General features: G+C 42.9%; 2 protein-coding genes across 4 annotated transcripts; one reads left to right on the top strand and one right to left on the bottom strand.

Moving 5' to 3' along the window:
* Nucleotides 1-115,092: 115,092 nt before the first annotated feature.
* suclg1 (succinate-CoA ligase GDP/ADP-forming subunit alph) lies at nucleotides 115,093-204,438 on the bottom strand. 3 transcript variants are annotated; one of them, XM_073042146.1, is made up of 9 exons: nucleotides 204,212-204,438; nucleotides 183,932-184,038; nucleotides 168,197-168,313; nucleotides 164,726-164,938; nucleotides 163,317-163,374; nucleotides 158,053-158,136; nucleotides 156,739-156,890; nucleotides 134,487-134,675; nucleotides 115,093-115,311 (listed from the first exon to the last, which is right to left on the bottom strand). In XM_073042146.1, the coding sequence occupies exons 1-9, from the start codon at nucleotides 204,243-204,245 to the stop codon at nucleotides 115,285-115,287; spliced, it is 981 nt and encodes a 326-aa protein (XP_072898247.1). In that variant the 5' UTR covers nucleotides 204,246-204,438; the 3' UTR covers nucleotides 115,093-115,284. The 3 variants fall into 3 exon arrangements, with proteins under 3 accessions (XP_072898247.1, XP_072898248.1, XP_072898250.1); XM_073042147.1 differs by having other exon boundaries at nucleotides 183,932-184,032; XM_073042149.1 differs by lacking the exon at nucleotides 183,932-184,038 and having other exon boundaries at nucleotides 204,212-204,280.
* Nucleotides 204,439-214,281: 9,843 nt separating this feature from the next.
* On the top strand, nucleotides 214,282-264,527 carry rpia (ribose 5-phosphate isomerase A (ribose 5-phosphate epimerase)). The gene is made up of 9 exons (XM_073042145.1): nucleotides 214,282-214,415; nucleotides 219,788-219,848; nucleotides 239,362-239,417; nucleotides 243,231-243,290; nucleotides 245,545-245,609; nucleotides 252,822-252,890; nucleotides 257,487-257,628; nucleotides 259,571-259,670; nucleotides 263,427-264,527. The coding sequence occupies exons 1-9, from the start codon at nucleotides 214,359-214,361 to the stop codon at nucleotides 263,522-263,524; spliced, it is 708 nt and encodes a 235-aa protein (XP_072898246.1). The 5' UTR covers nucleotides 214,282-214,358; the 3' UTR covers nucleotides 263,525-264,527.
* Nucleotides 264,528-288,358: the final 23,831 nt, after the last annotated feature.

Below are 288,358 nucleotides of genomic sequence, written 5' to 3'. Positions count from 1 at the left end.
TTTGCTTTAAATGTACCCAATGACTTAGCCTCCAAAGCCATCCCTGACAATGAATTCCACAGATTCACCACCTTCTGGCTAAAGAAATTCCTCCTCATCTCTGTTCTAAAGGGACATCCTTGTATTGCAAGTGTGTGCCAAATGGTCCTATCCTCTCCCACCATTGAAAACTTCCACTCCATATCCAATCTATCGAGACCTTTCAATATTTGATAGGTTTCAATGAGATACACCCTCATTCTTCTAAACTCCAGCAAATACAGGTTCTGAGCCATCAAAAGCTCCTCATAGGTTAACCCTTTCATTCCTGGGATCATTCTCATGAACCTACTCTGGATGCTAGCAAGTCCTTTCTTAGATAAAGTTCCCTGTTGTTCTGGTACACCCAGGACAGTGTGGTAGAGCTGCTGACTTCCTTGGTGCCAAGAAGCTGAGGGACCCAGCAGGGCACCTTAATTTCCAATTTCATCCTGGGTCACCATCAACAAGAGGATTTCAGCCCCTTCTGCTGCCTCCAGGTAACTCAGCACAACCAAACAATGCTTCCATTTCCAACACTTAACTACAGCCAATCAGAAGCTGAATTCTTAATGATGGGTTGGTGTTGAACGCCAAAAACTGAAACTGACTGGTGTTACGTATCCCGTAACTGGATCACTTACCAGCAAAGATAGAGAGGTCCGCTGAAGTCTGATGGTGCCATTTTCAAACGTTTTTATTTATAAAGGGGCACAAAGGTAAGGTTAATACAAACATTCAGATAACATACGTCGTCAATACTCAATCTAAAGCGCAGGGATAGTAATAATCAATCAGAAATAAGCTCTATCGTTGTCTAGGGGTTAAACGATTGTCCAATGGAAATATAACAGTCATTCAAAAGTCTGCAGGTTTCAGCCTTTTGGGAACCGCTGGGTTTCCCGTGTTGGAGAGAGAGAGAGAGAGAGAGATTGGTGAGAAAAGGAACACTTGCCCGGGTCCTTACGAAGCAAAGCCGTGGAATCAGGGGAGCCGGCTTTCCTGTTGTTAGTTAAAAGTGATTTTCCGTGATTCCAGCCACAGACTCCCGATTCGGAATCTAACGCACGTGGCTTCCTTCAAAATGGCTTCCCACTACGACGGGATCGCTATCGTGTCTCCTTGGTGCGTCTAAAGGGGTCGTCCCCCCCAGACCCTCCTTTATACTTCCTCACGGGATCGCAGGTGTCAATCTCTCTCTCAACCAGCCCACTTTGCCCGAGGGCTTTACACGTGGTCTTCATGAGACAATAGTCAAGGTCGCCTTATTCTGCATCCCGGTGGAACGCGGTATTCAGCACGTCTCTCTCTCTCCCATTTCCTGTGTCTATTCAGCACATCTCTCTCTCTCTTGGGTCATTGACCCCCCCCCCCCCTTCACTAGGGCTCTTGCGATTCTCACAAAGGAGGGGGCTGGTATCATAACACCTCCCCTCTTAAATGTTTTTTACCAGCGGTTAAAAACAGTGGTATAGAGTCTTACAGGATTTTTGAATCTACCACAATACACAAGCTTTTCTTTTCACAGAGTACTACTGTTATACATTCAAGTCAGTATCTAAACAGTTAACGATTACAGTGTCCCTTTCTTTAATATCTTAACATCGCGTACTGTACTAAAAATCTTGTAGCATCAGACTTCAATTCAATAACCACCTATTTATTTTTTTTCTTCAGCAACAAAACTAAGGAGGTGTGATCTTAGCTTAGGTGCATCTACAAAAGTTTATGCGAATACTAATCGTTTCGGTCGTTTCACTTCACCGGCAGGTCTCCAAAGGGGCTGTCTTTATTATTCACAGGCTTTGGCGCAACCCCGTACAACCTGCTTTGCTGTTTAAAAATGTCATCCCCATTAACCGTCGCCTCTTTCTCGGTGAGTGCCCCCGTGGGGAACTTGAGTAATTTGGCGTGGTGAACTCCCGCCCGTCTCGTTCATCGGGGTCATCTTATCAACACCACTTAGACCATTTCCACCCAATTCTGTAATGTTACCCAGGCGGCTAGCCCTTTTGTCAGGACCATGCAGGCTGATGGGTTTCAGTTCGAACCTTTCCCTCAGGCCGCATTTAAATTTTGGCTTTTTCACAGCGCTCTCTTGAATAACAACAGCGGGTGGTGCACCTTTACATTCCAAATCAACCTGTAATTGATGCGCAGGCACCGCGTTACCAAGCCCTCGTTTATGTCGCTTGGTTGCTTCTTCTGACACCAATCTAAACTTTAAATTTTCTTCATTCGATTTGGGAACTACAAACTTCCCGTTCCCTTCAATAATAATGTTTATTCCCCCATGGTCGAGTTCCACTTTAAGGTTCACCAACCCTTCGTGTACCAACACCTGGGAACCCTCCCTTCCCCCAATTACCAGGGTTAACCCTGTCTTCACTAAACCCAGTCCTTCTGACCCACAGGGACTGCATTCCTTTTCAACTGAATCAAATACCTCAGACCTTTTCTGAGCTCCATTACTAGGTTCAGTACCACGGGCATCCACATCTTGGACACACTCAAACGGGACATCTGCCTCTTCCAGGCTTTCAATACCCGTACCCTTTTCGAATTCTAAATTCCCCTGATCCTCCCAGTTCCTCTCTGTACAACTCCCTTCTGGAGTAAACTCAACCCCGCGGGCTGAAACAACCTCGTCTGCCAACCCAGCAGACCTCTCCAAGGTAATGGCATCCTTTTCATCTAGGACTGCCTTCATCTCATTATCAGGAACACCTTGATAACTCTCAACTTCTTCAAACAGGGCTGCCACCCCCGACAGATCATCCATGTCCAACTCTGGACCTTTCAACAGCTTTTTCCGTCTCTCATCTTTATTTCCTACCTCTAGGACCTTTCTCTTCGCTAAGGGAAGATCTAGCTCCTCTCCCTTAACCCCTTTCACTTTACTACTCTTCGGTTTACCACCCTCAGAACCCTCGTGGTACAGGGTCGGTAGGACCGTCTCAGCCAAATCAATACTGGCCAGATTTAAACTGCTCGCTTTCTCAGCTGCCTTTCTCGACAGGCTGCGAATGCTCGCGCCTGTGGTACAGACTGGAGATGTGAGGGGCGGGGCTGCAATCCTCACAGGCTGTTTGAGCCGTGTCCAAACCTGCCCCCCGGCTAAATCATTTCCGAGGAGGACGTCCACGTCAGTTCTCGGGAATTCTGATGGCACCCCTATTTCAACTGGTCCAGATACCAGCTCACAATCCATAATTACCTGATGTAGGGGCACCATTTCTATTCTTGAACCTATCCCCTTCACGGCGACCATTCCCCTTCTCCGACCGAAATCTAGTATCTCATGGCAGATCAACGACAGCTCCGCCCCGGTGTCTCGCCAGATTCGGACGGGAATGGGTGGGTCTCCCCCCTTCATGGACACGGTTCCGGGTGACAGCCAAGTCTCTGACCCTTCTCGTACTCTGTCTACCCGGGGCTCTCTCGTCGATTTACTGATTACCACGGCACACCCGATAGGGACCGCTGCTCTCCCTTTTTCTGGCTCCTTTCTCGGAGCAAAGCACCTAGAGGCAATATGTCCTCCCTTCCCACAATTAATACAGGTCAAGCCCGGAAATCTCGGGCCGCCTGGCCTTTCCCCCTCAACCTTACCACTAGCTCCCGGCGGGACCTCTGGCTCAGCCGGCGGACTTTCCCTACCGTTCCGACGGTCTCTCGGGTAACCTTTTGGCGAGGAAATCTTTATCCTGTGGGTTAGGGCATATTCATCTGCGAACCTAGCAATTTCTGAGATGGACTTATTCACCTTCTCATTCAAATACATCCGGATCTCCTCCGGAACACACCCTTTTAATTCCTCAATCAGAAATAACTCCCTGATACGCCCATAATCCCCGTCCACCTGTTCCGCGGTGCACCAACGGTCCAAGAGCACACCCTTTTCATAGGCTAGCTCGGTATACATTTGATTCCACCCTTTCCGTAAATTTCTGAACCTTTGTCTATAAGCTTCAGGTACTAGCTCGTAACTCCGGAGAATGGCGTCTTTTACTTTGGCATAATTCTCTGCTTCCCCTTCCTCGACAGCCAAGGCCGCATATGCTCGTTGTGCCTTCCCCTTTAACACACTTTGTAACAACGCCACCCACTGCTCTTTGGGCCACTTTTGATTTACTGCCACCTTTTCAAAGAGCAAGAAATAACTATCAACATCCGACTCTTCGAATGGAGGTACTACCCTCAACTCCCGACTAACATTAAACCTCTCCTCTCGATCTAACCCTAGATCTCTTCGCTCTTTCTTTAACTTCTCCATCTCCAAGTCATGTTCCCTCTGTTCTCGTCTCTCCTCATACTCTGCTTTTCGGCTCGTTCTCTCTCGTTCTCAGCTCGTTCCCTCTCGTTCTCGGCTACTTCTAGCTCTTTTAGCTGAATTTCATGATGTCTTTGCTTTTCAGCTTGGTCCTGCTCTTTTTCCACCTCTAACGCCTTTAGTTGGAGCTCCTGGTCCCGTTTCACCTCTAACTCCTTTATGTGGAACGCCTGCTCCCTTTCTTTCTCAGCCCGTTCTTTCTCTCTCTGAGCCTGTTCTTTCTCTCTCTCAGCCGCTTCCAGCTGCTTCATTTTAAATTCATGCTCCAACCTTAATTTCTCCAACTCTAGCTGATCCATCCCACTCGCTGGTACCTTTTCAGGGATATTTTCCAAGACCTCAGCTTCGAACACTTTCTTCCCAATGTAATACCGAGTTATGGCCCTTCGCACCTCCCGCTTTTTCATGGACGACCTCACTTCTGCGAGGTCCAATCCCTTCGCCAAATTTAACAAGTCTGATTTGGTGGCCGCCTCTAGCACCTCTACAGTTGGGTTTTTCATAAATTCATCCACGTCCATCTTTGCTGGTTTCCCTTCTGGCTACCCGCGTACCAGATCCAAATTTTTTTTTTTTTTTTGACTTACAAACCCAATTCACTGCCCTCCCAATTTGGTTTCAAATCTCGAGACGAGGCCCCCACATTGTTATGTATCCCGTAACTGGATCACTTACCAGCAAAGATAGAGAGGTCCGCTGAAGTCTGATGGTACCATTTTCAAAAGTTTTTATTTATAAAGGGGCACAAAAGTAAGGTTAATACAAACATTCAGATAACATACGTCGTCAATACTCAATCTAAAGCGCAGGGATAGTAATAATCGATAAGAAATAAGCTCTATCGTTGTCTAGGGGTTAAACGATTGTCCGATGGAAATATAACAGTCATTCAAAAGTCTGCAGGCTTCAGCCTTTTGGGAACCGCTGGGTTTCCCGTGTTGGAGAGAGAGAGAGAGAGAGAGATTGGTGAGAAAAGGAACACTTGCCCGGGTCCTTACGAAGCAAAGCCGTGGAATCAGGGGAGCCGGCTTTCCTGTTGTTAGTTAAAAGCGATTTTCCGTGATTCCAGCCACAGACTCCCAATTCGGAATCTAACGCACGTGGCTTCCTTCAAAATGGCTTCCCGCTACGACGGGATCGCTATCGTGTCTCCTTGGTGCGTCTAAAGGGGTCGTCCCCCCCAGACCCTCCTTTATACTTCCTCACGGGATCGCAGGTGTCAATCTCTCTCTCAACCAGCCCACTTTGCCCGAGGGCTTTACACGTGGTCTTCATGAGACAATAGTCAAGGTCGCCTTATTCTGCATCCCGGTGGAATGCAGTATTCAGCACGTCTCTCTCTCTCCCATTTCCTGTGTCTATTCAGCACGTCTCTCTCTCTCTCTTGGGTCATTGACCCCCCCTTCACTAGGGCTCTTGTGATTCTCACAAAGGAGGGGGCTGGTATCATAACACTGGGTAATAATGATGGATTAGAATAGTAGTCAGAAGAAATTTGATCATGAGTAAAATTACAACCTCAACCAAACCCAAAATGACAGCCCCATTCCCAACAATTTTTCCAAAGCAAGTCTGACCTTTCATCCTTCATTGCTCTGTTCAGAGCCCCCAATCTCAGGACCACACACCATCATATTTTCTGTTACCTGCCTTCTACCTAATCATCTGCCTTTAATAAGAAAGTCTCCAATCCCACATGGCTTTAGATAGTAAGGTAATAACTTGCCCTTACTTTCCAAACTATTTTGTGGCAAGAGAAGTAAGAAATGTTATAAGGTAATAACATTTCTTTGAATGTTTTATTTTGAGAATTCAGATATATCATACATTTATAAACATGAGGTTCTGAGCCACACGCACAACATACTAGAGGATCTCAGCAAATCATGTAGCAAATATGGAGAAGAATAAACAGTCAACGTTTCGGACTGAGACCCTTCCTCAGGATGGGAAAGGAAGCAGGCAGAAGCCAGAAAAAGAAGGTGGAGGCGGGGGTGGGGTAAGTACCGGCTGGCAGGGGCAACTAATATTCATAAGCTTTTTTCTTGTTTCATCTACTTACTCAGTTTGATAGTAACATGCTCAAAAGACTGTATTAGATTTATCTGACACAGTTTTCTGTTCACATAACCATCTTACTCTACCTAATTGTATTACAAGACTCCAAGTACCCTGTTATGACTTTCTTAATAAAGAATTGTAGATTTTTCCTGACAACTGGTATTAAGCTAATTGACTGCAGTTCCCTGTTCTCCCTTATTTCTTTCTTAAATATTAGTCTTCACTCTGGGATGGCAATAGAATCCAAGGAATTTTAGAAGATCACCGCCAAAATATTTACTATCTTCATGCCGCAGTTATTTGAAGACCAGCAGTTAGAGGGGAGTTGGTCAACTTTAAACTGCATTAGTTTCTCCTGTACTTTCCTTACTAATTTTAATTTATCATAATTTCATAATCTCATTAGCTTGCTTGTAAATCACGATTACATTCTACAGTAAAGACAGATACAAGCTATTAAATGCAAGAGATTCTACAGATGCTGAAAATCTTGGGGACCACCCCTACATAAGCTTAAAGTTTAACGAGAACATGCGGGGAAACCTCTTCACTCAGAGGCTCATGGGATTGTGGAATGAGCTGTCAGCACTAGTGGTGTATGCAAGCTCAGTTTCAATGCTTAAGAGAAGTTTGGATAGGTACGTGGATGCTATGGTCCCATGCAAGTCAATGGGAATAGGCAGTTTAAATGGTTTAGCAAGGATGAGATGGGCCAAAGGGTCTATATCTGTGCTGTGCTTTTCTATGATTTTAATAACACTACATAGTGCTGGAGGAGCTCAGCAGGCCAGGCAGCATCTATGGAGAAGAATAAGCAGTTAACATTTCGGGCTGAGATGCTTCATCAGGATTCAAAATATTTATTTAATGCCTTTATTCAGCTCTGTTCATTTTTTATTCAGCTCTTTATTCTTTATTCAGCTCTGTACATTTTTTCCTATTTCTATCTCTTAACCAAAACATCTTTACTTTCACAACTCTCCCACATTTTAGTCATACTTTTTATTACATCTTCTTTCTCTTTACTCTCATATGTTATTTTCCCTCTATTTTCCGAATCAAATTTTGAAAAATTTTTGTCCTGATTCCTAAAATTTCCCAATCCTCAGGCTTAGGTTTACTTTTGGTAACATTATAACACACTTCTTTTAATCTAACGCTGTTCTTAAACTTTTGACTTGGCCACTTATCCTATGATTTTTCCATTTTTCAGCTTCCGTGTTTTTTTTTTGCCAGAAGTTTGAACATTATTTTTTAAACGTGTCCCATTGCTTATCTATTTTCATACAGTTTAATCTATTTAACCTAATTTATTTATCCAACACTTATCCTCATATCTTGTAGCTGGCTTAGGTTTAACACTCAGATTTCTACTTAAGTACCGTAGATGTCAGTAGAACTTGTTGTGAAGTTTTATCACACTATGATCACCTTTTTTTCAGAGTCAATCTTACTATAAGATTAACTTTGTTTCATTACAGATGATAAGATCAAAGGTGCCTTCTACTGGTTGGTCCCAATGACTTAAAGTTCCATCAGAAAGCATAAATGCTGCTAACAATCACATTTACTCTAGCTTTAGCTGAAATAAACTTTCCCTTCAAGGAGAAACAACCCTTGTTTCTTCTGGCTTTGCTAGTTGCCAGCCTCAGTCCTTCTCAAGGTTCCTTCCATGTACTGATACCTGATAAATTTATGACAGCCTTCCCTTGAATTCTTTTTGCATTTGTTGTCTTTTGCACACTGTTCCAAGTTGGTGCAGACTTTCATTGATTCTATTATAGTTATTATTCTATTATGAATTTATTGATTATGCCCACAAGAAAATGAATCTCAGGGTTCTATATGGCAACATATATGTACTTCAATAATATATTTACTTTGGACTTTAAATCACTCCGATCAGATTTTGTGTAAGGTGCTTACATAAACGTCCATATCCAAGTCAGAAATGACAAGTGACTCAGGGGGTGGCATAAGGATATATATTTATGCAGCAAAGCATAATGTCATAAAGCTAGAAACAGGCCCTTCCTCACAACTTGCCGTGCCAACTGAGAAATGATTCAGGTTTTTGTTTTGAATATAGCAGATATTAATTCAAATGAGAAGATTTCAGTGTTCACAATTTGACTTCCAACTTCCACTTTGCAAATTAAAGATTGAATCAAGTAGGGGCAGGTGTGTGTGTGTGTGTGTGTGTGTGTGTGTGTGTGTGTGTGTGTGTGTGTGTGTGTGTGTGTGTGTGTGTGTGTGTGTGTGTGTGTGTGTGTGTGTGTGTGTGTGTGTGTGTGTGTGTGTGTGTGTGTGTGTGTGTGTGTGTGTGTGTGTGTGTGTGTGTGTGTGTGTGTTTTAAAATGAAATTGGGCTTTACAATTGGGCTTGTATACACTGGAATTTAGAAGGATCTGATTGAAACATATAAGATTATTAAGGGATTGGACACGCTGGAGGCAGGAAGCATGTTTCCGCTCATGGGTGAGTCCAGAACTAGAGGCCACAGTTTAAGAATAAGGGGTAGGCCATTTAGAACAGAGATGCGGAAAAAGTTTTTCACCCAGAGAGTGGTGGATATGTGGAATGCTCTGCCCCAGAAGGCAGTGGAGGCCAAGTGTCTGAATCTTTCAAGAGAGAGTTAGATAGAGCACTTATAGATAGTAGGGTCAAGGGATATGGGGAGAGGGCAGGAACGGGGTACTGATTGTGTATGATCAGCCATGATCACAGTGAATGGCGGTGCTGGCTAGAAGGGCCAAATTGCCTACACCTGCACCTGTTGTCTATTGTCTATTGAACCAGAGGGAGGTGATGAGAAGTTGAGGAAAAGAGAAGGTGTGAAAGGGTGCAACAGAGTCCTGAGATGCTTCACAAGAAAGAAAATATAGTTTTGGCCCCCCAGTTTGGCCTGAAAGACAACTGACATTGAAGCATCAGTAGGTGCATCTGCAGGAGAGGGGATGGGAAGGTGGAAACTATTTGGAAACAGTGCTGGAGAACGAGGTGTAATGGCTGAATGCTCTGACAAAATGGAAGTTGATTGAAATGGTTAAAACTAAAACAGAAACACTCAGCAGATCAGGCAGCATCTGTGGAGAGAGACACAGGCCCAATGTTTCATGTCAGAGTAAAAACTAATTAAAATGTATGCGGTCATAGTGAATGGCAGTTTTGGAGGGACACCCACTCTCATCCTTAACATTGTGTTAGTTTGTCCATAACCCTGCTAGCTCATATGTGCTTACTACAAAATGATCTTTTTACGAAGCTCTACTTTTCAAAGTGAAATGCAGTGGGGTGTAATCACTGAGGCTATCATTCATAACTACACTATCGCTGAATTACAGGATTTAGCACAAGGCTGTGTCAGTGGTTAGGGGAAACTCTTGCCCAGTTGGCTCACCCGCCTGTGGGATTTAGGAGACTCCCAGTTGTTTTTTAATGTGAATGAATTGATTTTAAATGAGTATTCTGACAGGCTGCATCACTGTCTGGTATTTGGGGGGGAGGGGGGGGCTACTGCGCAGGACCGAAAGAAGCTAAAGAGGGTTGTAAATTTAGTTGACTCCATCTTGGGTACTAGCCTACAAAGTACCCAGGACATCTTCAAGGAGCGGTACTGAGAAAGGCAGCGTCCATTGTTAAGGACCTCCAGCACTCAGGGCATGCCCTTTTCTCATTGTTACCATCAGGTAGGAGGTACAGAAGCCTGAAGGCACACACTCAGTGATTCAGGAACAGCTGCTTCCCCTCTGCCATCCGATTCCTAAATGGTCATTGAACCCATGAACACTACCTTACTTTAATATATATTATTTCTGTGTTTTGCACAATTTTTAATCTATTCAATATATGTATGCTGTAATTGATCTACTTATTTATTTATTATTTTTTCTCTTCTTCTCTATCATGTATTGCGTTAAACTGCTGCTGCTAAGTTAACAAGTTTCACAACACATGCCGATGATAATACACCTACCGGTAATTCTGATTCTGATTCTGAATTGAGCCAGGTAAGTTCAGTCAGAGGAAAGAATAGAGTCAAGAACACTGGCAATATTAAAAAGAAATTTGGATATGGACTTGGACAGGGAAGAACAGGGCCATAGACAACCAATAGGACAAAGTCAGGAAGGCACTTTGGTCAGCATGAGTGAGTTGGGCTGAAAGGCCTGTTTTCATGCTGCATGACTCTGACAGGAACTGCTAACTGAAATTCTGGCAGCTTTATGTTCCTATCCATTAATTAAAGTGAATGGAATATTATACCACAAAGAGCTTTATCATCAATCATTAGAATGGAAGACCAGATCTCTAAAAGTAACTGGAATGGGCATCGACTGAACAAATAGTTAAACAGTGAAGGCGAGGCTGAATAAAGTGACTGTGATGTGGCCAATGAGTCAGTGTAATGAATAAACCAGTCAAGTAAAACCAGAAGAAGAGATAAAACAGAAAGTGTTGGAGCTAAAATAAATCCAAAATTGTAATAAAATGAATTTACTATCATAAAGTTTCATCAATGGTTTGGATTTAATTTAATCTAATCATATTAATGACATTTTTTTTAAAACGTAATATTAAATTTCCCAGTAAATTTCAATTCCAGTGAAGGATTGGCTATTGATATCATATATTTTTTTATTTTGCTACTTCTTGTAAGATTGTAGAATATTAAACACCAACCAATATGTCATGTACAAATTTTCAGTATTTAAGACTGCAGATTATGAGGATATTTACACCATAAGACCATAAGAAATAGGAACAGAATTAGGCCATTTGGCCCATTGAGTCTGCTCCACCATCCAATCATGGCTGATCCTTTTTCCCCTCCTCAGACCCACTCCCTGGCCTTCTCCCCGTAACCTTTGATGCCGTGTCCAATCAAAAACCTATCAATCTCTGCCTTAAATACACCAACGACCTGGCCTACACAGCTGCCTGTGGTGAAGGTTTTGGGCTCCTCAGGAGAGAAGAAATTCCTCCTTACCTCTGCTCTAAATGGTCGCTCAAAATTGAGGGGCAACCCTTTAGAACAGAGATGAGGGGGAATTTTTTTAGCCAGAGAATAGTGATTCTCTGGAATGCTCTGCCACAAACAGCGGTGGAGGCCAAGTCAGTGGGTACTTAAGGCAAAAGTTGGTAGGTTTCTGATTGCTCAGTGCATCAAGAACTCGATGGACTGAACGAATAATTCTGCTCCTATGTCTTATGGTAACAAATGCCACAAATTCACTACCCTTTGGGTAAAGAAATTTCTCCACATCTCTATTCTATCCTGAGGCTGTGCCCTCTTGTCCTAAACTCCCCCACCACGGGAAACATCCTTTCCACATCTTCTCAGTCTAGGCCTTTCAACATTTGAAAAGTTTCAATGAGATCCCCCCTCATCTTTCTAAATTCCAGTGAGTACAGACCCAGAGCTATCAAACGTTCCTCGTATGATAATCCTTTTATTTGCAGAATCATCCTTGTGAACTTCCTCTGAACCCTCTCCAATGCCAGCACATCTTTTCCAAGATGAGGAGTCCAAAACTGTTCACAATACTCAAGGAGAGGCCTCACCAGTACCTTATAAACCCTGAGCATCACGTCTCTGCTCTTGTATTCTAGACCTCTTGAAATTAATGCTAACATTGTATTTGCCTTCCTCACCACCAACTCAACCTGCAAGTTAACCTTTAGGCTGTTCAGCACAAGGACTCCCAAGTCCCTTTGCATCTCAGGTTTTTGGATTTTCTTCCCAATTAGAAAATCATCTGCATATTTATTTCTACTACCAATATGCATGATCATGCATTTTCCAACATTATATTTCATTTGCCACTTTCTTGCCTATTCTGCTGCCTTCCTCCTTTCTTAAAGAGTGGAGTGACATTTGCAATTTTCCAGTCCTCTGGCACCATGCCAAAGTCCAATGATTTTTGACAGATCATTGCTAGTATTTCCACAATCTCTACCACTACCTCTTTCAGAACCCAAGGGTGCAGTTCATCTGGTCAAGGTGACTTGTGTACCCTTAGGTCTTTCAGCTTTCTGAGTAGTAGTAACTGCACTCACTTCTCTTCCCTCACACTCTTCAACATGTAGCACACTGCTAGCATCTACCACAATGAAGACTAATGAAAACTACGCATTTAATTGGTCTGTCATCTCCTTGTCCATCGCATTTCTCCTGCCCCATTTTCTAGCAGTCCTATATCCACTTGCTTCTCTCTTTTATTGCTTACATATTTGAAAAAGCTTTTACTATCCACTTTGATATTGTTAGCTAGCTTGCTTTCATATTTCATCTTTTCCCTCCTAATGTTGAAATCTCCCATGACTATCATCTTTGGACACTACCTCACTACTTTGTTAATATACAGTATTTCTATTTTTTAATCTATTCAATATATTTAATTGATTTACTTGTTTATTTATTATTATTATTTTCTTTTTTCTCTGCTAGGTTATGTGTTGCATTAAACTGCTGCTGCTAAGTTAACAAATTTCATGTCACATGCCGGTGATAATAAACCTGATTTTCATTCTGATTCTGACATTGCCCTTTTGATACACCTTTTCTTTTTCTCATTGTAATCTGTGAGAGGTCCATTGGGAGGTCTGTGTATAACTGCCATCAGCGTCCTTTTACCCTTGCAGTACCTTAACTCAACCCACAAGGATTCAACATCTTCCAATCCTATGTCACAACTTTCTATTGATTTGATGCCATTCTTTACCAGCAGAGCCACGTCACCCCCTCTGCCTACCTTCCTATTCCTCCAATATGACGTGTAACCTTGGACATTCAGATCCCAATTACAACCATTCTTTAGCCACAATTCAGTGATGGCCACAATATCATACCTGACAATCGCTAATAGTGCAACAAGATCATTTACCTTATTTTCTTATCTCTATGCAATGAAATATAACAATCTGAATGCTGCATTTGTTACCCTTTTTGATTCTGCATCCTTAATGCTTTAATACTTACCTTGCTGGCTGCAATTATGTCCTATTATCTGCCTGCCCTTCCTAGCAGTCTGACTGTATGCTATCTTTGTCTTTTGACCATCTGTCCTATCCTGAGTCCCTTCACTCTGGTTTCCATCTCCCTGCTAAATTAGTTTAAACCCTCCCTGCAGCTCTAACAAATCTGCCCGTGATAATATTGGTCTCCCTCGTGTTCGGGTGCAACCCGTCCCTTTTGTACAGTCATACCTCCCCCAGAAGAGATCCCAATAATCCAGGAACCTGATGCCCTGTCCACTGCACCAGCTTCTCAGCCATGCATTGTCTGCCAAATCACTCTGTTTCTACCCTCACCGGTGCAAGGTACAGGTAACAATCCAGAAATTACTACCTGGGAGGTCCTGCTTCTCAGCTTTCTGCCTAGATCTCCAAATTCTCTTTTTTGGAACTCTTTGCTTTTCCTTCTTATGTCATTGGTACCAATATTTAGCAAAACATCTGGCTGCTCCCCCTCCCCCTCCAAACTGCTGCGGACATGATCCAAGACATCCCTGACCCTGGCAACTTTCTTTTCGGGTGTCCTGTTCACATCCACAGAATCTCCTTTCTGTTGCCCTAACTATTAAGTCCCCTATCACTACCTCTTCCTTCTTCTCCTTCTTTCCCTTCTGCACCATGGACCCATGCTCAGTACCAGTAACCTGGTCTCCATGGCATTCATCTGGGAAGCCAACCCCACAACAGTACCCAAGCAGTATACTTGTTATTGAGGGGAATAGCCACAGGGGTGCTCTGCTCTAATTCCCTATTCACCTGACAGTCACCCAGCTACTCGCCTCCTGTAACTTCACGGAGGCTACCTCGATTATCTCCTCACTCTTCCATACAAGCCGAAGGTCATCTAGCTGCTACTCAAGATCCCTAACAGTCTTCAAGGAGCTAAAGCTAGATGACCGTGCAGATGTAGTTCCCTGGGAGACTCTGGGTCTCCCAGGACTCCAACATCCAGGATGAAGGACACACAAGAGCCATTTACTACACTAGGTACTGTAAGAGGAGAAAAAGGGAACCTTAACAGAAGCTTACCCAGAGCCAGTGTCTCTTTCAAGCCATAGCCTTCTTGGAGCCAAAGCCTGACTCTCCTACTCTCACCACTGGCCTACTCCCAACAATGGCTGCCCCGCTTGTCACTTCTGTACTTCTAAACCAGCATCACCGACCTGCGAGAAACCTTGTCGCTGTGGCCTGGTCCTGCTGCTCATTGGGCTGCCAGAATGAGCCTGTACTCCAGCAAAGGTCTCCTTTTAAACATGCGTCGCCGACCTGTGAGAAACCCCATCACTGTGGCCTGAAGGGCAAAATTTCCTGGATGGTTAAGTTAACTGACTGTGAACTGTGTCATACACTATACAATAACTGTGTCATAAACTATATTCATTAGCACAACTGGAGCAAGTTGTTGTTAGTGAAATGTAAAGGTCCAGATTTAGATGGTAGAAGCTAAAAAAACAACCCCCATTACTTAAGTCGTTAGCAAGTCCCCTTAAAGGCTTTGCAGGTTCTAAAACACAGGCTTGTTTTAATCCACTGAACCACTCCAATACTATGGAAACAAAGAGAGTGGTACTGAGAGAGGGTGACAACTGTAGAATCTACAGGAGGCATTTCCTGAAAAAGGCAACATCTGTTATCAAAGGTCCCCACCATCTGGGCCGTGCCATCTTCTCACAGCTACCATCAGGCAAGAGGTACAGAAGCCTGAAGTCCCACATCACCAGGTTCAGAAACAGCTATTTTCCTTCAACCTTTCAGATCAATCAGTATAATCTTAATCACTGCAGCTGAGCAATGCTATGACCTCCTTGATCACTTTGCACTAAAATGGACTTTGTTTACATCATTCTAATTGTGTTCTTTTTTGTACAAATTGTGTATAATTTATTTATATGTTGCGTCTCTAATGCAATGTGCCTGTGATGCTGCTGCAGGTGAGTTTTTCACTGTATCTGTACACACGTGAACTTCTGCATAATGTCAATAAACTCGACCTTGACTTTAAACAGAACTCCAGAAGAATGTACAAGAATAGACCATAGGGAATCTCGATATGCTCTGCAATTCACTAAGGTCTGACTGATATCATCTTTGTCATGTTTGTTCTTAATAAAGACAAACATGGCGTGGGTTTACATTCAAACATTTTCTTGCGGAACAGCTGCTCAACCTTGTGCGTGTGTGTGCAATCAGGCCGCCATCATTGCTTCTGGTTCCAGGTGAACTCCTCATATTGCCCACTGGGAAATGAAGTTCTTTATTATGCACACATAATAATACATCTTCCCCCTTGAAAGAAAAAACTATCACAGTGTCATGTCCTCATGAACCTGCAAAGAACAATAACCCTTTTCAACAAAGACATCTACATTCTGTAGCTGGTCTCTTTTCATTTTTATTTCAAACTTTCAACTATTCAATGTTTCATCTTCAATATTAATGAGCAAATGGAGTCCTGTATCCACTCATCTACTTTCAATCAGTCTCTGAGGTGATTTAATGGTCCATTTTGGTCTGCTATTTGTTTCTACAAGTGTATTGCTTGGATTTTCTGTTTTAATATTTGTGACTTTTTGAGAACTCTGATCAAAATGTTATTTTTTTTCATATGCTGACCCCTTTGGTGTACTGACAGGTGAGATGTACTGCTATGGGATGGAGCTTGTGGTCGTGGATCCACGATTTTTCCTTCTCTTTTCCCTTCTGCTTCAGCCAATTTCACTTGTGTGCTCCTTGAGGTGTCAACAGGTTTTCACGCATGGGAACATTAGTGTGTATACATTGGACCATCAGTAGTTGGGCTGGTTAAAAGCCATTCTGCAGTGGCACACTTCTGCAAATCATTAGACTTCTGTGAAAAACCTCTCGTCCATCTCGCGCTTTCTTCATGAGGCCCTTCAGTACCTTGATTAAACTCTCTGCTACGCCATTGGATTTTGGATTATGTGGGCTTGAAATTATACGTCAAAACCTCAAAACATTGGGAAAGGACTCAGATTCACAACTTGAAAATTGTGGATCATTGTCTGATAATATTTCACATAGAACTCCATGCCTTGCAAACACAGCTTTCTGTAAGGCAATGATGTTTTGCTGGATGGTGATTGTAAGGTTTCAACCCCTAGGGAATTGGAAAAGTAGTCTGTTACAACAGTATGACTCTTCCAATTACAATCAAACAAATCCACTCCAACTTTGAAGTACAGCATGTCTGGTACAGAGTGTGGTGTAAGTGGTACTACTTGCTGCTTTGGTTTGTAGGTAAGGCAAATTCCACATGAAGAAATAGTCTGGCTGATGTTTTCATTCATACTTGGCCAGTACAAGCTCTACATTTACATTTTTCCTCACTGTAGTGTTCTCATGCAGGTGTAGAAACTCTGAACTAAACACCGAGTTAAACCGAAGTCAATGAGGCAGGATCGCAGTAAGATTAAACATTTACTGTTCACTCTTCCACATTAACGTATGGTGAAAACTGTTGATAAAACAATACAAAATATATACAGTATTTGTTTCCTTCTTGGCATCACATTTACATCATAAGTACTTGTAAAAGTAAAACTACAACAAACTATATTACATTAAAGTACAACATACAGTCAGAATCTACCTACGCCATCAACAACGTTAAATACACTTCAACACAAACTATCCAGCAACACTTTCAATAGCACAAGAAAATAAACTTTATCAACCATCATTACTTTTAACAGAATCAGCATTAACATTTTTACTTCAACATATCGATTGTCATATGAACTTACAGTGTTGCTTCTATGATGTTTGTTAGTGCATAGAACGAAACTTTTCTTGCACTGGTCCTGCACACACAAGCCCCCTCCTTCCCATTTCTCCAAACCGGTATTTACCCACAAGACGCGGCAAAACCAGGTGTGACATCATCGCATGCCGTGATAAAACACAGACAATGAATTTACTTTCAACAACCTTAACTTTAACTAAAAAATAATTACAAATGAATTACTAAAGCGAAAATGTAATAAAGCTAAACAAATGCCTTAAGAGCAACACACTCACCAAGATGCCTCTGTGTATCTTCTTCAGCATTTCCTTGTGTAGCAACAGTGGAATCACAAATGTTGAAGACCATATCTTCCACTACTGGCAGTTCAGCTCTGCATGCCCAGTAACCCTGAACACACATTGGACTGTTATTCTTAGTTGTTGGATTTCCTTTCTGCATTGTATCTTTGAGTTCTTTCATTGTTTCATCAGACCCTATGGAAAAGAGTAAACAGTTAACGTTTTGGGCCAAGACCCTTCGTCAGTCCAAAACGTGGTCTGTATTCTTTTCCGTAGATGTTTCCTGGCCTGCTGAGTTCCTCCAGCATTTTGTGTGCATTGTTATGGATTTCCAGCATCTGCAGATTTGCTTGTGTTCATCTGTACCAGCTGCTTTCCGAATCTGCTCTTCTCTATGCAGACATACTGGAAGGGAGGTGACAATCATATCGACATAGACCTGTATATCCGCATTAACTTCTCGGTCACTCTCTTCTTTCTTGTCGACTGCTTGGGCAGCGCATCAGTAGCAAGCATATATTTTCCCAGTGTGTAGATCATCTTCACATCATCTTTCTGCATCTTGTATGCGCTGTACCCTCAAGGGACAGTTTTTTGGTGGTTTAGACATAATTGAGACCCGTGGGGTATGTTCTGTGTCCACTTCAAAAGTTTGTCCATAGATGTACTGATGGAAGGTTTCACATTCATATGTGTCGGTGAGAAGCTTGTTCTCTATCTTTGTATAGTTGGCTTCGACACTTGTTAAAGCCCTTGACACCTAGGTCACAGGTTGAATTGAATTGACTTTATTTTTTACATCCTTCACATACATAAAGAGTAAAAATCTTTACATTACGTCTCCATCTAAATGTGTCATGTGCATAGTAATTTATAATAATTAAAACAATCAATGTAGTATAGAAATACACTCAAATCAGCGTGAGTTAATTGGCCTGATGGCCTGGTGGAAGAAGCTGTCCCGGAGCCTGTTGGTCCTGGCTTTTGTGCTGCGGTACTGTTTTCCAGATGTAGTAGATGGAACAGTTTGTGGTTGGGGTGACTTGGGTCCCCAATGAACCTTCGGGCCCTTTTTACACACCTGTCCTTGTGTCATCATACTGCTGCAGTAGTACTGCTCTCAGGCTGTACCAGGATGCATCAGCTGAGATCCTGGTACACCTTTCCAAATCATAAAACTTCAGTGCTGGCTCTTCAGTTATTACTCTTCTCAGCATCTGGAAAAATTCTTCTTTCTTGGGAGACCAAATCCACTTATTTTTCTGTTCAAGTGGTGTTAACATATTTGATGATCAAGGGATAAACATAGCCAGGAAAGTCAACATCCCCAAGAAACATCTCACTTCCTCTTTGTTTTGAGGTATCTCCATGTTTTCAACGGCTGGCATCTTTCTTGGGCCAGGCTTCACTCCCTCTTCAGATATGACATCTCCTATGTAAGTCAATGTCTTAACACCAAACTCACATTTCTCTTTATTTAATTTGAAATTGACATTCTATGTCACATCAATCACCTGGCTCAGTCATACATCAAGTCAAGTAAAATCACTTTTATTGTCATTTCAACCATAACTGCTGGTACAGTACATAGTAAAAATGAGACATCGTTTTTTCAGGACTATGGTGTTACATGACACAGTACAAAAACTAGACTGAACTATGTAATAATAAAAGAACAACACAGAAAAAAACTACACTAGACTACAGACCTACCCAGGACTGCATAAAGTGCACAAAACAGTGCAAGCATTACCACAAATAATAAATAGAGCAGTAAGATGTCAGTCCAGGCTTCGGGTATTGAGGAGTCTGATAGCTTGGGAGAAGAAACCGTTACATAGTCTGGTCGTGAGAGCCCAAATGCTTCGGTGTCTTTTCCCAGAGGGCAGGAGGGAGAAGAGTTTGTATGAGGGGTGTGTGGGGTCCTTCATAATGCTGTTTGCTTTGCAGATGCAGCTTTTAGTGTAAATGTCCATAATGGTGGGATGAGAGACCCCGATGATCTTCTCAGCTGACTTCACTATCCGCTGCAGGGTCTTGCGATCTGAGATGGTGCAATTTCCGAACCAGGCAGTGATGCAGCTGCTCAGGATGCTCTCAATACAACCCATGTAGAATGTGATGAGGATGGGGGGTGGGAGATGGACTTTCCTCAGCCTTCGCAGAAAGTAGAGACGCTGCTGGGCTTTCTTTGCTAAGGAGCTGGTGTTGAGGAACCAGGTAAGATTCTCCGCCAGGTGAACACCAAGAAATTTGGTGCTCTTTACGATCTCTACCAAGGAGCCGTCGATGTTCAGCGAGGAGTGGTCACTCCATGCCCTCCTGAAGTCAACAACCATCTCTTTTGTTTTGTTCACATTCAGAGACAGGTTGTTAGCTCTGCACCAGTCCATTAGCCGCTGCACCTCCTCTCTGGAAGCTGACTCGTTGTTCTTGCTGATGAGACCCACCACAGTGGTGTCATCGGCGAACTTGATGATATGGTTCGAGCTGTGTGTTGCAGCACAGTCGTGGGTCAGCAGAGTGAACAGCAGTGGACTGAGCACACAGCCCTGGGGGGCCCCGTGCTCAGTGTAATGGTGTTGGAGACGCTGCTCCCGATCCGGACTGACTGAGGTCTCCTACTCAGGAAGTCTAGGATCCATTTGCAGAGGGAGATGTTTAGACCCAGTAGGCTCAGCTTTCCGGTCAGTTTCTGAGGGATGATTGTGTTGAATGCGGAACTGAAGTCTATGAACAACATTCAAACGTACGTGTCTTTTTTGTCCAGGTGGGTTAGGGCCAGGTGGAGGGTGACGGCAATTGCGTCATCTGTTCAGCGATTGGGACGGTACGCAAACTGCAGGAGGTCCAGTGAGGGGGACAGCAGGGTTTTGATATGCCTCATGATGAGCCTCTTGAAACACTTCATGATGATGGATGTGAGTGCAACGGGACGGTAGTCATTTAGGCAGGACACTGAAGACTTCTTCAGCACGGGGATGATGGTGGCAGCCTTGAAGCACGTTGGAATGGTGGCGCTGCTCAGGGAGATGTTGAAGATGTCAGTGAGAACATCTGCTAGCTGGTCTGCACATCCTCTGAGCACTCTACCAGGGATGTTGTCTGGTCCAGTAGCCTTCTGTGGGTTGATCCTGTACAGGGTTCTTCTCACATCGGCCACGGTGAATCACAGCACCTGGTCATTTGTAGGAGGGGTGGACTTCTTTGCCGCCACATCATTTTCTGCCTCAAACTGGGTGTAAAAGTTATTCAGTGTGGATTTGCTGGGCATGTGCTCCCTTTGCCTCTCTGCTGGCCTGGGACAGTTTGGCCCTCACTGTTGTTAGAGCTGCCTCGTCGCCTGCTCTGAAGGCGGAGTCACCGGTCCTCAGCAGCACACGCACCTCTGCGGTCATCCATGGCTTCTGGTTAGCGTGTGTAGTGATGGTCTTGGACAGAGTAACATCATCAATGCACTTGTTGATGTAGCTGGTCACTGATGCTGTGTACTCCTCTAAGTTGGTAGAGTCGCCATCGGTTGCAGCCTCCCTGAACATGTGCCAGTCAGTGTGCTCAAAGCAGTCTTGAAGAGCAGAGATGGCTCCTGCTGGCCAGGTTTTCACCTGCTTCTGAACTGGCCTGGAGTGCCTGAGTTCATCCTTTGTGGGACTCCAAACAATCTTGGTCTCCACACCAGGTATGCCCTCGGATATCATGTGGACGGTTTTATGGTATATTTCTGGTGCAGACAGAATTCCATCCAGTCACCAAAGAATGGAATATCTTCTCTGTGGTGTGCTAAAATTACACAGTCTGAAACTTGCCTCATCAAGCTTCATCTGCCAAAGCTTAGGTGACAAGTCGAGCTTGCTAAACCACTTGGTACCTGCACACTGGGACATGATCTCCTCCCCTGTTGGCAATTTAAAATGTCCTCTGTTGATGACTTTATTGAGATCTCTTGGGTCTAAACATATCTGCAATGCTCCATTTTGCTTTTGCACAATGACCAGTGAGCTCACCCAATCTGTTGGCTCTTCAGTTTTCTGTGACATCCATTCCATGCATGCTAGTTGTTGTTTAAGTTAGTCTCCAAGTGCAAAGGGAACTTTGTGGTATGCATGGACACAAGAACCATTGTCTCATCTATATGAATTTTGTGTGAGCATCTGAGCCCCTCAAAGACATCTGCGTACTCTTCCATGAGTGTTGTGTGGTCATCCTTGTTCTGTGAAGCCATTATGAAAAGTCTTTTCACTAGGTTGAGCTATTCACATGCACTCAGACCTAATATTAGCTCTAATCTCTTTTCTACAATCAGAAGCTGTGACTTTAGGTGCTGCTTCTCGTACCTGAAGGTCACTATACAGCCACCTAGTACTGGAACATTCTCTCCAGTATAGCTTGTGATTTTTAACTTCACTGAGTAAATCTTGCTCTACCATGTGAGTCTGATAATCAGCCATGGATAACTGATTCACATGGGCTCTGGTGTTAAGCTTAAATAGAATTATTGTCTAATTCACAGTCACTGGAATGGTCCATTCTGTTTTACTAACACCAGTAATCTGTAGAGAATGCACAAAGAATTCCTCCACTTCTCCATCAATTGCATGCACCTTTCTCTTGGTAACCCCAGCTTTGCAGCACTTGGCAAAATGACTCTTCATCCCACAACTATTGCAGGACTTTCCATAAGCTCAATACACTTTTGGATATGACTATCTCCACACTTCCTGTTTGAGCCTTCCTCTTTGCTCTGCTGTTGTTTCGGGAAATGCTGTGTGCGCTGCTCCTCTGTTTTCACAGCAAGCACTGTTGTTTCTGCCCTGGGCAGCTCCTTGGCTTGTGATTGTCTGGTCTCTGCTGCCCTACACATATCCACAGCTTTTTCCAACATCAAATCTTTATCGCACAGCATTCTTCCTCTGGGTCTGTTATCTAGAATTTTGAAAACTATTCTGTCTCTAACTAATGAGCTATGTTCCTTCTAAGCTGTGCACATGTGCGCGCACACACACATTTTTCAACCATCACACAAAGGAAATTAATGTGCACAAAAGAATTTAGTTACCTAAAATAATGTAGTAATTAATAATTATACATATTGAAAATAATCTTTTAGCTAGATGCTTCTGTTAACTAGTTAGTCAGTTTTTCAAATACCACAATGCACGTCACTAATTTACGTCACCTTGCCTTTCCTGTTCCAGTTTGTACAGCTGCATCACGGCGGCGGCCATCTTTGGCAGACAATGTTCATATCGTAAAGTTTACAAAGATCTGTTTCAAATCCTGTAGATAGCTTACTAAGTTTTTATTGAAAAAAAAATTGAATCACTATGTCCAATTCAAAAGAAGCAAAGAGCATGAAGCGCAAAAGAACTGCAAATTTGTTTAAAGTTGAATGGCTTAAGAAAATAGTAGAAACTGCTACACCAAAAATGTCACAGTAGATAAAAAGTTCACTGTTGACTTTTATAAATAGTCTTTGTGTTCATTAGAAGAAAGGTTTCCTGAAAATGAGGTACAAGAATAGTCAGCTTTTGATTTCTCCGCAATTGCAGATTGAGACTTCACATTAGGCGATGAACAAGTTAATGCCTTATGTTTAAAATATCATGATTTTCTAGCTGAAAATAGTGTAATAGTTAGACAGTTTAATGATTTCAAATTTTCCGTGCAAGAAAAAATTAAATCCTAACTGATTTCAAACTTTGCTCAAATGGTGGCATTTGTACTTCAAAATGAACAGTTTTGCGAACTTGCACTGTTGATGAACACTGGGGGAAACTTTTGTGTGTCTAGTGCAGACTGTGAGTGAGGTTTTAGCCTAATGAATCAACTCAAAAACAAGCTGAGAAACTGTTTAGGTGAATGTCATTTGGATATGTTAATGAGAATCAAAAGCTATCAATTGGATGGAAGTTCTATTAGTTTAGATAGAGTTTACAAAGAATGGGTAAATGCCAAGGACAGAAGAGAGAAAAAAATAACTGAGTGACTTAAATATGTATGTTGTTTTGTCATTATTCTGTGCAGTTTTATGTCAAATATTTTGTAAACCTACATAAACTGTGCCACGTGTACATTCACCACGCACATACTTTTGTCACAGGAAAAAAAATTTGCACAACTTAAGATTTTTGCACACACTGACTACTAAAAATTAGAGGGAACATTGCTAATGAGTTTCTCAAATCTCCAAACTCATAGGACCTACTCAGTAGGTGCTCAGCTAAGTTTTGGTTGACGCTAACACCTTGTTTATGGTCACAGGGAAAAACATATCTCTCAAACGTGATGTTTTTATATTCCTCAAATTTTGACATCAGTGTGTCCAACCTAAAAGCTGTCTCATGAATTTGAAAACTGGTATCGATGTCCAAAGCATCTTTACCAATTGCACGCAGAAAAATAGACACTTATAATTATTCGTCAGTCCCTCCCACTCCGTGAGCCACTAAATATATATTGAATCGCGGTTTGAAGCATTTCCAGTTATCAGTTTGACTGTCAGCAAACTGCATAGCTGTGGGACAAAAGCCCTGAGATAATTATTTTGCCTCTGGGTAGAGAGTTCTGAAGAGTTACAACCATTTAGTGCATAAAACAGAGAACAATAAAGTTCGAAGTTCAAAGTAAATTTTATTATCAAAGTACATATAGTACTGTATACATCACCATATACAATCCTGAGATTCATTTTCCTGCAGGCATACTCAGCAAATCTATAGAATAATAACTATATCCATCAATGAAAGAGCAACTAGAGTACAGAAGACAACAAACTGTGCAAATCCAAATATAAATAAATAAGAATAAATAACAAAAACAAAAGATAACAAAATAAGAGTCCTTAAAGTGAGATAATTGGGTTGTGGGAACATCTCAACAGCTGGGCAAGTAAGTGTAGTTATCCCCTTTTGTTGAAAAGCCTGATGGCTGTGGGGTAGTAACTGTTCTACAATACAGCACATGAACAAGCTTTTATTTTGTGCTGAAGTAATTAAACACTTAACTAAGAAAGCCATTCTGCCTGCACAATGTCCACATTGCTTCATTCTGTGCACATATGTGAGTCTATCTGAGAGCTTCTCAAATGCATTGCCAGGGATGGTACCCCCAACACCAACCCCAGCAGTGCATTCCAGACATCCTGAGCAAAAATGTTGCCCCGCACATCATCTTAGAATTTGCTCCCTCTCACATTAAATGCCTGCCATTTAGTATTAGACATTTTGACCCTGGGAAAAAGATATTGACTCTCCACTCCATCAATGCCTCTTCCATCAGGTCTCTCCTCGGCTTCCACCGTTTGAGGGAAGTTCCAGCTCTTTGCTTTTGTAATGGCAAACTCTGATTCTAAAAAGTAAACAGAGCTGAACGTATCCACAATTTCTACCACAGAATCACAGAGACAGGACCTTCAGTTCGGCCCCTCCATGCTGACCAAATGCCCAGCTAAACTTGTCCCATTTGCCCACATTCGGTTCATATTCCTCCAAACCTTTCCTATTTATATATATACCAGTCCAAAATCAGGCAAGAGAAAATCTGCAGATGCTGGAAATCTGAGCAACACACACAAAATGCTGGAGGAACTCAACAGGCCAGGCAGCATCTATGGAAAAAAGCACAGTCGACTTTTCAGTCAGTAATGTTGACTGTTTACACCTTTCCATAGATGCTGCCTGCCCTGCCATTTGTCTCCAGCATTTTGTGTGTCTCTTTTAAATGTCATTATTTTAGCCGCTTTGATTCTCTTGCAGCCCATTCCATACATGCATTACACTCCAAAATGAAGAATTTGCCCTTCAGGTCCCTTTTAAATCTTTCTCTCCTCCTCTTAAACCTCTGGTTTTTGGTTCCCTTTTCCTTAGGGAAAACAATTATGCCTTCTCCTTATCTGTGCCCCTAATGAATTTATACACCTCCAGAAAGTCACTCCTCAGTTCCCCTAAATTCCAAAAAATAAAAATCCTAGCCCGTCCAACCTCTCCCTATAACTTGGGGCATTGAAACCTGGCAAAGTTTTTCTTTATACTCTTACCAGCTTTATGCCATGCTTCTTGTAACTGGGTAGCCATAACTGTACACAGTACTCAATGTTCCCTCCAATTTGTAATGTCCAGTGGGCGCAAAAATCTTGTACTGTGCAATTTTTTGCCCAGAGACACAATATGTGTGCACTGAATAATTTCTCCAATAAAAACAGTATAAATAAGCCAGTTCTAAAATCTGCAGTCAAGTCATTGGAAACTCCACATTGTCAACACCATCCGCATCAGAAACCGGAAAAGGAAATGTGATTGTGTCTGATCATGAAAAATATTTAACATTCCAATGAGGTAGAAGGTGATGACCCTTCGTGCGCAGTTTAAATTCCTTTGTGTGTAAAAGATGTGTGCACACAAACGCACACCTTAGAGAGATCATTGACAGTACTGCAAGTGCAGCCTCACCAATGTCTTGTACAACTGAGACATAACCTCTCGAGTCTTATCCTCAATACCTTGACTGAGAAAGGACAGACTGCTAAGCACCTTCTTCACCACCTGAGAACCTGTTAGAATCATGAAGTCAGGGTTTGGACATGTTGGATCGGGGTATAGAAGTGTTACTTATCTTGTAGTTTAACTTTCCTGTGCTTGCATGTGTTTTTATATAATTGCCTATGCACATATTCAGTGAATTTTCTAGCAATTACAGTGCAGTTGTGCCTGTACTTTTGTAGAAATCTCTTAGTTTTCAGTAGCAGGTGTTGCATGATTTGAATCTGACCATTTCCTAGGTTAATCATTATCATTGGAATTTTTGGCATATCCAGTCCGAAAATGTGATGAATCTAACCAACTGTTTCTCCTTTTCTTTGTTTTCTTGGCTCCTTCTTCATTTTCCACTCTTATAACACTTAATAAAACGATCATAAGCAATAAGTCTTAAACCTCATTCTTCACTTCTGAACAAACTTCGGTTTGCAAAAGCATCAGGATCCAGCAGACCTGAAACATCGACAAGTTCTCCCCTCACCCCCACAAACACCTGTCAGTCGGAACTGGAATTGATTGATTGTTGTCACTCCTACTGAGATATAGTGAAAAGCTTGTCTTACATACATATCAAATCGATGCATTCAAGTAGAACAAGATAAAACAATAAAGTGTAACAAACAGCCTCAGAGAGAGATCAGTGCAGGCAAACAATCAGGTGCAGGATTAGGACAAGGTAGGTTGTGAGCTTAGAAGACATTTTACTTGGAAACTATTACTAAAATCAGAACTATTTAACAGTGGGGTAGAAGCCGTCCTTGAGCCTGGTCGTAGGTGCTTTCTGGAATTTATATCTTCTGCCCAATGGGAGAGGGAGAAGAGACAATGTTCAGGGATAATGGGGTCTTTGAGGTTGCGGACTGCTTTACTGATGCAAGGAGAAGTATAGACAGAATCCACAGAGGGCAGAATGGTTCCTGGGATGTACTGAGCTACCACGCTGCCATGGCATAGGTCCTTACTGAGAGAGAGAGAGAAAACTGGACCTCAAGGCAGAGTCGACTGTATACACTGCCTGGATTTGGTCTTCACATCAGGTTTGCTGCAGTAGACGCAGGTGTCGGACATGCTGCACATTGAGCAGGATGTCTCTGTTGTTACTGGAATCCATTGTACAATCTGTAATGTTTCTATTATCCTTGGAGATGTTCTCCCCCATTCTGCTGGATAATTGAGTCAACTGCAGCATAGAACATCTGTCTTGACTGATGATTAAAGATAAATACTTGAAAGAGAAAACAAAATGCTCCTGAAGTATGAGGAAGGAGGCAGAGAGTAAATCATGATTTTTTTTTTCAGGAGAGCCAACACAGATTCAACAGGCCAATTATGCTCCTAAAACACCACTGCTTGATTACTTTATCTGTCAAACATCTACCCTGTTTCCTTGCTAATTTGTTTACACTAACTTTCGCTGCTGTTCCTTAACATAAGCAGCTGGATCTAATCACCAGCCTCCATGAAAAATTGTCTTTTATTAGCAGCTTGCCACTTTATTCCCTCAATTGTGGCTCTCTTGTTACAAGAGCTCAATTTGTACATGTATCCCTTGGGATTTGAATCCCTCAATTAGAACATACACTCAGTGGCAACTTTATCAGGTACAAGAGGTACAAAATAAAGTGGCCACCAATTGTACGTCCATGGTCTTCTGCTGCTGTGGCCCAGCCACTTCAAAGTTTGGAGTGTTGTATGTTCAGAGATGCTCTTCTACAGAACTGTCTTGTAACACAAGGTTACTTGAGTTACTGTTGCTTTCCTGTCAGCTTGAACCACTCCATCCATTCTCCTCTGACATGTTTCAACACATTGCCGGCTGGTGGCGCAGTGGCATCAGTGCCGGACTCTGGTGCGAAGGCTCCCGAGTTCGAATCCAAGTCAGCCACCCCTGAGCACGCTTCCCATACATACTGGGTTGAGCGTCGAGCTAGCCACTCGGCCTTGTTAAAAAAAAAGCAAGGGTCAAGTCATATCGTGACCCGGTTAATCCAAAAGGAGACCAATCCTGACACCATGCGCCAGACAAGAATGGCTGACTGCCTGGTGCAACACACTAAAAAAAAGTTTTTCAACAACAAGGCACCTTCAGCCACAGAACTGGTGCTCACTGGATGTACTTCAGTTTCTCGTACCATTCTCTGTAATCTCCAGAGGTTGTTGTGCTTGAAAATCCAGGAGATCCGCAGTGTCTGAGATGTTCCAACAGTCATGTCTGGCACTAGCATTCATCCCATAGTCAACATCACTTAGATCCCATTTCTTCCCCATTCTGATGCTTGGGCGGGACAAGAACTGAACCTCTTGATCATGAATGCAGGCATTTATGCATGAATTGCTGCCACATGATTGGCTAATTAGATGCTCACATTAACAAGCAGGTGTACAGGTGTACCTAATAAAACAGTACAGCACAGGAACAGCCCGCTTGCTCCACAATATAGGGCTGAACTAATTCAACGAGTAAGTAAATGCTGACTAAACTAATCCCTCTATCCACACGATGTCATATTGCTCTATTCTTTGCCTATTCATGTGCCTATGTAAGAGCCCCTTAAGGCCTTTATCGTATTTGCCTGTACCACCACCCTTACCCCTGCCACCCTATTCCAGGTGCCCACCAGTTTGTGTTTGCCCTGCTCATCTTCTTTGAAATTACCTGCTCTCACCTTAAATGAATGCTCTCTAGTATTAGACATGAGAACACAGAAGAAGATGCCTATCGTCTACCTTCAAAAATCTTCCATCAGATCTCCCCTCGGTTTCCATAGCTCTAGAGAAAAAAACACTAATGTGACCTGTTACAATTACCAGCAGCAAGAGATATACGCTGAGTCGGGTTTTAATGTTAAAACCACTATTTTTATTAGTGTCTACTTATAATGTAGTAACTTAAACAAGATAAACAAAAGTTAACAGTGTATGTGTATGTGTGTGGCTCCCAAACTATCAAGCTTAGGAACAGCTAATAAAGTCTTAAAATGGCAAGTTAATAAGATTCAGTAATCCACGGAATAAATGATGGGAGAGAGATTTGTAATCCACATAGAGGTACGTAGAGAGAGGGTGATATGAAGAATTGCAGGTTCCATGCTGGTAAAACAAAATAACAGTCGTCGAAGATCCTGTCCATCGATTCATTCCGAAATCCACTCAGAAATATCACCAGGTGACAGTGACAGGAATATCGTCTTCAAGTGGTTACCACAGAACACCCCGATTCCAGGTAAGGGCCAACAAAAGTGATACCACAGGATACTCCAACAAATCCACACATATGGATTATATGAAGTGACAGTCACACGTCTGTTGTGCACTGTGTGCCAATAATCAACTCAACCTTTTGGGCCTGGGAGAGTATGGAACTCCTAGTCTTACAAAGACAGCAACAAAACTGAAGCTCCAACAGCTTTTCCGTCTCTCTCTCTCTCTCTCTCTCTCTCTCCCCCCCCCTCTCAGTTTAAGTCTGCAGCAGGCTGCCACAGCTTGCGACTGATGTCATAGTCCCGCCTCGCTCAGGAGCTCTTAAAGTAACACTCACAGTACAAGCCTGCGTTTCTCGTAACAGACCAACCCCTCTTTATAGCACATGCTCTCCAATCCAAGTAGTATCTTCATAATCAGAAACACAAGAGGTTCTGCAGATGCTGGAAGCCTTCAGCAACAGAAACAAAATGCTAGAGAAATTCAACAAGTCAGGCAGCATCTATGGAGGGGTGTTAACAGTCAATATTTTAGGCTGAGATCCTTCACCAAGTGTCATGGCCCAAAATGTCAACTGTTTATTCCACTCCATAGAAACATCCCGGTAAGTCTCTTCTACGCCTTCTCCAAAGCCTCCACCTCCTTCCTGTAATGAGGTGACCAGAACTGAATGCAATACTCCAGATGGGGCCTAACCAGAGTTTTACAGAGCTGCAACACAGCTTACTGACTCTTGAACTCAGTGCTCAAAGAATAAAAACAAGCATGCCACACGCCTTCCTTACCATTCTATCCATCAGGGAGCTATGGACGTGGACTCCTCTGTATGTCAACACTGTTAAGAGTCCCGTTATTAACTTTGTACTTTCTCTTTACATTTGATCACCCAAAGCGCAATGCCTCATATTTTGGTCATATTAAAATCTATATGCCATTTTTCCAACTATATCTGCCAATGATTAATAAGACCATAAGACCACAAGACATAGGAGCAGAATTAGGCCATTTGGCCAATCGAGTCTGCTTCGCCATTCATCATGGCTAATGTAATTTTTCCATCAGCCCAAATCTCCCTGTATCCCCTCATGCTTTGAACAATCAAGAATCTATCAACTTCTGCCTTAAATATACATAAAGACTTGACCTCCATAGCTGCCTGTGGCAAAGAATTCCACAGATACACTATTCCCTGGCTAAAGAAACTCTTCCTCATCTCTGTTCTAAAAGGATGCCCCTCTATTCTGAGGTTGTGTACTCTGGTCTTAGACTCTGCCACCATGTAAAACATTCTCTCCACATCCACTTTATCAAGGCCTTTCACTATTTGATAGGTTTCAATGAGGTCATCCTTCATTCTTCAGAATTCTAGTGAATACAGGCCCAGAACCATCAAATGCTCTTCATATGACAAGCCATTCAATCCTGGAATCATTTTTGTGAACCTCCTTTGAACCCTCTCCAGTTACAGCTCGTCCTTTCTAAGATAAGGGGCACAGACCTGCTCACATTACTCCAAGTGAGGCCTCATCAGTGCTTTATAAAGTCTCAACATTACTTCCTTGCTTTTATATTCTAGTCCTCTTGAAATGAATGTTAACATTGCATTTGTCTTCCTCATCACAGACTCAACCTGCAAATTAACCTTTAGGGAATCCTACACAAGGACTCCCAAGTCCCTTTGTGCCTCAGTTTTTTATGCATTCTCTCCATTTAGAAAATAGTCAACCCTTTCATTTCTTCAACCAAAGTGCATACCTCTACACTTCCCAGCACAATATTCCATCTGCCATTCTTTGCCCATTTTCCTAATCTGTCAAGTCCTTCTGGAGGCACTCTACTTCCTCAAAGTTACCTGCCCTCCTTCTGTCTTCATATCATCTGCAAACTTTGTAACAAAGCCATCAATTCAGTCATCCAAATCATTGACATATAACATAAAAAGAATCCATCCTTCACAGAGACCCCATGTGGAACACCCCTCGCCACCGGCAGCCAATCAGACAGTGCTCCCTTTATTCCCACTCTTTGCCTCTGCCAATCAGCCAATACCTTATCCATGCTAGAAACTTGCCTGTAATACCATGGGCTTATAGCTTGTTAAGCAGCCCCATGTGTGGCACTTTGTCAAACGTCTTCTGGAAATTCAACTACACAACATCAACTGATTCTCTTTTGTCTAACCTGCTTGTTACTTCGTCAAAGGATTCCAATATATTTGTCAGGCAAGATTTTCCCCTTAAGGAAACCAAAATGACTGCAGCCTATTTTATTCTGTGCCTCCAAGTACCCTGACACCTAATCCTTAATAAACGACACCAACATCTTCCCAACCACTGAGGTCAGACTAACTGGCCTGTAGTTTTTTTTTCTTCTCCCTTTCTTACTTCTTGAAGAATGGAGCGACATTTGAAATTTTCCAGTCTTCTGAAACTATTCCAGAATCCAGTGATTACTAATGCCTCCACAATCTCTTCAGCCACCTCTTTCAGAACCTCGGCTGTACACCATCTGGTCCAGGTGACTTATCTACTGTCAGACTTTTCATTTTCTCTAGAACTTTCTCTCTAGTAATGGTAACTTCACACACTTCATGGCCTCTGACTCCTGGACCTTCCACCATATTGCTGGTATCTTCCACAGTGAAGACTGATGCAAAATACTTATTCAGTTCATCCACCATTTCCCTGTTCCCCATTACTACCTCTCCAGTACCATTTTCCAGCAGTCTGACATCCATTCTTGCCTCTCTTTTACACTTTATGTATCTAATGAAACTTTTGGTATCCTCTTTAATATTATCGGTTAGCTTACTTTCGTATTCCACCTTTACCTTCTTAATGACTTTTTAGTTGCTTCTGTTGATATTTAAAAGCTTCCCAAACCCACTAATGTTTGTCCTGATGAAGGGTCTCAGCCCAAAACGTCGACAGGGCTTCTCCTATAGATGCTGCCTGGCCTGGCCTGCTATGTTCCACCAGCATTTTGTGTGTGTTGTTTGAATTTCCAGCATCTGCAGATTTCCTCATGTTTGCCACTAATGTTTGTTCTATTTTATGCCCTCTCTTTGGCTTTTCTGTTGGCTTTGCCTTCCCTTGTAAATCATAGTTGTGTCATCTTGCCTTTAGAATATTTCTTCCTCTTTGGGATATATGTGCCTTCTGAATTACTTCCAGAAATTCCAGCCATTGCTGCTCTGCCATCATCCCTGCCAGTGTTCCTTTCCGTGCAATTCTGACCGACTCCTCTCTCAAGCCTCTGTAATTTCCTGTAATATCGATACATCTGACTTCAACTTTTCCTTCTCAAATTTCAGGGTGAATTTGATCATATTATAATCACTTGCTCTAAGTGTTCTTTTACCTTAAGCTCCCTAATTAATTCCAGTTCATTGCACAACACCAAACCAAAATAGCTGATCCCAAAATGTGCTCAAACATGAGCTGCTCTAAAAATCCATATTTTTGCATTCTAGAAACTTCCCTTCTTGGAATCTAGCACCAACCTGATTTTCACAATCTACTGCATATTGAAATCCCCATGACTATTGTAACATTGCCCTTCTGGCATGCATTTTCTATGTCCCATTGTGACTTGTAGAGCACATCCTTAATACTGTTTGGGGGTCTGTTTATAACTCCCATCAGGGTCATCTTACCCTTGCATTTCCTTAGCCCTATCCACAACAATTCAGCACCTTCAGACCATATGTCACCTCTTGCTAATGATTTAATTTCATTTTTTACCAACAGAGCCACACCACCCCTTCCTATCCTTTCGATACAATGTGCGTCCTTGGACACTAAGCTCCCAGTTATAATCTTCTTTCAGCCATGATTCAGTGATGTCTACAACATCCTACATGCGAATCTGTAACTGTGCTACAAGTTCATGAATCTTATTCGATACACTGCGCACATTCAAATATAACACCTTCAGTCAACGTTTTCGATTTTGTCCACCTTTTATGTTGCAACTCATTCCGCTTGACGTCCCTTTGACCATCTTCTACGGTATCCATAATGCCAGCAATTTTTGTATTGTCTGTGACTTCTTCCTGTAAATTTAGGTAAAGCCAATTTCCCCCACTGTTTTGCCATTTCGTAGCATGTATATTGTATAGATGAGACACTTCATAGCAAATTCTTCAGTATATCAGCCTCGATGTGAACTTGGACAGATAACACTGTGACAATTGGCAGTAAAGGAAAATCCTGTCTCTAAGAAGTGTATTACTTAGGAACTAATCTGATTCAAAGCCAAAGTCAGAAGTCGAGTTTATTATCATATGCACAAGTATAGCAATATAGTGTAATGAATAACATACCACCATCACAAACACATTGCTTCAGAGACAAAACAATGAAAATTACATTAAACATAAATTATACAAAATCACACCAGAAAGAACACCATTAGAAGAATTCCATCTTAAGCAAGAGTTCCTTCTTGATTAAGAGAGAAAAGAATAAATTAAGTTTACTGCTTAGCCATTTTACATACTTCTTTCACAAATCCCCAGTTCCCTTCTATCAATAAACATGGACTCGTATTCAATGAAACTTCCTAGTGAATACAGGTACACCAATTAGTACTGAATTGGCTTAATTAAAGGTTCTTATGGGCCACTTTGTTATTCTGATTGGATTTTAGCACTGAATTTAGCACAATATCTCAGCAGAGAGAGGTATTGAAGAGAGGTTGTTCCAAATAGACAGAGGATTACTGAAGTGTTGCAAGATGATTCATTTCTAGCCAACAGTGCTGCTTGTGTTGACCACAGAGATTTCAGATCCCTTTGTTAATAGATAATGTCTCAAAACATTGAAAGTTAGCATATGAGGAGTGTCCTCATTGGAGTTCAGAAGAATCAGGAGGGATCTCATTGAAACCTATCAAATATTGAAAGGTCTCAATAGAATGATATGGAGAGGATGTTTCCAATAGTGAGGGAGTCTGGGACCAGAGTGCACAGCCTCAGAATGCAAAGGTGTCTCTTTAGAAAATAGACGAGGAGGAATTCCTTTAGACAGAGTATGAATCTATGGAATTCTTTGCCACAGCCAGTTATGGAATTTAAGTCATTAGGTATATTTAAAGCAGAGAGTGATAGGATCTTGATTTGTAAGAGTGTCAAATGTTATAGGGAGAAGGCAGGAGAATGGGATTAAGAGGGATAATAAATCAGACACGATAGAATGCTAGAGCAGACTCAATGGGCTGAATGGCTTAACTCTGCTCCTGTGTCTTATGATCTTATGGTTAGCAGATGTAATTTGTCTATAAAATATTAAATGTTGAATCCTCAGATAATAGAGCTGTGGGATATGATCTGAGAAAGTTTAGAGGTAATGAATTCAGCAGGAATGCCATCTGAGGGTAGAGTCATCAGTGGGGAACGGAAGGAGCATATTTTGAACAAGGATTGGGTGAACTGCTGTTCATTTGTTCAATTCTCCATGTACCTTGAGGTGTGTGACCATCTGGAGCTCCTGAATGCTAGCTATTTTAATTCCCCTCCCATTCCCACTCCAACATGTCTGTTCCTGGCCTCCTCCACTGCCAGAGTAAGGCTAAGTGCAGACTAGAGAAACAACACCTCATATTCTGCCTGGTCCTTAACCTGATGGGATGAGCATTGAATTCTCCAATTTCAGGTAACCTGTTGCCCCTCTGCCCCTTTTCTCTTCCTTCCTGATCTACACAGTTCTACCTACATTCACCCCAGCCCCCATCACCCTGTTTCTTTCCCCTCCTTTGAAACTCAATCCACACATCACCTACACACTCCTTCACTGGATTCTCTCCTCTGGCTGTCCCCATCTGGCCTCCACACCTCCTTTATGCGATTCCATAATCGATCGTTATTACTTTCTCTCTCAGCTTCCATCATAAGACCATAAGACAAAAAAGCAGAAGTCGGCCATTCAGCCCATCGAGTCTGGTCCGCCATTTTATCATGAGCTGATCCATTCTTCCATTTAGTCCCACTCCCCCGCCTTCTCACCATAACCTTTGATGCCCTGGCTACTCAGATACCTATCAATCTCTGCCTTAAATACACCCAATGACTTGGCCTCCACTGCCGCCCATGGCAACAAATTCCACAGATTCACCACCCTCTGGCTAAAAATATTTCTTCACATCTCTGTTCTGAATGGGCGCCCTTCAATCCTTAAGTCATGTCCTCTCATACTAGACTCCCCCACCATGGGAAACAACTTTGACACATCCACTCTGTCCATGCCTTTCAACATTCGAAATGTTTCTATGAGGTCCCCCCTCGTTCTTCTAAACTCCAAGGAGTACAGTCCAAGAATGGTTAAACGTTCCTCATATGTTAACCCTTTCATTCCCAGAATCATTCTAGTGAATCTTCTCTGAACCTTCTCCAACGTCAGCACAGCCTTTCTTAAATAAGGAGCTCAAAACTGCATACAGTACTCCAAGTGAGGTCTTACCAGTGCCTTATAGAGCCTCAACATCACATCCCTGCTCCTATACTCTATTCCTCTAGAAATGAATGCCAACATTGCATTTGCCTTCTTCACCACCGACTCAACCTGGAGGTTAAACTTAAGGGTATCCTGCCCTTTGTCATCTCCACCTATGGGTCAGCATGGTAGCATAGAGGTTAGTGTTGCACTATAACAGTGCCAGCCACCTGGCTTTGATTCCACTGTTCTCACCGTGACCACAGGGGCTTCCTCAAAATGCTCCGATCTCCTGCCACATTTCAAAGATGTACAGGTTAATAGGCTATTTTGTGGTCACATTGGTTGTGGCTTCGTTGGGCCGAATGGGACTGTTACCATGCTGTATCTCTAATAAATAAATAAAAGTAACCATCACCGCCTGGCTTTGGTTGCTATTCCATTCCCCCCACCACCCCCCCATCTGCCTATGACATCCTGGATCCAGCCATCACTCTCCTCTCTTGCTCCACCCTTTCCCCTCCAACCTTTTAGTTTATACTGACTTGCTCCACTCTATCTTGGTTCCTTAAGTCTGTTATAGCTGGGGGTGAAAATGGGGACGAGCTCCCACTACCAATTAAATGCTCACAATGGGGTGCAGCTCAAACAGCCTCTGACAACCAAGCAACACACACAAAAGCCTCACTACGGGAAGGATGTGGAAACCATAGAAAGGGTGCAGAGGAGATTTACAAAGATGTTGCCTGGATTGGGGAGCATGCCTTATGAGAATAGATTGAGTGAACTCGACCTTTTCTCCTTGGAGCGACGGAGGATGAGAGGTGACCTGATAGAGGTGTATAAGGTAATGAGAGGCATTGATCGTGTGGATAGTCAGAGGCCTTTTCCCCTAGGCCTGAAATGGTTGCCACAAGAGCACACAGGTTTAAGGTGCTGGGGAGTAGGTACAGAGGAGATGTCAGGGGTAAGTTTATTTACGCAGAGAGTGGTGAGTGCGTGGAATGGGCTGCCAGCAACAGTGGTGGAGGAAGATACAATAAGGTCTTTTAAAAGACTTTTGGATAGGTACATGGAGCTTAAAAAAATAGAGAGCTATGGGTAAGCCTAGTAATTTCTAAGGTAGGGACATGTTCGGCACAACTTTGTGGGCTGAAGGGCCTGTATCGTGCTGTAGGTTTTCTATGTTTCTATGCTTTTAAAATGCTGGAGAAACTCAGCAGGCCAGGCAGCATCTATGGAAAAAAAAAGTGCATTCAACAAATGGGGCCAAAACACTTCAGCAGGACTGGAGAAAAAGCTGAGGAGTAGTTTTAAAAGGTGGGGCGAGGAGAGAGAGAACCACCAGGTGATAGGTGAAAACTGGAGGGGAGGGATGAAGTGAAGAGCTGGGAAGTTGATTGGTGAAAGAGGCTGAAGGCCATGGAATAAAGAAAAATGGGGAAGGAGCACCAGAGGGAACTGTATAAAGCTTTTGGTATCCTGCGTCATATTATATTTTTGTACCTAGTGTTCAAAAAGCAGAGAGCAGGAGCACGACATAACCACATAATAGATATAGAAGGCTTCCATGAGCAACTGTTGTGCTTGCTGCTGCATCATCCGATAGATAATATATTGGCAGAGAATGGGGGCCATTCAGCCCAGCATGTCTGTGCCAGCTTCTAGTGTTCAACCCTCTCCCTTCTTTTTACTTCCGTGTAACGCATTCTCCCTCATGCATGCCCAGCAACTTGCCTTTGATTCACCCACAAGCAGAAGAGAGCAGAATTAGAGCAAAAAAAAATCCCTTTTAGTGAGAAGTGATCAAAGTGGTCATAGTGCTGCTGAAGTGTAGAGATTAGGGTTTTTCTGGTCAATTCAGTATTCGAGTGGTTGACGGTAAGTAGCTGTGCTTGAACCCAACAATCTGAACCTCCCTACCCTCCTAAGGAAGTAAAGACAGTGGAGTACTTTCCTCATGGTTGCATCTATGTGCTGGGCTCAGGACAGGTCATCTGATATGTCAATGCCCAGGAATTTAAAGCTGTGGACTCTCTCCACCACCGATGCCCCTAGTGTAAGCTCACCTGCCTTCCCCTCCCTGAAGTCAACAATTTGTTCTTCAGTTTTGTCGATGAAGAGTAAGAGGTTATTGCTGTGACACCACTCAACCAAGTGTCCTGTCTCACTCCAGTAAACTGACTCATTACCACATGCAGTTCATCCAACAGGACTATTGTCAACAATTTGAAGATGGCATTGGAACTGCGCTGAGCCACACAGGCAGGTATGGACATTTCTATGTTCATGGAACAGTACAGCATATACAGGCCCTTCAGCCCATGATATTCTGCTAACCCTTTAACCTACTCCAAGATCAATCTAATCCTTCCGTTCCACATAGCCCTCCATTTTTCTTTAATCCATGTGCTGGAGAGTAGAGCTTGGGCCAAGTGCACAGCCTTGAGGCACAGCTTTGAGATGGGAAAGGAAACCAGAGCAGCTGGCAGAAGTCCATATAGTCACAGAGAGAGCGTGCAGACTCCACACAGACAGCATCTGAGCCCAGGAGTATACCCATGAGGCCAAAGCATTCGTTGTCATGCCACCTCAACATACAGTTCAGTTCTCATGTCCTCCCCCTCTTTTGTACGGTTCCCTTCTCAATCTCCCCAAGGCAAACATTTTTGACATTTTCTCGATCAGTACAGGACACAGCATCAGTTACAATTCTTCACATAAGCTCGGTTCATCTCTCTCTCTCTCTCTCTCTCTCTCTCTCTCTCTCTCTCACTGTCTGGGTAACAGATCCTTTGACATGAATCTCCTGAAATGAGATTCTTCTCAGCTCAACAGTGCCTATTAGCGCTGGTTAATAAAGCCTAACTCACAGCAAGGCATCTATAAGCAAGAACACACATGGTGCACAACAAGCAGCTAAAAATACCTCTGTATCCAGCTTATACTATATTCATAAGGGTCTCGTCTGATTCTATTCCAGGTGTGCCAATACTACATTCAGCAATCTCATCTCATGGTGGTTAAAATAACTTTGCAATTTAGGCAACTCATTTTGATCAGAAAACCTACTGCAGTCATTTCCATTTCTCTACTCATTCCCCTCAACACCACACCTCCCATTGCATGGTCTTTGCAACAATGCTGCTTGAGTGATTAGAACACTTCCCGCTGTTACTTGCACATTCTGTACGTGTCTCAGGGCAATCTATCTGCAGGAGTAGATCGCTATTGCAGTCAGCAATGTCCTGAAGACCTAATACAATGATACCAAATATCTCTTTCCATTACTTTAATAACAGCATTAAGATTGTTGTATTATGAAGTCTGTTAACACAATTGACAGAAGCATTCTCTTCCCATAGAGGAGAACACTGTACCTTTGTTTGTGAAAGGCTCACTAAGAAATAGACTCTGGGCCTGTACTTGCTGAGAATGAGGAGCGAGTCTCAGTGAAACCTATCAAATATTGAAAGGCCTAGATAAAGTGGATGCGGAGGGGATGTTTTCTAGAGTGGGAGTGTCTAGGATCAGAAAGCACAGCCTCAGAATACAAGGATGTCCCCCTTCAGAACAGCGATGAGGAGGAATTCTCTTAGCCAGAGAGTGATGAATCTGTGGAATCTGTCACGACAGACAGCTGTGGAGGCCAAGTCTTTGGGTATATTTAAAACAGAGATTGATAGTAATGGGGTTGAAAGGGATAATAAATCAGCCATGACAGAATGGCTGAGCAGACCCAATGGGCCAAATGGCCTAATTCTGCTCCTATTTCTTATGAACTTATGGTTTTATTCAGGAAAATTTAAGATGGATAAAACCCTGAAAGGTCCACAGAGATATCCAGAGTGAAAACATCTGAACTGGCAAAGTACACTGAGGAACATAGGAACAGAAGAAAGATATGTGGTACCTTTAGTTTGCACTATCATTCTATTAGGTGATGAAGACAAGAAAATAGAGCAAGAATAGGCCACAAGCCCCTCAAGGAAATGAATCTCAAGGTATTATACAGTGACATATACATACAGGACTTTGATAATAAACTTACTTTGAACTTTGACTCATCGCCACATATGACTTGTCTATCTGCAATGTTGTCAACAAATTGAAGATGGCATTGGAACTGTACTTAGCCACATGTGAGTATAGAACATAGAATTTTGAACTTTGAAGTCTGCCCTGCCATCCAATGTTATGTCAAACAGTCTATTTTGGCCCCTCTCTTCTTCTGTTCCGTTTCTCCAGATCCCTCATCGTCATCGGCCTCCGTCGGTTGTGGTCGACCATGGGTACTGCGCCTCAGGAGTGGCCTCTCCAGGGCACAAGCCAGGGCAGAGTTGATATGGAGATCCGTCTGTTGCCCGTGCAGTGAGACCCCCCCCCCCCCCCCTCCATGCTGATGACAGGTCCAAAGGAACGACGGAAGTCGATACGATTTGGTGCCAGCAGCACCGCAGGAGTTGCCGTGCCGGTGCTGGGTACAGCAGTCAGCCGCCGTCGGGACTCAGACTCCGGATTTTTCCTCGGGGTTTTCTCCCAAAGCCTTTCCTGTGAGCACCCAGTATAGCTACAAGGCAGCGGAGGTTTGAAATCAGCATTTCCCTCTCCTAGATGAGCTACCATCCGTGGTTAACCAGCCCCATCTGCCCGGAGCAACTGGTTTTAAGGCACCAGTGGTCCTCCTTTGCCCCTCCTCCTGTCAGTGAGAACAGGTCCGCCGGGCATAAGAACTATGCCACACGTGAAGGCCAGGAGTTGGACTTGGTTGTCAGAGGCTGTTTGAGACGCACGCCGTGACGAGCATTTGTTTAGCAGCGGGAGCTCATCCCCACTACCACCCTTTGGCTATGACTACCCTTGGAGCTCCACTTCCTCAATATTTCATAATATTTATCTGCCTCCAGTGATCTAGAGCTTTATACTAACAAACACATTTTGGCCAAATATCCCTTTATAATCATGATGTATGTTTACGATTTGTCTTTGAGCTACAGCCTCAGCCACCTTCTGAAGAAGAGACCTGTAGGTTTCCACTCCAGTGAGTGAAGTTACAGTCAATGATCCCAGAAAATTTGGATATGTACATTTGTAGGAAAGGTTTAGAGGGATATTGGCCAGATGTGGGCAAGTACATCAGTAGGAAACGTTTAAAGGGATTTTGCCCAAATGTGGGCAAGTGGGACAAGCTTACATGGGCAGATGGGCAGATGGGTCTGCTTCCATGCTGTCTAACTCTGTAACTTCATGACTCTGTAAAAGGTCCTACCTCTTTGTCTTGAACTGTTTCTACTTCTATCATCAATCTACTTGAACAATTTAAAGCACCTCAGCTATTTAACTCTCAATTTCCAGCTGTTAAAAGTTGTTCTTGCAGCAGATAGCTGAACGTCTTCAAAAGGTGCTGCCTCTAAAATGCGGTAATCATCATTAGAGACTCCCATCGTCCAGGGCATGCCCTTTTCTCATTGCTACCTTCAGAGAGGAGGTGCAGGAGCCTGAAGTCACATACTCAGCATTATAACAACAGCTTCTCCCCATCTTCCATCAGATTTCTGAACCAGCAATGAAATCATGTACACTACATCCCTGTTTTGCTTTTTCCACCACTTATTTCATTTAATTACATATATGGTATACATTGAATCTTATTGTAATTTATAATTTTTTATTATATATTGCACTGTACTGCTGCCACAAAACAACAAATTTCATGACATTTGTATGCCAGTGATTTTAAACCTGAATCTGATTCCTATGTCTTTAGCCAGGAATTCCATTTCTAAACCAGCACGAATCTTAAATAAAATTAGGAAATGCTGAAAACACTCAGCAGGTCAGGCAGCTACTGTGGAGAGAGAAACAGTTAATGTTTCGGAGCCAAGACCATTTGTCACTTTCCCCATTCTCCAATGCTCCTTAGAAACAGATCGTTCAGAATCAGCCTTAATGTTAAGGTCAGTGGCAGGCTTTCATTGATAGCCTGCCTTGGGACATTAAAAGAAGCAACAGATCTCAGAGAAACTCCATAAATGCTTCTATTTCTTTTATTCTGTACATCAGAAGCATCATGAGAACTTGTTCTAATTAGTTTAAAGTTCAAAGTAAATTTATTATCAAAATATGTACAGTATACGTCACCATATCTTACCCTGAGATTCATTTTCTGTCAAGCCTTCACAGTAGAACAAATAAGTACGATAGAATCAATGAAAAACAACACACAATGACAAACAACCAAGGTGTAAAATAAGGCCAAATGAGCAAATACAAAAATAAATAATAGATAGATAGATGGATAGATACAGAGGACATGAGTTGTAGAGTCCTTGAAAGTGAGTCCATAGGTTGCAGAATCAGTTCATTATTGAGGTGAGTGAAGTTATCCATGCTGGTTCCGGAGCCTGATGGTTGAAGGGTACTAACTGTTCCTGAACCTGGTGGTGAGGAACCAAAGGCTCCTGTTCCTCCTTCTCAAAATCAATAGCAAAACGAGTGTATGGCCTGAATAGTGGGAATCCCTGGTGAAGGATGTTACTTTATTGTGGCAGCACTCATTGTCAACGTGCTCAGTGCCGGGGGTGGATTTCCCGTCGTGGGCTGGGCCGTACCCATTTCTTTCTGTAGGCTTTTCCAGTCTTGGGCATTGGTATTGCTATACCAGGCTGAGATGCAACCCCAGTCAGTCTATCTATTTTCTATTATTATTTATTTTTGTATTTGCTCATTGGGCCTTATTTTAGACCTGGGTTGTTTGTCAGTCTTTGTGTGTAGTTTTTCATTGATTCTATTGTATTTCTTTGTTTTACTGTGAAGGCCTGCAAGAAAATGAATCTTAGGGTAATATATAGTGACATACACTGTGTGTACTTTGATAATAAATTTACTTTGAACTTTAAACTGATTAGACCAGTTTCTGATGTACCTGATGCACCTATAGAAGTTTGTCAAAGTTTTAAATGACATACAGAATCTGTGCAAACTTCTAAGAATCCTTCAACCACCTATGAACGGTTTTCACCTCTTTCTCTTCCTCCAAGTGGATCACTTAAGTGGTCACTTTTCCATTCAGGCCAGGCAATGTCAAGCATTAGGATCACCCCATTTACACCTCCACCTCATTAAATTACTGCTTAATCCACCTCATAAACTTTAATGTCTAATAACCAACTCCAGCAAAAGTAGCTCAAAAACATTTCTTTAACCAAGGACGGGGTCCAAAAGTAATTTCCAGATGTCTGCGGAATCATTTGTAACTTGAAGATAATGAGATCGTAGCAAAGCCCGAGTTGAAAGAACATTGATCAGAGCAGACTGGTTCTCCTTATCAGAGTTCAGTGCTGCTGAGAACCAGATACTACAATCAGTAATCGGCATTAAAATCAGGCGCCTTTAAAACCACCTTATTAAGATTACTAAGATTTAAGAGCTAAGACGACACTGCATTTGCGGAAGTAATTTAGAGATAGAGGGAGGATTTATTCAGCAAAAGTTTAAACCTGCACATCGACTATATCAGAAATATCCTCTTCAATATGTTCTGCAAACCCACAATGCTAGCTGCCCCCTTCTGCCCAGATATCAGCACACACCTTATACCAAGTAACCATTCCAACAATAAAAGCAGGCTGTTTGTTTATTTATTTATGTTTTGGTCTGTTTGTATATTTATTTATGTATTAAGATACAGTGCAGAACAGGCCTCTCCAGCCCTTCAAGCTGTTTCACCCAGCAACCCCCATTTTAACCCTAGCCTAATCACAGGACTACTTACAATGACCAATTAACCGACAACATACTAACTGGTAGGTATTTGGACTGTGGGAGGAAACCGGAGCACCCAGAGGAAACCCAGGCGGTCACCAGGAGAATGTACAAACTCCTTACAGACTGTGGCAAGAGTTGAAGCCAGGTCACTGGTACCGTAAAACGTTGCGCTAACCACTACGCTACCATGCCACCCGATCCATCTCAATAAATTGGCCACTTACTCCAAACGCAGACTATCTCACCAACACCACGGCCAATGGAGGGGAAATCTGTGTAAAGGCATCCAGAAAAGTTCTTTTAAAGCAATATGTGCTCTACTGGGGGAGTCAAGGGAGCTGTATTCAGCCTTAATTTAAGGAATAAGATGGGAAGGTGGTGGAAGTGCCTGGGAAGGAATCATTTGTTCCTTAGGGTGGAATGGTAGCATTGTGGTTAGTGTAACACTTAGCAGCACTAGTGACTGAGGTTCAATTCCTGCCACTGTCTGTAAGAAGTTTATAAGTTCTCCCCATGACCGAGTGGGTTTCCTCCCACAGTCCAAAATGTACCAGTTGGTAGGTCATTGTAAATTGTCCTGTGACTAGGCCAGGATTAAATTGGAGAATTGCTGGGCAGCGTGGCTCAAAGGGCCAGCTCATTCTGCGCTGTATCTCAAAAAATAAACCAATAAATCCCCAAGGCATACCACTCAAAGTTCAAAGTTATGAAAGTACATATACATCACCATATACCACCCTGAGATTCACTTTCTTACAGGGATTCACTATATAGCAAAGTACAATAGAATCAGTGAAAACCTACACACAAAGACTGACAAGCAACAAATGTGCAAAAGAAGGCAAACTGCGCAAATACAATAAAAATATTATAATAAATAAATAGTAAATAAATAATACTGAGAATATGAGATGTTGAGTCCTTGAAAGTAAGTCTGTACATGTTAGGGTTAGTAAGTTGTGGGCAGGTTATGTTGAAGTATGGAGACACTTGTGGCCTGCCCTTAGTATGTGTTTGGACTGTGTTGGTCATTGATAATTAGGTATCTTCTGTACTTAATAAAGTGACCACTAAGTGGATAAGACAGTGACAATAAGCCAAATCTGATTCTGATTCTGAGCTTATCATAAAACACCTCTCCTGAATTTCATCTTTCCAAGTAACAAATTAATAAGTAACAGTGAGTGACCCAGGGGAGTTGATAATTATCTCTCTTTATTGCATTTAGCACCATGTAAATGACATTTCAGTTAAGCCTGCTCCCTCTTTAGAACACGCTTTTGCAAAGATTAATATTCAATAAAATCCAGAAAAGCACAGCTGTGTTTCCACAACTTCATCCTCTGAACAGCAGGTCCAAATCTCCTCGGATTTATCATTTTAAAAAATGTTCTACCACTGCAAAAGTCCTGCAGACATGCTGTACTTAGCTGCCACTTAATTGCCTGCACTAACTCAAGGTTTTCACGCAGATAAATTGTCAAATTAATTTATTTGTTCTCGAAGATCACAGGCCCAAAGTATGGAAGGGACTCTGTAGCAGTTGCCACGGTGATGCTATGGTGAAAGAAGAACCAGATCCCAGGCCCAAAGCATGGAAGGGACTCTGTAGCAGTTACCATGGCAATGCTATGGTGAAACAAGAACTAAATCCTAGGCCCTTAGGATGGAAAGGACTATATAGCAGTTGTCATGGTGATGCTATGGCGAAACAAGAACACAAGAGCATAAGAAACAGAAGTGGTGGGGATGATCTCCATTGCTCATCAAACCTCTTCCACTCTTCAATGAAATCATGACTAATCCATTGAATTCACCATCTTCCTATCCAATCCCAAATTTTCTGATTCAGTCTTCAGTTGTTAAAGTGGGCTCCCTCAACTCCAACCCTCTGACTCTCAATGCAGGAGCCCCTCGGGGTTGCATACTGAGTCCCCTCCTTTACTCCCTGTATACCCATGACTATATCGCCACCCACAGCTCCAATCTGCTAAATAAATCTGCAAACAACACTATATTGATTGGCCTCATCTCAAACAATAATGGGGTGGCCTACAGGTAAAAAGTCATCTCTCTGGCACAGTGATGTCAAGAAAACAACCTCTCCCTCAATGTCGCAAAAACAAAGGAACTGGTTGTGGATTACAGGAGGAATGGAGACAGGCTAACTCCTATAGACATCAATGGATCTGGGGTTGAGAGGGTGAACAGCTTCAGGTTCCTTGGCATCCACATCACCCTCTGTCACACCAGCTGTGTGGTGAAAAAGACCTCAGACGTTTGAGGAAGTTTGGTATGGGCCACTAACTCCTAAGAACTTTCTGCAAGGGTACAATTCAGAACATCAGGACTGGCTGTATCACTGTCTAATGTGGGAACTGTACCTCCCTTAATCGCAGGACTCTGCAGAGAGTGATGCGGACAGCCCAGCGCATCTGAAGTTGTGAACTTCCCATGATTCAGGACATTTTCAAGGACAGGTGTGTAAAAAGGGCTCAGAGGATCATTGGGGACCCGAGTCACCCCAACCACAATCTATTCCAGCTGGTACCATCTGGGAAACAGTACTTCAGAATAAAAGCCAGGACCAACAGGCTCCGGGACAGCTTCTTCCACCGGGCCATCAGACTGATGAATTCACGCTGATTTGACTGTACGCTATATTACATTGACTATTCTATTTATTGTAAATTATAATAAATTACTATAATTGCACATTGCAAATTTAGACAGAGATGCAACTTAAAGATTTTTACTCCTTTAAATGTGAAGTATGTGAAGGATGTAAGAAATAAAGTCAATTCAATTCAATAAAGTACTCAACAACTCAGCCTTCTACTTAAAGGAATCTCTCCCACATTCTAAAGATAAACAGTTTAAGGTTAGACCATAAGACATAGGAGCAGAATTAAGACATTTGGACCATTAAGTCTGCTCTGCCATTCCATCATGGCTGATTTACACTCAGTGGTCACTTTACTAAGTACCTCCTATACCTAATAAAGTCACCTCTTAGAGTCTTCTACTGCTGTAGCTCTTGCAGTTCGAAGTCCAATGTTGTGTGCATTCAAAGATGCTTGTCTGCACGCCACTGTTGTATCTGAGTTACTGGCCCCTTCCTGCCAACTTGACTCAGTCTGGCCATTCTCTGCTGACCTCTCTCATTAACAAGGTATTTTCCCCCACAGAATAGCTGCTCACTGGATCTGTTTGTTTTTTTGTTTTTGCACCATTCTCTGGAAACTCTATAGATTGCTCTGCATGAAAATCCCTGGCGATCAACAATCTCTAAGATACTCAATCCTCTCCATCTGGCATCAACAATCACTCCATGGACAATTTCACTTAGAGCACATTTTTCCCCCAATTTGGTGTTTAGTCTGAACAGCAACTCTTGACCATGTCTGCATGCTATTATGCATTGAGTTACTGCCACATGATTGGCTGATTGGATATTTGCATTACCGAGCAGGTATACAGGAGGTAGCTAATCAAGTAGCCACAAAGTATAATATTCCTCTCAATGCTGTTCTCATGAATTCTCCCTGTAAACTTTGACACCCTTACTAATCAAGAACCCACGAAACTCTGCCTTAACTATACCCATTGACTTGGCCTCCACGGGCATCTGTGGCAATGAATTCCACAGATAGCAGTGGGCACGCTATGCCGACACTGAAAGCATAGCAACACTTCCTGGGACTGAGTCGGTCATTGACGCAAATGATGCACTTCACTGTATGCTTCAATGTTCATGTGGCAAATAAAACTACACTTTATCATCTTTACTCTCTCATCTACATCATGAACAGGTGATCTTTTGTCCGCAAACTGAATAAACACATTTTTTACCCCAGCTACACAACACTTCTTTCAGCAACACACACAAAATGCTGGTGGAACACAGCAGGTCAGGCAGCATCTATAGGGAGAAGCGCTGTCGATGTTTCAGGCCGAGACCCTTCGTCAGGACTAACTGAAAGGAAAGATAGTAAGAGATTTGAAAGTAGTGGGGGGAGGGGGAAATGTGAAATGATAGGAGAAGACCGGAGGGGGTGGGATGAAGCTGAGAGCAGGAAAGGTGATTGGCGAAAGTGATACAGAGCTGGAGAAGGGAAAGGATCATGGGACGGGAGGCCTCAGGAGAAAGAAAGGGGGTGGGGGAGCACCAGAGGGAGATGGAGAACAGGCAGAGTGATGGGCAGAGAGAGAGAGAAAAACAAACAAACAAACAAACAACTAAATATGTCAGGGATGGGGTAAGAAGGGGAGGGGCATTAACCGAAGTTAGAGAATCTGTCTTCAAACCCATAAAGATCAAACTTACAGAAAAAGAGAGCTGAAGTAAGCCAGCTGGACTTTCAGGCATTCAATGCGATCATGGAAAATCCTTTATCTCGATCCCATTTTCCTGCTTTCTCCCCATATTCCTTGATTTTTTTTTAATGTCATAAAGTCATATTGAACTACAATACAGAAACAGGCCCATTGGCCCATCTAGTCCTTGCCAAACTATTATTCTGCCTAGTTCCATCAGCATGCACCCGAACCATAGGCCTCCATACCCCTCCTATCCAAGTACCAATCCAAATTACTCTTAAATGTTGAAATCAAACCCACATCCACCACTTCCACTGGCACCTCGTTCCACACTCTGAGTGAAGAAGTTTCCCCCGCATGTTCTCCTCAGACATTTTGCCTTTCATTCTTAACCCATAACCTCTAGTTCTAGTTTCACTCAACATCAATGGAAAAGAACAGTTTGCATTTACTCTATCAGTACCCCTCATAATCCAGTCTACCTTTTGTCTAGAGTTCTACCCTTCTCCTTATCTACACTCAGTGGCCAGTTTATTAGCTACAGCTGTACACCTGCTCAGTAATGCAAATACCTAATCGGCCAATCACGTGGCAGCAACTCAATGCATAAAAGCATGCAGACATGGTCAAGAGGTTCAGTTGTTGCGGAGACCAAGCATTAGAATGGGGAAGAAATGTGATTTATGTGACTTTCACCATGGAATGATTGCTGGTGCCAGACAGTTTGGCTCAAGTATCTCAGAAACTACCGATCTAGAATTTTCATATACAACAGTCTCTAGAGTTTACAGAGAATGATACAAAAAACAAAAACATCCAGTGAGCAGCAGTTCTGTGGGAAAAAATGCCCTATTAATGGGAGAGGTCAGAGAAGAATGGCCAGACTGGTTCAAGCTGACGGGAAGGCAATAGTAACTCAAATGACCGCGCGTTACAACAATGGTGTGCAAAAGAGGATCTTTACTTTACTTTATTGTCACCAAACAATTGATACTAGAGCGTACAATCATCACAGCGATATTTGATTCAGCGCTTCGCGCTCCCTGGAGTACGAATCAAAGTAGATATAATAAAAATTTAAATTATAAATCATAATTAGAAAATAGAAAAGGGAAAGTAAGGTAGTGCAAGTCAGGTCCAGATATTTGGAAGGTACGGCCCAGATCCGGGTCAGGATCTGTTCAGCAGTCTTATCGCAGTTGGAAAGAAGCTGTTCCCAAATCTGGCCGTACGAGCCTTCATGCTCCTGAACCTTCTTCCGGAGGGAAGAGGGATGAAAAGTGTGTTGGCTGTGTGGGTCTTGTCCTTGATTATCCTGGCAGCACTGCTCCGACAGCGTGTGGTGTAAAGTGAGTCCAAGGATGGAAGATTGGTTTGTGTGATGTGCTGGGCCATGTTCACGATCTTCTGCAGCTTTTTCTGGTCTTGGACAGGACAACTTCCATACCAGGTTGTGATGCATCCTAGAAGAATGCTTTCTATGGTGCACCTATAAAAATTAGTGAGGGTTTTAGGGGACAGGCCAAATTTCTTCAGCTTTCTCAGGAAGTAAAGGCGCTGGTGGGCCTTCTTGGCAGTGGACTTGGTTTGACCAAGTCAGGTCATTCGTGATATTCACCCCGAAGAACTTAAAGCTTTTGACCTGTTCCACCTGCGCACCACCGATGTAGATGGGGTCGTGTGGTCTGCTACTCCTTCTGAAGTCAACAACCAATTCCTTCGACTTGCTGACATTGAGGGATAGGTTATTGTCTATTTATATATTGAGTTCGATGGAAACTTGGCTACACAATCATGGGTGTACAGTGAGTACAGCAGGGGGCTGAGTACACAGCCTTATGGGGCACCGGTGCGCAAAGTGATTGTAGAGGAGAGCTTGTCCCCTATTTTTACAGCCTTTCCTATCTGTGAGGAAGTTGAAGATCCAGCTGCAGATCTGAGTGCTAAGACCCAGGTTTCGGAGCTTAGGAATCAGTTTATTTGGAATGATGGTATTAAAGGCAGAGCTGTAGTCAATGAAAAGGAGCCTTACATATGTGTCTTTATTCTCCAGGTGTTCTAAGGAGGAATGTAGTGCTAGAGAGATGGCATCTGCCATTGACCTGTTGCTCCGGTAGGTGAATTGCAAAGCGTCAAGGTTGACTGGTAGGTTATGGTTGACGTGCGCCATAACCAATTGCTCGAAGCACTTCATAGCAATTGATGTCAGAGCCACAGGTCGGTAGTCATTCAGGCATGCCACCTTGCTTTTCTTCAGCACCAGGATTATCATTCTCTGGACCCAGAACATGTCACACCTTGAAGTAGATGAGTTGCAACAGCGGAAAACCATGAACATACACTTAGTGGCCACTGAATCAGATACATGAGGTATCTAATAAAGTGGTCACAGAATATATGTTCATCAACCTGGCCTCTACCACCTTCCATGATGGGAAGTTCAATAGATTCATTGTTCTCTGAGTGAAGTTTCTTCTCATCTCAGGGTGTGTGCATGGATGTTCTGACCAAACTTCTCAGTTCCAGTGGTGTGGATAGTGCATATCATAGTCTCAAGGCTACAGAAAACATATTGATCAGTTGGTAAATGGGGCAGATCATTTGCAGATTTAATCCTGATAAGTGTGACATGATGCACATTGGGAAGTCTAATAAAGATGGATCATACACAGCGAATGGTAGGATCCCATGGACAATGAGGAAGAAAGGGATCTTGGTGTGCAGGTCTACAGATGCCCTGAAGATAGTAATACAGGTAGATTAGGTACTGAAGAAGGCACAAGGGATGCTAGCCTTCAGATCCTTGATTCAGATTTGAATCATAAATCCCACAAAAAGATAGTAACCAGAGCAGCATTTCTACACTTTAGAAATATTGCAAAAGTACATCTGTTTCTGTCACTTAAAGATGCTGAAAAACTAATTCATGCCTTTATATTCAATAGACTAGATTAGTGCAAAGCACTTTTTACTGGCCTTCAAAAGCAATCTATTGATAAACTTCAACTCACTCGGAATGTCACTGCTAGACTTTTAACTAAAACCAGGATGAAAGACCTTTTCACTCCCATCCTAACTACTCTGCATTGGTTTCCTCGATCTTTTAGAACTGATTTTAATGGTCTCTTACTTGTTTTTAAAGCTCTTAATAGTCTTGGACCAGAGTAAATCACAGAATCACTTCTGTTTTATAATCCTGCTCAAGCTCTCAGGTGTTCTTCTGTCGGTCCCTTAAATTTAAACTACCCCCCTATTGGTGTTTAGTGTTGTGGCTTTCTGGAGACTTCCATAGATATTGTTGTGAAGGCCTGATTGTTTAAAGCTATTGTATTAAGACTTTGGATTGATACCCGTTGTAGATATTACCATTGGGATAATGTGCGTATACCTTGTTCGTGTTCCATAGTCTTTCAATTTCTTCTTTTAATGTTGCAAATTTCTGGTAGTTTTCACTTATTGATTTATGAAAGTTATGTGTGTTTGGAATGGCTATATCTATTGAATAAGTTCTTGCTTGTTTATCATGTATTATTATATCTGGATTATTATTATGGATTGTCCTATCTGTAATAACGGATCAGTTGTAATAGAAACATAGAAAAGCTACAGCACTATACAGGCCCTTCGGCCCACAAAGCTGTGCTGAACATGTCCTTACCTTAGAAATTACCTGGGGTTACCCATAGCCTTCTATTTTTCTGAGTTCCATGTACCTATCCAGGAGTCTCTTAAAAGATCCTATCATATCCACCTCCACCACCATTGCCAGCAGCCCATTCCACGCACTCACCACTCTCTGCATAAAAAACTTACCCCTGACATCTCCTCTGTACCACTTCCAAGCTCCTTAAAACTGTAAACACAAAATACTCTGCAAATCAACATGTACAAACAAGCTGGATGAACTCAGCAGGCTGGCCCGAAACGTTGACTGCTCATTTCAACAGATGCTGCCCGATCTGCTGAGTTCATCCAGCTTGTTTGTACGTGTTGACCTTAAAACTGTGCCTTCTCGTGCTAGCCATTTCAGCCCTGGGAAAAAGCCTCTGACTATCCACACAATCATTTTTTTGATCATTTTTAGGATTCTAACTCTGAAACGGTATCAGGCTTGTATTATAGTAAGGTATGGTTTCAAATAAACTCTTCTCCGGCTTCCAGCCGGGTACGGGTATCGATTATAACCGACATTACGATGACAAACTCTACCATCTTCTTCAGGGATGATGCCTCCAAGTTAATCTGCTTGTCCTCTCTGCAATTCCATCCATAGTTTGTTTCCCAAGCACAACCCTCATTGAATCAGAGAACATCGGGAACAACCTTGTCCCCAGAATTAATGGATCAACTACTAGAGGGCATAGGTTTAAGGTGAAAGGGAAAGGATTTAAAATGGACCCCAGGGGGCATCTTTTACATGCAGTGTTGGGTATATGGAGTGAGTGCCACAGGAAGTAGTTGAGGCAAATACATTAAAAATATTCTCAAGGCATTTAGACAGGTACCTGAATGATGAAGCTTTAAACCATCGGCCAATTGGGACTAACTTAATTGAGCCTCTTGGTCGGCAGGGTTAAGCTGGGTCAAAGGGCCTGCTTCCATGCTCGATGACTGCAACTCTGGAGCAGACCTTTAAGGCCATCATTTATCTAGTTCCAACTCCCAGCAGAGTTTCTTAATAGCTCACTTCAATTTCACGGCCAATTCCCTTTTAAAAGTTATTCCTGAATCTGCTTCCACAGCCCTTTCATGTAATGTAAAAATACTTCTCTCACCTCTTGTTCTCATGCCAATTACCTTAGAAGCTGAGACCTACAATTCCCCCTTCACCCCTGTCCCCCCACAGACCTGTTAGCCATGTCATACCAGATTAATATCCTACAGACTGTGTGATAAATTAGCTCCACGGGTGGTAAATGGAAGATAATGACTGCAAATATCCACTGACAGGGTAGGGTAAATGACATAGAAGAGTGTGAATGGTGGATCTACCTGGTAACCAGCTGAGGACGATCAGAAGCCTCGTTAAGGGGAAGGCTCTGGATCTCAGCCTGAAACATCAACTACTCATTCCTCTCCATAGGTGTTGCCCCACCTGCTGAGTTCCTCCAGCTTTTTGTCTGAGTTGCGCTAATGGTGATCATTTGTGCCAGTCAAATCAATTGAGATTACCACAGCCTAAGCATTTTAAATTCTTAATGTCTGGGACCACGGCCACAGCGAGTATCCTGAGGTAAGCGTAACCTACAATTTTATAACAGCAGCTGAGTTAAAAGCACTCGAGCACTCGGGTACGATATCCCGCAAGACTCATTTCCAGATAGATTACGTATCTGATGATCTAATGCATCACAAGAACATCCAGCAGTACGTTCCCAACAAGAGAGACAGCCCTCCCCAGTTGACAAATGTCTGACTTAAGGTACTGCTGTACATACAAGTGAGCATTTGGGGGATTGGCCATCTGGATTTGGTAACTGCTGATTGGTTTCTTATTGTCACATGTTCCAACAGAGTGAGAAGCTTTAGTTTCTATGACATCCAGACAGATCATTCCATGCCACCAGGCTCTATCCCGCTGTTTTAGACTACTTAATGACTCCTTAGTATGACAAGATGGACTCTTGACCTCATAACCTACCTCATTGTGACTTTGCACTTTATTGTTTACCTGCACTACACTTTCTCTGTTGCTGTTCCACTTTTAAAACATAAGAGCAGGGATGTGATGTTGAGGCTCTATAAGGCACTCGTGAGACCACACTTGGAATATTGTGTGCGGTTTTGGGCTCCTTATTTTAGAAAGAAAATACTGACATTGGAGAGGGTTCAGAAAAGATTCACAAGATAATTCCAGGAATGAAAGGGTTATCGTATGAGGAGCATCTGTATTTGCTGGAGTTCAGGAGAATGAGGGGGGGGATCTCATAGAAACATTCCGAATGTTAAAAGGCTTGAACAGATTATACATGGAAAAGTTCTTTCCCATGGTAGGGGACTCTAGGACAGAGGCATGACTTCAGGATTGAAGGATGTCCTTTTAGAACTGAGGTGCAGAGAAATTACTTTAGTCTGAGGGTGGTAAATCCATGGAACCTGTTGCCACGAGCGGCCACGAGTCATTGGGTGCATTTAAGGTAGAGATAGATAAGTTCTTGATTAGCCAGGGCATCAAAGGGTATGGGGAGAAGCAAGGGAGTGGGGATGACTGGAAGAATTGGATCAGCCTGTGATTGAACGGTGAAGCAGAAACGATGGGCTGAATGGCCTGCTTCTGCTCCTATATCTTATAGTCTTATGGTCTTATTCTGCATCCTGTTATTGGTTTTCCCTGTTCAAGTCAAGTCACTTTTATTGTCATTTCGACCATAACTGCTGGTACAGTACATAGTAAAAATGAGACAACGTTTTTCAGGACCATGGTGTTACATGACACAGTACAAAAACTAGACTGAACTACGTAAAAACCAACACAGAGTAAAAAAAACAACTACACTAGACTACAGACCTACCCAGGACTGCATAAAGTGCGCAGTGCAGGCATTACAATAAATAATAAACAGGACAATAGGGCAGTAAGGTGTCAGTCCAGGCTCTGGGTATTGAGGAGTCTGATAGCTTGGGGGAAGAAACTGTTACATAGTCTGGTCGTGAGAGCCCGAATGCTTCGGTGCCTTTTCCCAGACGGCAGGAGGGAGAAGAGTTTGTATGAGGGGTGCATGGGGTCCTTCATAATGCTGTTTGCTTTGTGGATGCAGTGTGTAGTGTAAATATCCGTGATGGCAGAATGAGAGACCCCATTGATTTTCTCAGCTGACCTCACTATCCGCTGCAGGGTCTTGCGATCCAAGATGGTGCAATTTCTTGAGTAAGAGAACAATATCTGCAACCCTCCAATCCTGTGAAACCTCTCCCATCCTCATTGATGATGCAAGGATCATCGCCAGAAGCTCAGCAGTCTCCTCCCTCGCCTTCCACAGTAGCCTGGGGTACATCCCCTCTGGTTCTGGTGACTTCTCCTGCTTTTCAAAAACTCCAGCGCATCCTCTTTCTTAATATTTACATTCTCAAGCTTTTCAGTCCACTGCAAGTCATCCCTACAATCGCCAAGATCCTTTTCTGTAGTGAATACTGAAGCAAAGTATTCATTAAGTACCTCCACCATTTCCTCTGGTTCCATACACACTTTTCCACTGTCACACTTGATTGGTCCTATTGTCTCACGTCTTATCCTCTTGCTCTTCATATACTTGTAGAATGCCTTAGGGTTTTCCTTTATCCTATCCACCAATGCCTTCTCATGGCCCCTTCTGACTCTACTAATTTCATTCTTAAGCACCTTCCTGCTAGCCTTATAATCTTCTAGATTCCTTTCATTATCCAGTTTTTTGAACCTTTCATAAACTCTTCTTTTCTTCTTGACTAGATTTACAACAGCCTTTGTACACCAGGGATCTTGTACCCTACCATCCTTGCCCTGTCTCATTGGAACGTACCTACTCAGAACCCCACGCAAATATCCACTGAACATTTGCCACTTTTCTTCTATACGTTTCCCTGAGAACATCTGTTTCTAATTTATGCTTCCAAGTCCCTGCCTGATGGCCTCATATTTCTCCTTACTCCAATTAAACATTTCCCTGACTGTCTGTTCCTATCCCTTTCCAATGCCATGGTAAAGGAGATAGAATTGTGATCACTGTCTCCAAAATGCTCTCCCACTGAGAGACCTGACACGTGACCAGGTTCATTTCCTAATACCAGATCAAGTACAGCCTCTCCTCTTGTAGGCTTATTTACATATTGTGTCAAGAAACCTTCCTGAATACACCTAACAAACTCTACCCCATCTAAAGCCCTCTCTCTAGGGAGATGTCAATCAATATTTGGGAAATTAAAATCTCCCACCACAACAACCCTGTCTCCCTATCTGCTCCTCGATGTCCCTGTTACTATTGGGTGGTCTATAAAAAACACCCAGTAGAGTTATTGACCCCTTCCTATTCCTGACTTCCACCCACAGAGACTCCGTAGACAACCCCTCCATGACTTCCTCCTTTTCTGCAGCTGTGACATTATCACTGATCAACAGTGCCTCGCCCCCACCTCTTTTGCTTCCCTCCCTGTCCTTTCTGAAACATCCAAAGCCTGGCACTCGAAGTAGCCATTCCTGCCCCACATTCTGCTCCACAGAAGGATTGCGAGTTGCCAGTTAAATATGAATGAATGTCTTTAAAAATTAGGTGTTGCTGCATGATTGTAAGTACAACGCATACCAGCACAATCTTTTCCTTCGAGTTCTGCACTCATTGTCATATTTTCTTCTTCTATTTTATTCCATTTCCTTCATCGAGTTCTGCACTCATTGTCAGTGCCATATCAGAATACATGGCTGACCATGGTCCCTATGAACAAGATGGATCTTGGCAAATTTTTGCCTTCTTGCCTTCTGGGCAGTGTCTTTACAACACAGGTGACCCCAGCCATTATCAACACTCTTCAGAGATTGTCTGTCTGGCATCAGTGATCACATAACCAGGACTTGTTATATGCACCAGCTGTATATACGATCACTCACCACTTGGTCCCATGGCTTCACATGACCCTGATCGGGGCCTACGCAGGTGCTACACCTTGCCCAAGGGTGACCTGCAGGCTAGTGGAGGGAAGGAGCACCTTACACATCCTTTGCTAGAAACATATCTCCAACACGACACCCAGCTCTGGACTAAAACCAGAAATAAATGCCTGCACAAAAATCTGAGGAAACATTTTTCAGAGGGTTTCAGTTTTGGTTTTCTTGTAAGAGTAGAATGATATTCTACACCTAGAATAACAAGTTGTCCATTGCAACCATAAAATAGCAACCACCACTAGTCCCTTGCTGCCTCCCCAAAGTAGCAAGTATATCCTTTCTTAAGCAAGGACAAAGTACGCTCAGTGGCCACTTTATTAGGTACACCTGTATAGCTGTTTATTAATGCAAATAGCTAATCAGCCAATCATGTGGCAGCAACTCAATGTATAAATGCATGCAGACATGGTCAAGAGGTTCAGTTGTTATTCAGACCAAACATCAGAATGGCGAAGAAATGTGATCAAAATGACTTTGACTGTGGAATTTACTGACTTTGGTGCTAGAAGGGGTGGTTTGAGTATCTCAGACTCTGCTGATCTCTTGGGGTTTTCATGCAAAACAGTCTCTAGAGTTTACAGAGAATGGTGCAAAAAACAAAAAAAAAAATCCAGTGAGAAGCAGTTCTGTTTAGCGAAAATGGCTGGTTAATGAGGAGAATGGCCAGACTGGTCCAAACTTTCGAGAAGGCAACAGGAACTCATATATTTATGCAATTCAACAGTGGTGTGCAGAAGAGCATTTCTGAAGTGATAACATTTTGAACCTTGAAGTGGATGGACTACAGAAACCAGAAGGCCATGAACATACATAAATACACCCAGGAGGTACCTAATAAAATGGCCACTAAGTGTATATGCCACTGTACACATTATAGCGTATCTAGTACAAGGCCCAATATAATTGTAGTAACTCATGTTAGAAAGTCTAGAAGCAATTTAAAGATTATGAGATGAAACCTTCATGCTAATTTTATTAACTTTATTCGCCATAAGCATTTACATGTATTAAAAATCTGCTGTGGTGTGTTGCTCATGGTGCAACATAGAACAAAATAGAGCAACATTCAAAATTATAAAGAATTATAGAGTAAATAAAATTAGAGGTTAAGGATAGATATGGAATAAACTGTGCATAGATATAAAAATATGTAAATAGCATTATAAAATGTTGTTTAAAGTGTCTATGGTGCAGGGCAGTGATGGGCTAACTGGAATGATCAATAAGATTAACTGTCTGAGGGGGAAAATGTTTAAAATGGCGTGAAGTTTTTGCTTTAATAGCCCTATCGTGTTGTCCAGAAGGGAGCTTTTGGAAAAGGCAGTTTCCAGGGTGGGTAGTGTCTGCAATGATTTTTCCTGCCTACTTCTTTGTCCTGGACACAAACAGGTCCTGCAGTGATGGGAGACTGCACCCTTTTCTGCTAATCCGATATATAACTTTGGTATGGTGGCAGATCCCTTTATCAATGCAGTGACTATAAAGACTAAAGGGATGTTCACTTTCGTCCTAGAATGCAGAGGGATGAAAGTTCAACCATGGTTATATGAAGTACAGAAGGCTGAACTAGATGAAAGAAGGATGACAAGTGTTTGACAAGCTCCTACACAGTAGGCTGGTTGAGAATGTTAAGACATTTAGACTCCAAGCGGAGTTGGCTAATTGGATCCAAAATTGGCCTGATGATAGGAGGCAGAGGGTAGTGGTGGTTGCATACTGTTATGTTTGGAAGGCTATGACCAGTGATGTACCACAAGGATAATTGCTGGAGCCTTTGTATTTTTTTGGTAATATATATATATATATAAATATAAATAATTTGGATGCAATGTAGGGGGGTATCATTAGTATGGCTGCAGATGACACAAAAATTCTTGGCATTGTGGATAGTGAAGAAAGCTTTCTAAATCTGCAGCCAGTTATAGACCAGACTGAAAGTTGGGCAGAGAATCGCCAGATGGAATTTAAACAGGTGCAAGGTGATGAATTTTCAGAAGTCATTTAGGGGTAGAACTTATAAAGTAAATGTCAGGAATATTCATATACAGATGTGCCTTGAAGTTCAAGTCCATAATTCCCTGAAAATAGCAACACAAGTGGATAGGGTAGTGAAGAAGACACATCATGTCCTTACTTTCACAGGTCAAGGCACAGAATATGAAGGTTAGAACATGCTTTTCTTTCTTTCTTTTTAAATCTTTTTATTAATTTTAAGAAAAACATAAGTGAAATATGAATACAGAACGTTTGAGAGTACATAATTAATAGTTTAATAGACAATCAGATATATAATAATCAATATATAAGGCCTCCCAAACTCATGGTGTTAATGTAAAAGAATCGAAAGAGAAAAAAAAAAACCCAAAAAAAACTAAAAGAAAACTTTTAAAAAAAACTAACCAACATGGGCAATTGCATAATGTTAAATACATACAGTAGTGCCGATAACTCCGAACCTCCATCCAAATACCGTAGATGTCGGATTATAAGCCGCTACTTTTTTCCCACATTTTGAACAGCTTTGAACACTGCGGCCTTTAATACGGTGCGGCTAATGCATGATTTTTTTCATGCCGCCAAAAACATTTTGCCTCGTAACAGTAGACCAATAAAATTGATGAGTAGTTCACAGAGGTCCAATGAAATTGTACGATAAATCAAGCGCACTTTCACAATTAAATTATTGTAAATCAGTCATTTGTACTCACCCTCATCAACATGGAAAACACTCGAAGAAAAGCATTGTGCTGCCTTTATGGCAGTTATTTAGTTTATAATATTTTTGCTTAGTAATTCATTTTCTAGTTAAAGTTAGAAGAGTTTTAACTATATTTGTTTTCTGTACTACATCGCGGGATGCTATGACGTCACACCCGGTTTCGCCGCGTCTTGTGGGAAAATGCCGGTTTGCGATAAACGGGACGGCGGGGGCAAGCGGCGGAGCCAAAACGCTGCTTTTAAGTTAAAGGCGATCAATAACTTTTCCTGGTAGGCTGCAGTATATATATTTTTTACCAGTCGTTAGGAGATATTGGAATGTTGTTCAGTAAAAAAGTATACACAACGTATATTTAAAAGTAGCCGCGTTACAGGCACGGTTCGAAAAAAAGCATTTGCAATATGTATTTGTTTATGTTACCATATGGATTTAATTAAAAGTTAAAAAATCCTCACGTGTAATATCTTTCTGTGTAAATATCTCATATTACAACGTGGGACACCTGCGGCCGAAAATCCGGTGCGGCCTGTACAAGTAAAAAATTTATTTTCTTTCTAAAATTAGAGCCAGCGGCTTTTAATCAGGTGCGCTCTGTAGTCCGGAATCTACGGTAATTAAGGATAATAACAGTAAGGTTTAGGATCAGACCATTTAACTCATATGAAAATGTTGAATAAATGGTCTCCAAGTTTCCTCAAATTTAACTGAAGAATCAAAAACCACGCTTCTAATTTTTTCTAAACTCAAACAAGAAATAGTATGAGAAAACCACTGAAATACAGTTGGAGGGTTAATTTCTTTCCAATTCAGTAAAATAGATCTTCTAGCCATTAATGTAACAAATGCAATCATTCGTTGAGATGAAGCGGATAGACGATTATTATCTATCATTGGTAAACCAAAAATTGCAGTGAAAGGATGTGGTTGGAAATTGATATTTAAAACTCTTGAAATAATATTAAAAATATCTTTCCAATAATTTTGTAAACAAGGACAAGACCAAAACATATGAGTCAATGAAGCAACATCAGAATGACATCTGTCACAGGTTGAATTAACATAAGAATAAAATCGAGCAAGTTTATCTTTAGACATGTGAGCTCTATGTACAACCTTAAATTGGATTAGGGCATGCTTAGCACAAATAGAGGACCCATTTTTTTTAGATATTTGCAAGTCAGAAATTTTTTGTATAATGAATTAAAGTCTTTTTCAAAAGAATGTCCATTGGACATTACAGAAAGAATTTTAGCCCTCAATCCTTGTCAAAAGGGTTTAGTAGCTATCATTTATAATATGATTATGAGTGTACAGCCAGATGTATCAGAAAAAATTAAGAAGGAATGGCAAGAAGAATTGCATTGTCCTATATCTACTGAGCAATGGGAAAAATTTTTATCATTGGTAAATTCGTCCTCTATTTGTGCTAAGCATGCCCTAATACAATTTAGAACATGCTGATGCAACTTTACTAGATAGATAGATAGATAGATAGATAGATAGATAGATAGATAGATAGATAGATAGATAGATAGATAGATAGATAGATAGATAGATAGATAGATAGATAGATAGATAGATAGATAGATAGATAGATAGATAGATAGATAGATAGATAGATAGATAGATAGATAGATAGATAGATAGATAGATAGATAGATAGATACTTTATTCATCCCCATGGGGAAATTCAACTTTTTTTCCAATGTCCCATACACTTGTTGTAGCAAAACTAATTACATACAATACTTAACTCAGTAAAAAATATGATATGCATCTAAATCACTATCTCAAAAAGCATTAATAATAGCTTTTAAAAAGTTCTTAAGTCCTGGTGGTTGAATTGTAAAGCCTAATGGCATTGGGGAGTATTGACCTCTTCATCCTGTCTGAGGAGCATTGCATCGATAGTAACCTGTCGCTGAAACTGCTTCTCTGTCTCTGGATGGTGCTATGTAGAGGATGTTCAGAGTTTTCCATAATTGACCGTAGCCTACTCAGCGCCCTTCGCTCAGCTACCGATGTTAAACTCTCCAGTACTTTGCCCACGACAGAGCCCGCCTTCCTTACCAGCTTATTAAGACGTGAGGCGTCCCTCTTCTTAATGCTTCCTCCCCAACATGCCACCACAAAGAAGAGGGCGCTCTCCACAACTGACCTATAGAACATCTTCAGCATCTCACTACAGACATTGAATGACGCCAACCTTCTAAGGAAGTACAGTCGACTCTGTGCCTTCCTGCACAAGGCATCTGTGTTGGCAGTCCAGTCTAGCTTCTCATCTAACTGTACTCCTAGATACTTGTAGGTCTTAACCTGCTCCACACATTCTCCATTAATGATCACTGGCTCCATATGAGGCCTAGATCTCCTAAAGTCCACCACCATCTCCTTGGTCTTGGTGATATTGAGACGCAGGTAGTTTGAGTTGCACCATATCACAAAGTCCTGTATCAGTTTCCTATACTCCTCCTCCTGTCCATTCCTGACACACCCCACTATGGCCGTGTCATCAGCGAACTTCTGCACATGGCAGGACTCCGAGTTATATTGGAAGTCTGATGTGTACAGGGTGAACAGGACCGGAGAGAGTACGGTTCCCTGCGGCGCTCCTGTGCTGCTGACCACCGTGTCAGACCTACAGTCTCCCAACCGCACATACTGAGGTCTATCTGTCAAGTAGTCCACTATCCAATCCACCATGTGAGAGTCTACTCCCATCTCCGTTAGTTTGTGCCTTAAGATCTTGGGCTGGATGGTGTTAAAGGCACTAGAGAAGTCAAGGAATGTAATCCTCACAGCACAACTGACCCCCTCTAGGTGAGAGAGTGATTTGTGCAGCAAATACGTGATAGCATCCTCCACTCCCACCTTCTCCTTATACGCAAACTGAAGAGGATCCTGGGTGTGCCTGGTTTGTGGCCTCAGATTCTGTATTATCAGTCGCTCCATAGTCTTCATAACGTGCGACGTTAGACTGTTAGACTGTTCTGGTTACCACACTACAGGAAGGGTGCGGTTGCATTGGAGAGAGTACAAAGGCGATTTACTTCTAAAATCCCTTGCGGATAATGTCAATATCACCATTATTGCAAACAGCTTTAAGAAGGAATCTTATATTTATTTAATTACAGTGACAATGGTTGGCTCTTCACTTGCAAAGACCAGGAGAGAAGATTCCTCAGAAGCGGCGGTGTGATCTTTTCTTCCAACCTGTTCTGCGTGGGTTTATAGTGAGGATCGGTGCACACAAAGCAATTCCATTCTTTAGATGGGGGGAACATTCCAGAATGGTGCAGTGAGCTGTGACGACTGTGGTGACTGCAAGGCTGGTTTCTTTTTCCTAGGCGTGTCCCATCTACCAGGGTTTGGAATCAGAGGTGTCCTTCTCCTAGGCTGGCTGCCAAATTATACCACTGGACACAGTAAGAACAGGGATGCCATGTGAAGGCATTGCTATGGGCAGTGTAGGAGAGGCCTTATGTGAATGCCCTCCCGCATGGCAAGCCAAACAGTGATCCTGTGGAGATCACTACATCTGGAATGGAGAGGCTGTGGAAGACACTCTTCCTTCCTTAAGTGAGCGAGATGTCCAACCCAGGACTCACCTGTCCCTTTAATCACAGTACTTTCATTCAATTTATCCAGCTACCCTGGTGAGATTTGACCCTGTGCATCACCGGCCCACAGCATAATCTACTAGTCCAATCCCATAACTAGTATTCTGCCAATGAAAGGAGGCAACTCCTGATTAACGATGGCATCAGGCAGTGCCATATCCTGGCAAAACCACTCAATCGGCTTTGAGGTGAAGGCACTGGAGTGGGATTTGCACCCTTGATCGATGTACTGCACTGAGCCACAGCCGATGTGAAGTTTAACCTGACGTTCACAAAAAGGCAGACTGCTTGTCTTAAGGGACCTGCCATTGTGTGACTTCGAGAATGTTCCATGAGCAGAATAGATCCATTAGTAAATTGTTGAGGACTTTAGCCAGTCTATAATAAATATGCACCTTGTTCAATTCATGTAGGTTTTCTCCTGGCACTTAGTGAGTGGTAAATGGTATATAATATTTATTTGAAGTTAAAGTAGTTTTAGCAGGAGGACTAGAGATCCTGTCAAATTCAGAGTTATACATAATGACACCTAAGTAGAATCAAGGACAAGAGCCCTTTCTGTCCCTTCCATTAAATGTCGAAATCTAGATGGCATAGGTTTAAGGTGAGCAAGAAGAGTTTAAAGAAGTTTTGTGGAGCAAGTTTTTCACACAAAGAATAGCTAGTTTCTGGAGTGAGCTGCCGGAGGAGGTTGTGGAGACAAGAACAGTAATATTTATGAAGTACTTGAATGAGGAAGGCATAGATGCAAGGGTTAATGGTAAGGGTCACTGGCACAAAAAAAAGTTGGTAGAGGGATATGGAACTAACACAAGCAAGTTAATACAGGGTCCACATCCACAGTTCCCTCAAAGTTACTGAACAAGTTGATGGTGTGGTTAACCATGTGATTGCTGTATCAATACTGTAAGGTACTGTCCACGCTCCGAAGGGGAGGTTGCAGAGTCATACAGCATTTATCTTACCATGTCCACGCTGACCAAACTCCCCACATACCCTTAGTGCTAGAACATCTCTATGATTCTGTCATCAAGCATTGTTTTGCTGAATCTTTGACGATGGAATCATAGAATTGTAATGACTCAGAACCAGAGTAATTAACTCTTCAAACCCATGGCAGTTACAGAGTTTCCTCAGCTCCACTTCTCCATTCCTTCTCCACAGCCCTGTAAATTATACTCTCTTATTTCCTATCCAATTATCTGTAATTGCATAAGATATAGGAAAAGAATTAGGCCATTTAGCCTATGAAATCTGCTCTGCCATTTAATAATGGCTGATTTATTTTCCATCTCAACCCTATTTTCCTGTCTTCTCCCCAATATGTTTGAATCCCTTACTAATCAAGAACCTATCAACCTCCACTTTAAATATACCCAATGACTTGGCCTCCTCAGCTGTCTGTGATAGAGTATTTCACAGATTCACCATCCTCTGGCTAAAGAACTTCCTCCTTATCCCTGTTCTAAAGTGATGTCCCTTTATTCTGAACCTGTGCCCTCTGGTCGTGGACTCTCCCACTATGGGTAATATCCTCCCCATGTCCTATTACAACCCTAATTTAATCTCCACTCAATCCCATCACCTCCCTGAGATTCTACCTTTCACTTACAATCTGGTGGAAATTTACAGTGATTATTTAGCCTGTCTGCCGAGCTGTATTTGGAATGTGGGAGGAAACTAGAATCCCCAGCGGAAAAATCATGTTGGATGGTGCACCAACAGCACCAGAGGTCAGAATTGAACCCAGGTCACTGGAGCTGTGCTTCACTAAAGAGATAGTCATTTCTGAGAATGAGTTAGAGTGTGTTCCACCCCGTGATATCCTTTCATCATATGCCTCTTATTACACAGGACAACAAAGATTTTGCTTCCTGATTACTTTTAGGTGTATCTTTTGGATTTTGGGCTTTTGTGTATGAAAATCGCCATGAAATTTTCCTATCACACACCATTTTATTTAAATCACCTGTATTTGTAATTTCAATTCATAATTCAAGTCAATTAAAATGTTGCCCACAATGCAAGCTGAAATGTTTTCTAACTTGTCCAGGCATGCCTGGATGTGCTTAGGCAGAACAGGTTTCAGAAAGGCCATGGAAGTACCATGAACACAGTTCTACGCATTGTGTTAACATGTATAATGGCTTGCAATCACATTGATGTGCATGCTCTGTGCGCATAGCATATTGCATGTACTCATTGTAATAAAGTATTTGTACTTTCAGGAGCATTTGTGATAGCAAAATGCCTCAAAGCCATGATACTTTCTGTTAAATTTGTGATGAGTATACGCTTAAATCTCAAAGACTGATCTTAACTCCTCTTATTAAGAAAGCCTACAAGCTCTACTTCAGGTGTAAAATTGGTGATCAAGACAAAGCCTGGGCTCCTCACCTTTGTTGTGCAACATGTGCTGTTGGTCTTAGAGCTTGGCTCAGAGGCACTCGGAAGTCAATGTAGTTCACTGTCCCGATGTTATAGCAAGAGCAGAAAGATCATGTGACAGACTGCTACTTCTGCTTGCCCAGACTCTCTGGTTTCTCAGCTAAAAACAAAAAAATCCCTTGAGTAGCCCAATCCCCATTCAGCCATGAGACCTGTGCCACATGACAATCATCTTCCAGTACCGAAACCACCAGAGTCATGGAGTCTAGAGGAGGCAGACGAAGATGCCATGATGCGCGAGCAAGGAATGGAAAATGACACTGATACTGACACAGTTGTTGAACCCTTTATGTCGAGTGAGCATCATTTGATAACTCAGTCTGAGTTCAATGGCCTGGTCGGAGACTTGGGTTTGTCAAAGGCATTAGCAGAATTATTGGGTTCAAGACTGCAAGGATGGAATCTACTATCACCAGGCACAAAAATTTCTGTCTTTCACAGCCACCAAGACGACAACGCGATTCTTTGGTCAGGTTGATAATCTGTGTCTGCACTGACATTAATGGGCTTTTGACTGCTTTGGGTTGCCAACATGACCCACAACAATGGCATCTTCTTGCTGATTTCTCAGTGTTAAGCCTGAATGCTGTTCTGGTATACAAAGGCAATGTCCACCCTTCAATACCAATTGGCGATGCAGTACATATGAAAGAAAACTGCCGAAATTTGGAAGTCTTGTTGAATTACATACAGAAGCTACGACTGGAACACTGTGGTGATCTAATGTTGTAGCGTTGCTAATAGAATATATAACAAGTACTGTTGAGACAGCCGTGCTAAAGAATCTCATTACATTAAAAAAAGGATTGGCCACTCCATAAACAGTAGGTTCCAGGGCAGTAAAGTGTGGCAGATAAGCTACTTGTACACCGAATAAAGTTATTTTGCTTCCTCTTCATATAAAACTGGGGCTTATGAAAAATTGTGTGAAAGCGATGAAGAAGGAAGATAAAGGATTTTGATTTTTGAGACAGATGCTTCACAGGATAACTGATGCCAAGACTAAGGAAGGCATTTTTGTTGGTTGGTCTACAAATCAAACAGGTCATCAACGACAGGAAACTCGAAGAACTTCTAGTGGGACTGGGGGGGGGGGGGGGTGGAAATCACATTGAAGGCATTGAAGAAAGTTGTTGAAAATTTTCTTGGCAACTACAGAGCACCAATCAACATGCAGCTGGTTGACAACATGCTTCAAGCATACAAAACCATGAAGTGCAACATGTCACTAAGGATTCATTTTTTGCTTTCCTATTTAGACTTCTCTGCAAATCTTGGTGGTGTCAGTGACAAGTCAATTCTCTGGATGCTTTAAAGAAAGAGTTAGGTAGAGCTCTTAAAGATAGCAGAGTCGAGGGATATGGGAGAAGGCAGGAACAGGGTACTGATTGTGAATGATCAGCCATGATCACATTGAATGGCGGTACTGGCTCGAAGGGCCGAATGGCCTACTCCTGCACCTATTGTCTATTGTCTAAGCATGGTGAAAGGTTTCACCAGGACATTGCGGTCGAGGAGAAATGGTATTCAGGGCAACTAAGGCCATCAACACTGGACACTTAAGTGAAAAGCCTCAGATACTAAGCACAAATGACAATCATCAACAGCTTAGTTGAACCATTGCAAAACATCAGCAATTGTGCCCTGCAATTAAATGTATTATATCCAATAAAAGTTTCTCCAAATTCCTACATGATACAACTAGTCTGAAATTATTTTTGTGTTCTGCTTCAAGCGGTGTATCATATCCACAGAAGTTTTCTGAGGAAGCAACACTTTCAAAAAAATTTGCTGTCCAGTGTTATCATTCTTTCACACGACACACAAAATGCTAGAGGAACTCAGCAGTTCAGGCATCATCTACAGAGAGGAGAAAAGAGTCGATATTTCAGGCAGAGACCTTTCATCTGCAGGATCTCATGTTTATCGTTCTTTCATCAGCTAACCATCAACTTTTCTTGTCATCTCTTTCATGACACTGCCATTCATTATTAATAGTATTGCTATGTCCAGATGAGGGCTCTTAGCCCAAAGTGCCAAATGTCTGCTTCCCTCCATACATGCTTCCCGAGTTCCTCCAACAGCTCATTCGTTGCTGTAGACTTGCAGTGTCCTGTGTTACCAAGCCTAACCCTGTACATTCCCAGCATCTGAACGAGAGCAATGCATAAGTTAGTTACCACCAGCTATGATGATCCCTTGCCAAGCTTCTTTCTGGCTCCTGTATGGGGTGGTCAGGACCGTGTCCGGACTGCCTCTATCCCACTGCGATTATCAAATCATCTACAACACAAAAGCGTGTTAGGCACATCACAGTTTGATCCAATAAAATGATTTTCACTCAGAGAGAAAGCAAGACAGCAAATTTAATTGTTTTCTGTCTCAGAGAGGAAAGGTCTGGCAGGGAAGGCATAGAGACAATTGAAAGAATAGAGCTCAAAGTGATCTTGCATTCTGGACTTTGTGTTGAAAATCTGGACATGTTTTACAAGGTTTCATTTCAAACTTGGGAACAACAACGTAAAATTCTGAAGGTGACTTTAAGGGATTACACTTCTCTTCTCCAACCACCCCTAAAGGTTAGAGGACGACACCATTGTAAACCATTTTTGTGCACAGAAGCACTGGCTAAATCTACTGAATTCTGAGCATTTTAACTTTTGGGTATTTTAACTTCCAATACTTGGAAATGTGAAGGATCACGGCAGAAGGCAAGGATCTGGATAGACAGGTGCACAGCAGATTAAATTCAATGCAGAATTCAAATGTGAAGTGATGTAATTGTGATAAACAGAATAGTAAGTTTTGAAAAGACAAGGAGTTTTGACAGAGCAAACAGAGGAAAATTATTGGCGGGGGATCTGTAATCAGAGGACACAGATTGAAGATAATTGAGTCAAATCTCAGAGGAGAGGTTTCTTGCCACTGCAGGCTGTCAAGAGCGAAAATGCAAAGCTGGTTAGAAGTAGACTTAATTTTATCATTCTGAAATGGAGAGCAACATACACACACACACAGAATGCTGGAGGAACTTGGCAAATCAGGCAGCATATACGGAGAGGAATAAACAATAGGTGTTTTGGACTAAGACCCTTCATCAGGACTGGAAAGGAAGGGGGTAGAAGCCAGAATAAGAAGATGGGGGAGGGGGAGGAGGAGGAATAAAAGCTGGCAGGTGATAGTTGAGACCAGGTGAGGGGGAAGTTAGGTGGGTGGGGGAGGGGAATTATGTAAGAAGCTGGGAAGTGATAGGTGGATCAGGAAAAAGGCTGAAGAAGGAGGAATCTGGTAGGAGAGGAGAGTGGGTCATGGTAGAAAGGGAATGAGGAGAGGCACCAGGAAGAGGTGATAGGTAGGTGAGAAGATAAGGAGTGAGAGGGAAACCAATTCAAGTCAAATTTATTGTTAATTAAATATCTGCATGTATGCCATCAAAAGAGACGGTATTTCTCCAAGCCAGGGTGTAAAACACAGTATTACACATAACACATATATAAAATATAATAATGTATGAAAGTAAGGATAAAATCTACAGAGGAACTATGTATAAATAAACAATGTAAAGTGCATAAATTAAATATTGTCAGATACAGAATAGGAAAAGGAAGAGAGAAGGGAGAAGGGAGAAAATTACCAGAAGTTTGAGAAATCGATGTTCATGCCATCAGGCTGGAAAAATGGAATTGGTTAATAACAAAATTGTATGGTTCTAGAGATAAGGTACAGAAGTATCATAAATACACAATATACTGCAGATGCCGGAAATCTAGCATCGCACACACAAAATGCTGGAGGAACTCCGGAGCATTTATGAAGCCAGCGTTTTGGGCTGAGATTTTTAATCAGGACTGGAAAGGAAGGCGGCAGAAACCGGATTAAGAAGGTGGGGGAAAGGGAAGGAGTACAAGCTGGCAGGTGATAGTTGAGACCTGATGAAGGGGAAGGGGAGGAAGTATAAAATGAGAAGTAAACACAAAGTACACTGCAGAGGCTGTGGTCAAATCAACACTTACAAACAAGCTGGATGAACTCAGCAGGTCAGACGAAGGGTCTCGGCCCGAAACGTTGACTGCTCGTTTCAACAGATGCTGCCCGACCTGCTGAGTTCATCCAGCTTGTTTGTATAAAGTGAGGAGCTGGGAGGTGATAGGTGAAAAAATGTAAATGGCTTCTTCCTCCTTCCTTTCCAATCCTAATGAAATGTCTCAGCCCGAAAAGTCTTGTCTTTATTCCTCTCTATGGATGACTCCTGACCTAATGAGTTCCTCCAACACTTTGTGTGTGCTTTCATATTTACTGCCTCCCGCCACAGGTCCAAATCTCAAGGTGAAATGTGTCATCTATTACTAAAAATGTATAAGGAAGTCCTGCACTTAAAATTTCCAAACAGAAACAGCAATTACTTTTATCTGAAATCTTGGGAGTTAACATGACACAGATTACACTGAGCACAGTTTATTCCAGGCAGACATCTGAGGTAATTATCACCATTCATGTCACGTTGAGCAGCAACCCCTAAGGAGAGTTTTAGTTAACAATTAAGGAATGGCCCCCCTCCCTTATTATCTGATTTCTCCATCCATTAAGCTGCTACTAATCGCTTCAGCCTCTGGCCCTCACATCTTGAAAAGGCAAGTTTACTTTTATAGCCCATTTAGAGAGATTCACCTTATTAATGCCATAGCTTTTGTTTATCTTGCTCATCATTCTACATTTTATTGGTTACACCTAACATTCAAAGGACTTTGTATGATTAGCAATGAAGTTAGATTGAAGTCATTTATCCTCATTCATCCAATAAGCTGTCTGCAATTCCTTGTCTCTGCTTGCAAAGTTAAGTGGCAAGGGCTTGCGTTTCCATAGTAACCAAGAATCATGCAGTGCTCTATGGGGCCATTCAGCTCATTATCCCTGTACTAGCTCTTTGAAGAAGTTATCCAATTAGTCCTCTTGCTGTTTCCCAGGAGCCCTGAAATGTATTGTTCTTCCCAAAACATAAAAGATTCTAAAGATGCTGGAAATCCAAGACAAGACAAGACACACACAGAAAATGATGAAGGGACTCTCCAGATTAGGCAGCACAAAAACGAGAAAGTTGGCAGAAGCTGGAAAATCCAAAGCAACACACACACAAAGTGCTGGAGGAACTCAGCAGGTCAGGCAGCATCCATGCAAATAAATAAACAGTCAACATTTCAGGCTGAGACCCTTCATCATAACAACATAAGAACATAAGAAATCAGAGCAGGAGTAGGCCTGGAGTAGGAGTCAAGCCTGCTCCGCTACTCAGTAAGATCATGGCTGACCTGGCCATGGACTCATCTCCACCTACCTGCCTTTTCCCTTTAGCCCTTAATTCCCCTACTGTGCAAAAATGCTTCTTCCCCCTTCCTTTTCATCAGGACAGAAAAGAAAGGGGGAAGAAGCCAGAATAAGAAGATAGGGGGAAGAGGAAGGAATACGAGCTATCAGGTGATAGGTGAGGGGAAGGTAGTTGAGTGAGGGAGTGGAGATGAAATGAGAAGCTGGGAGGTGATAGGTGGAAAAAGTGAAGGGCTGAAGAACAAAGGAACTGATGAGAGGATAGTGGACTGATGGAGAAAGGGGGGAGAAGGGGCACCAGAGAGAGAGGATAGGCAGTTGAGGAGAAGAGAAGGAGTAAGAGAGGAGTAAAAATGGGAAATGTGAAAATAAAAGAGAAGGGCGAGGTTGAGAAATTGCCAGAAATTAGAGAATTCAATGTTCATTCCCCAGACAGAATTTGAGGTGTTGCTCTTCCATCCTGATCTCCAACCCATTCTTTTAAAAGCTAGTATTGCATCTGTTACCACTGGCGTCAAAATGGCTGGTGGTGGTGTTTCTAGTGTGGTAGTGTAGTGGGTAGTACTTGTTGCTCTCACTTCCAGCTTCCACCACTGGCTAGCAGTCTGGCAAAGAGGACAGCTGAATATGCAAGTCTCTCCCTGTCAGTACACAGCCTCTCCGCTGGCGACAAACGGAAACTGAACTCATTTTGGACTCACTCTAAACTACAGAGGACAGGGAGGACGTTTGGCCCCTGAACACATAGCACACAGGCCCATCAGTATCTGGGCACATCCTAGTGTTTGTGACCCAGATCCCCAGCTATCGGTAAATTGCCCCACTGCCTTGAGGGCAGCCTCAGGAGAGACAAAGGCTACGGGAGTAAGCCCAGACAGCACATCCGGAGTGAAGCCCCTAAGGCAGCTGGATATCATTGAACATCCTTCCAGCAGCTCCTGCAGCCAAATTGGCGCCAAACGTATTGCTTCATAAGCTTTCCTTTGGGCTACACTGGTGAGGCCGAGAGGGGGATCTTGATGACTGGCCATCTCAGGATCTCCCTACCTTCCACCCAGGCTTGTGATGATTGCCTTCAAGACAGATAAATGTCAAGCACCACCACCATCACCAGCCTCTTAAGCAGTGCACTCACAGTCACAACCTGCTGAGTGAAGCTTCCTTTCACCAAATGCACCAATCTCCCTTCAACTGTTCTCTCTGGAGCCTAAGAAGCTAAGGGTCGATTTGAGAGAGTACAGTTATGAGAGGCATGTTGGAGATTGTGTTATTGTCACAGGAACGGTGAAAAGCTCGTCGTGCACATTGTCCATACAGAGCAAGTCATGACACAGTGATTTGAGGCAGAACACAGTAAAACAATAACAATGCAAAATAAAATGTCAAAAGCTACTGAGAAAGGGCAGTGCAGGGAAACGATGCTTAGAATGAGGTAGAATGGGAGGTCAAGAGTCCATCTTATGTCTGGTGGCGTATCTTCTGCCCAAAGGATGAAGGGAGAAGAGAAAATGTCAGTGGCTGGGCAGGGTCTTTGATTATTGTGGCTGCTTTACTGAGGCAGCGAGAAGTTTTGACAGAGTCCAAAGGGGGAGGCTGGCTCCCAAGCTGTGCCAGGCTGTGTCCACAGCTGTCTGTAGTTTCTTGCGGGCAGAGAAGTTGCCATTCCAGACATAAAAAGAGTAGACAGTCAGGGTCTTTTTCCCCAAGGTAGAAATGTCAAATACTAGAAGACGCATCTTTAAGGTGACAGGGAGAAGTTTAAAGGAGATGTCCAAGGCAACTTTATTCCACAGCGAGTCTAGAATGTGCTGTTGGGTGATTGGTGAAGGCAGGCATGATATTGATTTTCAAAAATCATTTATACAGACACACAGTATGAGGGGATTGGAGTAATATGAATCATGTGCAGCCAAATAGATTTAGTTTAGTTTGGCATCATGGTCAGCACCAACTGTGGGCCGAATGGCCTTTTCCTGTGCATTATTTTTTGGTTTGTTATTGTCACATTGTGTTATATCTTTAGAGAGGGTGCAGAGGAGATTTAACTCAATTAACTAGGATGCTGCCTGGATCAGAGAGATGTCTTAGGAAAAGTTGAGCAACAATCGGCTTTTCTCTTTGGAGCGAAGGAGGATGAGAGACAACTTGACAGAAGATAAGAAATAGGAGCAGGAGTAGACCATCTGGCCCATCGAGCCTGCTCCGCCATTCAATAAGATCATGGCTGATCTAGCCATGGACTCATCTCCACCTACCTGCCTTTTCCCCATAACCCTTTAATTCTCTTACTATGCAAAAGTGTATCCAACCCTGTCTTAAATATATTTACCGAGCTAGCCTCCACTGCTTCATTGGGCAGAGAATTCCACAGATTCACCACTCTCTGGGAAACCAGCTCCTTCTCATCTCCATCCTAAATCTATTCACCCAAATCTTGAAACTATGTCCTCTATTTCTAGTCTCACCTACCAGTGGAAACAACTTTCCTGTCGCTACGTTATCTATCGCTTTCGTAATTTTATATGTTTCTATAAAATCTCCTCTCATTCTTCTGAATTCCGGGGTTATACAAGATGATAAAAGGCACCATTAGAGTGGACAAACAGTACCTTTTTCCCAGGGCGTAGATGGCTAATAGGAGAGAGCATCATTTTAAGGTGACTGGAGAAAAGGATAGGGAGTGGATCTCCAGGTTTTTTTGAACTTTGAACTTTGGGTGCATGGAACACACTGCCGGGGGGGTGGGGGGGGCGGTGATCAGCTATATTAAGGAACATTTAATGGGCTCTTAGATAGGCACATGGATAACATAAAAATGGAGGGCTATGTAGAAGAGAAGCGTTAGATTGATTTTGGAATAGGTTAAAAGCATGGCATCCCATCATGGGCCGAAGGACCTGTACTGTAGAGTTTTATGTTCTACTCTATGTTGTAGATTCATCAAGGTTTTCTACTAATTGGTTGAATCCAAGCTCCCTGGTTATAGTCCTCTCTGCCAAGAGAAATGTTTCCTTCACCTTCATTGTATACACCTCAGCTCACTCTCTGCTCAGTCCCTCTGTTCCTCAAACTCTCTCTCCAGGACTATAGTTCTTCAGCCCTGCCAACATCCTCTTCCCCACCTGCACTTGTGTGGAGGAGCACAGTCATCAGAACTGGGGACACGATAGATGCATTCAAGGCATCTTCCACTGCTGAATAGAGGAAAGCAGGTGGGTCACAGGTCATAGGTCATGGGGTGTGGGGCAGGTGCAGGAAGGATCCGGTTGTGAGGAAAGGTTGAAGCTTCAGTCAAAAGTTTTGAACCAGGACCTCAAGGACTGAGTTGATGGGGGAAGGGATCACAATGGTCTCAGGTGATGGTCAAAGTCTCTTAAATGTCCCTAATATACCCATCTCTATCAACACCTCAGGCAGTATGTTCCATGCACCCACCACTCTTTGACAACCCCCTATACTTTCCTCTAGTCACCTTAAAATTATGCCCTTTCCTGTTAGCCATCTCTGCCCTGGGGGAAAGGCGTTGACTGTCCACTCTACATATGCCTCTTATCATCTCATACGCACCTATCAAGTCACCTCACTTCCTCCTTCGCTCCAAAGAGTAAAGCCCCAGCTTGCTCAACGTTTCATCAAAAGACATATTTTCTAACCCAAGCAGCATCCAGATGAGTCTCCTCTGCACACTCTCTGAAGCTTATAGTGAGGTGCCCAGAACTGAACACATTATCCCAAGTGTGGTCTAACCGGAGTTGTTCAGAGCTGCAACATCACCTCACAGCTCTTGAACTCGACCTCCCAAACACCACCACACCATGCACCTTCTTAACCACCCTCTCACTGGAGTCTATAGCCTGTATTCTGCCTGGTGCTGGCAGTGCAAAGCCTGCAGTGTACAGCACCCAACTTGGTCAGTATTAGCTGGCGTGGACGTGTGGGTTGTCTCAGTGCCGTATTGACTCTAGGACATTATGACAGTTGATGGAGGTGGTTTTCTCATTCCTCAAGGATTAGAAGGAAGTTGTAAGTCATCCAAAATGTAAAGGGATTCCAGAACTGACAGAAACATGGAGCCAGAGATGTTCTTTACATTACCGTGTACCCAGCTCAGCTGTGAGTTGCAAAGTGAGATTAGTCTCATTTTTCCTTCTGGCTACCATGGATGGGGTGGGCTGAATAGCTTTGTTGTGACTTTCTATTAATCTATGGAATTGAATTCAGCACAGTGACCTAGATTCCACCCTGACCTCTGGAGGAGAGTGAGAGAGTGAGAGAGTGAGAGAGTGAGTGAGTGAGTGAGTGAGTGAGTGAGTGAGTGAGTGAGTGAGTGAGTGAGTGAGAGAGATCCCATGGGTTTTCCGCTAGTGCCTCTGCTTCCTCCCACTTCCCAAAGGCATGTGGTCTGGTGGATAAATTGACAATTGTAAATTATCGAGTGTGAATGTCAGAGAGTCACAGAGTCATATAATTGTACAGTACAGAAATGGGTTCTTCAACCCAATTCGTCCATGCTGAGTGCGATGCACGTCTACCATAATCCCACTTATCCGTATTAGGCCTGCGTCATTCTGCTCCTTTCCTTTCCTTTCCGTGCATGTCCAAATGTCTTTTAGATGTTGTTATTGTGTCTGCCCCAACCACTTCCTCAGACAGCTTGTTCCCTATAGCCTCCACGTGAATCCAAGATGGCACTGAGCTCCAATGAGTCACAGCTTAGATTTAGTTATTTTTTTAATTGAATTTTTTTAGGTTCTGAAGGTTTTGGAGACAGAGTAGGAAGTTAGGGAGGCAGGTTAGGGTTTAGGGACTGGGATGTTGGGGAATTAGAGGGGTCAGGCCAGTCTCTGCTCTGCACTTGAATGCCAGAGACACCGTTGTAGAACATCTGTGGTCAGATGTTGGATGTCAGGCCAATGGAAAATGGACGACAGCACCTCCAGGTCAGCAAGTTCCAGAGTCAGAGTTCCATGAGAGCAAGAGGAGCAAGTTCTGATTACCCCCTGGGTTTATGAATCAGTGAGACTGGAGTTCTAGGCCTGGTATTTGAGGTCCCATCACTGACGAGTCCAGAATTCGAGGCCTGGAGTTCAGTGATAGGCATGTCTTAGGATTGATGCCAGGGGTCGAGGCCCGAGGGTCGAATCAGAAGTCCAAAACTCGAAGACCCTCAGCCGGAGCCAAGTCTGAAAATCTGCCATGCCCAATATCTGCAAGCCCAAGTCCGAGTCCGTCTGAGGCTGGAGGCCTGTCCTAGGGTTAAAGGACTATTTATGTGCAAGGGTGGGAGGATGGAAAGGGGCTTGTTTTGCTGTTACTTTGTTGCTTGTCATGACTTGAGTTGTCCTGCCAAGCATTGCAAGCATGCTACGTTGGTGTTGACACTCACAGGCTGACTCCAGCACACCCGAGGGTGTATGGGTTGTTAGAGCAAAGCCAAGCATTTCATAGAAAAACATAGAACAGCACAATACAGGCCCTTCGGCCCACAATGCTATGCTGAGCATGGACTTACTTTAGAAATTACCTAGGGTTACCCATAGCCCTCTATTTTTCTAAGCTCCATGTACCTACCGAGGAGTCTCTTAAAAGACCCTATCATATCTACCTCCACCACCGTCACCGGCAGCCTATTTCACACACTCACCACTCTCTCATAAAAAACTTACCCCTGACACCTTCTCTGTACCTACTTCCAAGCACCTTAAAACTGTGCCTTCTCGTGCTAGCCATTTTGGCCCTGGGAAAGAGCCTCTGACTATCCACACACTATATGCTTTGGTGTACTTGTGATAAATAAACTTGAATCTCTTGGGAAAAAAAAGTGCCAATGAATGGTAGAATCTGGAAGGAGCTGATGTGAATGTAGGAAGAATAGATTGTGGGGAATTTAAGTGAAGGAATGAGATTTTTCTATGAGGCTTTATGGACTGAATTGCCTCCCTATACTTCAAAAGGAAATATAAAATGTATTTTTATGAATATCATAGGTAAATCAGTTTGTCCACAATGAGAATTAGGGAAATTAGTCAATTATCTGAAGGTGATGTATTTTAAATTAAAAGAAGAAGAGAGGCCATATTAATTACAAGGTACAATATTAAAGGTGGATCAGAAGATTTGCCTACACATGTACTTGAAAGTAAGCAGTCAAGAGCAGGTTGTTGCAAAGAGGCACATGGGAACCCTGACTTTATTAATGGATGAGTTACAACAACAAGAAAGAGGCATTATAAATTAATTGTGTAGTCTCAGCTGGAATGTTGTACCTGAATCAGCTCACCCTGTCTCGGGAAGGAACCGCGGAGGATTTATCTGAATGATACAAGGAAGTCAAATGTGGAGAGTTTGAAGAAATTGGGATTATATTGAACATAGAACAGAACAGCACAGGAACAGGTCCTTTGACTGTCGTTGTGCCAAACTAAACAAGCTACTAATTAAATGCCTAACAAAACTAAACCCTTCTGCCTACACCATGCCCATATCCCTCCAATCACTGCACTTCCATGTGGCTATCTAGGAGACTTTTAAAAGCCTCTAACATATTTGCCTGCACCACCAACTCTGGCAGTACTTTCCAAACATCCACCCTACTCTCTTTGAAAAATAAATCCTGCCCCATGCATGTCATTGAATCTATCCCCCTCGCATTAAATGCACACCATCTGGTATTATACACTTCAACCCTGGCGATAATAGGTAACAGCTATCTACATTAACTTGGGCCTTCCTTGATCTTTTAAATTTTTGTCAGGTGCTCCCCCAGCCTGCACTGCTCCAGAGAAACAACAAACATGAGGAAATCTGCAGATGCTGGAAATTCAAACAACAACACACACAAAATGCTGATGGAACACAGCAGGCCAGGCAGCATCTATAGGGAGAAGCGTTGTCGACGTTTCGGGCCGAGACCCTTCAGGTCTCGACCAGAGAACTTGTCCAGAGAAAACAACCTAAGTTTGTCCAACCTCTCCTTTATGGCATGCCCTCCAATCCAGGCAGCATCTCTGGTGAACCCTTTCCGCATACTCTCTAAAGTATCCAGGTCCTTCCTATATGAGGCGACCAGAAATGAATGCAATACTCCAGGTGTGGCTTAACTACAGTTTTATGAAGATACAATATACCTTCCCGAATCTTGAACTCAATGCCTCAACAAAAAAGACAAGTATGCCATCTGTCTCCTTTAGCATCCTATCAATCTAAGCAGCTACTTTCAGGAATCTATGGACTTGGACTCCCTCTGTACCTCAGCACTGTTAAGGATCTTGCCATCAACAGAGTACTCCTCTTTCACTTGATCTCCCAAAGCGCAACACTTCATGTTTGGCCAGATTAAGCTTCACTTGCCATTTCTCCATCCATAATTGCAACTGATCTATAACCAGCTGTAGCCTTTGACAACCTTCTACACTGCCATCTGTATTTTCATCCAGGTCATTCAAATACTGTATAAGCAGCAGAGGTTCCAGTAGGGATCCCAGCGGAATACCACTAGTCTCATTGACTAGTACCCTCTGTTTTCTGTAGGCAAGCCAATTCAGAATCTGAGTGGCCAGTTCACCATGGATCCCCTGCTTCTTAATCTTCTGGAAGAGCCTCCCATGAGGAACTTTGTCAAATTCCTTAGTAAAATCCATGTAGACAATGTCCACAGCTTCATCACCTCCTCAAAAAGTTCAATGAAGTTAGTAAGACATGGCTTGTCCCACACAAATTCATGCTGACTGCCCCTAATTAGGTCATGGTTTTCCTAATGGTCATAAATCCTATCCTAAAATTTTTCCCCAGTAACTTCCTTTATAGAGACTTGAGATTCGGTCTATAGTTTCCAGGATTATTCCAATTTTCCTCTTGAATAACAAAAAAATGTTAGCTACAGGGATCTCCCCTGTGGCTAGAGAGCACATAAAGATCTCAATCAAGGCCCTAGCCTCCTCTTCTGTTGCTTCTTTCAACAACCTAGGATTTCTCCCATCAGGCCCTTGGAAGTCACCTTGGAAGGGATAGATTTCAGATTACCATGGGAAGTAGTAAAACAGCTGAGTGTTGTAAATTATCTTTGCATCCACACAGGGCACAGGAGTGGCACCAGAGGGCTGGAGGGCAGAGAATGGAAGGTTCGGCAATAGTTATTACTGCTCAATCATCAGGCTCTTGAACCGAAGGGAATAACTTCATTCGCCCCATCACTGAACTGTTCCCACAACCTTGGACACACTTACAGGGACTCTGCATCTCATGTACTCAATATTTATTGCTTTTTTTTCTTTTGTATTTTCTGGTTTGATGTTCTTTTCACATTGGCAGTTTGTCCTATTGGGTGCTGTCCTTCATTGATTCTATTGTGTTTCTTGCAGCATTTAATGTATGTCTGCAAGAAAACAAATCTTAGGATTGTATACGGTGACATGTATGTACTTTGATAATGAATTTACTTGAAGTTTGAAATGTTGATGCTGCCTGGATTAGAGAGCATATCCTATTAGGAAGGGTTGAGTAGGCTAGAGTTTTTCTCTTTGGAGCGAAAGAAGAGAGGTAACTTGATAGAGGTATATGAGCTTATAAGAGGTGTAAATACTGTGCAAAGCCAGAACCTTTCTTCCAGGGGTGGCATGACTAGTACCAGAGAACATCCTATTAAGCTGAGTGGAGGAAAATGTTTAGGGGAAATGTCAACAGCTTGAAATTTTTCTATTACACAGAGAGTGGTGGGTGCCTGGAATGCAGACAGTTACATTTGGGACATTTAACAAATTCTTCAATAGATACGTGGATGAAAGAAAATTGGAGGGTTATGGGCTGTGTTAGGAGGGAAGGGTTAGACTGATTATGGAATAGATTAAATGGTCAGAACAACATCCTGGGCAGAAGGGCCCATTCTGGGTTGTACTGTTCTATCTTCTATGTTCTTTACCATCTTAATGTTTTTTAAGAGCCCAGCACTGTCTCATACTTTACCTGAAAATGATCTAGCATACTAGTACACTCCATACTGATTTTGCTATCTTCCACATCCCGCTCCTTGGAAAATACTGATGTAAACCATTCATTTAGGACCTTGTCCACATCCTCTGCCTCCAAGTACATATTCCTTACTTTTACCTTTAAATGGTCTATCTCCCAAGTTATTCTCTTGTTCTTGAAGCATGTATGGAATGACTTAGGATTCCTTTTAATCCTGCATGCAAAGGGCTGTTCACGGCCTCACCTGTTTCTCCAATTTCCCTTCTTGAGTTCTTTTCTAGCATCTTTGTAATCCTCAAGTACTCAGTTTGCTTTTTAGATTCCAATATCCTGCATATGCTTCCTTCTTCTTGACTAAATTCATCTTTTCTCTCAACATCCATGGTTACCTCGGATATAAACTGTAAGATTCCCTTTCCCTACCTTGTCTTCCTTCTTACTGGAACACATCTGTCCTGTATTCTGTGTAGTTGGTCTTTATGTACCCACCCGCGTTCCCATCTAATACTGTCAGGAAATGTAGAGGAGTCTTGACCCAACTGCAGAGCAGTGGAGACAACTTAGCAGTAAGCAATGACTTTAATAATAAACTGCAAGGGGCCAGAAACCAAGCGAGAACAGATACTTAACATGTCAAGGCAACAAGATTAGAGAAGGCGAGGAACAATTTGTTGAAGCTGGCTGGTTCAATTGGCGAACAAAATTGATAGATGAGAGCTGGGTTTAAATAGGCTGCAAGTGATGAGTTGGAAATGAGTGGCAGCTGACTCCTGATAGCTGCGTGGAGACTGAGAGGTGCCTGCCTGTGCTGGCCTGACAAGTACTTTCACAATTTGCCCTGCTCCAATTTAATACTCTCCCACAAGGTCTATGCTTAACCTTATCTATGACTATCTTAAGACTGAGTTGTGGCAAGTGTTCCCCATCTGTACTTCCACTGAATGGTCAGTCATCTAGCCAGGCTCATTTCCCAATACCAGGTCCAGTATGACCTCTCTTCTCACAGGACTATCCATTGAGAAATCCTCCTGGATGCACCTAACAAATTCTGCCCCTTCTGAACCTTTTGCACTAAGGTCCCAGTCTGTAACTGGGGAAGCTGAGTCACTTACAACAGTCCTGCTGCTCTTACACTTGTCCCTAGGACTTCCTTCAGAAAATGGTTAAAAAAAAACAAACTCAATTAAGATACTTAAAAAGGCAGCAGAGACTTGGTATCAAGAGAACATTGATGGAGTTCCGATGAAGAGTCCCAGACCTGAAACGTTAACTGTTTCTACAGGTCCATGGATGTTGCATGACCTGCTGAGTGTTTCTGACATTTTCTGCTTTTTGTTTTGATTTCCAGTATCACAACGTTTTTTTGGGTTTTCTTTTGACGCGGAGTTAAAAAAAACTGACAAAAAAAAATTCACATTTTTCACCCATAGCTCAAAAGACCATAAGACGTAGGAGCAGAATTAGGCCATTCAGCCCATCGAGACTGCTCCACCATTCCATCATGGCTGATCCCAGATCCCACTCAACCCAATACACCTTCCTTCTCGGCATATCCTTTAATGCCCTGACCAATCAGGAAAGGATCAACTTCTGTCTTAAATATACGCATGGACCTGGCCTCCACCGCAGTCCGTGGCAGAGCATTCCACAGATTTTCTATCTCTCTGGCTAAAAAATTTCTCCTTACCCCTGTTCTAAAGGGTCACCCCTCAATTTTAAGGCAGTGCCTTCTAGTTCTAGTGCCCCACGATAGGAAACATCCTCTCCACATCCACCTTATCTAGTCCTTTCAACATTCGATAGGTCTCAATGAGATTCCCCACCCCACCCTCTACATTTTTCTAAATTTCAGTGAGTACAGGCCCAAAGCTGCCAAACATTCCTCATATGTTAACCCCTTCATTCTTGGAATCATCCTTGTGAACCTCCTCTGCACTCTCCAGTGACAACGCATCCTTTCTGAGATATGGGGCCCAAAACTGTTGACAATACTCCAAGTGTGGCCTGACAAGTGTCTTGGCATGGAGCCCACTCTTAGAAAAGGAATAGGGGAACATAGCAAAAAGGGGAGAAAATAATGAAATACTTGGGTATTTTTGAATTTCTGTAGAAGAGGGGAGATTTGCAGGCTAGTCAAAAGTAGAATTCATCAGAATGCTCTTCAGAACAACTAGCATAGGCAGGAAGGGCCAAAGGGCTTCTATCTATGCTTTAATTTCACCAATTTTTTTTATACACAGTGTCAAATAGTTAAGAACTCACAGGAACACTGATGTTAGGAAATGGTCAGAGGTTGCAATCCACGAACAGCACAGTTGAACATTAGACTCCTTGAAAAGGTGTTGGAAACAGCACTGTCACTTTTACTGGGCAGCAGCCGTTGGTTCACAGAGCTTCCACTCACACACATTGGCAATCTTATTTACATAAAAAGAATCTTTAAGCTGAGTTGATAACATTTGTTTTATGTATATGTGTGAGTGAAGTGGGTGTGCTTGTGAGTTGCTATGTGTGTGTACATATATATATTACTGCATGCGTGTGTTTGTATGATTCTATGCATGTACTTCCTTGAGGATCGTCACCTTGTTGTGGTGGAGAGGCTGTGGGTTCCTGGGATCCTCAGAGTGATGCTGTCTGGAGCTAGCTCCTGGTAGGGTCACCCATGGCAGTAAGGTCATTCGGCAGGTTCCAGGCAAAGAGTGATCCAACCAAGACCTCAGTAGTGGAGTTGGCAGAAGATGAGGATACATGACAAAGGCAGTGAAGGCAGACAAAGTCTACAGCAGGGGAGGGTCCCTAGTCATCTTGGATGCCATGCCACTGGACCCTGACCCAGATCTGTTAAGGACCATGCGGTGGCTGCCCATGCACCAGCCTCACCACGTTAAACAACATCATGCACAGGATTTCTCCATTAAGAGAGAACATCACACGCGATTCGAGTGATCACACTACTACTAAGTAGGCATGCGCATATATGTGTGTGAAATATGTGAGTGCATCGACCTGTGTGTATAGATACGTGAAGCTTGTGCCTATTTTGCCAGGGTTCTTAATGATGGGTGTCACCTTCTCAAGGTAGCACATTTTGAAGATGTCCTTAATGATGAGGAGGCTTGTGTCCGTGATGGAAAAGGTGGAGTCTCAACCATCGGAAGCCTTTTACAATCCTTGCATTGGTGCCTCCATACCAGACTGATGGAACAAGACAGAATTCCCTCCGCGGTACATTTGTATAAACTTGCTAGAGTCTTTGGCGACATGCCATACCGTATCTCCTCAAAATCTGAATGAAGTATAGCCAATGGCGTGCTTTTGTCCTGATTGCATCAATATGGTTAGCGCAGGATAGATTCTTAGTAGTGTACCTGAATGTAATCTTAAGTCTTCTCTTTTTAAAACCTCATCAGTCATTCTTTTGTACACTAGCAGTACGATCACTTGAGTTAGGTATGATGTTCTCCTCAGGGATTGTCCAGTGGAGGGTTTTTAGGTGGCTGTAGAGGCTGATCTGAGGGACTTCCACAATCCTGCCCTCCTCACCACTTGTTGATAGCTTCTTTTTTATTGATTTTTTTTAATGAGTTTTTACAATGCAACAAAACAAAAGAGGTTTATACAATGCAAAACAAACATATCAAAGTACAATTCATAACAATTAAGCAAAGCACCCATTGTTGAATCGTCTAAAGTTAGTTACCACACCACCCTCCCACTACCCAACTCCAAACCAACCTTACGATATATAAAAAAGTTAATCAGAACTATATCACCACAGAGCTGTATTTAAAAAAGGTATATTGCCTACTACCTAAACTATAATATGTTTACACATTAAAAAAATGCATAAATCTTAACCGTAAGAAGATAGAAGGAAGGTGATAGCCACAAGACTTAATTGAGGTATTAGGGCCGACTCCCTTAATGGAGAGCACCTGTGCGTGACTCTTTTAATGTAGGGAGGCTGATGCACCGGCAGCCACCACACAGGCCTTGACAGATTGGGGTCAGGACCCAGTGGCAGGGACTGCAAGAGAATGCTTCACGGCCTTCACTGGCATTATGGTATGTCATCACCTTCTTCCAGCTTCACCACTGAGGTGTTGTTTGTATCACTCTTGGTCTGGTACCTCCCCCTTGACCTTACCACCATGGGTGACCCTACCAGGAGCTAAACGCCAGATGGCTAAACTCCAGATGACTTCGCTGTCGGGATCTCAGGAAATCACAGTCCTCTCCAGCACAACAAGGTGACAGTCCTCAGAGAAGTCTTTTGTACACTACACCCATTCTGCTGGTACAAACAGCAGCCACAGGTCTCCTTCCATTCAGGCCTCTCCTCTTATTCACTCAAACCCCTCCCCTCTCCTTCTGCAACCTAAAACCTGCCTCTCTTTGAAATTTCCAAGCTCTGCTAAAAACACCATCAATCTGAAACATCTCTCTCCACAGACTCCATGTGATCTGTTTAAGAACCAGAATAGAGTTGCTGGGCTGAATAGTCTGTCTCTCTGCTGAACGTTCAGTGTAATTCTATGTGTGTGAAGCATTATCTATTCTCATTAATCCAGACAACATGGTTCACTGACCTGAAGAGATTGCTTTGAACATTGATAGACACCTCATCTCGGAAGGCAGCTTCAAGGTCCTAGATGTCAGCATCTCTGAAGATCTAACCTGGGCCCTACATATTGACGCAATTATGAAGAAGGCGTGTCAGCAGTTATATTTTATTAGGAGTTTGATGAAATTTCGTATGTCAACAAAGACTTCAGCAAATTTTTTTTACAGATATACTCTGGAGACCATTCAGAATGGTTGCATTACCGTCTGGTATGGATGCACTTAATGCTCAGGATCTGAAAAGGCTGTAGTGGGTCGTAAACTCAGACAGCTACATCATAGGCACTACCCTCCCCACCATCAAAGACAGCTTCAAAACTTCAAAGTTCAAAAGTTTAAAATAAATTTATTATCTAAGTACATACTGTATATGTCACCATATACAACTCTGAGATTAACTTTCTTGCAGGCATACTCAATAAATCTATGTTATTAAAACCCTTATCAGAATCAATGTAAGACCACACCAACTTGAGCGTTCAACCAATGGGCAAAAAACAACAAACTGTGCAAATACAAAACAAATAATAATAATAAATAAGCAATTAATATTGAGAACATGAGATGAAGAGTCCTTGAAAGTGAGTCCATAGATTGTGAGAACATTTCAATGATGGGGCAAGTGCAGTTGAGTGAAGTTATTATTGGAGTATAAAATATTATGGAGTATAAAACTTAATGCTAAAAACTATGGTGTGTTGGTATATGCTAGGGAGAGGTGGCTGGGAGCACGCCAGCTGTGAAGTTGCTCTGTAACCAAAACTGTGTGAAATGCTAAAAGACAATGATGTGTTAATATATGCTAATCAGAGGTAGTCTCTGAAATTTGCTATGGGCTCTGCATGTATCCAATTGAATGTAGAGACAATAGGTGTTAATGAAAAGTAGCTAAGGGATATTTTGCTTTGAACTTGTCGGCTGTGTAATTAAAACTATATAGTCGACTAGAACGAATAAGTCAATAGGTAAAAACAATAGTAACGGATGTACTGTGATATGCACCGCTTGGATATGTTAATGCAGCTAAACCAGGTTTGCTTTAAAAAGCGGCTGGGTCCGAAAATCGGGAGGCATTCAGTGTCTAGCTCAATGACTGTCTCAACTTTGATTTGCAAATTAAAGTTTAACCCTTCTTGAAGAATTTTCTGCGTCTCCTGGTCATTTGAAAAGCACGAAAAACCACAACATTATCCCCTTTGGTTCAAGAGCCCGATGGTTGAGGGATAGTAACTGTACCTGAACCTGGTGGTGTGAGTCCTGAGGCTCCTGTACCTTCTTCCTGGTGGCAGCAGCAAGACGAGTGCATGTTCTGGAAGCTGGGGATCTTTGATGATGGATGCTCCTTTCCTATGACAACATTTCATCTAGATGTCCTCAGTGGTGAGGAGGGCTTTACCCGTGACAGACTGGGCCATATCCATTACTTTTTGGAGGAATTTCCATTCTTCAAGGGCATTGATGTTTCCATACCAGGCAATGCCTCAAGAAGGCAGCTTCCATCATGAGCTGTCATCACCACCCAGGATACGCCCTCTTCTCATTACTAGCATCAGAGAGGAGATACAGGAGTCTGAAGACCCACACTCAACATTTTAGAAACAGCTCCTTCCTTCCTTCCCACTATCAAATCTCTGAATGGTCCATGAACCATTGAACATGTTTGCCTCTTTTTGCACTATTTATTTTTTATATATATTCTTGTTGTAATTTATAGTAATCTTATGCCACATTGTATCGTACTGTAGCCACAAAACAACAAATGACATAAAACATGTCAGTGATAATAAATCGGATTCTGACTCTGAATGGAGGTATACCACCCTTACCCAATTTGGCCTTTTTTTGGCTCTCAGCTGCTGAATTGCCTTTGGAAGCCATTCATCTAATAAATGCTGACCTTGCAAGCCAAGGACTGCAACGTAAATATGATTGAATCATAAAACAAGGTAGAGAGTAGGGAACCTGCTAGCATGAATTTAGTATCCACGGAGTTGGATATTTTATTTAACAACAGGTCTGACATCTAACATCAGGTCAGAAACACTGAAAACATATCCCATGTTAGATGAATAGTGCCATTGCAAAAAAACTGCTGGAGGAACTCAGCATATCAGGTGGTATCTATAGAGTTGGGGATAGGATGGGGCAGACATTCAGCTTTTCATTTTCCTCCACAGATGCTGAATGATTTGCCGAGTTCCTCCAGCAGTTTGATTTTTTCAAGCTTCAAAGTAAACTTATAATCAAAGAACATATATGTTACTGTATATAATCCTAAGATTCAATTTCTTATGGGCATTCACAATAAGTACAAGAAACGCAACAGGATCAATAAAAGGTCACACCCAACAGGACAGGCAAACAATCAAGTGTGTAATCAGTGCGGATATGCAAAAATAATAATAAATAAACAATAAATATCAACAAATTCATCTAATAAACATCCTGAAATTATTTTTCTTCATAAGCATCCACGAAAACAGAGAGTGCACCAAAGAATGAAGGACAGTTAAGCATTAAAACCCCAAAGCCCCCCCAGCTCCCCCCTCCCATGTGTAAGCAGCAGCAAAGCAATGACCCCCCCACCCCACCAGCAAAAGACAGCATCAGCCCCCCCCACCGAGCACTCAAGCATGCAGCAAAGCATCAATAAAGACACAGACTTGCAGTGCCCCAAAGACCACTCGTTCACCGCTATTTTAACATCCCTCTCTCCTCTCTCCTCTCCCCCCCCCCCCCCCGATTTATGCTTCTGCATACAGGCTACACCATAGCCCTGATTTTCACTTTTGCGTAGGCTCTACGCCATAGCGAGCATGCGTTGGTGTGCGCCAAAACGGTAGTTGGCGGTGGGGTTTCTATGCCACTGTGTTGAGTTTCTTCATCAGAGACATGGACGAGGAAATCCATTTCAAACATCTTCGCATATCGGCAGGTAAATTTGACGATTTGGTTCATCTATTTCGCATCGGTGTACAGACATGGCAGAGAAGAAGCAACCGGAAATGCGTAGGAGGAAATGCGATGCTACCAAGCGGACCAATCACAGTTGTTGTGGTCTGCATTGCCACGACGCATGAGTGAGTTTTTTGGGGAGGTGCACGTCACCCTACGACATAGGGTACGCGGTACCTACGGCATCAATGCGACACACAAGTATAAATCAGCCTTAATCAGGGAAAAAGAGGTGTCCCGTTTCACAACGAGAGGGGGGACATGATGAACAACTCGCTGATTTATAATGTTAAAAGTCTGTTGCATCACCTTTTCCTGAGCTTTGCGCCCAGAGAGTCAGCCCCAGGGCTCAGGTCGCTGGACACGCAGCCCACGGCAGCTAACCGGCTGCCCCCAACGTTCCGTGTTCTCCCTCGACACATCCGTCAGGAGCACCGGCCTTGAATCAGCTCGTCTCCAGAGCCACCCTGAAGGCGCGCTGGTCTTCCAGGGCGCATCCTTGCAAAAAGCATCTGGTCGTGAGGCCCTGACAGCGGGTCCCATAACTCTAGGTCAGGATCTTCAAAAGAAACTCAAAAAGGAATAAAAGAGATATTAAAGATAGAAATAAAGCCGTTTCCGAAGATGCAAGCAAAGGAGTTGCCGTCTAGCACCACCTTGACTTTGCTCTGCCCTTCGAGTCATTATCAAGAACATGAGATAAAAAGTCCTTGAAAGTAAGCTTGTAGGAGCAAGTGAACTTCAGAGATGTTATCCCCTCTAGTTTAAAAGCCTGATAGTTGAGGGTAATAACTACTCCTGAACCTGGTGGTGTGAGTAGTGAGGCTCCTGCACCTTCTTCCTGATGGCAGCAGCGAAAAGGGCGCATGGCCTGGATGGTGGGGCTCTCTAATGATGGATGCTACTTTCCTGCGACAATGCACCATGTGGATGTGCTCAGTGGTGCAGAGGGCTCTACCTGTGATGGACTGGTGACATATACTGTATGTACTTTGATAATAAATTTACTTTGAACTTTGAGATTTCCACATTTGTGGCCCTGTGTGTCTATACAATGAACCGTGATGGGGTTTGAACCCATTACTGCTGTTTGTAAAGGTAAGGAATGACATGGGGAGAGTCTAGGACTAGAGGGAACAGCCTCAAAATACAAGAACGTCCCTTTAGAGCGGAGATAAGAAGGAATTACTTTAGCCAGAGGGTGGTGAATCTGTGGAATTCATTGCCACAGATGATTGTGGAGTTCAAGTCACTGGGTATATTTAAAGTGGAAGTTGATCGATTCTTGAATAGTAAAGGTATCAAAGTTTACAGAGAGAAGGCAGGAGGATGGGGTTCAGAGGGATAATAAATCAGCAACAATGGAATGACAGAGCAAACTCAAGCACCAGATGGCCTATTTATGTTCTTCCGTCTTATGGTAAGAAAGATTCCCTTTTAAATTTCAATGAAACATGAATCGGGTGCCTAATGAAGAAGGCATGGCAGCCTCACTATTATAAAGCCAGCTTTAAATAAGACGACCATGATCACACTTGACGGGCCAAATGGCCTAATTCTGTTCATCTGTCTTATGGTCTTGCGTTGTGCTGGCAATGTTCAAATCAGTATAAGGAAATCCGCCAGGGTATCAGGCACGAAATAGTAAACCACTGACTCCTACTACTGCTCAGTAAATGTATATCATGGCCTTTTAGCTATTGTCCAGAACATTGAGCATCTATTATGAGGGAAACATAATATTAATGCTTTCTCAGTTATAGAAGAATACATAAACAAAAGCTGATTAAACCTTTGGAGCATGACAATTCCTTGTGAAAATGCCAGAGTAAAATATTTTGTACGAAATAGCTTTAGTCGTTACAGGCTAGCAGGGCATTTTACTTATCTTAACTAAGAACTGAACAAGTACACGGCATCTCCTGTAAGATACCAGAAGGTTGTGTTGTCATTTGATTGGGGCAGAAAGGATAGTTTTTTCTCTAAAGATTTTGTGCAGGAAGATAAACTTAATGATGTTTAATCATGAAATGATCTTTGATTCGCTGTCTACTGCTGAATGTCATGTAATCAAAGTTCAAAGTAAATTGATTATCAAAGTGCACATATGCCACCATATATAACCTTGAGATTCACTTTTTTTGCAAGCATACTTAGTAAATCCAAGAAACACAACACAGTCACTGAAAGATAGCAACCAACAGGACGGACAAACAAACAGTGTGCAAAAGGCAACAAACCATGCAAATCCAAATGTAAGTAAGATATAAATATCAAGAACAGGAGCTGAAGAGTCCTTTAAACCAAGTCCATCAGTTGTGGGAACAGTTTAGTGATGGGGCGAATGAGGCTGAGTGAAGTTATCCCCTCTGGTTCAGGACCTGATGTTTGAGGGGTAATAACTATTCCTGAAGCTGGTTGAGTAGGTCCAGAGACTCCTGCACCTTCTTCCTGATGACAGTAGCGAGAAGAGAGCATGACCTGGGTGGTGGGCATCCCTGATGATGGATGCTGCTTTCCTTCAACAGCATGTCATGATATGCTCAATGGCAGGGCGAGTTTTACCTGTGATGGACTGGGCCATATCCACTACTTTCTGTAGGATTTTCCACTCAAGGGCATTGGTGCTTCCATACCAGGCTATGATGCAGCCAATCAATATGCTCTTCACCAAACATCGCTAGAAGTTTGTCATGTCAAGTTTAGATGTCATGCAAATCTTTTCACAAATTCCTAAGGAAGTAGAGGCCCTCCCGTGCTTTCTTTGTAATTGCACTTATGTGCTGACCCCAGGATAGGTCCTCCAAAATGAAAACACCAAAGAATTTCAAGTTACTCCTCTCCTCCTCTGATCCACCAATGACAACTGACTCATGGACCTCTGCTTTCCTCCTCCTGAAGTCAATAATCAGCTACTTGGTCTTGCTGACATTAAGTAAGACATTGCTGCTGTGGTACCAGTCGACCAGATTTCCAATCTCCCTCCTTTATGCTGGTTCATCACCACCTTCAAGTAGATGGGGCTTATGAAGGACCAGGGTGAGCATAAAACTGGGAGAGCAGGTAAAGGTGAAAAAAATAGGGGTTTTACTTACCCAAAATGTTTACAAACTCAACAGAACTGTTCTAGAGTGCAAACTTGAATTAGCTAAACAGAACTGGGTTACAACAACATAGTAAAATATTCCTCAAACCAAGAGACACCACTCATCTCCTGATTGTGGGTTTATATTCAATGTTGGCCAGTCCATAGTAAATTGAAGGGGAGAGAAAACATTCCTCTCCTTAAAAAGATACAGCATAAATAAAGCAGCTCCAGAGAACACCCCTCTAGCTGTAGCAGAATGGCACAAACCAATTATCCAGCCCTATCTACTGAGGCTGGTGCAATGCAACAGCTCAGTCATTTACTAGATTATCAGGAGGATGGTCGGCTACAGGATACTTTAATATGCCCGGTTGATGGTGCAGATGGTAACTGCAGCCGCTACAGGGCTCATCAGCTGTGGTCAGCAGCTCATCTCTGAAGAATAACTCCGATCTCAAGCTTATGCTGCTTTTCCACTACATCCACTCATGTGGAAAGCTTCGGGAGTAAATCCTGAGGAAAAATCGGGAGCTGGAGTCCCTAAGACAGTCCTGCATTGAGTTCAATGTTGACTGGCAACTCCTGTGATGCTGCTGGTGCAAACAGTATTGGTCTTTGCCGTTCCTTTGGATTCATCGGCTCTGTGGAGAGGGGGAGCCTGCTGCACGGGCAATGGCTTGCTCTCCATATCGTACAGCCCTGGCTTGCGTTTCACGTAGACAGCTAGGTCACGCTGTCTATGGTCAACTCGAACAACAGAGGGCGTCAAGGTACCTAAGGCAGCGGGATGTGTATGCAGAGCCCATAGTGGGGAGGCTGTTTGTGTGATAGGCTGAACTATGTTCACAACTATCTGCAATATGTTGCAGACTTGAAACATAGAAGATAGAAGAGAACAGCACAGGAACAGGCCCTTCAGCCCACAATGTCGTGCCACACCAATTAAATTAGTCGTCATATGGCCAACTAATCTCCTCTGCCTACACAATGTCCATATCCTTCCACTTCCTCACTTTCACTTTCCTATCTAAACATCTCTTGGAAGTATCTACCACCATCCCAGGCAGCACATTCAAGGTGCCCACCACTCTCTGTGTAAAAAAACTTGCCCTTCACATCTCCTTCGAAATTACCCCCTCTCACCTTAAATGCACGCTCTCCGGTATTAGACATTTCAAGCCTTGGGCAGAGGAGTTACCATGCCGAGCTGTGATGCATCGGATAGGATGCTCTCTGTGATATATACGTAAAAATCGGTGAGGGTCATCACAGAAATATCAAATTTCCTTAGCCTTCTGAGGAAGCAGAGCTGTTGGTGGGCATTTTTGGCCATAACCAGGAAAAGTAGTTGGCGATGTATACACCTAGGAATTTTAAATTCTCAACCATCTCCACCTCAGCACTGTTGACCAAGACAATAGTGTGCACTCTGCCCCACTTCCTGAAATCAATGATCTGACCTTTTCATTTGTTGATATCCAGGGTGAGGTTGTGTCTTTCCACAATGCTGCCAGGGTCTCTATTCCCTTCCTCAAAGGTTCAGAGGTTCATTTATTATCAAAGCATGTATCCCTATACATCTCTGAAATCTGTCTTTTACAGATAGCCGCGAAACAAAGAAAGACCATGAAAGACATTCAGAGAGAAACATCAAACCCACCCATCCCAGCACAATAGAGAACGGCATCCCAATCACCAACCACCAAAACCCCTCTCCCCTGCGTAAAACGGAATAGGAATATCGACCCCCCCAAAAAAAAAAACAACCCTTTCCCTGCACAAAATAACTTACAGAACATCAAACCCCAAACACCCTCTCCTCTCACAACAAAATGGAAAAGGAACAGGTGATTAAAAAAAACACAGAATATAAAAACCAAAAGTCTGAAAAAGCCCACAGTCCATAAACACAATAGTCCAATCTATAAACGCAGAACCACGATACCATCCTCCAATATCATCGACACGCGTTGAAAGAGGGGGGCGGCACACGAGGCAGAGAGGCCTACCCTACTGTCGCAGCAAGCCACACGGTGATAGGCTCCTGTACCCCATCTCATTGTTGCCCAAGACCCAACACACTACAGTGGTGTCATCTGCGAACTCGAAAACTCAGAGCAGATGCTCCCCATGTTCCCTCTGTCCAGATGAAGTGTCTCGACTTGAAACATTGACTGTCCATTTCCCTCTGTAGATGCTGCTGAGTTCCTTCAATGGTCTGTGCATTGCCTTAAAGTTCAATGTTCAAAGTGCATTTATGATCTAAGTATAAAACCTTGAGATCTAATGTCTTACAGGCAGCCAAAAAGCACAATACACCTCTTAAATAAGACATAGAACATTAACCGCAGAGAGTCTGCAGACACAGAGCCAGTTCGGTGCTGAGGTGAGTGAAGCCCATCCAGAAGCCCGTTGATTGCAGGGCAACAACTGCCCCCGAACCAGTGAACGTGAGACCCAAGACTCCTGCACCTCCTGCCCGACAGTAGTTGCGAGAAGAGAGGAAGACTGGCCAAAAGAAGGCAGTCGGTGCTGAACACCTGTTTGCTTTCCACTCTCATCCTCTACGATTTCAACCTTGCTCGTCGATTTAACCAGCGCAGAGTAATGGAACTGACACAGGTCGGTGTCACACCATCAGCTATCGATGCAGCATCCACCCCAGAGATGGCCGCCCTGGCCGTACCTGTACTCTCGAGAGACTAGTTTTGCTAAATCCCCTAGGAGGCCACAAAAGCATCAGATCATTTTCTGATCTCAAAAGTACATCTTTAGAAGAGAAGTTACAGGCTGCAGACTGCATCGATTGCAGTTCAGAAGAAGAAATATGTCTAGAAGCATCCCGTAATTTTGTGAGCTGTTTGCAACTCGTCACCTTTGGTCACTGGCGCCATCTTGCTGACTCTAATTCTAGCCTGAAACTTACCTTCATTCGCAGGAACATATGTGAGGCAAATCAGCACTTCACACTCACTGCTGTGAATGCGCAGAGCAAGAATGATAACAGAGCAGTAAATATAAACGTTTTTACTGAGGTGTGTTAAGCACCGTACATGCTGGGCAACATAGAGTATGGGAGCTATGACCCAGGCCCGCCAAGGTGAAAATATACGTACTCAAAAGCCAACGTGTAAAGAGAGGGCTCTCTGCCTGTAGGAGGTCCAGTCAATGCACCATGCCCACTTGCCACATTCTTACTATCGATCCTGTACAATTCTCCCACCACACCAGCTCGTAATATCGTGGGTGAAATGTGTGGCAGCTCCATATCTCTATCTTGGTTCTGTAATGCTGCAATACAAAAAAAAACACAATGAGCTGGAAATGGAAGAAGAAAGCGTATTGCTGTTTAATGGACTGGGGAAGTGGGGAGCTTTTCAAGTTCAAGTTCACTTTCAAATTTAATTGTAATTCAACCATAAACATGTATACAGCTAAACAAGACAATGCTCCTCCGTGTCCAAAGTGTAAAACACAGTACATACAATCATATACAGTACACACAATCACACACAGTACATACAATCATATACAGTACACACAATCACACACAGTACATACAATCACACACAGTACACACAATCACACACAGTACATACAATCATATACAGTACACACAATCACACACAGTACATACAATCACACACAGTACACACAATCACACACAGTACATACAATCACACACAGTACACACAATCACACACAGTACATACAATCATATACAGTACATACAATCACATACGGTACATGCAATCACACACAGTACAGACAATCACACACAGTACATACAATCATATACAGTATATGCAATCACATACAGTAAATGCAATCACATACAGTACATACAATCACACACAGTACATATGATCACATACAGTACACACAATCACACACAGTACATACAATCACATACAGTACACACGATCACACACAGTACATACAATCATATACAGTATATGCAATCACATACAGTACATGCAATCACATACAGTACATACAATCACACACAGTACATACAATCATATACAGTACATGCAATCACACACAGTACATACAATCACACACAGTACATACAATCATATACAGTACATGCAATCACACACAGTACATACAATCACACACAGTACATGCAATCACACACAGTACATACAATCACATACAATACATACAACCACACACAGTACATACAATCACACACAGTACATACAATCACGTACAGTACACACAATCAGAGTCCCTGTGTGGCATGGCCTGAAGATTGATGGTGCATGGGATATAGTCCAGGAGCTACATTCCTGCAAGAACAAGCACACTGCAGCTCCTCATCTCACGCTGGGTCAACAGCAGACAACGGCAATTCAGCTTGCCTTCCAGGGCGCGAAAACTGGAGAGCAGCACCGATGGGAGAGTTGACCTTCAAGTGCCATACCAGGCTTCAGCCCAGCACGCATCCCAGCATGTCCACCTTGCCTCGGTTCCCATGCTGCCTCTGGAGCCTCCTCCCCTGGGTGGTTATAACAGGTATGTCTGAGGCGTGAGGGCCTGGTCCAGCTCCCCTGTCATCAGTCTCACTAATGAGCCAATGAACCTGCAATATTTTGCATTAACAATGTCGAACAGGGTCTTGCAATCACAAGAAAAACACTTACGACAAACACTTGCTCTATTTGTTCGACCCAGAGAGGCCACTACAGCTGAGCGCGCCACCATCTCACCAGAAGCTAAGCGCGTTTCCTGAGTTTCCAATCTCTATAATGAATAGGACCAATCTACACTTTGCTGCTGCCGTTTCACAACCTTATCCTGTGACATTCATGGAGGAAATGTATTGAAAAGGCATTTTTACCTTTTTTACTGGTTAACGTCCAACCAGTGAGGAGTTTAAGTCAATCAAAAAAGACAAGGATAAAGTCTGAGATGGTCACATCACATAGAACATGGTGGGAGTGTTAATATACTGGAGAGCTGAGTTATATATGACACATTTTTAGGAGCAACCATTCAGAACTCCAATATATAAAATCAAATTGTGTGAACATTAAAGTGCCCAGGGTGGCTCATCAAAGATCGCCCTGCAGTACATAAACTCAACGGAAGGTTATATTTTACATTCAGTGCTCTCTGTGACTTTGCTAACATTTAGTAAAAGGTAGCGTGCCTCACACCTGTTGAAGTGACAGATTCCCTGATGAGTATCCAGACATTTTGGATTATATACACAAGCGATTCTGCATGTGCTGGAAATCCTAGCGATCCAATTGTGTTTCTTTGTACTTGGTCCAAGTCCAGCTCCTGGCCTTCATATGTGGCTTAGCCACTAAACCAAGCAGAACCATTTCTACTGACAGAAGAAGGGGCAAAGGCTGATGCCTTAAAACCAGTCGCTTCCAGCAGACGGGGCTCATCAGCCATGGCTGGCAGCTCATCTAGGAGATGGAAAACTCTGATCTCAAACCTCTGCTGCCTTGCAGCTACACCCATCGTGCAAAAGGGTACCAGAGTAAACCCAGAGCTGGAGTCCCTAAGGCAATCCTACGTAGAGTTCAACACTGACTGGCAACTCCTGCGACGCTGTCGATCCTTTAGGTTTATCAGATGTGTGGAGAGGAGGAGCTTGCTACATGGGCAACAGCTTACTCTCCATATCGTACTGCCCTGGCTTGCGTATCTAGACAGCTAGGCCGCAACATCCATAGTTGACCCCGACCTCATCATCTTTGTAATTAACTGTCAATGCCCACAAGAAAATAAATCTCTGGGTAGGATATGGTGACATATAGTGATAATAAATTTACTTTGAAACCAAAGCGACACACACAAAATGCTGGAGGAGCTCAGCAGGCCAGGCAGCATCCATGGAAAGCAGGGATTCCCAGCCTGTAATTTACAGACCCCTTGTTTAATGGTATTGGCATTAAAAAAGGTTGAGTACTCCTGATGGAGAGGAATAAGCAGAGCACGTTTCGGACCAAGACCCCGATGAAGGGTCCAACCTAGGCAATGTCCTCCATCATCACATCAGCCGATGTTGCTTCAGTGATAATCGGGTACTGCGGCAGGGGAGAGGAGGGAAAACCATGGAAACAGCAATTAGATGACAAGTAGGGACTCTGCAAGGCAAAAGGGGGGTGGGTCACAAAGCAAAAGGTGGGTCTAGCAGGGGGTACAAATGGGGAAGAGTATCACAAACAACGTCTGAGCCAGAAATGGCAGCTCATCTTCCAACTGGTTACAGCAATGAGTTCATATCCAAAGCACTTTCTCAGACACCCAGTGTCTTTTATGGTTTTGCCATCCCTATTTATACCTCCGCCAGACCATCCTTTGTTCTGTTGTATAGATAGGGTGCCAGGAGGGGAGGCTTGTTCTCAAGCTGCATCTCTGCAGTCTCTTACAGAGCAGTTGCCATTGTAAGCCATTACGCATCTGGATGGGATGCCTTTTATGAAGTACCAATAAAAATTAGTGAGGGTCAAAGGTGGCATGTTATATTTCTGTTGCACCCTGAGGAGGAGGTTAGCTTACTTGAGCGTGGTGCCTACGTGGATGGTCTACTGAAGATGTTTACTTTGAGCCGTCAGACCAGTAAATCTCGGCGCCGTTGATGCAGACAGGAGGTGATTACAATCTCCTGCCCTTTCTCTCGCATTCAGGGCCAAGATGTCCATTGTCCAGGTCTGCTGCCTTTTGGATTGTCCATGAGGATACTGGTGTACCCAACATACCTAACGTGGAGAAGCCAATGCACAGCAGACACCACATGGGCTTCGCAGAAGCAAGTTAACTGGTGAATCCACTGCATATTTAAGCCTCCACATCAATAGACACACACTTAGGTGCTGCCCTACTTATGCAAATTCATCACAGGCACACACTTTGTCCTCCTGACTTCTAAAGGATTGGAAAAGGGGGAGTCTGGGGAAATGCACAAGGGCCAGAAGGGAAATACACAAGGGCCACTGTAAGTACCATGTAACACTTCATGATTTTCACAATGAACTTACTGTCCACGGTTCAGTTAGCATCACTGAAGCCTCAAGGGAAAGAATCGATAGACGTGGTAAAATAATTCTCTCCCATGTTCTTGGATTTATTTTTATTTTATTTATGTAAAGACGCAGCACAGTAACAGGCCCTTCGGCCCAACAAGCCTGTGCTGCCCAATTGCACCCATGTGACCAATTAACCTACCAACACAACTCTTTGGAATGTGGGAGGAAACCAGAGCAGCCGGAGGAAGTCCACGTGGTCATGGGGAGAGTGTACAAACTCCTTACAGACAGAAGTGATGATTAAAGTTGGGTCGCCGTTGCAGGAATTATGCTTTGCTAAACTCGATATTACCTGAACTTTTTTTTTGAAGAATTGTGTGAGGTCAGAGGGAAAAGAGAAAAATACCCAGGGTGCAATTGCAATCCCCCCTCACATGACGTGGGATGGTCATGTGAGTTGTATGTTCAGTGCAGAGCTGAGGACCTCATTAGTGATTTCAATTCATTTCTTTTCTGGTTCGGTGTAATTAAAACAGTCACGAACAGAGCACTGGAAAGCTTTGCCTGTCATGCACACTGAATCCAATTTCATGCACATTGTATGGCTCCTTGATTAGAAGTTTAACAAGTGAATGTCACTGCACTTCAAGTGTTCCCGTTTTCCATTATATTAAAAAAAATACTCACACACCATAAAAACAAAAGTTATCCAGCTGGAGAAAACAAAGTTGTGGATGGTTATTTCTGATCTGCCTAGACGCAAGATTAATTAAAGTACTGTCATTACCTTGCATGGTTTAATTTAAAGAGCTACTACCACGGGAGACAACTGCTTTCAGCTGGTGAGTGTGTTCCTGCCTGATGTGTAACGTAAATGTTCAGAAGATTATATAAAATGCAGGAGGATGGTTATGATGCTTTAACCAGTCAAGGTTTTTTTGCATGTCTCACAAACAAAAGAAAATCTGCAGATGTTGGAAACCAAAGTAACACACTCAAAATGTTGGAGGAGCTCAGCAGGTCAGGCAGCATCTACGGGAAAGAGTAAACAGTTGGCATTTCGGGCCGAGACCCTTCATTAGGACACAACCTGGAGTCCAGAAGAGGGGTCTTGGCTCGAAACTTCGACTGTTTACTCTTTTCCACAGATGCTGCCTGCCCTGCTGAGTTCCTCCAGCATTTTGTGTGTGTTACTTTTTGCATGTCTTATTCTGGGGGAAAATTCTGTCTCCTAACTGCAGAGTTTCTATGAAGGGATTACACTCAGTGGCAACTTTTTTAGGCACAGGAGAGGACCCCTGTGTCGTCCTATGCTGCTAAAGCCCAGCCACTTCAAGGTTTGAGGTGTTGTACATTCAGAGATGCTCTTCTGCACACCACTGTTGTAAGTTATTTGAGTTACTGTTGACGTCCTGTCAGCCTGAACCAATTTGGCCATTCTCCTCTGACCTCTCTCCTTACAAGGTGTTTTCGCCCACAGAACTGCAGCTTACGGCATGTTTGTTTGGTTATTGCACCATTCTCTGTAAACTCTGGAGAATGTTGTGTGTGAAAATCCCAGGAGATCAGCAGTTTCTTGATACTCAAACCAGACCATCTGGCACCAACAATCATTCCACTGTCAAAGTCACTTAAATCACATTTCCTCATCATTCTGATGTTTGGGCTGAACAACAACTGAACCTCTTGACCATGTCTGCATGCATTTATACATTGAATTGCTGCCACACTTTTCGCTGATTAGATGTCTGCATTAATGTGCAGGGGTGCAGATGTACCTAATAAAGTGGCCACTGAGGGTATGAGTATGTGTTGGGAGGGAGGGAGAAATGAAGAAATATGGCTTGTTTCACTGTTGGGACTTGGTTGCTCGTTATGTTCTGTTTGGCTGTGCTCTGTGTTATTCTGCCAAGCATGGTGGGCATGTTATGTTGGCGCCTGAATGTGTGGCAACACTTGCGGGCTGCCGCCAGCACGTCCTCGGGTGTGTGGGTTGTTAACGCAATTGACACATTCCACTGTACATTTCAATGCACGTGATAAATAAATCTGAATCTGATCAGCTGTTAGTTTTGAAAACTCTGCAAATTGAAGAGATCTCATTAACAACAATTTAATTTTAACTTGGAGCAACAAAAAAATCTGCTGGAGGAACTCAGCAAGGGGTGTGTGTGTGCGTGCGTGCGTGCGTGCGTGCATGCGTGCGTGCGTGCGTGTGTGTGTGTATGTGAGAGAGAGAGAGAGAGAGAGAGAGAGAGAGAGAGAGAGAGAGATGAAATAAGAAACTTGGTGGTGATAGGTGGAAGAGGCCAAGGGCCAAAGAAGGAATCTAATAGGAGAGGACAATGGGCCATGTTTCAGATTGAAACCCAGCATCATTTGGTGCTCATGCAGGGTTTCAACCCAAAACATCAACAGTTCTTTTCTCCATCACAGGCGCTGCTCGACCCACTGTGTACCTCCCAGAGCTTGCTTTGTTACTTCAGCCTTCAGCATCTGCACTCTCTTGTGTCTCCCCCTTACATCTACTGGCGCCGTAACATCATGAAATTGTCAAGATATCTCACAGTGCTCTTATATTTTGTTCAGTCCGCAGGAAAAGCAAAAAGGTGGTGTTTGAAAAGTAAGAGAGAGGTGAAAGTGGTGTGGAAATTACAGTGGTTAAGGACTCAGCAGTTGAAAACACTATTATTGTTGGTAAATCAATTTAAATGTGGGAGAATTGGAATCTCACAGCGAACTGATGGCCATTACGTTGGTTGAGATGCAAAGGGCAAGTCCAAGGAAGGGGTTACTTTATATATCATTTAGAAACTCAGCATGGTAGCAAGCCCTTCTGGCCCAGACACACCCGTGTAACCAATTAACCTGCTAACCCATACGTCTTTGGAATGTGGGAGAAAACCAGAGCAACTGGAGGAAACCCATGTGGTCATGGAGGGAGCTTACAAACTCTTTAGAGACATCGGGGGAGAATTGAAGCCAGGTCACTAGTGGTGTAATAGTTAACCACTACACTACCATGCAGCCCCAAATGAAAGGAGAGAAGTTTAAAAGCTGAGGTAATCCAAAGGAGCAAGTGTTGATCAGCAAGTGAGGGGCATGGTATGTTTCCACTAAAAGTCAAAGATAGTCTTTAATATAGCTTTTGTTTTCTAGTGTCTAATACTATTATTAACACAGAGGCATGTGTGAGCCAGGATATAGGAACACAAATGTTCAGTTGTAAAATCCAAAGGTTAGATGGGTGGGGATGAGGCTGGTTTGGAGAACTGGGCCTAGTTTAGTTAAGATACTACAAGGATCTGCTCAAAAGCTTGTCAGATTGTCATCCCATTCAGTAGATGGGAGCATGAAATAGAGGCAGGAGACTGCAGCCAAGCTCTTGGAGACTGCCAACACAGATGCATTGTGCAGGAAGGCACAGAGTCGACTGTACTTCCTTAGAAGGTTGGCGTCATTCAATGTTTGTAGTGAGATGCTGAAGATGTTCTATAGGTCAGTTGTGGAGAGCGCCCTCTTCTTTGTGGTGGCATGTTGGGGAGGCAGCATTAAGAAGAGGGACGCCTCACGTCTTAATAAGCTGGTAAGGAAGGCGGGCTCTGTCGTGGGCTAAGTACTGGAGAGTATAACATCGGTAGCAGAGCGAAGGGCACTGAGTAGGCTACGGTCAATTATGGAAAACCTTGAACATCCTCTACATAGCACCATCCAGAGACAGAGAAGCAGTTTCAGCAACAGGTTGCTATCGATGCAATGCTCCTCAGACAGGATGAAGAGATCAATACTCCCCAATGCCATTCGGCTTTACAATTCAACCGCCAGGAGTAAGATATGTTAAAGTGCCGGGGTTATGACTCAATGTATTTAAGTAAACTACTTAAGAACTTTTCAAAAGCTATTATTAATGCTTTTTGAGAGGGTGATTTTAGATGCATATCATATTTTTACTGAGTTAAGTATTGTATGTAATTAGTTTTGCTACAATAAGTGTATGGGACATTGGAAAAAATGTTGAATTTCCCCATGGGGATGAATAAAGTATCTATCTATCTATCTATCTATCTTACGATGAAGCATCCCATCAGTAGTAGAGCCAAAGCCCATCCTTGGGAGAGGAAGGTGAGTAAAGGTAGGGATATCCACTAATGAAATGCAGGGGCCGGGGCACTGACCTCAAGCATGGGGTGCAGAACAAAAACTAGGTGGAAGATTGGGAGACCGAGGTTGTTCCATAATTCCATTGAAACATTAATTTACATAAACACACGAAATTCTTGTGCTGGAAATCCAGAGCAACACACACAAAATGCTAGAGGAACAGCAACTCAAGTAACATCTATGATGGGTAATAAACAGTTGATTTTTCAGACAATGGCCCTCATCAGGACTGGAAAGGGAGGGCAGAAGATGAAGGGTGGTGAGAGGACAGTGTAAGCAGCAAGATGGGAGAAAATACTGAAAATTAGAGAAATCAGTGTTTTAGCCATCAGGTGGGAGTCTACCCAAATGGAAAATGAGTTGCTACCTCTCCAAACTGAGTGTGTGACATCACCATGGCAGTAGAGAAGGCCGTGGACAGACATGTCAGAATGGGAACAGGAAGTCGAATTGAAATGGGTGGCCACCAGGAGACCATAAGACCATAAGATATAGGAGCAGAAGTAGGCCATTTGGCCCATCGAGTCTGCTCCACCATTCAATCATGGGCTGATCCAATTCTTCCAGTCATCTCCACTACCCTGCCTTCTCCCCATACCCTTTGATGCCCTGGCTGATCAAGAACCTATCTATCTCTGCCTTAAATGCACCCAATAACTTGGCCTCCACAGCCACTCATGGCAACAAATTCCAAAAGTTTACCTCAGACTAGACAGACATACTTTATTGATCCCAAGGGGAAACTGGGTTTTGTTACAGCCACACCAACTAAGAATAGTGAAGAAATATAGCAATATAAAACAATAAATAATTAAATAATAATAAGTTAATTATGCCAAGTGGAAATAAGTCCAGGACCAGCCTATTGGCTCAGGGTGTCTGACACTCCGAGGGAGGAGTTGTAAAGTTTGATGGCCACAGGTAGGAATGACTTCCTATGATGCTCAGTGTTACATCTCGGTGGAATGAGTCTCTGGCTGAATGTACTCCTGTGCCTAACCAGTACATTAGGCACAGTAGTACATTCAGCCAGAGACTCATAAAGCAATTTCTCCGCATCTCTGCTCTAAATGGACGTCCTTCAATCCTGAAGTCATGCCCTCTTGTCCTAGACTCCCCTAGGATGGAAAATAACTTTGCCATATCTAATCTGTTCAGGCCTTTTAACATCCAGAGTGTTTCTGTGAGATCCCCCCTCATTCTCCTGAACTCCAAGAGCCAAGAGCTGTAAGACGTTCCTCATACGGTAAACCTTTCATTCCTGTGAATCTTCACTTAACCCTCTCCAATGTCAGTATATCCTCTGTAAAATAAAGAGCCCAAAACTGCACACAATACTCCAAGTGTGGTCTCACGATAGCCTTATAGAGCCTCATCATCACATCCTTGCTCTTATATTCTATACTTCTAGAAATGATTCCTAACATTGGATTCACCTTCTTCACCACCGACTCAACATGGAGGTTAACTCCCAAGTCCCTTTGCATCTCTACATTTTGAATTCTCGCCCCATCTAAATAATAGTCTGCCCCATTTATTTCTTCCACCAAATTGCATGACCATACATTTTTCAACATTATATTTCATTTGCCATTTCTTAGCCCATCTAAATCTCTCTGCAAGCTCTGTTTCCTCAACACTACCCACTCCTCCACCTATCTTTGTATCAGTGGTGAACTACATATACCTGTCAGGACACCCCCCCCCCCCCCACTGCTGACTGCTCCTGTGGCTCCTCCCACAGACCCCTGTATAAAGGCGATTGGAGGCACTGCTCCTCCCTCAGTCTCCAGGATGTCGAGTGATGGTCTCTTGCTGTTGACTGCTCTCTTCCAGCGAATAAAAGCCTATCTTGCCTCACGTCTCCGAGAGTTATTGATGGTGCATCAGTATCATTGGCAAATTTAGCCACAAATCCATTAATACCATTGTTCAAATCACTGACATACATCGTAAAAAGCAGCGGTCCCAACCTCTTTGGAACTCCACTGGTAACCAGCAGCCAGCCAGAATAGGATCCCTTTATTCCCATCCTCTGTTTTCTGCCGATCAGCCAATACTCCACTCATGCTAGTAACTCCCCTGTAATTCCATGGGCTCTTATCTTGCTAAGCAGCCTCATGTGTGGCACCTTGTCAAAGGCCTTCTGAAAAGCCAAGTACATCACACCTAATGCATCTCCTGTAATTTCCTCAAAAAATTGCAGTAGCTTAGTCAGGCAGGATTTTCCTTTTAGGAAACCATGCTGGCTTTGGCCTATCTTGTCATGTGCCTCCAGGTATTCTGTAATCTCATCCCTAACAATCAATTCCAACAACTTCCCAACCACTCTTGTCAGGCTAACAGGTCTATAGTTTCCTTTCTGCTGCCTCCCACCCTTCTTAAATAGCAGAGTAACATTTGCAGTTTTCCAGACATCTGATACAATGCCTGAATCTATTGACTCTTGGAAGATCATTGTTAATGCCTTCACAATCTCTCCAGCTACCTCCTTCAGAACCCGAGGGTGTATTCCATTAGGTCCAGGAGGTCTATCCACCCTCAGACCATTAAGCTTCCTGAGCACCTTCTCAGTTGTAATTTTCACTGCACATACTTCACTTCCCTGACACTCTTGAATGTCAGAAATACTACAGATGTCTTCCACTGTGAAGACTGATGCAAAATACACATTCAGTTCCTCTGCTATCTCTGCGCCTCTTATTACTATATCTCTAGCATCATTTTCTATTGATCCTATATCTATCCTCAACTCTCTTTTACCCTCCTGCAGCAGACAGAGCGAAGGGGCTTGACAAGTTAGTCCCCCATCCTGCATTGGGTCTCATCGATGTAGAGGGGGCTGCACCAGGAACATCAAATACAAAAGATGACCCTGCTAGACTTGCAGATGAAGTGAGGCCTTAATTTACATGATACATTTCAGAGATGTTCATTTCAGATAGTCCCCAGTTCTGAGGAAGAACCAAGCTTTTCTGTTGGGAAAAACTTTCTGTGCAACAAATTTAAACATTTAAGACTGCATAAAGACCTGATAAGGTTGATGAAACCTGCGAGATGAAAAACCAGAGGACACCGATGAAAAATTATTTAATTAAAAATTTGGCAGAACTGTTTCTGCACAAAGGTATTAGGCAAGATAGCAGGGAAAGGGCATTGTGGTAGATGTCATTAAAGATAAAGATTAGTTTTATTTATCACATGTACCACATATCAAAACACCAAAATATACAGTGAAATGCATTATTTGCATCAAATCGAATCAGTGAGTACTGCGCTGGGCAGCGCGCAAGCGTTGCCACGTTCTGGTGCCAATATACCATGCCCACAACTTACTAACCCTAACCATGCATCTTTAGAATGTGAAAAAACCGGAGCACTAGGAGGAAACCCATGCAGTCAAGGGGAGAACATACAAGCTCTTTACAGACAGTGACAGGGAAACGAACCCTGATCAGTGATCGTGGGCGCTGTAGGGCGATTACGCTGCTACGCTACGTGCCACTCACACGGTAAGCGAGAATGAAATATGCGGCTTGTTAGTTTAGTCATCTGACAATGCTGCAGAGGACATCTAGAGAGGATTAGAGAAAATATAAAACTGTGTGTAGGAGCTGTTGAATTAGTGAACCATTAAGTAGCAGAGCAGAATGGAGTGCAGTTATCGTGTAAATGTCCCAGAGCACTAATGGAGTGCTGTATTATTAACAGTGACATTTATGGGCTGCAATGTTAAACGAGGCGTACACAAGCGGTCCTGATTTTGGGAACTCTTGTTTAACCTTTGTTGTCGATGAAATATTACTCAGAATCTGGAGATGTGTTGGGTGTAGATAAGCTTTAAGGCCAGGGCTATGATGAGAATCTCCTTGATGGAAGGGACAGAGGCATCGTAGAAAGGCTCTTACCCAAATGCATCACAGCTTGGTATGGCAACTGCTCTGACCGAGGCTGCAAAAATCTGCAGGTACCCAGCTCAACACATAATGAAAACCAGCCTACTGTCAAGATGAAACCACACTCAGGTTGGAGGAACAACACCTTATATACCGGCTGGGTAGCCTCCAACCTGATGGCATGAACATTGACTTCTCTAACTTCCATTAATGCTCCTCCTCCCCTTCTTACCCCATCCCTGACATATTTAGTTGTTTGTTTTTTCTCTCTCTCTGCCTATCACTCTGCCTGTTCTCCATCTCCCTCTGGTGCTTCCCCCCCTCCCCCTTTCTTTCTCCCGAGGCCTCCCGTCCCATGATCTTTTCCCTTCTCCAGCTCTGTATCACTTTCGCCAATCACCTTTCCAGCTCTTAGCTTCATCCCACCCCCTCCGGTCTTCTCCTATCATTTTGCATTTCCCCCTCCCCCCACTACTTTCAAATCTCTTACTATCTTTCTCTACAGTTAGTCCTGACGAAGGGTCTCGGCCCGAAACGTCGACAGTGCTTCTCCTTACAGATGCTGCTTGGCCTGCTGCGTTCCACCAGCATTTTGTGTGTGTTGTATGAAAACCAGCCTCCTGGGAGAATAACAGGTGACTTAATAGAAGTGTAAAAGGCATAGATCGAGTGAACGACCAGAGACTTTATCCCAGGGCAGAAATGGCTAATACAATGGGGCATAATTTTAAGTTATTTGTAGGGAAGTATAGGGAGATGTCAGTGGTACGTTTTTTACACAGAGACTAGTGGGTGGATGGAACACCCGGCCTGGGGTGGTGGTAGAGGCAAATTCATTAGGGACATTTAAGAAATTCTTAGAAAGGCACATGGATGATAGCAAAATGGAGGGCTATTGGAGAACCCTCTGAAGCATTGAATTAATCTTAGAGTAGGTTAAAAGGTTGACACAACATTGTGGGCTGAAGGACTTGAACTGTGCTGTAATATTCCACGTACGATATAATTAAGACTGGAAGTATTATAGTTACTACATAAACTACAGTGATACAGAGAGGACTGGTGGCTGATGTTTGTGATCTATTTATTCACTGCCAGCCCCTCCAAACTATCTTTGGGAAGTACATCTATCTCTAATATATGTCCCGAAGCCCTTTGCAATACTCAATGCCCAGAGAACCCTCAGAAGGCACCCATCAAACACATTCCCTACCAATCTTCCCCACCAGTCTTTGGGGGCAACAATGGCAGATGTTAAAATCTTCCCCAGATTGAGATTTAACAGAATGTCATTAAAGTTGTGATTCAACTTAACTCAACCTGTGTGGCATTACAGGACTGCCAATAAAATCCTCATAGGGTCATAGAGAGATATAATATAGTAACAAGTTCTCCTCCCCACCGAATCTGCATTGATCTTCAGTTACTCATTTGTACTAATCCGACATTAATCCCATCTTTTTATTCTCATCAATTTCCACCCCACCCCCACCCACCCCCAGATTCGACAACTCATTACTCTCTAGGGGCTATTTACAGTGGCCAATTAACTCACCGAACTGCACATCTTAGGGTGTGAGAGGTAACTGGAACACCCATAGGAAATGCAGACAATCACAGGGGAAACCTGCAAAACACCACACAGACAGTACATAAGGTCAGAACCTTACTGCACACTGTCTATAAACTATCTTTGCTTGGACATTACCTTAACCCTTGCCTTGTTGCAACTTCCATTGCTCAACCACTTCCTTTGGCAGCTCATTCTATGCCCTATGCCCCACCCTGTTGAGAGAGTAGGCTGAGCATATTCATCCTGTATATGGCCCTCATGATTTTATACAGCATAAGACCATAATATAGGAGCAAAATTAAGCCATTTGGCCCATCATGTCTGCTCTGCCATTTCATCACGGCCGATCCCATTGTCCCCTCAGCCCCAATCTCCTGCCTTCCCCCGGTATCCTTTTGTGCCCTGACCAATCAAGAATCTATCAAACTCTGCCTTAAATATACTTAAAGACTTGGCCTCCACAGCTGCTCATGACAGAATTCCACAGATTCACCACATTCTGGCTAAAGGAATTCTTCCTCATCTCCATACTAAAAAGATGCCACTCTATTCTGAGGCTGTGTCATCTGGTCTTAGACTCTCCCACCATAAGAAACATCTTCTCCACATCCACTCTACCATTCAATAGGTTTCAAAAATGTCACCCCTCATTCTGCTGAATTCCAGTGAATACAGGTCCAGAGCCATCAAATTCTCTTCATACGACAAGCCATTCAATCTTGGAATTATTTTCGTGAACTCCTTTGAACCCTCTCCAGTTTCAGCATATTCTTTCTAAGATAAGCGACCCAAACCTGCTCACAATATTCCAAGTGAGGCTTTGCCAGTGTTTTATAAAGTCTCAACATTACATCCCCGCTTTTATATTCTAGTCCTCTTGAAATGAATGCCAACATTGAATTTTCCTTTCTTACCACAGGCTCAATCTGCAAATTAACCTTTAGGGAATCCTGCAAAAAGACTCCCAAGTCCCTTTGCATCTCCTTTTTTTTGTATTTTCTCTCCATTTAGAAAATAGTCAATCCTTTCATTTCTTCTACCAAAGTACATGAACCATACACTTACCAAAATAGATTTAATCTGCCATTTTTTTGCCTATTCTCCTAATTGGTCTAAGTCCTTCTGTAGCCTCTCTACTTCCTCAAAACTACCATCTATCTTCATGTTGTCTGCAAACTTTGCAACAAATACATCAATTCCATCATCCAAATCATTGACATATAATGTAAAAAGAATTGGTCCAACACAGACCCCTGTGGAACATCACTAGTCACTAGCAGCCAGTCAGAAAAGGCTCCCTTTATTCCCACACTTTGTCCATGCTAGAGTCTTTCCTGTAAAACCATGGGTTCATAGCTTGTTAAGCAGCCTCATGTGTAACACCTTGTCAAAGGCCTTCTGAAAATCCAAGTACACAACATCAACCAAAATTTCCTTTGTCAATCTTGCTTGTTATTTCTTCAAAGAATTCCAACAGATTTGTCAGGCAAGATTTTCCCTTGTGGAAATCATGCTGACCACGACCTATTTTATCATGTGCCTCCAAGTATTGAGACCTCATCCTTAATAATCAACTCCAACATCTTCCCAGCCACTGAGGTCAGATTTCCTTTCTTCTGTCTCTTTCCCTTCTTGAAGAGTGGAGTGGCATTTGCAATTTTCCAGTCTTCCAAAATCATTCCAGAATCTAGTGATTCTTGAACAATCATTACTAATGCCACCATGATCTCTTCATCTACCTCTTTCAGACGTCTGGGATGTACACCACCTGGTCCAATTTACTTATCTACCTTCAAACCTTCAGTTTCCCAAGAACCCTCTCTCTAGTTATGGTAACTTCACACACTTCATGCCCCCTGACACCAAGAACTTCCACAATACTCCTAGTGCGTTCCATAGTGAAGACCGATGCAAAATACTCATCTAGTTTGTCCGCCATTTCATTGTCCCCCAATACTACCTCTCCAGCATCATTTTAGCAGTCCAATATCCATTCTTGCCTCTTCCACATTTCATGTATCTGAAGAAACTTCTGGTATCCTCTTTAATATTATTGACGAGCTTACTTTCATATTCCATCTTTACCTACTTATTAACTTTATTAGTTGCCTTCTGTTGGTTTTTATAAGCTTCCCAATCCTGTAACTTCCACTAATTTTTGCTCTATTATATGCCCTCTCTTTGGCTTTTATGTTGGCTTTGACTTCTCTTGTTAGCCACGGTTATGTCATCTTTTCTTTAGATTACTTCTTCCTCTTTGGGAGGTATATATACTGTGCCTTCTTAAGCGCTTCCAGAAATTCCAGGCATTGCTCCTCTGCCGTCATCCCTGCCAGTGATCTTTTCCAATTAATTCTGGCCAACTCTTCCCTCATCCCTCTGTAATACACCTCTAATAAGATCACCTCTCAGACTCCTATGCCCTAAAGAATAGATTCCAAGACTGTCCAACTGTCATTGCTGATTAACTGGGCTCTGACAATTCACACTCATCTGTCAATCACACTTTATTTACTAATGCACAAGAACATTTCACCCCGTCATTAAATCATTCTAAAGTTTGAACAAGAATGCCATTTTAATCAGGAATTGACTAGTTGGATACAGATATTGATTGAATAGAATTTTTGTACACTGCTGAATCCCATCAAATACATATTTAAATACAACTCTTAATGAATATTCAGATATTAATAACAATGAAATCTATTTGTTAAAGCCAGTAACGCTTGAGAATTAGTAAAATAGTTGCGCAATAGTAAACTGTTACCTTAGCATCCTTTGTTTGTATCTGTATCTTGTCCTGGTATGCTTGGTTCTTGGTTCCCAGAGTTGAACAGAAGACGTTCAAGGGCCTGGATGACTGCACAGTGTCTACACCATATATGTCAAACTCAAGGCCCACGGGCCAAATCCAGCCCGCGGTGGAATTATCTTTGGCCCGCGAGATAATATCTAATTACTATTAAAGCTGGCCCCAGTAATCGAAGCGCCTATGGCGTATGATATGGCTAATGCTGAGTTTATTCAGGTACCAGGTTTTCAGGGGTTTTAGTGTTTATTCGGCAGTCTTCTTCATAAGAAACGGAATTTGTAAAGTGAAACACTTTGTAGTTATAGCAGAGACTGAGACCCATGAGAGCAGGCTGAAAAAACGGAGGCAACGAAAGCTGCGTTCACACGCGTCCCACTGATCCAGCTCGCATGAAGCTGCATTTTGCTCAATCTGGCCCGTGACCTAAAATGAGTTTGACACCCCTGGTCTACACACTGTCTCTACCAGCTTATCTTCTTGACTCTTGTCTTACTGAACTTCTACACTCAGAAATGTCAGTACAAATGGCAGTCCATCTCTCCAAACGTTTGGGCCAGCTTGAGACCCTGCAGTGACTGTACTCCGTTCTGTCAGCACACTATTTTAACCCTTGCCTTACTGCAACTTCAACACAACCTCACCCTGTAACTCCGTCCCTCAAATCCTGGCATCAATAACATCGATAACCTGTCTTGTAAAGACACTGCCCAGATGAAGCTAATGGCAAACTACTGTAGAAAAAATTGCCAAGCACAATCATGGTCATGGAAAGACGACAACCACCCAGTTCATACAACGTGGCACATAATGAACAAATGAACTTGACCTTACAATCTACCTCGTCATAGCTTTGCATTTTATATTCTGCCTGCACTCACTTTCTCTGCAACACTTCTGCATTCTGTTGTTTTCCCTTGTACGACTTCAACATATTGATGGGATGGTGGGCAAAACAAAGTTTATCACTGTACCTCAATACATGTGGCAACCAATCTACCAATTTAAACGTTTACAACACTAGATAACATCAAGACTCCCGTTTACTCTACAATACACTAAAAATATGTTGAAGTAAAGGCATGGACACTAGCATTGAAAAGGACAATAAACATAATGTGATGTTTTTATTTAGGAACACAAACCTAATGACCCATGGATCAGGGGATTTATTCTCTGGTCATATCTGGACAGCAGTAAACAGAAGCAAGCTGTTTTTGAATGGCTAAGCGTCCATTAAAATTTTTCACAGTATTATCTGTAAAAGTTATACAGATGGTATAAAAAGTTATACAAGCACATGGGAATGTCAATTAAACTCCACTCTTTCAAATGTAATGGTATTCCCTTCTCCCATTGGTGTAGTTATTAACCACATTTATGTTCTTACTGAACCCAAACAGCACTCAGCCATGACCATTTGAGTTGAACACATGGCCTTGATGGTCAATTCAGCCTAAAATTAACGGGATTTTAATTAACCACCAGACTCAAAAGTGGGATCGTAAATCCGTCTAGATGCATTATTACTAATAGAAGCAATCATGTGAATTATGGAGACACAAGAGAATGTGGCTGCTGGAATCTGGAAACAACACACCATGCTGGGGAATTCAGCAGGTCAGGAAACCTTTATAAGCATGAAGTGCATTTGTGTCTTTACCATCCTTTCAAGGTGACAGTTTCAGATTCTTACAACTGTTGGGATGATTTATTTTCCTTCCATATAAAATGTGTACAATTCCTGAGAAAGGACAGAAGATTCCTCTTCTCACTCCTACCATCGAGTGGGAGGCACAGAAGCCTTAGGTCCCACATCACCAGGTTCAGGAAGCTATTGTCCTGCAACCATCAGCTATTGAACCAGTGTGGACATCTTCATTCACCATTGCTCTGAACAGATTCTAGACCTAGACTCACCTTCAAGGACGCTTTCCAACTCATGTTTATTTTTCTCCCTAGTAGACTAAACGTATCAACAGAGGAGGCTCCACACAGGTAGGGGCAAACAATTTAAAAAGTAACACTGATGAGCTTTTGGCTTTAACTGGTTGCCCAACAGTATTGCGATTCATTTGCAAAGACAAATAAAAATAAGGCAGGGACAAGTGGATTGTTAGAGTAGGACAAGGTAGGTTTTTTCTTCATTCTTCTTCTGTTACCACGTTGCTAGAGCAATGAGAATGGCTCCAGGGGCTCTGTTGGGAGGTGTCAGATGTGGGAATTCTGGGAGACCTCCAGCCTCAAGTATAACCACATCTGCATCAGGTGCACTGAGCTGCAGCTCCTCAGTGAACATGTTAAGGTAATGGAACTGCAGCTCATACGGGAAAATGAGGAGTTTCTAGATAGGAGCAATAGGGAGGCAGAGCACTCCTGTGGCCATTCCCCTCAAAAATAAGTATAGCACTTTGGATACTGTTGAGAGGGATGATGGGTGGGGTGGTGGAGTTGGGGAGCTGCAGCAACGAGGTCTCTAGCACTGTGGCTCGGAAGGGAATGGGAGAAGAGAGGACAGTGGTAGTGATAGGGCGTTCCACTGTAAGAGGAATATGCACAAGATTTTCTGTGGATGTGAAAAGTAACACCTGATGGTATGTTGCCTCCCAGGTGCCAGGGTCATGGATATCTCAGATTGGGTCCATGCTATTCTAAAGTGAGGAGGGTGAACGCCCTGAAGACTTGGTACATATTGGTATCAATGACATGCAGTAGGTAATTAAAGCGAGGAGGTCCTGAAGAGGGAGCTAAGTAAAAAGCTGAAAAACAGAACCTCCAGGGTGGTAATCTCTGGATTGCTGCCTGTGCCACACACCAGATTAGGATGATTTAGCAGATAAATGTGTGGCTGAGGAACTTGTGCAGGGGGCAAAGCTTCAGATTTCTGGATCATTGGGATCTCTTCGGGGGAAGGTACAACCTGTACAAAAGGGATGGGTTACATCTGAACCCGAGGGGAACCAATATTCCTGAGGACAGGTTTGCTAGAGTTGTTAAGGAGGGGAATTAGGCAGGGGAATGATTAGGCAGGGGAATGGGGACCAGTGTGATACGGCAGAGGATGGGGTAGTTAATATACAAGCAGATGGAGTGTTTAGTGAGACTGTCAGGAAGGACAGGCAGGTCACAGGGCAAAATTGTAGCCTGTGGGTGGAGTTGCAGTGTAACATGGGGACAAAATAGAAAAGGTTGACAAATACAAGACTGAAGGTGTCATATTTGAATGCATGCAGTAAACAGAGTAAGGTAGATGATCTTGAAGAGCAGTTAGATATTGTCAGTTATGATGTTGTAGGCATCACAGAGTCATGGCTAAAAGAAGATTATAATTGGGAGTTTAACATCCAAGGATATACATTGTATGAAAAGGACTGGCAGGTACATAGAGAGGGTAAGGAGGCTGTTGGTAAAAAGTGAAACCAAACCCTTAGAAAGAGGTGACACAGGATTGGAAGATGTGGAATCCTTGTGAGTAGCGTTAAGAACACACTGATGAATTATATACAGGCCTCCGAACAGTAGCCAGGGTGTGGGCTACAAATTAGAACGGTGGATAGAAAAGGCATGTCAAAAAGGAAATGTTACGATTATCATGGGCGGGGGTGTTGCAATGTGCAGTTAGACTGGGAAAATCATGTTGGTGCTGGATCTCACGAAATGGCTTTTTAGAGCATTTTGTGGTTGAGCCCACTAAGGGAAAGGCTATTCTGGATTGGCTGTTGTGTAATGAACTGGATTTGATTAGGGAGCTTAAGGTAAAGAAATCCTTAGGAAGCAGTGATCATTTATGACAGAATTCACCTTGCAATTTGAGAGGGAGAAGCTAAAGTCAGGTGTCTCAGTATTACAGTGGAGTAAAAGAAATTACATTAGTATATTGAGTTGAGAGTTAAGGGGCAAAGGTTTAGGGGTAACACGAGGGGGAACTTCTTTACTCAGAGAGTGGTAGCTGTGTGGAACGAGCTTCCAGTAGAAGTGGTAGAGGCAGGTTCGTTTTTGTCACTTAAAAAAAATTGGATAGGTATATGGACAAGAAAGGAATGGAGGGTTATGGGCTGAGTGCAGGTCGGTGGGACTAGGTGAGAGTAAGCGTTAGGCACGGACTAGAAGGGCCGAGGTGGCCTGTTTCTGTGCTGTAATTGTTATATGGTTATATAAGAGAGGAACTGGCCAAAGTTGTTTGGAAGGAGACATTAGCAGGGATGACGGCAAACACACAAATGCCTGGAGTTTCTGGGAGCAATTTGGACCCACACCACCAGGTTCCGCAACAGTTTCCCCTCAACCATCAGGCTATTGATGAGATAACTTGACTCAACTTCAACTTGTTCCATCTTTGAAATGTTCCACAACCTATGGACTCACTTTCAAGGTCTCTTCAGCTCATGTTCTTAATATTTATTGCTTATTTATTTTATTTTTTTCATTTTGTATTTACAGAGTTTGTTGTCTTTTGAATACTGGTTGAACTCCCAAGTTTGTGCAGTCTTCTTTGATGGTTATGGTTATTATTCTATCATGGATTTATTGAGTATGCCTGCAAGAAAATCGATCTAGGGGTTCTATATGGAGGTAAATATGTACTTTGATAATAAATTTATTTTGAACATTGAGGCAGAATTGGGCCATTAAGCCCATCGAGCTCTGCTGTGCCATTCAGTATTGGCTGATTTATTTTCCCTCCCAGTCCCATTCACCTGTCTTTATGATGCCCTTACTTCTCAAGGACTTATCAACCTCTGTTTTAAATATACCCAATGACTTGGCCTCCACAGCTAACTGTGGGAATGAATTCCTTGGCACTGTCAACAAGTAAAGCGGAAGCCAAACAGAATGATGTGCATGCCTGTTAGGGTCCAAACCCAGGATAAAGGTCTGCCAGTTCAGTTAGCATTAAGTGGGACTGGATTCAGCTGTAGATACTCTCTTTAGTTCCTGCTAGACATTATCCATATTCACATACACAGAATAGCACTTTGATTATTTACAAGAGGTAAAATTCTAGTAATGCTGCATTTGGAATATAGAATATATTTTTGGTTACAACATTATTGGAAAGATATGTGATAAAAAGAAAGGATAAAGATTTAAACAGAATGTTCCCAGGACTGGATTCTAACACAAAGGAGAGATAATTTGAGACTATTAAAAGTGGGAAAGGATATGGGAAAATTTAATTCAGGTGTAGATAGACTGGATAGAGAGGAATATTTCCTATAACAAAGTGAGGTGCAGATTAAAGTAATTCATGAACAATTATGAGACAAGGAATTATCTTCCCACTTTCCTTATAATACTTCCCAAATAGGGTTAACTTGGATTTTGTAAAAAGAAAAAATACCTGTGGAACAAATTGTGGGAAATTTCATACATGTCGAGTTTACCAGTCAGTGATATACAAATGTATACAATTCCTGAGAAAGGATAGAGGATATGGTGACAAGGTAAGTTAGAGACCGATGTGCAAACATAAGTGGGTGTTAGTGTTAGTTATAAAATATTGCTCCTAAAATTTGTACTGAAACATTCTTCAATTAAATTATGACCCAGGCTTGGTTTGGAAATTATTTATTTTGCGGGATTCATCTAGTGTAACATTGAGACAAAATAGACAAACCACATGCATATGGCTCTGCTCTCTTTCAATAAGGATTAGTCATTGCATCCAGTCGAATGAGTGGTTAGATGGATAATCAAGAAACCGTTTGGAAGCTTCTTTTAAAAAAAACGCTTCTGTAGGACATTTACAGCAACTTCCTCTTCTCAAACTCCTGGAATAGAAGGAAAAATATATAAAGAATGGTTTAGTAAAGTTTTAAATTACAAACTGTTTGCTTGCAAAATGAAGTATTTCAATACCTGATAGTTAGAAACTTTAGACCATAAGACATAGGAGCAGAATTAGGCCAATTGCCATCATTGAGTCTGCTCTGCCTTTCCATCATGGCTGATGTATTATCCCTCTCAACCTCATTCTCCTGCTTTCTCCCTGTAACCTTTGACACCATCACAATCAAGAAACTATCAAGCTCTGCTTGAACTACATCCAATCACTTAGCCTCACAACAGCTGTCTTTGGCAATAAACTCCACAGATTCACTACCCATTGGCTAAAGAAGTTCCTCCTCATCTCTGTCCTAAAGGGACATCCTTCAATTCTGAAGCTGTACTCTCTGATTCTATGCTCCTCCACTATAGAAATCATCCTCTCCACATCTAGGCCTTTATATATTTGATAGGTTTCAATGAGATCTAACCCCCCCCCCCCACCTCATTCCTCTAAACTCATTTACTTTAAACTTGTCACCTCTTGTCCATTTGTATTTAGAGCTCTGATTACTATAAAACAGTCTCACCCCTGCCCCCTTCCACTATATTTCCCACAATTAAAATAGATGTTACTTATTGCAAATTTAGTTTCATTCTGCTGTTCAAATTTGTGAGCTACATGCGAACTTTATATATTTCTCAGCTCTCTCCCACTCTGTGGGTCCAGAACTCAATCTCTTAAACATTCACGCTTTCCTCTTGCTTTGACACTTTCTGCTGATGAGGCCTCAAGCTCTGCAATGCCCTCCCTAAAATCTCTCTGCTTCATCAAATCCTCCTTGAAACCCAGCTGGTTGACCAAGCTGAAAATCACCTAATGCAATTTTCATATCTGACAATCCCTGTTTGCCACAGAGGAAGCTTTACACAGTAAGAGGCTCTAACAAACTGGAAGTCACTGACGCAGTCTTACCAGCTGACACCCACAAAACAGCATCCAGTAGCCTAGTACAGTCACTGGAGTAGTATAGAGTTATAGCCCCAATGATGGTAAAACACTTTGTAAAATCCCACCTCTCTAGCTGTGTGTGATTAAGTACAAAAAGACCAGTATCAGTAATGATAACTGTGAAGTTACTGGATTGTGTAAAAAAAATTCCAACACACAGGAAAATCTACCATCCTTAAACTAACTGGTCAATATTAGCAATATGGTTAACTCTTCATTGCTGTCTAAAATGGGCTACTCAGTGCAGGAGGCAAACAATCAATAATAGTCATAGAGCACAGAAACAGGCTCATTAGCCCATTTAGTGCATGATATAATATTATTCTGTCTAGTCCCACCAACCTGCACCTGGACCATAGCCTGCCACGCCCATCCCACCCATGCACTCATCTAAACTTCTCTTAAATGTTGAAACTGAACCTGCATCCACCACTTCCACTGGCAAATTGTTCCACACTCTCACCACCCTTTGAGTGAAGAAGATCCCCCTCAGGTTCCCAGTAAACATTTCACCTTTCACCTTAAGCTATGACCTCTGGTTCCAATTATGTCAATCATGTCACTGAACAAATGAGTAGCGAGTTGTGTTTCCTTCTTCTGAATTAGAAAAAAACATGTAATACAGCATTGTCAAACAGAAAATTAATTCCAGGGTCAGGGATACTTTTGGGGAGGTGGTGCAGGAGGGGAAAGAGATGCAGAATATAAAAGTAATGATGTAATGCTGAGGCTCTATGAGGCACTGGTCAGATCACATCTGGGGTATTGTGAAATGTTTTAGGCCCTTATCTGAAGAAAGATGTACTGGCATTGGCGAAGAGTTCACAGAATTATCCCAGGAATGAATCCCAGTATGTGGAGGGTACTGGGCCTCATTAGAGTTTAGAAGAATGAGAGGGGATCTTATTGAAACCTACCTAATATGAAAGATCTAGATACAGCAGACATGGAGAGAATGTTTCCAATAGTGGGGGGAGTTTAGGATCAGAGTGCACAATCTCAGAATAGAAGGAAGTCCCTTTAGAAAAGAGATGACGAGGAATTTCTTTAGCCAGAGGGTGGTGAATCTGTGGAATTTATTGCCACAGACAGCTGTGGAGGCCAAGTCTTTGGGTATATTTAAAACAGTTTGATAGGTTCTTAAATAGAAAGGTTGTCAAAAATTATGTGGAGAAGGCAGGAGAATGGGGTTTAGAATGACAATAAACCAGCCATGATGAAATAGCAAAGCAGACTTGATGGGTTGAATGGCTTAATTCTGCTCTTATACTTTGTGGTCTTATTTGCAAAAACATTCACACCTGACTCATATAGAAGAGCAGTAAAACAGAATGCTACAGGATGTTTTGAATTTCAGCAGGCAGGCAAAAGGCGAGACAATGTTCCAGACAAGGCAGTATGATGAATATATTGCACTAGCTAAACTGCTACTAGGACGTACTGAGAAGGTCAGGCATTTCCCTGAAGGGTGAATGAAAAATGGGCAAATGGTACCCGAGCTGCTAAACGCATTTCATTCACAGGCCCTCCTGTTCATTCCAGATTTTTAATAAAGGCAGATGGCAAAGGAATGAAAAGAAGCAAATGGATACAGGAGCCCTTATCCGCAGCCTCATTCCTGGTCACCAGCTCCTGAATCCACTGGGTTCCATTCCCGGGCCTGACCTCAGATGCAAGTACACTCATCACCTGGCTCCAGCCACACTCCAACCCTCACTATTATTGAAGGTCCTCTGCCTCCCTCACCCAATCCCATCTCCAGTGGTACACTTAGCCCACATTCCCAATGTTCCAGCCACCTCTCCCTGGTTCAGCAACATAACTAGCAAAACAATCACCTAACACAAGGAAATCTGCAGATGCTGGAAATTCAAACAACACACACAAAATGCTGGTGGAACGCAGCAGGCCAGGCAGCATCTATAGGAAGAAGCACTGTTGACGTTTCAGGCCAAGACCCTTCTTCAGGACTGATCAATCACCTAACAATCACCTAATCAACATTGCAGCAGAATTAGGCCATTCAGTCCCTCTCAACCCCATTCTCCTGCTTTCACCATATTACCCTTCATACCCTGATTAATCAAGAACTTATCGATCTCTGCCTTAAGTACACCCAGTCATCTGATCTGGCGATGAATTCCACAGATTTACCACCCTCTAGCTAAAGAAATTCCTCCTCAGCTCTGTTCTAAATGGACAGCCCTCTATTCTGTGCTGTGCTTTCTGGTTCTAGACTCCCCCACTATGGGAAACATCCTCTGCATGTCCATTCTATCTAGACCTTTCAATATTCAATAGCACCCATCATTCTTTTAAACTTCAGCAAGTACAGGCCCAGAAGTATCAAATGTTCCTCATATATTAACCCTTTCATTTCTGGGATCATTCTTATGAATCTCCTCTGAACCCTTTCCAATGCCAGCACATCCTTTCTTAGATTAGGGGTGCAAAAATGCTCACAATATGCCAGACATGGTCTAACCAATATGTTATAGAGCCTTGCGACTACATCCTTTCTTCAGTGAAGTCCTGGTGCCTGCTTTGCTGAACACCTGCAAGAATGCTTTAAGTAAGCTTCAATTACACCAGTGCCTAAGAAGAACGTGGTAACCTGCCTCATTGACTATCGTCCAGTAGCACTTATATCCACAATGATTAAGTGTTTTGAGGGGTTGGTGATGAAACATCAACTCCTGCTGAGAAACAACCTGGATGCTCTCCAATTTGTCTACTGGCACAAAAGGTGCTATTTCAATGGCTCTTCACTCAACCCTGGAACATCTGGACAGCAAATATGCATATATCAGGATGCTCATTGTCATATACAGCTCAGATTTCAATACTATCATCCCCTCAAAACCTATCAATAAGCTTCAAGACCTTGGCTTTAATACCTCCTTGTGTAATTGGATCGATTTCCTCACTTGCAGACCTCAATCACTTTGGATTGGTAACAACATCTCCTCTACAATTTCCATCAGCACAGTTCCATCACAAGGCTGCGTGCTTAGCCCCCTGTTCCACACGCTTTACACTTATGGCTGTGTGGCTAAGCAGAGCTCCAACGCAACAGCTAAGCAGAGCTCCAATGCCATAATTAAGTTTGCTGATAACACCACTGTCGTAGACCAAATTAAAGGCAGTGATGAATCAGCTCCTTTGATAGAAGGAGAATGAAAATCTGGCTGAGTGATGTCACAACAACAATCTCTCCCTCAATATCAGCAAGACCAAGGAACTGATTATTGACTCCTGGAGGATGAAACCTGAGTTTCCTGAGCTCATTCTCATCAGATATCAGAGGTACAGAGTGTCAGCACCTTTAACTTCCTCGGTGTTATCAATTCAGATGAAATATCCTGGGCCCAGAACGTAAGTGCAATTATGGAGAAAGCACGGCAGTGCCGCTACTTCTTTGAGAGTCTGCAAAGATTCAGCATGACATCTGTAACTTTGACCAACTTCTATTGATGTGTGGTGGAGTGTACATTGACTGACTGCATCATAGACCGGCATGGAAACACCAATGCCCTTGAAAAGAAAATCCTGCAAAAAGTAGAGGTTACCACCTGATCCATCACAGGTAAAGCCCACCCCACCATTGAGCTCATCTACACAGAGCACTGTCGCAGGAAAGCAGCATCCATCATCACACCCAGTCCATGCTCTCTTCTTGCTGCTGCCATCAGGATGAAAGCACTGGAGCCTCAGGACTCATACCACCTTCTGCAGGAACAGTTATTACCACTCAACCATCAGGGTCCTGAACCAGAAGACCATAAGATATAGGAGCAGAAGTAGGCCATTCGGCCCATCAAGTCTGCTCCACCATTCAATCATGGGCTGATCCAATTCTTCCAGTCATCCCCACTCCACTGCTTTCATCCCATACCCTTTGATGCCCTGGCTAATCAAGAACCTATCTCTGCCTTAAATACACCCAATGACATGGCCACCACATTTGCTTGTGGCAACAAATCACACAGATATACCACCCTCTGACTAAATTAATTTCTCTGCATCTCAGCTCTAAAAGGATGTCTTTCAATCCTGAAGTTGTGCGCTCTTGTCCTAGAATCCCCTATCATGGGAAATGACTTTGTCATATCAAATCTGTTCAGGCCTTTTAACTTTTGAGATGTTTCTATGAGATCCCTCCTCATTCTCCTGAACTCTAGGGAATATAGCCCAATAGCTGCCAGATATTCCTCATACGGTAACCCTTTCATTCCTGGAATCATTCTCGTGAAGCTTCTCTAAACCCTCTCCAATATCAGTATATCTCTTCTAAAATAAGGAGCCCAAAACTGCACACAATACTCCAAGTGTGGTCTCACGAGTGCCTTATAGAGCCTCAACATCACATCCCTCTTATATTCTTATAGAAATGAATGCCAACATTGTTTTCACCTTCTTCACAACCGACTCAACCTGGAGGTTAACCTTTCAGGTATCTTGCACAAGGACTCCCAAGTCCCTTTACATTTCTGCATTTGAATTCTCTCCCTATCTAAGTAATAGATTTATTTATTTCTTCCACCAAAGTGCATGACCATACACTTTCCAACATTGTATGTCACTTGCCACTTCTTTGCCCATTCCCCTAAACTATCTAAGTCTCTCTGCAGGCTCTCTGTTTCCTCAACACTACCTGCTCCTCCACCTACCTTTGTATCATCGGCAAATTCAGCCACAAATCCATTAATACCGTAGTTCAAATCATTGACATACATCGTAAAAAGCAGCAGTCCCAACACCGACCCATGTGGAGGCAGGCAGCCAGAATAGGATCCCTTTATTCCCACTCTCTGCTTTCTGCCGACCAGTCAATACTCCACCAATGCTAGAAGGGATAACTTCCTTCAGCTTCACTTGGCCATCACTGAACTGTTCCCACAACCTATGGACTCACTTTCAAGGATTCTTCATCTCATGTTCTCGACATTTATTATTTATTTATTCATTCATTTGCTTTTACATTTTCACAGCTTGTTGTCTTTTGCACATTAGATGCAAGTCCTGTTGACAGTTTTTCATTAATTCTATTATGATTATTGGATTTATTGAGGATGCTTACAAGAAAATAAACCTCAGGGTTGTATATGGTGACATATACGTACTTTGATAATAAATTTGCTTTGAACTTTGAGTGGCCCAGAACATCCAGGTGCCTGCCACAGTAGTTCACAATCCCACTCCAACTCTGTCCTTTATGTCTGTGGCTCCTTGCACCATTACAAGAGCAAACACAAGCTGAAGGACAGCATCCCATCCTCTGTCTGGGCACACTGCAGCCTTCTGGACAAATTTTGAACTTTCTGCACAAAAAGCTCAGAACACTGGAAGAACTCAGCAGGTTAAGCAACATCTTTGGAAGTAAAATATGCAAGTCAAAACTTGGTCTCGAAGCATGTGCTACATATTATTCCAAAAATGCAGAGGTCTTTCTCCAACTCCCATTATAGAGTCATAGAGCACTACAGCCCATCCAGTCCATGATGAACTGCTACTCTGCCTGGTCCCATCGACCCCAGTTTAGCCAGTGTCCTTGATGCCATTCTTGACCAAATGTTGCCTTGATGTCAATGGCAGTTACTCTCACTGAACCTCTGGAGTTTAGCTCTTCTGCCTATTCTTGTACCAAGGCTGTAATGAGGTTAGTGGCAACAGTGAGCCACAGTGGCAAACCAAACTGAGCTTCTGTCACCAGGTTTTTGCTAAGTGCCATTTAATGACACTATTGATTATCTTTACTGTCATTTTGCTGATGATCAAAAGTTGGCAATTGGCTGGGTTTAGATTTTCCCTGATTCTTGTGGGCAGGGAATACCTGGGCAGGTTTCCACAACATCAAGTACATACCAGTGTAGGAGTCACACTGAACAGCTTGGTCAAAGGTCAGTAAGTTCTGGAGGATATTTGCAGTATAACTGTCAAGGCTCATTGCCATAGACTGATCCAACAATGTCTTTTGCCAGTTTTTGGAGTGAATAGAAGAGGCTGAATATTGGCAATTATCATCCTGGAGGAGGCTGAAATGGATCATTCTCTCGGCACTTCTAACTAATGATTCTTCCAATGGTGCAGGTTTATCTTTGATACTGAAAGAACATAGAACACTATAGCACAGTACAGAACCTTTGGTGTATGATTTTGTGTTGAGCTTACAACATACTCTAAAAGATCTATCTAACCCTTCCCTCCTTTATAGATCTTCAATTTTCTATCATCCATGTGCCCAAGAATACCTTAAATGTCCCTAGTGTATCTGCCTCTACCACCACCCCCGGCAAGGTATCTCATGCACTTTCCACTCTCTGTGTAAAAAAAAAACCTATCTGTGCCATCCCCCCATACTTTCCTCCAATCACCTTAAAATTATGCCCCTTCATAATAGCTGTTTGCTTTCCAATAGCTATCCACTCGACCTGTGCCGCTTATCACACCTCTATCATATCACCTCTCATTCTCCTTTGCTCCAAAGAGAAAAGCCCTAGCTTGCGCACCCTGTCCACATAAGGCAGAGCGTTGAGAAAAAAGTTGAGAAGTTATGCTGCAGCTGCATAAAGCTTCTGTTGGGCCACGTTTGGAATACTGTCTGTAGTGCGCAGTCCCACACCATGGGACGAATGTGAGGACTTTGGAGAAGTTGCAGAAGAGGATTCCCCAGCATACTGTTCCCAAGTGCGTTAGCAGTAAGGAGAGTTTGGACACATTTGGATTGTTTTTTCTGGAGTGTCAGAGGCTGAGGGGCAGCCTCTCATAACTAGGGTTGATAGTCTAGTTTCCCCTCCCCCCCACGATGGAACTGTCATATCAGAATCCCAGAGTCAGGTTTATTATCACCGTCATGAAATTTGTTTTGTAGCACTAGTACAGTACAAACATAAAAATTACTATGATTTCCAAAATTAATGGTGCAAAAAAAAAAATAACGAAGCAGTGCTCATGGACTGTTCAGAAATCTAATGGAGGAGGGGAAGAAGCTGTTCCTAAACCACTGAGCGTGGATCTTCAGACTCCTGTAAATCCTCCCCAGTAGTAAAAATGAGGGCATGACACAAGTCATAACGGTTCTCAATGATGATTGTTATCTTCGTGAGTCAATGCCTCTTGAAGGCATTCTTGATGGTGGGGAGGGCTCCGTCTGTGACGGAGCTGGCTGCGATCCTGTGCATTGGAGCCTCCATACCAGGCTGTAATATAACCAATGACATTGCCCTCCAGACATCTATAGGAATTTGCAAGAGTCTTCAGTGACTAACACACAAAATGCAGGAGGGACTCAGCCGGTCAGGTAGCATCTATGGAAATTAATAAACTGTCGGCATTTCCACAGTGACACTTCTTCAGGGCTGGAAAGGAGGGGGGGAAGATGCCAGAATAAAAAGGAGAAGGGGAAAGGAAGGAGGACTAGCTAGAAAATGATACGCGAAGCCAGGTGGGCAGGAAAGGTAAACAGTGGAAGAAGGAATCAGATAAGAGAGGAGAGTGGACCTTGGGAGAAAGGGAAGACTGAGGAAGAGAAGAGGAGGGAAGCAGGAGGGAAAATAATTACCAGAAGGAGAAATTGATATTCATGCCATCAGGTTGGAAGCCACCTGGAAGGAATATTGAGGTGTTGCTCCTCTACCTGAGAGTGGACACTATGGACAAACATGTCGAAACAGGAAAGGGAATAGGAATTAAAATGGCTGGTCACCAGTAAATTCCACTTTTGGTGGATGAAAGAGAGGTGCTTGACAAAATGGTTCCCTTTGCCTCACCTGGAAGAACTGCTTGGGGCCGTGAATGAAGGTAAGGGAGGGGGTGAATGGGCAGGTGCAACTGGGATAGCGACAGAAGGATGCCAGGAGGGATGAATGGACAAGGGAATCACAGAGGGAGCGATCCTTGCAGGAAGCAGAGAGTGGTGGGGGGGGGGGGGAGGTAAAGGTGTGTTTGGTGGTACAATCCTGCTGAAGGTGGCAGAAGTCATGGAGAATGATGTGTTGGGTGCAGAGTCTCATGGGGTGGTAGGGGAGGACAAGAGGAACTCTATCCCTGTTAAGATGGTGAAATGCTAGAGGCTATAGCTTAATGATAGGATTGGAAGATCTGCAAGGTGAGCCAAGTGATTTAAAAAAAAATACATGGTGTGTAGTACAGCCTGTTCCTGTGCTATACTGTTCTACAGTCACTATTCTTACCAGCACTTTTTAATAGCTCTAATGAGCTCACTTTTCTATAGATATAATATCATACAATGTTCCAAAGTCAAGTAACTCTGTGCAACTCCATGTCAGGGTAAACAAGTCAAGGAAAAAAACAAGAAAAGTCTCCAATAACAGCTGGCAAACTATGGATCCTTAGCTCTTAAGTACTCTGTTTGCAGCTGTTCATCATAAATTACTCACAATGCAACAAATAGCTTCTGAGAAATGAAAAGACCTACTGCAATAATTTTAACCTGGAGTTCTTTTATTAAACTATTAATTCTGCCTTCAATAAAAATACTTTTCCATCTATAATGGTTTCTCCTGCTTAGTTGCAGGATTTAAAATACATATCTACAGTATGTATTGGGGTGGCACAGTGGTTAGCACACTGCTTTACAGTACCCGGGTGATAGGGTTTCAATTCCCGTCGATGCCTGTCAGGAGTTTGTATGTTCTCCCCTTCACCACATGGGTTTCCTCCAGGTGCTCTGGTTTCCTCCCACAACCCAAAGACATACTGCTTGGTAGGTTAAATGGTCACTGTAAACTGTCCCATGATTAGGGAAGGGTCTGTTTCGGGAGTTGGTGAGCAGCGCGGCTCAAAGGGCCGAGAGGGCCTGTTCCGCGTTCTAGCCCAATAAATAAATAAATAACCACAAAGCAAAGTGTTGCTGCCTACCTATAGTTTTTAATAAATTCTAGTCCGTGCATTGAAAATATTTTCCTGTCCTTCATCCTGCAGCATATTCCCTTCTGGTTCAGTCTCTTGGGCAAGACAGAGAAATAAAATTGTAGGAAAGCAACAGACAGTACAGAAATCTTTTATTTAATTTACTTTGCAGGACAATAGCAAACAATGGCAAACTTGATTTATTTATCTTCTCTCTCCTACTCCTTTCATCCCCGGCAGCGCTTTGTGTGAGCACCTAGATTTATCAGTAATGCAGAATTTGCTGCCCCTGGTCCTCCTCCTCCCCTCTGATCCCTCTGCTAGCTTTTGTTTTCACATTATTTTTGCATTTCGTTATTACTCTGCCAGAAATTGCCAATTAGAAGATCAATGCAGCTGCTCTCCTGAACAGAAACACAGAATTCAAAGAAGCAGACCCTTCCCATCCAGAAACTACTATTGCATTACGACGATCAAGGATTGTGCTCCAAAATAAGTCTGGCTTAGCTGACAGATACAAAGGCGGATTTTTTTTAAAAATTCACACTAATAGTACCAGTCTCAGATTTAGAAAATCAAAGTTCAAATCGTGCCCAACAGGAAGATATAATCTGGATTGAATGCTGTGGAGAAGTACTGAGAGAGAGAGCATCAGGGTTCTCGCTTACAATAACCCTGTGCCTTCAAAACAAGAGTTGGTTTTCATTGCAATCATAGAGGCAAAGAGACATTGATACATTGTGCAATACTGCCACTCAGTGGCTCTTGCAAGCATTGGCACATGAGAAGAGTCATCAGGCTTGCTTTTTAAAAAAAAACTTAGCTTTGTCACATGTATATCAAAATATACAATGAAATAAGTAATTTGCTTCAACGACCAACACAGTCCGAGGATGAACTAGAATCAGCCAACAAGTATCACCATGCTTCTGGAGTCAACATGGCATCTTCTCCCCGCCTCCCTTTTTCCATTCGCCATTCTGGCTCCACTCTTACCTCTTCCATTGCCTCTCTCTGGCACCCCTCCTCCTTCCTTTTCTTCCATGGTTCACTTTCCTCTCCTATCAGATTCCCTCTTTTTCAGGCCCTTACACCTTTTCCACCTATCACCTCCTAGATTCTTACTTCATCCGTCCCCCACCCATTCACCTTCATCCTCACCTAGCTTCACCTTTCACTTTCTAGTACGCATTTCTTCCCCTCCCTTCCTCTCAGCTTCTATCCTAGATGCTCCCTACTTCCTTCCTAATCCTACTGAAGGCTATCAACTCGAAATATCAATACTTTATTCCCTTCCATAGATGCTGCCTGACCTGCCTAGTTCAGACAGACAGACAGACATACTTTATTGATCCCGAAGGAAATTGGGTTTCGTTACAGTCGCACCAACCAAGAATAGTGTAGAAATATAGCAATATAAAACCATAAATAATTAAATAAATAATAAGTAAATCATTCCAAGTGGAAATAAGTCCAGGACCAACCTATGTTGAATTTCCCCATGGGGATGAATAAAGTATCTATCTATCTATCTATCTATCTATTGGCTCAGGGTGTCTGACACTCTGAGGGAGGAGTTGTAAAGTTTGATGGCCACAGGTAGGAATGACTTCCTATGACGCTCAGTGTTGCATCTCGGTGGAATGAGTCTCTGGCTGAACGTACTTCTGTGCCTAACCAGTACATTATGGAGTGGATGGGAGACATTGTCCAAGATGGCATGCAACTTGGACAGCATCCTCTTTTCAGACACCACCATCAGAGAGTCCAGTTCCACCCCCACAACATCACTGGCCTTACGAATGAGTTTGTTGATTCTGTTGGTGTCTGCTACCCTCAGCCTGCTGCCTCAGCACACAACAGCACAGCATTTTGTGTGTGTTGCTCTGGATTACAAGAATTTGCAGAATCTCTTGTGCTTATGACGTGGCAACGACTTACTAACTCCTTCACATCTTTGGAAGGTGGGAGAAAACCAAAGTACCCAAAGAAAACACACTTGGTCACGGGGAAAATGTACGAACTCCTTACGGTCAGATTTGGAATTGAACCTGGGCCACTGGCACTACACTAATCACTACGCTACCATGCTTGACCAAACAAGACAAAATCAATACATTTTAGGGGCTGTGGTAGTCAGTTTTGCCATAGTAGTTTAACCTAGAAAGCTCTGAAATCCTATGAAGAAATGGAGGCATAAGGAGTGCAGATATTGTAATCTGGAGCAATCAAACTGGCACCACAGACTGCCCCATTGAGATCTTCCTGTAGATCATTTTTGGCTAGGATCGTATCTTTGATTCAAATTTACCCATCAAAATATTGACATGAGATTCTGTCCCAGGTAGGATTCCAAATTAAGTGAGCTGACCGCAGTTGGGACATAAGCTCCCTGGGACAAGTTGAAAATCAACTGTCAGCTGCTGAGGAAGAACAAGTGACAATGTCCAGCTGTCAGTCACAAGGGCACTGGCTCATCATGTAATGCCCACCCTGGAGAGAACCTGAAAGACCAGCGGTATGGAATGGAACAAAAGAGAGAAAATATTAAAGGAAAACCAACTCCAAAAAGATGAAGAGCAATATGAAGATCCATTGTACTGCAGATTACCATAAAGACAGCTGTTACAGATGGCTGTGGGGGCCAAGTCTTTGGGTATAATTAAAGCGGACATTGATGGGTTCTCAATTAGTAAGGACGCCAAATTTTACAGGAATGGGGTTGAGAGGGCTAACAAGTCATTCATGGTGGAGCAAGCTCAATCAGTCAATTGACCTAACTCTGCTCCTATGTGGCATGAGTTTAAATGGAGTCTGCAGATACTTTTTCATCAACTCACCACTGGTTGACTGGTAACAGTCAACGTCCACAAAAAGTTATTAAAAAGGAACTAGTTGTTCTCAATCCTAAAGCAACCTATGCCAAGCACACATTGCAGTTTGAATTCCACTTGGGTTTTAATAAAGTCACCCCTCGTCTAAGTCTATGCAATTGATGTTAATACCACTTCAGCTACCCTCAGGATTACATGATGAATTAGCTTCCACAGCAATTCTGGCAAGGAAGAAGTTTCTTCATAACTCAATATTTTGAAGCTCTGAATTCTGCTAATTTCTTTTGAGACTTGGGTTTTGCAGGTAAGGACCAAAATTTGTTGCCCACTCCTGGCTGTGTTCATGCAGCTAAGTGGCTGGCTGGACCACTTCAAAGAGAAACCACACTGATCGGTGACTGCCAACCAACATTTACCCAAACATGGCAAGAGCAGTCTGTCATCCTAAGAGGACATTTTAATTATAAAATAAAACCATTTCACTGACAAGACAACTCTCTGGTCACATTCAATTATACCAGATATTTACTCATTTTAAAAAGTGGATTCAGATATTGAGATCTGAACTTGCATTCACTGGATTGGCCATCCGTACCTCCAGATAACAACAATCACTAACTGATTTTATTGAGGGCAGCCAGTTTGAAAATGCAATGCAACAGATCAAATTTTCTAGAATAAATTTCACACTACATTGAAGATTCAGGCAGGCTACATCAGTTAGTTTCAAGCACCTGTTATTAAACCTGTGGCTTCATTCAGCCGAGACCCTGCCAGTTACCTGAGAGAATCACAAACTCATTCCAGCCAGGAAATGAGCATTTGGCCCATCGAGCCTGTGCCAGCTCTTTATCAAGCAGTCCGATGTAACTCTTACAGAAATAAGTTTTTAACATTAGAAAAGTCTGTTTGACAAATTCTTCTCATCCCAAGGCACTTTTGCCTTAATAAACCCAGCACATCCTGTCAATAATATAAATTAATAACTAGAGTTAATGTGTCTGAAGTGAAACAATGTTAACTATCTATTTACCCACCATTAGATTGAGTTTGTATGCAGCCTGCACCCAGCTGTACAGGGACTCTGAACCAGATGAAATCCTGCCACACCTGACTGCCATTTTGTGCAAACAACGAAGGCGGATATGAGAGATCTCAGCAGAAACAGTAGTTTGACTGCAATGCCAAAAAAAAGAAAACCAAATTTGCATTCAGACACAACCACTTTCAGGATCATCCAGCATGTTCCATAAGATAGGAATTACTTTAAAATCTACCAGCCTGCGTCTTTTAGAAAATCCTGACAACCAATTTATGCATTGCAAGACCCCTAAACAGCAATGGAGATAAAACTCCCACTGAGAGAAGCAATTTCAAATTACCTCAATTTTAAATGACGGACGGCTTATTTTAATGACTTTTTATTGTTTCAACTTTCAGTAGTGAAAACATCGTAATATCTACATGATCAAGCTCTCATAAAATCTTATGTTTTAACATGGTCACTCCACGTTCTTCTAAACTACAAGGAATACAGAGAACAGCACGGTACAGGGACAGACCCTTCCGTCCAGGACATCTATACTGAAATAATTACGCTAATGACGTCTAATTACGCTGGCCTCTTTTGCCAATACATGGTCTATATCCCTCAATTTTCTGAATATTCGTGTATCTAAGAGCATTTTAAACTCTGCTATTGGATTTGCCTCCAATGTCTCCCATGGATGCTCATTCCAGGCACTCTCTACTCTCTGTGTAAATGTAACTCCCCAATGAATGTTCCCCTTCTTACCTTAAATGCATACCCTCTAGTATTAGATATCTGAGCTTTGGAAAAAAGAAACTGTCTACTTCACGTAATCTTATCAACTTCTATCAGGTATCCCTACAGCATACACCACTACAGAAAAAAACACAACCCTCCAGAGGGCATTCCTCCAAGAGGACCACAACCTTGTCGTGGTTTGGAGGCTTGCGTGTCTCAACGACCCAAAAAGCGATTTTCACTGCAGGCAGGGTTTTATGCTTTGGCTCTTAGTAGGGCCACCCATGCCTAACAGGTCAAAGGGTAGAGGTCAAACTAAGAGTGGTCCACTGGTCCTCCAAGTTCAGGGATTCAGCTCAGGGCTAACAACCCAGACTTGTAAAACAAAATTGTTATGGAAACAGCAAGAATCCTTCTACATCTGAGTGTGATGGTATTCCTGAGTCTCCACCTGGGACTTGCATGACTGACAGTAGTGAAAACTGATACGATGAAGGAAGCACTGAACACTGCCAGAGGTGGAGGACCTGCACTGATGCCCTAAACACCAGCAGCTAAATGGGCATTATGAACTCGAGAGCATTACAACCATCAGAGTACATGTGGTAACCTCTCCTTATAGCACATCTAATCCAGGCTGCATTTTGGTAAACCTATTCTGCACTCTCTCCAGAGCCTCCAATTCCTTCATAAAATGGGGCAAGCAAAACTGAATGCAGTACTCCAGATGTGACCAAACTACATTTATAAAGCTGCAATATCATTTCCTAACTCTTGTTCTCAGTACCTTGACTAATAAAGGCAAGCAAGCAAACACCATTTTTTTTCACCACCTGGTAAAAACTTGCACCAAAATGTCTTGCCTCTCTTGGTACAAAAACCCCACATCCCAGGATTAGCCTGATGAATCTCCTTTGGCATGCCTCTGATGCTGCTACATCATTTTTTTATAATTTAGGTAAGGGAATGAAAACTGCACATCATATTTGAGATGTGGCCTCACCAGCTGCCTGCACAACTGCAATTAACCATACCTATCACTAAATTACAAACAAATCCTCCATGTACTTAATCTGCAATTTCATCATGCGGGTAAAGTGATCCAGCTGAGCCCTACCTTTTAGCTTTAGGTCCAGAATCAGAACCAGAGTTACCACTGACATAATCATGAAATTTGCTGTTATGCATCAGTAATACAATGCAAATTTAAAAATAATAGTGCAAAAGAGGAATATTGAGGAGGTGTTCATGGGTTCATGGATTGTTCAGAAATCCAGAAATCCAAATGCAGAGGAGCTAAAGCTGTTCCTAAAACATTAGTATGGGTCTTTGGGCTCTTGTACCTCCTCACTGATGTCATAATGAAGAGAGGGTATGTCATAGACAGACAGTATCCTTAATGAGGCACTGCCTTTTGAGGATGTCCTTAAAGTTGGGGAGGCTAGTGCCCATGATGGAGCTGTCTGAGTCCATAACCATCCACAGCTCCTGTTGATTCTGCACATTGAAGCCTCCATTCTAGAAGTAGAATGCCACCCTAGCCTTGGCAAGTCCCTCGGTCTTCAAATTATTCACCAAAGTACCCTTTAAAGGCAATAGACACCCCTGCTCCATCACCATTTTTGCCATTAGGTTCCAAACCGTCACCACCTTTGTGTCAAAAATTTCTTCCCTAATGCCCTAATTCCTTGTGAATTAACAACACCTCTGCTCAAGGAAACAAGTTTTTCTTATGCACTCTAACAAGGCACCTGATCTCTTTATACACTTCCTCTCAAACCCCACCTGTTCCAGGTTTTTCCACTTGGCCAAAGCTGCCCAATCCCACAACATCCCGATAAACCTCCTCTGTAGTACCTCCGCATCTTTCCTCTGACGCACTAACCAGTGTGGCTGTGTGACATTCTGCCATCGTTGTGACCCAAACTCTCAAGTGAATGATCAGGACAACACCATCAGTACTTTAGATCAAACGAATAAATGTTAAAAAAAATTCTTAGAACTTAGAAGAGTACAGCATATGCCATTCGGCCTGTTATACAGTGCCGACTCTTTAACCTACTTTAAGATTAATCCAACCCTTCCCTCCCACATAGCCCTCCATTTTTTTTCATCTATGTGGCTATCTAAGAGGTTCCTAAATATCCCTAATGTATCTGTCTCTTCCACCACCCCACTGTTTTAAAAAAAGTACCATTGACATCACCACTATACTTGCCTCCAAACACCTTAAAATTATGCCCTGTCATATTAGGCGCAACCATCCTTTCCAATTACTCTGAAGATACTTTCGGAATGGAATTTTTATATTTACTGTGGGGATTTATTTGTCATTTTTACTGTGTTCTTTATACTTAACTGTGTTTTATTTATGCTGCATTGGATCCAGAGCAACAATCGTTTCGTTCTCCTTTACACTCGTGTACTGAGTTTTTCAGTATTTTATCTAATAACTGGGAAGATGTTGCACTCACAAGATACACCCGGAGGGAAACTGTCCAAGAGGGAGCTGCACTACATGAGAACAACCTCCGCTGTGCCGTGACAAACAAACCACAGCCACAAAAGAAGAGACTGATCAACCAAAAGATCCAACCATTAACCACAGACACCATTTATTCTTGCCCACACTGCACCAGCACCAGAGTATGTGGATCCCACAGCCACCTGAGGAGCACTAATTAACCCTCTTAGGAGAACATCATACTTGACTCGTGTACTAAACAATCTAGAATCTTGAAATACATTGAGTCTCAATTTATAAGAGCTTTAAAAGGCAACAGATGCACAAATTGAAAGAGGTTTGACAAGGTTCAGAAAGGCTCTAAATCAGCCAATGTCAATTGCTTTTCCCTGGAATTACTACCTAAAAAAATGACTAAAGATGAAGCAATGACAGAGCAAAAATGCAAACATTTGCATCATAACTTTCAGTTGGTCAACTATTTCTTGTTAAAACAGCAGCAGCCTTCATTTAAGTCATCTCAGGAACCCATCTATGTGTGTCTCAGTTCAATACAGCAGGGAAAGCCAGCAGGATTGCATGTCAAGCTGCCCAGCGGCACGAATGACAGGGTATCAGGCTGCTTTGTAGAATAGCACCACGGCAAGGAAAGCAGCAGCCCGCGGTGCAAAGTAACATGCAGAGCAGCACCATGAGCAGAGCTGATAGGCAGGGGAAGAAACATGCCAGTGAGAATGACACAACAGAAAAGGAGGGCCACATCGAGTAGAAAAGCATGCTGCAGTTAGGCAAGATAGATAGCAGCTGGAGTAGGAAAACAAAGCAGCGAGACGATCAAGTCAGCCGAGCACTCTGCTTTGACAAGTCAGAGCACAGCACGTCCTGGAATAATTGTGTTGTGTTATAAATTGAGCTCTAAAAACGACATTTTCTTGAAATGTTGAAACCTGAAAACGCACTGTACCAGAAGTGATGGTGCTATAGGTTGTGCTCCACAAGGATTTTTTTTTAAGTAAGTTGCTAAGAAACCGCAGGACTAATTTTGATATTTTCAGTGCACCTTTAATCTGTTGCATGTGAAAGAGGGAACAGGACAGCAATATTTTCTTTAAGTTCAGAATCAGTAATGAAAAGTCCTAGATCACAGTTGAGCAATGAATTCTGACAAAAGTCACCTCAGCTTAATCTTGTAGGTCAAATATAAAAAACGTATGAAAACACCAGATTTGTAATTTTCCAACAAAAAGACTCCACAAGATCGCTTCCCAAATGAAATGAGGTATTTCTCTCAGAGTAAATTGGTCCTTCTTATAAAAGGACTTGCACACTTCAATCTCTCAGACAGCGCCTCCAGATTAACATTGTTGTATAAAAACCCAATGCATACAGAGCATCCAAACCACTTATTTTCTTAGAAAGGTGTAGAGTCAGAGCACTACGGAACAGAAACAGGCCCTTTGGTCCATCTAGTCTGTGCCAAACTATTATTCTGCCTGGTCCCATAGCTCTCCATACCCCTTCCTTCCATGTACCCATCCAAATTTCCCTTAAATGCTATAATCAAACCAGCTTCTACCACTTCCTCTGGCAGCTGATTCCACACATTCACCACCCTCTGAGTGAAGAAATTGTCCTTCACATTCACTTAAACATTTCACCCTTAACTTATAACCTCTAGTTCTAGTCTCACCTAATTTCAGTGGAAAAAGCCTGCTTGCACTTACCCTATCTATACGCCTCATAATTTTGTATACCTATATCAAATTTCCCCTCATTCTCCTCTGATCCAAACCTATTCACCCTTTCCATATAGCTCAGATTCTCAAGTCCTGGTAATATCCTTGTAAATTTTCTTTGTACTCTTTCAACCTTATTTACACCTTTCCCGTAGGTAGGTGATTAAAACTGTACATAATACTCCAAATTAGGCTTCACCAACACCTTACACGTCTTCTACATATCATCCCAACTCCTGTATTCAATACTTTGATTTACGAAGGCCAAGGTGCTAAAAAATCTCTTTACGTCCCATCTTCCTGTGACGCATGTTCAAGGGATTATGAATCAGTGTTCCCAGATCCCTCTTCTACCACACTCCTCAGTGCCCTCACTGTGTAAGCCCTACCCTGGTTTGTCAAGGGGAGTTGAAAATGGCAGATCTTACAGACAGGGAAACATCCAGGTCTCAATCCTTACACTCTGTCAACTCCAGATCTTAAACTAATATTTACCTTTTGTATGGTGCAGCCCAGCTGGGCAGGAGAGTTGCTGATCACCACACCAGCTTCCTGAAGGGCAGCGATCTTCTCTTTGGCTCCACCCTTTCCTCCAGCGATGATGGCACCGGCATGACCCATTCTCCGTCCTGGGGGTGCAGTAAGTCCGGCTATGAATGACACCACCGGCTTAGCGTTGGGCCCCTATTAAAACAAGGAAAAGCAATTAGATCACTAAAAATAAGATAATACTGGACTACTTATAATAAAAAAAACCAGCCATTTAAGATAACATATTGAACAGGTTGAACAAGTTAGGTCTTTATTCTTTGCAGCATAGTAGTTTGAGGGGGGACTTGATAGATGTATTTAAAATTATGAGGGGGATAGATAGAGTTGACGTTTTTCCATTGAGAGTAGGGGAGATTCAAACAAGAGGACATGAGTTGAGAGTTAGTGGGCAAAAGTTTAAGGGTAACACGAGGGGGAATTTCTTTACTCAGAGAGTGGTAGCTGTGTGGAACGAGCTTCCAGTAGAAGTGGTAGAGGCAGGTTCGATATTGTCATTTAAAGTAAATTGGAGAGGAATATGGACAGGAAAGGAATGGAGGGTTATGGGCTGAGTGCAGGTCAGTGGGACTAGGTGAGAGTAAGCGTTCAGCATGGACTAGAAGGGCCAAGATGGCCTGTTTCCATGCTGTAATTGTTATATTGTGTCATGACCTCAGCCCCCTCCTTTGTGAGAATCGCAAGAGAGAGAGAGAGAGCCTTACGGTTTGGAATGTGGGCTGGTCGCTCAACAAGACAAAAGCCTTGGACATAGCCATTGTCTTGGGAGACACCTTTGTGGAATAAGGAACTGGCCTACGTGCAAACCCTCAGGGCAATGTGAGATGGGTGATGGGGGAAAGATTGCCTCGCCCCCCACCCTGATGGACATCTACAACCCTGCCAGTCCAGATAAAAGGTGGGCTGCCGAGGCGGGGCCTCAGACGCACCAAGGAGACACACGAAGAAGACACGATAGTGCTTCCCGTCGGAGCGGGAAGCCATTCTGAAGGAAGCCACGTGCGTTAGATTCCGGATCGGGAGTCTGTGGCTGGACCCAAAAGGAAAAACCGCTTTAACTAACAGCAGGGATTTGCCTCGCAAGGACGACGGGCAAGTGTTCCTTTTCTCTCTCTCCAACACGTGAAATGTCAGCGGTTCCCGAAACGGGGAAGCCTGCAGACTTTGAGTGACTCTTATACCCAATTGGACTCAGTATCCCCTAGACAACGATAGAGCTCATTTTTGATTGATTATTACTACACCTGTGCTTTAGATTGAGTTTTGACGATGTATATGATCTGAATGTTTTGTATTAACCATACGTTTGTGCCCCTTTATAAATAAAAACGTTTGAAAATAGTAGCATCAGGCTTCAGCGGACCTATCTATCTTTGCTGGTAAGTCACCCGGTTACTGGGGAACGTAACAATTGTTACATGGTTTATATTGTCACTAAAAACCCCAGATGGTTTATTGACATTTGAGGAAACTTGTCAATGTTTAATTACCCAATCGGCTCATGTACAGCTCTGGTCTTCAACAATATGAATGGTAAATTCCCCCTAAATTGACCTTGCATGGCACTCAATTGTATCCAGGATAGACAGAGCATAACTGAAAACTTTGATAATGACACCTGCTTCATGCGAAAAGATTCTATCAAAACAGGTCCATCGTTTGTACAGTAAACCATTACCATGTTAGAGAAGATGATAAAAAACAAAATAATTTTACATTCACTGTATAGGATAATAATTCAATAAATCTGTATTTCCCTACTTTGAATTTTTTTAATAGTATAAAACTCTATTCATCTTTCAGGGTAATGAGAATAGGAGTCAGGAAGTTATGTTGCAGTTACACATGACTTTGGTAAGGCTGTACTTGGGAGTATTGTGCACAGGTTTAGTCACCCTGTTAGGAAGGATGTTATTAAACTAGAAAGAGTACAGAAAAGATCCACTTGGATGTTGCCTGGATTTGGGGACCTGCATTACAAAAACTGCTTGTGTAGATTAAGACTTTATTCCTTAGAATCTAAGAGATTGAAGAGTGATCTGAGAGAGGAAGATAAGATCGTGAGGTGCATAAGCAGAGTGAAAGCACAGTCTTTTTTTTTCCCGAGGGAGAGGCTGCCTGTGTTTGGCCCATACATCTCTCTAAATCATTCCTATTCATCTATATCTGTGTGTGTGTGTATATATATTAATTTTTCCTCTTTAATATTAAGCTTATGCCATTGAGTTTTAGACTCCCCTATCTTGGGAAAAAGACTGTGACAATCCATTTTCTATGCCCCTCATGATATTGTACAGCTCTACAGGATAATTCTTCAGAGTCCTTCTTTTGAATGAAGAAAAAAAATTAAACCAGTCTGTTTAATTTCACTTTATAACTCAAGCCTTCTTGTCCCAGTATTGTCCAGGTAAATATTTTCTGCACCCTGTCTAGCTTAATCACAACCTTCCCATAGTATGGTGACCCGATCTGAACGTAATATTCTAGATGTAGTGTCACCAACAGCTGTAACATGACATCACAACTCTTGTACTCATGTCCCTACCAATGAAGACAAGTAAACAAAATTCCTTCTTCACCACTTTGCCTACATGCATCACCATTTTTAGGGAACTATGTACCCCTGGGTCTCTTTGTTAGGCAATACCCCCCAGGGCCTTGTCATTCACTGAACATGTCCTATCCTGCTTTATCTTCCCAAAAATTAACACTTCACACTGGCCCTGTTAAATTCCACCTGCCATTCCTTGGCCCACTTTCCCAGTTGATCTAGATCTTGTTTCTGGCTTGGCTACACTGCACATTTGTGTTTCTGTAATCTCATCACATTGACTTGAAGAAATCCCAACGGATGCACAGCATCAAGCTGGTGAATAAAATTTCAGAGATACAAGACGCTTGTCTACAATTCCATGCCCTCTGGCAAAAAGCTAGAGTTTAGGGAGCCGACAAGAATGCTGCTGTTTGGGATTAGATTAAATTAATTAGATCCAATTAGATGTCCAGGTCCAAAACAAACACTCATAAAAACATGGCAATTCTACGAGCTGATCTGTACACTATCAGCAAGAGCCAAATTCCACTGACAAGCATCTGCCAGACCTGAACCTCTTTTTGAACATCCCCAACAATACTGTGTTGACAATGCTTTAAACTACACACTTTTGTGCAACTGAAGAGATGTTAGAATGAAAAGGAAGTCAACATCTTACTCCTCTGGACTATGTTCAAATTCCAATCTACAAAGAGGAACAGAAGCAACCAAGATTAACTTTATGTTCTGGTCTTTGTGCCAACCACAGTCTTCAATGTGATCAGCATCAAATCCTCATCATCCACTTCACGTCACTTCAACACACTGCATTATTCAAGAAAAGCAAGAATTTTACAAGACAGTGCTGTTACCATCAGATCGAAGCTTTGGATCCTATTTGCCGTAATAGAAATGCCCAAAAAACTCGCACAAAATAAAATTCCTCCAACACAAAAATCACAGTTCAAGTATCAGACTGAAATCGGGTAAAGGATGAAAGAACATTGAATGATGAGCTTCCATCATGGTTACGTTAGATTAAGCTGATCAGGGAGGACTCAGATTCAATATCAAGGTTAAACTCACTTCTCAAATCACACAAGGAAATGATAATATAGCAAACAAGATTAGGAATCGGCCATCTGGCTCCTCAATCCTTTTATGTATTTATTTATTTTATTGAGATACAGCATGGAACAGGCCCTTTCAGCCACATTGCCTAGCAACACCTAATTTAACCCTAGCCTAATCACAGGACAATTTACAATGAACAATTTATCTAGCAACGGGTACGTTTTTGGACTGTGGGAGGAAAGCCTACCACACGGGGGAGAACGTAGAAACTCCTTACAGGCAGCGGCAAGAATTGAACCCAGATTGCTGGTAACCACTGTGCCGCCCCAACATATCCTGCCCTACCATTCAAAGCAGTTATGGCAGATTGTATCTGTCCCAGGCCTCAGCTCCTTTTCCACACCAGTCCCCAGAGCTCACAATAACCAATTTTTCAAAAATATTATCCACCTCCTCTTTAAAATGCCTCCACAACTATCAAGGGCAGAGATTTCCAGCCTTTCATCACCATCTGTGATAAGAAATCACTACACCCTCCAATTTTAACCCTCTGTTCCCCCCCCCCCCACCTGTCTTGTATTTATGCCTTTTTGATACTTTCACTAGTGGAAACTTCTCAACATGTACCCTATCATGGTCCCTCAAGATTTTACATTTTTGTCTGGGATATACATAAAATTCATGTGCACTCCCACCTTTAACAGTGTCCAGTAATACTGTAGAAACTGGATGAATGCTCATCTGCAATACTTTCCCTGCTCACATTCAGTAGTTATTGTCTACATGTGAATAAGTCGGCACAAGCAAGCTGCCCAAGAAATCAGTGCCTACAGAGACCACCCAAGCAAGAACTATTTGTTTTGATCTTAGGTTAGAAAAGAGCACCAAGGTGAGGATACAGGCGATATACAGTACATGATAAAATGCCTTAAAATTAGAGGGAAAGATAAGAGAGAACACTTTCACTAGAAATTGTGTTTTGTATATAGGGAGGCAGCACAGAAGCAAGGTGGCAGCATTAAATCTGTTTGCATCACTTGGCTGAAGCCAAAACATGGGTTTCCAAATCTTGGTTGCAGATGTGATTCATAGAACATACAGTAGAATAGTACTGCACTGAACAGGTCTCTCAACCCTCCATGTGTGCTTCAACATGGCATCAATCTAAACTAATCCCGCCTGCCTGCACAGGCTCCTAATCCCTCTGTTCCCTGCCTGTTCACAGTGTCTGAATAGATGCTTCATTAATAATTGCTATTTCATTGTTTCTACCACTTTCCTGCCATTTGCTCCAGGCACCTACCACTCTCTGTGGAAGAAAACGTGCCTTGTAAGTATCGTAGAGTCATGGAAAAGTACATCACAGAAACAACCCCTTTAGCCCACCTAGTCCATGCTGAACCTTTTAAACTGCCCATTCCAATCGAACTGCACTGGGATCATAACCCTCCATACCCCCACCGGCCATGTACCTATCCAAACTTCTCTTAAGTGTTGAAATTGAGTTTGTATGCACCACTTGCGCTAGAAGCTCATTTCAATCTCACTACCCTCTGAAGAAGTTTTCCCTCATGTTCCCCTTAAACTTTTCATCTTTCACTCTTGACCTCTGGTCCCACTCAATCTCAGTGGAAAAAGCCTGCTTGCATTTATCCTACCAAATCTCCCCTTAATTACTATGCTTGAATGAATAAAGTCCTGACTGTATTCTATCTTTTCTTATAACTCAGGTCCTCCAATCCCAGCTAAAAGTCCTGCCATTTACTGTATACCTTCGTTTTTCTTTTGGCCTCACAAAATGCAACATTTCAAACTTGTTCGAATAAAGCCCTATTTGTCATTTTTCTGAATCCACATCCTTCTGGTTTTTTTGACAATCATTCTCACTGTCCAGTCTACTTATCATTTGATCACCTACATTTTCATATCTTACAAACAAGAGGTCCCAGCATTTAACGTGAAGGACACTACTGACCACAGACCTCCAGAAAAAATAACATCCCTCCATCATGACCCACTGTTTTCTACGAGTGTCAACATTGAATCCAACCTACCAACTCACAGCGGATCCCATGTGTATCTTCTGTATCTGCCTATTCAGAGGATCTTGTCAATTGCCTTAAGTCCATAAACTGAAACACCAGGATTAAAATGCCAATAGTTTTGGACAATGCTGAAATTGTCTTTCCTCTGTGGAACAGGAAACTGATGAAGCAAATGGTGATTTAACTCTTGACCTAGTTTTATCCTCAAATTGATTAAACAAGTTTTTTTCAGTGCAACACACACAAAATGTCTAAGGAACTCAGCAGGGTAAGCGGTATCTATGGAGAAGAATAAACAGTTAACATTTTGGGCCAAAACCCTTCATCAGGAGTGGAAAGGAAGGGGAAGTTGTGGAATGATCTAACATGTAAAAGTCAACAGTAATTTAACCTACTTTAATAATTGGAGTTCTGCAAATTCAACCAAAGTGAGGAGGAGAAACTAAATTCACAATTAGGTTTCAAAAATGTAATATCTACCTAGAGTTGTAAATGAAGTTTTTCATATTTCCATAAGAAGCTATTTATACCTGAACCTAAGTCAGATATTAACAGATCCCACAAGCATGAAATTTAATGAATTTGAAGTTAATTCCCCATCAAAATCTACTTTTGCACACCCAAACCTCCACAAGGAAGCACCGAATAGAGAAGAGGGGGCAGGTGATTTTATCTCAGAGCATGCCCAGTTCCCCTGTTGTACTGGTAGCATAATGGTAGTATAACGCTTTTCAGTGCCGGTGACCCAGGTTCAATTCCACTGCTGACTGTGAGAAGCTTATACACTCTCCCCGTGACCGCACGGGTTTCTCTGGGTGCTCCACTTTCCTCCCATATTCCAAAGACTTCTGGTTATAGTTAGTGTTAATAGTTCAATCTTATTAGAGTTGAGGGTATGCTATGTTGGCATTGCAAGCATGACGACACTTGCACACCCTCAGACTGTGTTGGTCATTGACACAAAGTGGTTCACTGTATATTTTGATGTCGAGGTGACAAATAAAGCTAATCTTAAAATCTCTTTAACAGCTTGCTGAAGATTGCAGACCTGTAGTGTTGCAACTACAGAATCTGCACAATCCAAGGAACAAACCTGGAAGTGGCCTTAGTCATATAATTCAATTCCACCAATACAATTACAAACTAAAGAGAAGTTAAGCATTCTGGATTCTAAGGCCTGGTGTTCTGTGATCGGTGTGGCTTGGGATTGATGCCAAGGATCGATGTCCAAGGATGAATCCAAAGACTAGAAGTCAAGACCCGTTGGAAGGAGCTGAATCAGCAAGTTTCTGCAAGTCCATTGAGGAGGCTGAAGCCCAGCTTGGAATCTGCAGGTCCCAGTCCATATCTGCTGGAGGTTGAAGATGGAGGCCTGTCCTGGGGTTTAAAGAACTGTGTATATGTGCGAGTGTGAAGAACAGTGCTTGCAGCTCCCATGTTCTTACTTCATTCCCCCTCCCCCACATATCAGCTTCCAGCTTGTCTTCCTTCCCTTCCCCCCCACCCCCCCACCTTCCTATTCCGGCATCATCCCCTTCCTTTCCAGTCCTGATGACGGGTCTCAGATCAACATTTGTTGCTTATTTATTATATTTTGTTCATTATTTTTCTTTTTCTTTATTATTATTATTATTATTTTATTTCTCCTTTTATTTGCACAGTTTGTTGTCCATTGCACATTATTTGTCCATCCTGATGGGTGCAGTCTTTCATTGACTCTATTGAGTTTCTTGTACTTATTGTGAATGAACACAAGAAAATGAATCTCAGGGTTGCACACGGTGGCATTTATGTACTTTGATAATAAATTTACATTGAACTTTGTTTATTCATTTCCATAGATGCTGTCCGACCTGTTGAGTTCCTCCAGCACTTTGCGTGTGTTGCTTTAGATTTCCTGCATTTGCAGGATCTTGTGTGTTGCTTTTGCTGTTGCAGTTTGTTGCTTGTTGTGTCCTGTGTTGCTCTTCCAAGGACTGTGGGCATGCTATGTTGATACCGAAATGTGTGGCGACACTTGGTGCACTGGGGACAACCCATGACCTGTTTCACTGGAAATTTCAATTACACATGACAAATAAACTTGAATTTTGAAAATAAAATGCTCAACTTATGGACATAAATACAAGCAAGTTGCCATAAATATTAAATTCAAGAGAGCCTGTATTGTGGGAGAAATCCTTTTTACATTACGCTCTCTGTAGTAATTAGTTTCTTAAGAAAACAGGCTGCCAGTTTCACTATGGCAACCTTCCAGTTAAGAGAAAGTTGCTTTGGAAATTGATAAGCAATAATCTTCTTTTGATACATGTGTAACCTTACTCTGTATCTTTAAAGATCAGCAGAGCCAGCCACTGAGGTGTGGACCATCCCCATTCTGTATCAAATTAACTAGGCAGCAGGAGACATAAATAAAGCATGTTGTTCACTGGCCCTCATCAAAGTTCAAAGTAAATTTATTATCAAAGGAAAAATATGTCAGCATATACAATCCTGAGATTCATTTTCTTGTGGGCATACTCAATAAATCCAATAAACATATCAGAATAAATGAAAGATCGCACCCAACATGGCATACAGCATTACAACACTTCATTACAACACCTTTACCATATTGAGTAAATCTGTTGTTTTTCCAGCTTATGGACAAAAATTAACTTTTCATTCAACACACTAACAGAAACTTTGATTCACCTGATCACGGGTTAATAAGTCCAATGTCCACTCCACCATCTCAGCAAAATTAAAACCAACACTTGGAAGTCTAGTGCCTTTACCAGAGTAAATTGTCAAAAGGTATCAGAACAGGCAACTATCAGGAGGTGATTTTATTTTTTAACAATGAGTATTTTATTTTTAACTAGTTTCCTGTATTCATCTGACATAGGAGGCCCATCAAGCATATACTACCTCTCATTATTATCACAACAGCTGCACTTATTTCTCTTAAACCCATGATCTTTCAGATGTCCATCAATTCCCCTGCCACCCAACAGGGATAATTTACATTAGCCCACGGACATAACAGCTTACATGGGTTATTTTGGATGGGGAAGAAACTGGAGTACCCAGGGCAAACTCCAAAAGACGAATCCCTAGATCAGGACTGAACCTTGGTCGCTGGCGTTACGCAGCCACAGCACTAAGTGGAAGGGATGGAAATCTTGACGGCTTTCAAGGGGAGTATAAGGTTATAGAAAAATGGAAGGGCAACACCATGGAGACAATATGAAGTCATTTTAAGTGTAAAGCTTCAATGAATCAAAACCGATGTAGGGCAGCAAACAAAAGGGTGATGGGTTTACTGAACCTGGCATGCATGCAGCAGTTTTGAATAGACTGAGGTTTACTCAGGGCAGATGTGATGCAGTTTACTGTAAGAGCCGTGTGTGTGCGCGATATATATATAGCTGGAGGCTGGAACTACACAGAGTTCTAAAAAGAGGAGAAGAGAAGAAGAAGAGAAGCTGAGGCTTGCTGCTGGGGAAAAGCGCACTCACCGAAAAAACAGCACCAAGACAACACCGGAGGACAGCGCCTTCAAGTGCAGTTGCTGCAGACGAGACTGTCACTCCTGTGTGGGGCTCTACAGCCACAACAGACGCTGCTCTACCAACACAGACTGAGGCTACATCCACACTAGACCAGATAATTTTGAAAACGCCGGTTTTTGTGTAAAAATGATAGGCGTGGGGGGACGTCACGTGATGACGTAGGATCGAGACGCTGGAACCCGGCTCTCCCGTAAAAAGTTAATAAATTAATGTCTAAATGAAGAAAAGTTAGTCAGTATCTTCTAAAAGTTACTTATAAACTACTCCGGACTGTGTCAAGCAATGCCTCAAAGAAGGAAGATGAAGAAAACTAATACCGGGAAGATTACGCAAGTTGGAACAAGAGCGGGGCCCACGTCTGCCGAGGTACCCCAGTCTCAGGTACGTTGTGCCACCGGCGAGGCGGAACAAGAGACCGCGGCAACAATGGCCATTCCTGAAGGGAAGGGTCATCGTGAATTGCGCAAACCCGAAGGACGGAGCATGCGCAAACGGAAGCAACAAGAACTACAAAGCCCAGCTACCACTGCAACTGAAAGTGATAGCGAATCGGAGGGAGAGTCAAGTGTCTCGGAAGGATCAGATGAAGAAGAAACTAAAAGTCCTTCTAGAAATATAGAAAAGACTTTGAGGCAAATAATGCGTAAATTAGACACATTAAAAATAATTAAAAATAATCAAAAAAGACTCGAAAAAAAAATGACCAAAATGGAGATTATGCTTGATAAAATGACAAAGAGACAGGAAAAAATGGAAAAAAGAATTACGGACTTGGAAATTACAACGGAGGACATGGTTGAAAGAATGGACAAAATAGAAAATGAAAATGCTGCTTGGGCATCAGAAAGAAAACAATTTATGGAACAAATTGATAAGCTTGAAAATTTCAGTAGACGAAATAATATTAAAATTGTTGGACTTAAAGAAGATATAGAAGGAGAAGACCCAATAAATTTTTTTCAAAAATGGATCCCTGAAAAGTTGGAAATGGAAGGAGAAACTCCAATTGAGATCGAAAGGGCTCATAGATCCTTAAGGCCAAGACCTCGAGCTGATCAAAACCCACGATCAATTTTGATAAAATGTTTACGATACCAAGACAAAGAAAAGATCCTGAAGGCTGCCGCCCAAAGTGCCAAAAATAGAAACGGGCCATTGATGATAGCAGGAAAACCAGTCCTTTTTTACCCTGATATAAGTCACAACCTGTTGAAGAGGAGGAAGGAATTTAACCCAGTGAAAAAAACCTTATGGGTAAAGGGTTACAAATTTACAATGCGTCATCCAGCAACACTGATAATTTTTTCGGAGGAAGGAAAAAAATTTTTTCCCGATTATCGAAAAGCGGAGGAGTTTGTACAAGATCTTCCATCTATACGCTATGAAGATAGACCCAACGAACAGAATTGATGGACATTTATGGATATTATAGAAAAGGGGAGCAAAATTTTAGAAATACTAAATGAGAGTGGTATTTCTTTTTTTTTCTCTTCCTATACATATACGTTTTTGTGTTGCGGGGGGGCTGGGGAGCTTTGGATCGGTTACTGCGGGATTCACGTGTGTAATCATGGCGGTTGCCATGACCCGTACAGCAGAGGGGGGTAATGTTGTGTTATTTTTCCACAACATTAGTAGGGGGGTATTTTGTTTTTTTCTTTATATTTTAATTTTCTTCTATCTTTTAGCCTGGATGATTGGGGGGGACACACATAGCAACACGGAGATTTTTATAAAGATTTCCCAAGATACCATGAAAGTGGAAAGATTAGGTATTATTATAGATTGGAATAATATAATAAAAAAAAATAATGACTAATCTACTAAACTTTTTAAGTTTTAATGTTAATGGGCTTAATGGGCCAGTAAAAAGAAAAAGAATTTTAACATATATTAAAAAAATGAAAACAGATATAGCTTTTTTACAAGAAACTCATTTAACGGACACAGAACACCAGAAATTAAAAAGAGACTGGGTTGGAAATGTTATTGCAGCTTCATTTAATTCAAAGGCGAGAGGAGTTGCAATTTTGGTTAACAAAAATCTACCAATTAAAATACAAAACATATTAATTGATTCGGCGGGGAGATATCTAATTATACACTGTCAAATTTTTTCAGAACTATGGACCCTTATGAACATTTATGCACCAAATGAAAATGATGTAAAATTCATACAGGAGGTCTTTTTGAATTTGGCCAACGCACATGATAAAATATTAATAGGTGGAGATTTTAATTTTTGTCTAGATCCAGCTTTAGATAGATCAACAAAGGTTGTTACAAAATCAAAAGCAGTAAAATTAACTCTATCATTGATGAAAGACTTAAATCTGATTGATATATGGAGAAGAATTAATCCAAAAGAAAGAGATTATTCATTTTATTCAAATAGACATAAAACATACTCAAGGATAGACTTTTTCCTATTATCAACAAATATTCAAGATAGAGTGAAAAATGTGGAATATAAAGCAAGAATACTGTCAGATCATTCTCCTTTAATAATGACAATGATAATGACAGATAAAGAGGAATCAGTTTATAGGTGGAGATTTAATTCAATATTATTAAAACGTCAAGACTTTTGTGATTTTATGAAAAAACAGATTCAGTTCTTTTTAGATATAAATTCACATTCAGTTGATGATAAATTTATAGTGTGGGAAGCAATGAAGGCATACTTGAGAGGTCAGATAATAAGTTATACTTCTAAAATTAAGAAGGAATATATGATAGAAATAGATCAATTGGAAAAAGAGATTACGAAATTAGAAAAAGAATCCCAAAGAAATATGACAGAAGAAAAACGAAGACAACTCATTAACAAGAAGTTACAATATAATACGCTCCAAACATATCGAACGGAAAAAGCAATTATGAGAACTAAACAAAGATATTATGAACTAGGTGAAAGATCACATAAAGTTCTTGCATGGCAGCTAAAAACAGACCAGACTTCTAAAACAATAAATGCAATTCGAACAAGAGTAAATAAAATTACTTATAAACCTTTAGAAATTAATGAAGCTTTTAAGAATTTTTACTCTGAGTTGTACAAATCAGAATCACAAAATGACAATGTCAAGATAGAAAGGTTTCTATCACAAATAACTCTTCCAAAATTAAATACGGAAGAACAGAAGGGATTAGATATGCCTTTTACATTGAAAGAGGTCGAAGAAGCCCTAGGATCACTTCAAAGTAATAAATCTCCAGGAGAAGATGGTTTTCCGCCTGAATTCTATAAAAAGTTTAAAGATTTATTAATTCCTCCTCTTATGGAGTTAATACGCCAAGCGGAAAGAACGCATAAACTTCCAGAATCCTTTTCGACAGCCATTTTAATAGTATTGCCAAAAAAAGATAGAGATCCTTTAAAGCCATCATCATATAGACCGATTTCTTTATTAAATACTGATTATAAAATAATAGCAAAAATCTTATCTAATAGATTATCTAAATGCTTACCAAAATTAGTACATATGGATCAAACAGGATTTATTAAAAATAGACAATCAGCAGATAATGTAACTCGCTTATTTAGTATAATTCATTTAGCACAGAAGAGGGAGGAAATGAGCGTGGCAGTTGCTTTAGATGCAGAAAAAGCATTTGATAGATTGGAGTGGGATTTTTTATTTAAGGTATTGGAAAAATACGGATTAGGAGTATCCTTTATAAAATGGATTAAAACCTTAAATACTAATCCCAAAGCTAAAGTAGTGACAAATGGTCAAATTTCAACACCATTTCAGTTAACAAGGTCAACTAGGCAAGGTTGTCCATTATCACCTGCTTTATTTGTGTTGGCGATAGAGCCATTAGCTGAACTGATCAGAATGGACCCAGATATTAAGGGTTTTAGAGTTAACCAAGAAGAATACAAGATCAACTTATTTGCTGATGATGTTCTACTTTATCTAACAAACCCAGTGCAATCGTTGCGTAAATTATCCTATAGATTAGAAGAATATGGGAAAGTATCAGGTTACAAAATAAACTGGGACAAAAGTGAAATTTTACCTCTTACTAAAGGAGACTATAATCAATGTCGATCAATAACCCAGTTTAGATGGCCGGCAAATGGTATAAAATATTTAGGTATAAGAGTCGATAATGATATAAAAAACATATACAAATTAAATTATTTACCACTATTGAAAAAAATTCAAGAAGATCTTGATAAATGGATGGTATTACCAATAACATTAGTAGGTAGAGTAAATACCATAAAAATGAATATATTCCCTAGATTACAATACTTATTTCAATCACTACCAATACAATTACCCCAGAAGTTTTTTCAAGAGCTGAATAAATATGTGAGGAAGTTTCTTTGGAAAGGTAAGATGTCAAGAATATCGTTGGAAAAATTGACATGGAAATTTGAGCTAGGAGGGTTACAACTTCCAAATTTTAAGAATTATTATAAAGCAAATCAACTTAGATTTATTGCATCCTTTTTTGAGAAAGACAAACCGGCGTGGATCAGAATAGAACTAGATAAAATAGGAGAAAACATACCAGAAGACTTTATATATAAATGGGAATCTAAATGGATACGGGAAAAGAAAGAATCTCCTATATTAAAACATTTGATTGATTTATGGAATAAGATAAATGTTGACGATGAGACAAAGAAATCCTTATTAGCAAAGAGATCTTTAATCCAAAATAGACTTATTCCTTTTACAATGGATAATCAACTTTTATATAATTGGTTTCAAAAAGGGATTAGATATATAGGAGATTGTTTTGAAGGAGGTATATTAATGTCATTTGATCAATTAAAGAATAAATATAAAGTATCAAACAACACTCTTTTTTGTTACTTTCAACTAAGGGCTTACTTAAGAGAAAAGCTAGGTCAAACAATGTTACTACCGAAACCCAATGAAATAGAAACTTTAATTCAAAAAGGAAAGATTAAAAAATTTATCTCTTGTATGTATAATTTGATTCAAAAACAGGCAATTAAACAAGGAGTCCATAAGTCAAGACAAAAATGGGAAAGTGATTTGAATATCAAAATTGAAGAAAAAAACTGGTCAAGACTATGTCTTGAGAGTATGACAAATACAATAAACGTTCGATTAAGATTAGTGCAATACAATTTTTTACATCAACTATATATTACACCACAAAAAATAAACAAATTAAACCCAAATCTATCTGATCAGTGTTTTCGATGTAACCAAGAAATTGGTACTTTTTTACATTCTACTTGGTCCTGCTCCAAAATTCAACCTTTTTGGACAAATTTAAGAGTTTTACTGGAACAAATCATTGGAATACAACTTCCACACAACCCAACATTACTTTTACTAGGTAATATTGAAGGGATAAAACCGATAGCCAGATTGAATAAATATCAGAAAGAATTTATAAAAATTGCATTGGCAGTAGCCAAAAAAGCTATTGCAGTGACTTGGAAATCGGATACATATCTAAGTATAGATCGTTGGAAGAACGAAATTTATGGCTGTATTCCACTTGAAAAAATCACTTACAATTTAAGAGATAAATATGAAACATTTTTGAAAATTTGGCGCCCTTATTTACAAAAGACAGGATTAAATATATAGGTGCTCCGAAGATGAAATAATTGGTTACTTGGGGAAAGAAATAAATGCATACACCAAAGTTATTACGAACTCCGTGGAGCGTGTGGGGATCTTCCAATATCCAGGCATTCCTTTTTTTTTTTCTCTTTCTTTTTTTTTAGGGATGTTAGGGGGGAGGGGTTAAGGGGAGGGGGGCTGGGTAACATTTTTTTTTTTCTCATACACTTTTATTTTGTAACTATTTGAAAACAATAAAAAAAGTTTAAAAAAAAAAAAAAAAAAAAATGATAGGCGTCCACACTAGGTGTTTTTAAAAATATCTCTGTCCACATTGAAACGGATATTTTGGCGAATCTCCTCCTACTGCGCATGCGCAGGACACATCTACCGAAAACAAGCGACATGTTTGCTGCCGAATCTCGCTGTGAGAGTGTGCTTTTGTTCAGTTACAGACTAGAAAAACTTAAACAACGGGCAGCTGTTGGCTCTCACGCAGGAGGACTTAAAACTAAAAAAAACAAATACTGAAGCGTATGGAGGCATCCGACGGAGTTCAGGGACAGTATGACCCGGCCGACGACAAACATTGAAAAACTGACTAACTGTGTTGCATTAATAAAGTACCTTGTTAAACGTGTAAAACATGTCTGCATCAGTGTTATCTTGTATTTCCATACAATGTTACATTAGGCTGTTACACATCTATTGTCAGAGAAGTACTTGCATAAATAGGTAAACCACCTTCATACGAGCAAGGACAGAAAACAGGGCAAAGTGAGTATACTTATTTATTTAGTTAGTTATGGGTTAAAGTATTTGGTGAGTACATTTCTAACTCTTCTGGCTTCAGTCTCGTTGCCATCTGTTCTGAAATTGTTAGGATGTGTTCAAGAAAACAATGAAATGGCACTCTGCCGTCTGACAGCGTTTTCAGATTTCTCCGGTTACCCCATCCACACTGATCTGCCCAAGCGGTGTTTTCAAAAATACATACCCTGGAAAGCATTTCTGAAAAACTCTGGTTTCAGGGGACAAAAACGCAGTTTTAGTGTGGACAGAGGGTAAAAACGGACAGAAAAGGTTTCGGTTACGGATTTATCCGGTGTTGTGTGGATGTAGCCTCAAGCAAGACTTTCCAGGCGCAGATCCACGGTCTCGCAAGACTAACGGATGCCATCATCGTTTCTCTCTCTCTCTCTCACACACACACACACACACACACACACACACACACACACACACACACACACACACACACACACACACACACACACACACACACACACACACACACACACACACACACACACACACACACACACAACAATCAGTTGCCTGAGATCAGTACAGATTGCGGGAGTGAACTAAATATGGTAATGCACTGTACAATCAATTATGTGCTTCACTTCTATTCAGCTTTTACCCACTGTTATATTCAATCAATTATAAATATTCTCCTTTCAAACAAAACTGTCATAATTGTAATATCAGTCCCTGGTAATATTGGGCACAATTGCCATATCCAGCAGAATGTTTAGCAACAGTGTTGCAAACTGCACTCTAAATTGGATTGACAGCACTAAAACAGACCACTCACCACAGTGTATTATTATGTCACACACAAACATCCAGCAACTAATTTCATCTATTCCTTTCAAAACAATCCATTTCTTCACTGACTTGCCGCCCGCTTCAGAAACACACAGATGTTCCTGAGATATGCTCTCCCCATCTCAAAGTTTATTCCTAATTATTTTTTCAATTTACATTTGCAGATTAGTAAAATGAATGCAGTTCAGCAAGTATTTTCATTTTGGATTTTAATATAGCATGTCAGCTAAACACAATGCTGGTCATTACTTTAGAGGAGAGATTATGTATATAAGATTGCTCGAGACTCAAGCTGAAGAGTAACTTTAAGTCAGCCATACACATGTAGACAGCGAAATAAAACATCATTCCTCTGGGGCCAAAGTGCAAATCACAGTACATACAGTTACACGCTAGTTGCGATAGCTTAGAATAATATTAGCACAAGTTCCTGAGTAGCATGGCCTGAAGATTGACGGTACATGGGAATGTTGTCCTGGAGCCACATTTCTGCAAGAACAAGCATGTAGCAATTCCTCATTTCATCCAGCTCGTCTTCCAGGAAGCAAACACTGAAGAGCAACACTGAAAGCCAGCCTGCATGGGCTGGGCCCCGACCCAGAGAAGTTCCTCTGCTCTCTCCCACACCATCTCCAGTGCGCCTTCCCCTAATTAACTGTAACAAGCAACGCCAAGCAACGCAACGCCAACGTGCAACAACCAAGGCTATGCAACTCGCCCACTATTGATCTCGCCAATGAGCCAGACTTGCAGTATTTTGTATTACCAATGTCCATCAGGGTCTTGCGATCACAAGAAAAACACCGAAGACAAACATTTGCACCATTTGTTGGACCCGGAGAAGCCGCTGCAACCAAGCGCACCACCATTTTACCAGAAGATTCCTCAAATTTTGGCTCTACAAATCTTCACTCTTCATAGTGTAACAATAGAAAGAAGTAAATAATTCCTGTCACAAACTTTTAATTGGGACAGGCTTGGAAGAACCCCTCAGCCCTTCTTCAATTCTCACATCAACATAACAGTATAATCTCAGCCCAGCAGGTGAACAAACTGAATGACAAGCAACAGCCTTTTTCAAAGTGTAATAAATCTCATATCTCCCAGCTCTGGGGTAACCATTGACGTATGAGGCTAAAAGAAAGATGTAGCAGGATTAACTTGAAAAGAATGCAGGAGGAATGATTTATACACACAGGTAGAAGAAGGTAACAACCTCCAGCCAGCAACAACTCAATATGCAACAGATCAATTCCTGAACGTATGAAGCGCATAAAAATGGAATTCAAAATCAGTTTGAAGGCAGAAAAAGATCTTCATCATTCAGTTACATTTGCCCTACAAGCAGCAGGCAAACATTTTTAGCAGCGATCTTCATAGATTTTCCTTTTCTTTGTTTATATATATTTAAGATTAGGGAAAAACATGAAAACAGTGCTACCTTTAGAAAAGGCTTAATGATTTATAAATATTGAACAGTACAGAACAAGAACAGGCCTATTGGCCTGTCCCGATCATGATGCCAGTCTAACTAATCCTATGCATGCGTAGCCCGGTGGTCAACAATATCAATTCCTTTTCCCATTCCCATATCAATATATCTGTCTACGGACTTGTCCATTGCTAAGTCAAAGCAAAACACCAATTAAATGAACACCACCTGGCAGCACGAACCTGGAGTTCCCAAACTCTAAAAACTGTCCCTTTTCACCTTTTTTTTCTTTCTTCAAAAGTTCAAAGTACATTTATTATCCAAGTATGTATACAATTATACAACCTTGAGATTCATCTCCTTAGACAGCCACAAAACAAGAAACCCAAAAGAACCCATTTAAAAATAAAGACAAACATCCAATGTGCAGAGAGAAAAAAAATATATTGTGCGCACAATAAAAATAAACCAATAGTATTTAGAACGAAGTGAGTCCTCAGACACGGTCTGGAGCAGCCGGAGCAGGCACACGACGAAGAGCGGAGTAAACATCGCGGAGCTGTGTGCAGAACTGGCACGACTCTCGCTTCTTGTCCCGACACCCTGTCTTTTCAATCCATCTGGCCCAGCACTTAAACTGTTCAAACTTCAGGCCTTTCCTCACTCTAAGACCCAAAAACGGTTCCTGATTCACCAGCTCCCATCACCCTCTTTGTGCCCTGCATCCTCTCCATCTGCTCATCACCAGTGCACTGCTCCGTGGTTCACCTCCTCACCTTATCCCATGCTCCACATTACTCTACTATGAGATACAATATTCAACTCTGTGTCACCTCCATCTATCACAGCTTCCAACGTGATCCCCACCTCATCTGTCCATTCACCCCTCACCTAGTCCCCCATCCCCTGCCAACTCTTGTGTCCACCTTTTTATACTATTGAATTTTAATGCAGATGAAGGGTCTTGACCCAAAGCACTGACTGTGCATTTCCTTTCACAGATGCTGCCTGACCTGCAGAGTTCCTTGTGCGTTGTGGGTGGCTCCAGATTCTAGCATCTGCAGTCTCTCATGTCCCCATTCAAGTCTTGTTTATATAAGCACATTACGTGCCTCCATTGAAATCCTGGATTCCCCCTGTCTACAATCTGATTCTACATTGATCAAGTTAAACCTGTAATGGTAAAAAGTATGCAAAAAACACTTTTTAAAATCTTCTCTGAAAGTATTTTCCTGCTGTTCATCTATAGATATCCAGAGTTGGAAACGTGGTGGATATGTCATTGACTGCATGCTATTTCTTCTACAGATACTTGTATATAACCACTGACCAGATGGTTTAGGCATGGGGTGTCTCAAATACGACTTATACACTTAGTGGCCACTTTATGAGGTACACTTATACACTTGGTTATTAATACAAATATCTAATCAGCCAATCATGTGGCAGCAACTCAAAGCATGGAGGCAGTGCATAATAGCAGCAGTTGCCACTTTGTTAGGTGCACCTGAACATCTATTCGTTAATACAAAATCTAACCAGCCAATCACATGGCAGAATTTCAATGCATAAAAGCACGCAGATGTTGTCAAGAGATTCAGTTGTTGTTCAGACCAAACATCAGAATGAGGAAGAAATGTGATCTGTGACTTTTCTTTAATCTTCTTTTTATACAAAAAGAACAGCTTTTCATTGAACCTTGGTACACGTGACAATGAAAGAAACAATTACGTGACCATTCTGCACACCAGCTGACAGTTTACGAACGTATGGAATGGCATCTCAGAACAGCTCTCAGCTGTACTGGTTCCTACTAAAGTCTCTGAATGGCACTCTTGAGGGAAATCTGCCCGAATCCTTCCTCTACATCTCTGTAGATTCATCAATGTTAACTCTAGTGATTCTCACTAGTACTGTGTTCGAGAACAATAGAAAGATCTTCATGATTCAGGACAATAGCAGCAGTGGCATTCATTTCCCATGCCCCAGGAAAGAGGGAAAGCAAATTTATTCTTATTTTAGCAGAGAAAAAATGCAAATTTACTGATGAAAATGGTCAGCTATTGCTCAGTGCATGGCACTCTTGGCTAGGAATGAAAAGATTGCAGTTCAAGCGCTAACATGGAGCCTTAGGCATGAAACTCTTGGGACGACTTCAAAGCAAAACTATTAGCACTACTACACAGCTAGAGATGGTGACATTCAGAAGATGTTGAGAAACAGCTCTGTTTGGTCTCTTAAATGAGCATAAATGATCACATAGTCTTATTTCAACAAACAGCAGGGATTTCCTCCCCAGAATCCTCCCTGGACCAACAACAATGAATTTTAATAAGAAAAATTAAGATGGACTATCCAGTAATGGTGATAATGGTATTTGCGGGTGATTGCAGCATTTCAAAGTTCAAAGTAAAACTTATTGTCAGAGTACATATGTGTCACCACATACAAACCTGAGATTCTTCTTCCTGTGGGTATACTTAGCAAACCTATAGAACAGTAACTATAAGACAGGGTCTGAAAACTGTAAACAAACTGTGCAAATGCAGATATAAATAAATAATGAGCATAAAAGAACAAGATAAAAGAGTCCTTAAATGAGTGTAGTTATCCTCTTTTTGTTCAAGAGCCTGATGGTTGAGGGGTGGTAACTGTTCTTGAACCTGCTGGTGCAAGTCTTGAGGCTCCTGTACCTTCTACCTGATGGCAGCAGCAAGAAAAGAACATGGCTCGGGCATTTCTTTCATTTCAACAGTGCCTACAGTTTAAAGTAACTGGCTGTTAAAGCCCTTTGGGGCATCCTGAAAGAGTACAAAAGGTGCTTTATAATTTAAATCTTCCTCTCTCTATCTTTTATGAAGACCTTCCTTAAATCATATGGACTCACACAACAGAGAAGCAGGATCGCTGGCCCGTACGCCCATTCCTGGCATCAAATGTTACTCTTTGGGAGGACAAATTTAAGAAGAAAGTACATAGTTAATGGCAGGACACTCAATATCATTGATGTACAAAGGAATCTTGGTGTCAAAGTTCACAGCTCACTGAACATACTGAGCAAGCAGATAGGGTGATAAAGAAGGATGGCATTCTAGCCTTCATTGGTTACGGCACTGAGTATGAGTCAAGTTGCACTGATGTAAAATTTTGGTTAGGCCACATTTGGGAGTGTTGCGTGTAATTCTGGTCGCCGCATGTGAAGGCTTTGAAAGGGTTGCAGAAGAAGTTTCCTAGAATGCTACCTGGATTGGAGGCTAGCAGAGAAGTTGGAAAAACTTGAGTTGTCATACGGGAGATCTGATTGAAGATTTTACATTATGACAAGCATAGATAGGTTAGACTGGCAGAATCTTTTACCAGGATAGGAACGCCAAACACTAGAGGACATACACATAGAGGTGTGAGGGGAAAGAAGGTGCGTAGCTACCTGGAACAGGCTGCTTGGTGGTGTGGTGGAAGCAAATATGATAAGGGGATCTAAGAGGCTTTTTGATATGTGCATGAATATGCGGGGAATGGAGGGATATGGATCACATACAGGCAGATTTAGTTGATTTGTCATGGTGTTCAGTGCAGACATTGTAGGCCTAAGGGCTTGTTCCTATGCTACACTGTTCTATGTTAATCTAACTTCCCAACACTGTCTTCAGCCTTCATTTGCATGGCATTTCAAGAGCTCACCTAAACATTTCAATGTTGTGAGAGTACCTGCCTCTACCATCCCCTCAGTCAGCAAGACTCAGGTGTCAACCAACATCTGAATGGAAAAATTATTCCTAAAATCTCCAGAATGCAAAATGCTGGAAATATTCCGCATGTCAAGCCGCACCCGTGAGAAGAGAAACAGGCTTAATGTCTCAGATCGATGAACCTTTGTCAGATCTGATCGGTTAACTGTGTTCTCTTTCTACAGATGCAGCCCGATCTGCTGAATATTTCCACATTTTCTGATTTCATTTTAGATATCCCAGAATCTGTAAATTCAAAAAAAATCACTCACTCTCTACTGCCTATCACCAAGCTCATTTAAGATATAATTTTTCAAATTGCCCTAAATCCCAAGGCTGTGATCTACTAGTCTAGTATCCCATGTGGGAATCTGTCAAAGATCTTACCAAAGTCCACACTGACAATACCTATCACACTACCCTTATCAGCACACCTCTCAAAATTGTCCAGACAGGATGTACCATTTACATACTCATGCCCACTCTAGTGATGCTGTGCTGATTAATCCAGCCCTTCAGAATCTGTTCCAGCTATTTCCCTACTGCTAATGTTAAATTAATTATCACAGTAACACATGAACTTGCAGTTTTTTAAAAAAATGAATATTTAACAGAGGCTCCCAAGGCTCTTGAAGTAGAAAACCTTGCACGTACCATGTTGTGCTGTTGCAAAAACTCTGCTGCATTCTCCTCAGCGTTGCCTCCAATCTCTCCAATTAAAATGATGCCTTCTGTTTTAGGGTCCTTCAGGAAGACTTCAAGGCAATCAATGAAGTCTGTTCCATTGAAAGGATCTCCACCAATTCCTAGGATTAAAAAAAATCAAAAACATTATTGGGGCCTTTGTCACTACATATTAAGGTTTTGTAGCAGTTAATTACCTCAGCCTCACAAATCCAGCTATTCAGGAACAGTTTCCAGCTCTGTTGTTTCAGCTGCAAGGCCACTTTCCAGATGTAAAGACCACAGGGTAACGACTTACTTTCTTTTTAAATCATGACAAGCATTACTGAAAGGCTCTGGTTGACAGCCACTCTGCCAGCTGTAAGATTAATGTGTTATGAACAAAGACGAGGGAAGCTATAGAGAACCGGACTCTGTCATGAGGAGAGATCATCAACATTCATTCCTCTACACCCTACAGACACATGCTTCCAAATCAACAGTGATCAGACAAATTTGTACATCATTGTGGGATGCTGCAATCTGCTGTCCATAGCCCTCAGTGAACATATTCTCAATACTGCAAGATGCAGATGGGGTCAATTTGGAGAATTATGTTTAACTGATTCTTTCACTCTAAAATTAAATGGGCCAGCACACCAGTGATAAACAAATAAAAGCAGGAAAAAATGTGTTTTGTTTCATCTTCTCATACATTTGAATAGTTATCCCAAACTTGTACCCCATGGAAAACACAGACTAGCAAATACTTAGTTATGCCATCTTTTAAAATGCTGCCAAGCTCTGAGAGAGAGATAAAAATGCTGAGAAAATGTGTTGTCTGCCCATTTAATTAACATATAATACTCATTATTTCCACGGCAGTAATTGCTCGATGCCAAGGGGCAAGAAAGACTCTGGAATAAAGTAATTTAAAAAATCAAATAAAACACATTCTAGAAGTGGTTTGAGCTATTTTTATATCAGCTACACTGGAGTTTGTTTGTATTGCTGCTTAGAGAAGACTAGGTGTTGAGTTACTGCCAGTAACATTAATAATGAGCTGCAGGCTGGTGGAAGACTGGTATCCAGAATGCCCATAAGGGGGAAGATAAACAAGTCAATAGTACAGTGCAACTTCAATCAAAATGCAGATTCCACTCTTAATAACTGGAACGCCAAAAGAGGTCGTGCAGCAACAGACTCAATTTGAAATTTTCTTTGCACAGTTGCATGTGGCAAGACTACACAAAAAAACTAGTATGCAGGATAAGACTAATGCTGACAATGAAGTACATGGCTTACCAACACACAGAGACTGGCCTAGGTCAACCTGCGTTGTCTGGTGAACAGCTTCGTATGTTAGTGTACCAGATCTTGATACAATACCTGCAAACAAGTACATTTGTTTAATTAAAGCATGACAAGTGAATTTGTTCTTAACACATGTTGGCATGCATTACCCTCCATACAATCCTTGATTTAATTACTCTGTCGACGAATGACCCAGAAGAGAAAAGTAGTCGAGATCCTCCATCTGAATTAAGTCAGCCGACCTCAGTTGGTTTCTACTGCGGCTTTAATACTGGCATTTAACATAAAGTAATTGCTTAGCTAACGAAGCAATCAGTGCCATCCTGATCTTGACGAACAACATTAAGGCCTGGGTTACCAAGAGATAAGCAACATTTGTGTCAAACTGGTTTACTCCCATAGAGTCCAACCATTTCTCATTGATACACAAAAAAAATTCCCCTTCATGTATATTCTCAGGTAGCTATTCAATCCACTTTAGTCTATTCCCCCAATAGATGAAATCAAGGCTGATTCTTAACCTAGCTCCTTTTATTGGTCTCTTGAGAGATTATTTAATCATTTTCAAGACCTGGCCAACAGTTACTGTCATCTCTAAATGAGATGCTGATTAGCCACCTCTTGAGGCATCACAGTCTTGGTAAGGACACATCTCAATGCTGGTGAGGGAGTTCCAGAATTTAGGTCCAGCAGCGATAAAGGGTCTGTGACATATGTCTAAGTCAAGACAGGTGAAACTTGGGAGGAATTTGCAAATCCTGTAGTGGTGATCACATACAGTACACCTATTGCATAATTCTCTGTAAAATCATGGAAGCCAAGCACATCACCCCTTAACTTCTTAAGCTCCACTTCACATATTGTTTTCTCAGAATTTAGGAATCCAGTTATCACTCTGGCATTCTGACCTTCTTTTAATCCAATGTAGAGCATCTATCCTAAAATTATGGTGCTTAGAAATATTCACACAATAAGCCCTGCATCAAGATGTAGCATAACTCCCATTCTCCAGTCCTTGAGATACAAGGACATTGCTTTGTTAGCCATTACGGTTATTTTCTGTCCTTGTCCCTGACATGTTAATAACCTATACACAGAAGCCTTAAGTAAAGTCTCTTTGATTTGCTACTCACTGCTTCTAGTTTTTCACCATTTATAAAACACTCTCCACCACCTGTCCCAAGATCAAACTGGATGACATCCTATTTACTGAAACAGATTTGGCACATTTTAGCTCATTTACTCTTAAGTCTTCTTAATTTGATCTTTTAATTTGTTCTGCTTACAAAACCATCCATCTATGTCATGACAAAACTTTCTTAAAATCTCATTATCTAATAACGTATATTTGGTGAACAGTTGCAATCCCAAAACAACTTCGCAGAACCTGATGATTGAAACCACATCTTCTCAGTCCCCATCTCTATTCTATCGTATCTCCTGTTCATTTCCCTGCCAGACCAACAATTTATTATCAATTTCATGATTTCTGGCTAATGATCTCTTTTGTTCAGAATACAAACCTAAGTACATTCCTTCAGTTAACTGTCTTTCAATCATGTAGAAATTACATTCTATATGAAAATCAATCCACCCTCCCTTGCCATCATTGAATCTCCCTTATCAGTACAGTACAGTGTTGACAAGATTACTGCAGCTACAAAACCAGGTTACAGACTGCACTGAGTGAGCTACATTATTTTCAAAAAACAAAAATCAGTGTGAGTCAGTGTGAGTCAGTAAGTCAGTGTGAAACCCCTTTTTACTGGGCATCTCTAGAGATGCAGCTCCTTAGCCCCCCTCGAACAGCCACTTGACTCAGCAGTGAGAAGACCACCTTTCTCAAACTCCACACATCTAGGGTCGGTATGACTTGGGTCCCAACAAAACCAGGAAGTTGGGATGCAGCACTGATGGGACTGGCCAGCTCACAATCCAAGCAGGGACTCCAGTATGCCTCTCTCTCCCACACCACATCCAGCACCTCCTCCCCAGATGGCTGTGACAGGAGATGCCACGGCATTGGGGCCTGGTCCCCGCAGCCCCTCGCATTCAATCTTGTCAATGTATGCTGGATTTAGCATGATTTGGCCCAACAGGTTTTGGAATAATCAAATTTGCAATACTGCATTCAACTGAAAGCCAGAACAGAAATCTGGACTCATATTTTGCCCCCCTTGATCTTCAGACCCTGGATTAACAGCAGCAAACTAATTATATTAGGAATGAAAATTTTAATTCAACAAATGACTAAGAACATTTAATATTTGTTTTAATCAGTATAATTCATAAAGAATTGTTAAATCATATTATTCCTAAATTAATTTTGATTATTTCAGTTAATGAAGTAACTGGACACTCAACTAAAGCAAATCCCACAGTCCTTCTAACTGCTACCTAGGGAAATCTGTTAGAAACTGTCCATGAGTGGTGTCAGCTGATGATTAGTCTCAGCTTACTGCTTGCCACACTTAGGACTACTGATAATTACGTCTGGATTTCGCAGACGCTGACAAAGTAACAGCTACTTTGAGAAAGTCTGGTCACATAATATTTCCATTATCTTGTGTGGATCTGAATAAAAATCCAAATCAATTTTAATATTACTGCCATGTATCATAAAATCTGAGGCAAGCATTGCAAAACTTTTTTTCCCATCACTGGTTACTGCTAGTTCTAAGTGTTCTCTGGGACTCAGTAGCAGTGAGCAGTCAACCACATTGAGGGATTCTCACATATTGGACATATAAAGCACACTTTACAGAACATCTATAACATCTTGCATAGTGTGTGAACTAAAATGCTGAAGATTAAGGTTACAGCTAAAATGTAACACATGCTTTCAAATAAAAGCTTCAAAGCACTGAATTCTGAACTAATCAGGTGGATGATTGTCCACGTGGGGAAAAAAAATCAGTTTATCAGAGCTAGGGAGATTGTTGATCAGTAATTATGACTTAGTACATTATTAAAAAGATATGTGCAATTCCATGAATAAACAAAAAAAGTTTTCAGAGATAGGATGGTCAAAAAGAGAATAGTTTGCATATCTCTCAAGATCATGGTGGATCACCAATTGCTGAAAATTCAACTGACCAGATGATCAGCTGCCGGACTGGCACGTTCTGCCACGGATCAGTGCATTCGGACCCGGGTTGGGTCGGCGGTCACACTTTACAGAAGGACTGAGCCCATGCGGCTGCTCTCCAGGTATTGAGCGAAAAGATGTTTCCCAAATTCTGAGATTTATCTGATTAACGGACTGTACTTTTACATTGGTTTCTTGTGGACAATTGGTGTGTGGGCGATCTGTTCATTTTTTTTGTGTGTACAAGGGGGCTGGGAGTTTGATTCTATTATTGCTGTTCTCTGTGAGTGGCGGGGGGGGTCAGTGGTTGCTATTGTTGTTGCTGCTGTTTTTGCTGCGGGTGAGGGGATGTCTTGGGTCTGTCAGTATTTTTCTTTCTCATGCTGGTTGGTTGATGTTTTTTTCTTTCACCGTGGTCTTTCTGTATTTATTGGCTACCTGGAGTACACAAATATCAAAGTTGTATACGTGCATACTTTGTCAATAAAATGAACCTTGAAGGAAGTTCTAAAGCAGAACAAGCTATAGAGCAGGTGAGGAATCATTCACAGTATCATGGGCCAAAGGGGCCGTACTGTGCTGTACTATTATTCTATGCTCTGCTATCTGAATTTCTGCATATAATGTGTATTATATGTTGCTGCCATTATGGAGTAATAAAAGGGGATACTGATTGCTTTGCCATTATTACAAGCACAGTAGATTCAGGCATGAATAATATCCACAAACTTGATCTGTGAGGATTGCCTGCCTCTGTGGAACTTTGCTCTGCAAGAGTGTAGAGTTTTCAGGGTTGCAGAAAGGTTGGGCTAAAGAGCTCAAACAGAACAGCCGGTTAAGAAATATGAATGTGGAAAGAAATATCTCTAAAAAGTTACTTGAAGCTGACATCTGAAATGGGTTGGCAAGGGGAGCTTATTTCAAGTCCAATTTCTGCCATGCCCCATATTTAAATATACATGAATAGGATGTAGATCAGCAAGCTCCATCACAAACACAATCTTTAAGGACATCTTCAAGAAGGGGTTCCTCAAGAAGGTAGCATCCCTCACTATCTGGGACATACCTTCTTTCCATTATGATTATCGGGAGGTGGTGCAATAGCTTCACTCAATGATTCTGAAGCAGCTTCTCCCCTTCCACCATCAGAATGGTCCATTAACACTAACACATCATTTCTTTCTTTTTGCATTATTTATTTTGTTTGTTATATTTAACTTTGCATCTTTGCACTGTATTGTTGCTGTAAAACAAATTGCACGTCATCTACATCAGTGATAATAAATCCGATTCCAATTCTCATTTCTTTCAATAGACAATAGGTGCAGGAGTAGGCCATTCAGCCCTTTGAGCCAGCACCGCCATTCACTGTGATCAAGGCTGATCATCCAGATTCAGTACCCCGTTCTTGCCTTCTCCCATATCCCTTGACTACGCTATCTTTAAGAGCTCTATCTAACTCTAGCTTGAAAGCATCCAGAAAATTGGCCTCCACTGCCTTCTGAGGCAGAGCATTCCACAGATCCACAGCTCTCTGAGTGAAAAGGTTTTTCCTCAACTCTATTCTAAATGGCCTACCCCTTATTCTTAAACCGTGGCCTCTGGTTCTGGACTCCCCCAACATCAGGAACATGTTTCCTGCCTCTAGAGTGTCCAATCCCTTAATAATCTTATATGTTTCAATCAGATCCCCTCTCATCCTTCTAAATTCCAGTGTATACAAGCCCAGTCGCTCCAATCTTTCAACATATGACAGTCTCGCCATCCCGGGAATTAACCCTGTGAACTTACGCTGCACTTCCTCAATAGCAAGAATGTCCTTCCTCAAATTTGGAGACCAAAACTGAACACAATGCCTTCCCAGCATCTATGATGTGCCCACCTTATCTGTTTGTTTAAACCCGCAATTTGTAGATTACCCTCTCCCCAACATTAACAACGGTTCCTTTAGCTGCCTTTATCCCACAGGCTGGGATCTTTTCCAAATTCCTATCTTCATCACAATGTCTTATAATCCTCAATCAAACTTTTGAGCACCTGCCGTAATACTCCCTTTACTTCTTAAGCAGCTGCATTAAATATAAAAACACAAATTGAAGTTTCCTTTAGTACACATCACTGCCAAAAGTTCTTAAGTGATAAAAATCATTTTGGCTCTGGTACTCACCAATTCTTCCCTTCTTATGGATGTGCCCAGGCATGATTCCAATTTTACACTCTCCAGGCTAACAAAAGAAAATGATTAAATATTGCTGAAGTTTACACACAGCAGTTAAAGTAGCAAAATATAAAGAATAAAAAATGTTTAAAACATTTAAGGGAGACAACAAAAACAACAAGAGAAAAACAAGTTAGCTGAACTAATTATAACAAGAGAGATATACACAACCAGATACATAGCAACTTCAGAGTGAAGAACATGACAGTGTACTACACAGAATCAGAATCACGTTTATTATCACCAGCATGTGACGTGAAATTTGTTAACTTAGTAGCAGCAGTTCAATGCTATTTTATTTTCAAATACAGGCAAAACGGATAAAATTTATTAATTCTAACTCTCCATCATAGAATGCAAATAGGCAAAACTAGGATTCTTACCATTCCCTCCTACTTCTAATTTACATGTTTGTGAGGGGTTTGGGGTTTGATGTTCCAGCTGCTGTTTTACGTGTGGGCGATCTGTTAGTTCTTTTTGTGTAAGGGAGGGAGTGTTTCTTTTTCTTTTTGTGCGGAGCAGGGGGTTATTGCCTTTTCTATCAACGACTCCTGTGGCTGTTCTGTATTTCGTGACCGTGGAGAAGACGAATATCAGTGTTGTATTGTATATACATACTTTGAACCTTTGTGTACGTCACATGTAAGTTAACAAAAATGCAACTGGAACGGTGGCCTTCACTACAAAGGGGGTGGAGTACAAAAGTAGGGAAGTCTTGCTACCACTGTAAGACTTGATGAGCCCATACCTGGAACACTGCAATCAGTTTCGGTCGGTTTGAGGAGAAGTACTTGCATTGGGAGAACAGGAATCAAATTTATTATCACTGACATGTGAGGTGATTTTTTTTTGTTTTGAGGCAGAAGTGTAGAAGTAGTTCAGAGAAAGTTCATCAATAGATTGCTGGGAAGAAGGGAGTGCTTCATGAGGAAAGGTTGGGCAGACTGGAAATTATCTTCTTTGAACATTCAAGATGCTGAGAGGGTGCTTAGTCTTGTGGGAGATCTTCGAAAGGAGGATGTAGTTTCGGAATAAGTGGTCACCATTTTAAGAAAGAGATAAGAAGGGTTTTGTTTTCTTTCACTGCTGGAAGATGACAGCTTTTCGAGACTATACCCTAGAGAGCTGAGGCCAGTAAGTCATTGAATATATTCAATACTGAGATAAACAGGGTTGACAGGAATAGGGAATAGGCAGGAAAGTGGAATTAAGACCAAGACCAAGTTGTAATTCCAGGCAGAGCAGATTTCAGAGACTCTGCCAAGTCTGATCTCCCGTACCCATGCATGTTTCACAAATATTTTATGTCATTATTATCACACTAAAGTGGCAATCGATTACTTGGTAAAGACACTTACATTTATTACTCCTGGACAGTTGGGGCCAATGAGGCGGGTCTTACTCTGACGCAGTAGCCTATGTTTCACTTTTACCATGTCCTGCTGAGGAATGCCTTCAGTGATACAAACCACTAGGGGGATCTCGGCATCTATTGCTTCATGGATGGCAGCAGCTGCAAATGGAGGAGGGACGTAGATAACAGATGCATCAGCTCCTGTGCTTTCTTTCGCCTAAAGGTACAGACATCAGAGAAGTTTATTCTTGATGGGGTTCCATAAATTTGGGCTGCTAACATTTTCATTTCTGATGAAACATAATGCGACAAGCAGAATGATCCAGGGTTTGCACATCAGTTAATAACTCATCAGGGGTGATTGATAAGTTCGTGGCCTAAGGTAGAAGGAGATGAGTTCTAACGAAGGGTCTCGGCCCGAAACGTTGACAGTGCTTCTCCCTATAGATGCTGCCTATCTGGCCACCAGCATTTTGTGCGTGTTGTTTGAGTTATTAACTTCAAACTTTCTGCAAAATCACTCAAAGAGTTGAACTGCATGTGCATGTAACGAGAGCTGTATAACTCATCTCCTTCTACCTTAGGCCACGAACTTATCAATCACCCCTGCTGTGGACACTTTCTGGAGGTCCAAGATCCGTATGGTCCACGAACGCTGGACTAAGTGTGTAAATGTAGGAGGGGACTATGTTGAAAAATAAATGTGCTAGGTTTTCTAAAATTGACTCCTTCTACCTTATGGCACAAATTTATCAATCACCCCTTGTATAACAAAGCACAACATAAACACTTGCAAGGAAAGCAAATCTTAAAATGTTCAAATAACTTCAAAAATATACATTATGTAATGAGATTAATATAGTCTACTTACTGATGAATGGTGCTAATAGTCATTGGATTTCATTAGTTGGCCAAAAAAATTGATTAGAGAGATTAGGTTTACTAGGGATCACAAATGAAGGCAGATTAGTGGATTTTATTTTTTTCATTAATTTTAGAGATACAGTATCGTAACCATCCCAGTGCACCCGTAGTGCCCAATTTCACCCATGTGAACAACTAACATCTTTGTAATGTGGAAAGAAACTGGGGCATCCGGAGGAAATACACGTGGTCATGTGGAGAATGTAACAACTCCTTACAGACAGTGGCAGGAACTGAACCCAAGTCGTTGGTGCTACAATAGTATTTCACTAACCGCTGCTCTACCATGTTGCCCATTTCAAGTGGCAAATTCTAGAAAATGGGGTTGAATTTATTGAAAACAAAGCTGCTTATTATAGTAGAGCAAAGGAAAAGGATATTAACAAGAGACCTTTATCAGCCTTCATGTATTTCAGTACTTTTGAAGCTAGCTTTCCATTTTTCACCTCATCCAAAACTCTGCTTGCATATCCATGCCTGTGATCCCTGGTGCACATTGTCAGTATCACTGAACTCCACCTGATTAAAACTAAGGTTCCTGTTTGAATCCTTCTCGCTGGCTTCCCCAGATCGATAACCTTCAACCTGCCCCCAAAGATCTCTCAAATTCTGAACTCCCTACAATTCACATTCTCAGTATTATTTATTTTTACTATTGTATTTATTCTCACAGTTCATCTTCTTTTGCACATTGGTTGTTTGTCAGTCTTGGTGTGCTTTTTCATTGATTCTATTATACTTTTTTTTATTGTGAATGAATTCAAGAAAATGAATCTCAGGGTAGTATTTGGTGACATATCTTCCAATAGAACTACAATCTTGTCATGGTTTGGAGGTTTGCGTGCCTCAATGACCCAGCAAGCTATGTTTTATAGTCAGGGTTTTATGTTTTGGCTCTTGGTAGGGTCACCCAAACCAAGCAGATTAATGTGCAGAGGCCACACTACGAGTGGTCCACTGGTCTTCCAGGTTCAGGGGTTCTGCTCAGGGATAACAACCCTAACTTGTAAAATAAAACTGTTACGGAAACAGCAATGAAGAATCCTTCTACATCTGAATGCGATGATATTCTTGAGTCCCCATATGGGACTTCTACGGCTGACAGTAACGAAAGATGAGATGAAGCTACTGGCATGATAAAGGAAGCCCTAAACACTACCAAAAATGGATGACCTTCACTGCTGTCCTAAACATTTGTGGCATAACGGGCAGTAAGTATGGTGACATATAGACTAATAGGCACTGGAGAAGTTTTTTCCCTACTGCGGTCACTTTGCTGAACAGTTAACTGCCGGTTAACTGTCGGCTAACTATTACTTGGATTGCACTACCTGTATGTATAAACTATATTTTCATTTATATTTATCATTATTATTGTTATGAGCAGAGAGACAACATCTGCCGGAAGTAAATTCCTTGTATGTGCATAGGTACTTGGCGATTAAAGTCTGATTCTGATTCTGATTCTGATATACAGTATGTACTTTGATAATATATTTACTACAATATTTGAAGACCTCAACCTCAGCTCCCTTGTATTTGACTAATTACAGAGAGCTTGCTTTCAGTAAATTCAGCCCTTTTTTCTGGAAGACACAAGAGACCTTAGATGCTGGAATATGCAACAACAAACATACTGCTGGGGAAATTCAGTGGGTTGAACAGTATCTGCAGAGAGTAAAGGAACCTCTCGTGCAAGGTTTCAACGTGAACTGTTGACAATTCCTTTCCCCAAAAGGATGTTACCCCACCAGCTGAATTCAAAAACTCTGACTTGTTGCCAGTTTTCTAGCTGTAACTCTGTAAAAGCCATCCTTTATGATTCTCTTTAAATCCCAACTTCTCCGATCATGTTTTTGACTAACTTATGTAACATCTCCTCTGGTTTGATTTCACCCTAATATTTGTGGTAATCATCTTTGAAGAGCTTTTGTGTAAATTGCTCATGTTGAAAAGTGCCTCAAACAAAAACTACCTGGTGGGGTGAGTTTTACTCAATTATTTTACGCTGCAAATCTTGTGAGCTGCAGTTAACGGTTAAAATTATCACCACTATAACAATGTGAAAGCCTTTTGGTCATGGTACAATAAAATACAATTGTTTTTTCTCCACAACTTCAGTCCAGTCGATTACCATCCCAAGGGGCAAAATAACCTCCATCACATTGGTTAGTTGCTTTGCCTGTGGGATAAGTGATTATGTGAGAACGATTTAAATTAAAATGCTGCAGTGCTGTGTTATTAGTCAGTAAAACATGCTTGGCCATTAATGGCACACTGTAGTAGCAATATATTTAAACAATGTTTTAAAATAGATTTTAAAACTGATTCTGAAATGGAAATAAAACTCAAATTTTAAGATTTATGCAGATGCCATATTTACACCTCTCTAAAAATAAAGCTTCAGCACGTAGACATTAGTTGCCGGGAGAAATCTGCATGGCAAATGGTGATCAATTCTCTCATAATATTTTTGCTAATTATACTGAAACAGGGATAATTCTCTTTAGTAAGAAGTCACCACTGAATACATAAAATTAACAGCACTTACCTCTTGAACTGTGTTGAAGACAGGCAAATTCAAGTGACTTTTACCACCTTTCCCTGGTGAGACACCTCCTACTAAATTAGTGCCATAATCTAAAGCCTGCTGGCTGTGGAATGTTCCCTGGAATATATGAAAAATAAGAAAAAATAAATCAATGCGGAATGAAATAGCATCTTGAGGTAGAAACAATTTGCTGGAGGAACTCAGCGGGCGAAGCTGTATCTGTGCAAAGAAAAGGATTTTTTTTAATTTCAAGAATAAATTTATTGGCAATAAAAAATACATATAATAAAACAACAGTATAAGGCTCTTTAGATTCTTAGCATCATTTGCACAATACCTTCAGTAATGTTAGCACATTTATTTTGTGCATTGTTTCATGACTACTCGTGGGCCCCACGAGGTGATGCACACTTTGCTGTTTGAAGGGCTTCCCCTGGGACTCATCACCTTAATGTCCAGTAGCAAAAGGAACTTTGACTGTGGTCCTTCCCTACAGAGCATTTGCTCTGGTCAAATCAAGCTTCGGTGTGTACTCTGTACCCTGAATTATGCCAGTTAGTAGCATTCTCTTACAGACATTCACGCTCTGCTGAATGACATTTTGGGCACACCTAAGAGTGCCTTTCACCAAACTGATAATCTCTCCATAGCACCTGAAGAGTGAAGAGTGTCATTTCTTCACATGACACTCTGAACAGCCCAAAATTCAGTGTGTGCTCTGTTACACAACTAGAAGGGGAGGGGGAGGGGTACGGGAAGGTGAATATCACAATGTTGATATCCTTCCATTTTCCTCACATTCATGTGGCTATCCGAATATCTCTTAGAAGTCTTTAATGTATCTATCTCTATCATCACCCCAGGCAGTGCATTTCAGGCACCCACCAGTCCCTGTATGGAAAGCATGCCCTTCACATCTCGCCTTAAAAGCATGCCCTCTGCTATTAGACATTTCACCACAGAGTTTCCGTTAAACATGGCGGCATGCTCAGATGCAGCAGCCACTCCAGGTACAATCAAAGGTATATTTGGTCATCCTTTACGTCTTTTTTATGATCAGAAGTCACTGCTAGATAGTAAGAACATCAAGTATTGCAAGACTATCCCATCAGCAAGTTGCTAGTTAGTGATGGAGCTGGGCGTATTAAGTGTTGTTGTGTTATCGCCTGGATCCGTGTGCTGTTTTTGCTGAGATTGTGCTCTGTGTAAGCAACTGCAACTGCAGTCTCTTGTGGTTGACATCTTGAAATATTAAGCATATGCCTCCCATACCCTGAAATTGCTCAATTATCTCCTCCATGGTTTATCAAGCAGATTAACTGTCAGGCACAGGATTAAATTTGCCATGAGAAGTCAACATACAAGAAAGTCAATTCACTCAAGGAATGGAAGCAGTTGAATGAGATGAAAAAAAAAGTTCCCTGATCAATGTGTGAATGGGAGCTATTAGAGAGTGAGAACATTGACAAAACAATATTGAGAAAAGAATGCAGAAGTCATGAAATGCAGAGCAAAATATGCTCCCGGCAGGTCAGGCTGAAGTTGTTCTCCAATCTCAGAAGTGGATAAAGAAAGTGGTAAAACAAACAAGCTAAGCCAATATCACATAAAGGTAATTGATACAGATAGATATCAAACATGAGGAAATCTGCAGATGCTGGAAATTCAAGACCTTCGTCAGGTCTCGGCCCGAAACGTCAACAGCGCTTCTCCCTATAGATGCTGCCTGGCCTGCTGTGTTCCACCAGCATTTTATGTGTGTTGCAGATAGAAATCAATTTAACCAACAGTTATTTCCAATAGAGTCCAAGAAGCAGCACTGGTATAACGAGCCCAATCACAATGGTCCACATCTACAATGGAACTGCCACTTCACACAACCATCCACTCTATGCAAGTGCATCCAATAGATACATTACAACCAAAGTGCCATAATAATAGGATGCAAAAGAACATTTCAGAGTTTGAATTAGAACAGAATTAAACAGAATTAAATTACTTTTTAAATGCTCAAAGATATTGCTTAAATCACAAATCCATTCCCCCATTCTGGATCTCCTCTTACCCCTTCTCTTCTCCTTACCTATCACCTCTCTCTGGTGCCCCTCCTCCTTTCCTTTCTCCCCTGGTCCACTCTCCTCTCCTACCATTTCCTTCTTCTTCAGCCCTTTACCTTTTCCACATATCACCTCCCAGCTTTACACTCATCCCACCTCCCGCATCCATCTACTTTCCCCTTCACCTGGCTTCACCCTATTATCACCTGCCAGCTTGTACTTCTTCCTCACCCCCCCCCACCTTCTTATTCTGACTTCTCCCCACCTTACTTTCCAGTACTAATGAACGGTTTCAGTCCAAAACATTGTCTCTATTCATTTCTACAACATTTTGTGTGTGTTACTTAAAAAAAAACTTGTTAACAAGGTAACATTTAACATACACAGTGCAGAATCAGAATTAGGTTTAATATCACTGGCATATATCGAGAAATTTGTTAACTTTCCAGCAGCAGTACAATGCAATACATGATAAATATTAAAAAACTGAACTACAGTAAGTATATATATATTAAACAGTTAAATGAAAATAAGGAGCGCAAAATCAAATATTTTAAGAAGTAGTGAGTTAGTGTTCATGGGTTTGATGTCCATTTAGAAATCAGATGGCAGAGGGGAAGAAGCTGTTCCTGAATCACTGAGTGTGTACCTTCAGACTTCTGTACCTCCTACCTGACAGCAACAATGAGAAGAGGAAAGCATGAATAAAACTTAAAGCTTAAAGAATCAACCTCTTAGAAACTAATACCTGGGTTGTGCGCACAAGGTGCTACAAAAGGAACACACAGAGGCAGAGAGAGCTGAACTCGGAATGGTTTTACTGATTCAAACTTGTGCGCTTAAAACCCCCTTCCAAGGTCCCTGCGAACAGCGGGGCGGACGTGACGTCAGACCGTCCCCGGAAGGTCCACCCCAAGCGGGTCGTGCATCTGCTCGCAGCTTCTGATGGCGTTTCGAGCCCCGTGTGTGCGGACCGCCACCCCCCCCCCCCCCGAGAAACGTCCATCGGGGGAGTGGAGCCCCCAGTCTGTGTGGCTTGCCTGGATGGCCGGCCCCACCAGTGCGGTGTGGGTACCCTCACCGGCTGCTCAATGTCCAAGTGCGCCGGTTTGAGGCGGTCCACTGTAAAAGTCTCTTCCCGGCCACCCACCTCCACGACACACGTGGATCCGTTGTGCCGGATCACCCTGAAGGGTCCCTCGTACGGCCGCTGTAGAGGTGACCTGTGCATGCCCCTGCGAATAAAAACATACTCACTGTCTCGGAGGTCTTTGGGGTGAAGGATGGTGTGGGAACATGCCTGGAGGTCGGGACCGGCGCTAGGGTCCCTACCCTGTCCCGCAGCCTCGTTAGCACAGCAACTGGAGTTTCGGCCGAAACTCGGGTCTCAGGTACGAACTCGCCTGGGACCGTCAGGGGGGCGCCGTAGACCAATTCCGCTGAGGAGGTGCCCAGGTCCTCCTTGGGAGTTGTGCAGATGCCCAGTAGGACCCAGGGAAGCTCGTCTGTCCAGTTGGGGCCCCTGAGGCACGCCATCAGGGATGACTTGAGATGCCGGTGGAAACGCTCTACCAAACCGTTGAACTGGGGATGGTACGCTGTGGTGTGATGCAGCTGGGTGCCCAGGAGCTGCGCCAGAGTTGTCCACAACCCGGATGTGAACTGCGCCCCTCTGTCGGAGGTGATGTCTGTTGGGAGGCTGAACCTGGCGATCCAGTTCGCAACGAGCGTACTGGTGCAGGACTCAGTGGACGTGTCTGCGAGCGGTACGGCTTCTGGCCATCTGGTGAACCTGTCTACCATGGTAAAGATATACCTGGTGCCCCGGGAGACTGGCAGGGGGCCGACGATGTCCACGTGGATGTGCTGGAACCTCCTTTGCGGTGGCTGGAACTGCTAGACTCACTCACATGCCGCTGGACTTTGGCGGTCTGACAGTGTACGCAGGCCCTGGCCCAGTGTCCGACCTGTTTGCGCAAACCGTGCCAGACGAATCTGTCTGCTACCAGCTTGATGGACGCCCGGATGGACAGGTGGGCCAGGTCCTGTAGCGTGTCGAACACCCGGCGCCTCCATGCCACTGGAACCACGGGTCAGGGTTTGCTGGTAGACATGTCGCACAGGAGTCGATCCGCTGTCGGGCCGATGGAGACGTCCTCCAACTGGAGCCCCGAAACGGCGATGCGGTAAGCCGGGATCTCAGGGTCCGACCGCTGTGTTTCTGCCAGTGCTGCATAGTCTATTCCTGTGGACGATATGCCTACTGAGTGGAGGCAGGGGCGAGACAGTGTGTAGGTGATGACGTTGTTCTTCCCTGTGATGTGGTGGACGTCAGTGGTGAATTCTGAAATAAAGGACAGGTGCCTCTGCTGCCGAGCCGACCATGGGTCCGATACCTTGGCCAGTGCGAAGGTGAGGAGCTTGTGGTCTGTATACATGGTGAACTCCCTTCCCTCCAGGAAGTGCTGGAAATGCCGGACAGCCAGGTACAGCGCTAGCAACTCTCTGTCGAAGGCGCTGTACTTCATCTCCGGTGGCCGTAGGTGCCGGCTGAAGAAAGTGAGTGGCCGCCACTGGTCCTCGACGAGCTGCTCCAGGACTCCACCAACTGCCATGTTGGAAGCGTCGACTGTGAGCGCCGTGGGTGCACTAGGAGGGCCGCCTTTGCCAGCGCCTCCTTGGCCTGCTCGAACGCCTCCGTGGACTCCACGTCCCATGCCACTTCTTAGGCCTTGCCAGTCATCAGGCTGAACAAGGGTCTCATGATGCGGGCCACCGACGGCACGAACTGATGATAAAAGTTGACCATCTCCACAAACTCCTGCAGGCCCTGGACCGTGCTGGGCTTGGGGAACTGGCGGATGGCCTGGACCTTGTCCGGTGGGGGAACTGCGCCATGCCGGTTGACTCTGTGGCCCAAGAAGTCGATCTCCGTCAGCCCGAACTGGCACTTTGCCAGATTGATTACCAGTCCGTGGTTGCTTGGGCGTTGGCAGAGCTGGCGCAAATGTGCCACGTGCTCTTGGTGCGAACTGCTGGCCACCAGGATATCGTCCAATTAAATGAAAGCGAAATCCAGGCCGCGTCCCACCAAGCCCATGAGCCTCTGGAAAGATTGGGCTGCATTCTTGAGTCTAAAAGGCATCCTCAGGAATTCGAACAAGCCGATGAGGGCTGTCTTGGGCACGTCGTCGGGGTACACTGGGATCTGATGGTATCCCTGGATCAGGTCGATTTTGGAGAAGATGGTCGCTCCATGCAGGTTCGCCAAGAAGTCCTGGATGTGGGGTACCGGGTATCTGTTGGCGGTTGTGGCGTCGTTGAGCCTTCGGTAGTCTCTGCAGGGCCTCCATCCTCCTGTGGACTTGGGCACCAAGTGCAGTGGGGATGCCCACGGGCTGTCTGAGCAGAGTATGATCCCCAGCTCTTCCATCTTACGAACTCCTCTTTGGCGAGGTGGAGCTTGTCGGGTGGGAGCCTGCGAGCTCGGATGTGCAGCGGCAGTCCTTGCGTGGGGATGTGGTGCTGCATGCCGTGCTTGGGGTTGGCCATGGAGAACTGCGGGGTGATTATGGAGGGGAATTCTGCCAACACCCTGGCGAATTCGTTACCCGAGAGGGTCACGGAATCCAGGTGGAGGGCCGGTAGCTTGGCTTCTCTGCGCTGGAAAGTCTGGAACGTCTCGGCGTGGACCAAACGCTGGCCTTTCAAGTCAACCAGGAAGCAGTTGGCGCGTAGGAAGTCTGCCCCTAGTAGCGGCTGTGACACCACCGCCAACATGAAAGTCCAAGTGAAACGGCTGGACCCGAAATGAGGTGTGATAGTTCGCAGGTCGTATGTCCGAACACTGGTACCATCTGCGGCGGTGAGTTCGGGGCCTGAGGCCATGTTATGAGTGTCCATATTCAAGGGGGGAAGCACGCTGATTTCGGCCCCGGTGCCTACCAGGAAGCACCGCCCGGAGTGCCGGTCCCAGAAGTACAGGAGGCTGTCTCGGTGGCCAGCCGTCATAGCCATTAGCGACGGCTGGCCCCGGCATTTCCCGGAAAAGCACATGGTGGGCAGCATTGGCGCACACCTGAACCCCATCTTTGGTGATAGAAACACCATTGCTCCGAACTGTCAACTTGTCCCCCCGTGGGTCTTGGCGGCTTTGGCTGCAGGGCCGGTGCTTTGGGGCGCGTGACTGTGGCTAGGCCCATGGAGGCTGCTCCACGTTGCTTGCTCTGCCAAAGGACGTCTGCTTTAGCCACGACCCCACGAGGAGGAGGCGAATGTCCTCTGGCATTTGCTCGAGGAACAACTGTTCGAATAGAAGGCACAGCTTATGGCTGTCCAAGAGCGCCAGCATATCATTCATGAGCTCGGATGGCGTGCAGTCGCCCAGGCCGTCCATGTGTAGGAGCCGCGCGGCCCGCTCGCGGCAGGAGAGTCCGAAGGTACGGAGCAGGAGCACCTTAAGCTGAGTGTACCTGTCCTCCATTAGTGGCTGGTGTAGGAAGTCAATGATCTGGCCTGCCGTCTCCTGGTCGAGCGCACTGACCACGTAGTAGTACAGCGTGGCGTCGGCCGTAATGTCTCTGATATTGAACTGGGCCTCAGCCTGCTCGAACCAAACGTGGGGCTGAGTGGCCCAGAAAGTTGGAAGCTTCAGAGCGACTGCATTGTGCAAATTGCTCGAACTCATGGCTGGCTGCGGAGTCGCTGGTTCCAGATGCCGTCTGGAACATCGGGGTCACCAATGTAGTGGTGCGCAAGGCACTACAAAAGGAACACACAGAGGTAGAGAGAGCTGAACTCAGAATGGCTTTACTAATCAAACTTGCGTGCTTAAAACCCCCTTCCCATGGGTCCCTGCGAACAGCGGGGCGGACGTGACGTCAGACTGTCCCCGGAAGGTCCGCCCCGAGCGGGTCATGCGTCTGCTCGCAGCTTCCGATGGCGTTTTGAGCCCCGTGTGTGCGGACTGCCACAACAGCATGTATAGTTAAATTATGGGAAAAATATGTAAGCTTTGAGTATTGCTCTAAGGAAAATTGTATAACCACTTAAAAGGCAAAGGTTGTACCTAAGCTGAGGAGAGAATGATTTACCACCTGACAGATTTAATGCTCTGGAGCCCCAAATAAATAGATTTGCCTTGTATTAAAATAAAGCAGGTTAACCTGTTTCAGATTTCTAATATGTGCAGTTTCTTAAGTTTCATTGTATTAAAAGTTTTCTTAAACTTTGATGCAATTCTACTTTTTGCAGTTTTGCCAGGATTTTTGAATTGAAATCCAAATCCCTCACCTACAATCCTCAAGCCTACTCAGCAGCAAATATAGCAATTAATGAAGTTATTTGCAAGTCTAATCACAGAAGGAATTAATTATCTACCATACCAAAAGAGAATATCACAAATTCTTAAATTCTGATAACCAAGGTCAAATGTAGAAGACTGAAGATATAAAGATTAGGTTTATTTGTCACATGTACATCAAAACATCCAGTGAAATGGGTTGCTTGTTTCGGAGATGGTAGCCTGCAAGTGTTATACGCCTCTGGCACTAACACATGCTCACCATTTACTAACCCTAATGTGTACGTCTTTGGACTGTGGGAGAAAAACTGAAGCACCTGGAGGAAACCCTATGCTGTCACAAGGAGAACATGCAAAGCCCTTACAGTGTTGGAAACCGAACCCCGATCTTACAGCTGGCAACTGCAAAGCATCGCACTAATTGCTACACTACTGTGCCTACCGACTTAACTCCATTTAACAATTGTTCAAAGATGATAAATTTGTAGTCAGCTGTAGAAGTGACATGGAAAAGAATGAAAGGAATACAAATGCACAAATCTGGATAATCTTTTAATACTAAAATGGATAGATAAATATTATCATTTTGCTCCACACCTCATGTTCCTCTTCAGTTCACACACACTGAAAGGTGGATAAATGATTTTATGCTAGATCCATAAATCTGTCACAGGATCTAGAGCAGAACAGCAAACTCACAGAGATGATTATAACACAAAAAAAATAGCGAGGAAAAAGAAAAGCAATGTCAAAGCACCGTGCTCATTAGACAGAGAATAAAAGTGTGCAGGAATTTGAATTTAATAGAAAAGCTTTAAAAGTGTCCTACATCTGTTGGCAGAAAGGTCAGTAACCATAGATGCTATCTGTCCTACTAATTAAAACTTAACAATTGTGCACCCAATTTGCACAAACTATTCTGTGTTCTACCTTGCTAGTTCAACGTCTATGATTTCACTGTCCAGAGATTATTTGTACCTCAAAAATCCATCAGTTCTCTCAGATCCAACCACACTGTTCTGCTGCAAACAGACAACAGGCCAGAGCATACTTAGAAAGTTAGCAAGTCCACTCTGAATGGCAAGCATTCACTTCTGATCATGCCTAGAACAGAGACAGAACAAAATCTAGTAGCCCCTCAAAACTGGGATTTTCCCAACTGCATTCCAACAATGAAATTTTCATGACGTCCAGCAGGGAGACTTCACTGCAATTCTCCTCAAAAAAATAAATGGACTTCCCTTCGAGTGGATTAGGTACTTTGGAAATCTACCCAATCCACTCAAAACCAAGTTCACTTATTTCAATAGAAAAGAACTACTTCAATGGACAAGGGTAAACAATAGACAATTTACAATTATGTAAATGGGGCAATTGGGCTGAAGAGCCTGTTTCTGTCTTGTATTAATCTATGAGGAATCTATGAGATGTTCAAAGGTTCATTTATTATCAAAGTATACAACTTGAAGTTATTCTTCTCCAGGTAGCCATGAAACCAAGAAAGAAAAGAAAGGCAGCACAATCAAGACTGAAATCACAGATCATCGGGGGACTGTGCGAGTTTGTGAAGGTGCCTCCATGTTTTGATGGTCAAAGTGAGCATAAAAGGCATTCAGTTTATCTGGGAGTGAAGGCTTGTTGTCACGTATGTTGCCTATTGTCCAGTTACACTTATATGCACTGTGATGAAGTGCTTTCAGAGGTTGGTGATGAAACATTCAAGCCCTGCCTGAGAAGCAACATGGATCCACTCCAATCTGCATATTGTCACAACAGGTCATCAGAGAACGACAGAGTTCAAGCCCTGCCATAGTTGTTGAGCAACCTGCGTTAAGGAATATCTAGAAAGCTGCTTAAATGGCTGCAGAGCTACCTTCATGGGCGGACCATCAAAGTTGTTATCTCTGGTCAGGCTTCTGATTCTTCAACCATCAATGCATCTGTACCACAGGGTTCAATAGTTGGGCCACTTCTGTTTTCCATCTTTATTGACGACTTGGTTGATGCATGCAGTAACGAGCTATACCTGTACGCTGATGACTCCACACTATCTCACCAATTAGAGCAGGAGATAGCAATACAGTGACAGCATGCCTGAGTAGGGATCTTGACAGGATGAAAGCCTGGGCAGACGACTGGAATGTCACCTTTGAACCTACTCAGTGCAAGGCAAAGGTGATGTCTAAGAAGAGGAATCCATCTACCCCCGACCTGTATTTTGGGAACTGCAAGCTGGATTCAGAGAAGGAGCCAGTAATCCTTGGTGTTAATACTGACAGCAAGTTGGTGTAGGATAAACGCCTTTCCACTATTTCAAACAAGGCTGGACAAAGGCTTGGAGCTCTGTGGAAAGTAGCATCCAAACTAAACAAAGAGGGCAGAGCCACGGTTTACAAAGCCCAGGTACGAAGTATCATGGAGTATGCCTGCTTATCATGGATGAATGCCTCACAGAGTGTCCTCAGCCAGCTTGATTCCATTCAAAGAAAGGCTCTCAGGATTATAAGTGTAGATGAAGCCACAGCTCGTGAGAAGCTAGCCATCAGTAGCTTACACCACAGACGACAGTTTGCTGCAGCTACTGTGCTATACAAAATGCACACCAGCCACAGCCCTGCAGACCTTCGTGCCATGCTGTCTTCATCTTATGAGCGACAGCGCACCACACAATCAAGTTTCTCTATGCCTGCCCATGCTGCTTCTATACCTGATGCAAGAACCTACACACTGGATAGAAGCTTCCTTCACTGTGCTATCAGAATTTGGAACAGCCTTCCAGATGCTGTGGTTGGAAACATCTGCGACGATGGGGTCCAAGCCTTCAAGAGTCGAGTGCACAAACACCGATCATCTCTGGGAGGGAAGTCACATGCTTCTCCATAAGCTATCATGAAGGGGACCAGGATGGCAATGCTTGGCTGTTGGCAGGTAGGGTTAATACCTGACTTTCAAGAGCACTTGTGAGTTATGTTTCGGCTGGACTTAGTCCTTAAACAGCTGGAGAACAGTGCGGAAAGATGAGGTGCTGTTTTCTCCCAGTAGGGATTAGTTTTTAGTTCCAAGTGCTCCTGTCACGTTTTGTCACCCTGTAACCTTATCCTTCAATCGCTCTGAATTATGGAGGACAGCATGTGTATAAATGTCTCTCTCCAGCAAACTTCATCATGATCATCATGACTCCAGTATTTCTACTATTTTTTAAATGTTTCTTAATTGTACATATGATTTTTTAATGTTCTATCACTGAGCAGCAGTGAACCATCCGATTGGCCTATCAGAGTTCTCTATAGGAACTAGTTGACTTGATCAGCATTTCTGATTTGGCTATTGTTCACAATTGCACTTAATAAAAAAAACCTTCAGTGATTCAAGTTTGGTCCAGAATTGCCACTTCGTATGTAAGATTGCTTTCCGAAGATCATACCTGGTCGTCCTGTACTTAATTTGGTAGACAGTCCTGAATGCCACAGCTCTGGCCCTCAGCAAATTTCGGACCTCATGACTCACTCAGGGCTTCTGGCTGGGAAGACTGAATGATTTTATAGGGACATACTCGTCTACGACTGTTTTTATAAAGCCTGTGACAACCGCAGTGTTTTGGTTCAGACTCTCTGATGAGTCCTTGAACACTGTCCAGTCGACCAATTTAAACAATCCTGGAGCCGCTCCTCTGCCTCCAGCGATTGATCACCTTTTTGTTATGCTTATCTCTGAAGCCTTGCTCTTTAACCTCTGCCTGTATGCTGGTAGGAGGAGCAGGACAGCTAAGTGAGGCTTCGGACATCCTAAGTGAGTCCCATGACAACCAGTTACCAGGAAACATGGGCTGGCTGCACTTTACAGTCCATAATGTGGCAATCCCTTTTCCGAAGAGCCACAGAACACCTACAGATAGAAATGGGAAAAAATGCCAGACAGGAGCAAAATCTGTTTTATATTTAATAAGTGTTTGCATACTAATGGTGCACAACAAAAGCTTCAACCCTTTGCTGGAACAGCTTAGTATTGACACTAAATTTCCAGTACAAATACCTCTCACTCTGATAAATTCAAAACTGGTTAAAAGAAAATACTTTTTTTAAAAAAAGCACATCAGGCCATATTCCGTCCATAGAGAGAGAATCACAAACCCTTCAATTTACACTGGGGGTTACTGAAACAGTACAAGAGATCAAATCCAACTGGAAACTCAGTGCTTTTCTTGGTGCTTGAATGAAGGTATTCCACAACATGGTTGCCCAACCTGCTTTTGGTTTCTCCATTTGGAGGTGAGCACATTGTAAGCACCAGACTAATGGATTAAATCAGAAGAGCAAGCGAAGTTGTTTCACCTGAATAGGATGGTCAATCGCCAAGAAGAGATGGAAGGAAATGAATAGTGAGCTGGCATTGGAGGGTCCAGTGGTGGTTCGCGAGAACGATCCCAAGAATGAAAGAGTTAATGCATGAGAAATGTTTGATCACTCTAGAACTGTACTCAGTGAAGTTTAGAAGAACGAGGGGGGAATCTCACTGAAACCTATCAAATGTTGAAAGGTTTAGATAGAGTGGACTCGAAGAGGATATTTCCTTTAGTAGAGGAGTCTAGGAAGAAGGGGAGCAGCCTGAGAAGGGCGTCCCTTTAAAACAGAGATGAGGAGGAACTTCTTTAGCCAGAAGGTGGTGAACCTGTGTAATTCACTGCCACAGACCACTGTGGAGGCAAGGTCACTAGGTATATTTAAAGTGGAGGTTGCTAATTTCTTGATTAGCAAGGGTATCAAAGGTTACGAGAAGATATGTGAATGGGGTTCAGAGGGCTAATAAATCAGCCGTGATGGAATGATGGAACAGACTCGATAGGCTGAATGTCTTAACTCTGCTCCTATGTCTTATGACCTTAACAATGGAAGCAGAGAAAGGGAAGGTGAATAAAGAAAAGATGTTGGAACTTGAAAAGTAGCAAAATATTGGGAATCTGACAAAATGAACAGCTGGTTAAGTAACATAATCTAGAACACGGGTCCCTTTATGCCATGGGCCTCTACCATTAACAGACAGGTCGATGGACCGCAGGTTGGGAACCCCTGCTCCGGAGAGTAAAGAACAGTGTTAATGCTTCAGACAAATTACTCTTAATTAGCAGAGCGGCTTGTAGAGGTAATTGCATTGTGAGCACTGAATGCAATTTTGATCACACATCAAGAATTTAAGAACATCTTCTGACATGGTCAGTGAAATACTGAGATAAGGCTCATCATGAACTACTTAACCTTCATGTGTCCAAGTAGTCTTTCAAATTATTGCTGTACTTATCTCATTTCTGTTGTCTGCCACGATCAACCATCCACCTTTCTCTACCTCCCAACTCATTTGCCCAACCTGACCCAATCTGCCCATCATCCTTTGCCCCCACCCCCAACCAATCTGCCAGTACATTTGTCTCACCACCTTCCCACCCACCAAAATACTGGCACCTCACATCTACAATTAGGCCTGTAGCAGGGTTTTGACCTGGTGCCTATTCCTCCCACCTTTACCACATGCACAGATGGTGCTCAACCCACTGAGTACATCCAGCAGATTATTTGTTGCTTCATATTTCAGCATTTTGCTGTCTCTTGCGTCTCTTTCAAATTATTGATATGCTTGGAATCAGAATTGTTTTTGAACATCTTAGAAATTTTGTACCATACTCTGCGCTCCTGCTATTTCCTAGATGGTAAGGTCTTGCAAACTGTCAAATGATTCCCAAGCTGGCATCTTTCAGCTGATTCATTAAATCAAGACAATGGCTACCCTTTTACAAACCCCATTTCCAGAAAAGTTGGGATATTTTCCAAAATGCAATAAAAACAAAACTCTGTGATATGTTAATTCACGTGAACCTTTATTTAACTGACAAAAGCACAAAGAAAAGATTTTTAATAGTTTTACTGACCAACTTAATTGTACTTTGTAAATATACACAAATTTAGAATTTGATGGCTGCAACACACTCAACAAAAGTTGGGACAGAGGCATGTTTACCATTGTGTTACATCACCTTTCCTTTTAGTAACACTTTTTAATCATTTTGGAACTGAGGATACTAATTGTAGTAGATTTGCAATTGGAAATTTTGTCTATTCTTGCTTGATATAAGACTTCAGCTGCTCAACAGTCCGTGGTCTCCGTTGTCTGATTCTCCTCTTCATGATGCGCCATACATTTTCAATAGGAGATAGATCTGGACTAGCAGCAGGCCAGTCAAGAATACGCACTCTGTGTCTACAAAGCCACGCTGTTGTAGTCCGTGCAGAATGTGGTCTGGCATTGTCCTGCTGAAATAAGCATGGACGTCCCAGGAAAGACGTCGCCTTGACGGCAACATATGTCTCTCTAAAATCCTAATATATGCCTCAGAGTCAATGGTACCTTCACATACATGCAACTCACCCAACTCGTGGGCACTGATGCACCCTCATACCATCACAGATGCTGGCTTTTGCACCTTTCGCTGATAACAATCAGGATGGTTGTTTTCATCTTTGGCACGGAGAACTCGACGCCCGTTTTTTCTGAAAACTAGCTGAAATGTGGACTCAATTCCACAATTGAGTCCCCAATGCCATTAGGCTTTACAATTCTACCGCCAGGACTTAAGAACTTTTTAAAAGCTATTATTAATGCTTTTGAGATAGTGATTTAGATGCATATCATATTTTTTTTACTGAGTTAAGTATTGTATGTAATTAGCTTTGCTACAACAAGTGTATGGGACATTGGAAAAAAGTTGGAATTTCCCCATGGGGATGAATAAAGTATCTATCTATCTATCTATCATCTGACCACAGCACCCGGTTCCACAGTCTTTCGGTCCATCTGAGATGAGCTCGGGCCCAGAGAACTCGCCGGTGTTTCTGCATAGAGTTGATGTATGGCTTCCTCCTTGCGTAATACAGTTTCAAGTTGCATTTCTGGATGCAGCGACGGACTGTGTTAAGTGACAATGGTTTTCCGAAGTACTCCCGAGGCCAGGTGGCTATAATTGTCACAGTAGCATGACGATTTCTTAGGCAGTGCCGCCTGAGGACTCGAAGATCATGCGCATTCAACAGTGGTTTCTGACCTTGCCCTTTACACACTGAGATGTCTCTGAATTCTCTGAATCTTTTCACAGTATTATGTACTGTAGATGTTGAAAGACCTAAATTCTCTGCAATCTTGCGTTGGGAAATGTTCCTTTTGAACTGACTAACAATTCTCTCACAAATTTTGGCACAAAGGGGTGAGCCACAATCCATCCTTGCTTGCAAAGACTGAGCCTTTGATGGATGCTACTTTTATACCCAGTCATGATACCTCATCTGCTACCAATTAGCCTGCTTAATGTGGAGTCTTCCAAACCAGTGTTACTTGAATATTCTGTGCACTTTTCAATCTTATTTTAACTCTGTCCCAACTTTTGTTGAGTGTGTTGCAGCCATCAAATTTTAAATTTGTGTATATTTACAAAATAAAATTAAGTTGGTCAGTACTTTTGTCAGTTAAATAAGGGCTCATGTGAATTAACATATTGTAGCAATCTGCTACACACAGCGCTGAAACGCACGGTAAGTCGTTTCAAGACTAGTTTATTCAAACTTCGCGGCGCTGGCATTTAGTCCCTAGCGCCCGCCCTCTCCGGGCGGAAATGATGTCAGAGGTGCATTACCAAATCTACCTCCTCGCACTGGCTATTTGTGAGCCGGTTCGCCTGCGCAGAAAGTGGGTCGCCACAATATCACAGATTTTTGTTTTTATTGCATTTTGGAAAATATCCCAACTTTTCTGGAAATGGGGTTTGTAAATGGTGAAAAGAAATCCGTACCACATAGTACAGTACAGCAATGGGAGAGTACGCTGATTTATTGCTGGAACTGGCATTGAATTGCTCTACAGAAGCTGGTAGTGGTGAACCTTTTGTAAAGGACCCCCATAGGAACAAGGAGCAGGGAATTCTATATCTAGTTATGATGAGAAATATCCAGTTCTTTAAACAATATTCATCCCACAATCAATTTCACAAAAACAGACCATGTTATTCATTAAAACGTTGCTTATGAAATCTTGCTTTATGCAAAATAGGCATAACATTGAAAAAACTCTATTGGTTCTGAGATGATAGAGCGGACCTTGGCTCAGGGAAGATGTTTACCGGACTGAAAATATATAAAAGGGAAATGTGAAATTAAAAGAAAACTGATTTGCAAAGCCCAGAGGAGGGTGACACTGTCTATATACTAATACTTCAGATTGAAAATACAAAAAAGATAATAGCACTCATTGCAAGGGAAAAACTTAAAGTTACGAGGCAGAAATAAATGTTCTTGATAAATATTGCTCAAAGACAGACAAGAAACAAATATGACACACCTGCTTTCCAGTAAAACCCTGGCATATGACCTTTGTTGTCTTGTCTATGTAGAGGTTTTGTCTTGTGCTGGTGTAGCAGTGTCTCACTCCACTTCGTTCCACTGCAACTGACAAAAAGGTAACGTTAACATTACACTATTTAGTGCATATTGACTGTCTAAGAGGCCACTAGGAAAGCGACAATGTATGTATAATTGTGATGCTTTTTGTCACAAAATATGTATACCTGATTATTTCTTAAGAACATTAGAAGTGGGAGCAGGATATAGCCAGAAGACATTCATGCCTGACCACAATTCATTAAGGTTGTTGCCAATCCTCTCAATTCTAATCTCCTGCCTAATCTCCAAATCACTGGAGTCCCATGACCAAAAATCTATCTCAGTCTTGAATGTAATTGCATAGAACACAGAACACTACCTCAACAGTACAGGCCCTTTGGCCCACTATGTTGTGCTAAACTTTCAACCTATTCCAAGATCAATCTAACTCTTCCTTTCTGCATAGCCCATCATTATTTTTATCATCCATGTACCTACCTAAGAGTTTCTTAAATGCCCCTAATGTACCTGCCACCACCACCACCCCAGCAGAGCATTCTATGCACTCACCACACTCCGTGTAAAAAAAAAGACCTCTGACATCCACTCCAGACTTTCCTCCAAACAACTTAAAATCAGCCACCGAGCATCTACCATCTCTGAGGTACTCCATAAATTCATAATCCTGGTAGTGCTGCTGCCTCATTGCTCCAGAATCAATGCTGAACAATGGTGCTGTTCATGTGGAGTTTGCAAGTTCTCCTAGTTATCACATGGATTTCCCCTTAAAGGTTGCTCGGTTTCCTCCCACATCACAAAGACATGTGGGTGAACAGATTAATTACCTCCTGTGTACTACCACTTCTGTAGGTGGATATGAAGAGAATCAGGGGAAGTTGATAAGCACATGAGGAAGACATTATAGGGAGGTAAGTGGGGAATGTGACAGATTAGCATAAACAGGGTGGGCCGAATGGCCTTTCCATTCTAAGGAAAGATGTAAACATGGATATGAAGCTATTTTCTCACCTCACACTTAAAAAATTGATCCCTTGCCCTGATATTATGCTCTGCCTATACCCTGAAATCAGATGAGTTAACTACTCAATCTCCACTCTATCCCTTCCAGGATTCTCCATGTTTCAATTAGTTCACCAATGTTTAATGTACATTGAACTTCGAACATTCATTCATCAATGAGCAGCAAATTTCTCCTCAAAGGACAATTCCCTCATCACAAGACTCAAGTCTTGAGAATCTAAGGATTGACAGAATCAGTGGTCCTGAAATTTGCTGTTAATCTAGTAACTTAACCCCTAGGCTATTGTGGTTTCAAGTTCACAGTTCAAAGTAATTTTTATTATGAAACTACATATATGTCACCATGTATAACCCTCATATTTATTTTCCTGTGGGCAGACTCAATAAATCCATAGGATAGTAACCATAACAAAATCAATAAAAGACCACCTAACTAGGATGCTCAACTACAGTGCAGAAGACAACAAACTGTGCAAATGCAAACATAAATAAATAGCAATATCAAAAACATGAGATGAAGAGTCCTTGAAAATGAGTTCACTGGTTGTGGAAACATTACAATGATGGGGCAAGTGAAGTTGAGTGAAGTGATTCCCGTTTATTCAAGAGCCTGACGGCTGAGGGGTAATAACTGTTCCTAAACCTGGTGGTGTGAGTCCTGAGCTCCTGTATCTTCTTCCTGATGGCAGCAGCGAGAAGAGAGCATGACCTGGGTGGTGGAGATTTCTGATGATGAATGCTGATTTCCTACAATAATGTTTCACGTGGATGTGCTCAATGACTGGGAGGGCTTTACCCGTGATAGATTGGGCCGAATCTACTACTTTTTGTAGTTTCTAGAATTGTAGTAGGAGCTCCTCAGTGATGCATGGCTTCTCCTCAATCTTCCTACCAAAATGCATCTCCTCACATTTCTCCACATTAACTTTAATAAACATGCCTCTGTTTGCCCAGTCTACTATCCTGTTGTACGAAACTGCAATCTTTTACTGTCCTCTGCAGTTCACTAGTTTTGTATTATTCATAAATTTACAAACTATATCTTGCACAAGTCTGGATCATTAATGCAGATCAGAAGAGTACCTTCCCCAACACTGATCTTTAGGGAATGCCACTATTTACCTTCCTCCATTGCAAAAAATAACCATTTGTCATTTATCCATGCTATCATTGACTTTGCTATGCCACGTGCTCCTGCTTTGCTGATAAACATATCCGTGGCACCTTATCAGAAACCTCTGAAGATCAAAACACACAATGACTATCTTGTTCTCGTCAACTCTGATACCTCACCAAAACCACTGTGAAAATATTATCTCCAGAAACCAGACATAGTCCAGCTTTATTTTTTTATAATGCAAGAATAAACTAAATACATGAATATGGAAAATATATACAAACTTTTAATGCAACACCTAGAAATTATCCAAACAGAAAATCTCATGTAGGTGCAGGCAGAGATTTCCATTATTAATGCGATATGAAAACCTGAGCACAAGTAAAGTGAAATATGCAAGGAACCATACCTTTGGTGGTACTTCATGATAAGCTCTGCATGAGAAATGCAGTAGACGTGCCAGTGTGTTTGGAACACCAAAATGATTTGGTTGCTGGTAAAGGCAACCTCTTCTGAATTCCATATGCAACAGGGCGGGGGAGGGGGTGTTAAAGAAGCTGTTCCCAACTTTCTGACAAAAATCACAGTTGCAAGACTAGCAAAGATCGAAAAAAAGTCGTGAAGGTCAACAATAGGTTCCTAGTTCTCTGATTATGGATGCATGAAATTAAGAAGGTGCCTACATTTGGGCAGTGACATCTAATACAACACAACAGAAAAGGCCAAGCATAGATAGATAGATAGATAGATACTTTATTCATCCCCATGGGGAAATTCAACTTTTTTTCCAATGTCCCATACACTTGTTGTAGCAAAACTAATTACATACAATACTTAACTCAGTAAAAAATATGATATGCATCTAAATCACTATCTCAAAAAGCATTAATAGCTTTTAAAAAGTTCTTAAGTCCTGGCAGTAGAATTGTAAAGAGAAACAGGGAATAAAAATTTTTAAAAAGGAAAAGATTTGCCTTATTTGTCAAAAGTACATTGAAACACACTGAAATGTATTATTTCTTTCAAATCAAATCATCAAGCATTGTGCTGGGCAGAACACATATGTCAATATGCTTCTGGTGCTAACCTAGCATGCCCAGAGCTCACTAACCCTAACTGTACGTCTTTGGAAGGTGGGAAGAATATGGAGCACCCGGAGGAAACCCGAGTACTGTGAAGAAACCAACGTGGTCATGAGGAGAACATACAAACTCCTTACATATAGAACCCTGAATTTACAGTTGGCACTGTAAAAGTGAAAATTACACTAACTGCTAAGCTACTGTGTCAACATAAGACCACAAGATATAGGAGCAGAATAAGCCATTTGGCCCATCGAGTCTGCTCTGTCATTCCATTATAACTGATTATTATCCCTCTCAATCTGATTCCCCTGCCTTCTCTATGTAACCTTTGATGCCCTTAACAATCAAGAACCAGTCAACCTCTACTTTAAATATACCAAATAACTTGGCTTCCACAAATGACAGTGAATTCCACAGATTCACCACCATCTCGTTAAAGGAGGAAATTCCTCCTCATTGCTATTTTAAATGGGCATCCTTCTATTCCGAGGCTATCCCCGGTTCTAGACAAGCCCACTATAGGAAATATCCTCTCCACATCTACTCGATCTAGGTACCTAATTCACATTTTATTAAAGCTTAAAAGGGAATCTCTATGACCAGATCCAAGATAATGGAGTTTTGTGCTTAGATTCAGCAAGAGATGTTGGACAGGCCTAATTTAGGGTATTTTATGTAGCTTAGGTCACCTACCTACTGGAAAAATATAAATAGGGTTGAAAGAGTACAGAGGAAATTTACAAGTCTGGAGGACATGAGTTACAGTGCCTATAAAAAGTATTCACCCCCCCCCTTAAAGTTTTCATGTTTTGCTGTTTTACAACATTGAATCACAGTGGATTTAATTTGGCTTTTTTGACACTGATCAACAGAAAAGATTCATTTATGTCAAAAGTGAAAACAAATTTCTACAAATTGGTCTAACGTTATAACAATTATTAAACACAAAATAATTGATTGCATAGTTATTCACCCCCTTCAAGTCAATATTTAGTGGATGCATCTTTGGCAGCCTGTGTGGATGGGCTTTGCACATCTGGACACTGCAATTTTTCCCCATTCTTCTTTATAAAACCACTCAAGCTCTGTCAGATTGCACGGGTATCATGAGTGAACAGCCCTTTTTAAGCCCAGCCACAAATTCTCAATTGGATTGAGGTCTGGACTCCGACTTGGACATTAGTTTTGTTGTTTTTAAGTCATTCCTGTGTAACTTTGGCTTTATGCTTGGGCTCGTTGCATTGCTGGAAAACAGATCTTCTCCCAAGTTGCAGTTCTCTTGTAGACTGCATCAGGTTTTCCTCCAAGATTTCCCTGTATATTGCTGCATTCATTTTACCCTCTACCTTCACAAGCCTTACAAAGCCTACTGCAGTGAAACATCCCGACAGCATGATGCGGCCACCGTCATGCTTCATGGTAGGGATGGTGTATTTTTTTTTAATGATGTGTGGAGTTCGGCTTACGCTAAACATGGCATTTAGCCTGATGGCCAAAAAGCTCAATTTTGGATTCACAGAAACTTCTTCCAGCTGACTTCAGTCTCCCACCTTTTCTGGCAAACTTTAGCTGAGATTTCATGCAAGTTGTTTTCAACGGTGGCTTTCTCTTTGCCACTCTCCCATAAAGCTGTGACTGGTGAAGCACCCAGGTAACAGTTGTATGCGCAGTCTCTCCCATCTTAGCTACTGAAGCTTGCAACTCCTCCAGAGTTGTCATAGGTCTCTTGGTGGCCTCCCTCACTAGTCCCCTTCTTACACGGACACTCAGTTTTTGAAAATGACTTGCTCTAGACAGATTTATAGCTGTGCCATATTCTTTTTATTTCTTGATGATTAACTTAACTGTACTCGAAGGGATACTTACTGACTTGGAAATTTTCTTGTATCTATCTCCTAACTTGTGCTTTTCAATAACCTTTCTGTGGAGTTGCTTTGATTGTTCTTTTGGCTTCATGGTGTAGTTTTCGCCAGGGACACAGACTCACCAGCAGTTGGACCTTCCAGATACAAGTGTATTTTTACTGCAATCAATTGAAACACTTTGATTGCACACCGTGATCTCCATTTAACTAATTATGTGACTTCTAAAACCAAATGGCTAAACCAGTGATGATTTGGTATGTCATATTAAAGGGGTGAATACTTATGCAATCAATTATTTTTGTTTTATCTTTGTAATTAATTAATTATAGAGATCTGTTTTCACTTTGACATGAAAGAGTCTTTCTGTTGATCAGTGTCAAAAAGACAAATTAACTCCATTATAATTCAGTGTTGTAAAACATGAAAACTTCCAATGGGGGTGAATTCTTTTTACAGGCACTGGATATGGAAAGATTGAAAAGGTTAGGACTTTATTCCCTGGAACATAGAAGATTGAGGGGAGATTTGATAGAGATATACAAAATTATGAGGGGTATAGATAGGGTAAATGCAAACAGGTTTTTTCTACTGAGGTTGGGTGGGGCTACCACCAGAGGTCATGGGTTAAGAGTGAAAGGTGAAAAGTTTAAGGGGAACATGAAGGGAAACTTCTTCACTCAGAGGGTCATGAGAATGTGGAAGGAGCATACCACATGGAAGTAGCAAAAGATGTGTGTGTGTGTGTGTGCTCGCAACCTTAGAAGCATTGCATGCAGAGATACAGCACATTAGGATTCTATGATCTATATCCTCATAGCAGCAGTCTCGAAGTGGAACTTGACCTTTGTGAATCTACTCTGGCTGTTCACAATTACTACTATCCAAGGTCTCCTGTTGCCAAGCTCTGTACGTACTAGCCAAGGGCCAAGCACTGAAAACTGCATTCACTCTCTGTAATTGACTCCCACCATTTCAGTCTCTCTGGAATCAGTGCCTCAGGTACAGATTTTGTATACTTTTGAGTGGTACACACTAGCAGAAAATGTATGTGTAAACCGGTTAATAGGGTACTTTAAATCAATGGCTTAGGCATTTCCGCCATTCAACTGAAAGAAATTTCTGCAAGTCAATAGGGTGGAAATATCACTCAAATCTCCACATCAGCATTTCAGGAAACTTTCAGCTAACATAATACATGTTCCTTTAGTGAGGAATAACAGGTACAATCAAATGCAAACCCTCAATGTGTTTTCTTTCAAAACACGTTGCATATTTAACACCAAAGATAAACGGACTATTCTGTTCCTGCATGCAACAAGACCATGTTTGGTCTGAAAAGCAGCAAGGAACATTTACACCACAAAAGCAAGGATATAATGATTAAGGAAGCCCAATTTACTGACTCCATCCACTCTACCCACCCTATTTTCCATTACAACAACTTGATATATGCAGAAGCAAATAACTAATTTCCTAACTCAAAGAAACCTTTCTATCTGCAAAGGCATGTTATGTTAGATGGAGTAGTCTCCTTTTAACAGGAAGATCCCATCTTAACTCCAACAAGGACAATTGGCCAGAACTGGCCCATCACTGCATAACCATCTTAAAAACCCTCATCTAAGAAATGTTGTGCTGTGGAGAAGGTCTAGAGGAGATTCATGAGAAGCATTTGAGTTTGGGCCTGTAGCCGCTGGAATTTCAAAGATTTAGGGGGATCTCATTGAAACCTATCGAATATTAAATGGCTTAGATACAATGGACATGGAGGGGATGTTTCCTATGGTGGAGGAGTCTCAGGCCTGAGACTACAGCCTCAGAACAGAAAAACGTTTGTTCAGAACAGAGATGCAGAAATAAAGAGGAAATTCTTTACTGAATCAATAAAATTAATTGGTCAGTCAATGCCATAGATGGCTGTGGAGTCCAAGTCATTGGCTACATTTAAAGGAGGTTACGAAGTTTTTGATTAGTAAGTGTGTTAAAGGTTAAGAGGGGAAGACAGGAGAATGGGGGTGAGGGGGTAATAAATCAGCCACGATGGAATGGCAGAGTAGACTTGAAGGGCCGAATGGCTGATGCTGCTTCTATGTCTCATGGTCTAAGCCATAATGCAAAAATGTATCAGGAATTCTTCAACACCTTTCAAGCTGCAACATCTACTACTTAATAGGTCAAGAAGCAGAATTTCAAAACACCACTAGCACATTGCCCCCCAAGTCACAAACCATCTTGACTTGGATTACACTGTAGCAGTGTGCTACACGCAGCGCTAAAATAACGACACGGAGTCGGTAAACTGCAGTTAAAAGAAGATTTTATTCGAACTTCACAGCCTCGCTTTAAAGCCTCCCTGATCCCGCCCTCCCCGGGCGCGGATGCTGTAGGGGGCACGTACTCACAGTCCCCCGCGGGCTTTTCCCTTTCTTGGTGAAGCAGACCTGGCGCCCTTTTGGGACTGGCCTTTGTGCCAGCGTGCTGGCTATTTGTGAGCCGGTTCGAGTGCGCTAGGAAGTGGGTTGCCACATAACCCGCCCCCAGAACCGACGATACACCCCCCAATGTCCACAGTCTGGGCCGGACCCTGTTTGGGAGGTTGGCCTCTGCGCCACGGTGCCGGAAACTCGACCGGTTGCGCCAAGTCCACATGGGCCAGTTTGAGTCGGTCCACCGTGAAAACCTCCTCTCTCCCCCCAACGTCCATCACGACAGCACGAACGTGGACCCGTTGTTCCTGAGCACCGTAAACGGCCCCTCGTAGGGCCGTTGCAGCGGTGGCCAATGCCCGCCCCTTCGTACAAACACAAACTTACAGTTCTGCAAGCCTTTTGGGGTCACAGCTGCACCACACCACAGCCTACCACCCACAGTCGAACGGCCTGGTGGAGCGTTTCCACCGTCACCTAAAGTCGGCTCTCATGGCCCGCCTGAGAGGAGCTAACTGGGTGGACGAGCTTCCCTGGGTCCTACTCGGCATCCGCACGGCGCCCAAAGACGATCTGCACGCCTCATTGGCCGACACACATGACTATTACGTGGTGAGCTCCCTCGACCAGGAGACAGCCGCCCAGGTTGAGGAGTTCATACAGTCGCCCCCGGAGGACGGCAAATACACGGACTTCAAAGCCCTACTCATAAGGACTTTCGGACTCTCACGGCACGAGCGAGCTGCCCGCTTACTGCACCTGGATGGTTTGGGGGACAGACCTCCATCGGCTTTAATGAATGAGATGTTGTCTCTGGCCGGCAGACACAAGCCCTGTCTCATGTTTGAGCACGCATTCCTGGAGCAGCTGCCCGAGGACATACGCCTGCTGCTGTCCGACGCGGATTTCAGCGACCCCCGGAAGGTGGCAGCCCGGGCGGACTTGCTGTGGAACGCCAAGAAGGTGAGTGGGGCATCCGTTGCACAGATCACCAGGCCACGCTCCCAGCAGCAAACCAGACCAGGCCCAGCCACAGAGCCCGCTAACCCCAGAGGCAAGGGTGAGGAGACCAACGAACAATGGTGCTTCTACCACCAGCAGTGGGGCGCAGAGGTCCGCTGTTGTCGCCCACCCTGCAAGTTCCCGGGAAACGCCGCTGATGGCTACGGCGGCTGGCCTTCGGGATAGCCTCCTGTATGTGTGTGGGACAAGAGGTCGGGATGCCGTTTTTTGGTCGACACCGGTGCCGAGATCAGCGTCTTACCTCCGACGAGTTATGACACCCGCAGCAGGGCACCGGGTCCCCTCCTGAGGGCCATGAACGGCAGCACAGTAAGGACCTACGGCACCCGTACGGTGCAGCTACAGTTCAGCTCCAGCCGGTTCACGTGGGACTTCACACTGGCCTTTGTGCCAGCGCGCTGGCTATTTGTGAGCTGGTTCGAGTGCGCTAGGAAGTGGGTCGCCACAACATCGTCATTGTTTCAATGAAATTCCATCAAAATCCTCAATTCCTCTTTGTAGATACTACATCAGTTCAGGAGGAAGCTAATCACCAGATGCTCAGCAGCAATTAGCAATGGACAATAATCAGTGGTTTTACAGTGTTTATTGCGATGTCTCAAGACATAAAATTATATTAAAAAAAGGAGAAATTACAGAAGGTATTGTCACCATTTACTACCGATTAATTCATGTAAACTGCTAAGTGAGAAGACTGTGAATTGTAGTCCAAGTCAAAAAAGAATTCTATACTAAAGTTCCAATGAGGCAAAGAGGAAAAGCTGCACTGTTGGATGTGTCATCTTTCAGATGGCACACCAAATCAAAGTCCCTTTCCCCATTTCAGCCAGGACACAAAATCAAAGCCCCTTTCCCCATTTCAGCCAGGACACAAAATCAAAGCCCCTTTCCCCATTTCAGCCAGGACACAAAATCAAAGCCCCTTTCCCCATTTCAGTCAAAACACTAAATCAAAGCCCCTTACCCCTTTTCAGTCGGGACACTATTTATCTGCCGAGTATACTGCCGCTGGGTTTTCCACATTACAGTAATGACTTCGTTGAAAATTGTTTCATTGACTGTAACGCAATGAGGTGATGATAAACAGTGAATAACCAACACTCTTTTTCTGCTCTATTTTCAACTAAAGCATACCTACAACAGCATGATAGCATTGGTGAATTACCAGCATCAGATACACTCCAATAATTTCTGAGCAAAGATATTTAAATACTTCATTTACAGGGTCCGAGTCTGTACAACATGGGAATAGGTTATTCGAACCATAGTGTCTTTGTCAACCATCACGCCTATCTATACTAATCATACTTGTATGCATCAATTCAATTTCCCTCTCTGCCTTGTTCATTAAAGTATCGGTCCAAATGCTTCTTAAATGCTGCAATTGAATTTATGATCACATCAGTAAATCTAGCTCTGCCATAAAAGTCACGCAGAGAGAGGAATGAAAGTTTGTTCTTTCAATAATTTCTTCAAACCAAACAAGTTTCACCAGTATAATTACTGACAGAAATGTCATCATGGGAAGAACAGCAAACATTACAGTCAGTACACTATAAAATATACACTCAGTGACCACTTTATTAGGTACCGCCTGTACCTAATAAAGTGGCCACTGAGTATGTTTGTGGTCTTCTGCTGCTGTAGCCCATCCACTTCAAGGATCGATGTGCTGTGCATTCAGAGATGCTCTTCGGCACACCACTGTTGTAACGCATGGTAATTTTCTGTTGCCTTCACGTCAGCTTGGAACAATCTGACCATTCTCCTCTGAGCTTTCTCATTAACAAGACATTTTACAGAACTGCTTCTCACTGGATCTTTTTTGGCTCTTGCTCCATTCTCTGTTAACTCTTGAGATAGTTGTGTGTGAAAATCCCAGGAGATCAGCAATTTCTGAGATACACAAACCACCCCAGTCATTCCACAGTCAAAGTCACTTATATCACATTTCTGAAGTTTGGTCTGACAACAACTGAACCTCTTGACCATGTCTGCATGCTGTTATGTATTCAGTTGCTACCACATGATTGGCTGATTACATATTTGCAGTAACAAGTAACTATATAGAAGTACCTAATAAAGTAGCCACTGAGTGTATGCTTTCCTCTAGATCAAGGGTTCCGAGCCCTTTTATGCCATGAACCTATACCATTAAACAAGGGGTCCGTGCACCCCAGGTTGGGAACCCCAGCTCTAGATATATAAATTTGCAGCATTATCTAAGAGGTCAAGAAACTTATCCAATTGCAATTACGACTGAAGGGAGGTGGCATAGAGGTCATTTTATAGTCAAATAAACTTGGGAAAGGGGGGGGGGGGAAGACAATCATTTAAAACTAGAATAAAAAGAAAATCGGAACTGATATGATGAAATCATCCAGACAAACTGATGATCCAGCAAGAAATCAAAGTCTAGTTGAGACAGAGTATGTCAGAAATTTTATCATCAAAACTTGCTGTTGTGGAGAATGTTAGATTGACTCCAGAAGGATAAGTGCCTTTGTCTGCAAGTATTTGGGGCTTTTAACTGTATTACAAGAGAAAATTAGATTGTAATATAACGAAGATGCAGAAAACTGAATTTAGCTTTGTACGTGTCTCACAATATATCGGAAGCAGAATCAAGTATTATACAAGGTAGTTTATTCTGATAGGTTATCAGAGCATGATCAAAGGTTAATAATTCCACCAACCACAGATCAAGGTACTGGGCAATATTAAATAAAAGCTTCAAAGTTTAAATGGAAGGATGTGGAAGTTTTACAAAGTCTGGAGATAACATACACTTATTGTGTTTGTATTTAGCAAAAGCTAAAAATGAAATATGTCTAGAAGGCAGAAACAAAGTACAAGAAAAAACTAAACTGGAGATTAACAGATGCAGAATGTTGGTTGAAACATGGAAGCTGTGAGTAATTTAATCAAAACCACATAAGGTTCTGCAGATGCTGGAAATTCAGAGTAAAATACACAAAATGCTGGAGGAACTCAGCAGGTCAGGATGCATCAATGGAAATGAATACATAGTCGAATGTTTCAGGCAGAGACCCTATATCAGGACTAGAAAGGAAGAGGGAAAGAAACCAGAATAAGAAGGTGGGGAGAGGAGAATGAGTACTAGCTAGAAAGTGGCAAATAAAGCCAGGTGGCTGCAGGAGAGGGATGAAGTAAAAAGCTGGGAGTGATAGCTGGAAAAGGTAAAGGGCTAGAGAAAAAAAATCTGACAGGAGAGGAGAGTTGACATGGGAGAAAAGGCAAGAATGATACTAGGGTGAAGTGATAGGCCGTTAAGGAGAAGAGAACAGGTCAGAGAGGCCAGAATGGGGAATTGAAGAAGAGGGCAGGGCAGGGGTAAAGTAACTGGAAGTTGGAGAAATCAAAGTTCATGCCATCAAGTTGGAGACTACCCAGATGGAAAATGAGGTGTTATTCTTCCAACTTGAAAGTGGCCTCATCGTGGCAGTAGAGGAGGACATGGACTGTCATGTCTGAATGAGAATAGGGGTTAGAATTAAAATGGTTGATCATCCGGAAATCCTGCTTTTTGCAGATGGAGCAAAGGTGCTCAACAAGGGAATCACGGAGGGAGCAATTCCTATGGAAAGTGGACAGTGGGAGGGAGGTAGGATCTTGTTGAATGTGACAGAAGTTGCAAAAAATGATATGCTGAGTGTGCAGGCTCATGGGGTGGTAGGTGAGAACAAGAGAAGCTACCCCTGTTAAGGCACCAGGAAGATCAGAATCAAAATCAGGTTTCATATCACTAGCATGTGATGTGAAATTTGTTAACTTAGCAGCAGCAGTTCAATGCAATACATAATCTAGCAGAAACAAATAATAAATAAAATAAAAATAATAATAATAAACAACTAAATCAATTATGTATATTGAATAGATTACAAAAAAAGTGCAAAAACAGAAATACTGTATATTAAAAAAAGTGATGTAGTGTCCAAAGATTCAATGTCCATTTAGGAATCTGATGGCAGAGGGGAAGAAGCTGTTCCTGAATCGCTGAATGTGTGCCTTCAGCTCTGCACCTCCTTCCTGATCGTAACAGTGAGAAAAGGATGTGCCCTGGGTGCTGAAGGTCCTTAATAATGGAAGCTGCCTTTCTGAGACACTGCTCCTTAAAGATGTCTTGAGTACTTTGTAGGCTAGGACCCAAGATGGAGCCGACTAGATTTACAACTTTCTGCAGCTTCTTTCGGTCCTGTGCAGTAGCCCTTCCATACCAGACAGTGATGCAGCCTGTCAGAGCGCTCTCCATGGGTGAGGGGAGACATCAGGAAATGGAAGAGATGCAGGTGAGGGTAGCATCAATAGATGATGAAAGGAAACCCCGTTCTTTGAAGAAAGAAGACACCTCTGATGTCCTGGAAAAGAAAGTCTCACCTTGGGAAAAGATGTGGCAGAGAAGGGAATGCACCTTTACAGCAGACAGGTTGGTTGAAGGTATAGTCAAGATAGCTGTAAGTGTCAGTAGGTTTATAAAAGGTATCAGTAGACCGTTTGTCTCCAGAGATGGAGACAGGGAGATTGAGAAAGGGGAGAAGTCATCCGAGGTACCCCCTGACCTAAAAGGGGAAAGATTAATTTGACCAAGATGTTTTAGTTTATCATTTTGCTACAGTACTTGAAACAAAACTCTCATTTTGAAAGAAATGCTGATGTGGAAATCTGAAATATTAAGAGAAAGCATTAGAGATAATCAACAGACCAGGTAACATCTCGGAAGAGAGGAAATCCGAGTTATTGTTACAAGGGGATCAGAACCAGCCACTTCTGAGGCAAAACAGGAGCATTCAATTATTTCAGATAAGCAACCTCTCATGTGTGTCAGACCTCACCAAGGTAATCCACTTTGGTCGGTCTTTTCTCTCTTCATAGATGATACTTGATCTTTTTGCATTCCCTTTGTGTTTCGAATTTCCAGCAACTGGTGTGCTCTGCTTCTCACATTTCCAGCACTGTTTTTAACTCTCCTCTGCACAGTTCAGCTCCCTCTAATTACACCTTGAGATTCTGTTAGTTCTGATCAACAAACACAATGGTCCGGGTACAGGTTAATAGGACTAGGCAGAGAAAGTTTGGCATGGACTAGAGGGCCAAAGGGCCTGTTTCTGGATTGTAGTGTTCTATGACTCTAATATGTGGTGACCTCCAATGAACCGGGTTCAATCCTGATCTCTGCCAGCATTTAAACATGTGCCTGTCATGGTATGCATTTGCCCCAAGAGGTTCTCTTTGGTCTCACATCTCAAAGGCAGTTAACTGTAAATTATCATTAGTGTAAGTGATGACATTCACAGACATGTAAGAAAAAATAGACTAAGGGAAATAAGGACAGGAATGGGTCTGTGGGAATATTCATTGGGCCAAATTACCTCCATCTACATGGTGAGAAATATGAGAAATATAACGATCAACATGTAATTGGAATACTCAGCCCATAGAAAATAAAATCACTGTGGTGTTGAATAACAGACTGAAAATTCTCACTGATCACATGGACAGTGAGGTGGAGAAGAAAAGAAATGGCAAATAAAAGGTGCCAGACAACCTTGGTGATTGTAACAACAGGTTAACGATGCCAATCCAACTGCAGCTTGAGGCTGCTGAATATACATTTCAAGACCTTGCAAACGCCACACTGACTGTGAATTGAACATGGAATTCATTAGATTGATTGATTGATTGATTTAGATGCAGCAGTGACCAATGAGCCACGTGCCCAACAACCCACCCATTTAACCCTAGCCAAATCACAAGACAATTTACCTATTAACCAGTACATCTTTGGACTGGACTGTGCGAGGAAACTGGAGCACTTGGAGGAAACCCATTCACACAAGGGAAAGACAAACAACCTTCCTCACAGAAGCTGCGGGAATTGAATGTCGAAATTTCACACTCCAAGCTGTAATAGCATCGTGCTAACCGCTACGCTATCATGGCACCCGTCTTATCGATACTTTAAAACTTCATAAAAGGGGGCTCCCAGAGCATGAGCACCTTTATAAACACAGTCAAAGTTAACCAGACCTTTTAGGCCACCATGTTCACGCTGACCATCAGATGCCTATCGGTGTTGACCATGCTCATCACTGACTGGCACCTGTTGCACCTTGCTCTTCTTCTTCTTATGCTGCCTATCTTCCCTCTCCATTTGGCAATTCCTTCCCCGCCACAGACCTGCTGAGTTCCTTCAGCAAGTTGTTCCAAAGTCTAAGTAAATTTATTATCAAAGTACATATGGTTATGCTATCTCAGGATTAATTTTCTTTCTAACATTTAGAGGAAAATAAAGAAATACAACAGAATTTATGAAAAGATATACATAAACAAAGACTGGCAAATAACCAATGTGCAAAAAACAAACTGCATAATTTGGATTTTGCTCCCAATTCCAGCATCTTCAGTATCTGTGTCTTCTGACCATCCAGTGCCCATCTATATTCCATCTACCAACACTTGGCCCATGCCCTTCTAGGTCTTGTGATTCAAGTGCTCATCCATCACGCGCATGCTCATTAAGCAAAACAGAATAGTACAAAGGATCTCCAGGAAGGACTGCAAATTGCACTATCCAATTTTGTCAGTTTCACGACCACCTTTCCTCTGTTTCTGATAAAAGCAGCAGAAATTCTAACCTTATTTATTACAACACAGGGAGTCATTCCACATATCAGGAAGAGCAAAACAACAAGTCCACACCCTTCATACATTGCCTGCACCTTATCCTCTCTCCCAGGCCATCAGCTCCCCTTATTGTTTATTATATCACCAACAGTAAGGGATAACTTAACAATAGCGGGTTATCCTCGCAACGCTGTTACAGTGCCAGGGACCCAGGTTCAATTCCCACCACTGCGTAAGGAGTTTGTATGTTTTCCGCTGTGACCACGTGGGTTTCCTCAGGGTGCTCTGGTTTCCTCCCACGTTCCAAAGGTGTACGGGTTAGTAGGTTAATTGGTAACATGGGTGTAAATGCAAGTGGCAGGATGGAGATACGTCTCTACCAAAGAAGGTGTAAGCCACTCCTTCCCTCCGCTAGCCTGCAGGTCACCCTTGGACAAGGTGGACCTGATCAGAGTCATGTGAAATCATGGGAGCAGGTGGTGGTTGGTCGTATGAACAGCCAGTACATATCACAAGTCCTGGTTATGCAACCACTGACACCAGGCAAGCAATCTCTGAAGAGTATTGATAATGACTGGGGTCACCTATCTTGTAGTGACACTGCCCAGAAGAAGACAATGGCAAACCACTTCTGTAGAAAAAATTGCTAAGAACAATCATGTTTACCCATGTCACATTACATGGCACATCATGAACGAATGAGTGGGTGTAATTGGGCAGTTGGGCCAGATGCCATGCCATCCATATCTCTTAAAACTTTACGAGTGCATTGTTAGGAAATAGGAGTATCCTGCAAAAACTCATGGAGTCACAGTCGAAATTCCACAGACAGTACCTGAGACCGGGAGCTAGCCCTGAGACAAAGTCTTAACTGCAGCACCACTGTTGGATTTCTTTTGCGCTTCAAATTCCTCTTATCTTTTGCATCTGTTCTGCCAATTGCGTGCAACCATTTTTTAATAAAATTTAAGGGATGTGGGCTTTGCAGGCTAAGACAGCATTTGATTATTTATCCGTAATTGCCTGTGAGAAGATGGCGGTGAGCTGTCTTACTGAACTGCAGCAGACCTTGAAGTGTGGGTTTACCCGCAATATTGCTAAGGGAAAGTTCCAGAATCTTGACCCAGCAAGAGTGAAGGAATACTTCTATACCTCCAACCCAAGACAGTGTCCAGCTTGAGGGGCAACTTCTATGTGTTGATATTCCCATGGTTTAGCTGCCCTTGTCCTTCTGGCTGGCAGAGGGTTTCCGTATGGAAAACGTTGTCTGAGGGATGTTGGTGAGTTGCTGCAATGCCCCCTGCGGCTGGTATACACAGCTGCTGCTTTGTGTCACTGGTGAAGTGAGTGAATGGCTGTGGGTGTCTATCAAGCAGGCTGTTAGGTGCAGTAAGGTGGGTTCACCATGACAAGAGGAAATCTCTGGTTGTTCCTGCATAGCCAGACCACATGGATAAAACACCAGACTTCTGAGTAGTGCATTGTGAAAAGTCAACATGGAGGTGCTGAGAATGCTTCTCCACTCTCTGCAAGCACAGCCAGTAGCTTATTCCAGACAACCTGAAACCTTCAAACAGTGAGCTTCATTAAAAGTAGGGGTTCCCAACTTTTCTATGCCATGGACCCCTACCATTTACTGAGGGGTTCATGGACCCAAGGTTGGGAACACCTGACTAGCAGCAACTTCGTATTTATCCTGAAACCAGTAAATATGGACCCACACTTTCAATAAAAGTGAGAAAAAGCACAAGTTAGACCAGAATATTGAACATAGAGTCAGTTATGGGTGGAGAAAGGGGGAAAAAAGTAGATGAACTGAGCAAAAGATAGGGAAGAAAAATGAGCTGTAAACATGTGGAAGGACGGGTGAAAAATAACAGAGGCAAATAGTATGCAAATTACTTGGAGGGAAAATACTTGGGAATCAGGGTTGAGGACAGTTATATGTCAGGCAAAAGAAATTAAATACACTTTAATGTGAGACTTTTTCAAAGATGTAATAAACATTAGCAAGAAAAAGTAATACCTAAACAATTTTAGAAAATGCAATATTGTAATATCTATATTGTTGTGGAGGGTTATGGGCTGAGTGCAGGTCGGTGGGACTAGGCGAAAGTAAGCGTTCAGCACGGACTAGAAGGGCCAAGATGGCCTGTTTCCGTGCTGTAATTGTTATATGGTTATAGTATCTCAAATGTAAATGTTTGTTTCTATCCTCCTCTTATGAGCCATCTAGGTTTGAATTTTAAAAATTCTCATTAAGCAATTTGCAAAACACTTTTATTAAAATAATAGGCGGTTTATGCTCCTTAAAAGGTCACAATCATTTTAAAATACTTCAGCAATGAGCATTGCTCCTAAAGAACTAATTGACCCTTTGACCATTCCAACTGCTGCTACCAAATTCATTTTAACATGGGTCAAAGTTCAAAGTAAATTTATTATCAAAGTACATATATGCTACCATATACTACCGAGTTTCATTTTCCTGTGGTCATTTGCAGTAAATACAAAGAAACACAATAGAATCAATGAAAAAATATAAAGATGAACAACCAATGTGCAAAATACAACAAATTATGCATATACAAAAATAAAAACAAAATAATAATAGATAAATAAGTAATAACTAATATTGAGAACATGAGTTGTCAAATCCTTGAGAGTGAGTCCATATGCTATGGAATCAGTTCAGTGTCGAGGTGTATGAAGTTATCCACTCTGGTGCAGAAGCCTGGTGGTTGAGTGGTAATAACTATTCCTGAACCTGGTGGTGTGGGATCTCAGGCTCCCGTACTTCCTTCCCGAAGGCAGTAGCGAGAAGAGCGCTTGCTCTGAATGATGGGGGTCCTTAAACAGAGATACTGCTTTCCTGTGGCAGATCTCCTTGTAGATGTGGTGGGGAGGGCTTTAACCGTGAGAGACTGGGCTGTATCCACTACTTTCTGTAGGCCCTTTGTAGATCCAAGGGCATTGGTGTTTTCATAACAGGCCATGATGCAAGCAGTCAGTATACACTCCACCGTGTGTCAATAGCAGTTTGTCAGAGTTTTAGATGACATGCCGAATCTTTACAACTTCTAAGAAAGTAGAGGCACTATCACTATGAAATTGCACTTCTGTGCTGGATCCAGGACAGATCTTTTGAAAGACAAGGCAGAGGGATTTTAAGTCATTGACTCTCTCTGATCCCCTGATGAGGACTGACTCATGGATCTCCAGTTTTCTCCTCCGATAGTCAATAAACAGCTTTTTGTTTTGCTGATATTGAATGAAAGGTTGTGTTAAAGAACCATTCAGCTAGATTTTCAATGTCCCTCCTATATGCTGTCACCACCTTTGATTTGGCCAACAATAGTGGTGTTGTCAGCAAACTTAAATATGGTATTGGAGCTGTACTTAGCCTCATAATCATAAGTATGAAGCAACTAGAGCAGGGAGCTAAGCTTTGTGGTGCACCAGTGCTGACGGTGATTGTGGAGATGTTGCTGCCAATCCAAACTGACTGGGGTCTGCAAGAGAGGAAATTGAGGATCGAGTGCACAAGGAGATATTGAGGCCAAGGTCTTGAAGTTTATTGATTAGTTTTGAGAGGATGACGGTGTTGAATGTCAAGCTGTAGTCAATGAACAGCATCATCAAGATGCATCTTCACTCTACAGATGTTTCAGGGTCGAATGCAGAGCCAATGGAATGGCATCTGCTGTTGACCTGGTGTAACAATAGACAAATTGGAGCAGATCCAAGTTGGTCCTCAGGCAGGAGTTGATATGCTTCATCAACGACCTCTCAAAGCCCTTCATCACACTGAATTTAAGTGCTACTGGAAGATAGTTACTGAGGCAGGTTACCAATTACATTGTATGTTATCTCTCTACTACTCAACCAGCAGCAGTCTCAAATGAAAGAAAGTTACTATTCTCCCAGTCAACTAAAGTAGCAACAATACTCAGAGTGAAAATGAATCAAATAATTGTCTTTAGACAGTAGTGATTACCCAGTTCTGAACTATAATTAATAACAGATTTTAGAGTATTTGCAAATCTGATAGTGCAGAAAACATCTGAAATACATTACAGGTGAGAAGTGAATCCAATAGGGAAATCTAAAGTACCACACAAAATTCCTGAATTTGGTTATCAACCGCACATTCACAATATCTGTAAGTTTATTTTAAAGTACAATTTTAAAAAGGCATAGAAATATGGAAATAGTTCATGCTAATATTTGCAGGTAGGTAAAGAGAAGCAAAAGCTCTATAATAAACAAAGATAGGCAACCCAAGTCCGTTTGCTCCTATCCAGCACAGTACATTACACCAGCCCATTTCTTCCATCTATTCCGGCTATTACACCCAAGACCGCTTCCCCCAGGCACAGAACCCAAAGGCTGCATTGCTCGGGCATTGAACCCAATCTCCCGTTGCACAGATATTGAACCCAATCCCACGTTGCACAGATATTGAACCCAATCCCACGTTGCACAGATATTGAACCCAATCTCCCGTTGCACAGATATTGAACCCAATCCCACACTGCAGATATTGAACCCAATCTCCCGTGCAGATATTGAACACAATCCCACATTGCAGGCAATGAACCCAATCTCCCGTTGCACAGATATTGAACCCAATCCCACATTGCAGATATTGAACCCAATCTCCCGTGCAGATATTGAACACAATCCCACATTGCAGGCAATGAACCCAATCTCCCGTTGCACAGTTATTGAACCCAATCTCCCGTTGCACAGATATTGAACCCAATCCCACATTGCAGATAATGAACCCAATCCCACGTTGCACAGATATTGAATTGAATCCCTCGTCCCCCAGATATTAACTCCCAGCTCCTGTCCTGTCCCCATTATACATCTTGATCATTAACCAGTTCCCCCTGACCTTTGCCCGCCAGATCCTTAGATGTTAAGTTCCAGCCTGTGTACGTCTCTCCTTGCTTTTCCGAGCCACAGGCCTTGCCCGTGAGTCAGAGTCGGCCGGCAACCGCCGAAGATGGTGACCATGAACAGATCACTTACCAAGTAGACGTAGCAGCCGCCCGGCATGCGCCATGTCCACCACCCGGCCCGGGGTCAGCGCCAATGACAGCCCGAGGACCCGGGAGGAGGGGAGCCCAAGCCCCGCCAGAGCCCGGTCCCCAGGAGCCGCACCCCGCCACCCGACAACAACCTTCCCGAAATCTGCCGCCTTTACTTGGTCTATGTTCCTCCAACCCCTGACACTTGGTCTAATTTTCCTCTCCTTTTTTTTAACAGTAATCAGGCAATCTCTCTGGTCGCCCGATATTTGGGGCGGGGATCGGCCCTGGAGATCGAATGAGATTCTGGGATTTGTAGTTTAATGCGAGAAGCGCTGGACAATCTTTGGCCGGTCGTTTAGAGTGAGAGTGGGTGAAGAAGCAGAGTTTATAGTGGATAATGGGATCCTCAGGGTAGTGTTGCTAGTCTAATATTGTTTAATCTTATAATTAATGATATTTTGATAGTTTTGGGTCTGGGTTCGTTTTGACTTTTATACGTTGATGATGGGGCTCTGTGGAAAAGGGATGTTAACCGACCTCTGTGATAAGGTCTGTGTAAACAGCCTTTGATCTTTGGACTGGGGTTTTAAATTTTCTGTTTCTATCAAAATATATGGTTCTTACTCGGGAACATAGTGTGGATTATGTTCATCTTGCTCTGGTGTTTGTTGTCTAGAGTTCCTATGTTTAAATATTTGAGGCTATGGCTGGATGCGAGACTGGCATAAAAAGTTTTTGGAGGATAAACGTAAGCAGGTCATTAACTTTATGCTCTGTATGGCTGGGTATGACTAGGGTGCTTGTAGGGGTTTGACAATTTATTGCACTTTAATACGCTATTGTCCAGATTATGGTTGTTTGATTTATGGGGAGGCAGCTTGTTTTGTTTTATATAAATTGGATGTTGTACAGGCCAGTGCCTTAGACTCTGTAGTGAAGCATTCTGGATCACATCTAGAGGTGCATTGGGATTGAATTAGCCGAGATGCCCCTTGACCTGCAGAGAGAAAAATTGAGCCTTGCATACTGGACTTCCTTAGTAGGGTGGGGTGAGTCCCATTGGACCCATTTGGTTTTAATGGATTGTTGGGAATATACCAGCAGAATTGGCAAACGTTTTGGGTGGATAATTAGGGAATATGGGAGTAGAGTCTCAGGGATTTGTGGAATAGCCCAACTGTGGCCTGGCCAGGAATTCCGACGTAGAAATCTCCAGATGTGGGAATAGATCTGATGGGATGAACAGAGTGTTGTAGGTAGTGTGAGGGTGTCTGGTCATTGAAAGCTGCAGTATTTTTTTCCTTTTTTGCCTATCTTTACAGATGGTTCTAAAGACTCAGTTAGTAACTGGGTGGACTCAGAGATATTTATCCCCGGTTTAAAGTTGAGGTGGGGGAAAGGCTTACAGATGGGTTGTCTGTCGGCCAACAGAAAAGGTGCTGCCTGAATCTTAGTGCGGATTCCATCCATCTAGAGGGACGATGAGTATGGTTTTTAACCATGCAACTACTCCAAGAAAAAAGTGAGAACAACAACAACCATTATGCCTGTTTTTATCTAAATAAATGCTGTGACTCCATCAATCACAGAGGATAAAGAGCTGAAATACAATTACTCACAGAAATGTGTCATCATTTTACCTTTGCTGCAAGATGGCAACAAACTATGATCCTAACCAATTGCAAATATGATTCTGACTTCTTCCCCTTTCCTTTCCAGTCCTGATGGAGGGTCACAACCCAAAACAGTGTCTCTTTATTCCTTTCCGTAGACGCTGCTTGACCTGCTGCGTTCCTCCAGAATTTTGTATGTGTTGCTCTGGATTTCCAGTATCTGCAGAATGGTTTATGATCCTAACCATCTTGGCAAAAGAGCCCATTTCAGTAAAGACCAGTGTCAAACAAATCTACGTCATAGATGCACACACAAAATGCTGGTGGAGCTCAGCTGGTCAGGCAGCATCTATGGAGGGTAATGAACAGTCGACATTAAGGACTGTTCATTTCCCTGCGTAGATGCTGCCTGACTGGTTGACTTCCTCCAGCATTTTCTGTGTTGCTCCAGATTTCTAGCCGTCTGTTGAATATCTTGTCTCTATGATCTGCTGCTTCATTGCTACATTTTGTTCAAACTTTCTCACTGCAATGTTGCACTCTCTGCAGTGGTGGAGCTAATCTTCAGAACAAATGTGAAACTTTTCAACTAATGGTGAGTACATTCCAGAATCAGCATTACCCAAACCTCAATCATTGAAGTAAATTATGGAGATGATACTTGTGTTTGCACGGTAATAGAGTTCCGAGCTTGAAGTAATTCATTCTGTAAAGTAAACAAGACTTACAGTCAACATCCCTGAGACAAAAGTACCAATTTTTTGACATTGTACACCACAGCCCTCTGACAATCAAGTTTCCAAATGTATAGGATTGCATTTATTTTATATTTAATGTTTTTCTTGTCTTCTGTATACTTATTGCATTTTTTTATGTTGCATCAGATCAGAGAAACAATCGTTTCACTCTCTTTACCCTGGTGTACTGAAGAATGACAACTAAGTCAAGTCAAGTCACTTTTTATTGTCATTCTGACCGCAACTGCTGGTACCGTACACAGTAAAAACGAGATGACGTTTTTCAGGACCATGGTGCTACATGAAACAGTACAAAAACTAGACTGAACTACGTAAAAACAATACAGGCAAAAAACTACGCTAGACTACGGACCTACCCAGGACTGCATAAAGTGCACAAAACAGTGCAGGCATTACAATAAATAATAAACAACACAATAGGCACAGTAGAGGGCAGTAAGTTGGTGTCAGTCCAGACTCTGGGTATTGAGGAGTCTGAAGGCTTGGGGGAAGAAACTGTTACATAATCTGGTTGTGAGAGCCCGAATGCTTCGGTGCCTTTTCCCAGATGGCAGGAGGGAGAAGAGTTTGTATAAGGGGTACATGGGGTCCTTCATAATGCTGTTTGCTTTGCAGATGCAGCGTGTAGTGTTAATATCTGTAATGGCGGGAAGAGACCCCGATGATCTTCTCAGCTGACCTCACTATCCGCTGCAGGGTCTTGCAATCCAAGATGGTGCAATTTCCGAACCAGGCAGTGATGCAGCTGCTCAGGATGCTCTCAACAGAACCCCTGTAGAATGTGGTGAGGATGAGGGGTGGGAGATGGACTTACCTCAACCTTCGCAGAAAGTAGAGACGCTGATGTGCTTTCTTTGCTATGGAGCTGGTGTTGAGGGACCAGGTAAGATTCTCCACCAAGTGAATACCAAGAAATTTGGTGCTCTTAACGATCTCTACTGAGGAGCCGTCGATGTTCAGTGGAGAGTGGTCACTCCGTGCCCTCCTGAAATCAACAACCATCTCTTTTGTTGACATTCAGAGACAGATTGTTAGCTCTGCACCAGTCCGTTAGCTGCTGCACCTCCTCTCTGTATGCTGACTCATCGTTCTTGCAGATGAGACCCACCATGGTCGTGTTATCAGAGAACTTGATGATGTGGTTTGAGCTGTGTGTTGCAGCACAGCCGTGGGGGGCCCCCCGAGCTCAGTGTGATGGTGTTGGAGATGCTGCTTCTGATCCGGACTGACTGTCTCAACAATCTTGAATAGAAGGAGCAATCTCTCTACAGATTTCAATGTGGAAGCTGCAATCATCCCTGTCCAATGTCACTCTGAGTCCTGAACTTCCTTCACTGGGTACCAAATGATACCTGACAGATATGGCCAGCTGCATGAAACTTTTGTCGGGCCACACTTGCAGTATTTTGCACGGTTCTGGTCATTACATTGCAGGAAAGATGATGAGGCTTTAGAGTTGGTGCAAAAGAAACTGCCTGGGTTATTGAGTATTAGCTGTAAGGAACAGCTGGACAAACTTGGGGCATCAGAGGATGAGGGAGCATTCTGATAGAGGTCTATACAGTTGTGAGTGACATTAGTACAAGAGACTTTGCAGATGCTGGAAATCTTGAGCAACACACACAAAATTTTGGAAGGAGTTGGCAGCTTTTATGGAGGGGAAGGGATGGTGATGCCATTGAATATCAAAGGAAAATGCTCACTCCTTCTTGTGTCGGAGCTGGTCACTGCCTGGCAGTTTAATGGCACCAGCGTTACTTGCTGCTTAACAGTCCAGACCAATTATCAACTAGGGTTTGCCACTTGGCTGTATCACTTGCTAAGGAATTGCAAATGGAATTGAGAGTTATGTATTCTGGAAATATTGCAACTTATGATCATTTTATGGATGGAAGATTATTGATGAAGCAGCGGAAGATAGTTGATGTTGGGGCCACTCTGAAGAACTTCTCCAGTCAGGATTTGGGACAGAGGTGACAAAAAGTAGATAATTAGGTGGTAACACACACAAAATGCTGCCTGGCCTGCTGTGTTTCACCAGCATTTTGTGTGTGTTGATTGAATTATCAGCATCTGCAGATTTCCTCATGTTTGCATAATTAGGTGGCAATTAGCTGCTAAGGATTTGCCCTGTTCCATTAACATGACTATTTTCTACATGGTTGACTAAATTTCAGTCCTGTAACTTTACTGGGTAGAGTCATGGTTGGTTTGATGCATGGATCTTTGGTGCCACATTTTTAATGTTCTCTGGTCTTGTGGTTTTTGCTGTATTCATTTCCTGACTGGAGACTGACATCTGTGATGGTGAATCAGAGGAGGAAGGCAAGAGGGATCGCATGTTTGGCACTTCTGACTGAACGTTGCTTCAGTTTTTGCTTTAGTACTCATGTGCAGTACCCTGATATCATGTTCTCAGAGCTATTTAATTGCCTAATCATCATTCATGACCAGGCGTAGTGAATCAATAGAACGTAGGACATTACAGCACAGTACAGGCCCTTTAGCCCACGATGTTGTGCCAACCATTTAACCTACTCTAAAATCAGTCTAACCAGTCCCTCCTGCATACCTCTCTCTGATGTATCTGCCTCTACCGCTACTCCTGGCAGGGCAGTCCACACATCACCACTCTCTGTGTAGAAAAAATGACTTACTTCTGAATCCCCTCCTCCCCGCAGTACTTTTCCTCCAATCAATTTTAAATTATGCTCCCTTGTATTAGCCATTTCCGCACTGAAAAAAAGTCTCTCGCTACTCACTCTATCTATGCCTTGTACACCTCTATCAAGTCACCATTCATTCACCTTCACTCCAGAGGAGAGACTTATCTCACTCAACCTATCCTCGTATGACATGCCCTGCAGTTCAGGCAGCATCCTGCCAAATCTTCTTTGCACCCTTTCTGAAGCTCCCACATCTTTCCTATAATGAAGTGATCAGAACTGAACACAATATTCTAGGTGTGGTCTAACCAGGGTGTTATAGAGCTGCAACATTAGCCAGGGGTTTAAACTCAATCCTCCCGACTAATGAAAAGCAACACACCAAACACCACCTTAACAATCCTATCAATATGCAGAGAAACTCAGGCTACGTCCACACTACGCTGGATAAATCCGTAACTTTTTCTCTTCGTTTTTACCCTCCATCCACACTAAAACGGCGTTTTCCTTTCCCGAAAACGGAGCTTTTCAGAAACGTCCTCCAGAATGTGTAAAATTGAAAACGCTGCTCGGGCAGATCAGTGTAGATGGGGTAATCAGAGAGATCTGAAAACGCTGTCAGACGGCAGCGTGCCATTTCATTGTTTTCTTGAACACAACCTAACAATTTCAGAACAGACAGCAATGAGACTGAAGCCAGAAGAGTTAGAAATGTACTCACCAAATACTTTGACCCATAACTTACTGAATAAATAAGTATACACACTTTGCCCTGTTTTCTGTCCTTGCTCGTATGAAGGTGGTTTACCTATTTATGCAAGTACTTCTCTGACAATAGATGTGTAACAGCCTAATGTAACATTGTATGGAAATACAAGATAACACTGATGCAGACATGTTTTACACATTTAACAAGGTGCTTTATTAATGCAACAGAGTTAATCAGTTTTTCAATGTATGTCATCAGCCGGGTCATACTGTCCGTGAACTCCCTGTCGGTTGCCTCCATACGCTTCAGTATTTGTTTTTTTTTACTTGTAAGTTCTCCTGCGCGAGAGCCTGCCTGTCGTTTAAGTTTTTCTAGTCTGTAACTGCACAAACACGCACCCAGTCTTTCACAGCGAGATTCAACACCAAACATGTCGCTTGTTTTCGGTAGATGTGTCCTGCGCATGCGCAGTAGGAGAGTCGCTGAAATATCTGTTTTAATGTGGACAGAGATATTTTTAAAAACGCATAGTGTGGACGCCTATCGTTTTTATGCAAAACCAGTGCTTTCAAAATTATCCAGTCTAGAGTGGATGTAGCCTTAAACTAATTGCTTGATTGTGAGATCACTTATGCTGTTTAATAAAGGACACAAAAAGCTGGAAAGAACAGAAGTGTACCAGGCGGCTTCTGTTGAGGGAAATAACAATTGAAGTCTAGGTCAAGTAACAGCCTGTATTCACTCTCTTCCATCTGTTACGTACCCCGTAACTGGGTGTCTTACCAGCAAAGATAGAAGCATCCGTTGGAGTCTGGTACTATTTTCAAAACAGTGTTTATTAGTAAAATATACAAATCAATATCAACAATGCAAATATACAGATAATACACGTTAGCAATACTAAACCTAAAAGTGTGGGTATAATAATAATCAATAATAAACAAGCTCTATCATCTAGGGGATAATGAATTGTCATATGTGAATATAAAGTTCAGTTCAGTTCATACGTGCTGAGGTAGTTGTTGGTCGATGTGTTGTAATTGTTGGAGAGAGAGAGAGGGCGAGCAAACAGTGACAGCTACAGTCAGCCAAACCTTCCTTTATGTCCTTGATCCGTTGATGTGTTGTTGTGGCCATTCAGGTATGACCCCTCTGTCCTTTAGCTAGACCGTTCTTCTATGGTGGACTCGTCACCCAGGCAAGGGTGGACACACACACAAGCCCCCACCGGCCCTGCTATAAACACTGTGAGTTAAAATTGACCGATCCCTTCGTTCCGTCTCCAATGCCCCACACTTTTTTGTGGGTTCCAACTCTTAAACAGTGCTCACTAGTGTGTCTCTTGGTGCGTCTCCTGGTGTGTCCGGAGGGTGTCTCCCCAGACCTCACTTTTATCCCTACTCACGGGGTCTCAGGTGTCAATCAGTTTTGAATGGCTTAGTCCATCAAACCAGCCCACTCCGGCTGTGCACTGAGGAATTTTAATGAACAGAGTAGTACCAAGTAAACAGCCCTCTCTGGAGCCGTAATATGGTGGAACAACAAGTCTCTCTTTCCCAGTGTTATCTCTCCCTTGTCTGAAGCAAATGTTCCAGTCCCAGTATGTTTTTGTTCCATCTCTTTCTCTCTCATTAGCAGCATGGCAACAGTAACGGTTTGTAATTCTCCCAGGGGAGGGGACATGGGCAACCCTGCACCCTTCTGCCCATCAGAGTTGTTCATCCCTCATAACACATCTATCAGTCAAAGTACAAAATAAATTTATCATTTAAGTACATACTGTATGTGTCACAATATACAACCCTGTGATTCATTTTCTTATGGGCATACCCAATACATCCATGGAATTATAACCGTAACAGAATAAAGGGTCTCGACTGGAAATGTTGACTGTCCATTTCCTTCCATAGATGCCACTTTACCCATTAAATTCACTCAGCAATTTGTTTTAGTGCTTGAGTTACAGCAATTCTCGTGCGAAGAAGCAGATATCATCCACAAAAAGTATAATAGAAATGCTGAAACCACTCAATGGATCAGACAGCATCTCAGAAAAGAGAATAAAGGGTTCCTCTGACCCTAATAGTGTCAAGAAAACACCCTCTCCCTCAATGTCGCAAAAACAAAGGAGCTGGTTGTGGATTACAGGAGGAATGGAGATGGGCTAACCCTTATTGACATCAATGGATCTGGGGTTGAGAGGGTAAACAGCTGTAAGTTCCTGGGCACGCACATCATTGAGGACCTCACATGGTCTGTACACACCAGCGCCGCTTTCACTCCAGACGGCTGAGGAATTTTGGTATTGGCCCCCAAATCCTAAGAAGTTTCTACAGGGGCACAATTGAGAGCATCCTGACTGGCTGCATCACTGCCTGGTATGGGAACTGTACTTCCCTTAATCGCAGGACTCTGCAGAGAGTGGTGCGGACAGCCCAGCGCATCTGTAGTTGTGAACTTCCCATGATTCAGGACATTTACAAAGACAGGTGTGAGAAAAGGGTCTGAAGGATCACTGGGGACCTGAGTCACACCAACCACAATCTATTCCAGCTGCTACTATCTGAGAAACAGTATCACAGCATAAAAGCCAGAACCAAACGGTTCCGGGACAGCTTCTTCCACCAGGCCATCAGACTGATGAACTCATGCTGATTTGAGTGTACTCTATATTCCATTGACTGTTCTATTTATTGTAAATTACTAAGATTGCACATTTAGACAGAGATGTAACGGAAAGATTTTTACTCCTCAGGTATGTGCAGGATGTAAGAAAGTCAATTCAATTCAATAAAGTATACTCTGTCTTGCTGCCTGACCTACAGAGCGTTTCCTCCTTTTCCTTCTTCCAGCTTTGTAAAATTTGCTGTGAGATTTAATAGAGGTGTACAGAATTATGAAGGGTATAGACAGAGTAAATGCAATAGACAATAGGTGCAGGAGTAGGCCATTTGGCCCTTCGAGCCTGTACCGCCATTCAATCTGATCATGGCTGATCATCCACAGTCAGTACCCTGTTCCTATCTAACTCTTTCTTGAAAGCATCCAAAGAATTGGCCTCCACTGCCTTCTGAGGCAGAACGTTTCATAGATCCACAACTCTCTGGGTGAAAAAGTTTTTCCTCAACTCCGTTCTAAATGGCCTACCCCTTATTCTTAAACTGTGGCCTCTGTTTCTGGACTCCCCCAACATCGGGAACATGTTTCCTGCCTCTGGCATATCCAATCCCTTAATAATTTTATATGTTTCAATCAGATCCCCTCTCATCCTTCTAAATTCCAGTGTATACAAGCCCAGTCGCTCCAAACTTTCAACATATGACAGTCCCGCCATCCTGGCTTCTGAATGCAAGCAGGCTTCTTCCACTGTGGTTATGCTAGACTGGAACTGGAGGTCATGGGTTAAGGGTGAAAGGTGAAAAGTTTGAGGGGAGGGGGACTTTTTCCAGACAGAGGGTGGTGAAGGTGTGGAATGAGCTGCCAGCAGAAGTGGTAGATGTGGGTTTGATTTCCACATTTAAGAGAAAATTGGATAAGTAAATTTGAATGGGAGTTTATGAGTACCATGGAGCTCTATGGTCTGGTTGAAGGTCTATGGGACTTGGTAGATTAATGCCATGGACTAGATGGGCTGTTCCTGTGCTGTAGTGTTCTGTGACACTCTGTAACTAATCTGTTTGCTTAAGATTTCAGCATCTTCAGTCCCTTGTGCCTGCTAACTTCAACTTTCAAGATTGTTTAATATCATTTCCAGTACACAAGTGTAAAGGGGAAAAAAAAATTACTCCAGATTCATTGCAGTACCATAAGAACACAATAAGATAAAGAACACAATAACAAAGAAAACACAATATATATAAATATATAAGCTATCTTATATACTTTGATATACATTATATACAATAGGCATAGGAGTATGTAAGGTGACTGACAAAAACTGTTAAAGTAGTGCAGTGGGTTGAGGAGGAATGGGTTTGTAGAGGAGGTGTTGATCAGCCTAAAAAGTAACTATTTTTGATAAACTGTTTGTTTGTTCCAACATCCCCAGCCTCGTGTGTTTCCTAACTTGATAACTAGTTTGTTTCCTCCAAGATTCCAGCATCTGATCTGCAGTACAGTATATTATCCCTGCTAACGGGATAACCAATTGGTAGCGTGCACAGTGCAGCCTGGGAGTTGTAGTGCGCCGGAGAGGGACTACATTTCCCAGAGTGGGGAAGGCGTTGGAACGGAGCGTGGGGGAAGGTGAGCTCGGCCCGCAAGGAGTGGGGGGGGGGGTGGTGTGGCAATGTTGCCAGGGCTGTTCGGACTAGTAACTTTAAGGCAGAGGATCGGGGGAGGTGCACAGCTGCACTGCCGGCTGTGCACGTTGTTCGGCAGCAGGAAGTTCAGCGCAGGCATGGAGGCAGCAGCGAAGCAGAAGGCTGGCTACATGGCCGTGGACAACCATGTGCAGGTGAGCCAGCCGCCTCTGGCTTTACCTACCTCCGGGGAGCGTGGGGAGACAGAGGCTGCCCGGAATGGGGAAGGAGGGGAGGAGCTGAGTTTGGAGTGGAGTTATTGGGACGAAGAGAGAGTTTATGGTGGGTGGGTGAGGGGATTGGAGGGTTTGGAATGGAGTGAGGCGAGTTAAATAGGGAATGGAGTAGAGGGTTATTTTTGGGATACTCTGGAAGGTGAGTGAAAATATGGAATGGGGTTTTGGAGAGTGACTATTACAAAAGGGTCTCTAGCGGCCAGAGGGTATGATTGGCCTTAGAAGTGGATAGTTGAAGTTGGTGGGATGTATGCTGTGCGTGTTGTGACGCTCTGTATTGGTGTCCTGTGTGTATGTTCTTCAGTGGCGTGCTGTATATGGGTGGGTGAGTTGCTCGGATGGATACTTCTAAAGCTTCAAGAATACCACACACACACACACACACACACACACACACACACACACACACACACACACACACACACACACACACACACACACACACACACACACACACACACACACACACACACACACACACACACACACACACACACACACACACACACACACACACACACACACACACACACACACACACACACACACACACAACAGGAATGTGAAAAGTTTGTTAACATTTGAAAACGACTGTTACTTAGTCCTATAACTGATAGTCACCCAGGCTAACTACTTCACTCCCAGGTGAAAACCACAACATCCAAACCCTGTACCGCACTTGCTCACACTATCACCTCTCTGCTTCCGTGCTGTGTACGCTTATCCCAGTTGCACTAACTAGAGTATCTGAACATTGGTTTTACTGGTAGGGGAAATGTGGCTGAATCCGATTCTAAAAACAGACAAGAGAAAATTTGCAGATGCTGGAAATCCGAACAACATTCACACATAATGCTGGAGGAACTCAGCAGGCCAGGCAGCATCCATGGAAAAGAGTACGTCGACGTTTCAGGCTGAAACCCTTCAGCAAGACGGAAAAAGATGAGTAGAGTTAGAAAGAGGGGGGGAGGGGAATGAGAAACAGAAGGTGATGGGCGGGGGAAGGCTGAAGTAAAGAGCTGGAAAGTTGGTGAAAGAGATACAGGGTTGTAGAAGGGGGAATCTAATAGGAGAGGACAGAAGGCCGTGGAAGAAAGAAAAGGGGAGAAGCACTGGAGGAAGACGATAGACAGGCAAGGAAATAAAGTGAGTGAGGGAAAAGGGGATGGGAAATGGTGAAGGGAGGGGAGAAGTTTGAGAAATTGATGCTCATCCCATCAGGTTGGAGTCTACCCAGATGGAATATAAACTGTTGTTCCTCCAACCTGGGTGTGGCCTCATCATGACAGTGGAGGAGGCCATGGATAGATGTATCGGAATCTGCTTTTCACAGGAATTGCTCCCTACGCAACTCCCTTGCCCATTCATCCTTCCGCACTGTTCTCCCTCCTGGCAAGGAAAACAATTGTTACACGCCCCTACACCACCTCTCTCATTACAATTCTGGGCCCTAAATAGTCCTTCCAGGTGAGGTGATACTTCACCTGTGAGTCTGTTGGGGTCATACTGTTACCGGTACTCCTGTTGTGGCCTCCTGTGTATTAGTGAGATCTCACGTAGATTGGGAGATCGTGTCGCCAAACACCTATGTTCTGCCCGCCAGAAAAAGCGGGATCTCAGTGGCCACCATTTTAATTCCACTTCCCATCCCCATTCCAATATGTCCATCCATGGCCTCCTCCACTGTCGTAATGAGGCCACGTTCTGGTTGGAGGAACAACACCTGTTTGGGTAGCGTCGATTTCTCGAACTTCCAGTAATGGCCCCACCCCTCCCCTTTCACCATTTTCTCTTTCACCAATCAACTTCCCAGCTCTTTACTTCACCCCTCCCCCTCCTGGTTTCACCTCAAGTTTCTCCCTCCACCCCCACCCCAACTTTTAACTCTACTCTGCATCTGTTTTTCTCCAGTCCTGCTGAAGGGTCTGAGCCCAAAACCTCGACTGTACTCTTTTCTGTAGATGCCTGGCCTGGTGAGTTCCTCCAGTACGTAGAACTGTGTGTGTTGCTTAAATTGTATTCCAATTTCCTTCAAAGATGATGGATAAACAGATTTTTGATATTGTTTTATCTGGTCCCTTCCACTTTCTTGGTGCGTTCCAAGTGACTACCACACCCTAAGAAATGAAAGGCGTAAGAAATATAAAGCTATTCGACCACTCAACCCTTCTTCAGCAGGCAACACAGACGTGGCTGATACCTCAAACACCGGGTTCCAGCTCCATACCTCTTTTTTTTAATACAGGGATCTGAACTCTGGATTCAATGTTTGTGTTTGAATTTTTGAACATCCAACCCTCTGGAAAAGAGAATTGAAAAGCTCTACCACCATTTGTACCACCTGATTGTACATAGAATCAGTCTATGTATGTTAGCTAATTTATTGGGTGATGGGGTGGAGATGCATCTCTACCGAAGGCCACCTGCATAGCCCCTCCCATCAGGGTCACATGATCATATGAGCAATGGGTGCATATCACAAGTCCTGGTTATGTGATCCCTGACACCAGGCATCATTCTCTGAAGAGAATTGATAATGCCTGGGGTCAATCGTTGTGTAATGACGCTACCCAGGAGGAGGCAATGGCAAACCACTTCTGCTGAAAAATTTTGCCAATAACAATCATGGTCACGGAAGTACCATGATCATCTACATCTTACGACATGGCGCGTAACAAATGAATGATGCATTTATATTTATTGTTTTTATTGCCTTTTTTTAAAAGCTGCATTGAATCTGGAATAGCAGTTATTTCCTTCTTTATATCTGAGTACTAAATAATGACATAAAACAATCTTGAATCATTCGCCTTTGTAAGTCTCTTTTTTACAAGACCCGAAATAAAAGTGGAAGGTGGTGGAAACTCAACAGGTCAAGCAGCATCTGTGGAAAAAAGCAATGGAGTTGGTGTTTTGTTGTAATTGGTGTTTCTGTTTGCACACATTGCCTGGCCTGCAGAATGCTCCAGCATTTCCTGGTTATCACAGTGACTGATTGCTGTTGAATGGGGGCTGTTCCACAGACTTGCTGAGATTCCACTGTGGCTGTGTGTAATTAAATTCCTGTGGGCAATTGTCCACTAAAGCCAACAGGAATCTCATATTTTATTCATTATTTAAGTGAAGGATTTCACCACAATATCCAGCCACTTTGATATGTTAATTGTCCACTTTTAGTGCGAGATCTCACCATTTCATTAATGCTTGGTCAAGTTGACTCCTCTGTCAAGCACTGGCAGAGGTGGACAAGACTGATGCAGGCAGGAGTATATTCACTGGCAGCTCCATACTCTCTATTGCTAAGAGATTCACGGGCAAAGCCACAGATCAGGGATTGGTATGGGTGATGGTGGCTGAAGAGGCTGATTCAATGCTGCGTGGCTCCAGAGCACAGAGACTCTCAATCTTTGTGAAACTGTTCAGCCTGTGCCTCAGCACCATCGAATTATTTATACTGCATGGAAACAGGACCTCCAGCCCACTGAGTCCACGTGGACCATCAAGCAACCATTTATGCTAATCCCATTTTATTCTCCCCAAATTCCCATCGACTCCCACCCAGATTCCACCTCTCACTTACTAGGGACCATTTGCAGTGGCCAGTTAGCCATCTCTTCAGGCTAGCGGAGGAAGCCTTCCCCACCATTGAGTACATCCATATGAAACACTCTTGTAGGAGAGCAGCAACCATCATCAGGGACTCCCAACACCCAGGGCATGCTCTCTTCTTGCTGCTGCCATCAGGAAGAAGGTACAGGAGCCTCATGACTCACAGCACCAGGTTCAGGAACAGTTAACTCTTCAACCATCAGACTCTTGAACCAAAGGGGATAACTTCACTATTAATGAAACGTTTCCACAACCAATAGACTCACTTTTGAGGGCACTTCCCTCATGTTCTTGATATTTATTACTGATTATTATTATTTCTTTTTGTATTTGCACAGTTCGTTGTCTTCTGAACTCTGGTTGAACATCCAAGTTGGGCAGTATTTCATTGATTCTGTTATGGTTTTTATTCTATAGATTTATTGAGTATGCCTGCAAGAAAATGGATATCGGGATTGTATACAGTGACATATATGTACTTTGATAATAAACTTACTTTGAAGAAACCAGTGTCACAAGAAACTGATAGTAAATGCTTAGAATGCACTCACTGCTAGAGACTGATCCAGTGCTAACGTTTAGGACACCCTTAGGCACATAGATGTAAGAAAAATGGTGAGTTATGGGCTCTGTAGGAGGGAAGGATAGATTGACCGTGGAGGCAGTTCAAAGGTCAGCACAACATCGTACACTAAAAGGCCTGTAATATGCTGTGCTTTACTATGTTGTATGGATGATTTGCAAACTCCACATAGTCTGCACCCAGTGTCAAGATTACAACAAAGTTACTGGTGCCGTGAGGCACTGTGCCTCCCTTGCACTCCATAACCTCGGCTTACATTGGCGTGTGGGCTGAAGAAAGTTGGTAGTCTCCTTGGCCTTTCATGGTGTGGTCATACAGAACTGAGGTTGTTATTCTGCCCTGGAATTGCATCACTTCCAGCCCACAATCAACGTCTTTTGAGATCTTTTCCTGGAATCGCGTCAAGTCATCAGAACTCACTGCTTGCACCCTTTGTTTGTGTTGGTGTCGAGACAGAAAGTTGGAAATAGCTATTGCCTTTCATGATCTAGTCTTTAAAAACCTTGATAAGAAGTGGCTCATCAGGAGCATAAGCTGGCTGCTGAGACCATAGGCCAGTGGCCAACAAGCGTAATCAACATCTTCATCATGGGCACTTGCCTGCCCATCATCGAGGAAATCTCTAAAAGATGCCTCAGGAAGGTGGCATCCGTCATAAAAGACCCTCTCCATGCAGGACACCCTCTCTTCTCATTGCTATAATCAGGAAGGAAATAGAGGAGCCCGAGGATGCACACTCAATGTTTTAAGAACAGCTGCTTCCCTCTCCGCCATCAGATTTCGAAATGGTCCTTTAATACCACCTCACGATTTTGCACTGTTTGTTTATTACGGTATATTCTTACTGTAATATTTATGTATGGCACTTTACTGTTAACGCGAGACAATAAATTTCATGACATGTCAGTGACAATAAACCTGATTCTGAACAAATGGTGTGCAACAGCATCTGTACAAATGCTTTGCATTGGCAATTTTTACAATGCTGTCTAATGTTGTTTTGGGGAAATTAAGCTTCTGGTTTAGTCCATCACAGCTAGAAATGCAGCATCATGTTAGCAAGAAAACACTGACCTAGCTTATTGTGTTTATCCCCTAGAATAACCAAGCTTTGGGTATCGGGAGTGGATCCACAATAGTCTTTGCTGTGGAGAGATTAGGTGGGTGCCTCATGTTTTTTTTTGTTAAGATGTACAGGTAATAATGATCAGTCGGAAATTGGTTTTGCTCCATTTTTGTGCCATGGTGCTTGGTGAATTTGTCTGGTAAGTAGCTGAGCTTTGTTATGGGTATTTCACAATCCAGCATGCTCTAGAGATGGGCTCAAGGAGGGAGTGGCTGCATCATCTCAATATGATGAGTCACAATGAGCTCGGCGTACAGTGGCATCTGGGCTAAAGAAAGTTAAAATTAGTCTTTATCTTTCATGGTGAGGACCCTGTCAAGTCTTAAGGTTGTAAAACCTTGCAAGAGACTTCAGTCATTTCCTTTAGGGAGCTTGCAGTTTCCTAATGTGGATTAGTGAATTTGTTGATTTTTAACTTTTAAAATATTTTACTGAGATACAGTGTGGAATAGACCCTTCTGGCCCTTTGAGCCACACAGTCCAGCAATCTCCTAGTTTAACTCTAGCCCAATCATGGGACAATTTACAATGGCCAATTAACCTACCAACTGGTATTGTCTTTAAACTGTGGGAGGAAACTGGAGCACCCAGAGGTAACCCAAGTTGTCACGGGGAGAATGTATGTGCTTGTTACAGGTAGTGATGGGAGTTGAACCTGGGTCACCTGAACTAAAGTGTTATGCTAACCACTACGCTACCGTGCCTTACTTCTTTGCATAACTTGTTCCCAAAACCTTTCTGAAATCTGCTTCAGCTGCACTGTGAAACGTGTTCCAGACCACAGTATTCTGCTCTTTTCCCTTTCATGTTCATGCACTCTGGAGGCGTAGGTGAGGAAGAGGGATGGTCGGCAATTTTGTGTTGAGACTGTTGTGACAATGGTTAATTGTCTGAAGAGCAACTCAAACCCAAAACCTCCTGACTGGCTGTAAATGGGGTAATTTTTCCGATCTGCCCTTGTGCAACTGTGCACCGAAGTTACAGATGTACTTTCAGCAGCATGTGCAAAATGCTGGAGAAACTCAGATCAGGCAGGATCTGTGAAGGGGAATAAACAGTCAAAGTTTTTGGCTGGGACTGTTTTATCAGGATGGGAAAGAAAGGGGCAGAAGCCAGACTGAGAAGGTGGAGGGAGGGAGATGGGGAGGAGGTAGTACAAGCTGATCGGTAAAACCACTTGAACGGGAAGGTGGGTAGAGGAGGGGGATGAAGTAAGAAGCTGGGAAGTGATAAGTGGAAAAGTTGAGCTGAAGAAAGGGGAATCCAAGGAGAGTAGAACACAGAAGAAAAGAATGAGGAGAAATGTGATGGATCCCCAGATGATGCATTGGGGAGATTGTCAGATCAACCACACCCTGGACTGACTGAACCACCCGCCTCTCCACAAATCAAAAGAACATTTACAACAGGGCATTTGATTCATCTTAGAAATAGGATGGTGGAAGGCTTTTGATCTCCTGCACTGGTCAGAAATGAGACAACCACATGCTAACATGCGATAACATTAACTGCTTTCACATTTGATTACTGTTCCTTACTCTGCCGCCCCTTCAGGCAGTGAGTTCAAGACCCCCCCCACCACCCTCAGGAAAAATAAATCGCTCATCTCTGCACTAATTCTAACGATTACATTTAATTTTCCTGACTTTTGCTTTAATTATATATCTTAATTAACTCTCCCTTTATTCTCATAGCAAAATTTTCCAATTTTCTTTGGGTTATACACCTCTGTGCATTCTCCTGTGTAATCCCATTAATCCAACAATTTGGTGAACAGTGCTCTCAAGCTGTGGTTTAACTGATGTTATATACAATGGTAACACAATCTCCCTGCCCTTATATCCTGCACCATAGCTAATGAAGTCAGATATCTTGTTTGTCTTTTTAAACAACCTTCATCAATCTTTCCTACCATCTTTATCCTGAGAACCTAAACATCAAGATACTCCTGTTTTTCTGTATTTCTCTATAAACTGTGTATAATTTTCTTAGCATATTAGTTTAGCAGTTAGCGCCATGCTTAATGGCGCCAGTGATCAGAGTTCAGTTCCCGCTGCTGTTTAAAGGGTGTGTATGTTCACTCTATGACCACGTGGGTTTCCTCCGGATGCTCCAGTTTCCTCCTACATTCCAAAGGTTAGGTTTAGTAAGATACAAGCACACTTCCCTTGTATTATTGCTATGTGCTATGTTGGTGCTAAAAACACAGCAATACTTGTTGGCTGCCCCTAGCACATTCTCGGACTGTGTTGGTCATTGACGCAAACAACACATTTCACTGTGTTTTGATGTACATGGTGTACAAATAAAGCTAATTTGTATTATATCTCTCCAAATACATTACCTCAGATTTTGCTGGATTGTATTTCATTTGTTACCTTTTTACCCACCTAACGATTCTACTGACGCCTTCCTGTAGTGAATTACATGTCTAGTTTTTTTAAATGCAAACTTCGTCATGTACCTTACATTAGGTCCTTTGCCCAAAGTCCAGATCACTGCTCTCTAAGGACCTTAACTGCGCAGTATTCCTGATTCTGCCCACATTCCATGCAGGGAGTGCTAGACCTCTGCTGCACTTTAGAAGATCTTAGTTAATGATTAATCAGTAATCATCAGCAAGGGATTGAGTGCTCAGGCTTGTGGAACTCCATGAACAACTGGCTGCCAGTTCACCAAAATGCCTGCCATTTATTTCCCTTTGCTTCTAAGTCTGGATTTGATTTGCCACCTTCTCCCTTGCATCCCAGTTTTGATTTGACCCCTTTGCCGCAGAGTGCTTTATAAACATCTATATGGATTGTATCAAGCGTGCGACTCTCATTAACTTGCTACTATTTTTTAAAAAAACAACCCTTCCCTCACAAATCCACACTGAGTATCCTGAATTAATTTTGACCATAAGTCGTAGGAACAGAATTAGATCGTTCAGCCCATTGACTGCTCTGCCATTCAATCATATAAATATTGAATACAACCATTTCAGGTACCTGCACCTTCTGTATCTGTTCCTTTCTCTTTCTGATCCACCTCCCTTTCTTTCCAAACCTTACCCCTAGGCCCCTTGTTACCCAGTTTCTTTCCCCATCGCCACTTGATTACCACTGCCCATCACCCTAACCCTCAAATCATTAGCTCTCCTATTCCTATTCATGGGTTCTATCTGCCAATCATCCCTCAATTATCTGGCTCCACTTTATCTTCCAATTTATGACTCCACCTCTACCCTTCCTTTCCCCTACCTAACTCCATCTGCTGGTCATCATCTGGTTTCATGTCTATAGGGCACAGGTGCAGAATTAGGCAATTTGGTCTGTCAGATCTGCTCCACCATTCAATGATGGCTGATCCTTTTTTTTTCTGTCCTTAGCCCCACTCCCAGGCCTCTCCCCGTAACCTTTGGTGCTGTGGCCAATCAAGAACCTGTCAATCTCCATCTTAAATACACCAACGACCCGGCCTCCACAGATGCCTGTGGTAACAAATTCCATAAATTCACCACCCTCTGGGTAAAGAACTTTCTCTGCATTTCTGTTTTAAATGGATGCTCCTCTATCCTGAGGCTGTGTCCTCTTGTTCTAGACACCACCTCCATGGGAAACATCTTTTCTCACATCTACTCTGTCTAGGCCTTTCAGAATTTGAAAGGTTTCAATGAGATCCCCCCCCTCGTCCTGCTAAATTCCAGTGAGTACAGGCCCAGAACCATCAAATATTCCTCATATGATAACCCTTTTATTCATGGGACCATCCTTGTAAACCACCTCTGAACCCTCTCCAATGCCAGCAGATCTTTCCTTAGATAAGGAGCCCAAAGCTGTTCATAGTACTCAAGGTGGGGCCTCACCAGTGTCTTATAAAGCTTCAGCATCACGTTGTTGGTCTTAAATTCTAGACCTCTTGAAATGAATGTTGACATTGCATTTGCTTTCCTCACCACCTATAAATTAACCTTTAGGTGTGTTCTGCACAAGGACTCCCAGGTCCCTCTGCATCTCAGATTTTTGTATTTTCTCCCTGTAATACCATGGGCTCTTGTGTGGCACCTCATCAAAGGCCTTCTGAAAATCCAAATATACAACATCCACTGCATCCCCTTTATCCATCTACTTTTCATCTCCTCAAAGAATTCCGACAGATTCATTAGGTAAGATTTTCCCTTAAGGAAACAGTGCTGACTTCGTCCCTCCTTGTCCTGTGTCACCAAGTACTCCAGAACCTCATCCTTAACAAATGTTCAACATTTTCCCAACCATTGAATTCAGGCTAACCGGTCTGTAAACACATAAAATGCTGGAGGAACTCAGCAGCCCAGGCAGCATCTATGGAAAAAAGTACGGTCAATGTTTCAGGCCAAGATCCTCCAGCATTTTGAGTGTGTTGCTTGGATTTCCAGCATCTGCAGATTTTCTCCTGTTTGTAACCAGTCTATAATTTCCTTTCTGCTGCCTTCCTCCTGTCCTAAAGAGTGGAGTGACATTTGCCATTTTCCAGTCCTCTAGAACTATGCCAGAATCCAATTTTCTAGAAAGATGATTTCCAATGCCTTCACAATCTCTACTGCTACCTCTTTCAAACCCTCAGGTGCGGTTTATCTGGTCCAGGTGACTTGTGTACCCTGAGGTCTTTCAGCTTTTTGAGCACATTTTCCCTTCTTATAGTAACTGCACTCACTCCTCTTCCCTCACACCCTTCAACACCTGGCACACTGCTAGTGTCTTCCACAGTGAAGACAGTTGCAAAATATGCATCTAGTTCATTTGCCATCTTGTCCCCTGTTACTATTTCTCTGGCCTCATTTTCTAGTGGTCCTATATTAACTTCCATCTTCTTTATTTTTATATACTTGAGAAAGCTTTTTCTATCCACCTTGATATTGTTTGCTAGCTTGCTTTCATATTTCATCTTTTTCCTCCAAATGATTCTTTTAGTTGCTTTATGTAGATTTTTAAAAGTATCCCAATCGTCTATCTTCCTGCTAATTTTTGCTTTGTTGTATGCCCTCTCTTTTGCTTTTACATTAGCTTTGACTTCACTTGTCTGCCACAGTTGTACTATTTTGCCATTTGAGTATTTCTTTGTTTTTGGAATACACCTATCTTGCACTTTTCCTCATTTTCCCCAGGAACTCAAGCCATTGCTGCTCTGCTGTTATCCCTGCCAGCATCTCCTTCCAATTTACTTTGGTGAACTGTCTCATACCACAGTAATTTCCTTTACTCCAATGAAATACTGCTACGTCAGACTTTACTTTCTCCCTATCAAATTTCAAGTTGAACTCAATCATATTGTGATCACTGTTTCCTAAGGGTTGGTTTACCTTAAGCTCCCTAATTGCCTCCGGTTCATTACATAATACCAAATCCAGTATAGCTGATCCCTTGGTAGGCTCAATGACAAACTGTTCTAAAAAAAAACATCTTGTAGGCATTCAACAAATTCACTCTGAGGTCCTTTACCAACCTGATTTTCCCAAACAACCTCCATGTTAAAACCTTGAACGATTATCATAACATTGCTGTTTTGACATGCCTTTTCTTTTACCCCTTGTATTCTGTAGTTCACATCCCAGCTATTGTTTGGGGGCCTGTATATAACTGTCATCAGGATCCTTTTACCTTTGCAATTTCTCAACTCAACCCTCAAGGATTCAACATCTTCGGATCCTATGACACATTTTTCTACTAATTTGATCCCATTCTTTACCAGCAGAGCCACACCACCCCCTCTGTCAACCTTCCTATCCCTCAGATACAATGTGTAACCTTGGACATTCAGCTCCCAACTACAATCATCCTTCAGCCACATCATACCCAACAATCTGAAAAAGTGCAACAAGATCATCTGTCTTACTTCTTGTACTCTATGCATTGAGATATAACATTTTGAATGCTGCATTTGTTACCTGTTTTGATTCTGCATCCTTAATGCACTGATACTTATCCTGCAGGCTGCTATTATATGCCTGCCCTTCCTAGCAGTCTGACTGTATGCTATCTTTGTCTTTTGACCATCCGTCCTATCCTGAGTCCCTTCACTCTGGTTTCCATCTCCCTGCCAAATTAGTTTAAACCCTCCCTGCAGCTCTAACAAATCTGCCCGTGATAATATTGGTCTCCCTCGTGTTCGGGTGCAACCCGTCCCTTTTGTACAGTTATACCTCCCCTAGAAGAGATCCCAATAATCCAGGAACCTGAGGCCCTGTCCGCTGCACCAGCTTCTCAGCCACACATTTATCTGTCAGATCATCCTGGTTCAACCATCACTGGCGCGTAACACAGGCAGCAATTTCTCAGCTTTCTGCCTAGTTCTCTAAATTCTCTCTTCAGGACCTCTTTGCTTTTCCTTCCTATGTCATTGTTGCCAATACTCTCCCGCCCCCTCCAGAATGCTGTGGACACGATCCGAGCCGTCCCTGACCCTGGCTCCTGGGAGGCAACATACCATCCAGGAGTCCCATTTATTCACGCATAATCTCCCATCTTCTGCCAGCTTGTGCCATTACCTCTCCCCCTCATCTCTTTACATTGGCTCTCATTGACCTATAAGACATAGGAGCAGATTAAGGCCATTCGGCCCATTGAGTTTGCTTGTCTTTCTACCATGACTGATTTATCACCCTTCTCAACTCCATTCACCTGCTTTCTCCCCATAACCTTTGATTCCCTGACTAATGAGAACCTATCAACCTCCACTTTAAATATGCCCAATGACTTGGCCTCCACAGCTGTCTATGACAGTGAATTCCACAGATTCACCACTCCCTGTCCGTGGAAATTCCTCCTCATCTCTAATCAATGTTGTACCTGATAATTGATGAGAAATTTCTCCTCATCAACTCTGAGCCACAGTATATAACTTCATTTGGAAACGTACATCAACTTGTTTATATGTTCCTCAGAGTGGAATCCAATAACTTATCACTGAAGTACAACTGGCTAGTAGTTACTTGGTTTAACCCTTCTCTGTCTTTTAAAGAATGGTAGAACTTTAGCTTTTGTCCAATCCTCTGGCAGCACTCTACAATTTCCTCCCTCATTCTATCAGGTATGTTTAGAGGGTAATTTTAAAGCAGATGTGAGAGGCAAGTTTTTACACAGAAAGTGATGGGTGCCAGGAATGCGCTGTCTGGGGGCTGTTAGAGACAGCCACATTAGGGAATTTTAAGAGGCGTTCGGATTGGCACATGAATGTGAGGTAAAGGGAGGGATATGACCACTGTGTAGGCATAAAGGATTAGTTTAATTGGCTGTTTGATTACCTTATCGAGTTTGGCACAGCATTGTGGGCAGAAGGGCCTGTTCCACTTCATCCAATGGGGCCATTAAAGATGTCGAGATGTGGAACAAGATCAAACGACTGAAGAATATGGATCAGTTGACATCCTGGAGGCTAAATGCTGCTTGATCTACTGAGTTATTTTAAGTGGTTTGTTTTTGCACTATATTTTGCTCATAGATGGTGATTTTAACGGGGTTGAGAGGGCTAATAAATCAGCCATAATGGAATGGCGGAGCTGAGTGGCCTAATAATGCTCCTGTGTCTTAGGGTCTTAATTTGCATAATTTTAATATCAGAATCTAATTCCAGTCATATTGGCTGCAAAAGAACAATCCCATTAATTTACACTGCCTGGTTCTTGTATGTTATTGGTAATTAAATACTGATTATGGTAATAGTTTTCCCTAATCAGGCAGTGAGCTGCATACCACCAGCATTTTTTGGGTGAAACACAGCTTCCTTCAGTTTTACCAATTTTCTGAAGCCCGTTTGTGTAATTATGTAGACCATAGAACAGCATGTGGACTTGGTACCCTGCACTCTATCTGTTGATGGTCTCTGACCTGCCCTGAAGTGGGCCCCACGCTGAAATGCTCATCAGGAGCAAATTGAGCTAGAGTTTGTTAATCGGGCAAAGAGTGGTGACCCGCTGTTTGGTTTGTGTTTTGCTGCAGTGTAAATCAAATCAGTTGTTCCATAGCTTAATTTTCTTAAAAGTTGTTACCGCATAATAGTTGCAACTTAATCTCAGCCCCATTTCCATTGTTGGCTTTCCTTGCGAGTCAGCCTTAATGATGGTCGTTGTCCAAAGCGTGGCGATGGGGCATCCTGGACTGAAGTTAGAACCTAGAACAGTACAGCACAGGAATAGATGCTTTGGCTCAAGATGTTGTGCTGAACCAATTAATAATCAAATGGCTAAAAAAAACTAATCCCTTCTGCCTACATGATGTTCATATCCTTCCATTTCCGTCTATCTAAATATCTCTCTAAAAATCCTCTAATGTAGCTGCCTCTGCCAAGTTCAAGTTTATTGTTGCCTGGCTGTACATGTATGACTGTATGTATCGGTGTTCCACAGGGGTCTGTTTTGGGACCACTTCTTTTTACTTTATATGTCAATGATTGGTTGACAGAATTGATGACTTTATTGCAAAGTTTGCAGATTATATGAAGCTAGGTGAAGGGACAGATAGTTTTGAGGAAGTAGAGAGGCTAAAGGAGGACTTAGACAAATTAGGAGAATGGACAAAGAAGTGGCAGATGGAATATAGTGGCAGGAAGTGTATGGTCATGCTCTTTGGTAGAAGAAATGAAAGGGTATAATTTTTTTCTAAATGGAGAGAAAATACAAAAGATGGAGGCACAAAGGGATTTGGGAGTCCTTGTGAAGGATCCCCTAAAGGTTAACTTGCAAGTTGAATCGGTGGTGAGGAAGGCAAATGTGATGATGGCATTCATTTCAAGAGGACTAGAATATAAAAGCAAGGATATAATGGTGAGACTTTACAAAGCACTGGTGAGGCCTCACTTTGAGTATTGTGAGCAGTTTTGGGCCCATTGTCTTAGAAAGGACATGCTGAAACTGGAGAGGGCTCAAAGGAGGTTCGAAGAAATAATTCCAGGATTATTCAGAAGAGAGATTTCAGTCAGAGAAAGCAAAAAAAAGTAAAGTTCTATTTAAAGTTTTGTTTTCTTTTCCTTCGTTATATCTGTAGAGATATCGTAGAGATGCCAGGCAGGAGAGTTGAACGGTCCTCTTGTGGGCTGTGAGAAGGCAGGGAGACCTCCAGTGTCCCTGACAACTCTTAACTGCGAGAAGTGCAACCAACTACAGCTTCTAACATCTGTGTTAAGGAGTTGGAGCTGGAACTAGATGAACTCCTGATTATTCAGGAGGCTGAATACATAGAACAAAGAGAGGGGTAGTTACACTCAAGATGCAGGACACAGGAAAATGGATGACAGTCAGGAGGGGAAGGGGGTTAAGAATCCAGTGCAGAGTACCCCCTTTATGGCCATCACCCTCAGCAATAGGTATACCGCTTTAAACACTGTTGGTGGGGTGGGGGCTTGAAATGGGGAATGACCTCACAGAGGGAAGTCTCAGCGATCAGGCCAAAGAGTTGGTATAGGACGGAGGGCATAAGATTTTTGGATCATTGTGCTCTCTTCCAGGGAAGGTGGGACCTGTACAGTTTGTATCTGAACTGGAGATGGACTAATATCCTAGCAGAAAGGTTTGTTAATGCTGCACGGTGGGATTTAAACTAGAGTTGCTGGGAGATGGGAACCGGATGCCAGAACACTTGGTCGAGAGGTTGTGGAGACAGATGTTGGTAAGACCTCAGACAAAGTCAGGAATCAAAAGGTTGAGCGTGGTGCGACTGGTACTCCGAGCAATGTCCCCTCTAAGGATGTGCGTGCACACATCTTTTGCTACTAGCACATGAAAGTTTGTCACCCTCTACCTCATTGGCATGTTAAGTGTATTTCAAAGTTGTACAATTGCATTTCCTTTTCCGGTTTCTGTGGAGTGATAATTTGTCTGCAGATTTTAGAATTGGCTTATTTATATTATTTTTTAATTGGAGAAGTTACTGATTCACTATCAGTGCATACATGCTGTTGTCACTGTGCAAATAATTGTATAGCACAAGATTTTTGCACACACTGGTCATTACAAATTAGAGGGTTATTGGAAGGTATTCTAAGGGACCGGATATGTGAGTATTTGTATAGACATGGACTGCTGAGGGATACTCAGCATGACTTCACGCATGGTAGGTCATATGTAACCAATCTTAGAGTTTTTTGAAGAGTTGCTAGGAAAGTGGATGAAGTCAAAGCAGTTGATGTTGTCTGTGTGTATTTTAGCAAGGCAATGACAAGGTCCCACGGGGGAGGCTGGTCAAGAAGGTTCGGTTGCTCAGCATTCAGGATGAAGTGATAAATTGGATGAGATACTGGCTTTGTGGGAGAAGCCAGAGAGCAGTAGTAAATGGGGATCGGTGAAGTAGTAAATGGGGATCCGCAAGGATCGGAGCTGGGTCCTTTGTTGTTTGTCATCTATATCAATGATTTGGATGATAATGCGGTTAACTGGATCAGCAAATTTGCGGATGACATCAAGTTTGAAGGTGTAGTGGACAGTGAGAAATGCTATAATGCCTTGCAAAGGGATCTGCATCAGCTGGAAAAATGGGCTGAAAAATGGCAGATGGAATCTAATGCAGACAAGTGTGAAGTTTTGTACTTTGGTACGACCAACCAGGGTAGGTCATACACAGCGAACAGTAGGGCACTGAGGAGTGTGGTAGAACAAAGGGATCTGGGAGTGCATGCTCCAAATTCATTGAAAATCATGTCACAAGTAGATAGGGTCATAAAGCTTTTGGCACATTGGCCTTCATAAATCAATGTATTGAGTACAGGAGATGGGATGTTATGTTGAAGTTGTATAAAACAGGGTGAGGCCTAATTTGGAGTGCTGTGTGCAGTTTTGGTCACCTACCTACAGGAAAGAGGTAAATTTTCTCTGTACTCTTTCAATCCTATTTACAAGGATGGTGCTGGGTCTGGAGGACCTGAGTTAGAATGAAAGATTGACTAGGTTAGGACTGTATTCTTTATAACATAGAAGATTGAGAGGAGATTTGCTAGAAGTATACAAAATTACGAAGCGTATAGATAAGGTAAATGCAAGCTGGCTTTTTCCACTGATGTTGGGTGGGACTACAACCAGAGGTCATGGGTTAAGGGTGTAAGGTGAGAAGATTAAGGGTAACATGAGGGGAAACTTCTTCACTCAGAGGGTCATGAGAGTGGAATGAGCTGCCAGCACGTAAGTTGGATTTGAACATTTAAGAAAAGTTTAGATAGGTATATGGATAGTAGGGTAATGGTAGGCTATGGCCCCGGTTTAGATCGATAGAGTAGGCAGTTTAAATGATTTTGGCATGGGCTAGATGGGCTGAATGGCTTGCTTCTGAGGTGTACTTCTCCATGACTCTATGGCTCTAATGAGGAGTGACCTAATTGAAACTTATTGAATGGTGAAAGGCCTTGAGAGAGTGGATGTGGAGAGGATGTTTCCTATGGTGGGAGAGGCTAAGTCCAGAGGACACAGCCTCAGGATAGAGGGTGTCTGTTTAGAATGGAGATGAAGAGGAATTTCTTTAGCCAGTGAGTGGTGAATCTGTGGAATTTGTTGCCACGGGCAGCTGTGGAGGTGAAGTCCTTGTGTATATTTAAGGCAGAGATTGATAGATTATTGATCAGTCAAGGCATGAAGGGATACGGGGGAAAGCAGGAAATTGGGGCTGAGTGGAAACATGGATCAGCCATAATGAAATGGCTGAGCAGACTTAATGGGCCACATGGCCTAATTCTGCTCCTATGTCTTGTGGTCTTGTATGGACAGCATCCTTAACGACCACAGTATACCCAGAAAACATACATCACACACAGCACATAAAACAAGGTAGTACCAGAAGTACATTACATTTATTTTGAATTATATTTATTAATGAGCAGCACAGGTAAACTTTGAACAGCTTGTCCAAGTGACGAGACCTCAGTAATGGCAGGGTGTTCATTAGTCTCAGAGCCTGAGGGAAGAAGTTGTTACCCAGTCTGGCGTTCCTAGTCCTGATTTTCCTGCATCTCCTGATGGGAGTGGGTCAAAGAATTGAATTGACTTTATTACTTGCAACCTTCATTCACATGAGGAGTAAAAATCTCTATGATATGTCTCTGTCTAAATGTGTAATGTGCAATTTATAGTGATTTATAATAGTACAGCAGGACAGTCAATATAACATAGAAATACAGTTGTGTCAGCATGAGTTAAGCAGTCTGATGGCCTGGTGGCAGAAGCTGTCCCAGACCCTGTAGGTCCTGGCTTTTATGCTGCGGTACCATTTCCCGGATGGTAGCAGCTGGAAGAGATTGTGGTTGGGGTAACTCGGGTCCCCAATGATCCTTCGGGCCCTTTTTACACACCTGTCTTTGTAAATGTTCTGAATAGTGGGAAGTTCACATCTACAATGCACTGGGCTGTCTGCACCACTCTCTGCAGAGTCCTGCGATTGGGGGAAATAGTTCCCTTACCAGGCACCGATTCAGCCAGTCTGGATGCTCTCAATTGTGCCCCTGTAGAAAGTTCTTATGATTTGGGGGTCCACACCAAACTTCTTTAACCCTCTGAGGGGAAAGAGGCGCTGTTGTGCCTTTTCACCACACAGCTGGTATGTACAAACCACGTGAGATACTCGGTGATGCTTATGCCAAGGAACTTAAAGCTCATCACCCTCTCAACCCCAGATCCATTGATGTCAATGGGGACTAGCCTGTCTCCATTCCTCCTGTAGTCCACAACCAGCTCCTTTGTTTTTGCAACATTGAGGGAGAGGTTGTTTTCTTAACATCACTGTCAGGGTGATGACTTCTTCTTTGTAGGCTGCCTCATTATTATGAGATTAGGCCAATCAATGTAGTGTCACCAGCAAATTTAATTAGCAGATTGGAACTGTGGGTGGTGACACAGTCACGGGTATACAGAGAGTAAAGGAGGAGGCTTAATACACAGCCCTGAGGGGCAGAGTTGAGGAAGTCTACTCTTATCACCTGCCAGTGATCTGACAGGAAGTCCAGGATCCAGCTACACAAGGCAGGGTGAAGGGTGAGGTCTCTGAGCTTCTTGTCGAGCCTGGAGAGAATTGCGGTGTTGAATGTTGAACTGTAGTCCATGTATAGTATTCTCACATAAGCATCCCTCTTCGTCTTTATACATCTGGAGGTGTTCAGAGCTGTGGCTATTGCGTCGTCTGTTGATCGGTTGTGTCAGTAGGCGAACTGTAGAGGGTCCAGTGTAGGTGGCAGCGTTCTGCAGTTGTAGTCTTTGACTAGCCTCTCAAAGCATTTGCTTATTGAGGTGAGTGCGACAAGACGCCAGTCGTTCAGACATTTTACCTCGGTCTTTTCAGGTACTGGAACAATGGTGGGTGTTTTGAAGCTGGGGGGGGGGGGACTCTACACTGGGGGAGGGAAAGATTAAAATGTCTGTAAACACACCTGCCAGTTGTGCTATGCACATCCTGAGTACCCGCCCTGGGATGCCATCCGGTCCCACAGCCTTGTGACTGTCCGCTCGTTGGAAACACCTGCGTACTTCGGCCTCAGAGATGACCAAGCTGCAAGTCACATCAGCTAAAGGTCGCATCGGGGCTCATCAGTATTGGCAACATCAAATCGAGCATCAAAAGGTTTTAGCTCATCGTGGAGAGAGGCAGAATTTGGTTTCTGGTTTGGATAGACCCTGACCAATTTCTGGTGGACAATATCCTCGATGCACTTCCGGATGAAACTCGTGACCCCATCTGTGAACTCGGAGATATCCTCATCATGGAAGACGTTCCAGTCGATGTCATCAAAGCAGTCCTGTAGCATGGAGGCCGATTGGTCAGACCAGCCGTGAAGGTTTTAACTATGGATACCTTTTGTTTCAGCTTCTGCCTGTACTTTGGCAGCAACAAGATGGAAGAGAGATCTGATTTTCCAAATTGGCGGCGGGGGGGGGGGGGGTGCGGGGGTGTAGCGAAGGAGCACTTTGTAAGCGTTGTGGAAGGGAAAGTACCATGGTCAAGTATGCTATCTCCCCGTGTGGGACCGGTGATAGGGATCCTCAACAATGCTTTGGGCTCTTTGTATATAACACACCTGGTAAATACCACAGATGGGTGGGTCAGGGAGGGTAGAGCCCGGTGATCCTCATGGTGGTTTTTACATACCCTCTGCAGTACCTTGCAGCTTCTGTACCCCACAATGATGAAACCAGAAAGGGCACTCTTGTTGGTGCTCCTTTGCAAAGTTGTTAGAATGGGGTCTGGAAGCCTTGCATGCCTCAATTTCCTCAATGTGCAGATGGGGCTGCACCTTCTTGAGTGATGTGAGGGTGCTGTGAGTCCAGGTTAGATTGTTCATTATGTGTACACCAAAGAACTTTGGTGCTCTTCACTCTCCATGGCAGAGACATTGATATGCTTCCCTTTCCTGAAGTCCACAATCGCCTCGTTTGCCTTGTCCACATTGGGTTGTTGTTCTCGCACCATCTGACAAATTTCTCTACCTCACATCTGTATGTCGACTCATCCTTGTTCCTGGTGAGGCCAACCAGTAGTATTGGCAGCAAACTTGATGTAATTTGACCTGAATTTGGCAGTGCTGTTGTGAGTCCGCAGCATTAACAGCAGCGGACTGAGCATAGAGCTCTAATAGACAGCAGTACTCAATGTGATGGAGCTTGAGATGTTGCCATGGTAACTCGGACTTCCTGGGGTCTTTCTGTCATGACGTCCAAGATTCAGGGACAGAGAGGGGTGTTGAGCCCCAATACAGACTATTTGCCCACTAGCCTCTGAGCTGAAGTTGGTGAACATTCTGGCATATGAGGTATTGTTTTCTAGCTGGAGCAGGATAGAGTGGATGGCCATAGCTATGGCATCATCAGTAGATCAGTTTGATCGGTAGGCGAACTGGAAGGGATCCAATGTTGCTGTAAGGTAGAATTTTATATAGTCTTTTACCAGCCACTCAAAGCACTTTATGTCGTTGAAGTCAGTACCGCTGGGTACTCATTTAGGCCAATTACCATTGCTCTCTTTGGCACGGGAATGATGGTGGCTGCCTTGAAGCCTGCAGGGACAGAGAACTGTTGCAATGAGATATTAAAGACACATGTTAAGACCTCTGTTGGGTGGGCCGCACAGTCCCTCAGCACCTGACCAGGTATGTGTCCAGCCCCACAGCTTTGCGAGGGTTTACCCTGACTTAGGATCCTCCTCATTTTGGCTGTAGCCAGATAGGATGCCTATCCCTCGGGGGGGGGGGGGGCTTTCCTTGATGTCCACCTCCCCATACAGTGCATGCCAGGGACCCACCACTGTCTCTGTGTAAAAACAGAAAAAAACTTCCCCCTCACATCTCCTTTGAACTCCCCCCCCCCCCCCCCTAAAATTCATGCCCTCTGGTATTCTACATTTCAATCCTGGGAAGAGGATACTCTTAACTATGCCTCACATAATGTTATAAGCCTCCACCAGATCTCCCCTCAGCTTCTGCTGCTTCAGAGAAAACAACCCAAGTTTTGTCCAAGCTCTCATGACAGCACATGCCCTCTAATCAAGGCAGCATCCTGGTAACCTGCTTCTGCACCCTCTCTAAAGCCTCAAAATCTTTCCTATAATGGGGCGACCAGATCTGTACGCAATATTTCAGATGGCGTGCAATGGAGTCCTTTAAGAGACTCTTAGGTGGGTACATGGAGCTTAGGAAAATAGAGGGCTATGCTGTAGGGAAATTCTAGGCAGTTTCTAGAGTAGGTTACATGCTCGGCACAACATTGTGGGCTGAAGGGCCTGTAATGTGCTGTAGGTTTCTATGGTGACCTAACTAGAGTTTTATAAAGCTAGAACACAGCTTCCTGACTTTTGAACTCAGTGCCTTGATTATTAGTCATACCATATGCCTTTTTCACCCCCTTATCAACCTGTGTAGCCATTTCGGGGAGCTATGAACTTGGACACCGAGATCCTTGTGCTCATCAACACTGTTGGATCTTCCAAAGTTAAGAAACTTCCACAGGCCAAGGGGAGTAGAAATCTGGAAGGGTTTTCTGTAAATAGCACTTCTTTCTGGGGTAGATTGATGTTTGTTAATCAAACACATTCAGAAATATCAGGGAAATGCAAGATATGTGGAATTGTCTTGAATTGCAAAACAGGTTTGGTGAGTGGGGTTCGGAATGGTGCAAGGCCTGCTGGGCTCGCATGGTAGAAGACATTCTTTTTCGGATCGACCTGAATCCTTTTCCCTTTTGTTCTTGCTGTTAGGGAATATTCTGGAGTTATGCGAATAAAGCAGATATTAATTCAAGCAAGAACCAGCTACAGCTCTTAAAGTATAAGACTTTTGCACAGTATTGTAAGTCCCTCAGCCAACATAAAGGAAGATTACTTTGGTATTTCACTTTCAAGGGATGATAAAGAAATAATGATTATCCTTATTTGTAACATATACATTGAAACAATATGAAGGGTCTCGGCCCGAAACGTCGACAGCGCTTCTCCCTATAGATGCTGCCTGGCCTGCTGTGTTCCACCAGCATTTTGTGTGTGTTGTTTGAATTTCCAGCATCTGCAGATTTCCTCGTGTTTGCTCTTAGAATGAAATGCGTCAGTTTGCATCGATGTCCAACACAGTTTGATGAAAGCTGGGAGGGGACGCAGCCAGTAAGTGTCATCATACTTCTGGGGCTGATGTAGCACGCCTGCAACTCACTAATCCTGATCTATGTGTGTGTTTGGATTGTGGGAGGAAATCAGAACACCCATTGGAAACCTATCTGGCAATGGGGTTGAACCTACAAGTTCTTTACAGACAGTGCAGGGAACTAAACTCAGGCTGCTGGCACGGTAAAAGGTTATGCTAACTGCTCCGTCACGGTACCGCCAATACCAGAAGGTAGTACCTCTTGAGGTCTTGTGTCTCACTCTGTTGTGTTGGCAGTGAAGCCTGATGAAAAATATCTACCTGATTATTGGGCAAGCAGGAACAGACAAAAACACTACTGAAGTTCCTGGATTTGTGACATTTCTCAACAGTTAGGGAGAAGAGGCTGTGTTTCACTTCTGGAAAACATACGGTCTATTTTTTCTGAGGTATCTCATATCGGAAGAGATGCAGACCTGAATTGGCAGAGTACCTTTCACAGAGCCGTCAAAACATCCCAAAGTGGTTGTAACCATTGTCACAGTGAAGAAGAGCAGCAGTGAACCACACATAGTAAGATCCCACAGCACAGTCAAAAATGTTTCATCACGTCTGATTGATCAGGGATCTGGAGGTTATCCCTCTGCACATTGTTAAAATAATACCTTGGTATCTTTTATGTAAACCAGAGAGGTTGAGCCTGTTCTTGGGTTAAGATTTAAAGTGAATGACAGTGACTCAACAATATGTCAGTTCAGCAGTAGAACATCAGAGCTAGATTCTTGTGCTCACAGCTCTGGAGGGGTTTTCAGCAGTCGGTGTTAAATTTGACTAACATCAGATTGTATTTGTTTTGGAGAAAGAGGCCACTGAAGACTAGCATCAAACAACTCTTGAGACCGAGAGATCAATCGTAAGGCTCTTAATCAGATTCAGGTTTATTATCACTGACGTACACTCAGTGGCCACTTTATTCGGTACACCTTTCTACCTGCTCGTTAACGCACATATCTAGTTAACCAATCATTTGGCAGCAACTCAATGCATAAAAGTATGTAGACATGGTTGAGAGGATCAGTTGTTCAGACCAAACATTAGAATGGGGAAGAAATGGGATTTAAGTGACTTTGACCATGGAATGTTTGTTGATGCCAGACAGGGTGGTTTGAGTATTTCAAAATCTGCTGATCTTCTGGGATTTTCAGGCACAACAGTCTGCAGAGTTTACAGAAAAAGGTGTGGAAAGCAAAAATAAAAGGCAGTGTGTGTCAGTTCTGTGGGCGAAAGTGCCTCGTTACTGAGAGGTCAGAGAAGAATGGCCAGACTGGTTCAAGCTGACAAGAATGTGAAACTAACCTTGCATTACAATAGTGGTGTGTAGAAGAGTATATCTGAATGCACAACACGTTGAACCTTGAAATGGACGGGCTACAGAAGGTGAAGACTATGAACCCTGCTATACATAAAGTGCCACTGAGTGTGTATCTGCTTGGTTTAACAGTAGGGGAACAAATAGCTGGAGGAACTCAGCGGGTCGAACTAGGTGGGTGTAGCAATTAAAGGATGCAGGATTTTGACCCGAAGCGCCAACAATCCCTTTCACCACCCCCACAGCTGCTGCTCGACCCGTTGAGTTCCTCCAGTAGATTGTTTGTGGCTCCAGATTCCAGTATCTGCAATATTTATGTCTCAGCACAGCAGTAAGGGGTTCCTTTATCCAGACCCTGCATGTGATTCTGTCAGGTGTTAATTGGAAACACTAGGAGATCCCAGCCTTTCTGAACTGGGCAGCAGTGACAGCTTTCTAAATCCTGGTTTACCAATTTTGATATGACCCATACTAAATGGTTCAAAGCACATCTGTGTCATTTTGGATATATACTCAATTATTTAAGCCCATCTAAGAAAGCAGATGGGACCTTAACATAATGTCTATAACTAAGGAAGTCATCCTTGACAATACTGTACTCCCTTATTATTCATGGTTAAGCTGTATTTTCTGTCTAAAGTCTGGAGTGGAGCTTTCAGTCTCCCCTATTCTCTGAGGGTACAGACTTTTCAGCTGAGCACCAGTTGGCATCTTATACAAGACACATAGGAAAACCTTTGTTCTGTTTCAGTAAGGGGGGCATGCAGAGGTGAGCACCACTGGCTTGGAGTCACGGAGATGTACAGCATGGAAACAGGACCTTCAGCTCAATTGGTCCATTTGAACCAAAATGCCCACCTAACCTCGTCCCATTTGCCCACATTTGGTCCAGATCCCTCTGAACCAGGAGTTCCCAACCTGGGGTCCACGGACCCCTCGGTTAATGACGGGTCCGTGGCATAAAATGGTTGGGAAGTCCTGCTCTAAACCTTTCCTATTCATTTACCTGTCCAAGTGTCCTTTAAATGTTGTTCATGTACCTACTTCAACCAATTAATATGACAACTCATTCCACCTTCTGGGTGAAAAGGTCTCACCTTGGTCTCCTATTAAACTTCTTTCCTCACACCTTAAACCTCTGCCCTCAAATTCCTGATTTCCCCAACTGTTGGGGGAAAAATAAGGCTAGGTCAGTGCTTGCAATCAATGCCCCTCATAATCATGAGATGCTGGAAATCCAAAATTCTGGAGGAACTCAGCAGGTCAGGCAGCATCTATAGAAATAAACCTCTAAGATCACCCCACTTTCACATTCTCCAATGAAATAAAGTGCAAACCTACTCAACCTCGCTTAATAATTCTGCCCCTGGAGTCTTGGCAATGTTCTGGGTCACTAGGTGTAAGACTTATTCACTGCTGGTAATTGCTATACATTATGTTTTCTGCAGCAGGTCAGTTATTGCACCCAAGACCTGGTCTAGGCCAGGGGTTTCTAAACTGTTGGTCCATGCACCTCTTGCTTAATGGTATTGCTACATTCCATAAAAATGGTTGGGAACCCCTAATCTAGGCTGTGACCAGACTTGTGTCCTGCCCTTTTAAGAACCTTTGTCCTTTTTTTTTGCAGCCAAGCGGGTTCAAGAAGAGAATCTACAAGTTGTGTGTGTGCCTTCCTCCTTCCAGGTGAGATGAAGCTGTTTTCCTTAACTGTGTACCTCATAGCCATTCTGGCAACATCAGAGACATGTGTTTCCATAAACTACCTGGATTTCTGTAAGGCCTTCCATAATCTTATGAAGTCTCTGAATGTTTTACAGCCTGGGACATATTTCTGAAGTGTAGTCATTGTAGGAACTTGGGGAATAAAGCAGCCATGTTGCTTTCTGTCATCATGTGCTCATGTTAACGTATGAAGAACGTTTGATGGTTCGGGGCCTGTACTCGCTGAAGCCTGTTGAATATTGAAAGGTCTAGATAGAGTGGACATGGAGATATAGTGGGGAAGTCCAGGACAAGAGGACACAGCCTCAGAATAGGAGGAGGTCCCTTTCAAACAGAGATGAGAAAGAATTTCTCTAGCCGGAGGGTTGTGGGCCTGTGGAATCCATTGCCACAGACAGCTGTGGAGGTCAAGTCATTTGAGTATATTTAAAGTGAAGATTGATCAATTCTTGATTATTCAGGGCCTCAAAGGTTATGGGGAGAAGGCCGGAGAATGGGGTTAAGAGGGATAATAAATCAGCCATGATGAAATGTTGAAGCAGAACCAACGGCATAATTCTGCTCTTATGTCTTAGGTAAATATTGCCGCTGATTCTGTGGTAGATGGGGAGAAACAACTGATCTTCTTGATGTGCCCTGCTGAAAGAACAAGACAGCCCCACTGTATTAATGCACTTAGTCCCAAAGATGATGGCAGTGCAATAATTGGAATGGGGTCAGTGGAATAAAGTTCATCTGGGTCCACCTTAACTTCTGTTCTGATGCTGATCCGCATGGATCAATGGTTATTGATCAATAAAAGGGGTTTGAGTTAGTTGTGGCTCCATTTATAACACCTTTCCCTCCAAGCTTTGAGTGTTATGGGGTCACAAATCACTCCGTAGATAAAGTTCAAACTAAATGTATTATCAAAAGTACAGCATATGTCACCAGATACAATCCTGAGATTCATTTTCATTCAGGTATTCACAGTAGAACAAAGAAATACAGTAGACTTGATGGAAAAACTACAAATGATGATTGGCAAAACAACAAAATGCAAAAGACTGCAAATTTTAAAAAATATGAATAGTAATAATAAGTGCACTTGCAAGACAAAGCTTATGAACACTTTGCAATTACCTGGTTTTCTGCATTAATTACTCATAAAATGTGGTCTGATCTAAGTCACAATAATAGACAAACACAATCTGCCTAAAATAATAACACACAAACAAGTGCACTTCTTGTCAATACTGAGTGCATCATTTAAACAATCACAGTCCAGGTTTAAAAAGAAGTATGTGAAACTCTGGGGCAATGCCTTCAACAAAAGTATTTGGAATCATGTATTCCATTCAAGAGATGAGATTGGAGGTGTGGGGTGTTTTGGTGCCCTGCCCTATAAAAAAGACACACAAAGTCAGATTACTGACCGAACCTGCTCTTCTCAAGAAAGATCTGTTTATGTGCATCATGCCTCAATCAAAACTACTTCTAGAGGACCTTAGAAGTATTATAGAGATGCATGAAGCTGGAAAAGGCTACAAAAGCATTTCTAAAGACCAGAGTGTTCATCAGTCCACAATAAGGTAAATTGTTTTCAAACAGAGGGAATTCAGTACTGTTGCTACTCTCCCTAGGAGTGTGCATTCTGCAAAGATCACACCAAGAGCACAATGTACAATGCTGAAGAAGGTGAAAAAGAACCCGAGGTTAACGGCAAAAGACCTGCAGAAATCCCTAGAACTTGCTAAAGTCTCTGTGCATGTGTCCACTATAAGAAAAACACTGAACAAGAATGGTGTTCACGGGAAGGACACCACGGAGGAAATCACTGCTTTCCAAAAAAAAACATTGCTGCACGTTTCAAGCTTGCAAAAGATCACCTGGATGTACCAGAACGCTTCTGGGACAATGTTCTGTGAACAGATGAGACAGAATTTGAACTTTATGGCAGAAGTGCACACTGTGATGTTTGGAGGGAAAAGGGCACTGCACACCAACACCAAAACCTCATGCTAACTTGTGAAGCATGGTGGAAGGAGCTTCGTGGTTTGGGGCTGCTATGCTGCCTCAGGGCCTGGACAGCTTGCAATCGTTGAGGGAACAATGAGTTCAAAATTGTATGAAGACATTCTATAGGAGAATGTCAGGGTAGTGGTCCACCACCTTGAAGCGTAATAGAAGTTGGAAGATGCAACAAGACAATGATACGAAACACAAGAGTGAATCAACAACCGAATGGTTTAAGGAGAAAATTTGTGTTTTGGAATGGCCAAGACAGAGTTCAGATCTTATCCCAATTGAGTTACGGTGGCCTGAAGAGAGCTGTTCATGCAAGGTATCACAAAAATATTGATAAACCAAAACAGTTTTGTATGGAGGAATGGTCTGAAATTCCTCCTTGCCATGTGTGTCTTATCAGCAGCTACAGGAAATGTTTTGTGGAGGTTATTGCTGCTAAAGGAGGTTCTGCCAGTGGTTAAATACAAGGGTTCATTTTACATTTTACAGCCTGGACTGTGATTGATTAAATGGTGTACTCGGTATTGACGAGAAGTGCAATTGTTAGTGTTATTAGTTTAGGCAGATTGTGTTTGTCTTTGTGACTTGGATGAAGATCAGACCACATTATATGAGTGATTAATGAAGAAAGCCAGGTAATTGCAAAGGGTTCACAAACTTTCAGTTACAGCTGTAAGTATAATGAGAACATGAGCCATAGAGTCCTTGAAAGTGAGTCCATAGGTTGTGAAATCAGTGTAGGGATGAATGAAGTTCAGGAGCCTGATGCTTGTAGGGTAATAACTGTAGCGGAGTCTAGTGGTGTGGGACCTAAGGCTCACACCAGTAGTCTGAGAGAATGTTTACATTCACATTTAATTATCATTCAACCATACATGATACTTATGAATACAGCCAAATGAAACAGCATTCCTTTGGGGCCAAGATGCAGAACACAGTACCAACATTTATACACAGCACAGGGTACATAGAGCACATATGACAGCAGTAAACATGTAGTAATACAACAAAAGGCCAAGGCCCTGACTGACATGTCAGCAAGAACAAATGGTTTTCTGCAGTCCGCAGATGAATGCATGCAAGCACAAAAAATACTTGGGCTGACACATCAGGAAAATATTCATGGAGTGCTATGTTGTATGTCCTGTAGATGGTATTCTAAGGCATTATTAAACTGAGGCCCTGCCTTCTTGGCACTGTTTTAGAAGGGTGCTGTAGATATCATTGGTTCTCTGACTAATTTCTGTCATTGGGTCTTTGTCATTGGAACTGAATATTTTAAGATTATTCTCACCTTGCTATCTGCAGGAACCTGCTGTATGCAACTAACTGCCACTACAATCACACTACAAATATTTCATAGATATATCACTGCTAACTTAAAAAAATCACTTAGTGTCTTTTGTGGAAAACAATTTATAAATGCAAGTCCTGTTTGTCACATTTGGAGTAACAGAGGTCAGTTGTGGCGTTTAATTTCCAACCCTTGATTGTTGTCAATATGTAAGAAAGCCAAGAACAAAATGTCCTCTGTCACCACTTTCGGAAAGGAGCCAAGGCTTTCTCTTGTGTAAATACTTGAATGTTTTTTCTTGATGACTGAGAGAGGAAGTTTCAAGCACATGATTTGACTGTTGATCTTGTAGGGTAATAACTGTAGCGGAGTCTAGTGGCTAAGGGATTTTATTTGTACAAAGCAGCTGGGTTTTTTCATGCATCTATATGCAGGAGTTTCAACTCACTGGGGCATCTCTCTCTTCTTTGCAGGCACGTCAGCTTATCCTAAAACATGAGCTGCCCCTCAGTGACCTGGATAGACACCCTGAGGTAGGACACCTTTGTTGACCTCACGTTGCTTATTTTTGGAGGATGGTAGGTGGGGCTCTGGCATTCCGTGTTACAGTGAACTGTGTGTTCAGGCAAGCTGGGAGAAATAGTCCTGTGTAGTGATCCCCCTCCAGTTCCCCTTAAATATTTCGCCTTTCACCCGAAACCTAAACTTCTAATGCGAGTTTTACCCGAGATGAGCGAAAAAAGCCTGCTTGCATTCACCCTGTCTATATCCCTCAGAATTTTCTATACAATCGTTCCTCCTCCATTGCTCCATCAAAAGTATTAGAATTCCATCACTCACTGCTCAGTCAGTACCTCGACCACCTCTCTGAAGGCGATGGTACGAGGAGGCAGTTCTCCCAACACTTTTCAGGTTTCATCGTCATTATGTGCCATGACTTATGACATCATCAATATGTGCTGTGATGTATAGCAAATTTTTCTACAGTCGTGGTTTTCTATTGCCTTCTGGGCAGTGTCTTTACAAGAAGGGTGACCCCAGCCATTACTAATCCTCATCAGTGGTCACATAATCAGGACTTGAGATGTGCACCAGCTGCTTATTAGACCACCCACCAACTGCTCCCATGGATTCATCTGACCCTGATCGAGGGGCTAAGCAGGTGCTACACCTTGCCCAAGGGTGACCTGCAGGCTAGTGGAGGGAAGGAGCACCTCACACCTCCTTTGGTAGAGACGTATCTCCACCCTGCTACCCATTTCATGTTTTTTTATTTCACGGGAGTCTATTTGGCCCGTCATGACAATGGTGGCTCTAAAACAATCTCATTAATCACATTCCTCTAATAATGTCCACTTATCAATGTTCCCTCAACTACAATTAACAACCTACTCCCAATGAACCCACCAACCAGCAGGTTCCCATCAACTGCCCCTGATTCTATCACCAGTACATCACAGGAACCAGCCTCCCCGCCATAGACTCTACTGTGGTAGTGAGAAGTATAGATAAAGCAGGCAGCATAATCAAAGAACCCATCTATCCCAGACATCCTGGGTTTTCTACCCTCATTAGGCAGAAGCTAGAAAGGCCTGAAAGCACATACAGTACTGTGCAAATGTCTTGGGCAGAGCGAGTTTGTATATCTGGCGGGAGCACAGCATGTTGTGAATCATGAGGTGTGGGACAGGTGGCAGACGAGGAGTGCCAGGGGCTGGGAGGGGAGCATGGCACAGCTACAGACACATCCAGCCCTGAGACACCGGCCAAGGTCATTTGATTCCAAAAAAATTGTCTTGTTAATTATTGCAGAATGTCCCTCTGGTGCTTCCTGCTCCCTCCCCTTTCCCTTCTCCGAACCATGATTTCACTTTCCCTGCTCCCTTCCCACTCCCGGACCACAATAGAGACCCATATCAGAATCGAGGTTATCATCACTCACAAATGTCATGATTTCTTTTTTGTGGCAACAGTACAGTGCAATACAAAATTACCACAGTACTGTGCAGATGTCTTAGGCAACCCAGCTATGTATATGTGCCTTAGACTTCTGCACAGTACTGTGCCATTAGGTTCAAGGGCGCTTCTATCCTGCGATCATAAAACTCGTAAATGGACCTTTTGTATGGTAAGATAGACCCTTGGAATCCAATCTATCTTACTATAATCTTGCACTTTATTATTTACCTGCACTGCACTCGTTCAATAGCTTTTACACTTCATTCTGTATTGTTACTGTCTTACCTGTTCTAGCTCATTACACAGTGTAATGATTTGATCTGTGTAAACAGTGTGCAAGACGAGCTTTCCACTGTATCTTGTTACATGTGACAATGATAAACCAGCCCCAATATATACTTGGGTCCATTTACAGTGGCCAAGTAACCTATCAACCACCACCCAGCACATGCCCTCTTCTCATTGCTACCATCAGGAAGGAGGCACAGAAATGTGAAGGTACACGCTCAACAATTCAAGAGCAGCTTCTTCCCCTCTGCCATCTGATTTCTGAATGGAGTTTGAACCCATGAACACTACCTCACTATTTTTTATTTCCTGTTTTGTACAACTTAATTTTATATATTATACATAAATACACATTCAGTTATTTCTCTCTATTATCATGTACTGCTGCCACAAAGTTGAAGCATTTCACGACATGCTGGTGATGTTAAACCTGATTCTGACTGTATTAGCAGTGTCCAGGAGAGTGACTAATGAATAGTGGAGACAGCCACGTTGCACATTTACTGGACTGATGCATGTTATTCTTCCACTGTATCACAGCTTGATGTTGCCATTGATGGTGCTGACGAGGTGGACTGTAACCTCAATTTAATCAAAGGTGGAGGGTGAGTAGTACTCGGGAATTTGATACTGTCACACCTTGAATGTCCAGTCAAGTCACTTTTATTGTCATTTCGACCATAACTGCTGGTACAGTGCATAGTAAAAATGAGAACGTTTTTCAGAACCATGGTGTTACATGACACAGTACCAAAAACTAGACTGAACTAAGTAATAAAAAAAAACAACACAGAAAGCTACACTAGACTACAGACCTACACTGGACTGCATAAAGTGCACAAAAACAGTGCAGGCATTACAATAAATAACAAACAGGACAGTAGGGCAAAGTGTCAGTCCAGGCTTCGGGTATTGAGGAGTCTGATAGCTTGGGGGAAGAAACTGTTACATTGTCTGGTTGTGAGAGCCCGAATGCTTTGGAACCTTTTCCCTGACGGCAGCAGGGAGAAAAGATTGTATGAGGGGTGCACGGGGTCCTTCTTAATGCTGTTTCCTTTGAGGATGCAGTGTGTAGTGTAAATGTCCGTGATGGCTGGAAGAGAGACCCCGATGATCTTCTCAGCTGACCTCACTATCCGCTGCAGGGTCTTGCGATCCGAGATGGTGCAATTTCTGAACCTGTCCTGTTGATTTTTTAAAAATGCTCTTTGGGGCAAAATGGAAGAAGACATGCTGTTTTAATATGTATTTTATTTACAAAGTTCTACATGAATTTATTATCAAAGTACACATACGTTACCATATACAACCCTGTGATTCATTTTCTTGCGGGCATTCACAGTAAGTACAAGAAACACAATAGAATCAGTAAAGGGCTGTACCCAACAGGATGGACAAAAACCAACGTGCGAAAAAGAACAATCTGTGCAAATACAAAAAGAAAGGGGGAAAAGAAAAAAAAACAATAAATACTGTGAACATGAGACAAAGTGTCCTTGAGAGTAAGTCCATTGGTTCTGGGAACTGTTCAGTAATGGGGCAAGTAAAGTTATCCCCTCTGGTTCAAGAGCCTGATGATTGAGGAGTATTAACTGTTCCTGAACCTGGTCATGGGAGTAGACTCTCACATGGTGGATTGGATAGTGGACTACTTGACAGATAGACCTCAGTATGTGCGGTTGGGAGACTGTAGGTCTGACACAGTGGTCAGCAGCACAGGAGCGCCACAGGGAACCGTACTCTCTCCGGTCCTGTTCACCCTGTACACATCTGACTTCCAATATAACTCGGAGTCCTGCCATGTGCAGAAGTTCGCTGATGACACGGCCATAGTGGGGTGTGTCAGGAATGGACAGGAGGAGGAGTATAGGAAACTGATACAGGACTTTGTGATATGGTGCAACTCAAACTACCTGCGTCTCAATGTCACCAAGACCAAGGAGATGGTGGTGGACTTTAGGAGATCTAGGCCTCATATGGAGCCAGTGATCATTAATGGAGAATGTGTGGAGCAGGTTAAGACCTACAAGTATCTGGGAGTACAGTTGGACGAGAAGCTAGACTGGACTGCCAACACAGATGCCTTGTGCAGGAAGGCACAGAGTCGACTGTACTTCCTTAGAAGGTTGGCGTCATTCAATGTCTGCAGTGAGATGCTGATGATGTTCTATAGGTCAGTTGTTGAGAGCGCCCTCTTCTTGGTGGTGGCGTGTTGGGGAGGAAGCATTAAGAAGAAGGACGCCTCACGTCTTAATAAGCTGATAAGGAAGGCGGGCTCTGTCGTGGGCAAAGTACTGGAGAGTTTAACATCGGTAGCTGAGCGAAGGGCGCTGAGTAGGCTACGGTCAATTATGGAAAACCCTGAACATCCTCTACATAGCACCATCCAGAGACAGAGAAGCAGTTTCAGCGACAGGTTACTGTCGATGCAATGCTCCTCAGACAGGATGAAGAGGTCAATACTCCCCAATGCCATTAGGCTTTACAATTCAACTGCCAGGACTTAAGAACTTTTTTTTTTTTAAAGCTATTATTAATGCTTTTTGAGTTAGTGATTTAGATGCATATCATATTATTACTGAGTTAAGTATTGTATGTAAGGAGTTTTTGCTACAACAAGTGTATGGGACATTGGAAAAAATGTTGAATTTCCCCATGGGGATGAATAAAGTATCTATCTATCTATCCATCTATCCATCTATCCATCTATCCATCTATCCATCTATCCATCTATCCATCTATCCATCTATCCATCTATCCATCTATCCATCTATCCATCTATCCATCTATCCATCTATCCATCTATCCATCCATCCCACCTTTCATATAGCAGCAACGAAAAGAGAGCATGGCTTGGATAGTAGGGGTCCTTGATGATGGAAGTTGCTTTCCTGTAACATCGTTCTTGTAAATGTACTCAATTGTGTGGATTGCTGCACCCACGATGTGCAGGGCTGTCATATTCTCTACTTTTTGTAGTTTTTCTGTTCAAGAGCATTGGTGTTTTTTCCATACCAGCTGTGATGCCGCCAGTCCATATACTTACCACCGTACATGTATAGAAGTTTGTCAAAGTTTTAGATGACGTACCAAATCTTTGCAAACTTCTAAGACAATAGACAGTAGGTGCAGGAGTAGGCCATTCGGCCCTTTGAGCCAGCACCGCCATTCAATGTGATCATGGCTGATCATCCACAATCAGTACCCCGTTCCTGCCCTCTCCCCATATCCCTTGACTCTGCTATCTTTAAGAGCTCTATCTAACTCTCTCTTGAAAGCATCCAGAGAAATGGCCTCCACTGCCTTCTGAGGCAAAGCATTCCACAGATCCACAACTCTCTGGGTGAAAAAGTTTTTCCTCAACTCCGTTCTCCGTTCTTTATTCTTAAACTGTGGCCTCTGGTTCTGGACTCCCCCAACATCGGGAACATGTTTCCTGCCTTTAGCGTGTCCATTCCCTTAATAACCTTATGTTTCAATCAGGTCCCCTCTCATCCTTCTAAATTCCAGTGTATACAAGCCCAGTCGCTCCAATCTTTCAACATGTGACAGTCCTGCCGTGCTTTCCACGTAATGGCACTTGTATGCTGGGCCCAGGACAGATCCTCTGAAGTGACAACACTGAGGAATTTATAGATGCTGACTCTTTCCACCCTTTCACAAGAATGTAAACATCTCGTATAGTTATTTGTCCAAAAGCAAAACACTGCAAATGCTGCTCAACCGAAATCGAGAAACCGAATACTCAGGCAGCAAATTGTAGAGGAAGTATCGGTGATATCAGAATCAGAATCAGACTTTAATCGCCAAGTACCTATGCACATACAAGGAATTTACTTCTGGCAGATGTTGTCTCTCTGCTCATAACAATAATAATGATAAATATAAATGAAAATATAGATTATACATACAGGTAGTGCAATCCAAGTAATAGTTAGCCGACAGTTAACCGGCAGTTAACTGTTCAGCAAAGTGACCGCAGTAGGGAAAAAACTTCTCCAGTGCCTATTAGTCTTAGTCTGGAGGGATCTGAAGCGCCTACCAGACGGAAGCAGATCAAACAGTCTGTGCGCAGGATGGGAGGAGTCCTTTATGATGTTCCCCACCCTCTTCTTCAACCTGGAAGAGTACAGGTCCACAATAGAGGGCAGGGAGGCTCCAATGATGCGCTCGGCAGTCCTCACTGTGCGCTGTAGTCTGGTTCTATCCTGCTTGGTGGCGGCTCCAAACCACACAATGATGGAGGTGCACAGGACAGACTCAATGACTGCAGTGTAGAACTGCAGCAGCAATTCCTGAGGCAGACCGTATTTCCTCAAGAGCCGCAGGAAATACATCCGCTGCTGGGCCTTCTTCAGGATGGAGCTGATGTTCTGCTCCCACTTCAGATCCTGAGAGATGGTGGTTCCCAGGAACCTGAAGTTCTCCACAGTGGACACAGGGCTGCTGAGGACTGTGAGGGGAGACATAGCGGGGGGATGTCTCCTGAAATCCACTATCATCTCTTTTGTCTTGAGCGTGTTCAGCTCCAGATTGTTCCGACTGCACCAGAGCGTCAGTTGGTCCACCTGCTGTCGATATGCAGACTCATCACTATTCTGGATGAGTCCGATGACGGTAGTGTCGCCTGCAAACTTCAAAAGCTTCACATAGGGGTTGGAGGAGGTGCAGTCATTGGTGTAAAGGGAGAACAGCAGTGGAGAGAGGACACACCCCTGGGGGGCGCCGGTGTTGGTGATTCGAATATCCGAGGTGACCTGTCCCATCCTTACCTGCTGACTTCTGTTGGTCAGGAAGCTGTAAATCCAATCGCAGAGGTCAGGTGGCACAGTAAGGTGAGACAATTTGGAGCAGAGGGTATGAGGGACGATGGTGTTTAACGCCGAACTGAAATCCACAAACAGCATCCGAGCATAGGTCCCAGGACAATCCAGATGTTGCAAGATATAGTGCAGTCCCAGGTTGACTGCATCGTCTACTGACCTATTTGCTCCAGAGATCTGTTAAGGAGCTGAGTGAAGATGGGAGCCAGCTGATCAGCACAGGCTCGTAGACAGGAGGGGGAGACCCCATCTGGGCCTGGAGATTTTCGGGTCTTAAGTCGCTGGAACAGTCAACATACTTCTCCTTCGCTGATTCTAAACTGTGATCCAGGGGGGCTGGGCAGAGATGGTGGGGAGGTGATTGCAGTGATTGCGGGATGAGTGCCAGTGAGTGATGGTCGAGGGAAGGCAGGAAGAGAGACCGAAGAGGGGGGAGGGACAGGTATAAGATGGACCCTCTTAAATCTACAGTAAAAGGTATTAAGGTCGTCAGCCAAAGCTTTGTTAACCTCAGCAGGGGGGGCAGGGCGTCTCCTGTAGCCAGTGACCTCCTGCAGGCCTCTCCACACCGACAATGAGTCGTTAGCTGAGAAATTATTCCTCAACTTTTCGGAGTAGAACCGCTTGGCCACTCTGATTTCTCTGGTCAGTGCATTTCTGGCCAGTCTGTACAGGGCCCTATTCCCACTCCTGTGGGCATCCTCCTTAGCTTGGCGGAGATGTCTGAGTTTGGGGGTAAACCATGGCTTATTGTTGGCGAAGGTCCGGAAAGTTTTTGTGGGTACACATGCATCCTCACAAAAACTGATGTAGGATGTCACAGTATCTGTCAGTTCATGTATATTGGTGGCTGCAGCTTCAAAGACACCCCAGTCAGTGGTGTCAAAACAGTCCTGAAGTTGCTGTTTCACCTCACTGGTCCACTTCTTCACTGTCCTCACCACAGGCTTAGCAGATTTAAGTCTCTGCCTATACTGGGATGAGGTAGATCAGACAGTGGTCAGAGAGTCCTAAGGCTGCAAGGGGAATAGAACGGTAAGCATTATTTAGGATAGTATAACAGTGGTCCAGAGTGTTACTGTCCCTGGTGGGGCAGTTAACATGTTGTCTGTATTTCGGGAGTTCGTAATTCAGTTTAGCTCTGTTGAAATCTCCTAGGATGATCAACAACGAATCTGTGTGTTCCCGTTCTAAACGCATAATATGATCAGCCAGCCGCCAAACGGCCTCGCTCACGTTGGCCTGAGGTGGAACATAAACACCGACAAGGATAAATGAGGAAAACTCTCGCGGAGAATAGAAAGGCTTACAGTTCAGAACGAGAAACTCCAGGTTCGGGTCGCAGTGTCTGTGAAGAACCTTAACGTCAGTGCACCAGCCTTCATGGATGTAAAAGCAGATTCCACCACCCCTTGATTTCCCCGATAACTCCGTGATGCGGTCCGCTCGCAGCAGCTGGTAGCCGGGGACGTGCAGACCTCCGTCCGGAACGGAATCACCGAGCCACGTTTCAGTGAAACAAAGAGCCGCAGAATTTGCAAAGTCTCTGCTGGTTCTGGTCAGAAGAAGCAGCTCGTCCATCTTATTAGGAAGAGAGCGAACGTTGGCGAGGTGTATCAGTTTGAATATGTTTCAGTAATTTAGTCAAGGAAAATTGCTGGAGGAATTCAGCAGGTCAGGCAGCTTCTGTCAATCTCAGTCTGAAATGTTGACTTTCCATCGATGCTACCTGACCTGCTGGGTTCCTCCAGCATTTTGTATGTTACTCTGGATTTCCAGTATCTGTTGAATCTCTTGTGTTTATTAGTCCAGCTCCTATGCAGTCTCCTCCACCAGTCAAAATGTCATAGGCAAAGCTTTTTTTTTAAAAAAAGCAGATTACAGAAATCTGAAATCAAAGCAGAAAATGCTGAAAATACTCGGCAGATCAGGCAGCGTTAATTGAGAGAGAAACTGAGTTCCCGTTTCAGATCATGGCAAACGGTTTTTCACTGTGAAACATTAACTCTGTTTCTCTTTCAAAGCTGAGGGGGAATTCTTTGTTTTTAATTTGTTGGAGAGATGGCCTTGTAAGTTTACCCTTCGCTGAGCTTTGCTGAACCTGGCTCAGTGGTTCCAGAGCCTGTGCTGTGATTTACTGTTGCTCCGTCTTCACCATCTCTCTGAGATCTTTTACTGTGATGGTCAGCTAGTCAGTTTTGCAACAGAAGTGCTCCATCTCTCTCATCATCAGAGTTGGCACACACAAAATATTATTGAGAAACTCAGCAGGTCAGGCAGCATCTATTAAAGGGAATAAACAGTCAACATTTTGGGCCGAGAGTGGAAAGGAAGGGGGAATAAATCAGAATAAGTTGGGGAAGAAGTGCAACCTGGCAGGTGATAGGTGAAGCCAAGTGAGGGGGAAGGTAGGGCGGGGTTGAGAGGGTGAAGTGAGAAGCTGAGAGGTGACAGGTAAAGGGCTGAAGAAGAAGGAATCCGATAGGAGAGCAGAGTAGACCATGGGAGAGTAGAGGAAGAGGGGCACCAAAGGGAGGTGATGGGAGGGTGAGGAGAAGAGAAAGGGATAAGAGGGGAGCCGGAATGGAAAAAGAGAGATGAGGGAAGGGGCAGAAATTACTGGAAGTTAGAGAAATCTATGTTTGGCCTGTCAGGTTAGACGGAGGCTACTCAAGACAGAATATGAGGTGTTGCTCCTCCAACCTGAGTGTCTTCATAATGGCAGTGGAGGAGGCCACCTGCTGGGATCAGAGTTTAACTTTAAAGCGAAAATCTGAGTGTTGTTTGTAAGTGGATTGCTGCAGTTGGGGGTGGAGGTCAGGACGGTGTCATGATTCATATGACTTCTGTTGTTAATCATTCCAGAAGCCCTCTGCTGATAAAGTAGATGGCAGCCCGAGTGTTAGGGCTCTTCCAGCTCTAATCTCTGCCCGTCTGCTGCCTCACTCCCTGCCACCGCTCTGCCCTAACAACGTACTCTTGCTCTTCTGACAGAGGCTGCTTGACTCAGGAGAAGATCGTCGCTGGCTGCGCAAAGAAGTTTATCATTATTGCCGATTACAGGTAAGAGCCTCTCTAAATAATTCCTGTCACTACTTGATGAAAAGGAACGATATGCCTATCAATGAAATCCTGGATAGGTTCAACTGCACACATGAATCTCATATCGAAATGTAGTTCCTATTGCATTTTGGCTGGGGGTCACATTTTTCCTGAAGGAAGCTACCCTGGACGCACTATGGACGGGTGTAAGTGTTCACCTACAGGGCAGTAGATAGATAGATAGATACTTTATTCATCCCCATGGGGAAATTCAACTTTTTTTCCAATGTCCCATACACTTGTTGTAGCAAAACTAATTACATACAATACTTAACTCAGTAAAAAATATGATATGCATCTAAATCACTATCTCAAAAAGCATTAATAATAGCTTTTAAAAAGTTCTTAAGTCCTGGCGGTAGAATTGTAAAGCCTAATGGCATTGGGGAGTATTGACCTCTTCATCCTGTCTGAGGAGCATTGCATCGATAGTAACCTGTCGCTGAAACTGCTTCTCTGTCTCTGGATGGTGCTATGTAGAGGATGTTCAGAGTTATCCATAATTGACCGTAGCCTACTCAGCGCCCTTCGCTCAGCTACCGATGTTAAACTCTCCAGTACTTTGCCCACGACAGAGCCCGCCTTCCTTACCAGCTTATTAAGACGTGAGGCGTCCCTCTTCTTAATGCTTCCTCCCCAACACGCCACCACAAAGAAGAGGGCGCTCTCCACAACTGACCTATAGAACATCTTCAGCATCTCACTACAGACATTGAATGACGCCAACCTTCTTAGGAAGTACAGTCGACTCTGTGCCTTCCTGCACAAGGCATCTGTGTTGGCAGTCCAGTTTAGCTTCTCGTCTAACTGTACTCCCAGATACTTGTAGGTCTTAACCTGCTCCACACATTCTCCATTAATGATCACTGGCTCCATATGAGGCCTAGATCTCCTAAAGTCCACCACCATCTCCTTGGTCTTGGTGATATTGAGACGCAGGTAGTTTGAGTTGCACCATATCACAAAGTCCTGTATCAGTTTCCTATACTCCTCCTCCTGTCCATTCCTGACACACCCCACTATGGCCGTGTCATCAGCGAACTTCTGCACATGGCAGGACTCCGAGTTATATTGGAAGTCTGATGTGTACAGGGTGAAAGGATACTGCTCCTTTGCCCCCCTTATCTGTACTCTGAGTTCCTTCTGAACTCTTTTAAGCTCCAACCGATCACCATCTTTAAAGGCCCTCTTCTTCTGGTTTAGGAGGCCTTTGATGTGACTAGTGATCCAGGGCTTATTATTGGGATAGCAGCGAACAGTTCTAACAGGGACAACTGCATCCACACAAAAGTTAATATAACTTTTGTTAATATAAGTAGTCCTGGAATGGTGAGCATGCCTGCTGTTTGCTGCCCCCAAAGGAATGTTGCCTGCCGTGTCCAGGGCAGCGGTCAAGTCTTAGCTAAAGTGGTGCATGTACGTACCTTCAAATTAGAAACAAAGCAGATCATATCCACTCAACTCTGCTCTGATATTTAATCAAATAGTGACTTCTGATAGTAATCGCAGTTGCTTAGTTTCACATTTTCATCTATCTCTCAGCCCATTTGCTTATTAAATTTAAGATCATAAAACATTGGAACAGAATTAGCCCATTCGGTCTATTTGAGTTGGCTGATTTATTTTCTTCCTCAACCCCATTCTCCTGTCTTCTCCCTGCAACGTCTAATGCCCTTACTAATCAAGAACCAATTATCCTCCGCTTTAAATACACCCATTCATTTGACCTCCACAGCATTTCTGTGGCAGTAAATTCCACAAATCACCACCTTCTGGGTAAAATATCTTTTTACCTCTGCCTTAAATAATAAAAGAACATCTACTTCTCCACCCTTTGAAGAAGTGAGCACCAAAGGTCCTCTGAGGGGACATTTTCCTTGTCTATGTTGAATGGTGTCTCCTTATAGTGACCTCTTAGTTTCAGATTCTCCCACCTGAGGATACCTCCTCTCTCTGTCCATCATGTTAAGGACCCCCAAGATCTCCCGTTTCAATTAAACCCAACTCCTCCCTCCTGTTCTCTAGTGATACAAGTCATGCGGGTATAGGCCTCTGACAGAAGGAAGGTACCAAAGGCTGGCTCCAACAACTGACCCTGAGCAACAACACTACTTCATGAAGGAATTAACAAAAGAGGGGCTTCTAAATAATCCCTGGAGGAATGTCACCAAATTATTCCCCTAGGCAAATTGTACCCCTTGTTTATGTGAAATTTGGCAAGCTCTCGTATGGTAGGCCTGATCCAGAAGATAGTGGAGCTTAGGGTCTGATGCATGCTGGGAAACTGGGTCCACAACTGGCTTGACAATAGAAGACAGATTTCTGGTGGATGGTTGATTTTTTTGACTAGTGCTGTAGTGTAGGGATTGGTGCTGGGACTATAGTTTTTAAAAAAATATATGCTTTGGTCAGGAGTGTAAGTGGTCTGCTTAGTAAGTTTGCCAATGACATGAAAATGGGAGCTAAAAATATTGAAGATAGTTTAGGATACAGTGGGACGTAGTTTAATTGGGATGGAGTGATGGTAGATGGTATTTAATCCAGTTAAGTGTGAGGTCAATGTTCTTATTGCGATTTTGTTTAGGGATGGGGGATTTGGGGGGGGGGGGGGTTGATATTTTTTTTTGCATTTTTGTGGTGGGTTTGCTGTTTCTCTTTGAACTTCCATAGTTTTTCTTTGTAGCTCAAAGGTTCGAAGGTCCAACTTAATGTCAGAAGTGTGTACAATAAGCATCCTGAAATGCTTTTTCTTCGCAAACATCCACGAAAACAGAGGAGTACCCCAAAGAATAAATGACAGCCAAACGTGAGAGCCCGAAAGTCCCCCCCCCTCGCTCGCCTCTCTCCTGCGTGTAAACGGCAGCAAGCAACAGTCTTCCCCCCCCCACTGGCAGAGAAAAGCAAGCATTGCGCTCGAGTTTGAGCAAAGCAATAGGAAAGCCAGACTTGCAGTTGCCTTACAGACTTGGCGTATCACACCGGCATTCAACATACCACAGGTTCTCTCTCTCCCTAATAAGGGAGAAGGAGGTGTCTCCCATTTTCCCAGTGAGCGGGGAGACACAACAAACAACTGGCTGGTTTATGATGTTAAAATTCTGTTACGTTGCTTTTTTCGAGCTCTGTGCCTGAAGACCGCAAAGATCCCGGGTTTTTGGGCCCACAGCAGATACCCCAACTCCCCTGACAACACGGTTCTCCTGCCGTGACACTGAAACTCGATTTGCCCATCTCCAGAGCCCCGAGATCTCATCCAAATCCGAGCCAGACTCTCAGGCCAAACCCTTGGTGCGCCAAGCAACAGCCCGTCCTGAAACCCTAAGAACGGGTCCCATTCTTCCCCCCCCCCAAAGAACCAGAATCAGCATGTAACTCCAGGTCAGGGTCTTCAAAAGAACCCTGAAAGGGAAAAATAGAGATATTAAAGATGGAAATAGAGGATTCTCGGAGTTGTACATTGCATGAGCCTTTGAAATGGGACTGCATGGTAGCATAATGTTACTGCAGCACCAGTGACTGGGTTCAATTCTGCCACTGTCTATAAGGAGTTTGTGCAGTTTCCCCATGACTACATGGGTTACTCTGGTGGTCTTGGTGTGCTCCCACATTCTAAAGACGTTCAGGTTAATTGGACGAGGGCCCTGTGACCTGTTACTGTGCTGTATATCTACTGTAAACCTTAAGGAGCACTGATATTCAGAGGAACATTGAGGTATAAGTCCGTAGCTCACTGAAAGTAATGATACAGGTGGATAGAGTAGTGACAATAGTGTCTAGCTTGCCTTGGTAAGCAGGAATATTGAGTACAAGAGTTGTAAAATCATGTTGCAGCTGTAGAAGACATTGGTAAGGCAATGTTGAGTGTCGTTCTGCTCATGACTACAGAGGTAATATGCTGGTGCTGGAGTGCAGAAAAGATTCATTCAGGTGTCTGCAATTTGATGGCTTTACTTACAAGGGGTGGCAAGAATTTTACTGAGGGGTTGGTGTATATCTGGAGCCAAGTGGTAGGAGCAGTTACAACATTAAAATAGCAATGTTGTAAAAAGGTGAAACTGAATGCAGTGAAATGAGATCAATGCCAATGGACAAAGTGGGCCAGAGGTCCTGTCTGGATGAATCTGGTCAAGCCCATCTTTCTTCCAGTGACTCAAATAAACCTCTGAAGATTGTAGTGTCTTGTATCTTCATCTTTTGGCAGATGCCTACAGGGACAGTTTTCTAGCGTAGTGGCTAGCATAACACGTTACAGTTTCAACGATTGCAGTTCAATTCTTGCTGCTGTCTGTAAGGAGTTTGTACATTCTCTCCATGACTGCGTGGGTTTCCTCTGAACGCTCTGGTTTCTTCCCACAATCGAAAGGCATACGGGTCAGTAAGTTGTGGGCATGCTGTGCTTGCAGCTTGACCTCAGACTGTGATAATGATACAAACGACACCTTTAACTCTATATTTCCATGTACGGGTGTGACGAATAATCTGTTATCTCCTTTCTTAATCTGTGTCATGCCGTAATGTGTCCGGTGACCTGATGTTTTCAATTCCTTTCACTTTAAGGAAAGATTCCAAAAACCTGGGTGAGAACTGGAAGAAAGGAGTTCCAGTCGAAGTCATCCCGATGGCCTACGTGCCAGTGACCAGGGCGATCGTCGCTAAGTACGGAGGGAATGTAGATCTGCGAATGGCTGTCAGCAAAGCAGTGAGTGCACGCTTACAGTGGCCCCTGAACCTTGGCTCGGAGTGCAGTGCTGGGTCCTTTCAGGGAGAGGCTAACTTTGAGCCATCCACACAGCTCAGTATGGAATATTCAATATAGAAGGGGGGGGGGTGGAATCCCGTGTTCCACCCCCTCTCTCACCCCTCCATGTTGGATTAAGTAATGTATTTCATAATAACAGAGAGTAGGAATGTTCCCTTCCCGTCCCATCCTGAGGTAAAAGACAGATTATTAACCAGGTCATGCCCTGTTCTCATTGCTACCATTAGGAAGGAGGTACAGTAACATGAAGACACACACTCAACGATCAGTGCTTTTTCAAAAATTTCTATTTTTGCACTAATTTTAATTTAACTTTTTTTCTATACACACACACACAAACACACACACAAACACACACACAAACACACACACAAACACAAACACACACACACACACACACACACACACACACACACACACACACACACACACACACACACACACACACACACACACACACACACACACACACACACACACACACACTTACTGTCATTCAGTTTCCCCCTCTATTATGTATTACATTATGCTGCTGCCACAAAGTCAACAAATTATGTAACGCAACGTGTTGCAGGTGACAATAAACCAGATTCTGATTCTGAACCAGGATTCATGTTAAAAAAATTGTCCAACGATGCACTTTGGGAGCACATTGTAAAATCCACTCCAAGAGAAGATAAGAAGTGGCTGTGTTATATGCTTAAGTTCCCGGCTCCATTGCTCATTATCCTCCTGAAATTCCTTACTTGGGTCCTGGTGCACAACTTGGTTACCTGCTGCACTATCTGGTACATCCCCACGTACTCCACTACCCAATAGATCGCACTCAGGTCTGGGTACACTACACTACTTCCATGGGTTCTTTCTTTGCTTTTCCACAACCTTTAATGAGTTCTGGCTCAGAGATGTTGGTTAAGAGACAAATATTGGCCAGACCACCAGAGGAAGTAACTAAGGGATCTTTTACCATTTGATGGGCCCCAATTCAATGCCCTTCCTGAAAACCTACATCTTTAGTACAGTGTTTCAATGATGAGTTGGCGTAGATTGTGAGATGAAGCATCTATAACCAAGAAATCAGTACTTTTTTACATTCTACTTGGTCTTGTTCTAAAATTCAACCTTTTTGGACAAATTTAAGAGTTTTATTGGAACAAATTATTGGAACACAACTTCCACATAATCCAATATTATTTTTATTAGGCGATATTGAAGGGATAAAATCGAAATCCAAATTGAATAAATATCAGAAAGAATTTATAAAAGTTGCACTGGCAGTAGCCAAAAAGGCTATTGCAGTTACTTGGAAATCGGATGCATACTTAAGTATAGATCGTTGGAAGAATGAAATTTCCAGCTGTATTCCTCTTGAAAAAATTACTTATAATTTAAGAGATAAATATGAAACATTTTTGAAAATTTGGCACCCTTATTTACAAAAGACAGGATTAAATATATAGGTGCTCCGAAGATAAAATAATTGGTTATTTGGGGAAATAAATAAATATATATACTAAAGTTATTACGAACTCCATGGAGCATGTGGGGATCTTCCGATATCCAGGCACTCTTTTTTTATATATAGGGATGTTAGGGGGGAGGGGCTAAGGGGAGGGGAGGGAAGGGTATATATTTTTTTCTTTCTGTAATTATTTGAAAATTCAATAATAAAAAAAGTTTTTTAAAAAATGAAGCATCTAGTGGGGCTTGAAAGCACAACATACATTGTGCGGTGAGTGCTCTTCAGAACCCTCGCTCTGGGACTTGTAACACTGCGGCTGACACTTCCGGGAGGAGGGCTCGGAGAAACTACTCACTTGGCAGCCGGTTCTGTATGGTTTGTAAGTAATGAAACTGTGCATCTGGTGCTGGTTTATTCTAGGGACCAGTCGTAACGGATAACGGGAACTTTATCCTGGACTGGAAGTTCAGTAATATCTCCAATTGGAAAGATGTCAATGTGGGCATTAAAATGATCCCAGGTAAGGATGTCAAATGTTGCTTGGATTTCTAGCATCTGCAGATTTTTTTTCTTGTTTGTGATTTAAATTAAACACAAAATCACAAGCCCAGGCTGTATTCATCTTTAAAACTTCCCATGAAACAACAAAAAAAACATTTAAATTCTCACAGAGAAACAGCGCTTAGCTGGTAAGGAAAAAGCAACTGGGCGGGACTCAACACATTCAGGCCACGCACGCGCGTGCACACACATGCAAGCTGACACGTGGCCACACCTCACATTCAGATCTTTGACACTCCATTTACTAGGAAGATGGATGCAGGTCGAATGACCCTCTCCCTACAACAAGGAGACATTAACCACCCACCCCTCCCCCTCCCAGTTCCTGTGCTGGTGATTGGAAAGGCCAATATCCTTTGCAGGAACACTGAATGGAATGTGAGGAATCTGGCAGAGGACAAAAGGAACCCTTATCTGCAGAGAACTTGAAGAATGACCCTTCCCCCTCAACAGCCTCCCTCTCTTGTTCCTCCTGACAGTATTTTCACATTGCATAGAGGATGGGGGTCGGAACCCTATTTACCTGCTCCTCCGGAACCCCACTTTAAGCAACGCTGAAAACTTTTCTGTACGGGACGTGCAGGATCCTCCACTCCCCATCTGCTAATCTAGCTTTTGTACCTGACTACACATACCTTCTTCTACGTACTCTGAACCTTGTAATAATTGAATTGCGTACTTATAGGATGACCAACAACTGGTGCTATTACAGACAGCACTTTTATTGGAAATACGGTCGACGTAACCACATGTCCCATCGTTCCAGAAGATAATTCAACATGCTGCAGCTATACAGGATACTGGTTAGTCCACACCTGGAGTACTGTGTGCAGTTCTGGTCTCCATACTTGAGAAAGAATATACTGGCTTTGGAGGCAGTGCAGAGGGTCACCAGGTTGATTCCAGAGATGAAGGGGTTAACTTATGAGAAGAGATTGAGTAGCCTGGGACTACTCTCTGGAATTCAGAAGAATGAGAGGGGATCTTATAGAAACATAAAAAATTTTGAAAGGGATAGATAAGACAGAAGTAGGAAAGTTGTTTCCATTGGTAGGTGAGACTAGAACTAAAGGACATTGCCTCAAGATTCATACAGACAGACATACTTTATTGATCCCGAGGCTCCCTAAGGCCCCCATATCTCATTAGATAAGCCCACTCAGGTACTCCCCTCATCTCATAACCTCAATAACCATGTGGCCAAAGTCTCCCCAGCCTTGCGTCTGTACCTATCCCCTAAACTTGCAATTTGCTCTGCCCTCTTGTCCGAGACTCTCCCACCATGGGAAACATCCTTTCCACTTCTACTGTCTAGGCCTTTCAACATTCAAAAGGTTTCAGTGAGATTCCCCCTGATCCTTCTGAATTCTGGCAAGTACAGACCCAGATCCATCAAAAGTTCCTCGTATGATAACCCTTTCATTCCTGGAATCATCCTTATGAACCTCCTCTGGACCCTCTCCGATGCCAGCACATTTTTCTAAGATGAGGTGCCCAAAACTGCAGTATTCAAGGTGAGGCCTCACCATTGCCTTATAAAACCTCAGCATCACATCCTTGCTCTTGTATTCTAGACCTCTTGAAATGAATGCTGACATGGTATTTGCCTTCCTCACCACCGACTCAACCTGCAAGTTAACCTTCAGTGTTCTGCACAAAGACTCCCAAGTCCTCTGCATCTCAGATTCTTGGATTTTCTCCCCATTTAGAAAATATTACGCACACTTATTTCTACTACCAAAGTGCATGACCATGCATTTTCCAACATTGTATTTTATTTGCCACTTTCTTGCCCATTCTCCCTAATCTGTCTAAGTCCTCCTGCATCCTACTTGTTTCCTCAACACTACCTGCCCCTCCAGCAATCTTTGTATCATCTGCAAACTTGGCAACAAAGCCATCTATTCAATCATCTGAATCATTGATATACAGCATGAAAATAAGTGGTCTGAACACTGACCCCTGTGGAACACCAATAATCACTAGCAGCCAACCAGAAAAGAATCCTTTTATTCCCACTCGCTGCCTCTTACCAATCAGACAATAGTCTAACCATGTTGGTAACTTTCCTGTAATACCATGGGCCCTTAACTTGGTAATTAGCCTCATGTGTGGTACCTTGTCAAAGGCCTTCTGAAAATCCAGATATACAACATCCACTACATCCCCTTTATCTAACCTACTCGTAATCTCCTCAAAGGATTCCAACAGGTTCATCAGGCAGAATTTTCCCTGAAAGAAACCATGCTGATTTTGTACTATCTTGTCCTGTGTCACCAAGTACACCATCATCTCACCCTTAACAATTGACTCTTAACATCTTCCCAGCCACTGAGGTCAGGCTAACTGGTCCATAATTTCCTTTCTGCTGCCTTCCTCTTTTCTTAAAGAGTGGAGTAACATTTGTATTTTTCCAGTCCTCTGGAACCATGCCAGAGTCCAATGATTTCTGAAAGATCATTTCTAATGCCTCCACAATCTCTAACGCTACCTCTTTCTGAACCCTAGGGTGCAGTTCTTCTGGTCTGGATGACTTGTGTACATTTAGGTCTTTCAGCTTTTTGAGTACCTTCTCTCTTGTAACAGTAACTACACCCACTTCACTTCCTTCACACCCTACAACATCAGGCACACTGCTAGTGTCTTCCACAGTGAAGACTGACACAAGATACTCATTTAGTTCATCAGCCATTTCCTTGTCCCCTGCTATTATTTCTCCTGCCTCATTTTCTCGCGGTCCTATATCCACTCTCATTTCTCTTTTAATTTTAACATGCTTGAAAAAACTTTTACTATTCACTTTGTTATTAACTTAACGGGATCCCTTCGAGCCACCTCTAAATTCTGTACATTCACTAGCAGACAGGCTATCTGTATATTCATATCTTCTAAGTTCATAGCCCTACTCTGAGCCATCAATAGTGATTCACTTAGAATAATACAACGCTGACTGAGAGCGTCCAATTCATTCTTAAGACTTGCTATGGTTTTATACTGATGCCTTACAATTGTTGCAGACAGCCAGAAAGCATCCCACTGGCTATCTTTTTTTTCTGAGAAAACCCAATGGTTTAGTATAGAAACAACGTGATGTGCCATTTCAACCCCAGCGAAATCTAACTGGTCAGACCAATCCACCGGCATTCCATAACCCACCGGTAAGTTAGCAAGACTTCCAAAGCCCGCACAATTATCTGTCCACCCTGGGGCTCTGCATCTCTCAAACTCTCTTTTAAATAACCTCTTAAAGAAATTCATTTCTGCTCAAAAAGCCAGACCCTGCTGGCAACGCCAAATGTCCTGTGTTCAGTCAGGTTCGTGGGTCCAGCAAGTGAGACAGGAAATGCACTGACTTCAAATGGATATATTAACCATTTACTTACAAACAGTAAATATTTGACCAAACATTGAGGTCCCCCAAGTTAGACACGTCAAAGCTGAATATTCAATAAACATACGTATATTCAACAAACACACTGTTAAAAGTGCGCGTGAAGCATACTTTCCCAATCATTGTGTGCATCGCCTAAAACAAAGGAACAAGGGAGCAAGCCCCTTCCCGTGCTATTTTAGATACCCAGGAAGTTTGAAACTGGACCCCCCCCCCCCCCCCCCCCCCCCAGTATAGACTCAAGGGAGAAATGTGCCAGATGTCCCATGTGGAGTGGCGCTGTGTTCTCTATGGACAGGTACTAAACACTCTGTACCCCTGCAGGAGTGGTGGAGACGGGGCTTTTCATCGACATGGCGGAACGCGTTTACTTTGGAATGAAGGACGGAACCGTCTGCTGTCGGGATAGACAGTCGCACTGACAAACCACAGGAACTGAGTCTTCCCTTCAGTATGAAGATCACTTTGCCTTAAACTTTCTGATTTAATAAGTTATCCTGCCAAATATCTTCTTTATGGTTTTTTTTAAAAACATTGTTTTTAAGCAGCCCCTGACAGATACTCAGCCTTGCAGGAGTAGCTGTTCACAGTTGCCTTATTTTGAGTTGTTCATTCTGGGTTGGGGGCAACGCAGATTACTACCTCAGCCTCCGTGCTGTTGACTACAAGGCCTGGAGATGTGGGTTATCTCTGTGCTTAGGTCATGTGGAAGATTAATGGGACAGTGGGCTGAGATGTAACTCCCAGTAGTGGGGCAGCGTATGTCTTTGCGACGTCTAGATCATGAGCTGTCTCCGGATCTGTGTCAGGACAGAAGGGGCAGATGGAAAGTGCAGATCTTTGGAAACACCATGGAGTTGACACTCCACTGTCATCTGGTTTTCTGACCAGATCTTGATGGAGACATTGATGAAGGGACACCCATCTCACATTGACGTTTAAATTGTGGTCAGGGATTTTGTGAGCAAGGGCCTAAGCTGTGTGCATTCCCACCCAGCTGCATTACTACCTGCTGTTGCCAGGTACTGGTACCAGTGTCGACAGCAGCAAATCGTGACTTGGGCAGAGAAGCCATGTGAGATGCTCCCTCTGACACTAATTCACCGAAGGTGTAAACCCCAGCTGAGAAGTATTCCATTGTTTGCAGTGACCGGTTAACCAGAGATTGCTATCTTGTCACTGTGGGAACTGACTTATTATTTACAGTTGCTAATGTCATTCAAGCATTGTCTGAGCCTGGTAGTGGGCCCTCAGCCTTAAAGGTCCCATCACCACTGTCCTATTTAGTGTGTTCAGTGTTCATTTTACAGATTCTCACCCATCCTGCTGCTGACTGGTGCTTGGCAAGTTTTCTGGAAAGGAAATTCTCAGTTAATTAATTCAATATTCCTTTTTTTAAAAAAAATATATAAATGCACCCTTTTGGAGATCTGTCCTTGCATTTTTTTTGCCTGTGTGTGTTTTATTTTAAATCGGATCCTGAACACGGTAATAATAAATTTAATAAAACAACTGACCCGATTACAGGTGCATCTGCACCGATACCGAAGGTGACTTCTCGTATGAAGGGTAACGCACACAAAATGCTGGAGGAACTCAGCGTGTCAGACAGCATCAGTGGGGAGGAATAAACAGTTGATGATTCAGCTGAGACCCCTCATCAGGGCCGGAAAGGAAGGAGAAGCCAGAATAAGAATGTGGAGGTGAAGAACAAGCTGGAAGGTGATAGGTGAAGACAGGTGAGAGGGGATGAAGTGAGAAGCTAGGAGGTGACAGCTGGATATGGTAAAGGGCTGAAGAAGGGTGAATCTGATAATGGAGTGCGGGAGAAAGGGAAGGAGGAGGGGCAACAGCGGGAGGTGATAGGCAGGTGGGTAGACAAGAAGGGGCAAGAGGGGGAGCCAAAAATGTGAATGGAGAAAAAGACGTTGGAGAAAGATGAAGGGTTTCTGAGCTTTTGTGGGTGAAAGGATGGAACTGTTCTATATGGGGAAGATCTCAGATAGATAGATAGATACTTTATTCATCCCCATGGGGAAATTCAACTTTTTTTCCAATGTCCCATACACTTGTTGTAGCAAAACTAATTACATACAATACTTAACTCAGTAAAAAATATGATATGCATCTAAATCACTATCTCAAAAAGCATTAATAATAGCTTTTAAAAAGTTCTTAAGTCCTGGTGGTTGAATTGTAAAGCCTAATGGCATTGGGGAGTATTGACCTCTTCATCCTGTCTGAGGAGCATTGCATCGATAGTAACCTGTCGCTGAAACTGCTTCTCTGTCTCTGGATGGTGCTATGTAGAGGATGTTCAGAGTTTTCCATAATTGACCGTAGCCTACTCAGCGCCCTATGTTAAACTCTCCAGTACTTTGCCCACGACAGAGCCCGCCTTCCTTACCAGCTTATTAAGACGTGAGGCGTCCCTCTTCTTAATGCTTCCTCCCCAACACGCCACCACAAAGAAGAGGGCGCTCTCCACAACTGACCTATAGAACATCTTCAGCATCTCACTACAGACATTGAATGACGCCAACCTTCTAAGGAAGTACAGTCGACTCTGTGCCTTCCTGCACAAGGCATCTGTGTTGGCAGTCCAGTCTAGCTTCTCATCTAACTGTACTCCCAGATACTTGTAGGTCTTAACCTGCTCCACACATTCTCCATTAATGATCACTGGCTCCATATGAGGCCTAGATCTCCTAAAGTCCACCACCATCTCCTTGGTCTTGGTGATATTGAGACGCAGGTAGTTTGAGTTGCACCATATCACAAAGTCCTGTATCAGTTTCCTATACTCCTCCTCCTGTCCATTCCTGACACACCCCACTATGGCCGTGTCATCAGCGAACTTCTGCACATGGCAGGACTCCGAGTTATATTGGAAGTCTGAATTGTACAGGGTGAACAGGACCGGAGAGAGTACGGTTCCCTGCGGCGCTCCTGTGCTGCTGACCACCGTGTCAGACCTACAGTCTCCCAACCGCACATACTGAGGTCTATCTGTCAAGTAGTCCACTATCCAATCCACCATGTGAGAGTCTACTCCCATCTCCGTTAGTTTGTGCCTTAAGATCTTGGGCTGGATGGTGTTAAAGGCACTAGAGAAGTCAGGGAATGTAATCCTCACAGCACAACTGACCCCATCTAGGTGAGAGAGTGATTTGTGCAGCAAATACGTGATAGCATCCTCCACTCCCACCTTCTCCTTATACGCAAACTGAAGAGGATCCCGGGCATGCCTGGTTTGTGGCCTCAGATTCTGTATTATCAGCCGCTCCATGGTCTTCATCACGTGCGACGTCAAGGCAACAGGTCTGAAGTCATTCAACTCCTTTGGTTGTGGTTTCTTCGGTACCGGGACAATAAAGGATGTTTTCCACTGTCTGGGTACTCTTCTCTGCTCCAGGCTCATGTTGTCCATCCACTATTCACTGCTTGGGTACTACACCAATGACCTGCTTGTCACATTGACAGAACCAGAATTTGAATCAAATTCCTGAAAAATGTTGCTTTGTGGCTACAGTACAGCGCAAAGACATAAAGTGAGTATAAATTACAAAATAAACTGCAAAAAAAGCAAAGAAATACCAAGGTAGAATTTCATGGGCCGTTCAGAAATCTGATGGATGAAGCTATCTCTGAATTGTTGAGTGCCGTATTCTGTTACTCTTCTGCCACCACAGGGAAAGTGAGGGGAGAGGATGCTTCCTACAGTGGAGGAGTCTAGGATTAGAAGGCACAGCCTCAATAGAGGGACACATTTATAACGAGAGGAGGGATTTCTTTAGCCAAGGGATCTATGGAATTCATTGCCCCAGATGGCTGTGGAGGCCAAGTTACTGAGTATATTTGAAAGATGTCAAAGGTAATAGGCAGAAGAACGGGGTTGAGAGGGATAATAAACCAGCCGTGAAGGAATGGTGGAGCGGGCTTGATAGCCAAATCGGGTCATTCTGCTCCTTTGTCTTGTGATCTTATAATGGTTATATCGAAAAGAGGGCATGTGTTGGATAATAAGGACCCTTAGTGATGGATGCCACATTGAGTAACTGCCTCTTGAAAATGTCCTTAATAGTGGGGAGGGTTGTGTCCATGATCTCATCTGCCACTTAGACTTCAGTTTCATATCGCAGCCAGTGAAACTGTATAGCACTGTTCAGGGCTCTCCATCTCAGAAGAGGATTGCAGTTGAGTCTTCGTCACTAAGTGTGCAGTACTTTCTGCTTCCGAATTGTTCCTTTGAAGCTGACCATTTGAGCACTACCTTGCAATTGCACATTTGCACTGTCCATATTGTAACTAATAGTGACAGTTTATATCATGTTCTGTACCTCTGAAAGGTACAGTAGTACATACTTAAATTCATGACTTGTGTCAGTAATAAAAAACCCGATTCTGATTCTCTTAGCAAGCACTTGAAGGTAAATGTCTTGCTGTGTACGTTCAGCCTACTTAGCTAGTGTCAGCACCCCCGTAAGTTCCAATGGGAACTTAATCTTGTACGTCCCATCCGGTGGGTCACTCGGAATCGGATTTATTATCACAGATATAAATGTTATGAAATTTGTTCTGCGACAGCGGTACAGTGCAATCCAGAGTAATACTTTCAAAGCAGAAGAAGGAAGTGTGTAATTAATCTTTTGAAGCATGTGCATTAGATAGCAAATTTCTAGGTGCAATATAAGTTGTTGTACCCTGATCTCACATGACCACTAATTCACTGATCACAAAAAATGAAAGGAATTGAGAGGATTTGGCGCTGGTAATACCAATGAACGTCAGGAGGTGGAGCTGGCGAGCTCTTTCACCCCACTGCTCCCGAACTCAGCAGCACCACTATCAGGTAGGTGATGGAATTGCACGTGTTAACTTTTCATTTTATTGTAAAGTATGCTTGCACAACTCTGACATGAGGAAACCTGCATGCTGGAAATTCAAGCAACACACACAAAATGCTGGTGGAATACAGCAGGCCAGGCAGCATCTATAAGGAGAAGCACTGTTGGCGTTTTGGGCCAAGACCCTTCGTCCAGCTCTGTAATCCTTTCCCTTCTCCAGCCCTGTATCCCTTTTGCCAATCACCTTTCCAGCTCTCAGCTTCACCCCACCCCCTCCGGTCTTCTATCATTTCGAATTTTCCCCTCCCCCTCCTACTTTAAAATCTCTTACTATCTTTCAGTTAGTCCTGATGAAGGGTCTTGGACCGAAACGTTGACAGTGCTTCTCCTTATAGGTGCTGTCTGGCCTGCTGTGTTCCACCAGCATTTTGTGTGTGTTGCTTGGATTTCCAGCATCTACAGATTTATAGGTGAAGTCAACAGTTCAGAGTCGAGGTTAGTAAAGTTATCCACACTAGTTCAGGAATGTGATGGTTGAAGGATAATAAGAGTTGATGTGGTATCTATACCTCCTGCCCAATTGCATTAGAGAATAAGGTCTTGATAGTGGACATTCATCATCGGAGCAATCCAGAGTAATGTTTCAAGACCAGAAAGAAGGAAAAGCACAATTAATCTTTTGAAACAAGCATGTAAAGACTGCAAATTGTCGCACTCTGTTCCCAGAATTGATCAAACGTCAGCTGGTGCGATGATTGAACACCCCACCCCCAACTGACTCAGCAGCAGCACAGAATGGTAAACTTTGGAATTGCATGTGTTAACTATTGATGTCCACAACATTATAGAAAATGAGGGAACTGAAGCAAGCCAATTGACCCATCATATCTGTACCTTTTGGGGCAGACCACCGAGCCTAATCCCACCTTCCAGCACAAGGTCCACAGCCCGGCAGCTCGCATTTTGAAGTGCACAGCCAAGTCCTCCTGTGCTTGTACCTCCACCTGTCCTCGGATGAAAAATCCTCCTCTCTCTTCATTTTTAATTGAACTGAGACCTATGGGTCACAGTTCTGCACCTCTTCACATGGGCACTGTACAAATACAGTGAGGCGTTGTGCCTCTGCTACACAAAGACTCCCTTTGGTTGAAAACATTCTAACCATTCTCTCCTCTAAAACTTCCAGAAATTACTGTAAATCTATGCCTGGTTAGGGACTGCATGGTAGTGTAATAGCTGAATTATTTATAATACTCAGGCCAAAACCTGAGTATTATGTACAATTCTGGTCACCACTTTATGGGGAAGATGCGACCACAGTGAAGATGGCACAGTGGCGATTTATAAGGATGTTGCCATGTTGCAAAGATTTGGATAGGCTGTGTTTGGTGGTGTTGGTACACAGGAAATTTAGGGAGGACTTACCTGAGCTGGATGAAATTATGACAGACTAGAAATGCTATACACAAAAGATCTATTTGCATGAACAGACAGATTAAAGTTTAGCTTTATTTGTCACATGTATATTGAAACATCAAAATATCCAGTGAACTGAGTCATTTATATCAATGACCAATGCAGCCCGAATATGTGCTGGGGGGGCAGCCCACAAGTGTTGCCATGCCGACCTACCCTGCTCACGCCATGCTTCCAGCAACAACATAGCATGCCTCTGACCTGTACATCTTCAGAATGTGGGAGGAAACCAGAACACCCTGAGGAAATCACACACACACAGGGAGAACATACAACTCCTTACAGGTAGTGGTGGAATTGAACCCGCATCCCTGGTACTACAATAGTACAACACTAGCATTCTGTGTTGTGCTTTACAAAAAAATACTCAAAGCTTTTGCCCAAACCCTTCCAGTTTCAGAAAATTAATACAACTGCAGATACTGGAATCTTTAAAAAAGAATTCTCTTTCAGATTTCTGCAGTTTCACACACAAAACGCTGGAGGAACTCAGAAGGTCAGGCAGCATCCTAGGAAATGAATATATCAGTTGAGGCTTTGGGCCGAGACCCCTCTGCAGTTTCATTTGTTTTCCAGAGTTGTTGAATTCATTGTGACTTCTCCAAGTGTGCCTATGATGAAGAAGTTCTTCTCTCCCTGACAGGATGCCAATCAGTCTCTTTCGCATTGTAGAGCCTCAATGGTGTCGTCTTCTCATCTGGGAGAAGGTTCTGAGCAAGACTTGCATCTCCAGCTACATGGAACGTCTGTCTCCCAGGATCATTGGAGAGCTTGTATCCATTTATCCAGTTTTGGGATCTGTGCTTGAGAACTAAAATGTTACTGTTGCCTAGATTTGTTGGGTACCACTGTGTGAGTCCCTGAGGCTCACTGTTGTGACTGACCTAACTTTCACAGTCAATGAGGAGCTCAGCAAGTGGAGTAGTGTCTCTTTTATTTAGAAGTACTGGCCTTACTGGCCAAATGAGCAATACCGTCCGGTAACCCACCTATTTAACCCTAGCCTAATCACAGGACGATTTATAATGACCTGCTAACCAGTACTCCTTTGGAATGTGGGAGAAAACTGGAGTACACCCGTGCAGTCACAAGGAGAACGTAGGAATGGTGCTGGAATTAGACTCAGAACTCCGACACCCTGAGCCAGCATAGCGTCCTGTTAACCACTACACTGCTGTGGTACCAAGTGTCTGTGGAAAGAGAGGCACGTCGCCATTTTGTGTCGAAACCCTGTTTCAGTAATATTCAGAATCAAGTTTATCATCAGACATGCTGTATGCTGTGAAATTTGTTGTTCTGTGGCAGCTGTACAGTGTAACACATTAAAAATCACTATAAGTTACAGTACAAAAGATGAATAGCAAGGTAGTTTTCACTGGTTCATGTAGTGTTCAGATACATGGGGCAGAAGTTGTTCTTAAAATATTGAGTGTCGGTCAAAGTGGGCATGTCCTGGGTGGTGAGGGTCCTTAATGATGGGTCTGCCTTCTTGAGGCATCATCTTTTGAAGATGTTCTCAGTGGTGGGGAGGCCTGTGCCTGTGATGGAACTGGCTAAGTCCACCACCCTCTGAAGCCTCTATCCACCCTGTGCATTGGAGCCTCCACACCAGGCCGTGTTGCAACCAGCCAGAATGATCTTCACTGTCCATCGGTAGAAATTTGCTGGAGCGTTTTTGGATCCAGATGCTTTTATAATTGAAAGGTTCTTTGCAAGTCAAGAACAAGGACAGGGGAGCCGAGAGAAGAAAGACAAAGGAAAAAGCGATTGTGGTCATCTCATACTCAATCTAGAGATAATGAACCTCCAGTGATGACAATTATCCTATAAAATAGCCAGATTCAAGTGGTGAGACACCTACTGCAGAAGCAATGGTACCATAATTGCAGGAGAATTTACTGAACAAATATGTGTGTATACAGTTGGTTATTATATAAAATACAAGTTAAACTATGAGGAAAATGAAAGAAAGATAACAGTTCTACACCCCAATCCAACACATGCCAACATTTGGATAAATTTTTGAGGTGATGTGGACACAGTGGCCACTTTATTAGGTACACCTGTTCACCTGCTCGTTAATGCTAATATCAAATCAGCCAATCATGTGGCAGCAACTCAATGAATTAAAAACATGGAGACACGGGCAAGAGGTTCAGTTGTTGTTCAGACTGGGGAAGAAAGGTGGCTTAAGTGACTCTGACCATGGAATGGTTGCTGTTGACAGACGGAGTGGTTTGAGTATCTCAGAAATTGCTGATCTCCTGAATTCTCACACACAAGTCTCTGGAGTTTACAGAGAATAGTGTAAAAAAAACAAAAGAAACATCCAGTGAGAGGCAATTCTGTGAGCAAAGATGCCACATTACTGAGAAAGGTCAGAGGAGTTTGGCCAGGCTGGTTCAATCTGACAGGAACCGCACATTACAACAGTGGTGTGCACAAGAGCATCTCTGAACGCACAACACATTGAACTACATCAGAGGAAAACCCTGAACATGCGCTCGGTGGTGCCTTTATTTGGTGCAGGAGGTCCAACCAGCCTAATATGTTGAGGCAGAAGAGCAGAAGCAAAAATGAAACAAGACTGACTTTCAGTCATTGTGGTGAAGAGGTTTCCAGCTGCCATCTCCTGATTGATTGGTTTCATCCCACATCCCAAATCAATATGGAGTGCTAGTGTCAGGTATGTGTGGCTCACCATAGAGCACTGGGCTGCAAGGTTTCTAGAAAACCTACATTTGATCATTGTAGTCTTAACTAAAGTCATTAACCCCTTGTGCTTTCTGCTCAATCTTGTCACATTTATTTTGACTGGCATGGGTTTTCCGCATTCTGATACTTTAAGTGGACTCCCGACTTCTGCTTATCACAGGGTCCTTGTTTTGAGAGTGATTCATCCTGCGGCATTGCTCAGTCAAACCACCGATTTTTTGTTGTAATTCCTAGGTATAAACTCTTGTTTCTGTCTCTGCATGAGAGTCTATCATTCCTCTGCACCTGGGTTCAGTCATTGCCAGCACACATCGTGACAGGTTGGTTAATTGTTTATGTAAGTTACTACTGTTGTGTAGGTTAGCGGTAGAATCTGGGAGAGGGTAAATTCTACTGAGGTACAGTGAAAATCATTGTTTTACATGCCTTCTACACAGATCATTTCACCACATCAGTACATTGTGGTAGTAAAAGGGAAAACAATAATGTAGAATAAAGCCCACTTCACCACAAGGGGCACTGCCACAAGAAGGTGGGATCCATTGTCAAGGTACTCCACCATCCAGGCCATGCTCTCTTCTAACTGTTGCCATTGGGAAGGAGGTACAGGAGCATTAGGTCCCATACCACCAGGCCCAGGAAGTTATTACGCCAACCATCAGGCTTCTGAACCAATGTAGATAACTACACTTAAAGTCTCTTAAATGCCCCTACCATCACCCCTGTCAGTGTGTTCCACACACTCACCAGTCACTGTGTAAAAAAAACTTATGGTATTTCTTTTTTTAAAATTCTAGATTCCAGGATCTGCAATTCGAATTATTTACAATCTGGTCCAGTATTTGCTCATGATCTCCTCACCAGGAGAAGAGTTTTCACTCCCATTCCTCTGCCCAATCCACTGGGATTGTTAAATTCCACACCTGGCTCCCGCCTGAAATTTCTGCCCTTGACCAAGTACTAGCCCAGTCTATACAGCCCATGCAGTTTTAACCCCTAGAACTCAGGCGTAGCGGTTATTTGAAAACAAACCAAAACTACTCAGAAACTTAAGCACACTGGGGGTGGGTTTGGCACTGTGTGACATACTATTCACAATAACAAAGTTGTAAAGTCAAGAGTACGTTTGAAGTTGCAGCGAAGAGTTTGTCTGCTGCTGCAGTCCAGGAGAGGAGATGTTTGAAGCGGTGCAGCGTGGCATCCGTGCTCAGTTGGGGAACTTGCCTCTCCCATCAGTGCTGCCCTCTAGTGTTCAGTTAGTGGAATGATGGGCAGGATTGCATGTGTCATCGCACTGCCAGGAACTGCATCATCAATTTGCAGCACGTGTCACTCAGGGTCTTGGGCTATATGTGGTTTTTTTTGCTCACTATTTTAAATGTGCTGTGGATGTTTTGCACCTTGACGGACAGACAGACATATTTTATTGATCCCGAGGGAAATTGAGTTTCATTACAGTCGCCCCAACCAAGAATAGTGAAGAAATATAGCAATATAAACCAATAAATAATTAAATAATAATAAGTTAATCGCGCCAAGTGGAAATAAGTCCAGGACCAGCCTATTGGCTCAGGGTGTTTGACACTCCGAAGGAGGAGTTGTGAAGTTTGATGGCCACAGGTAGAAATGACTTCCTATGACACTCAGTGTTGCATCTCGGTGGAATGAGTCTCTGGCTGAATGTACTCCTGTGCCTAACCAGTACATTATGGAGTGGATGGGAGACATTGTCCAAGATGGCATGCAACTTGGACAGCATCCACTTTTCAGACACCACCGTCAGAGAGTCCAGTTCCACCCCAACAACATCACTGGCCTTACAAATGAGTTTGTTGATTCTGTTGATGTCTGCTACCCTCAGCCTGCTGCCCCAGCACACAACAGCAAACATGATAGCACTGGCCACCACAGACTCGTAGAACATCCTCAGCATCGCCCGGCAGATGTTAAATGACCTCAGTCTCCTCAGGAAATAGAGACGGCTCTGACCCTTTTGTAGACGGCCTCAGTGTTCTTTGACCAGTCCAGTTTATTGTCCATTTGTATCCCCAGGTATTTGTAATCCAGATGGTTGAATGATAATTAAACTTGATTTGATATAATCCTTTATTAAGAAATCAACAAAACAATTTCTTGAAGCGATAAAGTTATGAAACTAAAACTAGCGGTATAATGAAACAAACAGTCTTAGAGTATTTAAGCGGTTAACAAAAAAAATCACCTCCCCAGCCCACTCCCTGACTCTACACAAACTAAACTGAATTAAAGACAAAACATGAATACATAACTAAACTGTTTACTAAACCCCGTCCCACGTTACTAACCACCATAATAAACATGGACCAAGGAATACAATCCAGACTGACAAAAAATAGATAGATGGCTCCTACACCAAGTACCATCTCAGTTCCATTATCTCCTCGTAGACACAAGAGATTCTGGAGATGCTGGAAATCCCGATCAATACACCTAGTGCTGGAGGAACTCAGCAGGTCAGTCCTGATGAAGGTTCTCAGCAGGAATTGTCAATTCTAAGTTCCCCTCCATGAACGCTGCCTGGCCTGCTAAGTTCCTCCAGTATTTTGTGAGTTGCATGTTATCTCTTCATACTGTCGGCATTCAGAATAAATTCACAGCTGTGCACCACAGTGCAAATAAATTAAAACCTGAGGCAACGGAGCTCAATTAAAAATGAATTCAGTTCAATTATTGGCTGAAGTGAACCCTGACCACAGTCATCCAGCAGTGCTCATTTAACTTAATGGATCCAAGAAGTGTTTAAAATCCACACAGACAATAGATTGATTTATTGAACGCATATTTTCATTTTTTCCCCTCATTTCGGAGTAAAGACCACCTTCTTGTGCATGATTATCACTTCCTTTCTTCCTGATCTGAAGACAGCTTCACTGGCTGCCCAAGTCCCGGAGGGCAAGCTGCTGATGTACAAGCAGCAGATGAGGTAATGTGCCAGCCAGCCGCCTTGGGAGTTTAAATATTGATAGGATGTGCGGATTTTGCTAATGCATTGAATCCTTAAGACTTGTTCTGTGAGTTGGATAAATAATGAAATAGTGGTGACTGTACCTAAGTAGGTCAGGAGCAGAAACAGTCTGCCCATTTTAATTGTTTTACCAACACCTTTCATCTGAATACAAGACTCCCTCTTCCTGGTTTGTATAAAGACCCTTGGCCAGTGCCCAACAATGCAGAATTGAAGACACCAGATCATGACTGAGATTGCCATTACAATGAACACTTCTTTGAAACACGGGTTACATTTGATGTCCATTTCAAGTTGCCCTTTGGAAGTCTATAGTGAAATATCCAGCCATTTTGGGTGTGGGAAAGCAGACCAGATGACCTTCATTCTTTTTTAAAAATATTCATTAAAGGATTGTAAGTTGTGCCAGTGTTTAATTGCTCATCCCTAATTATCTTTGAGAAGATGGTGGTGAGCTGCCGTCTTGAACTGCTGCAGACCCTGAGGAGTGGCTAGACTCATTGTCCTGTTAGGAAGATACTTCCAGGACTTTAACCCAGTGATGTTGAAGGAACGGTGATACATTTCCAAGTCAGGATGGTCTGCAGCATGGAAGGAAACTATTTCCGGGTGGTGCAGTTCCCATATTGCCTGGGTCCATTTAGCCGGTAGATGCTATGAATTTAGAAGGTGCTGTCTATGGAGACTTGTTGAGTTGCTGCATAGCATCCTGCCCTCATTTTCGGATATCTATAGGTGGAATGTAAAGAGAAACTGGGGGTGGGATGGGTAACAGGTTACTTCTACTCTCCATGGCAGCTCAGGGGGTATCTGGGGAGGAGAATGAAACACTGATGATCATTCTTCCAAAATCAAATATGAATAGTCATCACCCTTAAATGTCACCTCGACTTTTCTCTCCGCAGCCACTGCCTGAACAACTGTATTTTCAGCATTTTCTGATTGACCGATATTGAGAGTCCTTTGCTAAGGTAACAAAAATATCTGGTTTGGTCACAATACGTCATTGAGAACGTAAGACATGACACAATTAGGCCATTTGGTCCATTGAGTCTGTTCTGCCATTCGATCATAGCCAATTTATTTTTCCTCTCAACCCCATTCTCCTACCTTCTCCCTGTAACTGACATCTTCAAGAGGTAATACCTGAAGAAATGGGTATCCATCATTACAGAGACCCTCACCATCCAGGACCTGCCCTCTTCTCATTACCACCATCGGGTGAAGATGCAGGAGCCTGAAGATCCATGCTCAACATTTTAAGAACAGTCCCTTCCCCTCCACCATCAGATTTCTGAATAGTCCATCAACCCATGAACACTACCTCATTGTTTGCCTTTTGCACTATTTATTCACTTTATAACTTGGAAGAATTTTTATGTCTTGCACTTTGCTGCTGCCCCAAAGTCACAAATTCACAGTACGTGTCGGTGGTAACAAACCTGACTGTGATACTGATTCTACAGCCATTTCTCACTTCTCCAGGATAATGGAGTTCCGTGCCTTCAAGAGTAATTAAAAACATGGATAATACAAGAGGGTATGAATGGATTGAAGGAGGAAAAACACCCACATTCTGTCTGGGTAGCCACCAACCTGATGGTATGAATATCGATTTCGCTTTCCAGTAACTTTTTCCCCTCTGCTTCTATTCCCCACTCTGGCCTATTACCTCCTCCTAGATTTGCTCCTCCATCCCTTTCTCCTGTGGTCCACTCTCCTCTCCTATCAGATTCCTCCTTTTCCAGTCTTTTATCCTTCCAACCCACCTGGCTTCACCTATCGCCTTTGAGCTATCCTTCACTCTCCCCTCCTTTGTATTCTGGTGTTTCCCCCCCTTTCTTTTCAGTCCTGAAGGAGGGTCTCGGCCTGAAATGTCAACTGTCTGCTCAGTTCCACTGATGCAGCCTCACCTGCTGAGTTCCTACAGCATTTTGGGTGTGCTGTTTTGAAGATTATTGTTTTGACAGCAATAGGAATCAGCAGAATAACTAGTTAGTGCACGAGACCCCTGCACGACTGCAGTTCAGGAAATGGAAATTTCCCCCTCTGGAATTGACAAATTATTGCCAAAAAATCTGGCAAACAGTATAAAAGTTTAAAAATTCACAATAATTATATGAAAACTGCCGCTGTCTGTAGGGAATTTGTACATTCTCCCCATGACTGTGTGGGTTTCCTCTGGGTGCTCCAGTTTCCTCCCACAGTCCAAAGACTAACCAGTTGGTAGGTTGTTTGGTCATTGTAATTGCCCCGTGAATAGGCCAGGATTACATCGGGGGATTACTGGGCTCTGCAGCTCAAAGGGCTGGAAGGGTCTATTCCGCACTGTATCTCAATAATCCAGAGCCGCATTTAACAGGCATCAGCTGCCTTTGGGAGACTTTGGCGTAGAGTCTTTCAGAACAGAAGCCTTCGTCCCTCCACAAAGGTCGCTGTATACCAAGCGGTCTGTGTCACCACCCTCCTTTACAGCTGTGAAGCTTGGGTAACCTACAGCCGTCGCATCAAGTCCTTGGAGCGCTTCTACATAAGCTGCCTTCAGCGCATCCTGGGAATTACCTGGCGTGAGCGGGTGCCTCACACTGAAACACTTGTAAAGACCAACTGCAGAAGTAGTCAGGTCACCCAGCGTCAGCTGCAATGGCTGGGGCACATGATAAGGATGCCCCCCAATGTCGGCTACCCCGCAGAGCGTTACACGGCCAGCTACATCATGGTCGACGCTCAGCTGGAAGGCCAAAGAAGTGCTATAAGGATCAGATGAAGAATACTTTAAGGAAGTGCAAGATCAGACCCGAGGACCTGGAGGATGTCGCTGCTGACTGTAACCCTTGGCAACAGCTGTATAGGAACGAGGTTCGTATTCTGGAGATGGAAAGGACAACCAGAAGAGAGCCAGGAAAAATGCAGCCATGGTTGCCATCATTACCACATATACAGTACATGTCCCACCTGCAATAGAACTTGTGGGTCCAGGATGAGACTGTATAGTCATCAAAGATCTCACTGTTAAAGGAGTGGACATCGTCATTGGATTTCGATGGACAACCGAAGAAGAAGAAGAAGAAGAAGAAGGAGATCTCAATAAATAAATATATAAACATTAAACCTGATGCTGATTCCCTTTAAACTTTCCCACTGCAGTGCGCGGAAGGGACTATAGTTTGGAAAGACAACTGTCGCTGCAAAATTGTAGCCTGAATTCTTTAATTTGAGCTTCATTCCTGTTGGGATAAGGATATGCAATGTGCCTTGATAAAGAAAATCAGGTCAACTGACAATATATTTTGCTACGACCTGGATGTAGTAGTTGTCTTGTTACTTTCAATGGCTGTTACATATGCATAAGACATTTAAACTACTCTCAGTGGCCACTTTATTAGGTGCATCTGCACACCTTCTAGTTAATGCAAATATCTAATTAGCCAATCACGTGGCAGCAACTCAATGCAAAAAAAAGCATGCAGACATGGTCAAGAGGTTCAGACCAAACATCAGAATGGGGAAGAAATGGGATCTAAGTGACCTTGACGGGGGAATGATTGTTGGTGCCAGATGGGGTGGTTTGAGTATCTCAGAAGCTGCTGATCTGGGTTTCTTACACGCAACAGTTTCTAGAGTTTACAGGGAAGTGTGTAAAAAAACATAAGCATCCAGTGAACTTTTGTATGTGAAAACGCCTTGTTAATGAGAGAGGTCGGAGGAGAACGGCCAGGCTGGTTCAAGCTGACAGGAAGGTGGCAGTTACTCAAATAACCACATATTACAACAGTGGTGTGCAGGACAGCATCTCTGAATGCACATCACATTGAACCTTGAAGTGGATGGGCCACAGCAGCAGAACACCACACTGGGTTCCACTCCTGTACCTACTAAAGTGGCCACCGAGTGCATTTAGCTAAGGACTTGGCTGTGGTAGTTGACCTGTTACTTTCAACGGCTGTTAAAGATGCATAATGCATTCAAACTATGTTAGGATTACATCACTGAAACAGCAGAGAACAAGTCTCCAGAGGGTGTCCATTTGTCAAACATCACTTGGGAGGACATGGCTCAATCAGAAATGCTGCAAACACCAAGCTACTTTTCCCCAATTACAATGTCAACAAGAGCTCCCATTGAATTTATGAATGAAGTTGCAGACAGAAAGTTCCCACCCAGGAGCCCTGAGCAGGTTTCCCAGACCAAGCTTGCTTGTCCCCGGTGCGACAGGAAGTTCCTACCTCCCTGCTGAAGTGCAGTGCCTTATGAGAGTGAGCTTCAAATTCTCTTCATCAAAGGCACTGGAAGCAGGGTCATTGAATATTTTTAAGGCAGGGAGAGAGAAAGATTCTTATAAAGACAAAGATTAGCTTTATTGGTGTCATGTACCTCGAAACATACAGTGAAATGTGCGGTGTACTTCAAATCCAGTGAGGGTTGTGTTGGGCAGCCTGCAAGCTTCACCAAGTCTTCCAGCACCAATGTAGCACTGTCAGAATTTACTAACCCTAACAGTACGTCTTTGGAACGTGGAAGGAATCCAGAGGACCTGGCAATCAAGGGTCGAAGCTTTGGCGGAGAATGGCCCTGTGGCCAGCAGTGGACTTGCGGTGCAGCACTGAACTGAACTGTACTGAATGCTACCGGATTCCTGGTTCAGTGTTTGATGTTTTATGAGCTGTTCGCTCACTTGTTGCTGTTTGCGAAATTTGTTCTTTTTTTCATGCATTGGGTGTTCGATGTTTTCTTGAACAGGTTCCATGGTGTTTCCTTGTTCCGTGGCTGCCTGCAGCAGGACGAATCTGAAAGCTGTGTTCTGAATGCATACTTTGATAATAAATGTACTTTAAATCTTTTGAACCTTTGAGGAACATACAAACTCCTTACAGGCAGTGGTGGGAAGTGAACCCCGACAGCTGATCACTGTAAAGCAGTGCACTGACCGCCCGGCTACTCTGCTGCCCTACTTCTGATGAGAAAGGGTGTAAGAATCATTTTGGAGGCAGAAAAAAGACCATAGGTGCTGGAATCTGGAGCAACACGCAGAGCACTGGAGAACTCCGCAGGTCAGGGAGCATCTGTGGAGGAAAATGTACAGTCAGCATTTCAGCCGATACCCTTCATTTGGATTGAAAGATAGGGAGGAGGTAGTCAGTATAATGAATTTGAGGCAAAGAGTGGAACAGGCTGGCAGGTGATGGGTGGATCCAGGTGGGGGGGGGAGGAGTGAGGGAATGATGTCAGAAGCTGGGAGGTGATTGGTGGAAGTGACAAAGGTCTGAAGATGATGGAATCTGATTGGAAGGTTCAGTGAATCATGGAATAAAGGGAAGGACAGGAGGAGCAGAACTGGTGAGTGGAGTGTGCAGGTGAGGGGCAGATGGAGGGCTTGGAGGAGGGGAAAGAGAGAGGGTGATGTGGGCCAGTTAGGTCAGGAAGAGAGGGAAAAGGGATGGGAGGAGTGGTTATCAGAGATTTGAGAATTTGATGTTCATGCCGCCAGGTTGGAGACTGCTGAGGCAGAATATGAGATGCTGTTCCTCTAATTTTCATTTAGCCTTGACCTAGCCGTGGACGGACATGTTGGTGTAGGAATGGGAAGAGTAATTAAAATGTCTGACCACCAGGAGATCCAGGCAACCACAGCGGATAGAGTGATTGTTCCTGGCAAAGCAGCCACCCAATCTGCTCTTGGTCAATGTAAAAGTCACCAATAGCAGTGAAGACCCATCTTGACCAATGGCCTAACAAACCACTCAATTGTCAAGAAGATGCATCTCTATTAGGGTGGAGCTCTTTTGCCATATTATTTCCCCTCAACTGCCTATCAAATTCCCTTTTGGAAACACTTTCTGCCCTCAGTCCCACCTGATTAATTCACAGAAAATAACAATTCTCCGTAATAAAAGATTTTCCTCATATTCCCCTGTGTATTTTACTCTTCATTTGAAATCTGCATCTCCTGGACCTCGCTAAGGGGACTAACTTTCCTCTCTGGTGAGACCTGTCGTAAATTGGGAGACCCAACATTTTAATTCCCATTCCCATTCTCGTTCTGCAATGTCAGTCCTTGGCCTCCTTTTGTGCCATGATGGGGTCACCCTCAGTGTGGAAGAACAACATCTCATATTCCATCTGAGTAGCCTCCAACCTGATGGCATTAATATCAATTTCCCCCTTTGGTAATTTTTCCCCCTTCCCCTTCCCCTCTTCTTCTGGTCCCCACTGTGGTCTCTTACCTTTTCACACCTGCTCATCACCTCTACCTGGGTCCCTTTCTCTTTCCTATGCTCCCATGGTCCACTATCCTTTCCTTTCAGATTCCTTCTTCTCCAGCTCCTTATTTTTCCAACCCGCCTAGCTTCACCTATCACTTTCCAACCATCCTCCTTCCCCTCCCCACCTTTTTATTCTGGTATCTTCCTCACTTCTTTCCAGTCCTGATCAAGGATCTCGGCCCAAAATGTTGACTGTTCATTTCTATGGATGCTGCCTGACATGCTGAGTTCCTCCAGCATTTTGTGTCTGTTTCATTTCCTCAATTTAGCTGTCTAAACCTGTCCCAAATGTGTTCACCTCTATCAAATGTCCTCTCAATGTTCTTTGTTCTGAGGAGAAGCCTCCAGCTAATGTTTCAGGATTTAAGATCACACTTCCAAGTCACTCGTCCTTGCATCTGGTTGAGAATAATCCAATAATTTAACTATTACACGAGTGTTAATAAATAAAGGAGGCAGGAGGATAAGGGGGTGGAGAAAGCAACCCAAGACTCTCTCACTGTCAAGGATAACTTGCTTCAACACCAGTCCAACAAGCCTGTTCTCTGAAAAATCAAACTTTGATGCAGCTTGGAGATGAGGATTTAAGTTCATTCGTTATGTGCTGCATCACATTTCATTTGGGAAACTGAAATGTTAGATAAGTCACCTGGACCAGATGGTTCTGAGAGAGGTGGCTGAAGTGATTGTAGAGGCATTGGCAATGATCATTCAAGAATCACTAGATTCTGTAATGGATCTGGAAGACTGAAAAATTGCAAATGTCACTCCACTTTTCAAGAAGGGAGAGAGGCAGAAGAAAGGAAATTATCAGCCAGTTATCTGACCCCAGTGGTTGGGAAGATGTTGGTGTTGATTAGTAAGATGAGGTCTCACACATGAGGCTGCTGAACAAGCTATGAGCCCATGGTATTACAGGAAATATTCTAGCATGGATAAAGCAGTTGCTGATTGGCAGGAGGCAGAGTGGGAATAAAGGGAGCCTTTTCTAGTTGGCTGCTGATGACTCATGGTGTTCCACAGAGGTCTGATTTTTGTCAATGACTTGGATGGTGGCATTGATGGCTTTGTTGCAGAATTTGCAGACAGTATGAAGATAGGTGAAAGGGCTTGTGGTTTTGAGAAAGTAGTGAGGCTACAAAAGGACTTAGACAGATTAGGAGAATGGGCAAAGAAGTGGTAGAGTGAATATAGTGTTGGGAAGTGTATGGTCATGCACTTTGGTAGAAGGAATGAAAGGGATAACTATTTTCTCAATGGAGAGAAAATACAAAAAACTGAGGTGCAAAGGGACTTGGGAATCCTTGTGCAGGATTCCCTAAAGGTTCACTTGCAGGTTGAGTCAGTTTTGAGGAAATTATAGGCCAGTTAGTCTGACCTCTGTGTTTGGGATGTGGTTTCGGGGTACTTGGAGGGGATAGGTCCTAGTCAGCAAGGTTTCATCAAGAGAAAATCTTGCCTGACAAGTCTGTTGGAATTCTTTGAAGAAATAACAAGCAGGATAGACCAAAGGAGAATTGGTTGCTGTTGTATACCTGGACTCTCAGAAGGCCTTTGACAAGTTAAGAGCCCACGATATTACAGGAAAGATTCTAGCTTGGATGAAGCAGTAACTGATTGGCAGGAGGCAAAGAGTGGGAATAAAGGGAGCCTCTTCTGGTTGATTGCCAGTGATTAGTGGTGTTCCACAGGGCTCTGTGTTGGGACCAATTCTTTTTACATTGTATGTTAATGATTTGGAAGATGGAATTGATGGCTTTGTTGCAAAGTTTGCAGAGGATATGAAGGTAGGTTGAGGGACAGGTAGTTTTGAAGAAGTAGAAAGGCTACTGAAGGACTTAGACAGATTAGGAGAATGGGCAAAGAAATGGCAGATGGGATACCATGTTGCAAAATGTGTGGTCATGCATTTTGGAAGAAGAAATGAAAGGGTTGACTATTTTCTAAATGGAGAGAAAACAGAAAAATCTGAGGCACAAAAGGATGTGGGAGTCCTGGTGCAGAATACCCTAAAGATTAATTTGTGGGTTAATATGTGTGGCTCCAAGGGTAGTCATAGTCGAAGGGTGGTAGTGGGGATGAGCTCCCACTGCTAAACAAATGCTCTTCACGGCGTGCATCTCAAACAGCCTCTGATGACCAAGTCCAACTCCTGGCCTTCGCGTGCGGCATAGTTCTTATGCCCGGCGGAGCCATTCTCACAGGAGAAGGGGCAAAGGCGGGCCACTGGCGCCTTAAAACCAGTTGCTCTGGGCAGATGGGGCTGGTTAACCACAGATGGTAGCTCACTTACGAGAGGGAAATGCTGATTTCAAACCTCCGCTGCCTTGCGGCTATACCCGCTCACAGGAAAGGCTTTGGGAGTAAACCCTGAGGAAAAATCCGGAGTCGGAGTCCCGAAGGCGGCTGACTGCTGTACCCAGCACCGGCACGGCAACTCCTGCGATGCTGCTGGCACCAAACTGTATCGACTTCCGTCGTTCCTTTGGACCTGTCATCAGCATGGAGAGGGGGGTCCCACTGCATGGGCAACAGACGGAACTCCATATCAACTCTGCCCTGGAGAAGCCACTCCCAGTGACTACCAGAGGCGCAGTACCCATGGTCAACCACAACCAACAGAGGCCACACAATTTATGGGCTGAATCTGGTGAGGAAAATAAATGCAATGTTAACATTCATTTCAAGAGGACTAGAATATAAAAGGAAGGATGTAATGTTGAAACTTTATAAAGCACTGGTGAGGCCTCACTTGGAGTATTGTGAGGAGTTTTGGGCCCTTTATCTTAGAAAGGATGTTCTGAAGCTGGAGAGGGTTCAAAGGCAGTTTTACAAAGATTAAACTGCTTGTCATATGAAGAGCGTTTGATGGCTCTGGGCCTGTATTCACTGGAATTCAGAAGAATGAGGGGTGAACTAATTGAAACTAATTGCATGGCGAAATGCCTTGATAGAGTGGATATGGAGAGGATGTTTCCTGTGGTGGGAGAGTCTAAGACCAGAGGACACAGCCTCAGAATAGAGGGGCGACCTTTTAGAACGGAAATGAGGAGGATTTTTTTGAGCCAGAGAGTAGTGAATCTGTGGAATTCATTGCCACAGGTCAAGTCTTTATGTTTATTTAAGACAGAAGTTGATCGATTCTCGATTGATCAGGGCATGAAGGGATATGGGGGGGAAGGCAGGAGATTGGGGGCTGAGAGGAAAAATGGATCAGCCATGATGAAATAGCAGAGCAGACTGGATGGGCCGAATGGCCCGATTCTTCTCCTGTATCTTATGGTCTTATAGTATTACATGGGCGATCATGATCTTTCCATGACCCTGATTGTTCTTGGCAAATTTTTCTACAGAAGTGGTTTGCCATTGCCTCCTTCTGGGCAGTGTCTTTACAAGATGGGTGACCCCAGTTATCATCAATATTCATCAGAAATTGTCTGCCTGATTTTGATGGTTGCCATACGACCATCCACCACCTGCTCCCATGGCTTTACATGACCCTGATCAGGTGCCTAAGCACTTTGTACCTCCTTTGGTAGAGACATATCTCCACACTGCCACATGAGGATGTAAGTAAGATTGTAAAAAGCAAGACAACTCATGACCATGAGGGTACAGGATCAGGAGTAAGCCTCTAGTCTGGCCCACCGTTCAACATGATCATGGCCAGTCTATCTCAGGCTTCTAATCTTCTTCTGTGCCAGATTCCCCACAGACCTCAATTCCCTGGGAATTTGGCTTCCACAGTCCTCTGGGATAGTGAATTCCAGAGTCGCTGAAATCCTCTGCTGGCAGAAATTTCTACGCACATTTGTTTAATTGGGCAACTTCTCATTATACCACCCCGTCCCTTTATTCAGGACCATCCCATGAGTAAAAGCATTTCAACGTTTACCCTATTGTGCCCCCTTTGCATCTTACATGTTTCTATATCATCACCCCTCATTCTTCGAAGCTCTAAAGAATATAACCATTTCTAACCTCTTTTGATAGGCAAGTCATGTCATTCCAGGAATTATCTTAGCAAACCTGTTTTGCTCTGCCTCCAATGCTACCTGTTCCTTTCTTTAGTAAGGGGACAAAAGCGGGGTGCTGTGGCATTACCAGAATCCTAGGCAACTGTATTTAATTTTCCTTATCTTCTAGACTCTAGCCCCTTTGCAATAAAGGCCAATATGCCATTTGCCTTCTTATCTATTTGTTGGACCTGCTTGCCAACGTTTTGCGATTCATGCAGATTGAAGCGGCATGGTGGTATAGTTAGAGTAACACTTTCCAGCCCCTGTGATTGCGAATGGGGTTCAATTCCTGCTGCTGTCTATAGGGAGTTTCTTTTCACATTCTCATCCATAACTGATAGATAGATAGATAGATAGATACTTTATTCATCCCCATGGGGAAATTCAACTTTTTTCCAATGTCCCATACACTTGTTGTAGCAAAACTAATTACATACAATACTTAACTCAGTAAAAACTATGATATGCATCTAAATCACTATCTCAAAAAGCATTAATAATAGCTTTTAAAAAGTTCTTAAGTCCTGGCGGTAGAATTGTAAAGCCTAATGGCATTGGGGAGTATTGACCTCTTCATCCTGTCTGAGGAGCATTGCATCGATAGTAACCTGTCGCTGAAACTGCTTCTCTGTCTCTGGATGGTGCTATGTAGAGGATGTTCAGAGTTTTCCATAATTGACCGTAGCCGACTCAGCGCCCTTCGCTCAGCTACCGATGTTAAACTCTCCAGTACTTTGCCCACAACAGAGCCCGCCTTCCTTACCAGCTTATTAAGACGTGAGGCGTCCCTCTTCTTAATGCTTCCTCCCCAACACGCCACCACAAAGAAGAGTGGTGCTCTTGTTTCCTCTCGCATTCCATAGATTTATGGGTTGGGATTAATGAGTTGTGGTGGGGGGGGGGGGGTGGGGGGGGGTGGAGGGGGGGAGTGCTACGTTGCTCACAAGAAGACGAGTCTCAGAGTTGTATCCGGTGACATGTAGGTACTTTGATCGTCCGATGGTGTAGAGGCATCCGTATCGATCTTCGGGGCGAGTTGGATCGGGTTCGAATCCAGCGGCTCCTTGTGCACTTTCCATCCGTGCTGGGTTGCGCATCAGGCTGGCAACTCGGCCTCACAAAAAAAACCAGACAAATGCTAAAAGAAAGCGGCAAGGCTGCCGCCCGATGTGGAAAGGAGAAACAACACTGTACCTTGATAATAAATTTACTTCCAACTTAGTTGTGTTCTGTGCTATCCCGCTGAGCATCGTGGGCGTGCTCTGTCGGAATGTGTGGGAACACTTGCGGGCTTCCCCCTGCACAGGTGCGTTGTTTGTCAATGCAAATGATGCATTTCACGGCATGTTTGCATGTCCGTGGGATAAATAAATGCGAATCATCGTCCTTCGAGGGGCGGAACAGTGAACAGCAGGAAGCAGTCAAATACCAACCGCAAGATGGTATCGAATCAATCAGGAATATTATCTGTGAGGGAGGTTTGATTTTAGTTTCATTTTAATAATTGAATTACAGACAACAAACTCAGTGTCGAGTTTCTACAAATGTACCGGGCATTCTACCTGGTTGCATCGCTGTCTGATAGGGCCGCTGTACGGGATCGGGGACAAAAAAAGCTGCAGAAAGTTGTGAACTCAACTCCGCCTGGGCACCAACCTCCCCAGCATAAAGGACATCTTCAAAAAGCGATGCCTCAAAAATGTGGCATCCGTCACTGAGGACCCCTATCACCCAGGACATGCAGTCTTCTCATTGCTATCATCAGGGAGGAGGTACAGGAGACACACATTCGATGTCTCAGGAATAGCTTCTTCCCCTCCGCCTTCAGATTACAAATCCAGGAACACCACCTCACTGTTTTTTCCTCTCTTGTTGCACTACTTCTTACTTTCCAAAATATATTTGTTAATTTAAATTATAGATTTTTATTCTGTATTGTAATGCATTGCTGCCGTAAATTTAAAAAAAAGATTTAACGACATATGCCAGTGACATTAAACCCGATTCTGATCTGAATTTTCCCCAAGTTCTTAATTTCGACATTCCAGTCTGCAGCTGCACATCTCTACCACTAGATGGAGACGTGAAGCTCTTTCGGTCTTGGTGGCTTCCTGAACCAGCAGGAATGATTATTTTAACGGATCAGTTTGTCCCAAATTTGGAGGAAACTTTATTAAATTCATCAAATTATTGTTACTGTAGTGAGCTGAAAAGAGCCAGGGAATCTATCTTCTTTAACTTGTCTGATTTCTCTGCAAGATAACAGTTGATGAGGAAGTGGACAGAGCTGTAAGGAGGTACAGCAGCGCTAATCCTTTCTTAAAACGTTTAACACAGGTTCGGTGTGTCATCTATAACTTTGACAAACTTCCATAGATGGACAGTGGAGAGTTTCCTGACTAGTTCCATCAAGGCCTGGTATTGAAACACCAAGAACGGAAAATCCTACTGTTATGAACCCCATAACTGGGTCACTTACCAGCAAAGATAGAGAGGTCCGTTGAGGTCTGATGGTACTATTTTTAAACGTTTTTATTTATAAAGGGGCACAAAAGTAAGGTTAAGATAAACATTCAGATAATCTACGTCGTCAATACTCAATCTAAAGCGCGGGTATAGTAATAATCATCAATAAGAACTGGCTCTATCGTTTTGTCTAGGGGTAAAAATATTGTCCGATGGAAATATAAAAGTCTCGCCAGTTCTTGCAGGCTTTTAGCCGTTTGGGGACCGCTGGGTTTCACTTGTTGGAGAGAGAGGGATTTTTGGGTGAGAAAATAAACTTGCCAGCCTTTTGGACTCAAATCGTTGAATCGGGAACGTGGGTTCCCGGTTGTCAGTTCGAAGTCCTTTTCGGTGTTATCAGCCACTCGTTCCCCAGGCCAGGGGAAACGAACCACACGTGGCTTCCGAATAGCTTCCCGTTATCACG

This window comes from Hemitrygon akajei, chromosome 4 (genome assembly GCF_048418815.1).
Source record: "Hemitrygon akajei chromosome 4, sHemAka1.3, whole genome shotgun sequence".
NCBI classification, from domain to species: Eukaryota; Metazoa; Chordata; class Chondrichthyes; order Myliobatiformes; family Dasyatidae; genus Hemitrygon; species Hemitrygon akajei.
The sequence above is the reverse complement of the archived record's forward strand: the minus strand, read 5'-3'. Positions and strand labels throughout refer to the sequence as shown.

Bases quoted from the DNA above. Each gene is read 5' to 3' on its own strand.
- suclg1 (XM_073042146.1), bottom strand. From the start codon at position 204,245: ATGGCGCATGCCGGGCGGCTGCTACGTCTACTTG. The intron at 156,891-158,052 runs GTAAGCCATGTA...TTTTAATCCTAG, and splicing joins AGGCCAGTCTCTGTGTGTTG to GAATTGGTGGAGATCCTTTC. The intron at 115,312-134,486 runs GTAAATATTAGT...CTTCTATTCCAG, and splicing joins TGGGCTGCACCATACAAAAG to GAGTTTGAGAAGAGGAAGTT.
- rpia (XM_073042145.1), top strand. From the start codon at position 214,359: ATGGAGGCAGCAGCGAAGCAGAAGGCTGGCTACATGGCCGTGGACAAC. The intron at 214,416-219,787 runs GTGAGCCAGCCG...TTTATCCCCTAG, and splicing joins CCGTGGACAACCATGTGCAG to AATAACCAAGCTTTGGGTAT. The intron at 259,671-263,426 runs GTAAGGATGTCA...GTACCCCTGCAG, and splicing joins GGGCATTAAAATGATCCCAG to GAGTGGTGGAGACGGGGCTT.